The sequence below is a fragment of the Marmota monax genome, unplaced genomic scaffold (genome assembly GCF_021218885.2).
Source record: "Marmota monax isolate L192 unplaced genomic scaffold, Marmota_monax_Labrador192_F-V1.1 WCK01_AAM20220418_F8-fsc00061, whole genome shotgun sequence".
Taxonomy (NCBI): Eukaryota; Metazoa; Chordata; class Mammalia; order Rodentia; family Sciuridae; genus Marmota; species Marmota monax.
The window spans coordinates 18,088,524-18,376,881 of record NW_026695230.1 but is presented as its reverse complement, the minus strand read 5'-3'; the positions used below and the strand labels follow the sequence as shown (position 1 = coordinate 18,376,881).

At 38.5% G+C, this 288,358-nt stretch overlaps 2 protein-coding genes across 2 annotated transcripts; both read left to right on the top strand.

The window, feature by feature from the left end:
• Nucleotides 1–71,589: 71,589 nt before the first annotated feature.
• On the top strand, nt 71,590–248,252 carry Syt9 (synaptotagmin 9). The gene is made up of 7 exons (XM_046438162.2): nt 71,590–71,945; nt 137,886–138,237; nt 147,352–147,898; nt 200,611–200,731; nt 202,049–202,220; nt 204,405–204,534; nt 246,032–248,252. Exons 1-7 carry the CDS (start codon nt 71,801–71,803, stop codon nt 246,038–246,040), a joined length of 1,476 nt encoding a protein of 491 aa, XP_046294118.1. The 5' UTR covers nt 71,590–71,800; the 3' UTR covers nt 246,041–248,252.
• A 17,583-nt stretch (nt 248,253–265,835) lies between these two features.
• Olfml1 (olfactomedin like 1) lies at nt 265,836–287,774 on the top strand. The gene is made up of 3 exons (XM_046438278.2): nt 265,836–266,409; nt 270,235–270,523; nt 286,009–287,774. The coding sequence occupies exons 1-3, from the start codon at nt 266,284–266,286 to the stop codon at nt 286,797–286,799; spliced, it is 1,206 nt and encodes a 401-aa protein (XP_046294234.1). The 5' UTR covers nt 265,836–266,283; the 3' UTR covers nt 286,800–287,774.
• The last annotated feature ends 584 nt before the right edge of the window (nt 287,775–288,358 follow it).

Sequence of the window (288,358 nt, the reverse complement as noted above, 5' to 3'; positions counted from 1 at the left end):
TTAAAAAGTATATTTGTATAATTAATAGACAAGAAGAGAAGGATATCAGCTTTGTCATTTTTATTCAACATAATTCTGGATGAGCTAACCAGGGCAACTAGGAAAAAAAAGAAAGACAAAGATACATATGGAAAAGGAAGAAGGAACACTATTGACAGATGTAAACATTTTGTATATAAAAATTTTAAGGAACCTACACACATATAAAACTATTAGAACTAGTAAACCAATTCAAAAAACTGACAAAAATCAATTGTATATCTATATATTATTAATGACAAGCTTACAATGAAATTAAGAAAGCAGTTTCATTTGTAATCACACCAAAAACAATAAAACACTTGATTAAAAATACATCAAAAGAAGTGTAAGATTTATACACTGAAAACTAAAAACATAAGACTGTGTAATATTGGCACATATCAGTAGAATCAAGAGTCCTGACATAGCCATACAACTATAGTCAATTGATTTGCAGCAAGGGTATCATGGAGAAAATTTATTTTCAACAAATGGGGCTCAGACAACTGGAGAATCACTTGCAAAACAATGAAACTAGACCTTATACATGTATTTTTAAAACCTCAAAATCAATTAAATACCTACATAGTAGAATAGAAAGTAAAACTCTCAAAAGAAAACTGAGAAGTAAATCTGTTGTGACCTTTGTGTTGTAAGGACAATATGAAAAAGTGAAAAGACAACCCACAGAATGGGAGAAAATATTTGAAAATTATAAGCCCAACAAAGGTCAGTATCTGGGTCTTATACAAATGAGTAAGAATAAAATTGACATTGAATTTTTGTTAGCATCACTGAATGCAAGAAGATGTCATCCTGATTAGGAAAATGTTGGAAGAATTTCCTTTTGACACATCAGAAAAATTATGTCATCATATAAAGGAAAATTCATTCCAAATTAATTTATTGATTCAGTGCCATTTTAATGAAAATAACTACAGAGTACTTTTCCAGAATTTACTAGGCTAAAATTCTCATGAAGAAATTAAAGACAAAAAAATAGACAAACCATTTTGCAAAAGACAACTAGGGGAAAAGATATGACTTATTATCATTATGAGATCAATTAATGTCCAAATAATTTCTATTTGAAAAGAGGAATAATACTATTATTTATAATTAGTTTGTTTTCTTATTAATTAATCACAAGAATTTAGAATATGTTTAAATATTAATACCATTCCATTGAATATTTACATAGCACGTATACTAATAAATCAAATTTATGCAGTAAACCAATTAAATTTCCCCAAACATTTAAATATTGATTGCAAACTTAATCAAACACATTTAAATCTTTAATTAGGATCTTTTTGAATACGTCAGCACTTCTAAAATGCTCTAAGATTTCAAAAATTCATGAAAATTCACATACAGTATAATTTTCATAAAGCTAATCATATGCCCACCAGAAAATCTGAATATAAAGTGTTTGTACCAAGCTTTTATAGTTATTTCCTTTTTAATATATATCTTTAGGGTGTTTAACATGTTTTTATATACATAGTGAAATGATTACTGCAGCAAGCAAATTAACATATCCATCATATAATATACTTAACCTTTTAGTAAGAACACTTAAAATATACTCATAACAAATTTCAGTATATTAATTATAGTCCTTATGTTAACATTAGATCTCTAGACTTATTCATCCTATAGAATTGCAGCTTTTTACCCTTTGCCCTAGTTTTCCTATTCCTTGTCCTCTCTTTTACCTGTGGTAACCATTTTGCTTATAAGTATTCCATTTTTTAAATAACCCACCTATGAGGTCATGCAATACTTTTTCTTTCTGTGTGGAACATCCATACTGTTTTCCACAGTGGCTCACCAATCTACCTTTGCACCAATAATTTACAAGAGTCCACTTTTCTCCACCCCCTTGTCAACACTTTTTATCTCTTATCTTTTAATATTAGCTATCCCAACATGTGTGAGTTTATATATTATTGTGGTTTTAACTTGTATGACCTGTTTATTTTATGCTTTAGAATTATTTCATTTTATGGTGATTTCTTATTGTTGCCTTCAAGATAAAGTTCATTAATATGTTCACTTTCCTACCTTTCTAAAAAAAATTTTTAGTTGTAGGTGGGCAAAACACCTGTATTTTATTTATTTATTTTTATGTGGTGCTGAGAATTAAACCCAGTGCCCACACGTACTAGGCAAGTACTCTACCACTGAGCCACAAACCCTACCCGCTTAAATTTTGTTATTATTTCAGACCCCAAAAAAGATGGTACTTTGTGAGAACATCGGGGATTTCTAGATCTGAACGTGGACTAACTTATACTTGGTCAGGATACGTGAAAGTTGGGATCCTCTTTATAGTAAAGCTTCCTTTGTTATATCATGAGCCTTTTACATCTCCAGTTATCATATTGATTTTTATTTTTGACACTTGGAGCTTTTACAGATATGAGTACATTCTTTTTGTTTCAGATGGTCAACAGCATATGTTCATTGTCCTAATATCATAATATATATTTGGTTTAAGGTTTTCTATTATGCTTACAATTAGAAAGAAAGCAAATTAGTACAACCACTCTGGAAAGCTGTATGGAGATTCCTCAAAACAATAGGAATGAACTACCATATGACCCAGCTATCCTACTTCCTGGTATATATCCAAAAGAACTAAAATCAGCATACTAGAGTGATATAGCCACATCAATGTTTATAGCAGCATAATTCACAATAGCTAAGTATGGATCCAGCCCAGATGCCTGTCAACAGATGAATGCATCAAGAAAATGTGGTTTATGTACATAATGTAGTTTTACTGAGCCATAAAGAAGAATGAAATTAGGGTCTTTGCTGGTAAATGTATAGAACTGGAGAACAACATGTTAAGTGAAATAAGACAGACCCAGAAAGTCAACCTTCAAATGTTTTCTCTCATATGTAGAAGCTAAAACAAAATAAGGGGAGGGGATGCAGGGTGGGAATCCCATGAAAATAGAAGAGAGATCAGTGGAATAGAGGAAGGGGATTGAGTGGGAGGAAGGAGGGATGGGAAAGGGAAGTGGAATGAAACTGACCAATACTATGCCATGTACATATATAATATACCACATGAATTTCACCTTTATGTATATCTGTAAAGCACTGACTCAAAAAAAGCTATAAATAGAAGAAATATAAATGGAGAGGAGAAAAGGGAACAGGGAGAGGGAGGAGGAAAGGGAAAGGGGACATACTGGTGACTGCATCAGAGCAAATTATATTTCATGCTTGCATAATTATGTCAAAATGAACCCCAATATTATATACAACTATAATGCACTAATAAAAGTTTTTAAAAGAATATCATTGACATATTACACTTTATTAGATTTAAAATTCTCCACAGCATAAAGCACCATAAGCAAACTCAAGTTTTGTTGAGTGCAGTGGGCTCAGGAGAATGAAAATAGAAAGCAAGCTTAGTACACCATCACACTTCAAACCTGCACTTTGATTTGATCTTTCATATCACTGGATGAAATTTCAGTGAGTTTGCCTAGTTTTTATTTACTGTAGGAATGAAAATACTATTTTCCTATTTGTGGCAATTAAAATTGTGGTTCTCTGTACTATAAAACTCTACGTGAACTTTCATTAAGTGCAAAACTTTTCTCTCCCAAATTGAGCTTTGTTTCAGATTTGGAAGCCTGCATTGATAGAGAGGTAAGTTTGATCTCTTTCCTCTCTGCTCGTCCTCCTCAGGGATTCTGAGATGTTGTTTATGGCTTCTTCAGAATGGAGTGAGTGGAAAGAGGGAGGGGTTGCAAATAAAGACTAAAAGTCTGAATTTGACTGAAGTTGGAGTTGCTCTAGGTGTACAAATACCTGAGCTGACTCTTCCTCTCCTAGGACTATTCAGAGACCATCAGTTCTCCCACCTTGGGAAACATTTGAGTGGTATTCTCTTGTTGTAGCCCCAGCCTGGCTGGCAGGCTGGTTTTGACCTCCTCTGTCAGCCCCTAGTTCTCTGACTTTCACATTTATTTTTTATTTTTTGATCAGAACTGCATGAAGTAAATTTTATTTGACTTGTTTGTAAGGTAAAGCCTGGAACAGTATCACAAATAATGAGTAGAACTCATTTTTTAAATTTCCCAATACATGATATTTCATCTTTAATGGATGTGACAGATCTTGTCACTGTGTAGATTCAAATGAGTTCAAATGAAATGGCACATGCAATTGATACCAACATGCGACAGACATGGCCTCATGAAGCACATGTGCCCATTATTAAACTACACATCATCTAGGTCAGTATGATCAGTATAAGAAAAATAATCTGATTACACAACTAGGTAACTCAACACAGCACAGCAATAACTTAAAAATCATTTGAATTGACCTTTTGTGTGTTTGAATTGTACAACAATTTTGTATGTTTTTAGAATAATTTTTATTAAAAATTCAATTACAAGTGGGAATTAAGTTCTAGGAGAAGCCAAAAATATAATTTTATGGAAAGAAAACTGGCAGATGCTTCATAATAGCAAAAATTAAGAACTATAATTAATATTTTTTGATAACCATACTCAAGGATAAACTGAGCTAATTCTGCTGTCAAAACCAATAGTAAATAATCATTTGAAGAAACAGAGCATGCAGAAAAAAGTGTAGGGAAAATAATTAAAGATGTGTTGTTAGGATGATAAATAGATTGGGTCATTTTTCTGGCAATTGTAGTATTTGTGGTTATTAGTTCTTTTATAATTTGTGAGTTCTTTTCTCATTCTAAATAACTATTAGCATTTATAAAAAAATTAATTTACATCTTTTTTCTTAAAGAGGTGTTCAAATGTCAACTAAGTTAAAATCCCCATAATTTTGGATCTACTACCCTTTTGTACAAAATTTAAAGACATAGTCTAGAGAAAATATTGCCACATAAGGAATTGACAAGAGTAACGCACAGAGAATGTAAAGATATATATGTAAAGGTATAAATGTTTAGAAAATTGGTATTGTCAGGGCATAATAATGAGAGGTCCATAATAGCTAAGTTTTTTTTTTCTTTTATGATACATCAGTAACAAAAGCATAGAAAAATATCATATTTCAGAGTGTTTTCATAAAACTGTCCCCTATGCTAAACAATTTGTAAAAACTGTCAAAAGGTCTAGTATATTTCAGATAATATAGTTGATGTGAAAATACTGCAGGTTTCCTCGTGGCCTTTTATTAGTATATGAGATGCAAGAAACATAAAAACATCACACCATGAAGCATCAGAGTAAGAAAGTAGTAGTGAAGGATTGACAATCAACCGGTATAATTTACCAGGTGAAAAGTATTAACCTGTTAGTGCAAAACTCTTAAAAATAAAACTGAATTAGAATCACTAAACATGGAATCATTGCAGTGTCTATGTCTTAAAACTTCCAAGCAGAAAACGAGTGTTGATTCCACTGTTTAAAAATCTTCTGGTTTCATCCATCATTTCCTGTATCAAGACAGGTGTTCCCTCTAGCAAGCTCTGGGCTGCAGACCTGCAGTTATATCCTGAGGCTAAGGGTAGTGCAAACAACCTGCTTTACCTTAGTAAAGTCTGAGGTAAGTACCATCCCTTGACTACTGCTAAACCTCATCTAATTTGTTGCAGAAAAAGAAACCCTGGAAGATTTCTTAAGGTTTTCACAATTTATTTTTTAAAAATTTGCTTCCTATATTCCTGGCACTGGGTTTTTATATTTACTATAGACTATCTCAGTTTATCTTCATTAAAACTTCATTAAGTATTCAATTGAATACAGTATTATGTGAGTATTCTTTTAACTTTGTTTTATAGGTGTGTGGTAGAGCTAGCATTCAGACTCAAGTGATCTGACTGTAGAGTGTATTCTCTTAAGCCTCATTCTATGATAACCCAAAGAAAATCTTAGAGAAAAATATCGACAAATTTAACTACCTTAGTATAAAATTTATGTTGAAAAAAAAAACAAGCTTCAATCTGGAAGATGTAGTCCTGCACTGTATACCAATGTTTTGGTCCATGGTGGACACACATACAACAGTGGCTATACCATTTAACCCAGGTGTGTCATAAGCTATATGATCTAGATTTGTTTAAGTACACTTTCTGATGTTTATTCAGTGACAGAATAGCCTAATAATACATTTCTCAGAATGTAAATCCATCTTAAGCAATGCATGACTATTGCTGTCATGACTGACAAATAATACATATTGATTTGGCAGACCTAGACAAACACACTGCTGAATGACATTGCCGAAAAAGCATAATGATGTCAATTATTATACCATCCACTTAAATACTAAGAGCATTCAACATCTTCTTGTTGTTTTTACTATTATTACTATTTTGGTACTGGGGATTGAACCCAGGGGTGCTTAACCACTGAACCACATCCCCAGCATTTTTTAATTTTTTATTTTGGACAGAGTCTCACTAAGTTGCTTAGGCCTTCATTAAGTTGTTGAGGCTGGCTTTGAACTGTAACCCTTCTGCCTCAGCCTTCCAAGTCACCACAATGGCGTGTACCACCATGCCCAGCTCTAAATTATTACATATTATTTATGGTATGTATGTTTAGATATGTATGTACATGTGTCTAGTTTAATATGGAGTCAATGGCTACACACTAAATTCAGGACAGTTGCTGAGGCTAAGGAAAAAAGGATAATAGATATCGACAAAGTAACTCCTATTTATTCTAGGTGTTGGGTACATGTATGTTTATTTTGTTATTAACTATGTTTTTCCATATTTTTATATTTCACAACATTTGAATTTTTAAAAATTAAAAATTCCCAAATGTATGTGACGTAAAAAATGAATGTCTCCATAACTCACCCTACCTTACTCCTATCCCACAGGAGAGATTATTGTTAACACACCTTTTTCTAAATCAATACCAATGTTTATATAATACATATATGTGCACATTTCAAAAATACAAATATTATAATATATAACATGTAAGATATGCAAAACTATATAAAATGTATAATCTGTTAAAATATTCTAATTAAATAATCACATTAAATATACAAAATTTTCATAACTCAGATATCATTCCATGTTCACACAGAACCACAATCATTCTTAATGACTGCTTACATCATAAAATAAATATTACTATAATTAACCTAACTTCTTTTCAGATGGAAAATTTTATTGTTCCCAATCTTTTAGCTAGTACAAATAATGCATCAATGGATAAACGTGAACATTTAATTTTATGTAAGTATTTCTGTGATTTAAAACAGTGCTGTCTAATAGGTCTTTCTATGGTGATAGAAATGTCTGGCATTTGTGCTACTCAATATGGCAGCCATTAGCTACATGTGGCTATTGAATACTTGAAATGTGGCTAGTGTGACTAAAGAATTAAATTTAAAATTTTATGTTTACACACATGCATTAAATCAAACAAATGAAAGAAAACTTGAGGACAGATATCAAATGCTTTGGCCATATGCTGAGTACTCCATTTTTAAGTGAAGAATTTCTTTTATACTCTGCATTAAAGCCCAATTGACTCCATATAGGAGAGGAGCATTATGACTATTCCCATGGTGACAATGCTAAATCCTTTTATAGAGGTAAAAACAAGAACAGCACGTGTGGCAATTGTCTTTTGGAAGCACCAAAGCTCTTTTATCATAATCCTGATTATAGTCTTCTGCCCATTCATGAGTTTGTAATACATTCAATGGAACTCAATTCTTCCAGCTAATTAAGGAAAAGTATGTTTGACATTTTGATGAAAATTTAAATTAAACCAAACCAGAGATTAAGGAAATTTCTTCTTGTGATTGGTGAGAGAATATGTAATTTTCAAACTTCACTGGGAGGGAGTAAGGTGAGGGAGAGGACTGAAATTGCAACCCCCCAAATCACTCTTAACAGCAGAGCAGTACACCTGGGTCCCACAAGCCAACAGATGGCACACTCAAAAGGTTTTTACTCCAGAGAGTTTCATGAAGGCAATCAACAAAAGATGTGAAACACCAGGTACTAGCAATAGCAAGAATATATGATGATCCCTAGTCCCAAAGAGGCAAGGGATATGGTGGGAAATATTGTTCCATGAGTGGGTTATAAGGTATAAAAGTGAGATCATCCACTTCCTTTACCTCATAATTCTCAATCCAAAGTATTCTCTTGTAGAAAGGACATAATATTTATATGCTGATGGTTTAAGGCATATTGAATAACATCACATCTAACAGAGGATTATCTTCAACTTGCCATTATTGGGTGTTTTTCAGGCTGTTTGGTGCTGCTGTCAAACCAGCTGCTTCCAAGTGATGGGAAACACAGTAAGACTAGGGAATTATATAGTTAGAGCCCATTGCTACACGTCTCTTGCCATAAAACATTCCTTAGCTGCACATATACACCTGTAATTCCAGTGAGTTGAGGGGCTGAGGCAAGAGGATCAAAAGTTTGAGGCCAGTCTCAGCAATTCAGCAAGGTCCTCAGCAACTTAGCAAAATCCTATCTCAAAATTAAAAAATGCAAAGGCCTTAGGATGTAGCTAAGTGGTAAATCACCTGTGAGTTCAATCCCTAGCACTGAATAAAAAAAAAATACGTATATGTCTTAGTTGTAGGTAATATTGTGTAGGATAACCTAGCAAGGAATAAAACAGTGGTAAAGTACTTGGGTACAGGAAAGATAAATTTAGACCCAGAACTTAAATCTGTGACTATGAGAAATTCAGTATAATTGACTTACTTTCTTTATCAGGTAGCAAGGACTTTCCAAAGAAGGTACCATATCAGGGCTCAATCTTGGCTTCTGCTATTGGCAAATGAATCAGTTAGCAGTGATGGTTGTCTGAATGAAGAGACACACAAATTGTGTGCATGGCCTCTGTTCCTTGCTGCCATAACTTGTTCAATTAAATCTTTCCTACCTTGATATTAAGAATACATCCATTTACATTTGTGATTATTAGTTTCATAGAAATAGAAAGATACATATGGATATGTATCTTTTGAACATACAGATAACTGCATATATCTAAATTTAAACCTAATGTTAATATTTATGTCAACACTGGAGCATTCTCATTAAAACTGGGAATAACACAAGGATGTCTGCTGTGACTTTTGTTGTTTTCCAGTGTACATGTTGAACACCATACAGTTATTAAGCTGGATGCAGTGGCACATGCCTATAGTCCCAGCTCTGTGGGAGGCTGAGTGTGAGACTCTCTTTGAGCTCAGATGTTCAAGAACAACATGAGCAGCAGAGCAAGACCTCATCTCAAAAAACAAAACAGGCTGGGCATGTGACTTAGTGGTAGAGTGCACTTGCTTACCCTGTGTGAGACCCTGGGTTCAACCCGAACACCACCACTGGAAAAAAAAATGCAACGATTAGACAGTCTTATTGCACAAGGTAGTGAAATAAAATGTGTATAAATATATACCAGGAAACCAAGAAGACCCAAGGAAACCAATAAATAAAGAATAAGTGAAATAACTGGTTACGAGACTAATATACTCAAATCAGCATAACTTACCTATATAAGAATCAATTGAAAAACATAATAGAAAAAGTCATAAGTTGCTATTATAACTGGAAAGTGATCAGTTATTTATAACATGAATAATAAAACTCACAAAACTTTACCAAAGACCATAAGTAAATAGGCCCAAATTGTTTCAGGGTAGGAAAGACTTTGTATAACGAAGAGATCAATATCCTACACCTGTTCATATATTCAGTGCAGTTCCATTGAATTCCAACAGAATTTTTTTCAGCTTTACAGAACAATTATAAAAACAGAAAAAAATACTCAACAGTTCTCATAAGAATAATGAGTAGCTTGCTTTACAGATATTAACATGCTTTATGCAGTTAGAGCAATTAAAATGTATGTTACTTTTACAAAAATAGAAAAAACAATGGAAAGGATACAACTCCAGACTTAGAACTAAGTGTCTATAGGGAGTTAATATCTGCTAAAGGTAGATTTTTAAATTAGTAGAGAAGACAAAGATTATGGAATTAAGATAATTAGCCGACCATTTGAGAAAAACAGATCTGGATTCCTACCTCATACCAGATAATTCTTGCTACTGAAACTCTAAGATACTAACACATTTCATGAATATTTTAGTAGTCTTAGATTGGAGAAGACCATTCTAAGTTTGTCTTAAGCCTCAGAAACAGGAAAGATGGATAAAATTGACTATTTTCTGTTTTAAAAAATGAAACTTCTGTGTAAAAATAAACAGTATTGAGAGGTTGAAAGGTAGAAGGTAAATTGGAAAATTATTTGCAGTAAATTGAAGGCAGAGAATCAATATCCCAGATAAATAGAGAGCTCTTAAAAATCAATAGTGAAAATGTTTAATGTTTTAATGGAAAAATGGGCAAAATACTCTGAGGTAAGTCAACAAAGAAAGACTGCACATTTTACTAGCATTTGACTAAATATTTAGTCTCACAAATAATCAAATGCTACTAAAATGTGAACAGTCTTTTCCCCCTATCAAACTGGCAAAGATTAAAATTATTAACAAACCCAAATTTGCAATTGTGAAGGACAGCAAGTCTCATGCAGTATTGGTGAGAGTGAAACACAATACCTTAGAAAAGCAGCCTAGCAGTATATGTTGTCAAATACTTCATTCTGCAACACACTTCCTGGAATTTACCCTAAGTAGATGTGTTCACATTACTGCTCATTTTACAATATTGAAAATATGAAACAATCTTGATGTCTACCAATAATGTACTGTTATAGTAAATTATATGTAAGAATTTCATGTGGCTCTTAAAAATGGACTAGACTCTATTTATTGGCTAGAAAGATGTTGTTGAATGAAAATGAAGGTTTTAGAATACAGGCTATGTAAAATTATAATAATAGTTTTTTTGTCTACTTTTTTTTGGAGGGGGTTACTGGAGACTGAACTCAGGGGTACTCAGCCACTGAGCCACCCCAGCCCTATTTTGTATTTTATTAGAGACAGGGTTTCACTGAGTTGCTTAGCACCTTGCTTTTGTTGAGGCTGGCTTTGAACTGGTGATCCTCCTGACTCAGCCTCCTGAGCAGCTGGGATTACAGGCCACCATGCTGGGTTTATGTTTACTTTTGAATGGAGAGATGCTTGAAAAAATGTTCACCCTCCCCCCAAAAAAAGAAGTGGTAAAATCAATGCCTGTTTTGTGTTTAAAAGCATCAAATGATATAGAAATGTAAACATTAAAAAGTTAAAGTGCTTCTGTTACTTCTCCCAGTGAATCCCTAGACACCTGCCCCACAGATAAGCAGTGTTAACTATTTGATTTCTAACTTTTAAATCCATATCTGCTCTTATACTAACATGGATTATATAGATAAATTGATATTTAGAAATATTTGCTTTTCTGCTACTTAAAAATATTTTATGAAAGGCTTGCTTGCATATATAAAGATGTACATACTGCAGTTGTACATCTCAATGAATTTTCAACAACTGAATAAACTTGAGTCACCAATTCCAAGAAAAAAGCAACAATAACAAAATAACTCAGGATACTGCCAACACCTAGAAGACTTCCTTGTGCCCCTTTCTAGTTACAACTCTATGCTTATTTCTAAACCAGAGTGATTAATTTGGCTGGTTTTATATTTTAAATAAAGTTAATAACATAACAACCACAACATAATAAAGTATGTATGCTTTTGTGCCTGGCTTCTTTTTGCATCTGGCTTCTTTTGCTTAATGACATATATCTTCAATACAGCCATACTGTTTCATGTGATTGTAAAGCATTTATTCTCAGTGCTGGCTAGTATTCTACTGTGTGACTGCAGGTCCACACACGTATCCATTGCACTTTTGGAGGGCTTTCCAGTTTGTAGCTCTTATGAATGGTGCTTCCGTGAACATTCTTGGGCAAGTCTTTGGGGAATCATACATAAGCATTTCTGTTGGTTTGACAGAGAATGGAATAATTACTGGCCCATAGGTATAATAATATTCAACTTTGGTATACATTTCAAAGACATTTTCCAAAGACTTCATTGTGATGATTACTGCTATATGGCAAATTGCTAGGCCTCAGTGCTCAGATAATTCGGTCAAATGTTATTCTTGATGTTTCTGTAAAGGTGTTTTTTTAAACAATATTTTTTTAGATGTTGATGGACCTTTATTTTATTCATTTATTTATATGCGGTGCTGAGAGTCAAACCCAGTACCTCACACATGCTAGGCAAGCACTCTATCACTGAGCCACAACCCCAGCCCTGGAAAGGTGTTTTTAAAGGTGATATTAATATTTAAATCAGTAGAACTTGAATAAAGAAGATTACTTCTTGCAATGTGGGTGGGCCTCATCTAAACAGGGAAAGGACAGATGTGTGTGGAGAAAGAGGGAATTCTGCCAGTTTACCCTGTAGACTTTGGACTTACCATCCTCCACGATTGCATGAGCCAATTCCTTAAAATAAATCTCTCCTGTGTATATACACCCTATTGGTTCTGTTTCTCTGAAGAACCCTGACTAATAATAGCACTTAGTATTTGAGACTAACATTTCTTCCTCCATTTTCTCCCCAAACTTGGTATTTTCTTTCATTTCAGCAACCTGGCAGATGTATTGCCACTTGTTTTAACAATGTACTGTGAATCACAAGACACTTGGCCTTCCTTTGACTTTAAGAGCTGTATATTTTCTATTTTACATGATAGCATCTTTTATTTAACTGCCTCCTAATAATGGACATTTAGATTATCCTAGTTTCTAATTATTGTAAACAATACTACTATGAAAGAAATGTGCAGAAACATTTTTTAAAATTTTGTGTGTCTTTAGACCACATTCCTAGACTGCATTTTGGGCTATAAATACACATATCCAAAAGGATGGCCAATATTTCCAAAGTGTTCTCCAAATATGTACCAGTATGTATTCCTACTGGTGGCAGATACTAACACTTAACTCTTCACACCATTATCACCCAAAAAGATGCATATTAAAAACCTATCTGATTTGCATTTTTATTTCACTTCTATTTCTTTGATTATTTTTCAGGTGGACTTTCAAAAATATCATGTATCAGTCATGTATACTTATTGTAGTAATTTTCTGTTTCTTTTTAACTCACTTTTTCTGTTGAGTTAATTTGTTTCTAAATCATATGTAAGAATTGGTAGGAATTATAGATTTACACTGGATATTTTATGATACAAATATTTTTCTACTTTTTGTATGTTAAGGAGACAGCATATTATACTGTGTAAGCAAATAGGTTTTGCAATCAAAGTTTGGTTATAAATCCTATTTATCTATTTATTTACTTACTTATTTAATGAGATGGTGTCTTGCGATGTTGCCCATCTGGCCTCCAACTCCTGGGCTTTCTGAGTATCAGGGAATGCAAGTTCATGCTATTAGTCTGTTGTGATCAGGCTGTGTCATTAATATAGTCCAAATACATTTTTGTTTTACCACAATGTCAGAATTTATGTAATAACAATTAATTCACAGCCTATACCACTTTCAGCAGTGGCAGTTCACTGAATACTTATGGATCACCTGATAATGACAAGTTGGGCAATCACAGGTACTTTTTCATTCCAATCTTATCATCACCCTTCACACAAATATACATATATCCATGCACATGTATACACATACATGTATGTGTGTGTGTACATATGTATATATATATGTATAAAGTGAAATATATGTATATTACAGAAAGGCTAAGCAAGGATTAAGGCAGCCACAGGGTTCAGGAAGCAAAGGCAGAGAGCAGATACCAATAACATTACAGAGCTAACCAGCCTAAGAACTTTTTAAGGGCACAGAGCTGACAAAGAACAGGAACTTATTCTAGGGACATTAGTTTCATAGTGTCCGCTTGCAGTGTCTGCTTGAGATGCATGGTCATCACAGGCAATAGAAAGCACACTCTGCTGAATCCGGAGGTTTAGTTGCTGTGGTGATTTTCCTGGTCAAGGCTTGTGATAAGTGACCAGATGATGGGGTCCGTGGCCACTATGTCCAGTGTTTGGATGCTCTGACTTTTATGGGTCTTGAGTGGGGGAGTTGCTTCATTTGGTACTGTATCTTGTTGTGTGCTCAGTAAATCAGGGGCCTGGTTTTTCCAATGTGAGTTTGATACACCCATGCATCCATGTGCTGCTTATTAATTTGATAAGTTTGAAGCTGGTCGTTTTTTATCAGCACTGTTAATTTATTTATCAGTTTGTGCCTTATGGTTGTGCTGGGCAAATAGTACTTGTTTAATTGTATAAACAAGGTGTAGAGTCATTCTTCCCCAGCACTTGTACACAATATGGAGTAATTTATGACAAATTACTGCTTTTAAAATGAAGTAACTCAGGATTAGGCAGAGTCTGAAAACTGCTCTTCTGTTCATCAGAGTAACTCTGATCAGGGCATAGCCTGCTCTTCACAAGTTTTAGTTTTGCCACTATCTGGGTAACCTTGATGAAGTTACTTAACCCCTAGTTCTGAAAACTATAAAGTTCAGATAATAATAATTTTCCCCATGAATGGGTAATTATGAGAATTAAGTGTTGCATATAAAACACTTCACCATGGTCTATCATACAAAAATGCTTCGTACTATTATTATAATTTCTAACTTTGTATGATTTCTCAAGCAGTTGAAAAAACTTAAATTGTTTTTTTTTTCCTTAGTTGATCTTCTTGTTCATGACCTCTCAGTCTTATGGCATCCTCTGAGGTAATAAAATATTGCTCTTTACATTCTTCCAGTATTTACACAATTTTAAGTTCTTCTTTTAGATTGTCAAGCCATAGGAAATTCATTTTTCATATACTATAGAGATTTACCTTAATTTTCTCCCAAATAAAGAGCCAAGTACTCAAAAACCATTTTTCTAATAACTAGTCATTTCCTTGCAGACTTTAAATGTCAATATTTTAATACTAAAATAATATTTGTGCTTGGATCAGTTTCTGAACTTCCTTTCCTATTCCCATTTATCTACATTCTCATTCTTTTATAGTGGTACCATATCATTTAAGTTTATAAGTATTATGGCAGATATTTACATCTGCTGGGCAAGTCTCCTTTTACTATTGTTCTTTACATCAGATTCTTAATTATTATAAATGTATGTATTCAAGTAAAATGTCAAACTAAACTCCTGTGGTATGACTCCTTGCCTCAATGATTTATTTTTTTTTTTTACTGGCTTAGATTATTTTGATTTTTAAAAATCTCTTCATTGATGTTTTGATTTAAAAAATATTTGTCCTCTAAATTCTCTGAGAAAACAGGAAAGGTTTGGATTTCAAGTTTTTCTTTTTTGTAGTTTCTGTGCATACAACCCATATTCTTTCTTTCCTGATAATTATTTATCAAAGAACCAGGAAGCAGGGCTGCCATCTGTAGCTGAACAGATTGTCCACTGACCAACTCTAGGGGGTATCTTTCAATAGCTGCAGAGCAGGTCTTAACAAAACTACCATAAAGTAGCCATACAGGTTGTGTGAGATCTTCAATTTTCTGAAAAATAGAATGGATTGATTCTTCTTGATTTTTTTGCTTCTGGCCACCTGGACTTTTTTATTGTGCCATTATAAACTGAGCTACAGAATCATTTGTGTCACAGTTTGTAATCTCTATGTAGTACTTAGGTTATTGTCAGAGGACCAGAGGCAAGAATTGGAACAACTGGTATACTGAGGCAAACTTAATTCCACACTGTGGCTGACCTCAAACTGTTTAGCAAACATATTTCCTCTTTTATCCCACACACACCTACTCTGTTCTGCTCAGCTCCCATTGAGGTTAGGTGTGGCCATATGACAAGTTCTCACCAAAGGAATGTGAGCTCATAACATTTCCAAATGAAATGATTAGGAGCCAGACAAGCCTTCTCTGCTCTGGGAATGTGAGCTCATAACATTTCCAAATGAAATGATTAGGAGCCAGATAAGCCTTCTCTGCTCTGGGTGTGTGTGTGTGTGTGTGTGTGTGTGTGTGTGTGTGTGTGTATGTATATGTTCAAGGCCAGTCTCGGCAACCTAAGGAGACTCCATCTGTGTGTGTGTGTGTGTGTGTGTGTGTGTATACAGAGTCTCCTTAGGTTGCCGAGACTGTCCTTGAACTTAAAAAAAAAAGCTATGTAGGTTCCTCCTCCTATACACACATCCCCCATGGTTATGCACACACACGTATATATGTGTGTGTGTGTATATATATATATCATGTTTTTTATATATATATCATGTTAAATATATATCATATTAAATATATATATCATGTTATATATATCATGTTAAATATATATATCACATTATATATCATGTTTTTTTATTTATTTATTTATTTATTTTTTATTGATTTAAAAAATACATGACAGTAGAATGCATTACAATTCTTATTACACATATACAGCACAATTTTTCATATCTCTGGTTGTATATAAAGTATGTTGATATTAATTCATGTCTTTATACATGTACTTTGGATAATGATGACCATCACATTCTACCATCCTTGCTAGTCCCCTGCCCCCTCCCTTTCCCTCCCACCCCTCTTCCCTATCTAGAGTTCATCTATTCCTCCCATGCTCCCCCTCCCTACCCCACTATGAGTCAGCTTCTTATATCAGAGAAAACATTCGGCATTTGTTTTTTTGGGATTGGCTAACTTCACTTAGCATTATCTTCTCCAACTCCATTCATTTACCTGCAAATGCCATGTTTTTATTGTCTTTTATTGCTGAGTAAAATTCCATTGAGTATATAGGCCACATTTTTTAATCCATTCATCCACAGAAGGGCATCTAGGTTGGCTCCACAGTTTAGCTATTGTGAATTGTGCTGCTACAAACATTTTTTTATTTTATTTTATTTTTATTTTTTATTTTATTTATTTATTTTTTATATATTTTTTATTGTTGGTTGTTCAAAACATTACATAGTTCTTGATATATCATCTTTCACACTTTGCTTCAAGTGGGTTATGAACTCCCATTTTTAGCCCATATACAGATTGCAGAATCACATCAATTACACATCCATTGATTTACATACTGCCATACTAGTGACTGTCATGTTCTGCTACCTTTCCTATCCTCTACTATCCCCCCTCCCCTCCCCTCCCCACCCCTCTTCTCTCTCTACCCCCTCTACTGACCTTCATTTCTCCCCCTTGTATTATTTTTCCCTTTCCCCTCATTTCCTCTTGTATGTTCTTTTGTATAACCCTGAGGGTCTCCTTCCATTTCCATGCAATTTCCCTTTTCTCTCCCTTTCCCTCCCACCTCTCATCCCTGTTTAATGTTAATCTTCTTCTCATGCTCTTCGTCCCTACTCCGTTCTTAGTTACTCTCCTTATATCAAAGAAGACATTTGGCATTTGTTTTTTAGGGATTGGCTAGCTTCACTTAGCATAATCTGCTCTAGTGCCATCCATTTCCCTGTAAATTCTATGATTTTGTCATTTTTTAATGCAGAGTAATACTCCATTGTATATAAATGCCACATTTTTTTAATCCATTCGTCTATTGAAGGGCATCTGGGTTGGTTCCACAGTCTTGCTATTGTGAATTGAGCTGCTATGAACATTGATGTAGCAGTGTCCCTGTAGCATGCTCTTTTTAGGTCTTTAGGGAATAGACAGAGAAGGGGAATAGCTGGGTCAAATGGTGGTTCCATTCCCAGCTTTCCAAGAAATCTCCATACTGCTTTCCAAATTGGCTGCACCAATTTGCAGTCCCACCAGCAATGTACAAGTGTACCCTTTTCCCCACATCCTCGCCAGCACTTGTTGTTGTTTGACTTCATAATGGCTGCCAATCTTACTGGAGTGAGATGGTGTCTTAGGGTGGTTTTGATTTGCATTTCTCTGACTGCTAGAGATGGTGAGCATTTTTTCATGTACTTGTTGATTGATTGTATGTCCTCCTCTGAGAAGTGTCTGTTCAGGTCCTTGGCCCATTTGTTGATTGGGTTGTTTGTTCTCTTATTGTCTAATTTTTGGAGTTCTTTGTATACTCTGGATATTAGGGCTCTATCTGAAGTGTGAGGAGTAAAGATTTGTTCCCAGGATGTAGGCTCTCTATTTACCTCTCTTATTGTTTCTTTTGCTGAGAAAAAACTTTTTAGTTTGAGTAAGTCCCATTTGTTGATTCTAGTTATTAACTTTTGTGCTATGGGTGTCCTATTGAGGAATTTGGAGCCCGACCCCACAGTATGTAGATCGTAGCCAACTTTTTCTTCTATCAGACGGCTTGTCTCTGATTTGATATCAAGCTCCTTGATCCATTTTGAATTAACTTTTGTGCATGGCGAGAGAAAGGGATTCAGTTTCATTTTGTTGCATATGGATTCCCAGTTTTCCCAGCACCATTTGTTGAAGATGCTATCCTTCCTCCATTGCATGCTTTTAGCCCCTTTATCAAATATAAGGTAGTTGTAGTTTTGTGGATTGGTTTCTGTGTCCTCTATTCTGTACCATTGATCCACCCGCCTGTTTTGGTACCAGTACCATGCTGTTTTTGTTACTATTGCTCTGTAGTATAGTTTGAAGTCTGGTATCGCTATACCGCCTGATTCACACTTCCTGCTTAGCATTGTTTTTGCTATTCTAGGTCTTTTATTTTTCCATATGAATTTCATGATTGCTTTCTCTATTTCTATAAGAAGTGCCTTTGGGATTTTGATTGGCATTGCATTAAACCTATAGAGAACTTTTGGTAATATCGCCATTTTGATGATGTTAGTTCTGCCTATCCATGAACAGGGTATATTTTTCCATCTTCTAAGATCTTCTTCTATTTCTCTCTTTAGGGTTCTGTAATTTTCATTGTATAAGTCTTTCACCTCTTTTGTTAGGTTGATTCCCAAATATTTTATTTTTTTTTGAAGATATTGTGAATGGAGTGGTTGTCCTCATTTCCATTTCAGAGGATTTGTCGCTGATATACAGGAATGCCTTTGATTTAGGCGTGTTGATTTTATATCCTGCCACTTTGCTGAATTCATTTATTAGCTCTAATAGTTTCTTTGTAGAGCCTTTTGGGTCTGCTAGGTATAGAATCATGTCATCTGCAAATAGTGATAATTTAAGTTCTTCTTTTCCTATTTTGATGCCTTTAATTTCTTTCGTCTGTCTAATTGCTCTGGCCAGTGTTTCGAGAACTATGTTGAACAGAAGTGGTGAGAGAGGGCATCCCTGTCTTGTTCCAGATTTTAGAGGGAATGCCTTCAATTTTTCTCCATTCAGAATGATGCTAGCCTGAGGCTTAGCATAGATTGCTTTTACAATATTGAGGTATGTTCCTGTTATCCCTAGTTTTTCTAGAGTTTTGAACATAAAGGGATGCTGTACTTTGTCGAATGCTTTTTCCGCATCTATCGAGATGATCATATGGTTCTTATTTTTAAGTCTATTGATGTGGTGAATAACATTTATTGATTTCTGTATATTGAACCAGCCTTGCATCCCAGGGATGAATCCTACTTGATCATGGTGCACAATTTTTTTGATATGCTTTTGTATCCGATTCGCCAGAATTTTATTGAGGATTTTTGCATCTAGGTTCATTAGAGATATTGGTCTGAAGTTTTCTTTCTTTGAAGTGTCTTTGTCTGGTTTAGGTATCAGGGTGATGTTGGCCTCGTAGAATGAATTTGGAAGTTCTCCCTCTTTTTCTATTTCCCGAAGTAGCTTGAAAAGTATTGGTATTAGTTCCTCTTTAAAGGTTTTGTAAAATTCTGCTGTATACCCATCCGGTCCTGGGCTTTTCTTATTTGGTAGTCTTTTGATGGTTTCTTCTATTTCCTCAATTGATATTGGTCTGTTTAGGTTGTCTATATCCTCCTGACTCAATCTGGGCAGATCATATGACTTCAGAAATTTATCGATGCCTTCACTATCTTCTAATTTATTGGAGTATAAGGATTCAAAATAATTTTTGATTATCTTCTGTATTTCTGAAGTGTCTGTTGTGATATTGCCTTTTTCATCCCGTATGCTAGTAATTTGAGTTCTCTCTCTTCTTCTCTTCGCTAGCATGGCTAAGGGTCTGTCGATTTTGTTTATTTTTTCAAAGAACCAACTTTTAGTTTTGTCAATTTTTTCAATCGTTTCCTTTGTTTCGATTTCATTAATTTCAGCTCTGATTTTAATTATTTCTTGCCTTCTACTTCTTTTGCTGTTGTTTTGCTCTTCTTTTTCTAGGATTTTGAGATGAAGTATGAGGTCATTTATTTGTTGGTTTTTTCTTTTTTTAAGGAATGAACTCCAAGCAATGAATTTTCCTCTTAGAACTGCTTTCAATGTGTCCCATAGATTCCGATATGTTGTGTCTGTGTTTTCATTAATCTCTAAGAATTTTTTAATTTCTTCCTTGATGTCTTCTATAACCCATTGATCATTCAGTAACCTATTGTTCATTCTCCAAGTGATGCATGATTTTTCCTTCCTTCTTTTATCGTTGATTTTCAGTTTCATTCCATTATGATCAGATAGGATGCATGGTATTATCTCTACTCCTTTATATTGTCTAAGAGTTGCCCTGTGACATAATATATGATCTATTTTTGAGAAGGATCCATGTGCTGCTGAGAAAAAAGTGTAACTGCTTGATGTTGGGTGGTATATTCTATATATGTCAATTAAGTCTAGGTTATTAATTGTGTTATTGAGTTCTATAGTTTCCTTATTCAACTTTTGTTTGGAAGATCTGTCCAGTGGCAAGAGAGGTGTGTTGAAGTCTCCCATGATTATTGTATGGTGGTCTATTAGACTCTTGAACTTGAGAAGAGTTTGTTTGATGAACATAGCTGCACCATTGTTTGGGGCATATATATTTATGATTGTTATGTCTTGTTGGTGTATGGTTCCCTTAAGCAGTATGTAGTGTCCCTCTTTATCCCTTTTGATTAACTTTGGCTTGAAATCTATTTTATTTGATATGAGTATGGACACTCCTGCTTGTTTCCGAAGTCCATATGAGTGATATGATTTTTTCCCAACCTTTCACCTTCAGCCTATGTATGTCTTTTCCTATCAAATGCGTCTCCTGTAGGCAGCATATTGTTGGGTCTTGTTTCTAGATCCATTCTACTAGCCTGTGTCTCTTAATTGGTGAGTTTAAGCCATTAACATTTAGGGTTACTATTGAGATATGGCTTGTTGTTCCAGCCATATTTGTTTATTTATGTTACTAAACATGGTTTGTTTTCCTCTTTGATTATCCCCCCCCCTTTACTGTCCTAGCTCCCACTGTTGGTTTTCCTTGTTATTTTCCATTTCCTCTTCCTGTAATGTTTTGCCGAGGATGTTTTGAAGAGATGGTTTTCTAGCTGCATATTCTTTTAACTTTTGTTTGTCGTGGAAGGTTTTAATTTCATCTTCCATCCTGAAGCTTAATTTCGCTGGATACACAATTCTCGGTTGGAACCCATTTTCTTTCAGTGTTTGAAATATGTTATTCCAGGATCTTCTAGCTTTCAGAGTCTGTGTTGAAAGATCAGCTGTTATCCTGATTGGCTTGTCCCTAAATGTAATCTGCTTACTTTCTCTTGTAGCTTTTAAAATTCTCTCCTTATTCTGTATGTTGGGCATCTTCATTATAATGTGTCTAGGTGTGGGTCTCTTATGATTTTGCACATTCGGCGTCCTGTAGGCTTCTAGAATTTGGGATTCTGTCTCATTCTTCAAGTCTGGGAAGTTTTCTCGTATTATTTCATTGAATAAATTGCTCATTCCTTTGGTATGGAGTTCTATACCTTCCTGTATCCCAATGACTCTTAAGTTTGGTCTCTTAATGTTATCCCATATTTCTTGGATGTTCTGCTCATGGTTTCTTAACAGTCTTGCTGAGCTGTCTATGTTCTTTTCCAGTTGAAATACTTTGTCTTCATTGTCTGATGTTCTATCTTCTAAGTGTTCTACTCTGCTGGTAGTACTCTCAATTGAGTTTTTAAGTTGGTTTATTGATTCCTGCATTTCTAGGATTTCTGTTTGTTTGTTTTTTATAACCTCTATCTCCCTGTATAGTTGATCCTTTGCTTCCTGGATTTGTTTGTGTAATTCCTTGTCGAAGTGATCTTTCATTGTCTGATTTTGCTGTCTAATTTCTTCCTTGATACTCCAGATCATCTGAAGCATATATATCCTGAATTCTTTATCTGACATTCCATCTGCTGCAGCTGTTACCTCTTCTAAAGTTGAGCTGACCTGCATTGCTTGTAGTCCTTTCTTTCCTTGTCTTTTCATACTGCTTGCGTTTCTTTCTTCTTGGTGAAACTGTTGTGTTTTTGAAATTTTTCCCCCCCTATATATTTATATTGCTCTTGTATAGTTGAAAAGTCTCCCTTGCAGGTGCGGGCGGTGGCTCTGCCCTGCCCCTCCTACCACGCCTGCAGACCACTGGGCCTGATCTGCAGGTTGGTCGCAGGTCTGCCTACCTTGCGGGCGCGGGCGGCGGCCCCTCTCCTCCCCTCTGGCTCGACGACAAAGCGAGAGAGACTCGGGTATCTGTGACTCACCCTCCCTACCAGGGGACCAACTGTTTCCATCGCCGCTGGCACCGATGAAGTTTTCTCCTCGGCCACTCTCCGATGACATCAGATCTCTGCCATGCTGGCATCCCCTGTTCTATGGCTGAATCCCATTTTCTTCTCTTCCAATAGGCGGAGCTGTGCCCTCTGATCCGAGCTTCTGCCCTCTATGTGCTGACAGAAATCCCTGTACGGTGGCTCCTGGGAGTCTCTCAATCCGTTAGTCCAGAGCCCTTTCACTTATCCGGCCCCTCCCCCTGTTCCTCCTCCCAGCCAGCCAGCCAGGTCCTGTTCACCAGAGGCGGTTCCCCAAGGATCTGATTACACTTGCAGCCCCACCGCGTGTCCTATATCCCGAACGATGAACACCCTCTCTGTCATTCAATTAAGCCCCAGTGCTGTGGTGGGGTGATCTGGGAACCAACAGTTTAATTTTTCCGGACCCCTTTGGTGGGCACGCCCCCAGAAACTGGCGGCTAAGATCTTGGGTGTCGCCGCTGGTGTTAAGGGGAGGTGGGGATCTGGAATCCCCTCTGCTTCCCTACAGACACGCCCCCGGTGGTTTCCTGGCTGCTTGTATCTGGAGGGGGTGGGAGTCAGACATCTGCTAAAGTGGATTCCGCTGGGAAGGAATTCTGTCGTTGGAACTCTGGTGATGTCACCACTCTGCTATGGCGGGCCCCAGGCTCCTTGCCAGAGTGTCCGAAGGGAGGGGTGGGACTGGTCTGTCTCTGGTTGGTTTCAGCTCCCGGTTTGCTATTTCATGAAGGCTTGGCGAGAGACCTCTTCCTAGAGTCCCTGCACCGCTCCTGCTGCGCTGCGCCTTGGAGGCTATCCGCCCTGACCCGGGGGCCGCGTGCAGGCAGCCGATAGTCGCCGAGTCCCGCGGGCAGCGGCTGGCGCGTCAAACACATTGCCAGACAGAAAAACAGAAAGCCAAGTAAGACAAGGCTTGCTCTTTTTATAACAATGTTCTCTTGAGAGCTATCAAGGGGTGCCATGAGAACGACCTTAATCGCTCAGAGACCTAAGGACTTTCCACCAGGTCTCACCTCTTAAAAGTTCCATACCACTTTCAACCACTGTCACACTGAAGACCAAGCTTCCAACCCATGAACTTCTGGGGGACATATTTAAACCATATCCAAACATAGCAGATATTGGTTGTAGTGTTAATGCTTAATAACAAATTACCAACCGAAGTCCTGATCGCTCTTAGTATTTTGGAGGGTACTGGGGATTGGACCCAGGCATGCTCTACCACTGAGTTACATTCTCAATTCTTTTTTTAAAAAATATTTTTAGTTGTAGGTGGTCATAATACCTTTATTTTAGTTACTTATTCTTATGTGGTGCTAAGCATTGAACCCAGTGCCCCCCATACACTAGGCAGGTACTCTACCACTGAGCCACAACCCAAGCTCCCAATTCTTTTTTTTTTTCAAATTTATTTTTAATTTTGAGACAGAGTCTCCTTAGGTTGCTGAGACTGGCCTTGAACTTGTGATCCTCCTTCCTCAGCCTCTATAGCCTGTATCACCATGCCTGGCACCTTTTAGCATTTTTGTTCCTCCTTTTAATCAGGTAGATCATGAATGGTGCAGTGTGAAGCTCTGACTCACCACTAGGAACCTTAGCTCATAGATATTTTTTTAGTAAATTATTTTTAATTTGTTTGTTTTTAATATCTGCTCAGTTAATTTTAGTCAACTGGTACCCAACTAGTCTTATGGCTACACTAGTCTTTTAGGAATTGTATCATTTTTTTTTATCACTGATTTCCAGCTTATCTCCTGCCACTTTCCCCAATACAATGTTCCCTAGCCATCCTTCTCCAAATACATGCTGCACTTCCTTTTTTGTTCATATCTTTGCTCCTGCTATAACAATCTGGAACAACTTCCTCTGTCTTCAACATCCATGAAAAGCTTAACTAGCCCCTCCATAGTCTGCTCAGATGACACTTTCTCCAGCAAAACATTATTAAATAAGCTTCCTTTCCCACATTTCATCATAGCTTCTATCATATTGTAATTTTATATTGCATTGTAGGTACTTAAATGTTTATATACACCTCTAAATTATCTTCTAGAGAGTAGCAAATATGTCTTTCTTAATGGTTTATGTTCTTTACAACTGCTATGGAACCCAGTCAGAGAGAACATCATAAGATGACTATTGGTTCAGTGTCCATGCCAGTCAATTTATTCAGTAAACTTCATTTGAACATTTACTACATATACCAGGGATCTAATACAAAAGAGACTATTTTTTTCTTCTTTTTAAGTTTATTCTAATTATATGTGATAGCAGAATGCATTTCAATTCATTGTACACAAATGGAGCACAACTTTTTATTTCTGTGGTTGTACATGATGTAGAGCTGCACCATATATGCAGTTATATATGTACCTATGGTAATGGTGTTCATCTCATTCCACCATTTTTCCTACCCCCCTTCCCCTCCCCTTCCCTCCCTCCCCTTTGCCCAAAGTTCCTCCATTATCCCCATGCCCCACCCCCCATTATGGGTCAGCATCCACTTATCAGAGAGAACATTTGACCCAAAAGAGACTGTTTCAAAATTGCTTTTATGAGTGAAGAGCTTCCATAGTACCAAAACCACAGTATATTCTCAACATGTATTTCATAACTGATTATGATTCTTAGAGGACGCATTTGCAAACAGCCTGTCTTTATACATCAACTGCAAGTTCTCCTACTGGGCCACTTACCAGCACAGATGGAAAATTTGAAATCCACTTATTTATGACCACTCTAGTCAGTGAATATCGAAATATTTAGCTCATTCAAGAATAAAGAAGACGTTCCACATGGGAGCCAGAGTTGCAATAGGATAAAGAAGGTGTCTATGTGGAGAAACAGCTTGGTATGGGCTGTTGAGGAGTGTATGAAGGGCATCAGTATGGATACAGCTGGCATGAAATGTCAGACTGTCCACAAAGAGAGATTTCCTGGCATGAGATGCTGAAACCAAAACAAGGAGAGCATACATATAGGGAAGAGGGTGGGAAGGGTGATGGGTGACTAGTTACATACCACACAGTTGATAAAATACAGTGAAGATAATGAGAATAAGTTTTCTCACTCTCACAGACGAGAGTTTAAAATATGAGATAAGAGAAAACTAGGATGAACCTATGGTGTTGGGTTGGAACTGAAGATATTGATGTAAACTCACAGAATTTTAACAATATGAATCCTTAAATATGCATTTGTGAGTAGACATGTATATATAAAATATATGTATCAACTGAGACTTCAGTAATAGGCCTTCCTTCAATAGCAGAGAGCACATGTACTACCCAAATCTTGGCTTTTCAATACCAGGAAAAAAAATGCTCAAAAAAAAAAAAAGGACACATTGAAAGGACCAGAGCCATCTTGAAGGCCATCATATTTGAACATTAAAATAATTATGAGAGTAAAGAATTATAATCCATTGAGTAAAATAGAAAATAATAGTCTTAGCTGGGTGTGATGGTGTATGTCTGTAATCCCAGTCACTTGGCAGTCAGACACAGGAAGATCCCAAGTTTAAGGTCAGCTTCAGCAACTTAACCAGGACTTGTCTCAAAGTAAAAAAAAAAAAAAAAAAAAAAGAATGTGACTCAATGGTAAGATATTCTTGAGTTCAATCCCCAGTACCAAAATATAAAAGAAAAGTTAAAAAAAACCAGTCCATTCTGATATAAAGAAATGGAAGTTTGGGGCTGAGGCTGTAGCTCAGTGGTAAAGTGCTTGCCTCCTATGTGTGAGGCACTGAGTTCAATCCTCAGCACCACATAAAAATAAATCTACTGTGTGCTCATCTACAACTAAATAAACATTTTTTAAAAGAAATGGAAGTTTGACAAGCAGTGGAATATTTACATAATTTCAAAAATGTCTTCATAAAATATTTATTAATTTCAAAGGGAAAAAATGAAACCTCACAGTAAAGAAGGGTGGCATAAACTATCTTAAACAAATGATCAAAGTGAATAATCATCAGTAATGAGATAAATTAGTCTTGTGTTGCCTCAGAGGATGCAACAACAGAAACACTGCATTATTCTGTGATTCTGGTCATGAGGAAACATCTGACACACCAAAGTGTAGAGACATAATACAGAATAACTTGTCTTTAATCTTGAAAAGTCATGAAATTTGAGGACTCTACAGCCATTTCAGATTAAAGGAGATAAGGAAAGACATGATTCCTAAATGTAACACACAATTCTAGGATGGATCCTTTTGCTATAAAGGACATTACTGAGGGAAAAAAACAACAGAAAAAAAAAAAAACTTTAATGGGGTCTGAGTATTAGACAATATGCCACATTAGTTTCCTGATTTGATATTTGTATTATGGTAACCAAGACGATATCCTAGCTGTGCGTGGTTGTACACAACTGTAACCCCAGCAGCTTGGGAGGCTGAGGCAGGAGGAACTTGAGTTCAAAGCCAGCCTCAGCAGTTTAGCGATGCCCTAAACAACTTAGCAAGACTCTGTCTCTAAGTAAAACATAAAAAAAAAGGGGGCTGGGGATGTAGCTTAGTGATTAAGTGCCACCAGGTTCAATTCCTGGTACCAAAAAAGAAAAGGAAAAAATATCCCTGATTATAAGAAACACATTCTAAAATATTTAGAGGGTGTGTCTCATTCACAGCCAAGTTGTGCCATGGCTGTGGGGTAGGTTGCAGACAGGTCAAAGAAAGTGCTTGGAGACAGCATGAGAGAGATGGGGCTTATTGGGGAAAGCTTACAAAAGACCAGAGACTGGTCGAAGAAGAGTTCGGTGGTGATAGGCTGACAGTACCTTGGTCCCTCATGGCACTTTGCCAGGAAGTGCCTCCCCTCACTCATGGCATTCTGTCTAGTGGTAGCCAGCTGGGTGAGTGACATGTATCCTTTCATGTATCCTGGGTGAGAGCCCTTAGTTGAATGCTCATCCCCACTCAGAGAGGTTTATATATTAGACTGCAGAAGCAGTGACATTATCAGTATTAGCTTGCTTAGTTTGCTTATCTGACAAGCATCCTAAGCTGTCCTGGTGTACATGCAAGAAAATAGTTTTTTACAGAGACACTAACTTGCCCTAGTTCCAAGTGTGCACAAGAGAAAGCCATTGTTCCTTTAAGAGAATATGTATCTGGACTTTCTGCTCTCACTTACTCTAATTGTTCCCTTAATGTGGCAAGAATTTTGGGAACAGAAAGGGGGCATTCGGGGACATGGTGTTTTTATTGTCTTTCTTTGTTTTGGTGATATACATGGTGATGGAGCATCAAGCCAGAGATTTACTCTCAAAGTGTTTTTATACTGTGCTCACTGCTTTTTGGTAAGTTTAAGAATGTTTACAAATATGAAGTGTATGCCCCCCTGCAAAGAAAGTTATTTTACAACCTATCCTGAAATCAATTTGTTTGGTTCCCTGTAGGAATTTTGAGAACATTTGGTATTTATTCATTCATTGATGGACACCTAGGTTGAGTCCATATCATAGCTATTGTGAAGAGTGCTGCAATGAATATAGGGTTACATATCTCTCTTCTGATTGCTTTTCCTTTGGATATCTACTCAGTGGGATAGCTGGATCATGTGGTAGATCTATTTGTAGTTTTTTGAGAAAATTCCATGTTTTTTTTTCATAATGACTATACAAATTTACATAATTATTCCCACCAACACAGTATAGTGTTCCCTTTATCAGTTGCCAACATTTATTATCTTTTTGGCTTTCTGGTAATAACCCTTCTAACTGAAGTGAGAGGATATCTCATTGTGGATATTTCCCCCAATATTTAGTGATATGGAGCATTTTTTAATGTACTTGTTGGCTATTTGTATTTCTTTTTTTTTTTGACAAATTATTATTTAGATCATTTGCCCATTTTTAAATTGGGTTATTTTTTCTTGGCTACTAAATTGTTTGAGTTCCTCATATGTTCTGGATATTAAGCCCCTCTCAAATAAATAGCTTGCAAATATTTTCTCCCATTTTGTAAGCTGTATGTCTTCACTTTGTTGCTTATTTCTTTTGTTGTGCTGTTGTGCTAAAGCTACTTAGTGTGATGTAATCCAATTTGTCTAGTTTTTATTTTGTTACCTGTGCTATTTAGAGTCTTATCCAGAAAAATTTTCACCCATACCAATGTCCTTGAGTGTTTCCCCAGTTTTTGTTTTGTTTTCCTACTAGTTTAATGGTTTCAGGTCTTATATTTGTCTTTGACACATTTTGGATTGATTTTTTTTGTAACTGGCAAGAAATAGGGGTATAGTTTCATTCTCTGCATATGGATATCCAGTTTTCCCTAAGTGTGCTTATTTTTAGAACCCAGATTTTTCACCACCAAAATAGAGGTATAAGTGCTATAGACACATTTCAGCATACCCAGTTTTCATGCTGATAGAAATGTGAGGTCAGGTACTCAGAACTCTTAGTAGATTTTATATAATTTGTATTGTTTGTACATTTCATTAAATTTGATTCTCATAAAAAGGGGTGGGAGGGAAAAGGAGGAGGCAAGGATGGCGGAATGTGATGGACATCATTATCCAAAGTACATGTATGAAGACACGAATTGGTGCCAACATACTTTATATACAACCAGAGATATGAAAAATTGTGCTGTATATGTGTAATAAGAACTGTAATGCATTCTGCTGTCATTTATTTTTTAAAAAAATCAATAAAAAACATAATAAAATAATGAAATGGAAAAAATTTTTCTATTATAAAAACCACATGATATTATATTATTACACATTTTCTCATAAATATTCAGTCTCTTTCTTAAATTTTACATATATAATATATATTTTATCTTATTTTAACAATTAAAACTTTTTAAAATTATTAATCATTTCTTTTAAATATGATAAATATATTTAGTCTTGAGAAGTGAAAAATAAATATTTCAATGTATTGATGTAAACACAGTATATTCTATGTGTTAGGAAATCAGACTATCTGTTAGGGAAAACAAAGTATGTTTATTGCCATCTGTGTAGATAAGTTAAAAAAATTATGAAAACCAAAGATATTTCCCATACATAACAGGGAAAGGAATACTATTTAGGTACTTCTTTTGAAATAGAGGGACTTCTAATTTTAGTATGCACCTTATAACTCAGCTTGAACTAAATGTAATGTTGTTAGCACTGAATGAATACTTAATATAGGAGCTACAGACATATTTCACCAGGACATAAAATAGAAAACTTGTTTGGTTGACTTATTTGTTAGTTGTCTGCATGCTGGAGCTCATAAACACTGAATATCCAGGGTGTGTCATCATGTTCACATCTTAACAACCTAGTTGACATTAAAGCAGCCCAACATGTTTTTCTACATGTACCATAATGCAACCCAAAGTGTGTTAATGTGTATATACCATGCCAGTCCATGTACACTGTGATGCCCCATGTATTAGTCTGCATGCAGTATGACAAACAATTATACAGATGTTTGCACAACATGTGACAGCCTGTATGTGCTTGGGGAACCACTGAACTCCGGAGGACCCTTGTGTATTAGTCTTATATACCGTGATGAATTTAGAGTTTCTATAATAGTCCAGAGAATGTCAGAATGTATGTACAATAACAACCAATATAATTGTGATGGTCTGGGATCTGACAACTTCTGCATGTGTCTTTACAGCTAAGTATATACCATGATAGCCTGGCATGAACCATAATTGACATTTTACTGTGTGGAGGGAAGCATTTTGCATTGCTCTACATCCACCATGATATCCCAGTAGATATTAAACATTTTAGCGCACCAGAATGTAACATGATAGCCTACCAAATGTCAGTTTGCTTATATTCTAACAGTCTGTATATACTATGAAAGCCCAGGGTTCATCAGTCTGCATACTCCTTCACAATCACTGTATACAATACCAGCCCAATATAAACTATTCTATATGCACAATGATAAATACTAACTACAACCACCCAGTGTTTAGAAGTCTGCATGTACCAGGAGAGTAGGGTGTTAAACATATATGCACATACAACTGTCCATCAGTAAAGGAGCTGGTCTTAGATAGGTACAGTAAATGTTCATCTATAGGAGAGAGAGAAGAGAAAGAAGAAAGGTGCTGATTCTGGTAGATAGAAGGATGTATATAACATCCTTGTCACAGCAACTGGCACAGAATAAGTGATTAATTGTGTTTACCATCCCATTCAGTTGTATTACATTGCCTCTAGCTGCATCAGTGCTCCCAGGATATGTAGCATAGCATTAATGTCTTTCGATGAAGGAAGATAAATTTTTGTGTCTGGGCTAAGATTTTACACTCATTGATTCACTGATTTATCCATTGAATAATTCAATAACTTTTAGTAAGTACCTATTAGGTACTTCAAAATATATCTTATAATTTAATTAAATAAATACAATAAACAGAACAAATGAAAAGTAATTTGTGGATATAGTAAAGAATTAAAAATTAATTCTAGTAAAAATTTAAACATTTAAAAATTTTAAATCATCATTTTTAATATAAATAAGTATGTGTTATGTGATCTAAATATATAAAATACATCAATATTCAAAATGATTATAGTAGAAGTAAATCTATTTGATATGTATGATTTTGTGAATTTTAGGCATAAAGTAAGCATCACTTATGTGTTTGCCCCACTATGATTCATGGAGAATCTAATTCTATCCAAATTGGAAGTAAGATATACTGAAGAAGTCTAGTCAGATAAACTTTGATACCAGTTGTTTTCTAGTCCTTATCTCATTGGATTTAGGTTTAGCATTAGGAAATATTGCTGTTCCATTTTTTAAGCTCTCCCACTTGGTTTCTCTAAAATAATACGGATAATCACTCCATATCCACATTTTGCTTCTTATATATCAATGACATCTACTTTGAAGGAACAGAGATTCTTCTTCTTCTGCCCTTCCCTGTTTTGAGTTTCCCAGGAATCTGGCCTTTCTTGACCTCTTTTCTCTGCACAATATTCCTGAGTAATCATATCTATGCCATTACAGTTTCAAGTATCACCTATATGCAGACAAATAACAACTATGGCTTCCACTTCATACGTTTCCTGTGTTTAAAACCTGCTATATCCCAACCAGATTCTTAATCTCTCTTATAATGTCCCATAAGTACCTTATGTTGAAAGGTTTGCCTGGTAATAAACCAAAGAATTACTCAAATTCCTCTCCTTCTTTTGCACCTGCTCAGACATTTTGTTCTGTCTGTTCTTCCTTTCCTAGCCACTGGCTCTGCCAATTCCTTAGTTCTTCAGTTATAATTATTACCTGAATTATTGCTGTTCAGGTGCTGTTTGGTCTCCTTGTTTCTACTTCTTTTTCCTTTCCGCTAGAATTATCTTTCCAAGATAGAGATCTGATTAGGTTACATTCTTTCTTAAAATTCTGCATTTTATCTATCCTAAGGATATACTGTAATATTTAATAGAAACAGGAATGAATGTGCAAAGATGTTAATCATAATATAATATTAGTGAAAAACGGAAATTACATAAATTTTCAACAATAAGGAAATGGTTATGTTCACAATAACGTTATCTGTTATCAAGAATATCCTGCAACCCAATAGTAGTAATTTTCCAGGAAACTAGAGGAGATGTGTATTAGAGCTAGTATAAATTTATGTCCTCATTTTTTCTACAACCCACACAGACTTCCTCTGACTTAATACTCCAAGCAAATGACTTCATACTCATGGAGGTTGAGTACATATAACTTCAATAGATTTCAGAAGTTCAGCAAATGTTATCTCAAACTGTAAGCAGTCTCAGAAAGGCAATCAACAATACTTCTTTGCCTGTTACTCTTACTTTCATCTTCCCTAATTTTTCTTTCCTTTATTCATACCCTGAATTCGATATCCAATTTGAATTTTAAGAAATTTAGGTCAATTCCTTCTGGCCCTATTCAGGGTTTTTATTCCCACCTGGGCTTTGGGCATGCCTTTGATTTTGTTGCTCTCTGGCCCTACACCTTTGAGTAAAGCTTTCCTTGCTCCAGTCCCTAGTCCTGTCACACAGTACATCTTTAGATTTTATACATGGAATTCTGAATTAACAGGTTTCCAGCATGCACTCGAGGCAGTGGATAAGAAATAGTCACTGTGCTCTTCCTTCAATAGGGAATGCAGCACCATCATATGAGAAAGTGCAGTTACACAGACAGTTGTCACACAGGGTTGACAACTACAGTTTGAATCCATGGTAGAGTATTCATAAGAACTGCAAAAAAGACATCCCCTCAACCAGTCTCCTTCCTGAGGTTGATTTGAGGTAGATGGGATAAATGTAGAGGAAGGGATGTTCCTAGGAAATACTCAGACTTTCTCCTGCATAGGTGACTCACAGTCTACAGGGAACCCGCAGAGATTTTTCTTGCAGTATGGTTCTCTAAGAATGAAGTTTAAGTAGGCAGTCCAAATTCTTAGTATAAAGGGGCTCCTTTTTCTGGGATACACGGAATTTGGGACACAAACTATAAAAAAATGTTGACAGTTCTATATCCCAGAATACAAAATACTAATACAAGTAAAATTTCTCTTTGGCAAACTAAAAAAAAGAAGTCAAAGTCTTCTTAAATCCCAGAATTTAACTTGCTGATTCACTGTCTGGTAGGAAACTTCTTCCTCTTTGTGAGTTGAAGAGAGACTTGTTTTCTCATGGTTATTGACATTAATACTCCAGGGGGGCAGCAAAGATGTGGTGTATTCACCAACAAATCGCAGAGTCCAGCACAGCATCTGACACATGGTATTCAATAGATATTTGTTAAATGAACAAAGTAATGACTGCCTTTTGGCCCTGTGTCCTGCATCCTATTCCTTGAATGTTATTTTATGTGAGAGAGTTTCTAACTCTGCACAAAGACAGATTTACTCTTCCTTGAGTATGGCTGGTCCCAGGCAGGATGATTCAGTTTAACCATCTGATTCTCCATGCTTCCAGGGCACCAACCACCTCTTCAGTCCACCATGATCTGGCATGTTCTGAGTTATCTCTCTGAGACCAAAACAAATTATTTTATCAGATCTTTCAGCCACACTTTAACCTAATCCTCCTTTCTGAAATCCTCCCATGCTTTAACTCTGTGTGTGAATATCATTTTCTAAAATATATATCCCTATCCCAGAACACTCTTAAGACTGAGTCCTATATATCAAATTGCCTGAGAAACACCTCAACTTCAATGTGTCCAAAATTGAATTTCTAATCATCCCCTAAAGTTCCTTGTGCTGAATTTGTCATGTCAGTCAATAAGCTGGATTAATCAAATTGTGTTCCCTTCTCTTCAGTTGATTTCAGAATTCTATCGTATTTCAAGTTTTCCATTGGTTTACGTAATTTAAATGAACATTTCAAACCTTTGTTGTTTTTTGGCAGTGTTAAGAATTAAATAGTAATTGTGTTTCTGTCCTCTCAATGATATAGTAATAATAATAGCATCCATGATAACCTTGATGATAATAGATGATATGTGTTAGGCACTTACTCTATGCTAAACACTCTTCTAAATCCTTTACATGTACTAACTTGTTTATTCTTCAAAACAACCCTATGAAGCTAATGTTAGTTTGAATCTCATTATACTAAGACATAAGAAGTTAAATAATTTGCCCTTGCTTCTAATAATTTTAAACAGCTAGGAAGTGATAGAAGCAGCACTTAAGCTTGGGAGCCATCACTCTTAAATTTACTCTTATATTGGTATTCATTCCCATTACATTTTTTTTATTTGAAGGATTCTTTCTTAATAATTCCAACATACTTTAGGACCATAATAGCAACTATTATTTAAATTGAATTACCATCAGTCTCTTTGATTGCTACTGTTTCTTTTTTGCTCTCTTTAATTTTTGCCATCTTAAGATCTTTATGCTAATGCAATTTTCATCAGACTAGTGTACTTTGATGAGTTTCTTTATTGTTTTAAAAAAAGGAAATATGAGTGTAATACTTTGAGCTTTTTCACATCAAAAATATGAATTTCTTGCTCTCATCAATGAACAAAATTTGGCAATTTTTTCAGTTTCTAATCATTTTAAAGGGTTGAATCTGACACAGATTTGACCGACATGACAAATTCAGCACAAGGAATTTGTTTAGGGGATGATTAGAAACTCAATAAATAGAGATGTAGAATTACCACTTTTTTTTTAAATACTGATATTGTTCCATTGATATTGTATTTCCAATATCATAAAAAAGATATTGGTGCCAGTCTGGTTCTTCTTTTGAGATAATTGCTCTTTTCTGTGTGGAAACACTTAGACTTTATCATTTGTTTCCAAAATATTACCAGGATATGCCTAACTATCTTGCCTAGTATTTGGTTTTTCAGCTCAGAGAAATTTTCTTCCAGTTCAATTTTTATTGCTCCCTCTCATCAACTCTTTCCTGTCTGTGTTCCCATTATTTAGATATTTGAGGGCCTAAATTTACCCTCCATGAGTTTTCTCATAATTTTTCCATCTTCTTGCCCTTATTCTTGGAGAATTATTTATTTCAATAATTAAATCCTTAATTTGGTTTTTGGTAACATACATTCTTCTATTCATTGCCTCTATTGAATTTTTAATTTTGACAATTCAATTACTTATATTGAAAAACATTTTCTTATTGTTAAATTTTTCTTTATTATGGAAGTCTGTTGTGTCTTATCAGTGTAATATTCCATGAACACAAAACAGGATTTAGAATTTTTAAAGTCTCTCCCTATTTTTGACATTAATAATTTTTAAAGTATTAAACTATTTGCCCTGACTTCTCAGTTTCTCTATTTTGAAGTGCTAATTTGTTTTTATTTGTTCTTTTTAGATATACATGATAGTAGAGTGTATTTTGATATATTTAAACAAATATGGAATATATCTTATTTTAATTGGGATCCCAGTCTTGTGGTTGTACATGGTATGGAGATTCACTGTGGTATATTCATATATGTACATAGGAAATTTGTGTCAGATTCATTCCTTTGTCTTTCCTATTCCCGTCCCCCCTCCCTTCACTTGATTCCCCTTTGTCTAATCCAGTAAACTTCTATTCTTCTCCTCCCTACCCCTTGTTGTATGTTAGCATCTACATATCAAAGAGAATATTCAGCCTTTGGTTTTGGGGGGATTGGTTTATTTTACTTAGCATGATAGTCTTCAGATCCATCCATTTACCAGCAGAAGTCATAAAGTCATTCTTCTTTATGGCTTAGTAATAATCCATTGTGTATATGTACACCATAATTTCTTTATCTATTCATCTGTTGAAAGGTACCTAGGTGGTTCCAGAACTTAGCTATTGTGAATTGTGCAGCTATAAACATTTATGTGGCTGCATCACTGTAGTATGCTGATTTTAAATCCTTTGAATATACAACAAGGAATGGGATAACTGTGTCAAATCCTTTGAATATACAACAAGGAATGGGATAACTGTGTCAAACGGTGGTTCCATTCCTACTTTTTAAAAGAAATGTCCATACTGCTTTCCAGAGCGGTTGCCCCAGTTTGCAGTCCCACCAATAATGAATGAGTGTATCCTTTTCCCCACATCTTCACATCATTCATTGTTACTTATTTCCTTGATAGTTGCCATTCTGACTGGAGTGAGATGGAATCTCAGTGTAGTTTTAATTGCATTTCTCTAATTGCTAGAGAAGTTGAACATTTTTTTCATATATTTGTTGACCATTCATACCATTCATATTTCTTCTTATGTGAAGTGCCTGTTCAGTTCCTTTGCCCATTTATTGGTTGGGTTATTTGTTTTTGTGGTCTTAAGTTTTTTGAGTTCTTCATATACTTTGGAGATTAATGCTCTATCTGAGGTGCAGATGGCAAAGATTTTCTCCCATTCTGTAGGCTCTCTCTTCATGTTCTTGATTGTTTCCTTTGCTGTGATGAAACTAATTTGTTCTAATTGCTTCATGATTTTTACCTATTGAGGAGTTAAGTGTTCCCCCAAACCCTCATGGAAGAGGCTTTATTCAAATCCTATATAATTCTGTCTTCTGTAAATATAGAGAAACAGCAGTTGGATTTTTTTTCCAAAAGATCATAGATGAAAGGCAAGCAGATCCTCCCACAAATGGTAAGTAGGTGCATAGATCTTCACCTCATGTGGGTGTTGTCTAAAGAGATAAATTACTGCAAGCTTCTCTTAGATGACAGAGTGGGAGTTCCATTTAATGGACATGTTAATTCCTTGGAATACTGTAAGGGTTAGAAATGCTACTGCTAAGCAGGCCCTTACATGGAGGCAGGCAACTATGGTTAGTTTTGGCTTACGGCTTTGTCTTTCCAGGAAAGCAGGGTGACTTGATGCAGTGAGCTCAAACGTGAGCAAGAAGCTGAGAGAAGTGCCATCTGGCCAGCTTCTACCTGTGTTCAGCAACGGAGGCAGACAGTGGGCACTTGGAAGTTATTTAATCCCCTAGTAATGTCTCTTTTTGAACCTGAAGTTTCAGGAATTTCAGTTCAATCCCTCTCTGTTTTCCAATCATAATAATTTGGCTGTGATTCTCCTTCAATCTTTGTTGGATTGCCTCGGTAGCAAATTGAACTTAGGTTTCTATCTGCTCAGAATCCTAAATATCTTTTATCCTTTATTTTTCCTAAAGGTGTAGTTAAAAGTAATGGAGGTACATTACTTTATCTCTAAGAAGTGACCATAGTCTCAGTTCATCTCCATCTTTCCAATCTATGGACCACAGAATGCTCATGTAAAATTTACCAAATGGCCCTCATTCCTATAGTTCTTTTTCTTGGACAATATAATCAGATAAGAAATAATCAGAAAATATTACTGACCTCTGAAATAGCAGGAGTAAGACCTGGTGAACTTAGAAACATGATAGATTCTGGAAATTATGAAGTGTCTGGTATGTCTACAATGGAGTATGATGAGAGATAAAGCTCAAACAGCCGGGCAAGAGCCAGGTTATGAGGTGCATTAATGCAATGAAAAGAGTTTGAACATTATCCAGAAAGCAATTGGATGTTGAAGGCTTTTAAGGAAAGAGCAATAATACTAGACATGTGTTTTAAGCAGATTGTTCTGGCAGAAGTGTGGGAAATGAATTGGAGGGAGGGAGAATGGAGTGAGGAAACCCATTAGGAAGCTATTAAAGAGATAGGTGAGAATTTATGAGACTTCTACTAGAGTCAGTAACAATGTGGAGAGTGGAGAGACTTGAAAGCTATTTATCAAGTAGAATAAATAGAGTTCGTATTTGATTCCATGTGCGATGAGATAAAGCCAGAGCCTGGAGTGGCATGCTCATGAGTGTATCTGGTGATGTATTTCCTGAAGCAGGGAATACAGGAGATTTGGGTTGAAGAAAAAAGAGGACATGTTGTTTAAATCGTCTAAGCCATTTGAGGGATATACATTGATTTATGTTCAATATATACACCTGTTCATCACATATACATAGCAAAATTGTTCAGTAAAGACATACTGACCAATATCTATGATAAGAACATCAACAGTACATGGTTGATAGGTAAAGAAAGAATGATAACACTTGTTATGGTTTGGCTATAGGTGTCCCTCCAAAGTTCCTGTGTCAATGCAGAAATGTTCAGAGATTAAATGATTAGATTATGAGAGCTATGACGTAGTCAATCTATCCTAATTTGAAACGATTACTGCATTGGTGGTAACTGTATGCAGGTGGGGCCTGATGGAGGAGGTGGGTTATTGGGTCAACTGGGCCTTGGATTATATATCTTATTCTTCAGCTCTTCCTTCTCTCTCTCTCTCCATTTCCCAACCTCCATGAACTGAGTAGCTTGCCTCTGCCATGATCTTTTGCTTCATCTCAAGTCCACAATAATGGAGCAGAATGACCATGGACTAAGCCTCTGAAATGGTAAACCCAAAATAAACTTTTCCTCCTTTAAGTTGTTCTTGTCTAGATTTTGGTCACAGTGATGAAAAATTGACTGAAATGATACAAATACAATTTGGGGGCTATTAATATAGTCTAGATACTATGCTAGTATTCTAGGGACAGACAGAAGAGGAGAGTCTAGAGTCTCAGGCATAAGAGCCAGAGAACTAATAAAGCATATGAAGAGAATCTTGGGTGAAGAAAAATGTAAGGAAGAGAAAGAAGATTCAAACTGTAAAATAAAGTAATATTCTATAAATGTCAAACATGTTGAGGACTAAAAAGTGCCCTTTTATTTTGACACTGAAATTTTAATTAGTGGGAATGTCAGCCAAAGGATGTAGGAGAGTTCTGATCTCTTCCCCTAGAATTGCATTTGACTTTAGTTAGTCCCCCTTTTAAACAGATGTAAGAGGAAGTTCCTGAGATTAGAAGGAAGTCTCTGAAAAGAAAAGTATGCTCTGTTATTGTTGGAAGTGAAGAGTCTAATTCCTGGAAAGGTGGTGGTGGAGGGAAGAGGGGTGGGAGGGAAAGGGAGGGGGCAGGGGATTAGCAATGATGGTGGAATGTGATGGACATCATTATCCAAAGTACATGTATGAAGACATGAATTGGTGTCAACATACTTTATATACAAACAGAGATATGACAATTGTGCTCTATATGTGTAATAAGAATTATAATGCATTCCACTGTTGTATATTTTTTAAAAAAATAAAATTAATTTTAAAAAAAAGAAAGGTGGTGGAGGGGAAGAAAGCAGCCTTGTCCCCAGAGTTGGTTGAGGCAAATGAAGAAAAACACCTCAGAGTTGTGAGTCGCCCACCATACCTATGCATAAGAAAGGATGGACAAGGCTTGGAGGATGATTTGTGGGAAGGAAGGGTGAATGTATTGGATGCTGGAGAGTATCATGTAGACCTTTTTTTTTCCAGCTGCCAGGAAGGTTGAATTCTGGTTGTTCATGGTTGAGTTCCTACCAGAAATTGTGCTTATCAAAAGTTATGCTGCTTCCTGTGGACAACCTGCATTGAATCACTAGTCATCGTAGGGGTATCAGGATCCAGCTTCCCCTCCATGTAGGGGAATTCAGGACATGTTCTAAGGGCTATTCCAGCTTCAGAACTTCCAAAAGACTGGCTGAAACTCAGTGCAAGTACATCCCACTTTAAATTTTTCCTTGACAGATGCTAGTTTTTCTTTTGCTTTATGGGTATTATTCCCAAGAATAGGCTTTAATAAACCTCCTGCTTCGAATCAAATCTTGGTTGTGGAGTCTGTTTCTGGGGTACTCAACCTAAGGGAGTGAGTATATATGTTATAAATCACTTCATGTCTCCCAGATTTGGATGTAACTATATGTATATGGTTATACTATCTACATATAGTTTTGATTTCATAACTTGGAGGACTCATCAAAATAATCCAAAATGAGACGCTAGTAAGATATAATTCTAAAGCAGTAGTTTTCAATCAGTAGCAGGCATTAGAGGTAGAAACTATGGCTGTGCCTTACCATGTTCACCCTTGATACTTTTCTTTCCCCAGTTCTGACACCTCACACCTCCTTGACAACTACTGTTCTAAACATTATTAAACTATCTGGACATTGGGGTAGTCCTATCCTGAAGGTTTATTGTAGGAGGAATATAGATAACTCCAGGTAGTTGCAATAGGAGAGGGGAAAAGCAGAGAAAGAGTAGATTTTTGTTGTGTTTTTAAAAAGAGAAACTTCAGTATATTATATTATGAATGAAAAAGACTAGTGGGGAGAAAGAAGTTATGAATCCAAGAAAAAGAAGAAATAATTAATAAGTAGACCTTGCCTGAAAATACCCTATTTCAACCAGATCCTTAGTTTAGTTCCCAATAGTATCATCTCCACACTCATGGAGCTAGACTCTTCTTCGGTGTTGTCAAATTTAGAGTTCTTGTACCCAAGTCCCCTAACCCTGAAAACTGAAGGTTGATGACCCGTTTCTAAATGGCCTAATTGTCCTGGGTCTCAATTCTTGGAGGTCATCAAGAGAGCAAGTTTCATCCCATTTTTGAGCTCTGTTTATGTCTCTCTATACTTCTTGCCTATAACTTTCTTGATGGTCTGGGTTGTTTTACAGTAGTCATACTTCCCTTTGAATCAAACTCTAAAGGTTAATAAGCTAAATATAAGCTGTATTTATGATGAAACAAAACTGGAAGTCTAGGTAAATGTTCTTATCAGTGAAAGAAGTGTGTGTTCACAGTGGCCATGAATTTAGGCTTCACTGTGATTAGAAATCTATCCAGGATGCTGACACCTCCTTCTGAGTTTCAGTGGGAGAATAAATTCAATGACAGGAAAGCATAGGATATGTAGGAGAAGGAAATAAAAAGAAAACAGAGGTCTGATGGACTTCTATTTGAAGAGTTTGTTTTGGTGTGTGTGTGTGTGTGTGTGTGTGTGTGTGTGTGTGTGTATGTGTTTATTTTACTGCTTTGGGAAGGAAAGAAAATTTCCCCAGTAAGAAATGATTGCTTAGGGGTTATTAACAAGATATGACCTGGGATGCAATGCTCCCCATGGGTCATACAGATGACTATATGCAGGAGCTGATCATTAGAAAAATGATTAAAGCTATTATTAACGCATTACTCAATTACTTATTAATTACTTTAAAATGTGGCTAGAAATGAGGCAATTAGGAGTTCACAGTTCTAATTGGTATTTGAAATCACAGAGGGTGAATTGATGAGCACCAGCTGCTCTGACATTTTGCCTGGTGATCAGCTACTGAGGAAGCAGGCTGTAGAGCAGTACTCTATAATCTCTCTCTTCACAGCATGGACACACTCAGGAAGGGCAGATGTTTCCCCTGGGAGAATAAAAAAAGTATTCATACTTCCCTTTGACTGTAAAGCTGTGAAGTTAGTAGAAAGTGGGAGGAAAGCTGTTCCTTGGCCCTTCTCCTATTGGACACTGGAATTAAAGCTACACCTGGATGTGTAGAGCAACTAAGGGTAAGGTCCCGTTCAAAGTTAAACCCCTGAGACAAGTGGCTAGTAGCCAGATTTGCACAGTATAAATCCTATTACTGTAGATTTCAGAGTTCTCTTGATTGTTGAAACTATCAGGGTAACTACTGAAAACATCCTGCATTTAGATCCTCAGAAGACTTTGTGATGTCTTGAAATCATGTGCCAGCAGCTGCATAAAGAGGTCAAGGTGCTCAAGGAGGTTGTCTCTTCCAACACAGTTCCCAGAGTTTTCTTTCTTCAAGGACGTGTCTTTATATTTTCACAAATGTATTCTAGTATGTTAGACATGTTACAGTGTTGTTATGCTTATCTCTCTGTCCTCATTGTTGTCTTTAGTCACATCCTTTGAAATGGAACAAACAGTTCTTACTGTATCACAGCAATGAAGAGTTAGTCTTCTTTTGTTCAGTCATATGCAAAATAATGACAGTCTTCCCCCAAAAGTCTAGAGTTGGATGTTTTACCAAAACTACTATGGTTCTCAGAAGAAGATGGAGAAGATGGAAAGTGTGTCAGAAAGGAAGGAAAGTGGGCATGAGAGGTAGAAGAGAATAAAAGAAAGAACAAAGAATGGAGCCAAAAACCAGAAGAGTACAAAGGAGAAAAAAACAGTATAAGGTCTATGAGGTATGCTATCTGAAAATCTTCAGCATATAAAAGCAGAGACATCTTCCTAACCCCATTCCAAATCTTCCCTTCTATGTATTTGGGGGAAGGAAAAGTTTGTCTCACATTCACTGCTGGGCCAGTTCATGTCAAACACTTCTCTATTATTGTCTGGCTCCCAAACCTAGTTTCATATACTACCTTAGATTTCTTTGTTGTGGAACCATTATTTGGAGCTTTGGAACTGCTACCTCTTATCATATTGGTCCTGTGCTAGCCTCCATGAAAGTTATTCAGAAAATGACATTTTCTTTCAAAGGCCCATCCTCAGTCTCCAAAGAACCATCTAATTGGGAAACCACCCAATTCCTACTCCACTTGGTCTGGTTAGGGTATTATCACAGTGTCCATTCCTTCTGACAGCTGTACTTCATCTGAGGGGTAGATAGACCACCCAAACAAGTATATCAGAATCTGTTATGGTTTTGTGTTAGTCAGCTTTTTGTTTCTGTAACCAAAATACCCCGGAAAGTTTATTTTGGGCTAACGGTTTCAGAAGTTCAGTCCATTATTGGCCAACACCATTGCTTTTGGGCCTAAGTGAAGCTGAACATCATGGCAGAAGAGAGCATGGCAGAGGAAAGCTACTCTACTCCTATTGGAAGGCAAGCAGAGAAAGAGGGGGAGGAGCCTGAGGGACAAGCTATAGTCCCCAAGGGCATGTTCCCTCTGATCTCCTTCCTCTACCTACACCCTACCTGCCTGCAGGTTACCACCCACCATACTATAGTTCTTTCAAATTAGGGTGGACATATTAGGTCCAGCTCTTATAATCTAATCATTTCACTTTTGAATATTCCTTCATAAACACAGGAGCTTTGGGAGAAAACCTCATATCCAGACTATAACAGGTTTAGATCTGAAATGTGCCCCAAAAGCTCATGTGTGAAAGCTTAGATCCCAATGCAGCAATGTCCAGAGGTCAATCTTTAGGAAATTATTGGATTATAAGGGCTTTAACCTTATCATTGAATTAACCTATTTGATGGATTAATAATTTTAATGCACTACTGGGAGGTAGTAGAAACTGTAGGTAAGAGGGGGCATGGTTGGAGGAAGTAGGTCACTGAACATATGTTCTTGGGGACTTTATCTTGTTACTAGCCCCTTCATCTTTCTCCTTCTGCTTCTTGGCTGCCAAGAGCTGAACTGCTTTCCTCTGACATGATGTTGTGCCTCACCTCAGGCCCTAAGCAATGGAACCAGCCAACCATGGACAGAAACCTCCAAAACCATGAGCTCAAATAAATCTTTTCTCCTCTAAATTACTTTTCTGAGGTATTTCTCACAACGATGAGAATCTGAAATACAGAACCCTTTCATGGATATTAGTTCTTCTTTGAAGGTCTGGTAGAACTCATCTGAGAATCCGTCCTTCAAAGAAGAACTAACACCAATCCTCCTCAAATTATTCCATGAAATAGAAAAGGAGGAGGGAACCTTCCAAACTCATTCTATGAAGTAAGTATCACCCTGATACCAAAACCAAACAAAGACACATCAAGGAAAGAAAACTTCAGACAGATATCCCTGATGAACATAGATGTAAAAATTCTTAATAAAATACTGGCAAATCACATACAAAAACACATAAAAAAGATAGTGCACCACGACCAAGTAAGATTTATCCCAGGGATGTGAGGTTGGTTCAAAATCAATAAACATAATTTATCATATTAATAGACTTAAAGACAAGAATCACATGATTATCTCAATAGGTGCAGAAAAATTTGACAAAATTCAGCATCCCTTCATGTCCAAAATACTAGAAAAAGTAGGGATAGTAGGAAAATACCTCAACATTGTAAAATCTGTATATGTTAAGCCCAAGGCCAACACTATTCTAAATGGAGAAAAATTGAAAACATTCCCTCTAAAAACTGGAACAAGACAGGGATGCCCTCTTTCTCCACTTCTTTTCAACATGATCCTGGAAACTCTAGCCAGAGAAATTGGACAGAAGAAAGAAATTAAAGGAATATGAATAGGAACAGAAGAATTCAAACTATCCCTATTTGCTGATGACATGATTCTATATTTAGAAGACCCCAAAAAACTCCACCAGAAAACTTCTAGAACTCATAAATGAATTCAGCAATGTACCACGATATAAAATTAAAATCCATAAATCAATGCTTTCCTATACATAAGTGAAGAATCAACAAAAGAGAAAATAGGTAGGCTATCCCATTCACAAAAGGCTCAAAAAAATAAAATATTTGGAAATCAATCTAATAAAAGAAGAGAAATACCTCTACAGTGAAAACTATACAACACTAAAGAAAAAAATTGAATAAGACCTTAGAAGATAAAAAGATCTCCCATGTTCTTGGATAGGCAGAATAAATATTGTCAAAATGACCATATTACCCAAAGTGCTATACAGATTGTATATAATCCCTATTAAAATTCCAATGATGTTCTTCATAGAAATAGAAAAGCAGTCATGAAATTCATTTGGAAAAATAAGAGGCCCAGAATATCCAAAGCAATCCTTAGGGAGAAAAGAAAGCAGAATGTATCAAAATACCAGACCTTAAATTATACTAAAAGATACAGTAACAAAAACAGCATAGTATTGGCACAAAAAAGACATGAATACCAATGGAACAGAATAGAAGACATAGCAATAAACCCACACATATACAGTTATCTCATACTAAACAAAAGCAACATAAACATACATTGGAGAAAAGGTAGCCTCTTCAAAAAATGGTGCTGGGAAAACTGAAAATCCATAGGTAGCAAAATGAAATTAGACCCCTATCTCATGCTGCACAAAACTCAACTCAAAGTGGATCAAGGACCTAGGAATTAGACCAGAGAAACTGCACCTCATAGAAGACAAAGTAGGCCCAAATCTCTACTATGTTGGTTTAGAAACCAAATTCATCAACAAGACTTCTAAAGCATAAGAAGTAAAATCAAGAATCAATAAATGGGATTGTATCAGATATAGCATTAATCTCCAGGATATATAAATAACTCAAAAAACCTAACACCAAAGAAATAAATAACCCAATCAAAAAATGGGCAAAGGAACTAAACAGGCACTTCACAGAAAGAGAAATACAAATGGTAAACAAATACATGAAAAAAAATGTTCAACATCTCTAGCAATTAGAAAAATGCAAATTTAGGGGCTGGGCTGGGGCTCAGTGGTAGGACGCTTGCCTCACACGCTGTGAAGCACTGGGTTCAACCCTCAGCACCACAAAACAATTTATAAGTAAAAAATAAAGATATTGTGTCCATCTACAAGTAAAACGATATTTAAAAAAAAGAAAATGCAAATTTGAACTACACTGAAATACCATCTCACTCTAGTCAAAATGGCAACAATCAAGAATACAAATAACAATAAATGTGGGCAAGGATGTGGGGAAAAGGATACACTCATACATTGCTAGTGGGATTGCAAATTGTTGGTGTATCCACTCTGGAAAGCAGTATAGAGAATCCTCAGAAAACTTGGAATGGGACTACCATTTGACCCAGTTATCCCACTTCTCAGTTTATACCCAAAGGACTTAAAATCAGCGTATTATAGTGACACAGCCACATCAGTGTTTATAGCCCCTCAATTCACAACAGCTAAGCTATGGAACCAACGTAGGTACCCTTCAACAGATGATTGAATAAAGAAAATGTGGTGCAGCCAGGTATAGTGGTGCAGCCAGGTATAGTGGTGCAGCCAGGTGTGGTGGTGCAGCCAGGTGTGATGGAGCACACCTGTAATCCCAGCAGCTTGGGAAGCTGAGGCAGGAGGATCAAGAGTTCAAAGCCAGCCTCAACAAAAGCGAGGTACTAAGTAACACAGTGAGACCCTGTCTCTAAATAAAATACAAAATAGGGCTGGAGATGTGGCTCAGTGGTTAAGTGCCCCTGAGTTCACTCCCCTCCCCCTAAAAAGAAAATGCCATGCATATATACAATGGAATATTACTCAGCTTTAAAGAAAAATAAATTAAGGCATTTGCCAGTAAATGGATGGAACTGGACACTAGGAACTGGAGGTTATTGTGCTCAGTGAAATAAGCCAATCCCAGAAAAACTGAAGACAGAATGTTCTCTCTGATATGCAGATGCTAACTCACAATCAGCTGGGGGAGGGGGGTATGGAAGGTCACTGGATTAGACAAAAGGCAATGAAGGGAAGGGAGGGAGATTGGGAATAGGAAAGACAGTAGAATGAATTGGACATAACTTTCCTGTTCATATATGAATACATGACCAGTATAACTCCACATCATGTACAACAGCAAGAATGGGAAGTTATACTCCATGTATGTATGTCAAAATACATCCTACTGTTATATATAACTAAAAAGAACAAATTCAAAATTTTTAAAAAGAGAGTTATTTTTCATGGGACTGATATGCAGACACTGAAAAAAAAATGTCTATCCTTTCACTAGAGTTACTAAGCTCAGACAAGGTAAACCTAGACCTCTGGTAATCATGTTCCAAAACTGCAAAGAAAGAGTCCACCTATAGTAGGAAAAATGAGGCCAACACAGAGAGTAGCAGAACTGAAAAATTGGGATAGATAAAAATTTACTTCAGCATCTGGGTCAATCCATGTCTGAAGGAAGTCATAACTCCTGGACTGACCAGGTATATGAACCAATGCACTTCATTTCTGGTTTAATGTAGTTTTGACTTGAATTTCTGCTAATTGCAATCTAAAGTGTCTAGACTAATACCAAAGTGATCCAGCAGTTGTAGTGTTACAATTGATAAACTTGTAATAATAGAACTAGTCAAGAGCTCAGAAGTGGGCTAGTGAGGCTCCTGCTGAGAAGCTGGTGATCTTAGTTTAAGAAGTTGTGAAGCAGCTGGTTAATTAATGCTGTCTACTGGGTCTGTGAATCAGATGAAGTGCCCAGTGTAAAAGCTGCGATTTCACGGGACTTGGTGGGAAAATGTAAGGGTGGTAAAGCATTTTTGCTGTTTTTGGTGCTCTTCATAAATATTTTGCAATGGGTAAGGCAGGCTTTGGTTCCTGATGAATCACCTGAAAATAGTAAAACAGTACAAATGAAGTAGTGTATGGTTTTGTAAAAGATGTTCCTAAGCCCTGGAGACAATCTAAGACTACAAAGGGGAAAGAGAGGGTTCGAATATTCACAGGCCTTTTGAAAATGCTTAAACAAGAAATGCAAAAACTTAATTATCTGCCCCTACAAAGGCAAAGAAATGGTAAAAAGTGGGAAATATGATTAAGATCTGAGACATTTATGGTGTTTATGGTTCCTTCCATAAAACAGGAAGAAAGATTGGCCTTTCTTTGCTTTTTTCTTAAGAAATTTTAAAGATATGGAAAAACAAAGAATAATAGGAAAAATATACTTATTCTCTTGCAATACAGAATTCATGATGGTTAACTTCTTACTAATATAGGTAAACTATATAAATATAGTTCAAAAAATATTTTTCACTCGAGTATTTCATCACACTAATATAAACATACACCAAGTTTTTTTTACCCATTCCTTTGTAATATATAATTATGTTATTGTCATTTTTATAGTATTACAAACTGTAGTTTTGTGGTGCATACATTTGAGAAATTTTTCTGATTTGTACATTGGAAGTACACTGCATAGTTTGATTTTGCAAGATGCTACCAATTGCTCTCTGAAATTTTTATACCAATTTATACTTGTACCAGTAATGTAGCAGAATTTTATTTTTCCAAATTCCTTGCAAATAATTGACATTGTCAGATTTTCTAATATTTGCCTAGTTGATGGGAGAAAATACCATTGTTTTGTTTTACTTTGCATATCACTAAATCCAAATGAGGTTATTTGGGTTTCTTTTTAAATGAGCTTTATAATCTGTACTCTTCTTCTGTTTTCTCTTTTTTGTGGGTGTTCTTTATATATTCTGTATATGAATCCTTCATTTAGATGGTGGTGGTAACATTTAGACTTTGACTAAATCTTCCTATATTTGAAGTCTGGTTTGTTAGTAACCAGAAAATTACCTTCTCTGTGCTGCATTTTTCTTGTCTATGAACTAGAGATGATAACAGTTCATCCTCATAGTGTTATCATGAGGATTTATTGAGTTGACAGGTATAAAAAGGATTTAGAACAATGCCAAGCAACTTGATAGAGTAAGGAAGCCATAGTTTGGTTTTGCAAGTTGCTACCAATTGCTCTCTGAAATCTTACAATCTCACACAAAATATTCTTTCCAATTCTTTTACCACTGCAGAAATAAGACCACCATCAATGAGTCAATACATTATTCTGGTACACACAATTTCTAGAAGGGTTCCTTAACTTTTTACATGCCCCTTCTTTACCTGTCCCCATTATGTGTGCCATTCAAGTTTCTACACATCTTTACAAATTTATCACAAATAGCATATTTTTAAAGAATTTATTAGATGATCTCTCCTTTGGCTCCTAAAGCTTCTTGAACATAGCCCTTGGCTCATAGCACTGCAATATTCTCTACACCTCTGCTCAACCCTGTAAACACTGCCTCATTTATCTCAAAATCCCCAGTGGTTTCAGTGGATTACCATTACTTAGAAGGGATTCACTAAATGTTGAATGACTGACTGATAGAAGTTGTTTTGTCAGCAGGAAAAATAATACTTTAAAATTCTTGCCTAGCTAATTAGTAGTTAAAATGGGAATAGCAAGAAGAAAGGTTAATTTTGGAATCACTTAAATTTTTTTTAGAAATTGTGAAGTTTTATTTGGGAAATCTAGTACACATATATATTATGTATATAGCACTGTAGCGGCTTCACACTAATGCATCATTCACAGACACACACACTGTATTGTGGAAATAACAGCAAACTCTGAGGGGGAAAGTAGCTTACTAGAGCTCTTTCTAGAGCTAGCCTTAGAGCTTACTTAAAAACAAAACAGCAACAACAACAACAAAACAATTCATTCTTTTCTGGGCCTCAGCACAGATTTCTGCTAAACTGAGCTCCTGGGATGGTAACACATCAGAGATAAAGGAAGGTGTCATTTGCCAATTTGGCTGCTGCTGATGACACAATCATCTCTCTCATGAAAAAAAAAATCATCTCCATGGGAGGGCTGCCTGTCAGAGCAAAAGGATAGGAAGTCCAGAGAACTGGTTGCTAGGCTTTCTTTGCAGGAAAGCACGCTATTTTTTTTTTTCCTGAGTGTGAGAAAAATGCAACCTATTTTTTCTGACTGAGATAATATTAGGAAAAGGGAAGTTGAAAATCAGAAACACAAATCTTGTGGAGCACAAGGACTGTAAAGTCACTGGGAGAAGAATCCTTTACCCTTTATATATTCAGGACCTAATACACAGCCTGACACTAGCAGATGCTGGGTAAATAGTTGTTTAGTAAGTATTTAAGTGGATGGCTCCTAAACTATAAAATTATCCCCTTATCCTTCCTTAACAATTATTTAATTATTATAAAAAATAATATTCCCAGTATTTTCAAAATTACAAAAATAAAGAGAATGAAAGAAAACTCATTATAATCTACTTGCAAAGGTAAAATTAGGGTTTTTTTTTTTTTAACTATTTTCCACTAGTAATTTTTATGTATGTACATGTGTTGGTATTTGTATGTGTGTACATAGATATACACAAATATATGTAATGTTATATAAACAATCTTTCTAATATTTTCATTCATATTGCAAATGTTTTAATATTATTAAATAATTTCTTGAGAATGACTTATATGTGCTGCAAAAAATATTAATGTATTGATATTTAACTATTCAGCCCCATTTTTGGATAATTGTTTTCTAAATAGTTGCCATTTTAAAAAAAAGAGTTACTTAAGTCAAAGGACATTAATAGTTAACTATTTTGGTATACTTTTCCAAAATTATTTTCCAGGCAGAATTTCACCTAAAACCATAACTAACATTATATTGCATTATATTATAGTTTAAATTTTTTTTCAAATTAGGACTCAGAAAAACATTGTTTCATTGTTATTTTAACCTTTTTTTCATAACTAAAAAGATCAGACATTTTATTTGTTTTTATTATTTTTGATTTCTTATGTTTCTCCTTTGGTGAATTTCTATGTCCTTTAATACATTATTTTCTACTGAGGTGATAGTCTATTTCTTCCTTGACACCAATTTTTAAAAGTATTTTAAAAGTATTAATCTGTAGTCTACAAATAATTTCTCATTCATTTTTTAAAAAGTTATTTTATGATGACTCATGAAAGACAGGTTTTAGATAATTTTCCCATCCTGGGGTCTATAAATATTCATTTACAGTTTATTGCAGTTGAGTTACTAGATATGTTAGTTTTCTGTTGCTGTGACAAAATATCTGAGATAATCAACTTAAAAGGAGGAAGGATTTATTTTTATTCCCAGTTTCAGCCACAGTTGGATGACTCTGTTGGTTTTAGCCCTGTGGTGAAATAGGATATCATGGTGGGGAGTAGGTGACATAGCAGAGTTGCTGACCTCATGGTGTCCAGGAAGCAGGCAGAGTTTTCTTTTATAACAAGGCCCTTCCTTGAAACCCATTAAATTATCAATTCATAAATGGATTGATACATTCATGAGGTCAGAGCCCTCATGATCCAATCATCACCCAAAGGCCCCACCCCTGAACACTGATGCACCCCTGAACACTGCTGCACTGGGTGTACTGGGGATTGAATTCAGGAACACCCTTCAACACATGAGCCTTTGGGGGACATTGAAGACCCAAACCATAACACTAGAACCATTTATTTTGGTTAATCTTAAGGACATCACTATGTCGTATGGATTTCAGTTTATTTTTTTCCCAGATACTTAACTAATTGTTCCAGATCATATATTTCTCTTTTTACATACTGATTTATGATAAAAATTTAACTGTATATTAAATTTTTTCTATATGTGAATCAGTGTCTAAAATGTTTATTAACTCCATTGATTAAACTGTCAATTTTTGCCCTGGATACCTAGCATCTTGATAGCTGAAACTTTATTGTAAATTTTATTATCTTATAAGATAAATCTCTTATCAATCCCTTTCCATTTTATTTATAGTATCTTTTAGGAATTCTTTCACCATTGAAAACTATGTATTTTTGAACATGAGCTGTATTATCACTTTGTCAAGTAAAATTTAGAACCCTTTAAAAAAAAAACTTTTATTGGAGTTACATTAAACCTTTAAAATCATTTGAGAAGAATTAAAGACTTACCTTTATAATATTTGATATTATCATTCAGGAACATTGTTTATTTGATTAATGATTTTTTAAATTTCTGACGTTTTTAAAACAAAATTTTGTTCTGGGGATTGAATCCAGATAATTTAACACTGAGCCAAATCTTCAGACCTGAGACCTTTTTTTTTTTTTAAACTGGGTTTTGCTAAGTTGCTGAGGGTGTCACTAAATTGCTGAGGCTGAACTCAGACTTGCAATCCTCTTGCCTCAGCCTCCTGTCATTGGGATTACAAGTGTTTACCACTGCTCCCATTGTGTGTAATTATATTTGATAATATAGAATAAAAAAATTTCACCATGATTTTCACAAGATTACCATTGGTGAAAAAAGAAACTACCCAGGCTTTTTTTTAAAATATTTTTTAGTTACACATGGATGCAATATCTTTATTTTGTTTATTTATTTTTATGTGGGGCTGAGGATCAAACCCAGTGCCTCCCATGTGCTAGGCAGACACTCTGCCACTCAGCCACAACCCCAGCCCCTACCCCATACCTTTTTAATTTTTTTTTTTTTTTTGAGACAGGGACTCACTAAGTTGTTTAGGGCCTTGCTAAGTTGCTGAGGCTGGCTTTGAACTTGTGATCCTTCTGCCTAAACTTCTGAGCCACTGGGATTATAGGCATTGCTCCAAGCTTGATATTTTGCACTTATGCTTATATCTTGATATTTTCCTAACTTCTTATTGTTCTAATAATTTTTATTAAGAATCCTGGGTTTTCTAGATCAACAAACTGGTAATTTGTGAAATATTTTTCTCTTTCTATATCTTTAACTCTTGTATCACAACTTTACAAAGTAATATTAAATAATAATGAAGACATTAAGGATAATTATTTTTATTCCTGAATTTTAAAGGAAATCTTTCTAGTGTCCAACCTTCAGAATGTTCCTAATATTAAGGGAATTTCCTCGCTTCCTATTTTCCAGACTTTCTTCAAGAATAAATATAAATTTTATGAGATCATTTGAGGGCATCTGCAGAAATTATTATGTTGCTTTTCCCTTTTGATTTATTACCATGGGACAATATTAGTAAGTGAACTATTAATAAGTAAATCGTGATCATCTAAGAATAAAATTGCATAATGTTCTAGAAATAATATCTTCAAATATTTACTATAGTGTTTTTATTGGTTTGATTTTTACATCTATCTCTGAAATCCCCTTGTGAAAATTGTACTTGACCACCCCTTTCCTATATTACAGATACCCCTTACCAAACATCCTTCTTATTTTTTTAAGTGAGACCACCTAGCACACTATGTAACTAGAATAAAATCTCCCTAAGATTGCATGTCTTTGTTTTATTTAATAATAATTCATTCTAAAGTTATAGAAGTATGTTTAATGTATGTCTTTAGGAACAATGATATCTCCAATAAACTCAAGGATATTTCCTTTATTGACTATAATTTCCTTATACCATTCCAATTCCTTAGTAGAAATCTTTTGGCTAAAATAATCTTAATGGTACTTGTAGCTATGAAGGAAGACGAAAGAGTCCATTGCAAGAGTTAATGCAGACCCAGAAACAAAGAAAACCTATCAGGAGAAGACTATGATGTTGAAGTAAGATTCATGATGGACTCATCAAAACATAAGCTCTCTTTGGAAATCTAAATGGCAGAGGTAGGTGTACTTCATATAGTGTGCATGGCTTCTTGAACTGTCTTATCTGGATATTATGCAAAGGTAAGACTTAAAAGATGGAGAATTTGGGAAGTACTAAATCACAGATGCTTGAATATCTACAGTTCCCAGAGTTAGAATGACCCTATTCTAAGTGAATATGGTAAGAATCTTCTAAGGTGGGACACAGTAATTCCCACTTCCTAATATTCATGCCTATGTGTAAAGCCCCACTTTTGATTTTGGCTAGGTTAGTGATTTGCTTTTAGCAAATAAAGTGCAGCAGAGATGATAGGACATCGCTTCCAAGACTAGGTTACAAAAAGACCCTGTGTCCTATCTCTCTTGGCATCTTGGACTCTCTCTGATTAGCTTGCTCTGAGGAAAGCCAGCTGCCAGGATATTGTGTTCAATAGCAAGGAATTGAGGCTGCTCTCTAAGTCAGTAGCCAGGAAGAAACTAAGGCCCCAGGTCAACGGGCGATAAGGTATGGAAGTATGCAAACAATTCCATGAGTGAGATTGAAGGAGGACTTCTCTCCCAGTCAAGCCTTCAGAATTATAAAGTTTTTTATTTTTATAATTTTTATTTCTCATAAAAATTTTTATTTTTTTAAGTTTCATTCATGTAAGTTTTTATATAAAAAACTCATTTTTATAATTTTTATTTATCATAAAGTTGTAATTAAGCTCTGAATTATAGCTTAATTACAACTTTATGAGAAACTTTGATCCAGAGGTAGCTAGCCAAGCCATAACTGGATTCCTAACTCACAGAGACTGTGATAAATATTTTTTGTTTCAAGTTGCTAAGTTTTGGGGCAATTTTTATGTAGCAACAAAGAATTAATTCACTGGAAAAAAATAATGAAGTATATGTCACAGATAGTTGATTATTTGGGGTAGGGACTCTAGTTTGGGACTTGGCCATGGAATAAAATATTTAATAGAGTCATACTGTAGGAAATATAATGATATGTTCAAGATTGTATCATGGTATAAAGCATCCTGCCACATAATATTATACCAAAACATCCACTTTCATGATTCTACTTGAGTCCTAATATATAGATGCTGACCTGTCTTAGAAAAGGTGACACAATATCTCTGATGGAGCCAAGCAAAGACAACACTTGTCCTTTTTCACTTCCCAATGACCCAACCTGAAAACTTTGAAAGTGACATAGGAATATTTGCAAAAAAAATCTGGCAGATCCCAAGTAAAGCCACCCATGTAAATGATCCTTAAGTAGCCTGTTTCACATATCAAAGGCTGCAGGGAAGCCACTCTTCTTATATATCTCCTGCTCCAACCACACATAACAGTCTACTCATTAGTAAGTCTCTTCTGTATGCTTTTAAGGAATTTAGTTCCCAGGCTTCAACATAGCTGAGGCATAGAGAGACAGATGATGGACTTGTATTCAGAGATATCAAGCAGATAGCATGAAAGAGCAGCAGCAGAGAAAGCAATGAAGTCTTCTTACTCCTATCAGTGTTCTTTTACTGATAGAGCCATGAACTGTTAAACACATTCACAATGTTTTCCACCTTTATATTTGCCTTGCTATAATCATTAAAATTAATCAATCTCCAAATACACAATGTCCAATGTTCTTTTCTATTTTAAGCTTAATTTTATTTAATATTGACATTACACGTGCATTTCCAGAACCTGCCTGCAGCAGTGACTTGGCCAATCAGATACTGTGGTATCCTGGTTAATGAAGTGTTCTCTAAGCAGACTTCCTGCGTTTGAACCAACCATGGCTCTCCTCCTTACAGGCTTTGTTACCTTGGGCAAATGACTTAATGTCTTCCAGGCTTCAGTGTCCTTACTTACTTATAGCATTATTTTGAGGAATCAATGAATTAATGCTTGTAAAGTTCTTAGAACAGCAATAGCTCCCCAAATGGTCTCCTTCTGTTTAGCTCTTAGTTCTGCAATAAAAAACCGGTTCTGCTGGAGGAAGGTAGAAATAGACAAGAAAAGAAACCTTAAGCTTTTCCAGTGCTGAGATGTTCCTTTTGCCTCAGGAGTCATCCTGACCCACAAAGAGTGTTAATGGTGTGACATTAGGCTACTTTGAAAATCCCAGATTAATATTAATACTCGTGGGACAGTCTCTGGAGGCCCATACTTGGACTTGCTTACACCTTAGCCCTTCTTGGTCTTAATTCATGCATATTCACTCAGATAGGTATGACTTACACTAGGAGAAAATTGGCTTATTGGGCCATTATTATTTTTTTTAAAGAGAGAGGAGAGAGAGAGAGAGAGAATTTTAATATTTATTTTTTAGTTTTCCATGGACACAACATCTTTGTTTGTATGTGGTGCTGAGGATCGAACCCCGGCCGCACGCATGCCAGGCGAGCGCGCTACCACTTGAGCCACATCCCCAGCCCGGGCCATTATTTTTTATCTTATGTCTTCTTTTGAAAAACAAATGATTGATTCTATTGCCCCTCTAGAAGCAGAGAAAATCATAAACTTAAAACAACTATCTGCATAAAAACCTTTCCAGACAACAGTCCTACTGACAGAACATCATATATTTGGGCTAGAAAGCCAAATTTGCTTATTTGCTGTCCCTTAATAATCTAGAAAAAAAGCTGATACTGGTAGCTTTCCCATGATTATCTTTCCTAAAGTGTCAACAGTGAAGAGTCTTCCTGCCGCCCCCCCCCCCCAACAGGAAGAAAAAATGAAGGGCTAATGACTGGCAAGCAAGAGGCAAGAGGTCCACCCATTCTGGTTCTCTGGGATAGATTCTATAACTTAGGGAAAGGCTTCTGGTTCCAGAGGTTGGCCTGGGGATTCTACAGGCCATAAAGTTCTCCGTGCCTCTCACTAGACAAATCAACACATACAAGCACACACTCAGAGCATCTGTCTGAGATACCTTGTGGACACATATACTTCTCACATATACTAATACTTCAATACACTTACATGCATTTGGATGTATGATGGTCACTGGGTTCAAGCTGTTAAGAATAAGAGATCATGGAAGTGTCAGAAAAAGGAGCTTTCTGACAGAATGCTATCAAAGCAAAACTAAGCCACAGAGCTCTTGTTAAGCTTTCAGTGGGATTTCCAAGGGTAAGGTGCCAGACCAGTAATAGCTCCCTGGAGGTGTTTAATATTTATCTTTAAATTCAGTTCCTTAAAGTCTGATGATTTAGGGTACTGAATTTTATCTGGCTCTGAGATAACAGAAGAGGAAGATAAATTTCAGCCAACCAATCAGCATGCACCAATTGATCAGGCAGTACCCGTGGATAGAGAGGTGATTGACATACTATTTCTACCTGGGGACATATAATAGGGGAGATAAGACTAACATACATGAAACACCTAACCCAAGATTGGTGTTAGACCATCCATGCCTGAAAGGACCTTGTTTTGTGGAAAATTCATTTTGCCAATGAGACACATATATCAGGGGATGTAAAGTAACCTTCTTATGGTCATACAACCAGATAATAGATCAATTCTTCTAGATAGAATTACTCTCTCTGTCCATTTACATTAATTTGTAATTTTATAAAAACTTTAATGTGGCCCTATGTTTCATTTGGCCGTACCCACATGTCCCTTCTCCATGATTGTGAGTTCCCAGAGGTAAGAAATTGATCTGACATTTTTCTAGAGCCCAGAGTCACTGAAGTCATAATTATGAAGGAGCTCAATTTATCAACCTAAATGGTGTAAAAGAGGCAGATACAAAAATCTAGGCAAATTTTTTCTTGGTCCTGGGCTTAATTAAATGTGATAGGTAGGTAGCACAGCTAGTAAAAATCTTAACCTTGGATACAAATTTAAGATAAGGCATTTCAAACTTGGCATAAAAATCAGAGACCTGTTTGCAAGCCCTTCTGTTCTCTTTTCCATTTTAACTTCAGTTTTTGTATAATTTTACATATGAGGGCAGTGCATTTTCATTTCAGCCAGCAAGAAAAGGTCAGGTTCCTCAGGTGCTTTTTGCTCTTCATATTCACAGACAGAATTGTTGGAAGGTTTTGATATAGCTCTCTCCTAAGGGTTTTTGAAAATTATACCAGGTCATTCAGTCATCAAACATTTATTTCAACAAACATTTAAAAAATATTCTGCTCTTTGCCAAATACTAGGCAAGTTGTCAACCTCAACTTACCTTGTTAAACTAATGAACAATTACTCTAAACCCAGGTGGCAGTGGGGAGGCAGGGAATCAGCATGGCCGTTGCATGATTTTCTGGGACTGCTGCAACAAGTTACCACAAACTTGGTAGTTTAAGCAACAATTTATTCTCTCAGAGTTCTGGAGGCTAGAACTCTGAAATCAAGGTGTCAGCAGGGCCATGTTTCTCCTAAAGATCCTAGGAAAAAATCTTCCTTGCCTCTTCTTAGTTTCTGATGGCTCCTGGCAATTTCTTAGGATTCCTTGGCTTATAGCTGTAGCATTGTAATTTCTGTTTTTTTTCTTGTATCTCTCTGTGATCTGTCTTCTTTCTGTAAGGACACTCGTCACTGGATACAGAGCCCACCCTAAGTCAAGGCTGACTTTATCTCTAGATTCTTAAATAATTATATCTGCACACATCCTACTTCAAAATAAGGTTTTATTGTGAGGTTTCAGGTGGACATGAATTTGAATGGGGGGGCAATGTTCAACCCATTGCTAGTTGAATCTGTGTTGATAAGATTGACAGTAAAAAGATAACAATGGAGGGAAACTTGTTCTGCATGGGTGATTTCCTCCCATCTGACTGTTGGTTCTTCACAGTTCTATTCCTTCTCCTGCATTCATCTAGATCTAGAATGGTCACTTGGATTCTATCTCCTGATGAGCATGATTCTTTGACTGGTTCTTATGTGTCTGTGATGTCCTGACCTATGTGGATCTGAGTGTTGCCCTTAATTATCTACCTTCTTTTATTTAGCAAATATTCACTAGATCCTTCTTATGTGTCAGGCAACATCTTAGATGTTGGGTTCTCAGTGATGAGCATGACAGGCAAGGTCCTACCCTCATGGAGTAAACACCCTAGTTGGTAGAAGGAATGGGGGATGGGAATAAATTAAAAAAAAAAAAGCAAATAGATACTCAGTATCCAGAACAGTTTCTAGCACAAAGTAGATATTCAATAGTTATATTCAATAGAATTAACAAGATAGTTTCTGATAGTAACATGGGATATGAAGGAAAAGGACTGATGTGAAGTTGAGCATTAAGGTATGGCTAAGATGGAAGGCTTCTTGAAAAGGTGATGATATGTGACAACTAACGTGTGAAGAAAAGGAAGGAGCCAGCTGAGGAGATGTGTCTAAGTTAAGGAAAGAGCAAATGAAACATCAGTGAATTGGTAACCAGCTGATTATATTTGGGAACAGAAAGAGAATAAGGTAGTGAGACAACCAGGCAAGGGAGAGAGTAGTACAGCTGGTGTGAGAAAGGCTAAGGAGAGCTCAGTTATGCTGAACACTACAGATCACACAAAGGAGCTTGGGTTCGATTTCCAGTGAGATTAGAAACCATTTGAGGTTTAAGCAGTGAATTGATGTGATTTAAGCCATGAATTAAAAGATCACCAGGGCTGCTTTGAGGAGAAAGGATTGTAGGAGGCAAGATTGGAAAAAAAAAGTCTACAGGTTACGATGTTTTAGCACATACACAAGTTGTAGGTGTAAAGATATTGACTTATGGTGAATCTGGAAAGGACTGGGTTGGACAAAGCTGCAGGGTTGGTCTGGTCCCAGAGAAACTCATACATTAGCTTAAACATGCTGAATAAATAGTATTCTTTCCCAGGTCTGCCACAATGTGAAAAAGACTGGAAAGCACTGCTCTAATGAATATTTTTCATCCTTTATGACTATCTTTTTTTTGGGGGGGGTACTAAGGATTGAACACAGTGGGCTCAAGGGTGCTTAATCACCAAACAACATCCCCAGCCCTTCTATTTTTTATTTTGAGACAGTCTTGCTAATATGCTCAGTGCCTCATTAAGTTGCTGAGGCTGGCTTTGAACTTGTGATCCTCCTGCTTCAGCCTTCTGAGTTGCTGGGATGCAGCTACAGGCATGTCCCACCACACCCAATCCATCATGCTTCTTTTATACACCAAGTTTGAAGAATTTACCATTGTGGTTATCAGCCTTCAAGATAGCCTCTACTGATTCCTACACATTGGCATTCACATCCTTGTGTATTCTCCTCCACATAGTGTCAGGGTCTCATTTGGGTAACTCACAGAACATAACAGAAGAGATGGCCTATCACTTCTAATATTAAAACACCATGGCTTATGTCTGGTGTTCTTTCTCTCTCCTTCTTTCTCAACCCCCTCTTTCCATTCATATTCATATATCCAAATAGTATTTTTTTTTTAGAATACTCAGGTATTCCTCAAGTGGAGAGGCTGCCTGGTAAAAACAAAACAAAACAAAAACAAACAATAACAACAACAAAAACCCAGCCAGTAAGTGCTCTTGAAAGCAGCCCCAGACATCCTTACCCAGAACTATCCACCTAAACTTGTTCGAGATTCCTGACATTTAGAGATGGTGAAATAATATGCTTGTTGTTCTAATTTGCTCAGTTTTTCGTGTAATTTGTTTCATGGAACTAGATAATAAATGCATTCCCTTTTTGAGTCCTGCCCTCACAAGGTAGAAACTGGAGACTCTATTAACCTCCCTCGCAGTTAGGGCAAAGGTAAATGACCTGAGCTAAGTGCCAATCTGACCCAACTGACTGAGACTTCTAATCGATGGGGGCCAGGGTGGGAAACATGAAGGAAAGGATACTACAAAGAGTACATTTTGGTGAAAGTAGTGGAGGGAGGTTCAGCTTTCAGAGGAGGCACAGTTGCTAGTGGTGAATATCATACCAGCCTCTGTCCTGGTGAACTGCTGTGCCTGTCTCAGCAATGGTGGAATTGTGGAAGTCATCACTGTTGTCTGCTGGTGAAGTGTGGATATCATTCCCAACTACCTGGCCTCAAGTATTCTTACTCCAGGATGTTCTTTTATATATTTTGCTTAAACTATATAAGTTTAAGGGGCTCTGTTGTTGACAACTAGGAACTCTGACACATAAGCCTTCAAAGGTAAGTAACAGCTGAACCTAGTGGAACATGTCTGTAATCCCAGTGACTTGGGAGGCTGAGGCAGGAGGATTCCAAATTTGAGGCCTGCTGCAGCTAGGTCCTAAGCAACTTAGCTAGACCCTGTCTTAAAATAAAATGTTTAAAAAGGGATGGGGATGTGGCTCAGTGGTTAAGTACCCTTTGGTTCAATCCCCAGTACCTACGGGTGAATAACAGAAAATACTGCTTCAGAGTAGCTCAAGTACATGGAAATGAATGCATTTTCATAACAAGAAGTACAGAGGAAGGAGATGGCAAAGGTGTGCCATCAAGACTTAGGCTCCATTTTGCAAGAATGGTGTCCTATGTGCACTTGTTTTATCCTCTCTGGTTGGTTACAGTTTTTGGCAGTTCCAAGCACAGTATTAGATTAGACATGACAGTGTCCAAAAGTAAAAAGATCACCTGAGGAGGTCTGAGGAGTTCCTGGAGAGGGGTCCCCACTTCAGTACCAGTGGGATTTTTGACAATCATCACAGAAATGAATTCAAGGATATGTCAATTAGAGGGGCAGATAGATTTATTTAGGAAAGCAGAGACACATTTGAGGGACAGTGTTGGTTATCTGCTGAGAGTGAGAAGTCTCTCTTGTTCTGGGGTTCTTCTATTTATAGAGGGACAGTAGCTAGGGGCTCTATTAGAGGTGGAGTCAGGACAGAGTTATGCAATTTCTTATCAGTTTTTCTAGGGCTTGTAAATTGCCCCCAGAGCATGTTAACTTTTGGAGCCAAAGGCACAAGATGAGTTCCTCACTCAGTTGCTTGTTTCGCATTCCAGTGGTTCTTGGGCCTTTTCTGCACTTCAGTGGTTCACTGGAATTTCCTAAATTCCAAGGATTCACTGGCACTTTTCTTTTGTGATTTAGTACACCCCTGCCCCCCCATCCCCAAATTCCTATTTCAGAAGGAGACTCTATATTCCTTTTGTCCCTTTTTTAGCCCAGGAATATTTCTCAATAGTCCTCTACAGATTTTCCTTCAGGTCCTGCTGCCTATAATTTGGTCAGATGCTCCTTCCTAAACCAGTCATAGGTAAGGAAAATGGTATTACAGTTGCCTCAGATATATTAGTTTCAACCACCAGGATCAGGGGAAGGAGCCAGACTCCCTTAAAGACCTGGCAAGGTGGAAGAAAGTGGCTATTGAAAATAATATTAGGAGCTTAATAGATACTGAAGATTAATAGATGCTGAGTAAGCAACTGATATGTTTGCCATAAGATATTACTAGAGGGTCCAGCAGAGGTGACAGTGGTAATGGAGTGAGAACAGGGAGAAGAAGCAGATTAGGCATATATTATTTGCCAAAAACCTGGTGAGTTCTATTAGGAGGAAGGAAGGGAAAGGGATAAAGGTAATAATGCATTAATTCAGACCTGGGCAATTAAATGAATAACACTTAAATAAGGAGGCATGGTTAAGAAACGTGTTGAGGTGAAGGTGAAGTTATACCTTTAAATGGTTGCCACATAGGCAGCTCAATGTATGAATGCTAACAAGATTTCCCCTGATGAGTAAGAGAGGAATAGAAGTCCTCTGTCGGGCACACCAAGAGTTGGAGGGTCAGGTAGAAAAGAAACTAGTAAAAGACAATGTTAAGACGGATTCCTGAAAAGAAGAAAACCAAGGCAGTTCTCAGAGGTCAAAGAGATGGCCAAGTAGTTGTTCCTAAACGTCCCTCCCCCCTTCCCAAGCTCTCCCCCCTGCCCAAGCTACTCCACCCTAAATGTCTGTGTTTGTAAGTAACAACTACCTTCTTCATTTTAATTTGCATCTGTGTTCAAAGGCTCATAAAATAGATTTACTTCAAGTGAGTGTAAGTTCAAATTGAGCCTAAAAATCTCTGGAGACTGAAGAAAAATAGGAACATAATTGAAAAGAAAAGGAAAAACCAACACTTTCGAAAACCTGTCTACGTTTTCTTCCTTGAATAATATTTGCAAGACATTTTCCTCATAAATGTCATGGCAAAGGCTTAAAAAAATCCACAAAATAAGCTTTGAGTGTATCTTTTAATATAAACTTTGAACATATCTTTTAATATTGCAAGCATTTTAAAACAAAAAATGAATAAGACTATCTCTTACTATTTTATTCAGGTAATACACTTTAAGCAGTTCACAAATATCATTATGTTGCTTTAAATAGAACTGTTTCAAGTAGGACAACTGATATATTATGATCCTGTTTTTTAGATCTAAAATAAAAATTAAGGCATGTGCTTTTATTCTAATGAATGGAGGTTAAAGTTATAGTTTAAAAGATACATCTCTTCCTCTAATTAAATCCTCAAAATCAGGCAGCCATCTACAGTTCATTAAAGTTCATAGTTTGCATAAAACCTTTATTATCTGAACTTTATGAGTTTCCTTCCTTTCAACACACCACACTATCTAAAAAGAGGTCTAAATTCAGAAGACCCTGCAAAAAATGCAAAATAAGCCCTCACCAAGGCATACTGCTGTGCTTTGCTGAACCTGATTCTAACTGTCCTTGGAAAAAATGTTCTCCATAGGAAATAAAATGGTTCAAAGGGAGAAAGAAAAAAAAAAGCTTCCTAGGTGCAGGGGTGCATCATGCTATAGCATGCTACTCTAGAGGCAGAGGCAGGAGAATTGCAAAGTCTATGCCAGCAGATGTAGTTCAGTAGTAGAGTTCTTACCTGGCATGTGTAAGACCCTGGGTTCCATTCCCAGACCCCGCTGCCATGCCCCCACCCCCCACAAACAAAAGAAAGAAAGAAAAGAATAGCTTATCTGTTACATTCACTTGCATCCTGGGATGTTATTTTCTTATTTATACTGGCCAAACCCAGAAAAGTATACTCTTTCCCAACTAGATAAACATACACATAGCACATAGTTTAGAGATTCCTATGAAAAGGAGAGGAAAGAGATAAAAGAGTAACTTAGTATTGTCCAGGAAGAAGGAGAGAAAACATATTTGTATGGCACAGGGCATCATTTATTTTGCAGTGACTGAATGAGAAGAAAATACATGTACGGTTAGTGAAAAAGCTCTCTATAAAATCTGAACCTTGATGAGTTGCAGATGGAGAAATTAAGGTCTCTTTGTTGGAGGAAGGTAATTCTAATGCATATGGACACAAGAGGCAGAAGTGCAGAAGGAAAGTAGCAATAGGATATACACAGGAGAAAGTCAGTGGAGAGGATTCAGTTCCCAGGGGAATTGAGGATATTTTAGGTGGGACAGGATTAGCAAAATAATAGGAACACAGAGTGTTTTGCTAGTTGTCTGTAGTATACTCACCTGGGTTTTTAATGAATTATTTAGTAATATGCTGCATATAATTCATTTTAAAACGGTGATTTGATCTTCCTGCAAATGTCCAGGGGATCATAAAAATCTCCGAAACTATATATAAAACTTGAAAAATACTGCCAGACAAAATTCTGAGATTTATGGGGAGGAATATTGTTTGGCAGTTAAATTTCTTTCTCTGGAGTCTCCCTTATATGGATTTGAATCTCTGTATGACCTTGGGTAAGTTACTTAGGGTTTTGATGCTCAAATCTATACAATCAAGAAGGTAATAACAATAACTATTTCAAATGATTGTGGTAATGATTAAATTAAAAATACATTAAGCACAGCATACAGCACGAAATGCAGAGCAGTTGACTAAGTGGATACACATGCCAGTCTGGAAAATAGGATACAAACATACATTGGTCAGACCCTGCCCATCATTACATACAGAAAACAAAACCAAGGCAAAGATTTGAGTGCATCCAGCAGGGCTGGAGAAGGCACAAGGCCAATACTGCTCCTAATGGCCATTAGGGCTTTTTCACCTCAGGATATGAGCTCTAGGCTGTCACCTGGGCCCACCTACAGAGGGTGGTAAACACAGGGCATAGGAGTCATAGAAGCCCAACTCTACTACTGACCAATTATGTGAACTTGGGCAGGCTATTAAATTTCTGTGATTATGTTTCCTCCATTAAAAAATAGGGATAACTAATAATAATACCCTCCTTATAGGATTGTTATGGAGATTGTATGAGTTAATATATTTTTAGAGCATTTTTTAGAGTATCTGGCACATAGTATAAATTTTAAAAACTACAGTAAAATGAATTATAATGTAATGTTATAATAAATTAGAAATAGACCTCTAGAGTTCCAAATTCTACTTTGCTTCCCAATAAAAGCTTTGCAGATTGAATTTATGGAAAGAAAATGAGAAAGAAGGAAATTAAGATAAGGTAGTTAGAAGTAGAAAGGAAAAGGAAGAAAATTTGCAGTACGGATAACTCATAGTATAGCCAATACTAAGAGGATAAAGTTTGAATAATATTTGTGAAAAAATATTTAGAGAAAATGAAGTATAAAGAAAGACTATTTTGATGAAAGATTTTGTAGTTATAACCAATTAATGTAAGATATAAGAAAAAATTAACCCCCCAAAAATGTAAGATATAAGAAAAAGAAAGCTTAAATATGAAATTTAAGATCTATCACAAAAGTTATATGCATTTAGACATTTGACTAATATATTATTTGATTAAATGTGTCTTAAATACTTAGCAACTAACCTGAGCCTGGTTCTTTGGACAGGGTGCTGACTGCAACAAACATATGAGTTTTATATGGTCTTCTGCATAAGACCAAAGAGGCAAATATTGGATGTTTTTCTCTCTTCCCTCCCCAAGTCCTTCTAGTCTTCTTTCTCTCTGTATTTAGAAAAAAAAAGAAAAAAAATTGGGGGGGAGGGGGGTCAAAACCACTTATTACTAAGCAAAGGCTCAAGAAAGGCTTCCTGAAACTCTCAAATATTTAATATTCATATTCTCATCCATGAATGTGCACTTTGACCTTTTCTCTTAATAACCAGGCACTTGGAGCCAGACATGGTGGCACATGCCTGTGACTTGGAAGGCTGAAGCAGGAGGATGATGAGTTCAATGCTAGTGTCAGCAATTTAGTGAGGTTGTAAGCAACTTAGTTGTCTCATAATAAAAAAATAAATAGGGCTGAGGATGTGGCTCAGGGGTTGAGTGCCCCTGGGTTCAATCCCTGGTACCCAAACCAAAACAAATAAACAACAACAACAACAACAAAAAACCCAGGCATCTGAGTATGGGCCAAGCTGCACTGGTTTTCAGCACTGGGGAGGGAAGCTTGCTACAGAAGGTAAGGAAATGTGTTAGTTATTTAGAATCTTTATTGGGCTTGGGTTGTAGCTCAGTGGTAGAGCGCTTGCTTCCCTAGCACACGTGAGGCACTGGGTTCGTCCTCAGTGCCATGTAAAAATAAATAAATAAAATAAAGCTATTGTGTTAAAAATAAAAATAAATAGAATCTTTCTTTCCCTTTCATCTCTTAAGTTAGTTGGAACCATGTCCACTTGTGTCATAGTCTAGCTGATCTGGATGTCATTAATCTTATACAAAGTGACTGCAACTCAGACTTGTCCAGGATGAGGGGCATTAGCTACTTTGAAAGGCAGCTTCAGGGATTTAAAAAAAAAAAATGTTTAGAAAAACTGATCTGCCCAGCAGCTCAGGAGATTGAGGCAGGAGAATCACAAGTTCAAGGCCAGCCTCAGCAACTTAGTTAGGCCCTAAGCAACTTAATAAGACCCTGTCTTAAAAAAATAAAAAGGGCTGGGAATGTAGCTCAGCAGTAAAGTACCTCTGGGTTTGATCCCCAGTAAGTATCCCCACCAGCCAAAAATTCATCAGGTAGGGGAAGATGCACAGATCCAGGTTTTTCTCAGTCTCAGCAAAAATCTGACCTCTGCTTTCTACTCTAACCTTATTCTAAACAGTGTCTACTAAGACATAGCAAAGTAGTACGTGACCTCTGACCTGGAACATTGCCTTCTGTCCTTCAGTGTATTCCTCAATACTAAATGCTAAAACTAATAAATCTATACTTTCTTTAAAGTGAAAGAAATGGGAGTTATAACTTATAGTTGTCAATCATAAAACCAGGAAGGAAATCACACAGTCTTAGGAAAGAGGAATAAAGAATTTGAACATACCAAAACAATCTGCTCCTTGGGATAATGGTTCAATGATAACAGTCACATGGACAAAGTGGTGCTACTCAATTCCCAATTTTTTTTTTCATTTCTTCTCAAGAAAAATTCACTCCAAAGAGAGAGAGATAGAGATATTGCTTAGAATAAAACAATGCAAAAAAAAAAAAAAAGCTTTTTTTTTTTTTTGGTTTTTCACTCCAAACAGGAAAGGATGAAATTGATAATCAAGACCAATAGAGTGTGATTGTGACAGAACATGAGCTCTAAGTTACCTCTAATCTCTTGGTCCAGGTGAATTGTTCTTCAAGCTCTGAAGCAAAGTGTGAGGATGAATAAATACCTCTTTTGGATAATTAAGCAGAAGGTTTGTGAGCATGTCAATGGAGTGCTAATCACTAAGAAATATCACGGGTTCACTGAGAACCAGTTGTGCCACTTGAATTTTATTTTCTTTTGTTAGAGGCAAGGAATTCTATCAACCAAAATGATGATTTTTAGGAAGTTCTGCCATTAGTAATCCCAAACTATTTCCCAAGTACAGAATCTATGTTTTGGAAGTGGGATGTAGTCTGAAACACTTATGGGATTTCATCCACTGCTTGTTGAGGTACTGTCATCCAAACAGCAAGGCAGAAACTTGAGGTACAAAGAGAGCAGGACATACTGCATGCCACCTGTTGAATGACGACACCAGGAGGTTGGGGTTCAGCTCAGGTGCCACATTTTGGAAAGAATTACATAAAGAAGACAATGAACAAGATGATGAGAAGACTTGGAGCAATGTCAAACAAGTAGTTATTGGGTATTTTTATCCTAGAGGTAATCCAAAGCAGTAGTATGATATAGAAAACATAGGCTTTGGGGTCAAGCAAACTTGAAACTGAGTCCTGGCTATCAACAATAAGCTGTGGGATCTTAGGGGTAGCTATAAAATCTCTCTGAACTTGTTTCTTCCTCTGCAAAAATGGAGAAATAATGTGTGTGACCACGTTGGATGATCAGGAGGAAATGCAGTAATATATATAAAATACATGGTATATAACAATATAACAAATGCCTAATAATTATCTGTTTCAATCATTAATATTATTGCCAAGAGGACATCACAGCTGACTTTAAATGTCCTTTTCCAAAGGCTCTTTTGCTCAGCATATAAACTGTAAGTTCTCAAACTTCATGGTTCAAAAGCATTACCAGGAATCATACCCATGGTTTAGTCATTCTGTGCTGCTGTAACAGAATACCTGAGGTTGAATAATTTATAATGAACAGAAATTTATTTTCTCACAGTTCTGGAGGCTGTAAGTCCAAGATCAAAGTGCTAGCTGATTCAGCTTCTAAAGGGAGCTCACTTTCTGGCTGGCAGACACTGCTTTCTCTGTCCTTGCATTTGAAGAGAGAAAGCAAACACTGATGATTCTTCTCAAAGTACACTCATCCTATTGGATCAGGGCTTCACTCTCATGACCACATTTATCTTTAAATACATCCTTAATGGCCATATTTCCAAATACAGTCACATTGGGAGTTAGGACTTAAACATAAGAATTTGAGGGGGGACACAATTCAGTTTATAGTAGTATCTCTTACCTCTCCTATGATGTTTTCTCAACATTGACTCTCATTCTTTGGGATGTTTCTTCAGCAGGATTTCCTGCAAAAGTTTCAAGACCTCTTAAGCCCTAGACCTCTTCCATCCATTCTGTTGATTATAGTAAGTCACAAGGCCTGCCCAGATTCGGGGAGAAGGGGAAAATATATATGTATTTTTAATGTATACACATATATGTATATATACACATGTATATATATTAATAAACGTATATGCACACATATAAACTTTGTGTACCTATGTGTACAGTGTTTATAAAGTCTACAGAAGTGTACGGTAATATCCAGTAGATAACTTCTTGATGGGAGGAATAGTGAAGTCACATTGTTCAAGGCCATGTGAAATGGGAAAGATGCCTGTAACTGTCTTTGGAGACAATGTACCAATTTGTCCTTGAGCAAATTATTTAACTACATGACTTTACTTCATCTGTAAAGTAGGAAATAGTCATGTGTTGCTTGATGATGAGAAATGCAACCTTAGGTGATTTTGTTGTTTGAACATCTGAGTGTACTTACACGAACCGAGGTGCTCTGGCCTACTGCTTACCTTGGCTTCATGGTATGGCCTATTGCTCCTACAAACCTGTATAACATGTTTCTGTGCTGAATCTGTAGGCAATTGTAACACAATGGCAAGTATTTGTATAACTAACTATAGGAAAGGTAAAATAAAACTATGGAGAAAAAGATTTAAAAAATGGCATACTTGCACAGGGCACTTACCATGGATGGAACTTTTAGGACTGGAAGTTGCTCTGGGTGAGTCCGTGAGTGAGTGGTGAGTGAATGTGAAAGCCTAGGACATTACTGTATACCACTGTAGACTTTATAAACACTGTACACACAGGCCACACTAAATTTATAATTTTTTTCTTCAGTAGTAAACTAACCTTAGCTTACTGTACCATTTTTACTTTGTAAGCTTTTTATTAATTTTTTTTACTATATAAAATTTAAAACACAAATTGTAAAAATTTATGAAAATATTTATATCCTTATCCTACTGATTTTTTTCTATTTAAAAAAATTTAACTTTTTTTGTTAAAAATTAAGACACAAACACACTCTTTAGCCTAGGTCTACACAGGGTCAAGGTCATCAATATCACTGTCTTCTATCTCCATGTCTTGCCCACTGGAAGGTTTTCAGGAGCAATAACATACATGGAATTATGATCTCCTATAGCAACAATGCCTTCTTCTGGAACACCTCCTGAAGGGCCTTCCTGAGGCTATTTTAAGTTAACTTTTCTTTTTTTTTATAAGTGTAAGGAATACACTCTAAAATAATGATAAACTATATAGTGTACTAAATACATAAATTAGTGAAAATAGTTTGTTATTATCAAGTGCTGTGTTCTGTTCATAATTGTATTACTAGACTTTTATATGACTGGCAATACAGTGGTTTGTTTACACCAGCATGTCCATAAACGTGTGAGTTATGCACTGGGCTATAACATTATGACAGCAAAGATATCACTGGGTGATAGGAATCTTTCAGCTTCATTATAATCATACATGTGGTCCATTATCTACCAAAACTTTGTTATGTGGCTCATGACTGTAAACCATTCACCACTTTGGGATGTTGTGAGTAATAGATTAAGAAAATGTGTTCAGCACCTAGTACATTGTAGTAGACACATAATACTAAAAACAGAAACATATTGATTGAGCCCATACTGTGTGGCAGCACTGTTCCTAGAAATTTACATATATTACTTTAAGTAATCTCATTAACAATTCAATGATGCACCTATTAGTATTATCTGATGAGAAACCTGAAGCACAAATATTTAACTTGCACAAGGTTGGTTGCTTAGTAACTATTCTAATTCTTGAATGTCTTACTACATGCTATAGCCAAAGGACAGTTCTTGGTTTTGTTTCTCTTTAAACTGTTTTAAAGTTGACAGTTGGTGTTGTTAAGCACTCCTCTATTAAATACTCCTCATCCCTTGACCTCTAGGACTCTCCTCTGTTCAGCTTTTCTTCTCTCTTCTCTGATTGCTACTTTCCAGTCATTTAATTGAGCCACATTTTAAATTCCACATTTTTCTCCTATTTCTCCAGTTCTTCTTTCTTGGAGGAACCCATACAATATGGCAAATCAGTTTCTGCCTTTCCACTGCTGATTGCGTTTCCCCTCTCTCAACTCTAGGTTAGCATTTCTACGTGCCCTCAGGGTCTCATTGCATATGAGCCAGGTATACTTTTTGAAATTTCAGTGTCTTTCATTTCTTCCTCATTCTACTGTTGCAATTTTGTTGATAATTGAAATGTTTTTCAAATTTAGATGTTTCTATCAGCTACTGATTTAGGCCTGATCTAGGGTTTTTATCATATCTTACTTGGTTTATTAAAGTCATTTCTTACTGTTTTCAGTTCCTTTCTGACATAGGTGTTATATTTTTACAGGTTTAACACCCACTTCTGCCAATTTCTACATCATGCTGTCTCCAGTGTCACCTTCAGTGTTACATGGCCTTTCCACCTCTATAAGTTTGGAGTACCAATACCTGCTCAACTTCATCCATAGGCTCCCTCCCAGCTGGTTTCTCCTCTCTCCTCATTTTCCTAGACAGAGGATGTGTCTTACAGCAATTCTCTAGGAATTCTTCTTCACAACTCTGCATTTTCTCTACTATTCCCCTCTAAGCTCCTTGAAACCTAGCACCATTCACAGCAGGATTTCAAATCTTCCATTTTGGGTGAACACTATGGAATCCCGAATACCTTTCTGTGCAATATGGTTTGCTATGAGATGTCTCTAGAGAAAGCATAACCTTACGGCTTAGAATGCCTTGCCAGTTGTGGAGATTCCCTTCTAATTGTTCTAGAATGAGGCTTGTCACTAGTATTAAGGAAATGTTCAAAAGAGAGGGAAAGGGAGAAAAGTACCCTTCTATCCCGTATGAACTTGGGCAAATGACACCTTTCTGAGTACTGGTTTTTCAATAGCAAAATGAGGATAATAGGTATACAGACTTTTTGACCTAACCAGAGAATTAAATAAGATTATACATACAAAAGGCTTGTGGTACAGTGTCTGACACACAAGCAAAAGAGTTCAATACTTCGTGATTATTTCTGAACTTACTGCCGGAAGGGCTGAAGACTTGGGAGGTTGAGAGATAACTCTGAGGTCCCTTCCAAATACTAAAATCTGGGGATACACTCCCGTGGGTGCTGGGGAAATGCTAACAATCCTTGGATTTCCATCAGTTGCCTAGAAAACCAGGTCAGCCTCGGTGTCTTTGCAGGAGTCATTTATTTGACCTCCTGATAGGAGAGCTTCCACTTTGTCCAAATCACCACGTGGGTGAAATCCTTCCTTTGTTGTTAACTCTTGGCCCCAAACCCAGAATTTGGGCGTCTAGAACCCTCAGGTCCATGGTTTCTGCCAGGAGGCGCTTTCCAAGTTCGAGGCAGGCACTCCGTTTTCTATGGGTGTGGTCCAGATTGCAACCTTAGCGACACTCATCCCAGAATGTGCCTTGGGACATAGGCTGCGAGAAGTAGTGGAAGGGGTGCTTGGTTTTGCATCACCGCAGAGGAACTGGGTGGCGAGAGCGTCCGCAGCACGCACATGATCACACTCTCCAAGCTTGGGCGCGGCTGTTCCGAGTGCGAGGTTCGAGTCGAGTTCGGTCCGCGCTGCGCCAGAAGCCGACACGCGCCCGGTGTATTCGGTGGGCGCCCAAACGAGGGCCGCCGCGAGCCTACCCCGCGGCGCGCACCCCTATCCCAGCCCCGCCCCCGGCGGCAGCGAGTGGCGGGCGGAGCGCAAGGCTAGAGGCGCGCTGGGCTGCGCGGCGCCACCTCCCCTCCGCGCTGGAGGAGGGACCGAGGGGCCGGGCGGGAGAGAGAGAAAGCCCGACCGGCCGGCTGGGGAAGAGCTGCATGCAACCGGTGGGAGGCCGGGCCGTCTGGGGCTCCGGCTTGAGCTCGGAACGTTTCTTGGCGGGTCTCTGGCTGCGAGCGCGGACCGCCCGGCGGCGGCGGCTCTGAGCTGGCAGGCGGAGGGCTGTCTCCCGCGCCCGCCTGCCCGGCGCGGTCCGAGGATGCGGGGGGGCGATGCCCGGGGCCAGGGACGCGCTCTGTCACCAGGCGCTGCAGCTGCTGGCCGAGCTCTGTGCCCGTGGGGCCCTGGAGCACGACAGCTGCCAAGATTTCATCTACCACCTGCGGGACCGTGCCAGACCCCGGCTCCGTGACCCAGGTGAGTGCTGCCACCGCCGCCGCCGTCTGACGCGACCAAAAGGGCCCTAGGCTGGGACTTGGGGATGACCGGGGCCTGAAGCAGAAGAGCGACGCGGACTGGCGGAGGGCAGGGGGTGGCCACTGAGCCTGAAGAGGGATCAAGAAGCAGTGTGCCCCGTGGCCTGATGCTAGAACCGGGCGGGACCCGGGCGGAGGCTGCAGAACGGAGGCCGAGTTAGGGTGGGCTGGGGTAGGGCAGGAGGAACCACGCCCGCCACCTGCGCTCCCCTTTACAGGGCTCCTGGGGGCAGCTCCTGAGCTCTAATATTGGAACTCTACTTCCCAGTCTCTGCGTCTTGAGCCAGGGGAGGCCCGGCGGCCTCCCAAGCTGTGAAAAGAGGGACGAGGCCAGAGGAAACTCTGGGAAGTTGGGAGTTGGGAACGGACCCCGGCTGCGGCTGAATCCCACCGGGAGCTGCTTACCTTGGCTCCTAAGCACCTAGTTTCTTTCCTTGGTCTGGGCTGAAAAGGACGGGACGGGATCTGGAGGTGGGAAGCTACTGGTTCTGGGCAGCTGGACCTGAACCCATTCCCTGCGGGTCACAAGGCGCGGAGGTGGCCTGGGCCTGGGCGCCTGACTCCCAAGGCACCTCCGCCCAGCACACTTGGGTGGGTTTTCCCGTCATGGCTTGTGCACCTGCTGTTATCCCTAGTGAAAGTTGAGAAGCTCCTAACTTTGGAAAGTTCATTTATTTTGGCATTTGACCAATTAAGGTTGGAGGAGGGAGTTTTAGTGATGCCATTTGATTTCCCTAAGGGCACCTGGTCTCGCACTCTTCTCATCCACTACTAGTTCATTCCTTCCAAATGTTTGCATGAGAGTCTTCTCACCTGGAGAAATCGTTTTCCTGAATATTCTCCTAACCTAAGAACTTTCAAATTAAAAAAAAAAGCATATTGTGGTTGGATTGTTTAAAATGGGATGAGAAAATGGCCTTTCCTTTGATATTCCTGTGTGTAATAAATATTGGCAATGAGCTATTGCTGTGCAAATTATTCAGTACCAGTATACCTCATTTTAAGCCAATCCATTATATAAAAATACATTTGCCCAAAGGATATATTAGAGAATTATTTGTCTCCTAAAGAGTTTCACACTGAGCCTGACTTAAATAGAATATCCTTGATAGGATATTCAAAATATGGGTGGAGAATGCCAGCCGTTTAAAGTTTATATCAATTTTCTGTACTCAAAGCATTTTTTTCTCTTGAAAAAGAAAGATTATTGTTCTCTACTGCCTGTGGGTTACATTAATAAGTTTATCAAATGATCACTAATGTGTTACCTCAAAGAGGAGAATTCAGTGATCCTAGTTGGATTTCCCAGGAGGTTTAGTATCCAGCTTGTGTGTGGCTCATTGCTGGATGCTTTGCCCTGCATAGACCAGAGATGCTGATGAAGTGCTCCTCTCACCAACACAAGTCCCAGAAAGATGTCCCAAGTGTGTGATGTTCTGTTCTTACACAGCAAGATTACAAGATCATTTTTTAACATGCTTCACGCAAAGCAAGTGTTAGTGCTAAAACGTTTTGCTTTGTTACCTGACACTGTGTCATGGGCTCTCCTTGTTATCCCACAAAAGCCATCATCTTTGGCTTTAAAAGAGAAGGTGGGTAGGCTTGTCTAAATTGCATGTTTACCACACCAAACCATTTGGGCCACTTGGCGGCTCTGCTCCTTTGAATCAAGGGACTGAATTCCATCTTCTTAGGCTCTCCTCAGTCCCTACACTGGCCAGCCCTCGAGGAAGAGCCACAAAGAATACTCTTTAGAGAGGAAATCTGATTCCTTGGCTGAGAAATAGCTGTAGATAGGAGTCTGCCCTGCTGCTCTTTGAGTTCCTGAAAGCAGTGCTCTGCTTTCTTAAACTAGGGCACATGGTTTTGAGGTAGCCGCATGCCCCTCTGGCTCTTTAGTTTGTGTCATAAAGTAGCCTGCTCATGAGGCAGGGGAGGGAGACTTCAAGTGCAAGGTGAGAGGAAATGAGGCCAAAGATGACATCAAAAGTGCACCCTTTCCTTCAGGGCACTTCAGCTCAGGCCAAATCTCCCTCCATTTCCTTCCTTGCTTGCCTTGCTCACATTAATTCTTACATCAGATGCATTTATCTCCTTCCCGCTGAAGCTGTTTGTGCAAGCCAAGAGTGGCCTTAATCTGTGAGCCCTAAAAGCTGAGTGGCTGGAGAAGCTACACTGCACAACACTACGTGAATAAAGCTATTGTGTGGTGTGAAGCAGAACAATTGTGTAGAGCAGCCTTGGTGTATGGGTCCCCAGAGAGAGTTGTCTGTAGATGGGTGACTTCCATTTTTTTTTAAAAGAAATCCATCTGAATGCCACCTTCCAGCTTTCTTTGCCTATTGTCTGTTCATACCCACACAGTGGTAGCTAGTTTTTTCAAACTCCACTAAAAATATTAGTTATAAAAGGAGAAAACTAGTTATAATCCCCTATGGATAGCAGAGTGTCACTGTATCTAGGATGTTTGTTCATTTCTTCAGAGGTAGGGTAAGGCGGTGTCACAGACCAGTGTGGCTGGGGCAGAAAGAAGAATAAGTGAAAAGGTCCTGAGGCAGTAACATCACTGCTACAAAGAGCAGTGACGTCAGAGGTGATTGGAGAAGAGTGAAAAAATGGAGAGTGACAAAAAATGTGGTCAAGGGTTGAAGAGGGCAGATCCTATAAGGTCTTGTTAATGATTGTAAGGACTTTGTGTTTATTCTGAATATATACAAAGCCTTAAATATTGTTGAGAAGTGGCAACACTGAATGTTATGCTGAGAAAATGCTGTGGAGGAAGGATAAAGACAGAGAAAACTGTTAGGAAGCTATTTCAGGAATGCAGAAAGAGGTGATGGTTAAGGATAGATCAGGATAGTGCTAATGTAGGTGGTGAGAAGTAACTGGATTGTGGACACAACTTGAAGGTACAGCCACTAATTTTTTTGTTTGTTTTTAATTTTTGATACTAGGAATTGAACCTAGGACCTCATGCATGCTAAGCAAGCACTCTACCACTGTGCTACATCCCCAGCCCCACTAGTATTTTTGATGGAAGGAATGTGAAAAATGAAAGATGTATTAGGATGATCCTAAAGGTTTTTGACCTAAGTAACTCCATTTGCTGAGCAGAAGATTTCATAAAGAAGGTTGGAGTTGGGAGGGAAATGACAAGTTTTCTATTTTGTTTTTCACATTTTGTACGTATTAAGTGTGTGCATGATGCCTCTTTAGGTAGACAAGCTTAGTTGTATTGTAACCTGAGATCTGAATATTTAGAATATTTTCTGAATATCACCAATTGATTTATGCTTATAGTTTGTAACTGGAGACTTCATTGTCAATAGGCCAATTGGTTGTAGAGTTGCATTTATTGTTGGAAGATTTCCCTTGTAGGAATTAAAAGCTCTCTTACACTTCTACTTATTGATCATGTTTATACTTTTTTCAGAATTAGTCTCATCCCTCTTCTCCATTATACATCTTTGGCTGTTAGGAGGGAACAATCTTAAACTATCTGGACCTACTGTAGTCCACATCTGGAAAGACAATAGGATTAGATCATATAATTTCTAGTTTTTAAACATGTTTTTATAATTTTCCTGTTTTTTTTTTATTTTTGTTTTTTTCTGGTAGGGTACCAACAAACACTTTATGTAGGTCATTTCTCTTGGTCCTCCTAACAGTTTTCTGAGACTTTGCTTCTCAAAGCTCTGGTCTGTGGGGTGGGCCAGCAGCATCAGCAGCATCTGGGAGCTTGTTAGATATGCAGAATCTCAGGCTAAAACCAGATCTACTGACTATGAATCTATATATTTATAGGATCCTCAAGGGAGTTGTGGGCACATTAAAATACCAGAAGCATTACTAAAAGTTATTGGTATATATGAACAAAGTGAAGTGTAGAGAAGTAAAGTAGCCAGAGGCTATGTATCTTTTTTGAAAAATAGAGTTTGGTCTAAGTCAAAGTAGCTTCTTAGGTAGTCACATAACATTTATAGTTGCCTCTTGGTGCCTATAGGACACTGGTTCCAGGACCCCTCATGATGTCAAAATCTGAGGATGCTCAATTACCTTATATAAAGTGATGTTATGTTTGCATATAATCTATGTATGTCCTCCCATAAACTTTAAATCATCTCTAGATTGTTTATAATACTTAATGCTATGTAAATAGCTGTTATACTATATTATTTAAAGAGTGATGACAAGAAAAAAATTGTACATGTTCAGTACAGATGCAATTTTTTCTAATATTTTTAATGGTTGGTTGAATCCATAGAGATGGAACCCACAGATATGGAGGGATGAATAGACTAAGAACTTAGAATGTTTTTTCTAACAGTCATCCTAAACCTATTTTCTCTATTCTGTACTTGTGTAATTTAATCCTCAGTTGTAGGTTAAATTTATGTAACTAGAGATTCACCTTAGTATTTTATCACAAATTCTGTCCAGGGTACTAGTTTTCCATTCATTCCATCTTCGTATTCTGGAGACTCTTTAGCATGTACCCAAGGTTTATAAAATATTCACAAGGTCTGGTTGTGAAGCAGAGCCTTAAGTCTCATCATTAGTGATCCTTCTCTCCAGATAAATGTTACTGTATTTGGAAAAAAAAATTTTTTTAGACAAATGATTTTCAGCTTTGGCTGCATATTAGAAATACGGAGTTCTAACAAACAAATAAAAAGAAAAAAACACAAATTTAATAATGACCAGGCTGTATCTTAGACCAATTAAATCAGAATTGTCTGTGGATAGGACCTGGTATCAGTATAATTTTTAAGTTCTTCATTTGATTCTAATGTACAACCCAGTGGAGGACAACTTTGAAACCATGAGGCAAAGAATGAGAGCACCTAACTCTTCTTGGCTCAGATCACATTTCTTTTTTGCAAAATTAGGAAAAAATGGTATCAAAAACCAGGGAGCTTGACTATTACCCTTGTATGGTTAGATTCCATATTAGCTCTTTCCTAACTTTCTTGTGACAATATTATGCCAAATTTTTATTTTGAGATCTCTTTAAAAATATCATGAAAAGAATATAATGAGACTCTATTGTATCGAACCCAATTTGAAGGAGGGGGAAAGAATCTCAAATTATATTGAGAAAAATATTGTTCAAAGAGTTCATTAAAGGCCAGAATGCTGGAACTTTGTTAATGTCACCTTGTGATAAATTATAGTGAAATCACTTATTAGGAAATGTACATGTGAAATAATAATTAAATATAGTTTCTGAGGAAAAAAAATCTTCAAAATAACCATCGTGATTAAAGGTTAGTCTTAATTCAAACTTTTCAAGTCAGTCAAAAGAAAATAAATCTTAAAACACCAGATTTTTATGAATAGACTTTGGTGTGATTATGCACAATGGGATTAATTTTTTTAAAAAATTAATGTTAATTGCAATCAGGAAATAAAGTCTTTTAAGAAATGAGTGGCATATTGGATGCACAATATGTGAAGATCTAATTTGCATTTACTTCAGTGACATTTTAGGGCTTCTTCATAAATATTTTATTTAAACAAGTGTGTTTTCATCTCTGTGGGATTCCTCTACATGGGCCAGTGAATGGTTTAGTCATGAGGTAATTATCAAGAGAGGAAAAAAAAAGCAAATTGTGGTAAAGGCATCACAGGCAGCCCTGTGGCCAGCTGCCTCTCTCAGGCACACACTTTTTGATGTGGACAAAACTCTGAAGTAAAAAATTAATCTGACAGCTGAGGGAAACTCATGCTAAAATTCCCTATTATGTATAGAACATAAATATTGTTTTTACTGGAAAAGCATACTGGCACTTTTGTGTTCATGTGTGCATGTGAAATTTTCTATATGGTTGCTTAGAAAAAATTCATAATTCACTCCTTACCAGAGTGACTTGAGGGAACTAACAAGTTCACATGCCAATGTGTATAGAGTAGGGGAAGAGCTTACTTAGTGAGAGGCCTAAATGGGAGAGCAGTATCATTTTTTAAGGATAAGGTAGAGTATGCACTTCTTTCTGAATGAAATTACAATGTGAGTTGTGGAGTTTTCACTGGGATCATTGATCTTCCTTGTAGCCAGAATTGTGCATCACAATTTTTTTTCTTTCAGATGTTTCATTTAGTTGGCTCTCTAGGAATGTCTGTAGACCAAAGCAAACCCTGAAGAGTATGCTTTGCAGATCTCCTTGAAATATTCATGCATCCTTGTGTGTGCATTTTATCACACAAATTTTTTTTTAATTAACAGTGATAGAAATGTACTTGAAAGTAAAAATAAAGAAAGAAAGAAAGAAAGAAAGAGAACAAGAAAATCACTGAGAAAATCAGAATAAGCCAAGGCTTTGGAGTCAGACTCTGACCCTGCAATTACCAGCTTAGTGACCTTAAGCAAAAGATTTCACTCTCCATTTTATTCATCTGTCAAATGGGAGTAGATGGGTCCTGTGGCACAATGCCCAGAGTAAATGTTTTATTATTGCTTGATAAATAGGTATCATTGGTAGTGGTATCATCTACCCCACATGTCCTTTTAGCTGTGGTCCATTGGCATTTATCTATTTTACCTATACGTAATCATATGTAGGTAAAATTTCTTGCAAACATAGCTTTTTATCACTATTTATTGCTGCATGGCCCTGGAAAAGTTATTTAGCCTCTGTATCCTGTTTTCTCATCAGTAAAATGGGTTACAAGGATCTAGGTTACTAATATCTAGGTAAAATATGGGATGCCAGTCCAATTTAAATTTCAGGTAGGGCTGGGGATGTGGCTCAAGCGGTAGCGCGCTCGCCTGGCATGCGTGCGGCCCGGGTTCGATCCTCAGCACCACATACAAACAAAGATGTTGTGTCTGCTGAAAACTAAAAAATAAATAAATAAATATTTTAAAAAAAAAATTTCAGGTAAACAGTGCATAGTAATGCATGGAACATATGTATGCAAAGCAGTTGTTTGTTGTTTATCTGAAGTTTAAATTGAACTGGGCATCCTGTATTTTTATTTGCTAAGGCTGGCAACTCCATTCTAGTATCTATCTCATAATACATGTCACATAGTTACCATATTATCTGACATGTGGTAAATGCTCAATAAATATTGGTCATCATTACTATGATTACATAATTTTTCCATGAGGAAAAACCATTGCTCAGTTATTATGATTATGACTGTGTGAAAGAGTAGTTACACTTTTTTTACTTACTAATTCTTTTGGGGATGTTTCCAGCTTTCTAAAAATTTCACTGGATATAAATCATGTATCTATAGTCTCCTTTGTTTTGGGAAAAAAATTTAAATGTTAAATTAGCAACCATGAACTCAAGTCGATTTCTAGAAGATCTATGTTGATTAGACCTGCTACATGTCTAGAACAGTTGGTGGTAGAATGTGAGCAAAAGGTTTGAATTGAACACTTTTAGTAGCTACCTAGTTATTTCAATTTGTATTTTATTGATGGTAGTATTGAATATTTTGAATATTTTAACCTACTTATATTAACTCATGTAATTTTTATTTATTCTATACAATGTGCCAATTTATTTTTGAGAATATAAGTGTTTTCTTACCAGTTTGCTTTATGTAGGATGTAAATATTCTATTGAATTAGCTCCTAGGAGTTCTGAATAGTGAATTATGTTTTTTGATTATAATTAGTGTATTATACTATATCATCTTTTAAAATTTCAGGGATACATTCTTTTCCAATGCAAAATAATGTCTTTATTTGTATGAACTATGATAAATGTACAACTTATATTTTTTAATATTTTCTTTTCCTCCCCATTCCACCCTTCCCTAATGTAACCTTTATGCTAGCCCCACTGATTTGATCAATCTTTTCTAATTAAAATTAAATTAAATTAAAAAAGCATTCATTGAGTGCCTCTTAAGTGCCATATACTAGGTCAGGCCTCAGTATTTTGAAGATACATTAGACAAGCTTACCACCCCTATGGAATTGAGATAAAATAATAATTTCAATTAATAAAGTCAAGTCAGGACGGAGATATGTACTGGATATAGTGCAGGAAAAGAGAAGTAATTAGCTGACTTGAGTGCATCTATAAAGGCTTCCTAGAGAAGTCTATACTTGGGGTGGAGCAGTTTGCCTGGAACTTGTGGGTGGGATGGGTGTTCTAGGAAATTACAAAGGCTGCAAGACAGGAGAGAATGGATCCTTGGCAATAGTAGGTGCAGTGTGTGCTGGGAATGTTGAGAGCTGAGATTTCCCTATAAACACTAGTGGATCGTAAAGTCCTTGTATGCCATTGTCAAAGTCCACTGAGGACTAGGCTGGGACACTGACACAGAAGTCTTGAAAGTACAGTTTGCTTTGATGAACCCAAAGGATCCATTTTCAGCAAAGTACTCCAGGAGATTTTCAGCTATGGGAAGTTCTGTGACTGTGGCTTCTCCTGTCTTCCTGATTCCTCATGGGAAATACACCTCAGTCGGTGCTGATGATGTTCTCCCTATGTAGGTAAAGTCCTGGCAGACGGGAATCACTGAATGGAAGGTTACCTATGTTAGATCCCCAATCATGTCACTCTGAATATCAAGCATAATTACCTGCTTACAGTTGTAAAGACTGCCTTTAGCAAGTTTAATCATCTGGTTCAAACATCTGGGTTCTGGATATAATTTCTGACTATGCCAACAGTGACATCTTGCTTCCTTGCCTGGTTATTTAGTAATGAAAAAAAAAAACCAATATGTTCAGTTGCATTGCAAAAGTGTAGTCTGTGATTATGTACAGTCTGTTTTCTCTGGTGTTATAGGGCCCAGAAGGTAGTAAGCACAGCAGACCTGCTCAGTGCCCACCAATCCATGCTGTGGAGATGTTTCTTTCTTTTTCTCTGTCAATTGCTAAGTAACAGACAAAATTATTTAAAAGAATTGGATCAAATGTTCTTAGGTAGGTCCCAACTGTCTGCTTTTCACATGTTTCCCGACCCTACCTCCACATATACATTTTATTTATCACATTTATGGAATATACCTAACTAGATATTTCAGTTTGCATCAGCTTTAGTACTGGAGAACCACTGAAAGATTTTAAACTAAAGATTGAGTTAAGCAGATTTCCCCCTTAATTAGATCATTTTGGAGACAGGAGGAAGATTGATTAGAGAGGTTATAATTGGGGTTGCCTTTAATTTCCTCATTATATGTTTATTAAGCATCTGCTATATGCCAAGCTCTGTTCTGGGTGAAGTCATTTAATGACAGTGATATGTTCTGAGAAATGGGTTGTTAAGGAATTTCATCACTGGAAGAACATCACATAGTATACTCACACAAACCTAATGGTATATGCCAATCACTTGATATGGCTTCTTGATATAGTCAAGAGACAGGGTAAACTGGAGATGTATGAGGCTGCTGCCAGTGTAACATGTCATACTGTTTATGGTAAACCTTGTAAGTTCATAAGTAGAAGTATAAGTAAAAGGCATAAGCAAAAAGTATGATATAATACATACATAAACAGCAACAAGGTATTTATTATTATCAGGTACTGTGTACTGTTCATAATTATATGTGCTATACTTACATGACTGGCAGTATAGTAGGTTTATGTACACCAGCATCACCACAAACATGTGAGTAATACATTGTGCTATGATATTAAGACAGATAAGATTCGGTAGGTGATAGGAATTTTTCAGCTCAATTACAATTTTTGGGGACCACCATTGTATATGACATCCATCACTGACCAAAATGTCAGTATGTGGCACGTGACTGTTTATACAAAACCTAGAGGCCTACATACAGGCATATCTGTATGTACATACATGTAATGGTATATATAGCAATGTTGTACAAACAAAACAAGAGCAAAAAATTTGCCCACATGGAACATACATGTTGGCAAATGGAAAATGATAGTACATAAGTTAATTAATTGCATAGTATGTTAGGTATGATCTAAGAAAAAAAGTATGGGGAGAGAATAAGGCATAGAAATTAAAATAGCATCACTGAGAAGTTGCTTATGAGTAAAGATCAGGAGATGCAGGAGCAACACATGCACATATCAGGGGAAGAACATTCCAGGCAAGGGAACAATAGGCAGAAATGTCCCGAGGCAGGGGCCAGTGGGTTTGTAGTGAAGTTGACAAGAGGTAGGGTAGTAATAGGCGAGGTCAGAGAAGTGATGGCATTCTGAGTGTAGAGCCTATAAGCCAGTGTAAGGAATTCTGACTTTACTCAGAATAAGATGGGAAACCAGTAGAAAAAAATTAAATGGATCACTGATCAGCATGTGGAAAACAGACTGTAGAGAGAAAGGTGGAATCAGTGACAGCAGTCATGAACCGAAGAATGTAGGTGAGAGATGGCGGTGGTTTGGATCATAGTGATAGAAGTGGAGGTAGTGAGAAGTTGTTCAATTCTGGGAAGTTTGAAAGTAGAGCTGACAGGTTTTACTCTTGGATGGATGTGGAGTGTGAAAGAGAAGAATTAAGCATGACTCCAAGATTTTGTCCTGACAACAGAACTGTAAGAGAATTATGTTTGAGGGGAATGATTTGGAGCTAAGTGTTGAATGTGTCAAGTTGGAAATGCTCATTAGTGAGTGAAGTAGGGGAACAGACTAGAAACTTGGAAACATGAGCCTGGAGTTTGAGGAAAGATGGCTGGGCAGGAGATACACATGTAAACGTTATTGGCATATGAATGATATTAAAATGAGTCTGACTGAAATCATCTAGGATGGCAGTGTGAATAGAGGAGAGAAGTTTACTGGAACTGAGTTCTGGAACTCTCCAACACTGAGGGTTTGGAGAGAAGTTGAGGAATCACCAAGGAATTATAGAGGGACCAGAAATGAAGAAGAAAATCCAAGCAAGAGCATTGACCTGGAAGCCAAGCTGGGGAAGGTGATGGAAATGATGTAGTATGGAGTACATGATGTGGGACAAAGAGGGAAGGGTTGCTAGAGAGATGTCTTTGGTTGGGCACAGGAGTTCAAGAAAGAAGTTTGGACTGCAGCTATAGGTACCAAAGGTACATGCACAAAATTTGAAGCAAAAAAAAAAAACTAAATGAGCTTACTTTTTCAGTCTATCCAGCCCACTAGAACAAAATCACCATAAACTGCATGGCTTAAAACAACAAACATTTATGTTTCATAGTTCCAGAGGTCAAGAAGTCCAAGATTAAGCACAGAGATTTAGTGTCAAGTGAAACTCCATTCCTCAGATATGGCATCTTCTCTCTGCCTCCTCACGTGGTAGAAAAGGGCCAAGAAGCTCTTTTGAGCCTCTTTCCTAAGAACTCTTACCTTATTTATGGAGGTCGTGCCCGTATTTTCTAATCACTTGCCGAAAGACCTCACCTCCCCATGTTATCATATTTGGAATTAAGTTTCAATGTATGAATTTTTGGGGAAACATAGACATATGGACCACAGCACTAACCAAGGGGTGAATGAAGATAGAAAAGAAGTTAAATACCCTATTAGAGGTCGAGAAGACAAGGAGAACCAACAAGGAAACTGAGAAGGCTCTGCAAATAAAGTGGAAGAAAAAAATCAGGAGTGTGGTGGTCTGGAAGTGAAGAAAATATTCGTGGGAAGAGGAAATGATTTCCTGCATGAAATACAACTGATAGGTCAAATGAGATAAGACCAAAATTGATGATTGCATTCAGCAACACGGAGGTTCATTGGTAACCTTGAACTCAGTGATTTTGGAGGAGTGATGGACAAGTGGAGTTGATGAAAGTCTGACAAGGGTCTCTTCAAAGAGGAATAAGAGAACAGAAATTGAAGAAATAGAACAGAAACATTTTTTTTTTTTGATGTATGAAGGGAAAGGAGAAAATTTTTTTCTAAAGATAACTTTTAAATGTTTTATAATTTTTAAAGTTTTCTTTTTAAAAAGGAAAATTACTACATGTTTGTATGCTAAAGAGAATGGAAAAATTATGCAGAGGATTGAACTACTGGAATGATATGCTGAGTGGGTTTTTCAATGGTTTGTTCATTGTCAAAGAGTCAAGGCAGAATATTTGGGCACAGGTGTGAGATGTGCTGTGAGAATTCCATAGAAGTTTGTCTTGTGATTGCTCTTTCATTCTCAGTGAAATAGGAAGTAGCAAAATGATCAGCTGAGAGTGAGGATGGGTCTGAAGTGATGGAGGTTTAAAGACAGGAGAATGGTAAATGATTGTCTAGGAGAGTGGGAGAGTGAGTGGTTTAGGACCTGGAGGATGATTGCTGGGAAATACTTGGGTTCTGCTTGAAGTTGGTGATCATGCATTTAAAACAAAATCCATCAGCATAGATGTGTTTTATTGCCCATTACATTCAGCTGAGTTTTTGCAGACCTGAGAGAGAGAGAGAGAAGTTTGTGTTTATATTGGGTTTGTGTATATATAACAATGAAAGAGTAGCAAAAAAGTTTAAGGTATATAGCACAGAGTGATGGAGTGATTGACACTGAAATTTGATTGGAATAAGAAAAGAAAAATGGACATGGAAAAGGATTAGGGATAGTTAAGAGGTGGTAGAATTATTGGATTATAGGTCCTAGAGGCCTGGGATTATTTGGGGGAATGAAGTGAAGAGGAGGGGTCCATAGGATGGGATGTCTGAAATCATGATGATGGAGGAGCTGCACTTGTTTCAACCAGCTCCAGGGCACGATCAGCTCTTGGGCATGATAACAGTGTGAGGCCCCACCGTAGGGTTAGAGGACAAATTACTGAGAGGAGCTCAAGAGCTAAAGTGTTAGGTTTTTGGAAATGTTATCACTACATGGATATTGAATTAACCAAGAATTATGATGAAGGTGGTTTGGAGAGAGTGACAGTAAGCCAATGAATGGATTGTTCTGGGAATGGGTGAAGTGATCTGAGGAGTGATAGATGTCTACAACACAAGAATGGGTAGTTGTGGTATAGTCAGGCAATTGGATATTCAAAAGTGGGGGATTTTAGAGAAAACATCAGTAGGTGGTCGACTGTTAGTTTTTATCTAGGCAGAGGTGTTGAAGAAATAATTATTTATTTAGTACTGAAGATTGAACCCAGGGATACTTTACTACTGAGCTACCTCCTAGAGCCTTTTTATTTCTTATTTTTGAGATAGGGTTTCACTAAGTTGTTTAAGGCCTTTGCTAAGTTGCTGAGGCTGGCCTCAAACTTGTGATCATTCTCCTCAGCCTCCTGAGTCACAGGAATTATAGGCATGTGCCACCTTCTTGAAGGAATATTTAAGGCAATAGATAGATATTTAAGGGGTAAAATAGTCTGTGCAGTGATACAAAATCGGGGGATTCTGATTCCCAATTGTCTGATATACATTCCTGGGAATATGTTCCCATGATTTATTAGATTTACTACTGGAAGTCAAGTATGTTTTGTGGGAAAATAATGATATTAATTTTGAGCATGTTAAGTTGGAGGATATAGAGATACCTGGTGCCAGAGTAGTTGACTGGTGGGCCCCTGGGAAGAAGTTACTGGGAATCAATGAGGATAAGAAATGGTTGAACACTAAGGGCCGTTTATAACTCAAAGGTTTTTGGAGAGCAGTTACCAATTCTGGCAATGCATCAAAATCAGTTGGTGGACTTTCAAAGGCACAGCTGTCCTGCCCTGATTGATTAAATCAGAGTCTTCAGGGTGACACCTAAAATATCCATACATATGAATCTGATGTATAGTCAGGGTTGTAAATGACATACATTAATGGCCTGCATGGATTGAAATTACTTTTTATAGCCTCACTGTCAAAGTAAATGCTCAAACATCTGTATAAAACTCTCATATAATATTATGTGAAGGAATACAAACACAAAAATGTATTAACTATGTATCACTGATACCTTTTAAAAAATCACAATGGGAGTAATCTTAAATTATTAGTAAGTACAGCTGCTTTTTTGCACAATTAATAATAGATTCTGTAGAAAATATAGTTGCAGGATATAAATGTCGTATCCTAGCACTAACTAAAATTGCAGTTTTCTTTATTGCTAAGTAAACAATATGATTATCATTTGTTCTTAATTTAGGATAACCATATGATAAATTCTATAAAGACCGTAGGCCATGATGTTAGAGAACGTGGTTCCTTTATTCTTGTAGATTGTAAATCATCTTGCAGTATGCTTACTGCTTTAAAAAAAAAAAGGTCCCTGAATCAGAGCAAGAAATTAAATATGAATGAGGAGGCCACATTAGAATCTCTTTTAACACTTTATTCAGGTGCCTTTTACTAATTTTAAATTTTATTGTTTTGAATAAGATGGATACTAGTTGCTGGTCTAGCTGAGCTCTCTCTGAAGGCTTCCTAGATTATTTCAGAAGGAATGAGAAAATAGGGCTGCGTGCTCTTTAATCTGTTCCACCATGACTGCTACTTTAGATTTAATGTAACTGTAACATCCTGAATTTATAGGTCATCTCTCTTCTGAAGCTTTTAAAGTATTTTGTGTATATTCAATTTTGAGGGAGCTAAAATTCATCATGTTACAGAATTTATTTCAGAAACAGTCTACAAAGAGAACTAGAAAATCTCCCAAAGTGTTTCATTTTTTTTTCTTCCATATGCAGTTGGTAGAAACATCATTGATTCCAACTCCATGCTGCTGTAGAAGCCATTTATGTGTGGATTACTGGAGGTTTCTCTGGAAGGGAAATCTAATCTCCACAGGTTCAGTTTGAGAGGATCCCCTTGGCAGACTGATACCGATTAAAGTTGCTGCTCTTTTCCATTTTTTTTAATCTTTTAGTTTTTATATTGTATTATGCTTTAGTAACTCAATCACAATTGTCTTCCTAGTGCCTCAGTGTGGAAGTTAGGAAGTTAAACTGGGCAGACTCACAAAACAAGAACTCTGGGGTCTGTGGTTTTAGCTCAGTGATAGAGCACTTGCCTCACACATGTTCTGGGTTCGATCCTCAGCACCACATAAAAATAAGATAAAATAGGGCCAAATTTTTCTTCTATTAGACAAAGAGTCTCTGGTTTGATTCCTAGATCCTTGATCCATCTTGGGTTAACTTTTGTGCATGGTAAGAGGGATTCAATTTCATTTTGTTGCATATGGATTTCCAGTTTTCCCAGCACCATTTGTTGAAGATGCTATCCTTTCTCCATTGCATGCTTTTAGCACCTTTGTCTAATATAAGGTAGTTGTAATTTTGTGGGTTAGTCTCTGTGTCCTCTATTCTGTACCATTGGTCTACCAGCCTGTTTTGGTGCCAGTACATGCTGTTTTTGTTACTATCGCTCTGTAGTATAGTTTAAGGTCTAGTACTAATTTCCATCACGTGGGGTTAGGCCCCAGTTTCCTTAATAAGACACCTACAGTACAAGAATTAAAACCAAGAATCAATAAATGGGATGAATTCAAACTAAAAAGTTTTTTCTCAGCAAAAGAGAAATAACATGTGAGGTGAATAGGGAGCCTACATCCTGGGAACAAATTTTTACCCTTCACACATCATATAGAACTCTAATCTCTAGGGTATATAAAGAATTCAAAAAGCTAAACACAAAAAAAACCCCAAATAATCCAATCAACAAATGGGCCAAGGACCTAAACAGACACTTCTCAGAAGAGAATATACAATCAATCAACAAATACATGAAAAAATGCTCATCATCTCTAGCAATCAAAGAAATGCAAATTAAAACTACTCTAAGATACCATCTCACTCCAGTAAAGAATGGCAGCCATTATGAAGTCAGACAACAACAAGTGCTGGTGGGGATGCAGGGAAAAAGGTACACACATACATTGCTGGTGGGACTGCAAATTGGTACAGCCAATATGGAAAGCAGTGTGGAGATTCCTTGGAAAGCTGGGAATGGAACCACCATTTGACCCAGCTATTCCTCTTCTTGGTCTATACTCAAAGGATCTAAAAACAGCATATTACAGGGACACAGCCATATCAATGTTTATAGCAGCACAATTCACAATAGCTAAACTGTGGAGCCAACCTAGATGTCCTTCAATGGATGAATGGATTAAAAAAATGTGGCATTTATACACAATGGAATATTGCTCAGCACTAAAAAATAACAAGATCATGGCATTTGCAGGGAAATGGATGGCATTAGAGCAGATTATGCTAAGTGAAGTTAGCCAGTCCCTAAAAAACAAATGCCGAATGTCTTCTCTGATATAAGGGGGTGACTCAAAATGGGATAGGGAGGAAGAGCATGAGAAGAAGACTACCACTAAATAGGGAAGAGAGGTGGGAGGGAAAAAGAGGGAGAAGGGGAGTTGCATGGAAGATGGAAGGAGACCCTCATCGTTATACAAAATACATGCATGAAGGTGTGAGAAAAAAAAAAGAATAGTGTCACCTTAGATTGGGTAGAGAGAAGTGATGGGAGGGGTGGGGAGGGGAAGGGATGGGGGGAAAAGAAGGATAGTAGAATGAAATAGACATTATTATTACTGTGTGTATATACATTACTGCATGACCAATGTGATTTTGCAACCTGTACACTCAGAAAAATGAGAAATTATATCCCATCTGGTTCAAATATATGACATGTCGAGGTCATTGTACTATCTTATGTGGAACTAATTAAAACAAATAAAAAAATAAAAAATAAAATAAAGGTATTGTATTTACCTACAACTAAAAATATTATTTTTTTTAAAAAAGAAAATAACTCTTAAAAAAAAAAGAACTCTGAAGCATGTGCCTTTGTAGTAAATGGCTATGTCTTAGGGTTTGTGTTCATATTCCATAGAGCTGTGGATAATTGTCAGGTTTCATTCAGGGAAGAAGTGGATAGTATTTAGTGGCCTTAATAATGCAGTTGAGAACATGGGGAATTTGTTAGAAGAGGATCAGAATTACTCTACAGTATCTAATTCTTTCAGTATTCAAGAAGTAGTTTTTGTTAAATATATTAAAGTTATAAGGGTAGAATATTTATCTGTGGATTTTATATTGTCTTTATCTGCTATTTTCTAAAACTTCATGCTAATTACATTAACATTTACTGTAATAAACATACCAAATACAGCATAAGTCATCTTGGGATTTATGTTCAGAAATAATACAATAGACAATGAATACTCAGTGGCTATACTTAATTAATGAAGCAATATCTAAAACCAAGTTTGAGGGCTGGGGTTGTAGCTCAGTGGAGTGCTTGCCTAGCATGTGTGAAGCACTGGGTTTGATCCTCAACACCACATAAAAATAAATAAAGGTATTGTGCCCATCTACATCTAAAAATATTTTTTTTAAAAAAAAGTTTGTTAAAATGTTATGAGTTAAAAACAATCGGATTTGTAAGACTATCATACTTAACTAATAATATGATACATCAAATAGATAGAGTATAGAAATAATATAGTTAGTATGACTTATGTACAGAGTTTTCTACCCACCAAGAGAAAATAATGTTCAGAAACCATCTTTGAAAATTGATCAGTACATGATCAGACCACGTAAAGGAAACATTAACTCCAAAAAGTAAAAAGCATATGAGCTACTTTTACTGACCATGATGCAATAAAATTGTCAATGAAAGAATAATAGGAAAAAACAACACCACCAAAACCCTAAACACCTGAAAATAGAACTCTTTGAGAAATCTTGAGTAAAAAACAAAAATCAGAAATAGAAGCTTAAATTATAGACATCGAGAATACAGTGGAAATGAGAGCACATGTATCAAAACTGGGGAGTTCAGCCAAAGCTGTATTTAGGAAACAAACTGCTAGCTCTAACTTGTTATAGGAAATAGAGCAATAGAAAAACTAAACCAAATATTGGATTTAAGGCCTGAAAAATGGATAAATAAGGTAAACCAAAAAAGGAGGAGCAGAGCATCAGTAAAATCCAAAGGAAAATTAATGAATTAGAAGTGAAAAATAAAAAAAGCAAGACCAAAGAAGAAATGGTATTATTAAACAAAACCAAAATGTTTTGCTTTGAAATGCAAATGTATAAATAGTTGGCTATTCTGACCAAGAAAAAATTGTGAGAAAAAAATAAGACTATGAAGCAAAAGGAATGAAAAAAGGAATGAATAACAGGTAAATAATAAAAAAGATTTAAAATCATATTTAAAATGCCATATATATGCTTGGAAACTAGAATACAAATTGAGCAGAAAGAGAAAACATCTCAGAGTGGGTGTAAAAATATATAGAGGATATTGATAGATCACCAAAGAACTACCACCATACAAAGCTATAGGCCCAGGTATTTGCTCAAGTCAGATTTAGCAAAATCCCAAGTAATGCATCATCCCACTTATTTGTTGGAACTATATTAGACATTGCAAATTTGTTTTTAAACTTTCATTGCAAAAATAAAAAAAGTTCTAAGTTAACACAAGAGTAAAGATCTTTAGTACTTTAACTATCTAGAAAGAATTACTATTAATATTTTTACTAGAAGTGAAATTTCTAGATCTAGGCTTATGTGCATTACTTATTTTGATACACAATTATCAAGTTGTCCTCTAGAAAGGTTTAAGAATTCATACACTTTAAAAATTATTCCATAGCATAGAAAGTATACAGAAAAAGCTCTTTGATTCTATTATCATATAGATACTAAATTTGACAGACATTGAAAAAAAATCTTGATGTCGATCTCAGTTAAGCACATAAATAAATGAACAAATTCTACGTTAAGCAATAGTAAAATAAATACACCTTTATATTAAAAGAATGATGTATTGTAACCTGGTAGTTTATTTTAAGACTACAAGAATGGGAAAGCAGTAAGAAGGCTATTATTACACTAGTAGTTGTTGTTTTTTAAACATAAATATTTATTGTAACTTTTAATTATATTTATACAAAATAAGTAAGAAATTTCACACATTCTCTGCAGCTCAGCTAAACTATACCCTCACTTTAAAAAAATAGCTTTGTTTCTGGGTGTGGTGGCACATTCCTGTAATCCCAAAGATTTGGGAGGCTAAGGCAGGAGGATTGCAAGTGTGAGGCCAGCCTGAGCAACTAAGTGAGACCCTGTCTCAAAATTAAAAAAAAATAAAATAAAAAGGGCTGGGGATGTAGCTCAGTGGTTAAGTGACTCTGTGTTCAGTCCCCACTACTATACCCAAATTGCTTTGTTGAGGCAAAGCATTATCATACAATTTATCCATTTTAAGTATACAATTCAATTATTTTTTAGTGAATTTACAAAGTTGTGCAAGCCTCATTAAAAATCAGTTTTATAATATTTTCATCACCCCAGAAAGATCCCTTACATCCATTCACTGTGAATTCCCTCCCCAGGAGACCACTAATCTACTGTCTCTATAAATGGACCTCTTCTGAACATTTAATGTGAATGACATCATATAATATATGATCTATTTTGTTGCCAGTTCCTACCCTTACCATATGTTTTTGAAGTCTAGCCATGTTGTAGCATGTATCATTAGTTCTTTCCTTGTTACTGATAAGTATTCTCTTATATGAATACTATTTTATTTATCCATTTACTAGTCTTTGGACATTGGCTTTTTTCCACTTTGGTGCTATTTTAATATTTATGCTTAGAACATTCAGGTACACGTTCTTCGTGCTTTCATAACAAGAGTGGTTACATACTTACAGGTAGGAATTCTGGGACACTAGTAATTCTGTGTTTAATATTTTGATGAACTATCAAACTGTTTTCTGAAATGTACTATTTTACATTCCCAGTGATCATATGAATTCCCATTTCTTCACATCTTTGCCAATATTTGTCATTATTTATCATTCCAGAGGGTGTGAAATGGTGTCTTATTCACAATAGTAAGTTTTTGGAGAAAAAAAACATCATTTCAGGTGGTACCAAGAAAGCACGTGATAAAATTCAACATTATTCTTGATAATACCTTAAGAAACAAAAACCACTATCTTCAGATGATAAAGATGATAATGATTAGTGTTGGTGATGATGACAGTTACATTTTTACATACATTATAGATATTCGTCGTCATCGTCATGTCGTCATCATCATCATCATCATAATTAGTAGGACTTAGTGCCAGGTATTGTTCGAAGCTTTCATATAATAACTCATTTCACATAGTAACCTTGAGGTAGGTTTTAGTGTTATTTTACAGAAGAGGACTCCAAAGCATAGACAAGTTAAGTGACTTGTCTTACTGTACACAGCTAATGAGTCATGGAGCCGCAATCCGGACACAGACACTCTGTGTGCACCTCTCCCCTGTTAATCCTTATGCCATAATAAGAAGAATGTCATCACAGTTGGCCTTCATTGTTGCTTCATAGTTATGTGGCCTCTCCCTTGTTTTCTCACGAATCTGAAGCTCTGCTGGTACACAACTTTCTTCAGAGACTTGTACTTCCTACTTCTCCAAGAACTGTACAGAAAGAAACACTAATGGAACAAAAATAAAATAACATGGTGGTACAGTATCTGACAAAGGCGACATATCAAATCAATGGGGGAGAAAATGGATTGTGCTATAGTGCTGATATAATTTACTGTTTGGAGGAAATATTGCATTCCTGCTTCCCAAAATTTTCACATGGTTTAAATTTTATGAGAAATAAAGTCATACAAATTCCAAAGGAAAATGTGTACTAATTATTTTATAATCAGAATTGTCTACATATGGCAGCAAAACATAATAATATGTTAAACGTAGAAGGTAAATTTTTAAAATTGTCTCCTGTAAAGAGATCTAAAGGCAGATTGCCCAGGTCTGGAAGTCTCCAGGGAGTCATAAGACCCAGGTTGCTGCTGCTGCTTCTTTTTTCCTTTAGTGCATGATTTTTAACTGAAAGTAACCTCAGGGGTTGATATGGCTCCTGGAATTCTAGCACTCAAATTTGCTTCCCTGGGAAAGAGAAAAGATCCTACCTCAACCTGATTCTGCTCTTCTTGAGTTCTTTCTCTGGATGTAGAACTCAAAAGATATGCTTTCATCTCATTGATCAGATTCAGGCACACGACCATACCTAGCCACAAAGAAGGTTGAAAAGCAGTCTTTCAGCTTCATAGATCCTCATTTCCAATACAATGTAACTTCTGTTGTTCTGGGAATCCAGAAAAACAGACATTGAATGGCAACTACCAATTGCTGTCATATTTGAGGTAGGTGACACTTTCCTTACCTGACCCCAAAGCTAACAACCATAAAAGACAAGGTTGACAGATTTTGACAAACATAATAACATAAACACCTTCTTTTGCAAAAGATATTATGGACAAAAATTGACAAACCACGGTGTGGGACAGAATAATAGTAATCAATGATAGAATTAATGTTCTTAAAATACACATAAATACATTTATTAGTAAGAAATTTGACTGCCTGTACCTTTTGGAGAAAGAATACCAATTCTTGAGTTCCTCTTTAAATGTACAGTAATAGATTTTAGATATTGCTTAGTATTATGTATGCTTTGTTTTTTATTTGAATACTCTTATTTTAATTCTTTGCCCTCAAGGGCACATTCTACGTTCATATGTTAAATGTTACCCTGTATATTAATAAATACCCAGTGATGGGCTGTTTGATCTAGGACAGACTCAGCAAGATTACCTGAATGCTCAATTAACTGTCACTGTGAGAATTGTCTGCTTTCAGATTGATAAGAAGATCAAATCAGTAGCCATTCTCAGTTCAGTTCTTCATCAAGATTTGAATTACAGTGAAACCATTAGTGATCTTTTTTAAAAATACTAATCACCGAATTTCAAATCCTAGAAAAATCTTTGTATGTTTTTAGTGATTATTATAGACTGGAATGTTTTTAACTGATTTCAGGACTTGGGAACACTGGGAGGGGGACACTGTTTCTGGCCAAATTACTTAGAAAACAGTAATTCTTCAGTTTTCTGTTAATATCTTCTGATTTAACAAGCAAGTTAGAGCCAAGTGATTTGGGCTATTTGGTATCCTTGGTAACCACTGTTAGATGATAAATTGAATCAGTTAAAATTAATTTCTTGTGAAAATCTGCTTTCATCAGAGGTATTTGCTTTGATGTTTAGATGCACATGAAATACATGCATATATATATTCATTAGAAGTGGAGAATATTTATAGATAAAAATCTGCAAAGCCTAGTAAATTCAAAAAGTGTGGAAGATAAGGGAAGGTTTCAAAGGCCTGCCTTTAAGGTCTCTGCTTCTACTTGGAAAGACTTAGATAAATGCAGTAACCTGCGGCATAATAGCCACTCCATGATTTTTTTTTCAACCACAGGGGTAGCCTTCCCTAGCATCTGTGAATACTAACTGTCATGAGAAAGCTTTTTTATTGTTATAGAAGTTTAGGGAAAGAGAGAGAACATATTTTTTTTCCAGTATAAAGTAACACAATATATTTTAGCTCTAAGCCTATTTTTTCCTTTTTATTCTAATTTGTTATATATGACAGCAGAAGGCATTTCAATTCATGTTATACATATAGAGCATAATTTTTCATGTCTGGTTGAACACAAGGTAGAGTCTCATCATTTGTGTCTTCATACATGTATTTAGTGTAATGATGTCCATTTCATTCCACCATTTTCCCTACCCCCATGGCTCCTCACTTTCTCCTCCATCCCCTTTGCCCTATCTAAAGTTCTTTCATTCTTCCCATGCTCCCCCCACCATCCCCATTATGGATAAACATCTTTATATCAGAGAATACATTTGGCATTTTTTTTTTGGTATTGGATTACTTCACTTAGCATGATATTTTCCAACTCCATCCACTTACCTGCAAATGTCATGATTTTATTCTCTTTTAATACTGAGTAATATTCCATTGTGTGTAAGTGTGTATATATATATATTTATATATATAACAGTTTCTTTATCAATTCATCTACTGAAGGGCTGAAGGGCATCTAAGTTGGTTCTGCAGTTTAGCTATCATGAATTGTGCTGCTATAAACATTGATATGGCTGTGTCCCTGTAGTATGCTGTGTTTAAGTCCTTTTGGTATAGACCCAGGAGTAGGATAGCTGGGCCAAATGGTGGTTCCATTCCCAACTTTCCAAGGAATCTCAATTCTGCTTTCCATATTGTCTACACCAATTTGCAGTCCCACCAGTAATGAGTGTGCCTTTTCCCCCACATCCTTGCCAGCACTTATTGTTGTTTGTATTCTTAATAGCTGCCATTCTGACTGAAATGAGATGAAATCTTAGAGTAGTTTTGATTTGCATTTCTCTAATTGCTAGAGATGTTGAACATTTTTTCATATATTTGTTGATTGATTGTATCTCTCTTCTGAGAAGTGTCTGTTCAGTTCCTTGGCCCACTGATTGATTAGGTTATTTGGGGTTTTTTTGCTGTTAAGATTTTTGAGTTATTATATATCCTGGAGATACATGCTCTGGTGTGTATGTGGTAAAAATTTGTTCCCCAAATGAAGGCTCTCTATCCACCTCACTGATTGTTTCTTTTGCCGAAAATAAGTTTTTTAGTTTGAATCCATCCCATTTATTGTTTCTTGTGCTTTAGGAGTCTTATTAAGGGAGTTGGGACCTAATCCAATATGATGGAGATTTGGGTCTACTTTTTTTTCTATTAGGTGCAGGGTCTCTGGCTTAATTCCTAGATCCTTGATCTACCTTGATTTGAATTTTGTGTTTGGTGAGAGATAGGGGTTTAATTTCACTTTGTTGCATATGGATTTTCAATTTTCCTAGCACCATTTGTTGAAGAGGCTATTTTTACTCCAATATATATTTTGGGCACCTTTATTATGTGGGTTAGTCTCTGTGTCCTCTATTGTGTACCATTGGACTACATATCTATTTTGGTGCCAATCATTCTGTTTTTGTTACTGTTGCTCTGTAGTATAATTTAAGGTCTGGTATAGTGATGCCACCTGCTTCACTCTTCTTGCTAAGGATTACTTTGGCTATTCTGGGTCTCTTATTTTTCCAAATGAATTTCATGATTGTCTAAGCCTATTTTAAATGCCAATTTAGGAAGCATTTTCCTTCGATCCTGATTGGTGCCTTATCTGAGAGTCATATCAGTTTTCAATCCTGCACTCCCAGAAGTGATCATTTCAAGAGAATTGTTAGAACAAGGAAAAGCTACTGCGGGACTGTGTGTAGCATGGATTGCTGGTTGGTGTCATAGCAGCACTCTCAACTCTGATTGAGGCTGTAGCAAAGGGTGAAGGAGAGCAACCCATTGTATAGAATTGAGTCTTTGGTGGTGTTTAGAATTTTTAACCATCAAATCTGCCTTTTGTGTACATTTAAATATTTTCTAGATGAGCACTTCCAGGAAAGAGCACGTTTTGTAGGCAGTCCATGTAGCATGTCCTAGGTTCAAAGAGTGCTGCACTACTTAATAGTTATATAATTTAGGAAGAGTTAACCAAATTTTGATGTCTCAACTTTCTTTGTGTAAAATGAGGATAATTTTTATATGGGGAATTATAAGGTGTGAATAAGATCATGTATTTGGGACAGGACATGGCACATAGAGATCAATTAATGTTAGTACTCTTATTAATCCCCTTGGTTGAGATTCTTGTTATGTTTCACAAAAATCTGCATAAGTGTTTCTTACTGTGCCCCCTTTTTTTTCTTTTTGTTTTCTTTTACTTGTTCCATTAATCTCTTTTTCTCTACCTCTTATTCACATTTTCTTTATTTTATACTTAAATCTTGTTATTATCTTTGTTTATTTGTTTTTGGTTGCTTTCCTTAAATCAGAATGTTATTCTGATTTAAGCTGTTTATATATCACAGCTAACAGGGACCTAATGTGCAGGGGGCACTGTCCATGGTGCTGAAGTACTGCGAACAAGTAAGACATAATCCCTATCCTGAAGGACATGACCTTCCTGTGGAAATACGAACAAATAAATATGCAACTATAGTGCAGTAATGGAAAATGCTGTGTGATGTGGGAGTATGTGAGGGTAGTAGTGTGAAGAAGGAGTAGTGTGAAGGACTTCCCCAAAGAATAAATAAATGTTTTGAAATGTTATCAAAAATGCTCAGAAAAAAACATTTGCATGAACCTGAATGATTTTTAGGGTTGATGGAATTGGACTTGAAAGTTACAGTGTGAACTACTTATATGATAACAGACAAAGTCAGAAAGATAAGTATTGTGGGCCATATTATGAATTCAAATTCTTTCCTAATAGTAATCATGATTTATTTTATAATGGATTCACAGAACATGGAATGCAATAGGAGAAAAGCATAAAGGAGTTTGAGGTTTCTATTTAGGCAGCTGGGCCATGCAGAATGCAAAAGTAGGAACGGGTCGAGGGAATGAGAGAGACTGAAGTGGGTTTCAGAAATTTATGTGTGAGTTATATAATAATTGTAAATATGTATCTGAAATGAAAAAGCAATTTCAAATCTTATTTTAAAATTCTTATTGACTGCATTTATTATTTCCTACTTTAAAAAACGATTCTTGTTTTTCTTCCTGTCCTTATATTTTAGTGTGTATATTTAAGTTATCATTGCCTATAATGTGTATTCAAGAGAGGTTAAAGTGCAAGAATATATATAGTTGAGGTGGGGGAAATAATCCAGTGTGCATTTCCTGTGAAGGCAATTAGAATAAAATGAACTATTATTGCCTCTGGTATCACAGAAGTTGTTTACAGGAACTTGAAGTTTGGCTTCAAGAAGGAAGTGTCAAGGAAGGGTCTGAATGAGGTTTTGGAGTAAGTGATAAAGTCTTATTCTACCTATACTCAATCTTCAAAATTAAAAAGGTCTCCAAATAACCTGATTTGATTTAAGAACATCATGGTTTTGCTCTTGCTGGATTTATCTAAAAATCTCTTCAGTGTGTTTTTATTTCTGGCTTATATGCCCCTGAAGATAAAGTCATATAAGGTTATTACCTGCTAAGCTAAGTAGAACTGCCTTTGACTAATCAGGTCCTGATTTTTCTTTTGCTTCCAGTGAAGCCTTCTCATTCTGACATCAAAAATTATTGTCCAAATCTATGTTTCTGTAGCGTATATCAGTCATAATTGCTTAGACTTTACTCATCTCTCTGTTAAATCCTTTCAGGACATTAGTGTGTTTGATTAGTTTCTCCCCCTATAGCTACATCACTACTCATCTTCATCACTACTCAGGTTTCTCCTTTCTTTACTTCTCACTCTACTTGATGTATACAACCGGATAAGACCTTGAACTTCTGGCACTGATACTCTGGTAGGGATGAAGAAATGAACACTTATGTGTAAGGCCACCTGCTCAGGAAACTTAGCAGTAGATCCCAAATCCCTTTCCTTGGCCAGGCTCCTTAACTGAAAATCATTTGTTATGTTTTCACTACATTATATATCACACTTGATCTTTCACACAAATTTGGGGAGAACTTCCTGATGATTCTGGCAGTCCACTGGAGTGAAAAATGCTAGGTGACCTGGCTTCTCCATCCTAGCCCAGTAAAATTCAGGTTCTTGGTTGGAATTAGTTCCTGAGGGCTGGGGTATAGCTCAGTGGTATAGTGCTTGCCTAATATATGTGAGACCCTGGGTTCACTTCATGGTAACCATATATATATTTTTTTAAGTTCTCGATAATCAGAACTGCACACAGCCATCTAGCAGAGAGGGCATGATCTCTGCACCAGTTCTAGGTGCATCCTTTTGTCTGCCAGTTTTGCTTCAGCTGTTTCTCTCTGGCCAGAATCAGAATTTTGTCAGTGTAGGTGTTCTCTCTGCTCACAAGATATCTTACATTTACTGGGTTTCCTCCCCATCCCTTCTTAAATCACTGTAGCTCAATTCCCATACTCACCACTTCTCTGAGGCTACTCCAGCTGCAGTCATCAGTGACCTGCTAATTGCTAATCCTAGTGGGCACATTTCAGTTACTGGAATGATGCTGCATTTAAAATGGTGATCTCTGATTTCTATTCTCTTGAATTCAATAACGCTGAATCCTATTATTCTTTTTCTCTTTCATGGGCTTCGTTTATTCTATTTGTCCCATGAATATTGACATTTCTCATATTACTGAGCTTGACCCACTGCTTCTCTACTTTGGGCATTTTTCTCCAAGTTGTCCTCTCTAATCTCAAGATTCATGAGTCTCTGACATTGCTACCTACTTGGCTAATGGCTCCCAGCAGACATGGTGGTAATTCCAAATTCATATTACTGCCCGGACTCTATTGAGCTTCAAACCTGTACATTTAACCACCTCCTGGACATCTCTATCTGGATAAAGTGTTCTCAAATTCAACATGTCCAAAACTGAGTTATCATTCTGATCTTTGCACTTAATGCTGTTCCTCTGCCTGAAATTTTTGTCTCACAGGGCCTACGTAGCCATACCTCACTTCATTTAGCCTCTTTGCACAGTGAACATCAACTTAGAAAGGCTCCATATGTTCCCTTTCTTTCTTGGCTTTATTTTACTTCAGAGAATATATATCACAATTTAGGTAACATAATATTCTTTGGTTGTTTATTTTTTGCCTTCCCCTATTATAATTCCCCTTTATTTTTATTTTTCACTATTATGTTTGTAGGACCTGAACCAATTCCTGGTGCCCAAATATTAAGTGAATGAATAAGTCATTCCCCCAATTCCAGAATGACTTCTTTCTTATCTCAATGGATATCACCATCTGTACTCCCAGTCACTCAAATCAGAAACTTGAGTCATTTCAGAAACTTCCATTACAATCACCACATATCCCTGATCTTCTACATTCAACATTCACCAATATCTGCCAGTTTTACCTTATAATTATTTATCAAATCTGTCTCTCTTCTCCATTTCTATGATGCTACCATTTTTCAGGACATCAAAACTTTCCCTTTATTATTGCAGCTCCTAATGTGCTTTGTGTTTCTGTCTTTAATCACCTAAATGTACCCTCAATAGAAGCCAAAATGGTCTTTCTAAAAAAGACATGATCCTGCTGCTTTCCTTTCTAAAATTCTTTTTTCCACAGTTCTTCTTTGTAAAAATCTTAGTGGCTCCAGTCAGCAACAAGACGAAGTCATAAGTCAAGTGCTACAATATGCTGTCCCCTCCTTTATAGTAACAGAGTTTGCTGTATAGTTTCAAGCTTCCAGATTGTTCCCTTTCCAAAAATGATTCTCCTTGCTCTCTCCTATTCTTTTCTGGTGGCTTCTTCTTAATCATTCTTTTAAAACTTCAGCTTTGGGATCACCTGAATTCTATGTTCTGTTCTGCATTTTTCCTATCACTGTACCTACACTTTAAACATTATCAGTCCATGTATCTGCCCCTTTTATTAGAATGGGAGCTCATTGAAGGAAAGGGTTGTGTACTATGCATTTTCCTGAAGCCTAGTAGGCACTTGATAAATGTTTGAGTAGGTGAAAGAAGAATGAACAGCCATCTAGATGGGTGTTTTGGGCTGCATTTTGATCATTGTCATCAAGTTAGGGAAAATTCATTATGTGCTCTATCGTACAAAATATTCATTTGTCAGAAAGTCTAGTGTCTTACCTTCCTTTTTGTCCTGTTAAGACCAAAAGTCAATTTTACAATAACTTAAAAGAAAAAAGGGGGGTAAAAAGGACTATTGGAAGATTACATCTGTTGGTTTCTTTATCTTGTGAATCTGAAGAGTTTTCTCAAACAAAACGTTTTTTTCAGTAGTAAAGTAACTGTTATGATACATATTGTGTAAGCACAGGGGCAGAATGGTGTAGTAGATGATTTTTTAAGGATTAGTGTGTGTTTGGTTGAAAGTTAATGCTCCTTCCCCCAGAGTACATCCTGGATTGGAATTTTCAATGTGAAAACAAACGTTTCTGTTGCAGAATTTTATCAACTTATTGAAAATCGTGCCCACAATATTTGCAGTTGAACAATTCTGTCAGGGTGGCATGTAAAGATAGCTAAGAAAGGCACTGTGCCAATGATGCTATAGTATTGCTAGAAGCTAGGAATGTTGCACATTAAACAGCAGAGAAAAGCCAGCTCCAAATTTAAGTAAGTGTTTGATTCAGCACAGTGGTTTTAAAACTTTGCTTTATGGAGCCCTGAGTTTCTGCAAAATCATCTTGGGAGCCTTCTGTCCATCTAAGGTGCTGAAGTTGTGCCTTATTCCCATGATAGCCAGAGCAACAATACTAATATCTGATTTGTAGAGGTTTATATTATATTTGATTTGATTTGGCTATATATAGTTGGACTTGTGTTCTAGGCTATAAGAGGTATAATTTCATGTATTTAAGAGTCTAAATAGCTCAAGAAGAATGAAAAACATAAGAGATCTTTTAGAGTCTCCCTTTCTAGCCCTTACAAGTGGAAAGGAGGAGGAAAGTTCACTGTCTTGGATACTGGAGCATAAATTAAAGCGATTAGAAGTATATAACAAAGGGGCCTGATAAGTAAACATGTAGGAAACCTTCAGGAGGCATATGCTATGAAGATATTCTCAGGAATACTGATTGACAGAAAGAATTGGTGTTTTGGAAACATCAAAAACAATCAGAAATGTACTGTATTCAAACCTAAAAGGAAGATATTTCCCTGGCTGGGGAGAGGGAGTAATGGTAACAGATGCCAGAAGAGATCCAATCGAAGCAACAGTGCCAGCAGATAGAGTTGGGCACATGGCCCAGCCCTCAGAGTGGAAGATATGTGGAAACCTAGAAATTCAAGACCCGTGGTCTTGGTGTCCCTGGCAAAGTCCTAAGCCAATTTAGCAGATGGTTCACAAGCATCATGAAAGGTGCTCCAGAGTCAGGTTATTAAAACCAATTCATAGGAAGCCTCTTGTTTCCTTTATTGGTAGAGTCCCCTATTATAATTTGATTTTAGCAAGATTTTTTATTGTGCTATTTATGATAACCAATATATGTCCTTTTTCTCCCCATTCCCCACTGGGAACAAAAAAACTTGAGTTGGGGAAAGGGTGGGTGGGGTGGGGCTAATGCCAGCTGAAAAGAGAAGCCAGAGAGAAAGAAAAGAAAATATTTCCTTATGGACAGCTTGCTAATGCCAGATTTTGCTTAAGAAAGCAGTGGGGAGCTTAGAAAAGCTACCATTGTTATGTTCAGAGTGTCCCATAATACTGCATTTCTCAAACTGTGGACTATGAGCCATTACGTTCCTTCAAAGATATTTGGAGGTGTTTATTTAAATTGTAGATTCCTGGGCCTCACCCAGAATCAGAATCTCTGGAGATGCAGCCCAGGATCTATACTGTTCATAAGCTCCACAGACAATTATCAAGTACACATAAATTTCATAACTGTTGCTTCAAAGATAAGATTATCTGCTGTGAAGAAAGTTACCCAGAAAGAGAAATATGAGGCTTCTTTAGTTGTTTCATAAGCAGATTCATTTTTTTTGCATATGATTATGACTCAGAAATTCTGATCTTCCTCTACATCTAACTGTCCAGGGTCAAGCCCAACCCTGTTGCCATCTGGTGACAGCCACTTATTGCTGCAAAAGCATGGCAGATGAGGCACATCTCTTGAGCATTAAAATGTGAATTTTGCATTAAAGATCTAATTTAAAGAGCAATAGTCATATTTGGATAAACTTGGTTGTTTACCATTCCATGAGAAAATCAGTCTCCACAGTGCCTGGGTTGGGGACAGTGACATATTAGCACATTTTTAACAACCAGCTGTCCAGAATTGAAAGTTTATGCATAAATATACACACACAAGTTTTTATAAATGTTACTCATGTAAAAGACACACAGGAGAATTTATAATAAAATACACGTTGTACTTTATTGATTATATTACAGTTGATTTTCACAGGCTGCTTTCCTTGATTTTCTTCAAACTCCTGTCCTGTGTCCACAGAAACCTTTGATTGCAATTGACAAATGAGTATAGGTCCAATATACATATTGGTTGTTTATGTTAACAGATAAGATCAAAGTGAAACAACACATGTCAGAACTTCACTTATTCATTGATAATGTTACCAAATTCTTTGTTGAATCATAATGGAAGAATACAGCCTCAATTTTTTTCTGCTATTCATCATGTAAATGCTACAAACCTGGTATACATTTCATCTGTGTTATTAAAATTTTCTCTCTCATTTGTAAGACTTTAGTAAGATATAACTTTCATAAGATATGAATAAAATGATAAGTCCAGCTCTGGTTTGTGGTCTTTGCAATTTTTGTGGTGTAAGTCCTTCCATCATGGCCCGTTTCAAGCTACCAAGTGATACTGCTAAGCTCGGAATTAGGAAGAGATGCATGGTAGCACATCACTAGCTAATATTTTCACCACACAGATATGAGTGTAAATAACTTTCAAGAGCATATATAATACTAAAATGAGTAACAAATGATCATTTATGGGGTATATATTACCTTCATTTCCAATATAGCTTATTTAATTGTAAGTTTATGTAATTTAAGTTTTAGTCATGGCTGTGTTTAATACCAGGTTTTTTTAATTCCTAAAAATTTAATTGTTGGCTTTTATGAGCTTCTTTGGGCTGGTTCTACTTCACTACTGAATAGGGGCAAGTTCTGAATTCACTGATATCTGACAGGGATATGTTTCTGCTTTTATTCAGGGTCACAGATATGACACTCAGGCATTTTATTTATTTACATAAAAATACAGTTATTCTAAACCAGAGCATAGCAGTAACATACCTAACAATTTTGTCCTGCCCCTGGGCATCAGTGTATAGAGGAATTCCTAAGTGGACAAGGTCAAATCCAAAGAACAGATTTCCCCTGTCATGTCTGGGAAACTATTTATGACTCATGCTTGTTGCCAGCTCTGCATTTTGCATCTGTTGATATTCTGACATGGAAAGATATCTCTCTTGTGTTGCATCCTACTGATTTCAGCAAAACTGTTTTTGATACCTTTACACACATCACAAGCCCTTCTGAATAGACTGGTGTGTGTGTGTGTGTGTGTGTGTGTGTGTAATTTTTTTTTTACTTCCTCACATCTATACCTATTCTGTAAAAGTGCATTTAGTTTGTAATCAAATTCTGATGAAAGCCTGGCTGGGATACAAGGTAGATTTTTGGAGCCATTTTTACAAAGCCAGATAAAGAAGCTATTTAAAGTTAAGTTTTAGGAACTGAAAGTTTGAAGTTACTGCCATATGCAAAGATATTAGGATTTGAACCACAATCCTTATGAAAATTCTTATTAAAACAGTACTGTGGAGTGTTGTTTCTTTGAGAGTTTTTGGATAGTCATGGGATAAGTAATATTCCTCTAAAGTACAATCATATTCTCTCTTCCTGTTTTCTTACTATTGCACTTGCAAGCAAATTGTTAAGTAATTTTATTATGCTTCCCAAGAACATTCCTGAAGTGTGTTTGAATTTTCCACTGTAGGCACCTGGCCTATATCAATATTTTCTGTACTGACCCTTGTAATTATGGCACAGGGGCCTACTTAAATAGAACTTTGCTTGCTGAATGAATATAAACACAAAATTGCTTAAAGTTGCTAATTGTTTTTCCTGCTGTGGGCATTGGCCATGACCCAGCAGCTTGGTTCTATTTTGGTCACACAAGGTGTCCTACAGGTCCTCAAATACTACCTTAACTAAAAAGTGTTATGGAGTCCATTGTTTGTTAATTGGGGTAAGAAAACCTCTTTCCTAATATTATAGTAGAATTTTACATTTACAAAGTGAAAAAATTCACTTTTTTATATTATGAAAAATTAAATTTTATGTCTGGAGGGAGATGCATAATTCATCTGTAAGCATTAATGCCTGTTTTCCATTTTTTCTCTTCAAGCCAAATTGATTGCATGAGAAAGATGTATATTATGGGACGCTTATTCCGTGCTTCTGTATCAGGGCAAAAAATAAATAAATAAATAAAACATTTTTAAAATAGGGACAACAACCCAGGGCTTCTATAACATCTCCTTTGACCAGGTAGTATGGAGGTGTATGTTCCCAGGGGCGGGCAGGTAGACAGATGGCAGGCTAGGCACCATTACAGTTCCTCCGGAGTGCACCTCCCAGGGCTCCTTGCGCAGGCGCTGACTCAAGACCGCTTTGTGGCCATCTGGGCCCTCCACCCCCAGGTATGCTGTAGGCAACGCTGTGGGAAGTTTCTGAGAGCAGAGACCTACTCAGGTGATTTCCGAAGCTTTCTGGTAGCTATTTCCCCTGAGACAGATACCCCCGCCACCACCACCACCACCACCACACACACACACACACACACACACACACACACACACGTCTCTTCATGATTCTCATTAGTCAGAATTTGGAATGTTTCAGCTTCCCAATTTAGAACATATTTTCTTTATATAGCATTTAACTTATTCACATTCAATTTACAATTTTAATTACAGTTATCCAAGTAATATATGTTCAGTGTTAAACACACACACACACTACTGAAAAGAGAGGAAGAAAGAAAAGTTTCACTTCTATCTGTGGGTCCATTCTCAAAGCAATCATATATTTGTTTACCCTTTTTTAGGGTTTAGATTTTTGGGTAATTCCCTTCATAAATGAAGTGTGTGTGTGTGTGTGTGTGTGTGTGAGAGAGAGAGAGAGAGAGAGAGAGAGAGAGAGAGAGAGAGAGAGAGAGGGGGGGAGGGGGAGAGAGGAGGGGGAGAGAGAAAAGGAATCTTCCCATTTCCAATTTTATTTATTTTGACTTATTTGTTACATGGTTAACTTAAAAAAATTAACTTTCATTTCCTATTTTATCCACCTTAGACATTATCTCTGGACTCCCCATTTGTGGAAAGAATATATTGGTTGACTGTTATGTTGTCTATTATTACATTGTGAAAGTAAAATTTTTACATTCTGAATTATATAGTTGGTCTCCTGTAGCCACTGAAATCTCCAGCCATGGATTCAACCACCATACACACACACACATATGTATATACTTATACATAAATGTATTTCTGTATTTTTCTTAATATAGCAAACATTTAGAAAAAATTGCATCTGTATTGAACATGTACAAACTTTTCATCACTCCCTAAACAATACCATATAACAACTATTCACATAGCATTTACATTCTATTAGGTATTATAAGTCATTCAGAGATGATTTGAAGTTTTATACCATCTTATGTAAAGGGCTTCAGCATCCATTTATCTTGATATCTGAGGGCAAAGAAATAATACTGAGGGATGACTATAATTCAGTCATATTAATTCAAAATATTACATACCTATGAGCCATGTTGATGGTACATTTTAATTGTTCTTAACCAGTTTTCAAATATCTGACTGGCCCAAATTATCAGGGATTCCCATTTATTGTAGAACACATTTCAGTAGATACATGATAGACTGAGTGCTCACAGATTGCAGATTCACTACTATTCTCATTTATTTCTGTTCCTGTAAGTTAAGCTGAATGCTTAACTATGAAGCAGTTATTTTTGTCCCCCAAGTTGTTTATTCTGTAGTACTTGTTGCAATTATGCAATTTAATTAAATATTTCGCATACTTATGAAACATGAATGCTAAAAGATTATTTCTATGAAAATTGAATCAGATGACTTGTAAGGCTCAAGAAAGGCAGGTTCTTTAAAATGTTGGTGAGTGAATAGTAGAGCTGCAGCTGTAAAAGATTAAAAGGAATGGTAAAAAATCTAGAAGCATTTTCCTCTTCCACAAATTATTAATATCTAATAATTATAAATAATAAATACTTTAAAGACATGGAATAAACATAACCAAACCATATTGTGGGCATTTTGGGTGTAAAAAGCATTACACAAAACTCTACTCAGAGGATTCATTTCAAAGAAAAGAACTTAACCTTAGGTCAAAAAATTGGTAAATTAATGTCTTAAGTTAAAATAAAGTTTATATTAAAGTAAAATAATATTTAAGGACAGTAGTTTTTGTTTTTGCTTTAACCAACATTTTATTGATGCATGTTATTTTTATAGAGTGGTGGATTTCATTGTGAATTTGTACATGCATATAACATAATTTGATCAGTTTCACTTTCTAGTACTTCCTTTACCCTCTCCTCCCTCCTTCTTCCTCCTCCTTCTCTCTTCCTCTCCTGCTTTCCTCTGTTCCTGTTCCTGTTCTCTATTGGTCTCCCCTTCTACTTTCATGATGTCCTTCTCAATCTCTCTCTCCTCTCCACTAGCTTCCACATATGAGAAAACATAGAATACTTTTTGAGTCTGACTCACTTCACTTTACTTGATGCTCTCCAGTTCTATACATTTTCCTGCAAATGACATAATTTTGTTTTTCTTTGTGACTATGTAAAAAATATGTACACATAATGGTGTGCATACATACAAATTCTCTTTATCCATTCGTCTGTTGATGGATACCTAGAATGATTCCGTAATCTGGCTAATGTAAATTGTGCTGGATAAACATGGGTATGTATGTATCTCTAAAGTGTCCTGACTTTCTTTTGGAAAAATACCAAGGAGTGGTATGGCTGGACCATATGGTAGTCCTATTTTCAGTTTTTTTAAATTAATTAACTTATTTATTTGTTCTAATTTGTTATACATGACAGCAGAATGTATTTTGATTCACAGTATACAAATGGAGCACAATTTTTCATTTCTCTGGTTGTACACAAAGTAGAGTCACACCATTCGTGTCTTCATTCCTGTACTTAGGGTAATGATGTCCATCTCATTCCACCATCTTTCCTACCCCCTAAACCCTCCTTTCCTCTCCCTCCCCTTTGCCCTATCTAAAGTTCTTTCATTTATTTTCAGTTTTTTTTAAAGAAACTCCATATTGATTTTCACAGTGATTATACTAATTTATATCCCTACTGACAACGTAAAAGAGTACCCCCCTACCAACATTTATTATTATTTGTATTCTTGATGATTACCATTCTAACTGAAGTGAGATGAAATCTCAGTGTGGTTTTGATTTTCATTTCCATTATAGTTAATGATGTTGAAACTTTTTTCATATACTTGTCAGCCGTTTCTAATGCTTTTGAGAAATGTCTGTTTAGTTTATTTTCTTGATTATAGAATGAGTTACTTGAGTTTTTTTTTGTGTGTGTGTGTGTGTTTTGTGGATTTTTTAGTTCTTTGTATATTCTGGATATTAATCCTCTGTTGGAAGAGTAGTTAGGAAAGATTTTTCCCTGTTCTGTAGGTTTTCTCTTTATGCTCTTTTATCCTTTGCTATGCAGAAGCTTTTTAAATCTATGAATCCCATTTGTTGAATCTTCCTATTGTTTCCTGAGCTTTTGGAATCCCATTCAGGAAGTTTTTGCCTGTGCCTATATTTAACCAGCTTTCTCAATTAGTACCAGTCACATTAGCTAAAAGGACCTTCTTAGGCTAAGAGTAGCCTTCAGAAAGTTACTTCACTTTTTTGTGTCATTCCTCACCTGTTAAATTGTGGTAATCATAGATATATGATGATCAAGGAATTTCCTTACCACAGTATTGATACTTGGTAGGCACTCAAATTTGAGTTAATGTTATTAATATTACAATATTGTGATTTTGTAAAAAAATTACTATGGAACCACAAGGTGATTTGAAAACCAGTTCTATGTCTTAAAGATTCAGTTTCTTGCATACAGAGTCTTCAGTTATGTGTCAATGATTGTTAAAAATCTTGTCATGTTTTAGTTGACTTTGTATTTGGTTGTTACTTTCCCCTATAGCATTTTGTGTTTTTAAAATGATTTTGTAATATTTTCCATCCTAAGATACTAAGAATATTTTGTAAACAAAAGAAGCATGTTTCTTCACTATATTTTAAAAAAAGCATATTTCTTCACTTTATCTTAAATACATCCAGCCTTTTGATTGTATATTTGGTATTGGGACTCCACTTTCTTCATCACAGTATTTTTCTCTTAAGAATCTCTCCAACCTGAAAATAGCTGAGTTCCTGGGATCTCATGTCACTAACCTTGAAGATTAGGTGGTGTTTCCCTACTTTATCTTTCTAAATTCCTTTTAAGAAGTGTATCTGATGTACATCCTCAAGTAAATTTTTCAGAAAAAGGGACATAAGATTTAAATATGTTTATTTAAATAAATAAAATTGCTTATATTTTGCATTTATTTTATTGACTGAGTATATATTCCACAATAAAAACAATTTCCTCTTATAATTTAAAGACTATTGTTTAATAGTCTTCTAATATTCTGGATTGCTTAAGAAAAAGTCCAAAGACAGTTTTCTTCTAGATCTTGATATGGTATTACTCTAACCTTAAAGTTTTGAAATTTCATAGCAATTTATCTAGGTGCCTGCCCTGCCCTTTCTCATTCATCTTGCTTAGCATTTTCTGACATTTAATAAAAAAACTTACGTCTTTTGTTCATGCTGGGAAATGTTATTTTTATGACAATTTTCCCCCTCTATTTCTTAGTTTTCTCTTTAGGGGTCCTCCTGAATTGATCCTCTATGGATCTCTGTTTTGTGTGTGTATGTGTGTGTGTGCGCTCTCCTTATTTTTAATGTCTTAAGTTTACCTCAAATTACTTAATATGGCTTAGTCTTTTATTTTTCCATACTTTCTCGTTTTAGAGGACTCTTTCATCTTCCTCCCCCTTCCTCCAACTGTGGAATCTGAGCATTGAGAAACAAAAGGACAGCACAGTATGAGTTCACTCAATCATGGGGTTATATTTCCATTTCCCCAGGGGTATCTCTAGACCCTATTTCAGAGGAGTTTGGGAGCTAAAGATCAGATGGGCTTCTCTTTCCTCTCAATACACATATTAAATTAATGGTTTTGCTAATTTGTCTTTCAGTGAAAGGTTCAGAACACTATGACCGACATCAACCCAATTTTCTTTCAGGAATGTCTACTTTTTAAGACAGCATTAAGTAAGAGTCAGAAATTATTATTCACACTGGTTTCTCAGCCCACTGTGTTTATGTTTTCTTTCTTTAGTTGTCCAAAGGTCTGAATAGAACTTGAGTCACTGCCAATTTGAGAAGAGGGGCAGTTTTCTCTCATGGTCAGTCTCCTTACTCCTAACATGATCATTACTTCTTTCCCTTGAGATATTTGGCATCCTTAATTTTTTTCCTGACATGATTAATGATGATGAGGTTTAGTTGCAACATTTTCTTCTTCATTTTGGGATAATGAAATAGGGAGTCCCTTCTATTATGAAGCAGCAAATATCTAGAAATTCTTAAGACAATATGCAAGCTGTAAAGATGCTCAAACCCCTTATGCTTTTATCCCATTTCCTTGTTACGTATTTACTAAGTTATCTGGTGGAAATGGTATTGTTTAAGCTTTGATGTGCCACTTTTTCCAAGTGACATATAGCAATCCATATGTTCCGAGTAGGAAGAAGCATCATGATATCTTAGTGAATGGCAGAGATAGGTGCTCCCTCACTTAATTTTATAGTACTGTTTAAGTGTTTTCTAATATAGACTCCCAGAGTCATCAGTAGGAAATAATTAAGTATCTGTCAGAGGCCTGGGAAACCCTGGGACAGTCACCAGACCCTAGGAAAGAGGGGAGGGGGAATTTCATGAAAAGGCTGTGGAAGGGATGCTTAAGAGGGACTATCTATCTGGCTATTATTGGTATTTAGGAAATCTATGGAATTATATGTATTTGTAAAAAAAATCTAACTCTTCATCAATTTCCTCCTTATTTAGTTGATCCTCTTATATTTTAATGTTAATAATGACTCATCCTTTTCAATAGCTTTAATTTTTTAAAAATTTGTTTCATTTATTATTGGGTAATCCAAATATTTCCAGAATATCACCCACTTTTGAGCTTAAAGAGGCTACTTTGTCATTTTATGCCTCAACTTCTTAGACCATTATCCTTTCCCTGCCAGGGGATTGGAAGGACCCCTGTACTTTCATGTCTTCTGTTTTCCTGTGAATCTTCCCTTGGAGACATGGTAGAGAACAATATTTTACATAAATGGTCCTCTCCTTTTGGCTTTGATGCACGGGAGGCTGAGATGGGGAACAGGTATTTAACCCACATTCTGAGCCTACAACTTATGTCATCCTTTCTCCTTCATTCTCTTTGCCTTGGTTGCCTGCTAACCTCTGATTTGTCCATAGGCTACTGCCTTGTCTACTGCTAGTGAATTGGCTTGAGTTTCTTCCACTTCTTTAGTTGAAGGACCCCGCCTTCTCTATTGCTGTTGTTTGAAGTCTAATTTATTCCTGAATTCAGTGCTCACATTTCTGGCATTTAGTGAACACTTCTAACTTAAGCTTACCTTCACCCCTAGAGATATAGGTTACTCAGAAGATCACATTTCTATTCAAGTCAGAGGATCTGAAGAATGTTGGTTAAACACCTGTTCCCCATCTCAGCCTCCCTTGCATCATTTGGGATGGGCTCCCAGACTCTCATCTTTACTCATCATTCATGTAGCAGCATACCTGTGCTCCCTGGCCCTGATTTTTTACACATGTTTGCAAGGTGAAGCTCCTGTCTAGTGACAACTTTCATTCAAATGAAACAAACTACTTGGTTTATCATATAAACTTAAAGTTGACAGTGGTTATTAGGGGCTAGAGAGTATGGGGAATATGGAATTAGTGTTTAATGGATTCAGAGCTTCAGTAGGGGATGGTGGGAAAAGTTCTGGAGATGGATGGTGGTGATGGTTGTGTAACAGGGTAAATGTACTTAATGCCATTGAATCATATTCTTTAAAATGGTTAAAATGGTAATTTTTATGTATATTTTGCTACAATTTAAAAAATGTTAAAAACAACTACTTGGTTTAAAACAAAGTGAGGATTCCAGAAATGTCTTAGGAAACATCATAAGTGCCTGCTTGTAGCCACAGCTCTGCCAGCTGCCTGTCAGGCAGCATTTCTAGAACATTTGGAGAGAATAGACCTACAGAGAACACTTTAAGAAGAAATGGTGAGAGAAATAGAAGAAGATCTTAGAAGATGGAAAAATATACCCTGTTCATGGATAGGCAGAACTAACATCATCAAAATGGCGATATTACCAAAAGTTCTCTATAGGTTTAATGCAATGCCAATCAAAATCCCAATGGCATTTCTTGTAGAAATAGAGAAAGCAATCATGAAATTCATATGGAAAAATAAAAGACCCAGAATAGCAAAAACAATGCTAAGCAAGAAGTGTGAATCAGGCGGTATAGCGATACCAGACTTCAAACTATACTACAGAGCAATAGTAACAAAAACAGCATGGTACTGGTACCAAAACAGGCGTGTGGACCAATGGTACAGAATAGAGGACACAGAAACCAATCCACAAAACTACAACTATCTTATATTTGATAAAGGGGCTAAAAGCATGCAATGGAGGAAGGATAGCATCTTCAACAAATGGTGCTGGGAAAACTGGAAATCCATATGCAACATAAGAAGAAATGGTATTCCTTGTATTTTACATCTAAAATTAAAAGTCATATTGAAGTCTTAGGTATTTTTTTTTCTTTGCTGATCACTGCTGCTTAGACTAATTATCACACTCCTTGGTCATATGCCAGTAATATTAGTCATTCTGATGATAATATTATCATGTATGGCTTTCCATACATGATAATACATGAAATCTTTGCTGAAAGGAAGTTAGCTTCAAATCATGTTATTTGTGGAAAGTTGATTGTTAAATATGGAGACACAAGAGCCCATGTTTTTGACAACTAATTTAAGCCTGATCATGCTTTAGCACAGGCAGATCCATAACCTGGGGGTACATTTTGGTTGGGGGTATAATGGTCCATGCTGATAAGGGGTTATATGTTGGAATGGTGTTGTGTTTTTAGCATAGACCAGGGTTCAAGCCAGACAGAGAGGGAAATAGCAGGGAAGAATGGGAATGGGAATAAATGTACTCAAAATAGGTTCTTTCAGGGTTAGTCTTGGCCAAAGGAGCAAGATTATTTGAAGACATCAGAGATTCTCTTGAAGATATCATTTCTCTGACACTCTCTGGATAAGTCTGTCCACCCCCAGTTACATAATATATTCACAGGAGGAAGCTCGATACAATGTGTTATGAAGTTAATTTAACAAATGATGCCTACCTCCAGGGCCCATACTCCTGCAATATACTACATTGCCTCAGTGGAGTCTTAAATGTTCAGAAGAGTGTGGAATATTGTATCATTTTCAATCATGATGAGAAAATATTCTTAATGCTAGATCTCTATATACTTAAACACACAGTTTCTTTGGCAATTCCTTTTCCTGAAGCACATTTTTAGTGGAGTAAGGAATGGATATAAAATGGAAATGATACATAGCTTTGAATTTTGTCATTTGTCAAACCTGAAGTGCCTTTTATGTCAGACATCATGCTGGGTTGTAGAAGATACTTTAGAAATAGAATTTCTTGCTCCATTTGAGAATGTGAGATCTAGAAGGCCCTTCCATCTCACCACATCTCTTTTTGTATATTAGGAATCTCACGTTCATATATGAGTACAGGTTCCCTGAGGTTACCCAGGTAACTAGAAAGTAGTTCCCAGAATAGAAAACAGCCCATTCTAAGTGAATCAATATGGCTCCCAGCAGAAGCAGTCAACATGGTCAAACTAGGAAATTTGAGGAGAGTTAATAAAAGTTTTTTTTTCCCCAAAAAAGATATGGTCAGGATTTGAGGTAATCAGCAAAGGGTAGTGGTAGCATACTCCAGGGCCAGTAATAGAAGGGATCTATCACTACCCATATGTCTGAAAGAACCCAGAAAAAAAGCTGTGGCTTTTAGAAGAGGGGCATGTGCAACACAATAACTTAGCAATAACATAGCCAGGAGCATGAACACCTTAACTTCATTCTCCTCCTGGCCTTCAGTTTTCTACTAGAAGCTCCTGTCAGCTAAACTAAACAGAAGCAAAAGTCAAGGGTGAGCCAGGATATAGTTCATGTGGGTCATCTTTGAAGGGACCAGAGCCGGGGAGAGAGTGGAGGAGAGTGAATTTAGAGTGGTAAACTGGACTTCCACAGTTCCTTACTGCAGGACTTACTGTGCAAATGGTAGGACATAGCTTCAGTATTCGTCAGATAATGGAAGAATGTCTTTGACTATAAAGTGCATCATGTACAAATGCTGAATTGAGTATAGGATTTTTAAAGTTACTAATTTGAAAAAGAAAATATTGTTTAAGAATCATAGAATTGCAAGCTGAAATGCCTGGAGTATGCACATCTTGCAGATACTTATACATAAAATTTATTGGCCCATTGTCCTCAATAGCTCTCCAGGGAGCTCTGCTCTCTCTATGTCAATAAATATTAGAAGATTCTGGGGAGTTTCTCACAGGTGCTTAAAAAAATCTGCACTCAGTCTCCAGGTCATTTCCTTATATATACCCTGTCTCTTGCTCAGCTTCTGTGCCCCTGAAAAAAAATCCCCCATTTAATTCCCTTCATATCAACAGAAGTTGGGGGCCTCTGCCATACCAGTATAGGCATACATAACAGAGAGCACATGTGAGAGTTCTCAGTTAGGCTGTTGTCCAAGAATCAAGCCCCTGTCCTGAAGGTATCTAGCTGTGGTCTGAGGAAGGACCAGGAGGAAAAATCCACCTAACTTTGGGGTTTAAAACCGCAACAAACTTTCTGATGCTGCACCACACCCTGTGCAGGAAAATGTCAAATAGATGGGGGAGGCAGAACCAAGCCTGAGCTTTCTAATCAAAAAACTCAATTCCCTTTGAATGGAGAAGCAGTGAGAGAAGTGACCCAAGATCATTCATAGAAAAGTCCCTCCTCATGCAAGCCAGGAATAGGGGGGAGGAAGGGAGTACTCTCACATTATATGTTGCTTTATGAGCTTTTTCTAAATGTTGGTTCACAAGGGTATTTGTCAGTCAAACTTGTGATCTTATTTCACAGGGTAGATGAGAGATTTAAACATAAATTGGAATGAAGCAAGACCAGATTTGGCCTAGTAAAGGACTCCAACTGAAAAAAGTTAGGAAAGGGTCCTTGGGAGGTATGAATTATTGAGCTGTGTTAGACTTAAAGAGAATGTCAAGAAACACTATAAAACACTGTGGCAAGCTTTTATATACACTCAAGGGCATAGCCAGGCAAGGAAGAATTTTTCCCCCATCAGAGAGGTGATGGCCCACAACAGGTTGTAGAAAATCTGGTGGGTACCTGCAGAACACCAGGTCTTCAACTGCCAACTCCTGCACCCCAGTATCTACGCCCTGCCCCCAGCACTGCCTAGCAGGGCAGGACTGTGATTTCCCATGGACACACCAAGGAATGTCATTGACCTCTTTTAGCCTATCTTCTGTCCACTGAGTTTTATTTCATGTTGTTCTTTTCAGGCAAATACCCCTATCATCTATTTTCTATTATTTTACAAGAATCCTAGCACATCTGAGTGTGTCCATTTACTTTCCAAACCCCAGAATCCCATGATATAGAAAACATAGTAGATTTCACAAGCATTTCTAAATAAGTGAGTGGTAAAAATATTCTCTTAAAGTACTTCTCTCCCCCTACCCCAGTTAAATACTTTATGGAGAGACCAAATAAAACGAGAGGAAAGAGGAGCAAGCCTGATTATGATTCCTAAACCCCTCCATTATACAGACAGCAGGCTCAGGTGCAACAGGCTTTGAAGGAGAGAAATTATGGATGCAAAAGCTAAAATCCAGCTTTGAGTGTTCATGGCTCCAGCTTCTGTAGCCTCAGCAGTCCCTGCCCCATCTGGCCAAGGAAGAGGTGGTGATGCCACTGTTAGGAGGAGCTGGTCACACCCATGAGACAGCACTTTGCAAATAGAAGGTGCAACAGCAAGTGTTCTCTCAACACTAATTTTAGGCCAGCTGCTTAGTTACATAGGCAGAATCATCAGGCAGCCTTCTGAGGAAAGGATCTGAGGATCAGAGACAAGTCCTATTACAGATGTGCCTTGCTTCATGATAGTTGCAGAAAGATGCAACTAACGCCATTGCCAGTTTTCATGTTCTAATTCATTTAACTAGCCCTGGGGTTTCTTAGAGTTAAGGCAGCTGCATGCTCTGTTTACCTGGCTCAATACCTTAATAATGGTATGGCTCCTGCAAGCCCAAGTTAATGCTCCTTAATCCTTGCAATTTTCACCATAAGCCAGTGCTATGAAAGCACCCTGTCTGCTGCAAAAATAAAAGGGAGAAATGGCCCTAAATTATAGCCTCCAGTTGGATAGCACTCCTTGACTTGTGGTCACTAATGGGAATTATTATAATGGCTTCAGCCTGAGATACAGACATTGTGTTGAACCTAAGGTCATTTGGCAGTTTTATAAGAACCACAGAATGTGAGAGCCACATCCAGGCCATAGTGGGGCAGTGATTTACTCATGGTCACAAAATATAAGTGGCACAAATCTGGGCCTAAGTCTCTTGAAATATGCAAGATCTTTTTCAAGCTACTATGTAAATTGAATAGGTACTAACCTGTGTAGTGTGCATGGTCATACACAGAAACCCTTGCTGCCCTTTTCAACCAGTGAAATCTGTTGAACCCAGATTACTTGTGTTTCATTTTTGTATATGTAAAGTGGTCATAAGTAGGACTTGATTCAGGGCTTATCTTGGTATCTTAGTTTGTTCAGGCTGCTATAACAGATTACCATAGACTGGGTGGATTATAAACAACAAAAATTTATTTCTCACAATTCTAAGGGCTGGGAAGTCCAAGATCAAAATGACTGCACATAGGGTGTCTGGTGAGGATTTGCTGCCTGGTTCACAGAGGCTATCTTCTCACTGTGTCCTTCCATGGCAGAAGAGGTGAAGGATCTCTCTGGAGTCCCTTGTATAAAGAGACTAATAATCTCAACACTTTCCATAGGCCCCACCTCCTAATAGCTATCACATTGAAGGTTATGGCTTATACATATGAATTTTGAGGGGAAAAACTAATCTAGAATTAAAAGTAAGATGTATTGAAGTCCCTTAATATCCATGTTCTTCACTTGAAAAAATACATTCATTATATTAACTCTAAAGTCTTAAGGCCAAAGTCTAATGTAAATCAGATATGGGTGAGACTCAAGATATGGACAAATTACTCTTCCAAATATGAACATTTGACACCAGATTATAAGCTTCCAAAATACAGTGGAGGGATGGGCATAGGATAGGTATTTACAGTCCAAAAGAAAGAAAGAAGTAAGAGAGTAAGTCAGACCAAATTGCAAGGAAAACTCCAGGAGGTCTTAAGGCTTAAAACAATACTTTTGGCTCAGTACTGTTCCTTCTAGGACCCGTGGGCTGAGGTTTTGCCTTCTGGACCACTGGGGCAGTGGCCCCTCCTTCTAGACACAGGGAGCTCTTACCTTGCTTCCCCAGCTCTGCCAAACATGAATTGAACCTCCAGGCTTCTTCCACATGGCCCCATATGCCTCTGGGCAGCTCTGTTCCCAGGCAGCTCTGGGTAGAGGCCATATGGTCTGTTGAAAGCAAGGCTGTGACCCCCCTTTTGAATCCAAGGGGTAGACTGGGTGATCTCTGAATCTTCTTCTGGATCATTTTTCTCCCTGTTATGAAAAATAGGATGTGTTTCCAGCTAAATAGGTCTGTGGTATCATCCTGCAAAATCCAAATCCGACAGCCTTCATTTGCTCCTGCCCATTACCTTCCCCTTCATTCAAACTGTCAACTTTCTAGTTGAGGTGTCTGTGGTGCACACTCATATTAACCTACTTGTCAAAGGTTTGCTTGGCCGTATCCTTAGTGTCCTCTTATTTAACATGCTTTCTCATTTTTTGAAATATGGATATCCCCAAAATTTTCCAAATCTTAAAATTCTAGTTCCTTTTTGCTTAATAGTAATTTTGTCTTTTGTTAAAATGATTTCTTTCTTCTCTAATTTTATTCTTTCAGTCAGGAGGAGCCATACTGTCAACATTTTGCTTAGAAATAACTTCAGCTAAATATCTAGCTCACAAGTTCTCCCTCCCACAAAACAGTAAAGCATGAACACAGTTTAGCCCAGTTCTTTATAATAAGTGTCATTTTTTCCCACTAGTTTCTGATAACTTGTTCCTCATTACTGTCTGAGACCTCATCAGAATAGCCTTTACAATATTTCTACCAACAATCTGCTCGTGTTTATTACTTAGGTATTTTCTGAGAAGATTTGGGCTCTCTCTACAGCTCTCCTGTTCATTTTGAGTCCTCACCAGAATCACCCTTAATGGTCCATTCAGTGTAGACCCTTTCAAGTACACATCTCAGAATTCTTCCAGTCTCTACACATTATCTTGCTCCCACGTTTCTAGGGTTTTGTTCTAGGGTTTTGTTATACCATGCGCGCGCGCGCGCGCACACACACACACACACACACACACACCCCGCCAACACACCACTTCTTAGGACTAATTTCTGTCTTAGTCATATGAGAAGCCTTCTCTGAATTCTACCCATGGCTGCATACCTCTGACTTCTGGGCTATAGTAGTTCTTAGTGAATGGTGAATAGCAGTATGGAAATTCTTTTGACTAGTAGTTTCTTGAAGGCAAGGACTAGTTTTATTTATTTTGACTAATAGTTTAATTCTTAGCAAATATCAGTTGTACAATAGGAGGTCCTTCTCTTTCCTCAGTAATTCAGTTCACTAAGCACTGATTGAACATCTCTTTTTTGCTTGGTGCCAGCCCATTTTATAAAGCTGCCAAAGGCCTCACTATTTTGTAACCAAGGTGATCACTTGTTGGCAGACGCTTACGATTTATAAGGATAAGACTGGACATGAAGTAGCTTCATCCTAAGATACATCATGGAAAAACAACAACAAGCATCACAAAAGCACAGTAACTTCTTTTCATTGAGCACCAGCACCTTTGTGAGTACTCATTACCATCTTAAGAGGCAGAGATTATGATCCCAATATTACTATAACAAAACAAGATACAGAGAAATTTATCTAAGATTATACAATTAATGTTAGGGTGCAAATCTTGACTTTGCGACTCAAGAATTAGGAGGAAAAAAGAAAATAAAAGAGGATCTAAAAGTGAAAAACAAAAGAATCTGTGTTCACAACTACTGTGCTGTGTTGCCTATAGTATAATTACAGAGCAATGTCTCTGCAATATCACATTTCCCAGACAACTTCAGTTCAATCATTTAATCACCAAAGCATCTCATTTTAACCTTAAATCTATTGCATGCTTCTTTTCCAAAATGCATCAGCATTACTATTTAGAAAATACCCTCTAGCCTACTGAGGCGTGTATGGAGCTAAATTCTCCTTCACTCGATAATTTCAGAATTATCGAGTCGTCAGAATTATTCAATAGTCATCCTTTCTCTTCTCCTCTTCCTCCCTCCCTTTCTTGCCCTTTCTTCGTCTTCTATTTATTTTAACAGACTTTATTCTTAGAGCAGTTTTAGGTTCACAGTACCATTTTAATTTTTAATAGCAAAAGTGATATATACTCATTGTATAAAATTTAACAATACTGAAAATGAAATATTGAATGAAGACTTTGTAGTCACATGAAAGAATATCAATGAGGGAATTCTCACATGGAATATACTGGAAGATCCCTAAGGTCCTAATACAGTGTTTCTCACTGGTTGTGTTCACTGAAAATCTCATCGTAAGGTTGTCTGATCTTGCCTGTTTCCTCTATCTAATTGTATTACCACTTTCTCTGTAAGGCACCATGTGATATCCTCAAGTTCCCCATGACCTGATTTCCGTAACAAAATTTCCCAGTGTTATCTTTATTAGGCCCCCAAGGAACAATTGTCTTAGGATCAGGAAGGTATCTTGTATTCTGAACACACACACATATATATTTCATACATATCTATATCTACACACACATACACACACAGACACACACACACACATACACACTCTTGATTAGATTTACTCAGTGTTATCTACAGGCCATCTGTATAAGATTCTTCTGAGATTTGAGAAGATTGTTAAAAACAGAGATTCTGGACCTCACCTAAGACTTCTTAAATAAGAATGTCTTAAGGTTGGAGTCAGGGATCAACATTTGCCTTTTACCAAAGAGTGTTTTATTTTTACTTCCCATTAGGAAATTGCCAAACATATATATTCAAAAGTTGAGAAAATAATACAGTAGCCTCCACACATTCAAAACTAAGTTTCAACACATTAAAAAAAAACAGTTTTAGTAATTATCAACTCAAGGTCAATGTGATCTCATCTATAATTTGAAGCAAATTCCAGACATCATAGCACATATTTCCATATGTATCTATAAAACATAACCACAATTTGATTATCACACCTAGTAGTTATTAGTGATAAGCTCTAATATCATTAGATTTCCAGTTCAGATTTCCTTGTTTTATACTTGTTTCTTAACTGTGTAGTGATTTTAGTTGCTTAATAATATAACTGCTCCAGGCTGGACTGCCTCCTCTCTGAGACTTTGTTTCACTGGTTTTCTGAGTTGAGGGCAATTTTTCCTGCTATTGCCATGCTTCTTGCTCTTAGCTATGATATTATAAAATATTCCTATATTGTGTCTTCTGTTTCATTTTAATCTCCTCAATCATCCTTTAATAAGTTATTATGATAGATCCATGGAAAGTGTTCATTCTAACTTCTTGCAGATCTAAAACTGGCTTTTGCAACTCTCATACTTTCTTAGTAACATGTTGGGTAGAGAATTCGAAATTGAATGTAGTTTTTTTCTTAGAAGTTTGCAGACATTATTGCATTATCTGCTATTTTTGATGAGAAGTCCAGTGCCAGTATGAGAACATTTCTTTGTGTCCTTATTATTTTTGTCTCTTAAGTTTTGTGATTCTGTCCTATCTTAATGCTTTGAAATGTCACAATAATGCATCTAAGGTATTATCTTATTATAAATGATCAGAGCACTCTGTCAATTTGTCCTTCATTTCTAGAGAATTTTAAATTTTCCTTTGATGATTTTTACCTTCATTTTCTCCTTCCTAATCTTTTGGAAACTTTTGATATTAGGCCTCCTATGTGAATATTGTACAGCCTTTAAATTTTGCTTATATGTTTGAAGTCTTGGGTTGTTTTTGTTTTGTTTTGTTTTTGTTTCAGTTAAGTTCCTTCATTTTAACCTCTTGAATATTTCTTTTGTTTAGTCAATCATGTTATTTTATTTCTAGATCAGAAGGATCTCAAGAGTGTCTTTCTGGTTACTGCTATTGCCATGCTTCTTGCTCTTAGCTGTGATATTATAAATCTCAGTTCACAAATTAATTTGCCTCTTACATGAATTCGTTTCATTTCAGGGTCCATTTGCTCTGATAGCTCAGCATGGTTGAACACTTTTAATCTGCTGATTGTTCTGTTTGTCCCATGACTTTACAGTGCTCATGTGTTCTTCCTGGCCCTTCACACCTTAGGGTGATAACTACTGTTTCTTGGTCCATATGAATCGTATGGGCATTCAGGCTTTTGACTCATTAGCCAATAATTTTTGCCATTCCAAATTGCCATAATTTTTGCACTCTTTTAGGCTTTTATGGAGCCACTAGAATTATATATGTCCAACTAGGATATTACTGAATCCAGAGGTCCAACAGAGTGCTGTGTCTGGTGTTGCAGGGACATTGCTGTGGTACATCACATAGGGTATGACTGGAGCCTAATTGCAGCGCAACCTATTCCATATCGCCTCCCTGGGAAAGATGCATTCCACATAGCTGTTGGTACAGTTTCATGAACCATCACCCCCCACCAAAGCAGAAGTACCTTCAGGGATCTAAATCAAAACTGGTATGCTATTCACCTCCTTTAATCCCTTCAGCACCATGTTGTTATTTTTTGATCCTTGAATGAAAGAACCAATTATGCTGTTCTTATTCTGTAGAAGAATTATCTCATTATTTTTATTGCCACTATTTTCTTTCAATTTTTGCTGTTAAATATGCTATATATGCCAAAGAGTAAATGTAATGAATACATATCACCTTAAGATTAATAATAAAACAAATAATCACATACTTACCACCTAACTTGAGAAATAACTTCTTTCAAAAATAAAACTATTCTGTGATTCTAAACTGATTCTCTGTCTATTTGCTGAGGTCCTGGATCTGAGGTGGGGAGTACGGCCATAGTGACTCCTACTTCTTTGTGACAAGAGGGACAAAAATCACAAATATAGCATCTAGCAGGCACACTGAACTATTTGTAACAGAACTCCTGATGATTACACTTAGTGACTTGTGTGGCAGTGTATACCGTCATTGGTTTCTCCTGTCAGGTGTTCCTTGGCTCACTCCTAACTCACATGGCATCTTAATGCAAATAATAAAAATCAACTCTTATCATTTGTTAGAATTTTTTATAATAATCATATGCACAAAAATGTGGAAGACTATGAATGTGACTATCACTCCTCGAGAGTTTATAGTCCACAAACCTATGCAACAATAATTCAGGTTTGGCAGAAGGGCCTATAGCACTGCTCCAATGAACTTCATCTTTTAGTGAATGCCTAGTGTATGCCAGGAGCTGTTTGAGATGCATTGAGTTTTAAAATGGACAAGATCTCTGTTGTCATGGCTCCTCGTGCCTGAGCAAGCTGTCTTTTGAGTGCATCAGCTAGAAACCAGCTAATAAGCTGGAGTTGTTCTTGAGGAGGGTCGGGGGCCCTCTGGTTATAAGTAAAAGTGGGCCGAAGGCTTCAAGTTATTTGGCATGTTGTCTATGCCAAGCTAAATCCTGAGAAGTCATGTTATACTAAGCTGATGAGTTCAGACTCGTGGGATTCTTAAGTCCAGGGTGACCATATGTCCTAGTTTGCCCTGGACAATTCTGGGTTAAGTATCTTATCCCCATGTAGTTATTAATATAACCCCTTTTCCCTCTTTAAAGTATCTCAGCTTTGGACAGTAAATATGGACAGTCATGCCTATTAGTCAACTTTTTTGCCATGGCAACAAATCCCTTCAAAATCTTAGCAACTTAAAAACCAAATATTCAGGTTTTGCTCACAGATCTGTGAATTGCTTGCAGCTCTGCAGTAGCCTGTGGGTCAGGTTTAAATTTATTTTTCATTTTGGACTTTGGGCCTATGCCACAAGTCTTTTTATGCTACACAGACAAACTGGAAGATCAGCCCTAATCTGAGAACTCTTATTATGCCTAAGGCAAGAGCTCTGGTGGAATGGACCATACCCACTCACCTTTCACTAGCCAGATCAAGCCACATGTCCAGGACATCAGAGGACTGAGATTTAGGCTGGCTCCTGGGAGGGGAACACGGTGGCAGGGGAGAGTGACTATTTAGTGGATTTAATACAGTTATCACCTCACGTTCCTAAACCTTACTGCCTCCCAGCATGTCCTTCCTTTAATCTTTGCTAATAGTTTCCAAACCAGGTCTATGTCAGGACAAAGCTGAAGTAATTAGCAGTTCACGGGGAAGGAGTTTTGCTTCCATTTGGATTACAGAATATATTCATGGATTTCACAACTCTACAGAGCCTGTTTTGTTTTGAAAATCTATTGAGGGGGAGTGGAAATTGGTATTTTGAGGGGCAGCTTGATTATCTGGAACCGGGTCTCCTCCTTCCTTGTGCACCTAGCCTACCACTTATCATAGGAGTCTGCAGCAATTTACTCTGCTGTGTGAGCTGTCAGCCAAGTGGAGCCTTCGGTCAAATCATGTTCTTCCTCACCCCATATTGGGGCTCTGTGAAGTGTAGTTTGTAGTACATTTCACTTTGTCTTCACTGACTCTTATCCCTCTCCCTCGTCCCTGCACCTGATATTTTAAATTTTTATTTGTGCTCAGTGTCCCTTCATTTGTCTTTGTTAGGTGTTCAGCACTGATTGGCTTTTCCTAAATTCGAGAAATTCTGTAAAGTTTCTGGCTCAGTGATGGATTGATGGTACCCTTCCTTGTTTTCCATTGCTTATCCCATTTCAGTGGGATTTGAAGAGACAGAAGAGACCAAGATTTGTACCAGCTCACCCATGTTAGAACCAGAACCCAAATGTTTTCAAATAGAGATGTAATATTGTCTCACCACAAGGGCAAAGATTGTTTGGGAGGCTTTTGGGAGATCTAGTAGATCCATCACTAAACTGGCAGTTGGTTTTCTCTCAAGAGCAATTTTTCATGAAGCAACAGTGCTGTCATTTGGTAAGAATGATCAAGTGCCGTCAAAGTAATGTTCCAAAGCACACACATGGTAGCTGATCAGCTTCACTCAATAGGTAAGTGGCTTGCTTGTAGGAGGATCCCTACATGCCTCAGCAATTTGTCAGAGATCATAGAACATTGATGTTGCCATGGATAGTTAAAATTATGAGGATGAAATCATCTCTGACTTTCTCCTTCACATGAATGTGAATCTGTGAAGGTATGGAGTCTGTCCTGCTCCCTATTGTAGATACCGTATCTCCAAAGCCTAGCATAATACCTGGTACTGTGGACATTCAGAAAACTTTAATGGAAGCAATGCAGATAATGATGGACAAATAGAAGCAAATCCCAGGAGAGTCATTTGGGCTCCTGAGTATAGTAGAGTGCAGGAAAAACAAGTAGAAGTGGCCTTTGCAGTAATAGTGCCAGAAATGATTTCAGGTTGAAATCAGCCTCCCCGATTCTACTGTAGGTTGGGGTGGAAACCTAGGAAATTGGGCTCTGTACTGAAAGTTAGGAACACAGGCATTGGCTACGTCATGGCTTCAGGACTGTGGTCATGTACAGTTGCAATCATCACCTGCCATGCCCCTTACCACTTCAGTGCATGCTTGTCAACCTCTACTATCACCTCTGTACTGACTGTAGCTTGGGATTTTTCTTGCCACTGAAGCTCATGTTGCCTACGCATGCTGTAGCTTGAAAAGTCAGGCATTTAATGCCTTTGAGAGCCACCCTCAAGTCAGTGACTAAAGGGAGTTTGTAGATAAGCAACCCAAGTCCCTCTTCCCTTGTGTGGGGTAATTCTGAGTTGTAAATATCCTCCCTGCAGGGTTAATCTCTAGTTCTCCTCTCTTTCCTTCTTCATGTTTTCTTCACCTTCTAAATAAACTTCTTGCTCTTAAGTAACTCGTTTCAGGGTCTGTTGCTTGGGAAACTCAAATTGTGACAGTCTGCCCTGGGTCCTGAGAACCTGAACACTTAGTGGTAGGTATTCTTGAAGCACAAAATTCACAGAAGTCTTGGGCTCTATTTTTTTTTTTTACTTTCTTTTTTAAAAATTCTAATTTGTTATATAAATGACAGTAGAATGCATTACAATTCATACTGCACATATAGAGAACAATTTTTCATATCTCTGGTTGTATATAAAGTATTTTTTATCCTCATACCCCTCCTTCCCTCTCCTTCCCTCTCCCACCATTTACCTACCTAGGGTTTATCTATTCCCCCCCCGCCCCACAAACTCACTATAAAAAGCCTCCTTATATCACAAAAACATTTGGTATTTGGGTTTTTGGGATTGCCTAACTTTACTTAGCATTATCTTCTCGAACTCCTTCCATTTACCTGCAAATGCCATAATTTTATTCTCTTTTAATGCCGAATAAGGTTGATTCCCAAGTGTTTTGTTTTTTTTTTTTTGAGGCTGTTGTAATTGGGGTACTTTTCCTCATTTCCCTTTAATAGGATTTGTCATTGATATACAGAAATGCCTTTGATTTATGGGTGTTGATTTTGTATCCTGCAACTTTGCTGAATTCATTTACTAGTTCTACAAGTTTTCTGGTGGAATTTTTGGGGTCTTCTAGGTGTAGAATCATATCGTCGGCAAGTAGTGCTAATTTGAGTTCTTTTCCTATGTGTATCCTTCTAATGTCTTTTGTCTGCTAATTGTTTTGGCCAGAGTTTCAAGAGCTATGCTAAATAGAAGTGGTTAAAGAGGGCATCCCTGTCTTGTTCCAGTTTTTAGAGGGAATGCTTTCAATTTTTCTCCATTTAGAATGATGTTGGCCTGGGGTTTAGCATAGATAGCTTTTACAATGTTAAGATATATTCCTGCTGGAGTTGTGGCTCAATGGTAGAGTGCTTGCCTAGCATGCATGAGGCACTGGGTTCGATTCTCAGCACCACATAAATGTAAAATAAAGATATTGTGTCCACCTAAAAAAACTTAAAAAATAAATATTTTTTAAAAAGATATGTTCCTATTATCCCTAGTTTTTCTAGTGTTTTGCACATGTATGGGTGCTGTATTTTGTTGAATGCTTTTTCTGCATTTATTGAGATGATCGTTTGATTCTTATCTTTAAGTATATTGATGGGATGAATTATAATTATTGATTTCTGTGTGTTGAACCAACCTTGCATCCCTGGGATGAACCCCACTTGATCGTGGTGTGCTATCTTTTTGATATGCTTTTGTTTTCAATTTGCCAGAATTTTATTGAGAATTTTTGCGTCTATGTTCGTTAGCAATATTGATCTGAAGTTTTCTTTCTTTGATGTGTCTTTGCCTGGTTTTGGAATCGGGGTGATATTGGCCTCATAGAATGAGTTTGGAAGTGCTCCTTCTTTTTCTATTTCATGAAATAAATTTGTAGAGTACAGGTATCAGTTCTTCTTTATAGATCTTGTAGAACTCAGCTGTGTATCCATCTGATCCTGGGTTTTTCTTGGCTGGTAGGCTTCTGATGGCATCTTCTATTTCCTTGCTTGAAATTGATCTGTTTACATTGTGTATGTATATCATCCTGATTCAATTTGGGCAACTCATATGCCTCTAGAAATTTGCTGGTGCCTTCGATATTTATTGGAGTACAAGTTTTCAAAAATAATTTCTAATTATCTTTTGTATTTCTGTTTGTTGTGATATTTCCTTTTTCATCGTGTATGTTAGAGATTTGAGTTTTCTCTCTTCTCTTTGTGAGCATGGCTAAAGGTCTGTCAATTTTGTTTATTTTTTCAAAGAACCAACTATTTGTTTTCAGTTGTTTCTGTTGTTTCAATTTCATTGATTTCTGCTCTGGTTTTAATTATATCCTGTATTCTACTGCTTTTGGTGTTGACTTGTTCTTCTTTTTCTAGGACTTTGAGATGTAGTCTTAGGTCATTTATTTGTTGACTTTTTCTTTTTTTAAGAAGAAAAAGACTGAACTTCATGCAATGTACTTTCCTCTTAGTACTGCCTTCAAGTGTCCCAGAGATTTCAATATGTTGAATTAGTGTTCTCATTTACCTCCAAGAATTTTTAAATCTCCTCCTTGATGTCTTTTGCAACCTATTATTCATTCAGTAGCCTATTATTTAGTTTCCAGCTGTTGGAATAGCTTTTATTTTTTATTTTATCATTGATTTCTAATTTCCTTCCATTATGATCTGATAGAATGCAGGGTAGTAACTTAACTTTTTTTGTATTTGTTAAGAGTTGCTTCGTGGCATAATATATGGTTTATTTTAGAAAAGGATTCATGTGCTGTTGAAAGAAAGTGTATTTGCTTATTGAAGGATGAACTATTGTATATATGTCAGTTAAGTCTAAGTTAATGATTGTATTATTGAGTTATTTATTGTATTATTTGTTCAGCTTTTCTTTGGAAGATCTAACTAGTGATGAGAAAGGTGTGTTAAAGTCACCCAGAATTTTTGTGTTGTGATCTATTTGACTCCTGAACTTGAGAAGAGTTTGTGTGATAAACATAGATGCTCCATTGTTTGGGGCATATATATTTATAATTGTTGTGTCTTGTTGGTATATAGTTCCCTTGAGCAGTATGAAATGTCCTTCTTTGTCCCTTTTGATTAACTTTAGCTTAAAGTCTACTTTATTCGATACAAAGATAGAAACCCCTGCTTACTTCTATAGTCCATGTGAGTGGTATGATTTTTCCCAACCTTTCACCTTTAGCCTGTGGATATCTTTTCCTGTGAGATAAATCTCTTGGAAGCAGCATATTGTTGGGTCTTTTTTATTTTGATACAATCAGGTAGCCTATGCCTTTTGATTGGTGAGTTTAGGCCATTAACATTCAGGGTTATCATTGAAAAAATGATTTGTATTCTTAGCCACTTTTGTTATTTAACTTGACTTGGTTTTTCCTTTGATTAGCTTTCCTTTGGTGTAATACCTCCCTCTGCTGATTTTCATTGTTGTTTTTCATTTCCTCTTCATAGACTGTTTTGCCAAGTATGTTCTGTAGTACAGGTTTTCTAGCTATAAATCCTTTTAACTTTTTTTTTAATCATGAAAGGTTTTTATTTCATCATCCAATCTAAACTTAATTCTGCTGGATACACTGGATATAAAATCCCTGGTTGGCATCCATTTTGTTTCAGAGCTTGATATATGTTGTTCCAGGATCTTCTAACTTTTAGGGTCTAGGTTGAAAAATCTACACAAAAACTAATTGGTTTCCCCCTATATGTGATCTGATTCTTTTCTCTCATGGCTTTTAAAATAAATAGTTGTTGTTAAGATGTTTATAGTTTGGTCACAATGTACAGAAATGATGACCAAATGATTATTATCTACAACATAAACAGTAGGTTTGTAAAAGTGTTTACAGTTTCTGATGGTGGACAAAGATTCAGGGGTGAGGTGTAGGAAGATATGCTGAGAAGGTATGAGATGAGGATATAGAGTTATTATATCTTAGGAAGTGTGAAAGAGAAATCTAAAGAAGAAGGTTAGTAGCAGGAGAATAGAGAGGTAGTCATTTTGGGTAGTCAAGTAAGAGGGAAGACAGTAAAGAACATAAGACAAACACACATATATATTAAGAAAACTAAAAATAGTAAAATTTGGAGAGAAAACAAATAAACAAAAGGAATATACAACGCAACTGTAATATAGTATTCAGTTGTCTCAGTCCTCAGTGTCCTAATTCCTGCAAAGTACTTGGTTTCATATATGTTGGGGTTGTGAGGACTGGAGAATAAAGAAAGAGAAGAAAAAAAAATCTTCGAAGGAAGAAACAAGGATTGTTTTGTTGGAGATAAGTATCTTTCCTGCTTCTCTTCTCATCCAATAGATGGTGTTGTCTGTTCTTAGTTGGTATCTCCACCCTCAGGATGGTGGGGGTTACCAGGGTGTGAGGGTTGGTCTTGGGTGGAGGGCACCTGGAAGTGGCACCCATCAATGCAGTTGGGAGACTGCACCTCAAGGATCTCCTTTGGAGTCTGCTCCTTTGACGTGGGTGCTGGGTCTTATCTCCTCATCTTACCTGTAGACCTCACAGTTCCTGCCCTCTAAATTAGTCTCTAAAGTGTGTCTCCCTTACCCTTTCCTTTCTTCTTTCTAATCAGGAACCTTTCTCTCCAGGTGTCTTGTGTGTGCACTCTGGTGGCTGCGCACCTGTCTCAGAGGTACCTGGCTATCTGGTGTTCCAAACTGGTAATTGCCCCGACGAAAGATGGTGATGGAGGTGATCCAGGATGGAGGCAGCTGCATTCAACCATGGGGTGTCGGGTTGGGTGGGGGGAGATGGGCCATGGCATTGTGTAATATGTTCAAAGATGATGCAGTGTTGCAACTGTCGGCTTTCTGCAGAGCCTGTGATGTCCCTAGGTGCAGGCAGGCTAAACCGAGTAGGGGACTATGGCAGTAGCTGTTGAGTCCCAAGACGGAGGCGACCAGGGGAGCCCCACATTAGTAGATGGGGGTCCACACAGGAGTGGCAGCCGAAGTTCCTGTGCATGGGTAGTGGCTGAGTGTTCTTCCTGGGAGGCGTCTGGGAATTCTGTGCTGTTGCTGATGTTGGTGGTCCTTCTGAGGCACCCGCAAGACCTGCATGGGCTAGTAGTCTGGGAGTAGGGAGTCCTTTTCTAATGCTGAGGCCTGGGGCCCTGTGCAGCATGGCGGCTGTGATTCTTGTGCCAGGATCAGCTGTGGAGGGGTCCTCTATTGCTCTCTGCAAAGCAGTATTCCCACTAGTTGAGACCTAGGTCTTAGAGCAACACAGAATGCTGCCTCCCTCTGGCCTGCCATCTTGGATCCCACCTTGAGCTCTATTTTGCTTAGATCTTTTAAAATTAATAGCAAAAGTGAAAAAAAAACACCCTAGTGTCTCTTGTTTTAAAAAAAAAATGTAATTTAATTCCCAAATTGCATTATATAGCTCTCTGAGATGAAACAGTAATTTTATTTTATTTTTTTTAAATTTTTTATTGTTGGTTGTTCAAAACATTACATATTTCTTGATATATCATATTTCACACTTTGATTCAAGTGGGTTATGAACTCCCATTTTTACCCCATATACAGATTGCAGAATCACATCAGTTACACATCCATTGATTTACATATTGCCATACTAGTGTCTGTTGTATTCTGCTGCCTTTCCTATCCTCTACTATCCCCCCTCCCCTCCCCTCCCCTCCCCTCTTCTCTCTCTACCCCCTCTACTGACCTTCATTTCTCCCCCTTGTATTATTTTTCCCTTTCCCCTCACTTCCTCTTGTATGTACTTTTGTATAACGCTGAGGGTCTCCTTCCATTTCCATGCAATTTCCCTTCTCTCTCCCTTTCCCTCCCACCTCTCATCCCTGTTAAATGTTAATCTTATTCTCCTGCTCTTCGTCCCTACTCTGTTCTTAGTTACTCTCCTTATATCAAAGAAGACATTTGGCATTTGTTTTTTAGGGATTGGCTAGCTTCACTTAGCATAATCTGCTCTAATGCCATCCATTTCCCTGCAAATTCTATGATTTTGTCATTTTTTAATGCAGAGTAATACTCCATTGTGTATAAATGCCACATTTTTTTTAATCCATTCGTCTATTGAAGGGCATCTAGGTTGGTTCCACAGTCTTGCTATTGTGAATTGTGCTGCTATGAACATCGATGTAGCAGTGTCCCTGTAGCATGCTCTTTTTAGGTCTTTAGGGAATAGACCAAGAAGGGGAATAGCTGGGTCAAATGGTGGCTCCATTCCCAGCTTTCCAAGAAATCTCCATACTGCTTTCCAAATTGGCTGCACCAATTTGCAGTCCCACCAGCAATGTACAAGTGTACCCTTTTCCCCACATCCTCGCCAGCACTTGTTGTTGTTTGACTTCCTAATGGCTGCCAATCTTACTGGAGTGAGATGGTATCTTAGGGTGGTTTTGATTTGCATTTCTCTGACAGCTAGAGATGTTGAGCATTTTTTCATGTACTTGTTGATTGACTGTATGTCCTCCTCTGAGAAGTGTCTGTTCAGGTCCTTGGCCCATTTGTTGATTGGGTTGTTTGTTCTCTTATTGTCTAATTTTTTGAGTTCTTTGTATACTCTGGATATTAGGGCTCTATCTGAAGTGTGAGGAGTAAAGATTTGTTCCCAGGGTGTAGGCTCCCTATTTACCTCTCTTATTGTTTCTTTTGCTGAGAAAAAACTTTTTAGTTTGAGTAAGTCCCATTTGTTGATTCTAGTTATTAACTTTTGTGCTATGGGTGTCCTGTTGAGGAATTTGGAGCCCGAACCCACCATATGTAGATCGTAGCCAACTTTTTCTTCTATCAGACGGTGTGTCTCTGATTTGATATCAAGCTCCTTGATCCATTTTGAATTAACTTTTGTGCATGGCGAGAGAAAGGGATTCAGTTGCATTTTGTTGCATATGGATTTCCAGTTTTCCCAGCACCATTTGTTGAAGATGCTATCCTTCCTCCATTGCATGCTTTTAGCCCCTTTATCAAATATAAGATAGTTGTAGTTTTGTGGATTGATTTCTGTGTCCTCTATTCTGTACCATTGGTCCACCCGCCTGTTTTGGTACCAGTACCATGCTGTTTTTGTTACTATTGCTCTGTAGTATAGTTTGAAGTCTGGTATCGCTATACCACCTGATTCACACTTCCTGCTTAGCGTTGTTTTTGCTATTCTGGGTCTTTTATTTTTCCATATGAATTTCATGATTGCTTTCTCTATTTCTACAAGAAATGCCATTGGGATTTTGATTGGCATTGCATTAAACCTATAGAGAACTTTTGGTAATATCGCCATTTTGATGATGTTAGTTCTGCCTATCCATGAACAGGGTATATTTTTCCATCTTCTAAGATCTTCTTCTATTTCTCTCTTTAGGGTTCTGTAGTTTTCATTGTATAAATCTTTCACCTCTTTTGTTAGGTTGATTCCCAAGTATTTTATTTTTTTTTGAGGATATTGTGAATGGGGTGTTTTTCCTCATTTCCGTTTCAGAAGTTTTGTCGCTGATATACAGAAATGCCTTTGATTTATGCGTGCTGATTTTATATCCTGCCACTTTGCTGAATTCATTTATTAACTCTAGCAGTTTCTTTGTAGACCCTTTTGGGTCTGTTAGATATATTATCATATCATCCGCAAATAGTGATAATTTAAGTACTTCTTTTCCTATTTTTATGCCTTTAATTTCTTTCGTCTGTCTAATTGCTCTGGCCAGTGTTTTGAGAACTATGTTGAACAGAAGTGGAGAGAGAGGGCATCCCTGTCTTGTTCCAGATTTTAGAGGGAATGCCTTCAGTTTTTCTCCATTCAGAATGATGCTAGCCTGAGGCTTAGCATAGATTGCTTTTACAATATTGAGGTATGTTCCTGTTATCCCTAGTTTTTCTAGAGTTTTGAACATAAAGGGATGCTGTACTTTGTCGAATGCTTTTTCCGCATCTATCGAGATGATCATATGGTTCTTATTTTTAAGTCTATTGATGTGGTGAATAACATTTATTGATTTCCGTATATTGAACCAGCCTTGCATCCCAGGGATGAATCCTACTTGATCATGGTGCACAATTTTTATGATATGTGTTTGTATCCGATTCGCCAGAATTTTATTGAGGATTTTTGCATCTAGGTTCATTAGAGATATTGGTCTGTAGTTTTCTTTCTTTGAAGTGTCTTTGTCTGGTTTAGGTATCAGGGTGATGTTGGCCTCATAGAATGAATTTGGAAGTTCTCCCTCTTTTTCTATTTCCTGAAGTAGCTTGAAAAGTATTGGTATTAGTTCCTCTTTAAAGGTTTTGTAAAACTCTGCTGTATACCCATCCGGTCCTGGGCTTTTCTTAGTTGGTAGTCTTTTTATGGTTTCTACTATTTCCTCAATTGATATTGGTCTGTTTAGGTTGTCTATATCCTCCTGACTCAATCTGGGCAGATCATATGACTTAAGAAATTTTTCTTTGCCTTCACTATCTTCTAATTTATTGGAGTATAAGGATTCAAAATAGTTTTTGATTATCTTCTGTATTTCTGAAGTGTCTGTTGTGATATTGCCTTTTTCATCCCATATGCTAGTAATTTGAGTTCTCTCTCTTCTTCTCTTCGCTAGCATGGCTAAGGGTCTGTCAATTTTGTTTATTTTTTCAAAGAACCAACTTTTAGTTTTGTCAATTTTTTCAATTGTTTCTTTTGTTTCGATTTCTTTAATTTCAGCTCTGATTTTAATTATTTCTTGCCTTCTACTTCTTTTGCTGTTGTTTTGCTCTTCTTTTTCAAGGATTTTGAGATGAAGTATGAGATCATTTATTTGTTGGTTTTTTCTTTTTTTAAGGAATGAACTCCAAGCAATGAATTTTCCTCTTAGAACTGCTTTCAATGTGTCCCATAGATTCCGATATGTTGTGTCTGTGTTTTCCTTTATCTCTAAGAATTTTTTAATTTCCTCCTTGATGTCTTCTATAACCCATTGATCATTCAGTAACCTATTGTTCATTCTCCAAGTGATGTATGCTTTTTCCTTCCTTCTTTTATCGTTGATTTTCAGTTTCATTCCATTATGATCAGATAAGATGCATGGTATTATCTCTACTCCTTTATATTGTCTAAGAGTTGCCCTGTGACATAATATATGATCTATTTTTGAGAAGGATCCATGTGCTGCTGAGAAAAAAGTGTAACTGCTTGATGTTGGGTGGTATATTCTATATATGTCAATTAAGTCTAGGTTATTAATTGTGTTATTGAGTTCTATAGTTTCCTTATTCAACTTTTGTTTGGAAGATCTGTCCAGTGGCGAGAGAGGTGTGTTGAAGTCTGCCATGATTATTGTATGGTGGTCTATTAGACTCTTGAACTTGAGAAGAGTTTGTTTGACGAACATAGCTGCACCATTGTTTGGGGCATATATATTTATGATTGTTATGTCTTGTTGGTGTATGGTTCCCTTAAGCAGTATGTAGTGTCCCTCTTTATCCCTTTTGATTAACTTTGGCTTGAAATCTATTTTATTTGATATGAGTATGGACACTCCTGCTTGTTTCCGAAGTCCATATGAGTGATATGATTTTTCCCAACCTTTCACCTTCAGCCTATGTATGTCTTTTTCTATCAAATGCGTCTCCTGTAGGCAGCATATTGTTGGGTCTTGTTTTGTGATCCATTCTACTAGCCTGTGTCTCTTAATTGGTGAGTTTAAGCCATTAACATTTAGGGTTATTATTGAGATATGGGTTGTTCTTCCAGCCATATTTGTTTATTTCTGTTACTAAACATGGTTTGTTTTCCTCTTTGATTATTTCCCCCCCTTTACTGTCCTACCTCCCACTGTTGGTTTTCATTGTTATTTTCCATTTCCTCTTCCTGTAATGTTTTGCCGAGGATGTTTTGAAGAGATGGTTTTCTAGCTGCAAATTCTTTTAACTTTTGTTTATCGTGGAAGGTTTTGATTTCATCTTCCATCCTGAAGCTTAATTTCGCTGGATACACAATTCTTGGTTGGAACCCATTTTCTTTCAGTGTTTGAAATATGTTATTCCAGGATCTTCTAGCTTTCAGAGTCTGTGTTGAAAGATCAGCTGTTATCTTGATTGGCTTACCCCTAAATGTAATCTTCTTCCTTTCTCTTGTTGCTTTTAAAATTCTCTCCTTATTCTGTATGTTGGGCATCTTCATTATAATGTGTCTAGGTGTGGATTTCTTATGATTTTGCACATTCGGCGTCCTGTAGGCTTCTAGGATTTGGGATTCTGTCTCATTCTTCAAGTCTGGGAAGTTTTCTCGTATTATTTCATTGAATAGATTGCTCATTCCTTTGGTTTGGAGTTCTATACCTTCCTGTATCCCAGTGACTCTTAAGTTTGGTCTCTTAATGTTATCCCATATTTCTTGGATGTTCTGCTCATGGTTTCTTAACAGTCTTGCTGAGCTGTCTATGTTCTTTTCCAGTTGAAATACTTTGTCTTCATTGTCTGATGTTCTATCTTCTAAGTGTTCTACTCTGCTGGTAGTATTCTCCATTGAGTTTTTAAGTTGGTTTATTGCTTCCTGCATTTCTAGGATTTCTGTTTGTTTGTTTTTTATAACCTCTATCTCCCTGTATAGTTGATCCTTTGCTTCCTGGATTTGTTTGCGTAATTCATTGTCGAAGTGATCTTTCATTGTCTGATTTTGCTGTCTAATGTCTTCCTTGATACTCCAGATCATCTGAAGCATGTATATCCTGAATTCTTTATCTGACATTCCATCTGCTGCAGCTGTTACCTCTTCTAAAGTTGAGTTGACTTGCATTGATTGTGGTCCTTTCTTTCCTTGTATTTTCATACTGCTTGCGTTTCTTTCTGCTTGGTGAAACTGTTGTGTTTTTGAAATGTTTTTTCCCCTATATATGTATATTGCTCTTGTATATTTGAAAAGTCTCCCTTGCAGGCGCGGGCGGCGGTCTGCCTACCTTGCAGGCGTGGGCGACGGTCTGCCTACCTTGCAGGCGTGGGCGACGGCTCTGCTCTGCCCCTCCTCCAATTGGTGTGAGGTGTGTACCACGCCCGCGGACCCCTGGGCCTGTTCTGCCGGTCGGTCGCAGGTCTGCCTACCCTGCAGGCGCGGGCGGCGGCTCTGCTCTGCCCCCCCTCCGATTGGTGTGACTTGTCTACCACACCTGCGGGCCGCTGTGCCTGTTCCGGGCGCGGATGAAGGCTCTGCTCTGCCCCTACTCCAATTGGGGTGATGTGCCTACCACCCCGGCCGGCCGCTGGACCTGTTCCACCGGTCGGTCGCAGGTCTGCCCACCTTGCGGGCACGGGCGGCGGCTCTGCTCTGCCCCTACTCCAAATGGGGTGACCTGTCTGTCGCACCGGCAGGCCACTGGGCCTGTCCCGCTTGTCGGTCACAGGTCTGCCCACCTTTCGGGCACGGGTGGCGGCTCTGCTCTGCCCCTACTCCAATTGGGGTGTCGTGACTACCACGCCGGCAGGTTGCTGGGCCTGTTCCTGGCATGGGCCGCGACTCTGCTCTGCCCCTACTCCAATTGGGGTGACGTGTGTACCACGCCGGCAGGCCGCTGGGCATGATCTGCCGGTCTGTCGCAGGTCTGCCTACCTTGCAGGCGCGGGCGGCGGCTCTGCCCTGCCCCTCCTACCACGCCCGCGGACCGCTGGGCCTGATCTGCAGGTTGGTCGCAGGTCTGCCCACCCTGCGGGCACGGGTGGCGGTTCCGCTCCGCCCCCACTCCAATTGGGGTCACTTGTCCACCACACTGGCGGGGCCTGATCCGGGTGCGGGCGAAGGCTCTGCTCTGCCCCTACTCCAGTTGGGGTGACGTGTGTAGCACGCTGGCAGGCCGCTGGGCCTGACCCGCCAGTCTGTCGCAGGTCTGCTTACCTTGCAGGCGCGGGTGGCGGCTCCGCTCCGCTCCCTCTCCAATTGGGGTCACGCGACCACCACGCCAGCGAGCTGCTGGGCTTGTTCCGGGCGCGGGCGGCGGCCCGGCTCCTCCCCTCTGGCTCGACGACAAAGCGAGAGAGACTCGGGTGTCTGTGACTCACCCTCCCTACCAGGAGACCAACTGTTTCTGTCGCCGCTGGTATTGATGATGTTCTGTCCTCCGCCGCTTTCTGATGACATCAGATCTCTGCCATGTTGGTATCCCATGCGAATGGCAGCATTTCGTTCCCTTTGCCGGGTGACCAAAGCAACGGGTGAGTCCTGACCGGCCCTCACAGGCCCCGTCTCAGTCCTGTTGCCACTGCCCACGAAGGCTCGGTTGGTATTTACCTCCACAGTATTCAGCAGGACCCGGACCAAGAAGCAGTTTCCGCGGGCTCCTTAGCCCTGGGCCAGAGCAGTTCCGGGAGCTGGAACTCAGCCGCTCCGTGCTCGGTGTATGCTCTGATAAGAGCAGGCTCCAAGAAGCAGTTTCTGCGGGTTATTTAACACTGAGCCTGAGTGATCTGTCTGCAAGCCGCTGGCGAATGGCAGCCTGAAATTACCTGTTCTATGGCTGAATGAGCTGCGGTCAGTTGAAAACAGGGATGGTGACGTCAGCTCTCCAAGATGGTGGCCGCTGGCCTCCTCTGTGGTCTGACCGGTGTGGAGAACCGAATTGGACCGCTTCCTTCCCCCGTCTCGAACCCAGAATTCAGCCCTGAGTACGGTGCTTGCACGGCTGGCAGAAACTGCAGCGCTGTATCCCTGCGTCGCTATCTCCTCGTTTCCCAGCGCGCGCTGCAGACTCTAGCCGCGGGGCGATTTGCTGAATAAGCAGTGTTACCCTCCGTGCAACAAATCTCTCGCATTTGAGTCCCCGTAGCCGATCCTCGTGCGATGGAAATCCTTCCTCCAGGTTCCGGAGCACCCCACTATTGCTGGAAATTCCTAACAAGATAGCCTTTAGCCGTCCTGACTCGTCATTCTCTCACACAGTGATGCGGCACACGGGGGCAATGCACTACCCTCGCCGCCATCTTCTTCTTCTTCTCCTTTATTTTTGCAGCTGATTGTTGTTTTTGTTATTATTGCTGCCCTTCCTCCTCCTCCTCTTACTCATCCCCTTCTTCTTTTCCTCTTCTCCCTCCACCTCTTCTTTCTCCTTCTCCTCCTCTTCCTCTCACCCCTCCCTCCTCCTCCCACAGTAATTTTAAATAACAATTGCAAGTACCCTGCTCAGAAAACGTTAACGATTTGTGCTGCATGTAGGATAGGGTCTCATTCAACTTGCGGAACATTTTTCCTCCTCCAGAATATAACCTGTTTCTTGCTGCTGCAGGCTTCTCATTGTTTCTATACACATCCTGGGTGTTATCTTACCTTCTCTCTGCTTTTGCTGGTCCTCTGGTTTGTGTCCAAATTCTCATTGTTACTGCCCCAGAATCAGGTGACCCTGCAGCATCCCCCAGCCTGGCCTCCTGCAATCACCTCCTTAGGAATAAATGGATGAGACTGTGATTCTTCTCACACAGTGCAATGGATATATATTGGAGGCACAATCACACTGACCTTTGATCTTTGCTTCTTTTCAGATATCTCAGTGAGCCTGCTGACTCTTGTGGTCACTGCCTGTGGTCTTGCCCTCTTTGGCGTGTCTCTCTTCGTGTCTTGGAAACTCTGCTGGGTTCCATGGCGAGAACGAGGCCTACTCTCTGGTAGCAAAGACAACAACCAGGAACCTTTTAACTGCACGGACACAGAGACCAATGAGCAGGAGAACAGTGAGGACTTCCTAGATCTGCCCACACCCTGCCCTGACTCTTCCATGAAGATCAGCCACACCTCCCCTGACATTCCCCTCTCCACCCAGCCGGGGGTCCAGGAGAACTGTGCCCATGGCGTCCGTGTGCAGCGCCAAGTTACAGAGCCAACCTCATCGGCTCGGTCAGTAATGCCCACTTCCTTTCTGATATGCAAGGCAGAGACCACCCTTCCCTTTTTTGTCAGTTATGGCATTGAATAGCCAAGAAGCATGTAACCTTTTAGATGTCCATTCAGTATCAGAAATATGAGTATGGGAAAACTGTGCTTCCTGTGAGGAGTTAGTTCCTGAGTGCTACTTAGTCTCTACCAAGTCCATAAAAGTAATAGCTAACATTGTTAGAACTTATCATGTATCTAGTATAATGTATAAACATTATGTGCATTATTTTATTATAACTTAAAACTTTGATATGGATGCTATTATCATTTTATTTTATAATAGAAGAAACTTAAGTCGAGAAGATTAAGTAACAAAGTCAAGCACCCAAGTCAGGATTTGAACCCTGGTTCAACCAACACTAGAACCTGAGCTCTTCCTTCACTACTGTTCTCTGCTGTTCTCCTAGAGCTGCAGAATTTATTCACTGTGTCTCTGTCCTGGCCTGGCCTAGGAGTCACAAATAGTCTGTCTTTAGACTCCACAATGTAGCTGGAGGTCTTTGTCCATCTCCAGCCTTTGTAAGGCCTACAGAGTACCTAGAAACCTTGGGTTACTCTCTTTCTATTGTTTGGGTGCTTTGCGCTCTTAAACAGTAGAGAAATAATGAAGGAGAGTAATGAAAATCATGGCTCTTAGGTCTAATGAATTGATCTATTATTACCTATATGTGTAACATTGAACAAATTACTTAATGTCTGTATGTGCCATTTCTTTTATGTGAGAAGTAGAATAATACCAACTTTGAGGTGATTTTTAAAAGGAAATGACAACATACACTTACACAGTCTGCACCTAGTAAGTGCTGCCAGTTTGCTTTTTGTATTATTATCACTGTTGTCATTGAGACAGGCCTATTCTCAACTCAGATTGCAGAAAGGTGGGTTTGAGGCTAAACAGCCAATTCTAAACCACTGGATATAACAGCCTAGTTTTAGTAAGAGATGTTAGGGGAAAAAAACACACAGAATCACCTTTCTTTAAAATGAAAACATTTGCTTGGGTAGTAAAGGAATAGCATATGCTATTATTTGGACAGTATTAACACAGTTTGGGGGTGTTTCAAGAAATCTTTTATTCTGTAGAAACAGAAATAAGATTTTACCCTTTTCTATGTTAATCAAGTTTATCCTAGAGGCTCTGCTCATTCACATTCAGGGGGATGGAATATGACAGTTTACAGTTTAATTTTTTCAGAAACCTGTTTTAGCATCATTTCCAATTCTGAACCAAAGAGCTAAACTTAAAATATTCCTCTGTAAGGAAATGGGCGGTTGTTTGCCATTTAATTTACAAGAAACCCTCAGATTTTATCACTAGGATTTCTCTTCAGATTTAAGACTTAAATATAACTAGAACTCTGTTTGATGCCATCATGGAGTTCATGCAGTGGTGCAGATTCATAATAAAATCCTCTCAGTACTTTAAGATGTGGAGCCTTTTAGATGAGGATTCCAGTGAAATTGTCTTCTATTTGGTTCTTTTCTGCATATAATTTATCTTGTCTGGGTTCCTCCAACTGTTTTTATTAGATTTGATCTGAGCACTCTGCCATATAATTGTAATAAACTGATACCAATAATATCACTATAATTATCATATTGATTCTAGAAAAATATATGAGTACCCTGTGTATCAAAAATATAATTTGCTTAAAAGAGAAAAACCGTTGTTATCTTCCCTACTGATTTGTAGAAATTGGGTATAAGAAAAAAAGAGAGAGAGAGAGAGAGAGAGAGAGAGAGAGAGAGAGAGGGAGGAAAGCAAAGGAATTATCCCTGTAAAATGAATTTTACATTTAGATTTATTTTAGTTTGGGAGACATGCAATTAAATTATCTTTTCTGATGGCCAAAATCAGGTTTAGCAATAGCTGAACTGCTGTTAGAAAACTAAATTCTTCCCAGCTGCATTTGACCTAGTATTAAATATGAATTTGCATCTTTATGCATTTAAAACATTCATACTTAAATTACTACTGACCTAGTTTTGTGGGTTCTGTTTGCAGATACATATCTTTGTCTAGTAGTGTATGGTCCTCTGATTCTTTAGTGATTGTGTTGCATTATAAGAACACACACACACACACACACACACAAACCTTTTTCCTGACAAAGGGGGAAAGCAAATGAAATTTCCTTCATCTCCAAAACATTTTTAACATTCTTTTTTTAAGTAACATATTTGAGAAGGGGAAAAGTACTCTGTTGAAATGACCCTGAGTAGTCTGTTCTGCCAGCTGTTATTTCTTTTACCTTCTTTCTCATTATGTCCTTTCCTTTCTCACTGTTTCTGTCCCATAGCAGTTATCACTTGTTGCAGGGTTCTGAGGATACCTCTTTGGCCCAGTTGCGCATATGACTTAGATTCCCATTTAAGGACATCCTCCTTGTCACCATGATTGCCATAGCTTCTGTCATAGCATTTACACTGGAAATCTTAACTTTTTTCAAATTGGATACATGTGGCTCATACCAGTGCCATTTGGAATACCCTAAAGATGAACCTTGTTTGATCTTCAAATGTTTCTGGTCAGGATGACTTTCTGTGGTTACAAGACCAATCATGTAAGATTCTGTGTCTAGTTTGCTCAATTACTATTAAAACTATCTAAAATTCCTGTTAATTCTTTTCAACTTGGGTGAAATCTCTCTGTGTTAATGATTTAATGTGTTGGAAATGTGTATATCTTCATTTTTCAAGAGTTTTTCAATACCAGAGCTTTATTATAAAGGACCCTATCCCAAGTATACAAAAATCTCTGGTTCTCCAAAATAGAAGGAACATTGAAAGGCTGTCAAATTCATTTCCTCATTCATGTCTCAAGATGAAAGTCCATCCTGGTTATTTAAGCCTTCTCAGATTTCCTGTATATAACACTTTGGTGCTATGAAAACTGACTGGTCGTATCACAAACTTCTTAACATGTCTGTGAAGGCCTTGCATGGTATTGGCAGAGCCTCTCCTCCTACCAGATCTTCCATGTTGCAAACCCCAGTGTACACTGTTTACGTGGACTCTGTAGGAGGCATTGCCTATAGAAAGCTCATCACAGTCCAGCTACACTAGCTGGATCTCTCCTGCTTCCTTCAGTATACCAAGCCTCCTGCTACCTAGAGACCTTCACACCACTATTCCCTCAGCCAGGAATGCTTTTCCATTATCTTTGCCTTTCCTGGATCCTTTGCAGCTTGAATGTCCTAGCTAAAATATCTCCTGCCCACAAAGGTCTCCCTGACACCCCACCTGAAAGATGCATTTTGTCCTGCACTCCCTCCCACTCTTAAGTTCTCATGTTGCCTTGTTTTATTGAACACTATTTCTATGTGATTATTTATTGCCTATACTCCCCACTAGACAAAGAGTTCTGTCAACTCAGAGACCACATCTATATTGTTTCTTTCTCTGTACCTGGTGCCTGGTATATAGCAGATTTTTTTTTCCATGAATGACTGATAGAATACATTGATCAATAGCAGGCTGCTTTTCTCTTGTTCTGCTGTCAATAATGGCAAATGGCCAGAAGTATAAACTGAGTAGGGCCCATAATGGTGTGAGACTGGCAGAAGGCCATTTTTCTCAGGCTTTACATTCATTAAGAGTCTCCCATTTAGACTTTTGACCTTATTTCTGAATTAAGCAATCCACAGACGTACAGAGATGCAATGACAGGATTGAAAGAATAAGATAACTATCACATTTTAAACTTGGGTCCCTTTACTGGCCACAACTCTCATAAGTAGTACACAAAGATTAAATGTTGTAATCATGAGTAGCACATTTCTGTGAACCTATGTTTTTGTGTTGAGAGCAAAAAGCTTTTGAACTTTCTTCAGATTTTAATAAACTAACAACTTAAAAAGTGGAAGTTGCCTAGACCTATCTCAACTTCCATGAGACCCTGAAACTAGATATAAATGTGTATTTTCTCTACTGGGATTTAATTTTCAGAAATTGTTAAGTTCATGGTGTTTGTATACTTACTATAAACACGTGTACTAAGCATCTGTTATGTGTCAAATTCTCTACTAGGTTCTGGTATTAGAAAAAAATATAGTCCTCCCTTTAAAGACCCAAAAGAAAAGCATCAGTTACAAACATTGAAGTGTTCAAATTGTTCTTTAGAAGATTAATTTGAATGCATAAGATATGCGGGATAGGGCAAAGAGTGGATACAGAAGGCTAGTCCAAGCCTGTCATGGGAACAGTGGGAATGGAAAGACACAGATGATATGAGTGACTTTAGATAAGGTGTTGGTGGGCAGAAGTCTTGCCAGTTATGGGGGATATAGTATTTGACAGTGACACCAAGGTTTCTAACCTGTTTAACTTCGGAAATGGTGTGAAGAAGCAGGTCATACTTCAGTGTATTGAATTGCCCTTGACCACACTACTCTACTGGCCCCAAGGCCTGATGCTTGATGCCTTCATTATCTCATTCACTAGAGAAGCCCAAGCCAAGAAAATCTCAGGTTCCCATTCCCTCCTGTCCTTGAAGTGTATTAACAGCCCCTGTCTAGTTCTTCCCTTTCTATGTCTGCTATGGTTTAGAACAACCAAACTCTTGCCTCTCCACCACCATGGGAGTTTCAGAGAAGATAAACAGCGTCCTGTCTCGAGTGTTTCCACACTTCCTGCCTTGACTAGAATGTAGTCAAGGAATCAGTGATAGTTCTGAAGTTACAGTTTGATTCTGTCTTGTCTCTCCTTGGACCTTGAAGCCTGGCCAACACTAGTACCCCAGAACCAGGGAAGGGATAGGTCAGGTTTCACCTCTGAGATGAGGCCACTGAGGTGAGGGAACACGGAAGAGAGTGCACTTGTCCATGGTTGTACCTTAAACCCAGAGATGAAAGGGATGTTGGGAATTCTAAACACTGGTTCTTATAGAGCCTGGAATGTGAGATGTGGTGGACATATATGTAAAGGGGTATATATGATAGCTGGGCTTATATGAAAACTGCTGGAGTCAGACAGCTGAAGATCCTCTTAGAGAGCTGAGACCTAGATGAAAATTAGTTAATTTCTCTCTGGACGTCTACAACATCACTTTGGAAGAGAATAAGGATGAGGCTAAATTAAATAGGCAAGCCCAGCTCAAGTACCATCTGCTCCATGAAAATGTCCTAAGCCAGAGGACTTTCATTCTCCCTTTCTGCTCTCAGGCTCTCTAACCCCTAAGTACTGACTTATCCCCATCTGCCCTGCTTTACAGATCCTGGAGGACTATCTCCTCGCTTGCCTGACCTGTTATTTCCTTCAAGGCATGGACTGTGCTTCTCTATAACTTCCGCTCCACTTGACACCTTCCTTTGCATATTCACATTTGTTGAATTACAGTAATGTCCTCTTTCTTAAGATCTGATGGACATAGTTGGCTATTTGGGTGATGAGTCAGGGCCTGATACTAGAGCTGGGACTGGTTAATTCACATATGAGAAAAGGAAAGAAGGAAAACCTTTTTGGCTCTGGGCTCTTGCCTCTTCCTTATTCATGGCTACAGCTCAGCACAAGGCTTAGATTGCTTCAGGTGTACAAGTATGTTTTGGAGTTTATTATGGGAAACCCACTTTACAAAATTTGTTAATTATATTTGAACTCAAACTTTCAACAAGCTCAACCACAAATCTTCCAGTTCAGGTCTTTTTCATTTCTCAGCCAAGTTCAGTCTTTAAGTTCTTTTCCCTGTCTCTTCCATGATAGGAAATTGCCTCTGCTGCCCCTGAGAGAGAATGAGAGGTGGAGGAAGCTGAGTTTAAATCCCAGCATCCAGCTTCTCTGTAGCAAGTTATTTACAGAGGAGACTATCTTTCAGCTTTCTGCCTCCCTCTCCCACCATCCTTAAGGTTTACTTTTTTCTCTTTCCATTTATTGTGCACTTTGAGTCCTGAGAACACCAAAATCCAGGATCCCCACATCTACTCAGAAAACTGTGTTTTGAACACAGATTCCCCCTGACCATGATCACTCAATATCATAATCGATGTCACTCTGTGATATTAAAGTTCCAGACCTGGTCCTGAAAAACCTCTTGTATACTGCACTCAAAGACCACCTCCATTGACCATTTGGAAACCCCCTCTTTTGGGGTGGAGAGAGCTCAGGTCATAACACTATGTTCGGATCATTCTTCCCTCTTGCTTTGGATTTGCTTTTTCTTCCTGCTTCCATTTCAGTAGCCTATAAAAGCTATGGAATACTGATTTTCAATTTCTTCTACCTCATCTTCTCCTTTGTGTCCCTGGGGCAGCCTTCCTGCTCTACTTTCTCATCTCTCAGCCCCTGGAGCTGTTATGCAGGAAGTAACAAGTTACCCAGATTCTCTGGCTGTTCTGAACTTCTCTGTTCTACCCCTTCCCCCAACTCTAGTAAACTCAGTGCCGCCTGAAAGGAGCCCCAGGCAATGAGAAACTGCTGTGCCTGGTTAGTCTTTGCTGTCTGCTTTAAGCCAGTACCTTACAGTAAAATTCAACTATTTGCCCAGGAGTAATTCTGAATGGGGAAAAAGTATTGGGAAATAAATTAGCATGTAATACATTTGGTAGGTAATAGTATTCATATTTGTGATTGGTTTTTAAGAAGAATCTTTGGTTATATTGAAATTTTGAATATGGGTCTTCGTGGGCAATCAGGTACTTGGAATGAAATTTTATTTTGGCCTTTGAAGTACAAATCCATTATGCCCTCTCCACCTCACTCCCTCTACCTGCTGGCAATCCATTGTGGTTAGCAAGGTCCGAACATGTAGTACGAATTTCTCTGCACATTTTGTGTCTAAGAAAAATGCACATGTACAACAGAATATATTCCATTTCTAAGTAGCCAAATCCATGTGTTTTAAATTTAAATTTACTTGGTAGAATTAGTCCTACAGACAAGATTTAAAACAAAACATTGCTGAGATGTGATGAATACATAGCCATTTAAAAAAAAAAAAAAACTCAAAGGTGACATTCACAGAGACTCTGCTCAGCAGCCACCCAGGGAGGAAAGGGCCGCAGAGTAGCTGGGCCTGGGAGACATAGAATTGTTACTACATCAGACTCCAATCCAAGAAGGAGCATCCAGTGGATCTTGAAGGTGCATTTATATTATGTAAATCAGTACCACTAACTAAACAGCACCTAGAATAGTCCATACAAATCCCCACTAGTTAGTCCTATTAACTAATCCCCACTCAGGTTTGTGGGAACTGACTGAGTACCAAAGCTTGGGCCCTTTTTGGATCTAACCCATATAGAAAAATCAGTAGCAGAGGAAGATGCCACTGGTCCCATCCTCTTCTTGCCTTTGTTGCTTCCTGACAATTCTTTTTGTCCACAGAGGCTGACAGAGCAAGATAAAAGCTCTGCTCTAGCACCACACTGGTTCTAATTCTAGACTAGGGAATGGCCTAGCTGTACTAGTGTGGAAAGCCAGTTTGGTCACTTACCAGCATTTGCCTCCTGGACCCCTAAAATAATGAGACGCAGAGAAACCTTAAGAATGTGGGTTTCTCTGGAAGAAATTGAAATCTCAGACCACATGGTTTTTGCACATTAAGGAATGTTTGTAACTGGGGTGTATCTGCTTTTTGGGGACTATGTTTGGTGTCAAATATAAGTGACAGCTCTGTGACAGTGCTCTTGTTATACCAGATGGATAATTAGTGATCAGGAGGATATTTCTGGAGGAAGAGGAATGTTCATTGTGACATCTGTGAGGTTGAATAATTTCAACCATGTTTTGAGGTCTGTTTATCACATCTTTATGTCACAATGTAGTTGTAAGAAAAGAATTAAAGATAAATACCAGTGTTTGCTCTGCCTCTCCACCTCTTTACTAGTCCCTCAGAGACATCCTGGCTGTCCCTTTTACTGCAGACTATTTTATTTAATGTTATTGAGTAGCTACATATAACATAATATAAAGACTGTCAACTCGGGGCTGAAAACAAGCAAAAATAACCTAAAACCAACTTTGTGCCAGGTGCAGTGGTACACATCTGTAATCCCAGCAGCTTGGGAGGCTGAGGCAAGAGGATCACAAGTTCAAAGCCAGTCTAAGAATTTAGTGAGGACCTAACCAACTTAGCGAGACCCCATCTCAAAATTAAAAATTAAAAAAAGGGGCTGGGGATGTGGTTCAGTGGTAAAGTGCCTTTGGGTTCAATCCCTGGTACCAAAAAAGAAAAAAAAAAAAACCCAACAACAACAAAACCCTTTTCAACTTGTGAGGATCCACACAGGTAAAACAGGTTTTAAAGAGAATTTTAGGGAAACTTCTAACTCAAACCAATAAGCTTATAGGATGAAAAGTAGACAAGTAGACTCCATTGGCAAATATTTAACTTGCAAATATCAACATCCAAGCTTCTCTAACTTAATCCCTATCTTCATTTATAGTAGCTCATCTTTAATTTTGGTGCCATTATTATTTATTTCAGAAATGAATCCTCCTGATCGCTAATCACCCATATGGCACAGCAAAAACACAATCTCAACACTGTCTCTTGTACCTGTCAAAGTCAGCACAATCCCTGTAGGCAGACACATCCTAGTCACATGAGCAAAAACTGTGTTCTTGTGATGAAATTATTTGATTGAACCAGAAAGGATTCATTTACTTCCTTCTAAGTTTGTAAGTCAATGACACAAAATTCTATGCAATTTTGAGAAAGATGCATTCATTCTTTTTAATACACTTAGCTAAGTATTTCAATTTCAGGATATTATTTATAAAGGTGAATAATTTCATTTTTAAAGTAGCCCATACAAATCTTTACATTCCACCAGCCAGATAAGCTTCTTTAATGGCACATTAGACAGTTTAGAAAGTGCATTAAACCTTTAAAGCTTCAAGGTCACATGTTAGTAAGTTCATTTCCTGATACCAGCCTCAATTTTGAGCTTCAAGCCTTAGGGAGCTGCTTACTCACATTGATGAGCATTTTGAATTTAAGCCAAAAAAAAAAAAAAAAAGCCCACAGATCTAAGCTCTTAACATAATATAAGAGCTACCTACATTCCAGACACAAGTTTCTGAAAGACCCGTAGCTAATAAGGTTATAACTTCACCCTGTTTTGCTCTTCATTTAAGGCATAATTCAATCCGAAGACAACTCAACCTGTCAAACCCGGACTTCAATATCCAGCAGCTTCAAAAACAGGAACAGTTGACTGGAATTGGTAGAATTAAACCTGAATTATATAAGCAGAGGTCATTGGATAATGATGATGGGAGAAGGAGTAACAGCAAAGCTTGTGGGAAACTGAACTTCATTTTAAAATATGACTGCGATTTAGAGCAGCTCATAGTGAAGATTCACAAAGCTGTCAATTTGCCCGCCAAGGACTTTTCTGGGACTTCAGATCCTTACGTCAAGATCTATTTGCTTCCTGATCGGAAAACAAAACATCAGACTAAAGTTCACAGAAAGACCCTGAACCCTGTGTTTGATGAAGTGTTTTTATTCCCAGTTCCCTACAATGACCTTGAGGCTCGGAAGCTTCACTTCTCTGTGTACGACTTTGACAGGTTCTCTCGCCACGATTTAATCGGCCAAGTGGTGGTGGATCACTTCTTAGACTTGGCTGATTTCCCCAGGGAGTGCATCCTTTGGAAGGATATTGAATATGTCACTAACGTGAGTCCAACATTTCTTCATTGGGGGGGTGGGAGTTCTTTTTGGGGAGCCCGAAAACAGATTACATGTTTTTTCTCCCAGATGTTAATTGCTAATATTATTTTATTTGGGGTACAAAGTATAAAATTCATGTTTATATTTTTATAGATGTTATTCTAGAACCTCTTTGAGCCTTTCCAGAGAGGTTTTTTATCAAGTTTCATTTTGAAATTTCCAAGAATTATTCATGAAACCTATATTAAAGAATCCCATTTTCTCTTTAGCTTTCTGATTTTTAGCTGTTCCCTAATGGATAGCAGATATATGCCTCCTCACCACATTTCCTTTAGAGCTTTCTTGGGTTGTCTGTGCTAAGTGGGTCTTAGAATCTTCTTCACTGTATTCTGCAGCCTGGGTCTGAGAGACCAAGTTCTTGCCTGTGTTCTCAGGTTGACTCAACAACACTTCCCTAATCAAAGGCTCAACTTTAACACTAGAAGTAGAAATGGTTGATTATACTTGGCACCACATTTTTAAATGTAAACTTCACAGAATCAAAGTTATGAGGAGGTCGAAAAGAAGATACACATAACAGCAAAACTGATCTCTAGAAGGTCAAATCCAACTTACAGCCCAGGAGAGAAGACAGAGGTGCTATATACTGGTCCATGTGTCCATGTTTACATTTTAAACATGGAATCCCAGAGGCAATATTTTCACTCCATTCACATACTTTACCCTCTCCTGCCAAGGTGTGTTGACATTCCAAAAACAGAAGGGAAAGTTAGATTTTCTTAGATAATTGATATTTTAAAGCCTCTTGTTTCTTTCACCCATCCAGATTCCTTGAGACAACTTTTTAGCTTGTTGTGCTGAATATTAGCCCTTTAGAGGCTAGCATAGAGTCTGAAGGGATCAAGCACCATTATTCTTACTTATGTATGACACTGGTCCAGCTTGAGTTTGGAGCCTATTTAGTGAAAGACTCAACTCTGTTCAAGAAGACAATACACAAAAGCTCTGCCCGATGGCCAGATACCCTCACTAATACCCCCCACCCTCAGCCACTTCTTATCAATGGGGACTCATCCTCACTTTGGCTATTCTGTGGGACACATGCCAGAAGGTACTAGTGCCAGCTTAGTACTGCTATACAGATAAGGAGAGCATAGCATGGAGTTCTTCTAGCCATTGTCATAATACTGGGAAAGAAAAGACGAAGCTAGAGAAGGTATAGAGAATAGCAGTTGATAAAATTAAAGTGATTTGCAATATTTGGATAGAACAGACCTCTTTCTCTGGTAAGATTATGATATATGTAAACCCAAAAGTGGATGCTGGAGAGAGCAAGGATTTTTCTCCCAGATGTATTGCTAAAATCAGGAGGCAACTGAGAAGCTTTAAAGAAAAGAAGTTTTTCAGCCTGCTAATAGGTATAATTGGCCTAAGAATTAACCCTCTCACTGGGGCATTTTACCAAGTTCCTTTTGTTACAGAAACCGAGACACAGCTAGCCACAGCTAGCCTTGGACTTAGGAGAGGGAGGGATTTGTCACACCATCTAGTGAGATATCAATTTATATATACACATATATATTTTTATTGGTTCTTTTTAGTTATATATGACAACAGAATTCATTTTGACATAATTATAAAAGCATGGAATATAATTTGTTCTAATTTAGTCCCCAGTACATCCCTTTCATCCTCCCACTCCATTCCCTTCCTTCTATTCTTCTAATCTTTCTGCTATTTACTTATACTTGTTTTCTTTTAAATTAGTAACTTGTGGATACACATGGTGAGATTCACTGTGGTAAATTCATATATGAACATAGGAATGTTAGGTCAGATTCATTCCACTGTCTGATGGATTCCATAAAATCGCTGAAGAGGTCATTAGAAAGCTCAGTGTGGATCTGTCTATGAGATGCCTTTTGAAACCTTTGTGAAAAGAGAACACTGTGTGCATAGAGGCTGATAAACATCTGGAAATGACTGCTCCCTGGTGGTGTCACCTCCTTAAGCAGGTTCCCAAGGGACAGGAATACAGAATGGCAGCCTGCAGAGACCTTCTGGCCATAGTGGCACTTTCTGGGGACTGAGAATTTTCTGTCCATTGTTGGAAAATATTGGCTTTCTGTAGAGTTAAGAAGAATGTGAGATTATTTGCCAAAGAGAAAAACTTCTGGGCATTTATCTAGGCCATTGAATAGCCACAGGAGATGGGAGGTCCTGAGAATAGAAATACAGATTTTTCCATAATCATCCATATATTTTTAAAGGTATTATTTGAGTCTATGTGACTTCTTCCATTATGACTATGTATAGAGACTGAACATAAATACCTGAGATTTGCCAAGGTTTAAACTTAATTGTATAGATGTATATAATACAGTATAATATGCACAGATTAATGAAGGAATAATTAAATGAACAGATGTAAACCCACTGACTGAGGAATAGAACATTGCCAGTACTTTTGCTCACCCTAAATGGTTTTCACATTTCCTTTTGGTTCAAGAGGAAAATACTGTATTAAATTTTATTTATATTGTGATATATATGTAGGATGATATAGATTTAGATTTTGTCTTTTTCTGTTTCTCTTAGTTCTTTGACTTTTTTCCAGTAAGTGTTGATTATAGTATTTGACAATATAGATGAATACAACACTGTGATTTGGATATTTTCATTGCTATATAATATTCCTTTGCATTAATATATAACATATTAACATTCTTATGCTGATGACATTCAAGTTGGTATTAGTTTTTGTGGTTCTGTTAATATCATAGAGAAGATTTTTATATACATCTCTTGGTTCACATGTACAATTGTTTCTCTAGGGCATAATCTTGATAGAGATAAGGTATACATGTGTTCAACTTTTCTAGGTAGCGACAAGGTCATTTATACAGTGGCTGTATATATCAGTTTGTAAATTGATCCTCCCAATGGTGAAATGTGGCACTTCCTACTGCTCCACTTGCACGTGTCATACTGATTCACATGTATGTATGTACATGCATGTAAAATGATGTATTATTGGTATTTCCTTGGTTGCCCAGGTTAATCATCTTTTCGTGCTTATTAGTCATTAATGTTTCCTTTCTTGTGGGAGTGCTTGTTCGGCACTATCTTCTATCATTTTCTTTTTTATACTGATTCACATATGCTTGTTTTATACTCTAGATTCAATCCTTTGTTATTATGTGTATTGCAAACATCATCTTTGGGTAACTTAAGTAACACACATTTACTTTTCTGGATGCTGGGAAGTCCAAGATCAAATTCTGGCAAATTCATCTCCGGGTAGGCCTCTCTTCCTGACTTGCCTTCTCACTGTGTTCTCACATGGTAGAGAGAGAGAGAAAGCAAGCTTTAGTGTCTTTTCCTCTTCTTACAGGAATACTAATCCCAACATGGGGCCTCAAACTCATGGCCTTATCTAAATCTAATTGTTGCCTAAAGGCTCCATCTCCAAATACCCTCTCATTGGAGATTAGGGCTTCAACATAAGGGGACACAGATATTCAGCCTATAATGTATCCATATTTCTTTTTCTAAATGGGTAAATAATTTTCTGGCATATTTTCCCAATTATATGTGCATGCTCTGTCCTATATAGATTTCCACATATAAAGAATCTATTCTGGATTCTTTTTCTATCCATTGTTCTATTTGACTTTCTCTATAAATAGCACAAATTGCAGATTACTATTGTTTTAGAAAAAGGTTGTAATATCTAGAAGAGCCAATCACTAGCCTATTCCTTTAGTTCAATGTTGGCTGATACTTGATTGTTCTTATCCATTTTAAAGTTGCATTAAGCAAAATTTTTTGCCAGTGTTTGTTTGGACTTGTTTGAAGTCTATAAGGTAGTTTAGGGAAATTTCACATTTCTTGTGATATTGAGACTCTCTATTCATGATCATAGTGTATCTCTTCCTTTGTTTAGTTGTTCTTTAAAGTCTTTTGTTTCAGCCTTTTAATTTTGTATATGAGAATCTTAAATGTCTTTTGTTAGACTTATTGATGTGTACCTAATTTTTTGTTATTTTAAATGTTAGATTTTCTAAAATTGCACCTTCTAACTATTGCTAGTATACAGTTGAAATTTTGCATATTTGTCTTTTGTTTGGCAATCTTATAAAACTTATTAATTCTTATAGTTGTAGACTTCTGAATTTTTTTGTAACTAATCAGTTATGTATGAATTACAATAGTTTTGTTTGTTGCTTTCTAATCTGTATCTTTTATTTTTCTATTGTTATTTAATGTACAGATTAGAATTTCTGTACAATGCTAAATAATAAACATGAAAGCAGGCATGCTTGACTTCTTCCTCATTTTAGATGAAATGTCTTTACATTTCCATAGAGTATGATTTTGTTATAGATATTTTGTGGATGTCTTCATCATATTAAGGATGTATCAATCTATTCCTTATTAAGACCTTTTATCAAAAATAGTTGTCTTATTAAATTTCATGATTTTGTGAGTTCCCTCCACTTTGATCTGCTATTTTGGTCAATTATGTTAATCAGTTTTCTAATTTGGGGCCTATCTTATATTTCTAGAATGATACAGATTTGCTTTGATACATTACCTTTTTTATATACTGCTGAGTTTGGTTTGCCAATGTTTTATTTTGTATTTGTGTGCAGGTGTGCATGTAATTTATGGTATCACACTGTCCTTTTTTGGTTTGGAATCATGGTAATTTTTGCTTTATAAAGTTTTTTTGCATGCCTTCCCTGTATGCCTTCTCAGTGTCCTTGGAGACTTAAGAGTTTTTACCCTGACTTCTCTTTATTTACACTGAAAGAACTCTTTCAGTGTCTGGCTTCTGCTTAGCTTCAGACGGTAAGGAAGGGAGGGAAATGAAATTGAGATATTTATTTCCCTATTTCATAGGCTGGCAATAACCTTTAGCTGAAAGCTGTAGTTAGTGAATATGTCTTTATGTTGTTGTTGTTATTATTATTATTAGATTATTCTTATTCTTTTGGAATAAAAATTCAGGAGCATAAAATTCTCAATTACTTTCATTTTGACACTCTAAAGCTTTTATTCCACTGTTTTCTGATTTCCATTTTTTTGAGAAGTCAATATTTAGCCTAATATTTATTACTCTGTATGTCAGGTTTTTTTTTATTGCTGTCTAGCTCTTGCTTTTCTCTTGAGTGTTCTGTAGTTTAATTATAATATGGCTAATTGGGCACTTCTTCTTCTTTATTCTATTGGAAATGTATGGGGATCCCCCAATCTGGGCCTGTTTCCTTTGATCAGTTCTAAAAATTTTTTCATTTACTTTTTTCCATTATTTGAAATGTTTTCACATTTGTCTCTTTTTCTCTTCAGTTCTATATATAAAAACACATATACATATACATAAACACAAACACACACATATTTATTTCACCATTCCATTCATAGTTATTTTTGTGTTCTGTTTCTTATAACTTCAGTAGCTATAATATCTGCACCTCTGATTTGTTTGCATTTCCATTGACTCTAACTCATTATGCCTTGCTGCCTCTTTATTTAAATTTGTGACTGTAAGCTCATGTAGCTTGAAACTTTGTCAATAGGAAATTTCAAGGCATGAGTTTAAAGTGTATTCATTCAAAGATGATTTAAGATTATTTCTATTAGGTACCTAAGTAAGCTACCAACATAGAAAAGTTTAAATTAATGTTTGAGCTTGAGTGGTTTTGGATAAGAGTTAGGGAGAATATATCTCCAGGTATGTAAGTGCAATTTTGTATTAATGGTTAGAAACTGGTTAGGGAGGCATATTTTTATTCTTTACCAAGAGGAAGTCCAAGACAAGCATGTACCCCTATGTCAATTTATGCAAGGCAGAAATTCTGTTATTGTGTATCCTTTAAGGATGTGACCCATAAGTTTTGAGACTCCATCTTTATGCAGGACCCTCCCACAGTCCTCTAAACACCAGCCACTAAGCTGCTAAATACCCAAGTCATATTTATCTCCATTCAAGCTTTGAGCTCTATAGCTTACTTACCTCTTTGAACTCATGCTGTCTTATTGTTTCTGGCCACTGAAAGATTCCATTTCTGTTCCATCAGCTCTACTACACATTAAGAAATATTATAACACAGTGTTCTTACCAGAAAAAGTTTCTGTGAATATTCACTCTGTTAACTGGAAACAGGGTTATATTGCTTGAAGCTTTTTCAAAAGAGCTATTTTTGCTTATACTAATAGTAATCCATGTATCACATGTTTGCCTTGCAATTGAATAGGACTCTAGAGGTCCTGCAATCTAAAAATCTTCATTTTTCACATAATATGAGATAGAGGGCCATTGGGGGATTCAGCTAGGGTTACATGGCTGAATAATGGCCAATTAAGACTTAAGTTTTTCAGCAGCCAATTTAGTGTTTATGAAAAGTGCTTCAAAATGATCACATATGCTTGTTTATTTCTTCCCCTCTTTACCTGCTAACTCCTACCTAAGCTCTTAGATCCCTGCTTAAATCCTCCTTCCTCAGAGAACTCTTTTCTGAGCCCTGCATTAGGGTAGGCTTTTCTGGTATTTGCTTCCATGACACTCTACTTCTATCATTTACTCAAAATATCTTCTTTTATATATTTGTTCAATGGTATTTTCCTCCAGGAAACAGTTCCTTAAGTGCAAAGACCAAATTTGACCTGTTCACTGCTGCTGCCCAACCTCTAGAATAGGGCTTAGAAGTAAGACACCTAATATGCACTTGCCAAATAAAATGAAGCCCCTTTAGGAGCTCATTTGATGAACCTCTAGGGAGGATTGGGCTGGAAGATGTTATGCAGTGCTGAGCCTATAAACTAATCTCCTTTAGTTTTTTTTTATTCCTCCAAAGAGAGTATGAGTTTTATAAATGTTAGCATTAAATAAAAACTAATCTTCATGCTTTCCTGGGGAGAAACAAAATGGCAATTATTGAATGTAAAAAATGATATTATAATTAAACCTCTTAGCTTCTGAAGCCAGATCAATAATAGTATAATGCATCTTTGTGGGGATTTTTGTCTGTAAGAGAGAAAGTAGCATCTGGGACAGGACAAAATTTCAGAGAGCCTGGGTTTAGTGGACTGGAGGAATGTTGCTGTTAGGCCTGTACCCTTGACGTTTATCACTGCCTCACTGGCAACTAGGCATGAAGTACTTCAGAAGTCTCTTTCTTGGTGGCCTGCCTAGATGCTGGTTCCAATACTGCTCTGAGATCTATGATCATCTCAGTTGGACACTAATTTGGAGAAGATGCCAGAGTTCTTACATGGTGACAGAAGTTATGAGGTGCTAATAGATTCCAGTTCAGAAAAGGGAGTGGTATAATATAGACATTTTTTAATCTTAATAATTAAAAAATTATATTTTCATTAAAATTTGATTTTATGAACCATTGCCAAGTTTCAGTATTTTGTAGTGGCTGATTTGGGAATTTTTATGTACTGTCTTCCATAGGTCTCAGACCATTTCCAGATCTGAGTGGAATCACTCAGGCAGGGGAGGGTATAAGTAGTCAGAGATGCTCAGGATGCTTGTTCTTCACAGTTAAATGCAAATAGCACAGGCAGGTTTTGAGATTGAAAAAGTTTATTAATTTGAATCCCATTTAATTCCATTGTTCCATGTCATAAGTGATTATCAAATGATTTTGTGGCTATGTCATATTCAATATCCATATTCACTACTGAATATGGATGGGAGGGATGTAGGAAAGAAAAGGGAGCTGGTAAGTAGCATTTTCTGATTCCTGTAGTTATTTCAAGAAGTCATTGTAACATCTTTGAAGGCAAAGTTGGAAAAAAGATGCTCACAGTTGGCTTTCCAAGCTGGTGCCTGCTGATGATAGCCAGTTCCAGAATATCACTAATGTGATGCTAAAAACACTAAGGACTGGGTTAGCTGATCATAAGGGACAATCACTTTATAAAACAAAACAAAACTATAGAAAGCAATGACTTGTAACTACTGACAGAGAAGCCAGGTTCTTTCTATAACATGGATCTGAGTGGAGTCTGGCCACCGTTAGGGTCTACCAAACTGTATTCTCATGAGAATTCGTTAAATGTTACCCTGCCAGTTTTCCTGCTCATGTAATCCTCCTGACATCTAGATGATTTACAGGGCATGAGAAATGACAGAGCAGAGGAACAGAATATCTGAAGAAAGAGGTGGATGAAGCTACAAGTCTCTGACAAAGAGGCCTCAGAAGCTTTTATTCTATCATGGTTGCCAGGACAAGGCATTTGATTTTTTAGATGAAATCCATAATGTATGCATATGGGTTTAAAAATAACTAAGTGAGTGTCAGTTAATTCAGAACTTAGCTAAAGATAGAAAATTATCAGTGTCTTTGAAGCTTCCTGGTACCCCTCATCCATCCCCAAAATATCCCCAGAGGTAATCAGTATATTAAATCTCATATCTACTATTTTAAAAAATAATCTTACCATGTAAGAATATGTTGTTCAGTCATCACTATTTTTGAAATTTATGTGAAAGAAATTATAGTATTTGAATTATTCTGCAAACTATGTCTAGTTTCATGTGTATTAGAATCACTTACATTCATTTATATAACTAGTCTTTTTACAGTGGTGTTTTAACATTTTATTATGTGGCATACTATAATTTATTCATCTATTCTCCTACCAGTAGATATTTGAGTTGTTTTCTATTTAAAAAAAATGTTACTATTGACTTTTCTTGTACATGACTCTTGGTAAATGGGTGAAGAATTTCTTTAGGGTATACACCTAGGAATGGAGTCACTAGATCAAAGAAAAGTATATCTCTAAGTGATCTGACTGGATTATATTCCCACCAGCAGTATATGAGCTCATCTTAGGCTGTGTTTTCTCCACCCTTGGAATTGCTAATTATTAGTCTTTAATAACTTGATGATAGATTCTTCTGCATTTTATACATTGACAGTTATTTTATACATGAATAACCACTTTGTTCTTTTTTTTTTTTTAACTCTTTTGACTTCTCCCCCTCCCCTATTCTTTTTGCTTATTTTATTGTACTTACTAGGATTTCTAACACAAAGGCCAAAAAAGTGATCCTTGACTTGCTTCTAATCTTTAAAGGAATGTTTTGAACATTTTACCACTAAATAGAACATTGACTATACATTTAAAACCTGAATGGATGTTGAATTGTATCGTACGATTTTTCTAAATCTGCTGAGATAAGCATATGTTTTACTCCTTTTATCTTTTAATATTATATAGCTGTTTTCTAATTTTGATGAAAACATATTTCTGGGACAAATCCAGCTTGTTCACTTTGTTTTTTTACATAAGTATTAGATATACATGAATGTGTGTTTATGAACTATATGATTTTATTTTCTTGTTTTCTCTTGTTCAATTATTATCAAAGATATACAGTCCTTAAAAATGAACTGCAGAGCACTCTTTCTTTTCTTATTCTCTTGAAAACTTTATACAAAATTAAAATAAGCCTTTCCCTCAATCATAGCGTACACTCTGCAACTTTCTGGGTCACATATTTTCTTTGGGGGAAATTTATTCAATTTCTTTGATGGTTATAGGACTATGCAAATTTTCTATTTCTTCATGAGTAGATTTGGTAATTTACATTTTTCTAGGAATTTATTTTAACCATTTTTTAAATGTATTAACTTGCTGGGTACAGTGGCAAACACCTATAATCCCAGCAACTCCAGATACTGAGACAGAAAGAGTGGAAGTTCAAGGCCAGTTTGGGCGATTTAGCAAGATCCTGTCTCAAGATAAAAAGTAAAAAGGACTGGGGATGTAGCTCAGAGGTAGAGTAGCCCTGGGTTCAATTCCCATTACTACAAAAATATAAACAAATAAAATAAAAAATACATTGGCTTGAAGTTTTTCATACTCTTTTCTTATGTTTTTATTATCTGTCTCAAATGTAGTGATTCCTTTCTGTCATTTCTAATATTGATTACTTGTTCTTGTTCTCTTTCTCCTTGATCAATGTCATTGAAGGTTTCTAGTCTCATTAGTTTTGCTGATTCTAATGAATTTTTTTTTCATGTTTTCTTTTTGTTCTTTAGATTTATTCATTTATTTTATTTCTAATTTCTTGTATCTTAGACTAGTAATTTTTAGTCTTTTACAACTTTATAAAATATATATATTTTAGTTTTTATAAATATGCATATATATATGCACTTAAAAATTAATGTATTTTATCAGCATTTTGACTGATTTTTTAATCTTATATTTACTTATTGATAAAATGTTTTTGAAATACTTTACCATAATGATGACTTTTCAATATTTTCTAAGTAGTCCTATCAACTTTTGCTTTATATCTATTTAAAGCTATGATATTAGTACTTTTTATATATTTCTGGCAATAGCAAAACTGTTATTAAGTTTCTCTCTTTAGCTAGAAAGATGCTTTTTGCCTTCAAGTATACTTATGTATTTATAGAGTTATAAAATCTTTTTTTAAGTTAGTTTTGCCTGATATGCTTTTTTCGATTCTTTTACTTCCAAATTTCCTGTATCCTTATATTTTATGTGTATGTATTATATAGCTGGATTTCTAAAAAACCCATTCTGACACTTATCTATGTATCTTTGTCTATTCCACTGGACTAGTTGCTCTGTGACAATAAAATCTGTGACTATGCCCTCAGTACTTAACCTAAGAGGTGGACATTAAAATTCTTTTTACATGCATGCATGAATAAATAAGATAAAATGAAAATTGCTCCAATATAGCATATGTACCTTAAACTGGAATTGCTGAAGCAGGGTCTGAGAAGGACTCTTGTACAAGTGTCTATTGAGGACCTTTGCTCAAGTGAAACCTATAAGGAAGTAAGGGAAACAGGTAGATGAGGGGAAAGAGCTAGAGAAAATGGCTGGTGGGTCAGCTAAAGTCTGACCTGAGCCCATTTATACAGAGAGCTTTGGAGCATGAAGTACCATGGAGGTATCATACACTGACACAAGGGGATTTTAGATTACCTTGGTGGGAGAGTGGAATAATATGTCCATTTTTCAAGTGACTTCTGTCAGCTGAAGGGAATCCTTCCAAAGAGAATACACTCATGAACTATTAGAAGCAATCCCTCACATAGCTAAGGAATGGAAGTACCAGCCTACTCAAGTGGATCTGGGTCTGGCACAGAGATGTCTCTACAACAGTTGGCATAACAGAATAATGGGAAAGGGATCATGAAAACACAGGAGTTACCCTGACTCTGATGATCTCTGAGACGTAGAGAGATTATGGAGGAGAGAAGGGACCCTCTTCCCCCCACCTCCCATGCTATACACTCCTTTCCTAGGTAAGAGTCTGCTTACTGCCTTGGTATGGGTACCCAAGGCAAGTATCTGCATGGTAAGCTGGCTGCTCCTGAGAGAGAGGCTGGGAGCAGAAGTGGACTCCACTTGGGTTCCCCTTACACAGTTGAACTATTCCATGCATTAATACATGGGGAAAGTTAAGTTAGATAGGGAAAAAAAAAACTTTAGTAGATCTAGAACAATGAAGGAGAACTTAATAGAGTTGTCAAGGACAGCAATTTCATCTCTGAAGAAAAGTGAGACTAGCCAGGTAGAATGTCTCCCTGGGACTACATTTAATGATCTTCTACCTGTGGAAGAATTACTGTCCAAAATAGTGAGCTAGCTTCCTAACAGAAAGGCTTTTCCCAAGGATTGGCATTTACTTGCTTGGAAAATGAGTTTTGAGCCTTTTGAGAATCGAAGCAGTCTGTGGTATTTACAATATAGCCTCACTGTCCAGTAGCTAAGTGTAGTCTAATTCTGACAGATGGCTCTCCAGGGAAATTTTCCTTCAGATTGGATTATACTTCCATGCTGAAATGCTCTAATTAAGGGGAGTCTAAATAAACATGGTGCGGGAGTGAGAGGCAGGGGAGTAGGCTGCTTCTTTGGAAGCTGCTTTGGAGAGTGGCCATGTTTGCAGTCTTTATCTTCCCAGCCCTACACGCTCAGCTACTTGGAGAATCTAGGCCACTGCTCTGCTAAAGACATGGTACCACAGGATTAGTGGTCAGTCAGGCTTCATTTCCTGCAAAGCCCTGACTCTCTAGCCTCATCTCCATCTGGTTTCCCCCTCTGTTAACTGTCTGGAGGTAAAACTTCCAGAATACATGCATCATTAAAATGAGCACAACTGACTTTTTAAAAAAAAGACCCACCCATCAATTCAGCTGTGTTAAACAATCATAAATTCAGTACTTTGGTTTTTAAAGTGTTTAATGTTGAAAGATAACTTCTCTATTGCACTTCTTTTTGTTTTGTTTTGTTTTGTTTTCTTCTTCTTCTTTTTAGTGCTGGGGATTGAACCCGGGGCTTGTGCACTCAACCACTGAACTATACCTCCAGCCCTCTATTACATTTTTTTCCTTCCTTTGAAGACAATTCACCCAAATTTTCCGTTTTCCCTTTTCTTAAAAAACAGTCGATACTAATAATACAAAATGTGGTTTCATTGTAGCATATTCATACACAAACAAAAATGTAATTTGACCAATTTCTCTCATCCTCACTTTCCCCTTCTCTCCCCCCATTTTCTCACTTTACCCTATTGATTTCCCTTCTACTTTCATGGTGTCTTCTTTTTCCTCTGTCCTCCCTCCGCCTCGGCCCTCCGCTGCCTTCTAGCTTCCATATATGAGAGCAAACACACAATGCTTTTCTAAGAATGACTGATTTCACTCAAATGATGATCTCCAGTTCCATACATTTTCCTGCAAGTGTCATAATTTTGTTCTTTTTTATGGCTGAATAAAACTCTATTGTGCCAGGCAAGGTGGTGCATGCCTGTAATCCCAGTGGTTCTGGAGGCTGAGACAGGTAGGAATAAGAGTTCAAAGTCAGCCTCAACAAAAGCAAGGTGCTAAGCAACTCAGTGAGACCGTGTCTCTAAATAAAATACAAAACAGGGCTGGGAAGATGGCTCAGTGTTCAAGTACCCCTGAGTTCAATATCCACCCCCCTCCTTCTTGCAAAAAAACCCTCCATTGTACTTATGGTCTTTGGAGATGGGAATGTAGGAAGAAGGAACAGATATAAATAATAAATTGCATGAATAATTACTTACATGTATGATTGAGGCTGTAAAGGAGACATAAATGAATGTTCCAGGGCTGCACCTAACCTTGCCTGGTCATCAAAGGGTGCTTGGAGGAAATAACATTGAAACCGAGACTAAAGATAGTTTAGCAATTTCAATGGAGAGGGGCATCATCCCAGGCAAAGGAACAGGACAAGTATGGTGCCCAAGGCAGAAAAAATTGAGGTAAGTCCAGGAGCTGAAACTGTAGAGTGTTTGAAAAGGGGGAAACAAATGAAAGAGAGACTAGAGCTAAGGTGGGAGCAAGATTAAAAAGCATATTGTAGGGCTGGGGCTGTAACTCAGCAGCAGAGCACTTGCCTAGCATGCGTGAAGTGCTGGGTTTGATCCTCAGCACCACAAAATATAAACAAATAAAATAAAGGCATTCTGTCTATCTACAACTACAAAAAAATGTTTTTAAAAAAGCATATTGTAGCAAGGATAAGTCTTGGAGTCTTTATTTTATTAGTAGTTTTTGAAGGATTTTGAGCAATGAAGTGACACAAATAGATTTGTCTTCTTAGAAGATCTGTCTGGCTGCAGTGCAAAATGGACAAGAGCAGTGATGTGGGAAAGGTCAGGCTCTTATAGAAGGCCGGCGGGGAAATGGTGTTTCTCACTAGGGTAATGGTACTAGACATAAAGAAAAGTGACAGATTCCAGAAAACTTTTAAAGCAGTTTTACTGAGGAATGATTGATATAAACTGCATATATTTGAAGTACACAATTTGACAATATTTGACATATGTATACATTTGTGAAACCCCTTTCCTAATCAAAATAATGAACATATTTGTCTCCCTAAAGCTTGCCTTGTGTCCCTCTGTATCCTATCCTATCACCCATCCCTGTCATCCAAAGGCCAATCCATGGCAACTAATGATTTGTTTTCAGTCACTAAAGATTATTTGGGATTTTCTATAAATAAGAATCATACAGTATTTACTCTATTTTGGCTGGCTTCTTTCAATCAAAATAATTATTTTTGAGATTCGTCCATGTTATGTGTTTTGATATATTTTTTTTACTACTGAATATGATTCCATTGCTTAGATAACCTTATTTTTTAACATTTATTTTTTAGCTGTAGTTGGACACAATATCTTTATTTTGTTCATTCACTTTTTTTATGTGGTGCTGAGGATCGAACCTAGGTCTCCCACATAGGGAGCGAGTGCTCTACCACTGAGCCACAACCCCAGCCCAAGATTCTTTGTTTATTCATTGCCTGCCTGTTGGTGAACATTTGGTTTACATTCAGTTTGGGATATTACCAAAAAAAAAAAAATTTACCGTGAAGATTCATGTGTTTTGTTTGGATATATGTTTCTATTTATCTTATACAAACCAGGAATAGAATGCCTGAATCATATGCTAGACAAATGTTTGCCTTTTTAAGAAACTGTAAAACTGTTTACCAAAATGGTTATACCATTTTTTATTCACACTAGTGTGAGATGATTCAGGTTGCTTTACATTTTCACCAGTCCTTGGTGGGGTTCGTCTTCAATTCTAGACATTCTAATGGGTATGAAATGGAATCTCATGATGATTTTGCATTTCCCTAATGGCTTATGATGTTGAGCATCTTTAAATGTGCTCATCTGTAATCTCTTTATCTTTGATGAAGTGTTTGTTCAAATCTTTTGTCTATTTTTAGTAGGTTTTTTTTTTCTTATTATTGAGTTGTGAGAGTTCTTTAAATATTCTGAATACCAGTCACTTATCAAATACATGATGGCAAATATTTTCTCCCAAGCTATGGCTTGTATTTTTAATTCTTTTAACATTGTGTTTCAGAAGAGAGAAGTTCTTAATTTTGCTCAAGTTCATTTCATCAATTTTATCTTTTTTTAGAGTGTACTTTTTTGTGACATGTCAAAGAAATGTTTGCTTTATCCAAATTTATACAGTTTGATTTTCTTCTGTTTCCTTCTTGAAGTTTTATAATTTTAGCTCCTACATTTATGGCTTTGACCCATTTGAGTTAACTTTTATGTGTCTATACAGTGCGAGGTATTGATGAATATTCTTTTTCTTTATAGTATCCAATCATTCTCATACCATTTCTCAAAAAGACTATCTTGATCCACATAAATGTCTTTTGCACTCTCAAAGAGAATCAATTGATCATATAAATGGGTCTGTTCTGGGCTTTCTTTTCTTTTCCATTGTTCTATGTGTCTGGCTTTATTCCAATACCACAGTGTCTTGATTGTTATAGATTTGTAAGTCCTGAAATCAAGTAGTATAAGTGCTCCAACTTTGACCTACTTTTTCAAAATTGGTATGTTTTTTCCTAGGTTTTTTGCATTTCTATACGAATTTCATAATCATAATCATTTTCTCTATTTATATACATGCACACACAATCTTTTTGGAATTTTGATTAGGATTGCATTGAAGATAAAATCAACTGAAAAAAATGAAAGCTTAAAAATATCGAGTTTTCCCAATCACATTAGTATATCTTTTTTTAATTTCTCTCAACAATGTTTTATAATACAGTTCTCTGGAACTCACTGATTATTCATGTGTTTTTTGTTTTTTGAGGTTTTTTTCCCCTCTAGTTTTCTGACCTGCAAACTAGCTGGGTTGACCTCTCTAAACTCCCAAAGTCATTTCCTAAGCGTATCAACTCTGCCTGGGTTCCCTCCTATTTGTGCTGTTTTAGAAACTGCAGGTAATGAGCTAGGCCATCAGAGGAGTCACCTTATTTGTTTCTTCTCTCTCAAAGATCCCATATTTTCATTGCCTAATGTCCAGTGGCTTGGAAATCATTGTTTCGTGTTGGTATTTTGTCAATGTTTTTAGTTGTTTAAATATGAGAGTTAATTCCTTTCCCCTCCCCCCTCTCATTGTCAGAAATGATTCATTTTCTCTGAGACTTGAGAAAAGGGAGTAGTCAAAGATGGATTATTTTTTTGGTTTCTAGCATGAGCAACCTCGAGGAAGGTGTTGGTATTTATGAGATGAGAATCACTAGGTGAAGAATAGGATGTATCTTATTATTTTTTTGAATAGGTTCTATTTCAACATATTCAATTTGTTTTAACTGTGAAACATTCAAGTCTAATAAAATAAAAAGCAATTGAGTATACTAGACTAGAGCTCAGAAATAGTGCCTGAGGTAGAAATGTGAATTTAGAAGTTGTTAACATATACTAGTTATAGAATTTGAAGAAGTCACTTTTTAAAGTGACTTAATAGAAGAAGATACAGTGATAAAGGAAGAGAGCATAGAACCAATTCTTGAAGAATACTGATGTTTAGAATTTGGGTACAGAAGGAAAACTTAAAGTATAACCTAAAGTGAGATAGACAAAGAGATAAAAGGAACACTGGTTGATTGTGTCATGGAAGTCACTAGGAGAGTGTTTTGTGGAGCTGTGAGGGATCAGATGGGTCAAAAGCTGCACTGATGTCAATCAAAAAAAGACTGAAAAAAAAAAAGAAAGAAAGAAACCCACTGTGTCCTGCAACATGAAAGACATTAAAAACTCCAGAAGAGAACTTTCCATAGAACCCCAAGAACCAAAGCCAGGGTCAAGACAACAGGTTTAAATAGCTCTGTGACATGTTTAGTAGCAAGAAGAGGAACTGAAAATGAGGAGAGTTTTCTGAACATGGGAGCAACCAGATATTTTAAATATTTACAGGTAAGAGCCACTGTAGTGGGGGAACCTGAAGATGCAAGGAAGAGAGGATGAGCTGCCAGGCCTCATGGCTGGGAGCCCATTGAAAAGTGAGAGCAAGTGGGATTCAGAATAGAGCTGGTGCATTGGCTTTAGATAGAATGCAACTTCCCATGTCACAAACAGGAAGGAGAACTTAGTACAAGTGCAGATATATTTATGGATCCAGAGCAAGAAATTAAGTATAATCCTTCCTGGTGCTCTATATTCCCTATAAACTATGTGCAGGGAGTGAATATGAAATAGCTTGTCTTCAGTGAGCTTGTGGTCCTTTGGTGTGTACTGGTCTCATAATTTCCTTTAAGAGTAACTGTAAAATATTACTTCTGAAAGTCAATCTCACTTTAACTTTAGTCTGCTTTAAACATTAGAATCTATTTTACTTTTCAAATATATTGTGTTCAAATGTTCCTTCATTAGATAATCTCAGTTGTTAGAAGACTTAAAAGCAGAAGAATAGATAATCCTGAATATAAAGTCACCCATAATCCCTCTATCCAAAAATAATCACTGTTAAAATTTTTCCTTATCTTTCCTGTATATTCTGTCTGTTTCTTCACTTGCTATTTTTATGTGATTGTTACACTAGTTTGCTTGCTTCCTTCCTTTAATTTGTTTAAAGAAAGAAGCTGTTTAAGTTTGGATCTGGGATGTTCCCCAAAGGCTCATGTGTTGAAGATTTGGTCCCCAAAGCAACAATATTCAGACATGGAGCTTTTGGGAAGGTGATTGGATGTCGTGGGCTCTAACCTCATCAATGGATTGGTCCATTGATGGATTCATAATTTAATGGTTATTTTAGTCAATTTTTTTGCCACTGTTACCTGACAAAAACAATTTTAGAGGAGGAAAAGGTTTTGGTGCTCATGGTTTTAAGATCTCAGTCCATAGACAGCCAACTTCATTGCACTGGGCTTGAAGTAAAGTCAAACATTATGGAGGAAGGATTTGGCAGAGGAAAGTATCTCAAGATATGGCACCAAGAACCTGAGGCAGAACTCTGCTCACCAGGGATAAAGTATAAACCCCAAAGATTTGCCTTCAGCAACCTACCTCCTCCATCCACACACTACCTACCTAGTTACCACCCAGTTAATCCACATTAGGGGATTAATCCAGTATTGGATTGCAATTCTCATAATCCAGTCATTTCATTTCTGAACATTCTTGCGTTGTCTCACATATGAGCTTTTGGGGGAAGCCACGTATCCAAGCTATAACTATGATATTATTGGAAGGTGGTGAGAACTGTAGGATGCAGGGCCTATTTGGAGGAAGAAGACCACTCAGGGGTATGCCCTGGAAGGGTATATCTTGTTCCTGACTCCTTCCTTCCTCTCTCTTGGCTTCTCATGAGGTGAACAGCTTTCCTTCACCATGCCTTTCTGCCATGATGTTCTACTTCACCTCAGGTCCAAAGCACTAGAGCCAGCCAATGTTGAACTGAAACCTCTGAGATTGTGAGCCAAAAATAAATATTTCTTTCTTTAAATTGTTTGTTTCTCAGCTATTTTGTCATAGTGATAAAAAGCTGACTAACAAGCAGAACATAAAGTTGTGTGTCTTGGAGGATTCTCTCTGTAGGTGGGTGGGGCCCCTGTTCCTGAGCAGCTGGACAGGGCTTAGTTCTTGTTACAGGTGTACCCTGCCAGCCATGCAGCCCCAATCAAAAATCCAGCCCATAGCCTTCAAAAGAATCTGCTTTTGCTTTTCTCTTTGGAGGCTGAAGTCATAGTCAGTGTGTCTGGAAGAGAATCTGGCACTGATCAATTAAACAATACTACTTTCTGTCTTGATCAAACTATTCCAATAAAGTAGGGCAATGCTTGCAGGAACAGGTACTGGGGAAATTTTATATGCAGCTGCTGAGATCTTGTAACCAACAATAAAGGATGCTGTGGTCCCTGGGAAGCTTGAAGATAAGTGATCCTTCTTGGGCCTGGAGGGAAAATTCTCCTATTTTTTCACAGCAGCCTGTGGATAGCAGCTCATTGAGCGGATGAGAAGCAGAACAGAGAGAATTTTGGAGTCTTGCCAGATTGAGACAGGAATCAAGAACTCAGTGAAGGCAGAGATTGAGGGAGTGGCCCCAGCCCCAGTGAAACATTTGTTTTTTCAACAAACAGGCCTAATGCTAAGTACTGGGATGTCCATACAAATGGAAGGAGGAAACCACAGGCTGGCAGGAGGCTAGGTCTGTGGCATAAAACCAGGAAGCAATTCCATGAAGAAGCAATTTGGCTCTAGCTGAATTTATTATTCTCTCACCCTGTGAGGAGTGAAGGGAGGGAAGATTTATAATTTCTCAACAAGAAACCTTCCTTAATACCTGGGTTTTTGTACTGAAGCTTTTAGAAATAAAATGAACTCCTTCTTTACTGAAGGAGTCTTCTACTGGGTTGTGCCATATTTAAAAATTTTTAGTATGACCATATTCTCCTAGAAAAAAATAGGGGACCTCCTCCTTGAAAGACCTACACAGCTCTGGGAAGCCACCTGAGAATCTCGTGTTGGGGCCCCTATACCAACTCTACCACCCTCCTCAGTCTCCATTAATCCGTTCCCAAAAAGAAATGTCACCAGATGGCCCTGCAAATGTCACCTGGCCATCAGCAGGGCTTTACCCAAAACAGGGAGGTATTAGAGAATCCACTCCATAGTTCATTTCCTTTATTTCAGGTCAGTATGAGATCCATTCTGGATATATAGTGCTTTCTTAACAAACTGGGCTGGGCAGTAAGATCCATAATCCTTTTACTAGTAAAGAATATTGCTTTACACTTAATGAAAGTTCCCACAGACTCACAGATCCCGAAGAATTCCTCTCTTGTTAGCATTTAATGCCAGATTTTACTGCCCTCTGCTTCACAAACTGCATACTCCCTCAGCATTCTCAACACCTTGAGCTATTTTTAGCATTTAATCCCTTCCAGGTATCAGAGCCATAAGACCTCCTTTTTTTTTTTTTAAACACAAAAGAAAATCCTTCTATATTTTCAGATTGTGGATTGGTGATTTTTAGGAATTGAGCTGATCCTTTTAAGAAATGGATTTTTCTTTTACTGTCTCTTAGATTTCATACCCAGTTGTGAGCCTTGTGGCTGTGTCCTGTGTCTTTCTCAGCTCATAGCAGTTATAAAAGTAGCTGAGGTCTGTTTTACTGATCCTAAAGAGAATAAAGGAGGCTGGCCTCCTCAAACCAAGGAAGTTACAGGACCATGGCTGAGGCAGGGGTGTTGCTGGGCTCTCAGGCGGGATCCCACATTCTAATGTGGTTTTGAGATCCCTATATCTTTCCAGGAGTGACTTCCCAAAGGGTAAAAAAAAAAAAAAAATTCATAAGTGGGTTTGAATAGGAAATTTCAAATGGGCTTCTATCTATAGTCACAACTATTATACTCTCTTTACTAAGGGTTTAAAAACCTCTATCAGGGTTGCCAGGGGTGAAGGAAAGGAAAATTGTTTAATGGATGCAGAATGTCTGTTTGGGATGATACAGAAATTATCAGAGATGGATAGTGGTGCTGGTTGCACAGCATTGTGAATGTACTTGCCACCAAATTATACACTTACAAATGGTTAAAATGGTAAATTGTATTTGATGTATAATTTACCACATTAAAAAATATACAAACACGCATACTTCAAATAAAACATCAAAATCCTCTACCAGATGCAAAAGGAACTTGAAATCAGCAGAGGAAATCCCAGACCCCAGCACACAGGTGAGGCTGGGAACAGTATCCCAATAGGGGCGGTGGCACCTCCTTACTTCAGAAGAGGCTCTAGGCAGTGAGGGCTCGGTTTCCCTCAGCTTCCCAGAGCCCTGCCCCATCACTTTGCCAACATCTGTCCTAACAAAAACTACCCATTTTATTTTACTCTCTTCCTCTAATTCTCACCATCCCTATGCAAAAGTTCTTTTCTATGTACTAAGTATGCTCGTTGAAAAAAAAATGTGGATTGAAAGTTTTTTAAAAATTTTCTATAAATCATCTAAGTATTCAAGGAGCAGCTTCACTGAGGTGAAACCTATATACTAGAGTGCCTGCCTTGGCAGGATTCCTAGCCAGTTCTGCAGGAGAAAGAAGGGGCATCAAGAGGAATGGATGCTTCCTCTGTACCAGAACCCAGTTTCACTGCTTTTATTCCCACTTAACTTTCATAAAAGTGAAAATAGATATTATGACCATTTTACAAGAAAGGAAACTGAGGTATAGAGGGGTTCGTTATTTGACTAAAGTCACACAAATGATAAGGGGTAAGACAAAATTTGAATGTAAGTCTGTTCCAAGACTATGTTCCAAAACCCATGGTATTTTTCTATCATTATACCACTCTTCTTGATATAAAAAATACACTTTTAATAGTGACTTCATCAATTCTGGAATAAAAATGAGCTTGTGTTATGATTGAAATCCAGCATACTTACAAGAAGAACCACTGGTATTTTGCTGTTTTCATCACAATTTACTCTGTGAGTCACTCCTGCCACCCTGTGTCCCCAATCTAGTTTTGCCTTGTGTCCCCAGTCTAGTTTTTGCTGAATAGATGATACATCAGAAATCTAATCAATAGTGTGTACTAAAACATTGAAGTGGATGAAACTATTAATCAGTACGTCTTTCTGGGAAAACATTACCTATAGTTGGAAGTAATACTTTAATAAGCCAATTAAGAAGAGTGATGACATTTCCACATAGCTCAGATTGCAGTGAATGCTCCCTACCATGTCTTCTGAAAGTCTGTCTCTAATCAACTGCAAGCTTTGGGCTAGAGTTACTTGGGTAGTAGAAGAGAGATTAGTACTGCCTCCAGATACCCTCTTTCTCTACCCAGTATAGTGGTCAGCTTTTCTTCTAATAAATGCTGAGCAAGTATTTAAATTATATTAGTTTGGAGGACAGCCAAAGTCATCTCTTGCCTAAGTTGCCCATATCTACCCTGCAGTCCATAAAACTTCATCTCCTCTTCCCTACATCTCTGTCCACCTCCAAAATGCAGCCCTATGGCTGAACTGACTTCCCTTCACTTCCTTATCCTGAGGCTCGACTCAGGTTCAGTCCTCTCTCTCCTCAATTCCAATTGTCACAGCTTCTCCTTTTGTAACTGGCACTGCTATTGCTGCCACCAGCATTCAGCCTGAGAAGAAAAAAGGTGGGAGTAAGAGGGAGAAAATAAATGCTGTATACCTTTTGACACTACCTAAACAGATAAACTTATAGTTTTCATAACATTTCTAAATAATGTATAAAGCAAAAATTTGTGGAGGCTTCCAACTCTTATCCTATTTGTGAGCAACACTCACTTATAAAATAAGGTCAGGCATGAGATAGCATCAGCTTGATGATAAAACCAGTGAGTTTTGTGATACGATGCTTTTGTCCTAAAAATGGACAACACAAAAAGTCCTACTTCCATATAAATAGCCAGAACTTTGAAAATGATTTCTCATGATTATTTTTGCCTCTTTGAAAAAAAATAATAAAGTGGTATGTATTGCCTATTTCTTAATGGTTAAATACCATGAACTTTGGTGAGGAAACTAAAAGCTCAATAATTTCCAAGATCTTTATACAAGCCAAGTGTGATCCAAGTGTTGTTTGGGGCAGTGGTTACATTTTCAAGAGTTTGCTAGCTATACTGATTGACCAGGGAGGTGACTAGCCAGGTCAAGCTCCCACAGTTGGTATAAAATGGCCCTAAGGCTTTGGGCAGTCATTCTGATGGCAGCCACCTAATGCACAAAGCAGTAGTGATGCTGGCCTACTTTCAAGAGTGGCTTCTGAGTTACCGGCTCCCCAAGTCAGAGCTGTGTGTCAGACTGGAACTGCAGACTGTTTGTTCCCCGCCCAGAGCCTTACCCTGTCATCATTGATTTTATGGAGAAAGAAAGCATTTCCCTTTGTAAACACCACCCCAGCATCTTCAATAAGATGATGTAATGGGATTAATGATGCACTTTCCAGAATCCTCATCGATTGTGAAGATGGAAGTAGAAACTTGAGATGAGGCAATGCTATGTTTTGTCAACATTTTGATGCTCTAGTAAGCAGAGCCTTCTCAAACAGTGGGCTTCCTTCAAAGACAGGCTGGTGTTTGAATATCCAGGCTGGGAGAATTCTGTCTGTTTTATAAACATCACCAGGAGTGTGACCCTCAGGCATGAGAGTAAGGAGAAAGGAAGCAAAAAATAATGAGTAACCAGCCGCTCTATTCCAGAGCCTGCAGTATGGGTGAGGGGGTAATGGTTGGTTTGCGAATGTGTTTTCTGGGAAATAAACTCCATAGCAGTGGTGGAGGACAAGGTGGTGAGGGAGGGAGCAGAAGGACCATTAGACCTTACTTTCCTTGCAGATCCAGGTCTACCCACAGCAGGTAGTGGTCATTTGGCCAAAATCTCAACTGGCTTAAACAGACAGGTGACCATTCTTCCTAAAGTTTTTGGGAAATGTATGTGTCTGTGAAGTGTTACGAAATTTTAATCAGAGTAGAGCAGTCTCTGCCTCAGGTAGACTTATGATGTACGTGACTTAAAAGGAAATGGGCTTTTTTCTACCTGAAGAATCATAAACATATGTAAATTTAAAATTCCAGGAGTTTCCATGCAATTATTGTCTAGGCACATCAGAGATAGAGAAGAAACCTGTGTCTCCAACAAGGTAGCTGGGTTTGCTCAGCTGCCTTGAATATCCGTATTGGGATCAACATAGGGTTTATGTAGACTAGTCAGAAAGCTGTGTAGCAGGCATAACAATACTGACACCAGTGCTTTTTATTAAATACTCACTCATTTTGTATCCTGGGATGACAGACAATAAGACCCAAGGATCTGTAGTTTAAAGTTTGAAAACATATGGTGCTTCTAACTGGTTATGATCTGTTTAAGAAAGAATGATGAAGTGCTAAGGTAGATATTGATGTTACTTAAGAATAGTTAGTGAATCAGCTGACCTGTGATGACTGTCATTTTTACTTAGTTCCACGGGAAATAGTATGAAATAATGTGATGGTTGTTCCCTGCTGTCATTAAGATGAGATATACCTAGGAAAAACTGAAATAGCAATACAGAGAAAAATGTATACAAATATAATGTGAAATACACAGATTCCTCTGAACTAGGAGGATGAGACAAGGCATGTGTACTAAGCATTTGGTGCTGGTCCCTGAACAATTTAGGTGGATGGAATGAGTTCAATATTGGGGAAGGGGTTGACATATATTGGGGTAGAAGAATAAAATATTAGGGCTTCTATTTATATTTTCTCATCTTTGTTATTTTTCTTTCATTTATATGTTTATTACATAATTTGTTAGAGTTATATATGCATATATTTTATAAGAAAGTAAATATAGAGGTGCATGCTCCAAAAATTTTTGAAATACATGTGTCAATTTTAAATTTCTTTCCTCTCAGTTCCAAATTCACCCTTCACTGCCTACACTGGAAAAGCCAAGTTGGAACTTTTAAATAGTTTCCCTTCTAGCACCTGGAATATTGGGTCAACAGAGAGGCATTGCAAGAGAAAGGCTTTTTTTTCCTTCCTGTTTTTGGTGCCTCCCTGCCTCAGGCCTCTGCAGGGAGGCACAGATTCTCCAACATCTAGTACATGGCTCCTGCAGTGTAAGCAGCTGTGTCCATGCCAGGCTCCCCAACACACGTGGCCTCCCCAATGCTCAGCTTAGCAGTCAGAAGCTTCCCCAGGCACATCTTGGGTGGTTGTGTAGCAGAGTGCCACTGGCAGGACATCATCCCATGTGAACAACATTTCTTGGCATCTACAAGGCAAATTTCTGGCAAGTATGAGAATTCAGATTTCTGGTAAGTTCTGCAGGCACAGTCCCACAACACAGAATAGAAGCTCATGAAATCTTTCTTATTTGAACCTGATTAGTCACACTCAAATCTTTTCTGTGGACTTTCATTTGGGAATTACACCTAATTCATTCCAGAAAAATGAGAGTTTCTTCTCTGCTTATCAGTTGTCTCAAGCCTAACCTGAGATAACTGACAACATGTTTGAGCCTGTCCAGGAGCTAAGATTGATCACTATAGTTAAAGTTGATAGATGGAAATGAGCCCAACAAAAGATGAAGGAAGCAGATCCAAGAGGCTGACAGTCTGGATCTCAATTGTAACTCTAACACAGAAAGAAACACTGAAGAATCTACCAGTTGCACATTCAAATTTGGGTTGTTTTTCTAGTTCTTGAAGTTTGATACTGTGACATTCATTATCCAGATTGTCCCTTGAGTGAGATGGCTACTCTGTGTTTCAGTATTCTAAAACACAAGCAGTTGCATCAAGGCTGTAGCCTTGGCAACCTCTGCTTGGTTTGGGGTCTCTTTCTCTCTCCTTTCTTGCAGCTTCCTTTTGACTCCTTATAGTCCAAGCCCCCCAGAGAGGAAAAAGTAGAGGATACTCTGCTGCACATTATGCCTTTGCATTCCACTAATGCTTCTTTTCCCCTTGTAATTTAATCACTTAAACTCTGACTTGGGAACATTTGAGATAACAATAAAAACCACTTTTCAAACCTCATCAGTCCTTTAGAGACAACTGTCACATTTTACAATAGATGAAGTTCAAAAGAATTATGATCATCAATGATTAAAGCTCCACTTACAAGTTCTGTTACTTGGAGAATAATTATTTTTTCTTCATTCTATTCTAGTTGTAATATTAAATATGTTCTTCCATGCATTCCACAGTTCTATGTTGAATGGTTGCTATGTGGCAGACACTGTGCTACAGTGTCCTAGGTTCTTTGCCTCCATTGTGTTTCAATCAGGAGGGAAGCAGATATTAAGTAATTACACAAATTGTTATTAGATTAAAATAGTGAGAAATGTTATAAAAAATCAATTCCACTGTAGGGAGTTATTTTACTTAAATTGTATTGAATTTATATATTAATTTGACTAGAATCAACATCTTTATAATATTGAATTTTCTTATATCAATAAGCATAATTTATTTCTTTATTAAGGCATAATATTCCACATGCTATTAAACAGCAAAGCAGAAAAGGTACTGGCTACTGAGGGAAAATAGGCAATAAATAAAAAATATATATGTTAGGAGGTGTCAAGTAGAACGAAGAAGAAAAAACAGTGTGGAAAGGACTAAAGAATTACAACTAGGGGCTAGGGTTTTGGCTCAGCGGTAGAGCGCTCGCCTCGCACGTACAAGACCCTGGGTTCGATCCTCAGCACCACATATAAAAATAAATTAGTGAAATAAAGGTATTGTGTCCAACTAAAAAATAAAAAATTAAAAAAATATTTAAAAAAAAAGAATTACAACTAGTCACATACTGTTTTATAAAGGGTGTTCCTTTATGTCATTCAATAATAATGGTCTCCTTAAAATATTTTATAATTTTAATAGATTCATCTCTCAGTCCAATATAGTTTTTGACGCTAGTATAAAAGTTGTTGCCTTTTAAAATTACATTTTTTGGCTGGTGAATAAAAATGCCATTGATTTTTAAAATGTCGATCTTATATCCAGCAAACTTTTATATTTAGTTACTCAGTTTACAGATTCTCCTTAGATTGTCATTTTTAATAAAATACAGTTTTATTTTTCTTCAATTCTCCTGCCAATTGCTATTTTTCTTATCTGGTGCACTATTAGTTCCTCTAATACAATTTTGAGCAGAAATTGTGCAAGCAAGTATTCTTATTTTTAAAGTGATGCTTTTTAATATTTCACCACTTTTTCAGTGACTTTTTCATTGACACCTTTTATCAGGTTAAAGAATTATAGCTTGTTAAATATATTTTGCATTAATGAGTGTTAAGTTTTACTAAGTGTTTTTTTAACCTATTGAGAAAAGAATACTTATTTCCATTTCCACCATGTTATACAATATTGATTATACAATGTTAAATCTCCTTGAATGCTAGTGATAAACCCTCCTTTGTTTATGATGTGTTTTTTTTTATATATTGCTTTATTTTGCTTGTTTGTGATTTTTAACATTTTGCAGCTATTTTTATAAAAACAATTGACCTCTACTTTTTTTGCTCTTGTACTGTTCTTATCTGGTTATGATATTGAGGTTATTGGAGAAATTTCTGTATTAGAATAAATTATCTAGAAAAATTATATAACTAGAGAATATTAGTTCTGTAAAGATTTGGTGGAACTTATCTGTAAAGTTATGTATTTTAAAGAGTTTTTTTGTGGTGGGTGTTAAATAACTAATTTAATTGAATTTTTTCAAGTTATTTTTCTTGATTATGACTATTAATTTTTTTCTAGACAATTTTCTATTTCATTAAATTTTCAAATTTCTTGGCATAAAATTGATCACAGTATTTGCTAACATTGCCAAAAGTTCCTAATATTTGCACAGTTACGGTTTTTCCATTTGTAACAGTTTGTTTTTCCTTTATCTTTTTTTCTTGCTCACTTTTTGTCAAGGATTTAACTAATTTGTTAAAGCTTTTTAAAAACTCAGCTTTCGAGATTATTCATTCTCTTGTTTTATGTGTGTGTACGCACATTTGTGTATGCATGTGTAGCTTAATCTTTCATCTAACTTTTGATGTGGTCTGTCATTACACCCTGTGAGTCAAATTGGAAGCTTCTAAGCAGCTTCTAATTCCCATAATAATCATTTTGACTATTATTTAAGATGTGTGTTTTTAAGTTTCCAAATTTATAGACATTTTGACTTTTTAATCTTTGATTAATACACATTGCATTTTAGTCACAGAATATTGTCTGAATAACATCATTTTTTTTAACAAAAATTTGCTTTGTAGTCTTATATGTGGTTACCTTTTATAACTATTCCATGTTCCTTAAAGTGTTGAATTCAGGATTCCATGTGTGTCACTTAGATCAAGCTTATTAATTGTGTTGTTCAAATAATCTATATTCTCACATGTGTCATCTGCTAGGATTATCATTTACTAAAAGAGATGTGATACTTTTTAAATATGATTGTGAATTTTGTTGATTTCTTTCTGGAAAAGTGCTCCTTATTATGTTTGTTGGAAATGAGGTCAGTTGCACGTAATGGAAAAACCAACTAGCATGGCTTATTGTAAGAGAATTTCATTTCTCAAGAATAAAGAAATCTAGTAAATAGCTCTGAGATGGTCATGTTCTTCAAGAAAGTTTTCAAGGACAAATATCCTAATTTTCTGCTCCTTCATTCTTACACTAGAATTACTTTGAAGTCATAGTCACTAAATGACTTGTCTACCTCCTGCAGCAACTTGGCACTATATACAAGAAAATGGTAGAGGTTGAAGGGAATCATATGCCAATCAAAATTATTTCTTTGTGTCAGGAAAATAATAGACTTCCTAAAAGTATCATCCAGTAGATTTCCACCCATATTCTTGTGGCAAGTTATGGTTACTGATGATCCTTTGCTGCAAAAGAATCTAGCAAATTGAATATTTTTAACTGGGCTCATTAATGCTCCAATTGAATTGGGGTTCAGTTATTCAGGAAAAAGGAGACTAATACTATGTATAAAACCAGAAGTGTTATGCCATAATTAATTTATCCATAATGCTTTTCTCCTTAAAGACCATGTCTAATATTATATGAACTTCAGTTAATATTTATCTCATATATTTTTCATTATTTTTAACATTAATATGTTGTATACTTTAAATTATTATAAATAGCATAGATCTGGATTTTAAATCTAATCAGTAATCAGTTTTCATTAATTGAAAGTGTAATCCATTTATATATAATATGAATATAAACATGTATATATGTATTGTGTGTCTACATATACATGTATTACATATATGTATGTATATTTGGATCTATTTCTATCATCTTATAGTTTTTACTTTCTAGTTTATATGTTGATTGTTTTTCATCTCTATTATTTTTTGTCATTTGTTGAATTGATCATTTTATTGGTTGTCCACTACACCATTCTTTTACTAATTTCTTATATTAGGAATTTGAAATATCTCTCTCATACCCTTTCACCAAACATTACATCAGACACCAGTATTTGTAAATCTCACTTTGTACCTTTAACTTGAATCCCCACTGCTACTACTTTGATCATTTCTCTGCTGAATTTTTTGTATAACCATCTAGATGGCTTCCCAGAATCCTCTTTTTCTGCTGTCTGAATGACTTCGCTGGACTAGCTGTTTAAATAATTAGGAAAACAACTAACCTTTATTTTCCTGGACTTGCCTACATGGTCCAATCAAATTGAGTATTCTTAACAGTAAGGACTCATAAAAGGAAGATGATAATGCCTAGCTTGTTCACATTAGCATCTAGGTGAATGGTGATCATTACTGAAATGCAGAATACTAGAAATGAAACTCTTTAAGAATGAAAGATCGTGAATTGAGTTTTACACATGGTGAATGTGAGGCATCTGTTGGCCATCTAAGTGGTGTGCTGGATAGACTAGTACATATATGGGCTTTTTGTTGTTGTTCTTTTTAGATATACATGACAGTAGAGTGTATTTTGATATATATACATGGAGCATAACTTCCCATTCTTGTGGTTTTGCATGATATGAAGTTACACTGGTCATGCATTCATAATGAATATAGGAAAGTTATGTCCAGTTCATTCTACTCTATTTCCTATTCCCATCCTCTTACCCTTCCCTTCATTTCCCTTTGTGTTACATAAATGAGTTTGAAGCTTAAAAGTAGAACTAGTCTGAGCATACTGAAGGCATGGGAAAGGACCATCTTAGATGGTAAAGAGTGAAAGGGAAGCCATGCCTAGAACCAAACTACAAAAACTTCTTACATCTAAAGTGCCAATGGAGTAGAAGCTTCCCCAAAGGAAACCGAATAGATTGAGTTAAAAGGAGGAGAAGCAAGAGAATCTAGCATTGTGGAGTCCAGGAGATGTGAATATTTTTGTAAGAAGGAAGTGAATATTTATGACAGATACCTTTGAGAAGTACAGATGAGAATAGAGGGTTTCTATTTAGTAATATGGAGGACACCTGGGTGAGAGCAGTTTAGATAGAGCCCTAGATGCATAAGCCAGACAGAATTAGGCTGAGGAGCAAGTGGGAGATAAGGAAGTTGAGTTATTTTGTTCAAACAACCCTTTAGAGAAGTTTGGCAAGATAAGAAAGTGATGGATAGTAGCTGGGAAAGGCCTATGCTTTTAAGGAGGAAGTTAATTTAACAATGCATGTTTAAACACTAAAACATAGGATCCAATGGAGAGTGAAATGCTGAAGAACAATGAGTGCAAAGATAATCCATTGGGTTTCTGAGAAAGCTTGGTGGGTTGGGGTTTTCAGCCTACTTGGTAAGATGAGGAGTACATCTTTCAATACTGGAAGGAGAATAAAGATGCAAACTTCTTCATAAGGATATTGGCAGCAAGTTATGGAAGTTCCTGTCTAATGATTTCTGGTTTTTCCATGAAATAGGAAGCAAAGTCATTCTTTGATAGTTAGGTAAATAGTAAGAGTCAAAAGATTTGAGAAGAAATAGGAGATCTGATCAATCAGTAAGTAATACCAACATTTCATTGAAGTTCTAGTGTCAGGGATATATCACTTCTAACTCCCACACACAGACAAAATAAATAAATAAATGCTATTAGTTTCACCTATAGATATGAAAACAAATGTTAAAGAATTTAATTTACCCAAACTTATAAAGCTGGAATGTATGCCACACAGATGGCAGAGCTAGGCTTGAACCTCAGATCTGTTTAACTTTGAAGCTGACACTAATTCAGAAAATTAAAAGAGTGTGATAAAAACAGAAATAATCTCCAGGTTTTCGCTGATTTGCTGAAAATTCTCTGCTGTCCCTTCATTGGCCTTTCTATAGTTCATGTGGATATTTAAGATCTTTTTGTGATCTACTTGAAAAGTCTAACCTGCTTGAACAGAGTTTCTTCAGTAGTTTCATTTGTTTCTGATAAATGCCACGCATCACTAGGACTAAAATAGAATTTGGGGTCAGATTTCTTCATGGCTGGGGAACTCTGCAGCTGTGACAGATGGATGAGAGAGCAAATGCTAGAGGGAGAAAGGGGAAAATAAAATCTGTCCTAAACTGAACCTTCTGTCCAGACGGTAAGACTTGCCTCCCAGACAGGTTGTATGCATTGCTAGGGGTCCCTTGTTTTTGTCCTGGTATGTCTGAGTGAGCATGCTCCTTGGGCATCCAGGCACCTGTTTTCCCAGACCCACCCTACTTTTATCCTGCCTTCACTCTCTGGTGCACTGATGCCCTCCAGTAATCAGAAGGTTTACAAAGAGCAATGATAATGGAGTTGTAAGCATTTTTGTATTCATGTCTGTGAAAGGAAAAAAAATCTGATGAAATTGCATTGAAAGTCTCAAGATTGAAAAAAAAAAAAGAAAGTCTCAAGATTGGGTGGGGAAATGGGAACAGATGATTTGTTGGTGAGGGAACCACTGTAGTTTAAAAAAAAAAAATCTACCTTTAATCTCCCGATTTATAGAATAGAATACTTTGTTGAACTGAAAAACTTAAATTTCTCATATTCTGTCTTTGCCAGCCTAAAAAATATTTTGGAAACTGTAGTACATCACATTTTGATCATGTGTGTGTTATGTTTAACTATTTTGTATTTTATCTGCACTTTTGAGCAAAATGAATTGGAACTCTGCGTGTGAAGAAATAGTTTTGTTCACTTTTGCTCACCACAAACCTTGTTCACTTTTGCTCACCACAAATCTCATAAATGAATGAATAAGCTAATTAAACTTTCAGAGTATTCTCACCAACAGTTTTCACTGGCCTCTGGTTCTCATTGCTTTCTCTTTACTGACATTTTCAGAAAGTGTGTTATACCTCTTTTAATTTTTACTTTTTCTAGTTGCTATAGTTGTTGCTTTAGTTGCCAAAACAACTTAAATTTTTGAAATATGTGAGCAGGGTTAGAAGCCATCAATAATCACATGTACTATTGATAAACATCAGACTTCCACTCTTTTCCCATCCAGCTCTACTTCATAGCCTGTAGGATTTGAAGTCAGTAGAATTTGGGGCCACTACAGCATAATGGCAGTCATTGTGCCTCTAGGGATGCAACTACTAATTACCAACTCCTCTTCTGCTGATGTATTCTATAGCCTTGTAATCTCACTTGAAGGAAGCCCTAGCTGCTTTGGTAAATTACCCTTCAAGGGATTAAAGGTGTCAATGGCCAGGCCACCTTCCTGGTGTTGCCTGACAACAGGACTCTCCAAGCCAGCTCCAATGATTCCATGTTCTTACCAGCTATGAGGACGTGCTGCTTCCTCACATTGGTCACCCTGTAGTTAGTAGCTTCTCTGAGCTCTGACATTCCTGGGTCTTGGGTCTCCATCTACAAGTGTATTACTCTCCTAGGTATTCTCTTTTTCCCACTGAATTGCCAAATCCTGGGCTCTCCTCACCTATGCAATGATAATGTAAATTCTTATTCTAAGAATCCCTTAATATTTTGTTATATTTGTACTGGGATTTTTGTTTAATGCCTAAGCATAAACACACAAATACTTTTTTTTTCAACAAACCTGAGCTTACACCATGCGTACTCCTTTGCAATCTGATGCTTCTCTCTAAATAAAAACACTTTCCACATCAATTAATAGACATACACATCTTCATTTTATGTCTATGGCTATTGTTATTTTCTTGCATGTGTGGATGTACTATAATGTCTTTTAGCCAATTTTCTATTGACTAGTATTTGAGTTACTGCTAACTTTCAGCTTTATACCATGATGTAAATCTTCATATGTATGTTTTTTACACTATCCAATTGTTTCCTCAGGATATAGTCCTAGGTGTAGATATTTAAAATCAAAGGATATACATATTTTATGGCTTTTGATATATATTGTTAATTTGTCTTCTTATGTGGTTTTACTGTTTTATAGTTCTGCAAATCATGTACAAGTGTCAATTTCATTGCTCTCTCTTAAACATATTATTTAATTATCTTTAGTGTAGGTATGTATTTATATCGTAAATGTACACAAAATAACTTTATGAGTTAGAGAAATTATACCTGATCCTTATAGAAAATTTAAACTCTGTATATACAAAGCCGTAAGGAAGGCAGTCAATACCCTCCTATCATCACTTTTCTTTCCATGAGAGATAATGATTTGTAGCTGTTTTTGTTGATCCTTTTTCTAATTGTAGTTATTGTTTGTTTTGTTTAGACTTTCTAGGGTTTTTCTGTTACTGTAATTTTATTGTTCACCAGTCTAATAAGCAAAATATGACATGGCCATTTTGAAATGATTTGTATGTTTTAATATTAATGAGGTTCATAACACCTTTTGGTAAGTTTATTGACCATTTGTTTTTCTTTAGTGACTTGCCTATTTTTTTTTACCCATTTTTGGAATAGGAATTACTTTGTTTCCTTAGTAATTCTTCAGATCTCTTTAAAATTAAAGGTGTCAGCTTTGTTTTTTGGCCTGGTTAAATGTTTATATATTCCCATATATAATGTTCTTCCAGGAGAAACCCAGCCTTTAGATTAATGCTTAGTAAGTCCCTCCTAAGCACTTTTACTCCTGAGATTATAAAAACTTTTTATATTAACAATAACAACATAAGAACTAATATCTGTTATTAAACATTTACTAAGCCCTATTCTAATAAATTTGTATATACCATTTCCTTTCTTCATCAAGAACTCTATGAGGCATAAAATATTTATTATTAACTCATTTTACCAACAAAACAAAACAAAACAAAACCTGAGACATAAATAGTTAAGTGACTTACTCAAGGTCATATGGCGAGTGAAATGTCCTGGAATAAAATCAAGATAGTCTGACTCCAGATGCCACACTCTAAGCTGTAATCTCTATTTAAAACACGAATCTGTTCAGAATTAATTTGGTGTATTTATAAGGTAACAATCTTAACTAATATCCCTCAAATAATTAGCTACCTCTATCTCATCTGAATAAACCAATATTTCCTATACTACCAATATTATCATATAATGAATACTCACATTTTAAACTTTTGTTGCAGCTATAAAGTATAAACCTCAAAAATGTAATGAAATTGGGGTAAATGTGAAATAATTAGAATTTGAAAGCTAATTATTGTTGTCCTCAAATGGACACTCTTACAATAAGCCTATTGATTGTGGGGTCTGTTATGAATAAAAGAAAATACTGGGAATCTATTGTGAAAAAATGTGCTACTTACGTATGATTGGGGTTTTTTTTTTTGGTTCTATTTTGCTGATTTTTTATTAATCTTTTTAATTTATATATGGCAGTGGAATGCATTACAATTCATATTACATTTATAGAGTACATTTTTTCATATCTCTGTTTCTATACAAAGTATATCCACACCAATTCATGTCTTCATATATGTACTTTGGATTATAATGTCCATCACATTCCACCATCATTTCTAACTCCATGCCCCCTCTCTTTTGCTCCCACTCCTCTGCCCTATCTAGAGTTCATCTATTCCTCCCATGCTCCCCCTCCCTGCCCCACTATGAATCAGCCTCCTTATATCAGAGAAAACATTCGGCATTTGGTTTTTGGGAACTGGCTAACTTCTCATAGCATTGTCTTTTCTAACTCCGTCCATTTACCTGCAAATGACACGATTTTATTGCGGAGTAAAATTCCATTGTGTATACATGCCACATTTTTTTATCCATTCATCTATTGAAGGGCATCTAGGTTGATTCCACAGTTTAGCTATTGTGAATTGTGCTGCTATAAACATTGGTATGGCTGTGTCCCTGTAGTATGCTGTTTTTAAGTCCTTTGAGGACAGGGATAGCTGGGTCAAATGGTGGTTCCATTCCTAACTTTCTAAAAAATCTCCATACTGCTTTCCATATTGGCTGCACCAATTTGCAGTCCTACCAGCAGTGTCTGAGTGTACCTTTTTCCACACATCCTTGCCAACACTTATTGTTGTTTGTATTTATAATAGCTGCCATTTTGACTGGAGTGAGAGCAGTAGTTTTGAATTGCATTTCTCTAATTGCTAGCAATGATGAACATTTTTTCATGTATTTGTTGATTGATTGTATGTTATCTTCTGAGAAGTGTCTGTTCAGTTCCTTGACCCATTTTTAAAAATGTTTTTAGTTGTAGATGAATACAATATCTTTATTTACTTATTTTTATGTGGTGCTGAGGATCAAACCCAGTACCTCACATGTGTGAGTCAAGCGCTATACCGCTGAGCTACAGCCCCAGCCCCCTTGACCCATTTATTAATAGATTATTTGGTTGTTTTTTTTTTTGAGTAAATACCTAGGAGTAGAATTCCTTAATCATAGGAGACATTTTTTCCAAATTTTTTACTGGTGCATTCTAGTTGTACATATTGATGGGATTTGTTGTTACATAGTCATAGGTGCACACAAGATAACAATATAATTTGGCCATTATCATTCCCCAGCACTCTCCCTTCCCTCCTTTCCTCCCACCCCTTATTCCCTTACCTCTACTGATCTCCCTTTGATTTTTTAGGAGATCCACCCCTACTTTTATTTTCCTTTTTCCTCTCTAGTTTCTGCATATGAGAGAAAATATGTGACCCTTCATCTTCTGAGTTCAACTTATTTTGCTTAACACGATGGTCTCTAATTTCATCCATTTTTCTGCAGATGTCATGATTTCATTTATTTATGGCTGGATGAAACTCCATTATGTATATACATTATCCATTCATCTGTTGATGGGCACCTAGGCTGGTTGCATAGTTTGGCTATTATAATTGTGCTGTTATAAACATGGATATGATACAATCACTCAACAAATATATGAAAAAATGTTCATCATCTCTAGCAATTAGAGAAATGCAAATCAAAAATACTCTAAGATACCATCTCACTCCAATCAGAATGGCAGCTATTATGAAGATAGACAACAATAAGTGTTGGCGAGGATGTGGGGAAAAGGTACACTCATACACTGCTGGTGGGACTGCAAATTGATGTAGCCAATATGGAAAGCAATACAGAGATTCCTTGGAAATCTGGGGATGGAACCACCATTTAACCCAGCTATCCCTCTCCTTGATCTATACCCAAAAGATTTAAAAACAGCATACTACAAGGACACAGCCACATCAATGTTTATAGCAGCTCAATTTGCAATAGCTAAATTGTGGAGCCAACCTAGATGCCCCTCAGTGGATGAATGGATAAAAAAAAATGTGGTATATATACACAATGGAATTTTACTCAGCAATAAAAGAAAATAAAATCATGGCATTTGCAAATAAATGGATGGATTTTTTTTTAAGAGAAGATAATCCTAAATGAAGTTAGCCAATCCCCAAAAAACAAATGCCGAATGTTTTCTCTGATATAAGGAGGCTGACTCATAGTAGGGTAGGGAGGGGGATCATGGGAGGAATAGTTGAATTCTAGATAGGGCAGAGGGGAGGGAGGGAGAGGAAGAGACGGGATTAGCAAGGATGGTGGAATGTGAATAGACATCATTATCCAAAGTATTCGTGTATGAAGACACAAATTGGTGTCAACATACTTTATATATCAACCTGAGATATGAAAAATTGTGCTGTATATGTGTAATAAGAATTGTAATGCATTCTGCTGTCATTTATTTTTTTAAAAAATCAATCAAAAAATAAAATTGTAATATTGCAATTGGTAACTATCCTAAAGAATTAAAGAAATTAAATTAAATTAAAGAATTAATTTTAATTCTTGTAGGATAGTTACCAATCAGTGGTATAGTTGGATCATGTTATGATTCCAAGCCTAGTCTTTTGAGGAGCCTCCATACTGATTTCCATAGTGGTTATACTAATTTACAGTTCCACCAACAGTGTAAAAGTGTTCCTCTTCTCCACATCTTCTCCAGCTTTTATTATTATTTTGTATTTTTGATGATTGCCATTCTGACTGGTATGAGATAAAATCTCAGTGTAGTTTTGATTTGCATTTCCCTAATTGCTAACAATGTTAATCATTTTTCCATGTATTTGTTGGCCATTTGTATTTCTTCTTTTGAGAAGTGTCTGTTTAAATCATTTGCTCATTTATTAATTGGGTTATTTAATCTTTTGTTGTAAAGTTTTTTGAGCTTTTTATATATTCTAGATATTAATTCTCTCTCATAAGAGTAGGTAGCAAAGTTTTTCTCCCATTCTCTCTCTTCACATTTCTAATTGTTTTCTTTGCTGTACAGAAGCTTTTTAATTTGATGTTGTTTCATTTATTACTTCTTGGCCTTATTTCCTGAGCTTTAAGGGTCCTATTGAGAAAGTCATTGCCTGTGCCTATATGCTGGAGTGTTGACCTTACATTTTCTTCTAGGAGTTACATAGTTTCTGGTCTAATTCCAAGGTCTTTAATCCATTTTGAGTTGATTTTCATGCAAGGTAAGAGATAAGGGTCTAATTTTATTCTTCTGCATATGGACAACCAGTTGTCCCAGCACCATTTGTTGAAAACCCTATTTTTTTTCCTCCACTGTATGTTTTTAGCACCTTTGTCAAGGATCAGATGACTTTATTTGTGTGGGTTTGTCTCTGTGTCTTCTATTCTCTACCATTGGTCTATGTGTCTGTTTTTAATGCCAGTGCCATGAAGTTTGTGTTACTATAACTCTGTAGTATAATTTGAAGTCAGGTATTTTGATGCCTCCAGCATTGCTGTTTAGGCTTAAAATTGCTTTGGCTATTTTGGGTCTGACATTCTTCCAAATGAATTTTAGGACTGTTCTAGTTATGTGAAGAATATTATTGGTATTTTGATGAGGATTGCATTCAATCTGTATATTGTTTTTGGTGTTATGGACATTTGACAATATTAATTCTGCCTATCTGTGAACATGGGAAGTCTTTCCATCTTCTGAGGTCTTCTTCAATTTCTTTCTTCAATGTTCTGCAGTTTTCATTGTAGAGGTCTTTAACCTCCTTAGTTAGTTTTATTCCTGGGGCTTTTTGTTTGTTTGTTTTGTTTTGAGGCTATTGTGAATGGAATTGTTTTTCTGATTTCTTTCTCAGAAGATTTGTTGTTGGTATATAGGAAAGCTATTGATTTTATAACCTGCTACTTTGCCAAATATGTTTATTAGCTTTAGCAGTCTTATGATGGAGTTTTTTGGATCTTCTATATATAGGATCATATCATCTGCAAACAGCGATGATTTGACTTCTTCTGTAGGAGACATGTGTAAGAAATGAAAATAGTTTTTCAAATTACTATTTTCCATTCCCACCAACTATGCATGTGATTTTCAGTTCCTTCACTTTCTTACAGAAGGAAATTTAACCACTGAGTCACATCCCCAGATCTTTTTATTTTTTATTTTGATACAGGGCTTAGGACCTCACTAAGTTGCTGAGGCTGGGTTTGAACTTTTGATCCTCCTGCCTCAGCCTCCCAAGCTACTAGGATTACAGTCATGCACCACCACATCCAGTAGTCACATTTTTTTTTTAAATTTCAGACATTCTACTGCTGGTGTTTGATTGTGGCTTTTCTTTGTGACTCATGATTTGGGGCATTTTTATATATATATCTTCTTTCATTAAATTGATGTTTTAGTTTTTTGTCCATTTTTAATTGGATTATTTATCTTCTAATTTATGTTTTTGTATACTTACAGTTGGTCACCCGTCTCATTAGTAGTTTCAGTAATTTTTCACTTGGTTACCTTGGTTTTCTAACAAAGCAATCATATCCTCTTTGAATAATTATATGACAACTTATTTTTATAATAATTTATTATTTCATGTATTTTTCTTGTTTTATGACATTGGCTAAACAGCCCAAACTATTGAATAAAAGAATGGTAATAGGAATTCTGGTCTATATATGGAACTTAATCATAATGCCATTAGATATACAGTGTTAAGCTTTGTGTGTTTTAGTATAAGTGGATATTGAATTTTATCTGTTATATTTTCTATTGAGATGTTTACATGTTTTTTCTCCTGCATCCCATTGATGTGACTTGTTATATTCCTAGTTGATTAATTTTGAAATATAAATGCATATAGAAATAAACACTACTTGGTCAAGATATTATTAATACTGCCTGTAGATTTTACTTGTTAATATATTACACAGGATTTTTCAACCAAACTCATATAAGATGTAGCTTATAGTTTTGTTTGCTTGTTGGTTACCGTTATGGTGGAGATGCTTGCTTGTTTGAGCATTTTTAATATTGGTTTCAGAATCATACTAAAATCAATGGAGATGCTGAAGCATTGTTATTATTTCCTCTTCTGGGATGTATTTTTAAATAATTTGACTATGTGTGTTACCTTGTTATCCCCATTCCCCCAGCCATTATTCCCTTGAGTGATTTTCCCAGCCTTGTACCCCCTTTTCCTATATTGTTTTACTGATGATGCTGAGCCCCAGAGTTCCCAGGCCCCTGCCTTACCTGTTTATACAGTCCTATTGCTGCAAGTATAGGTTCTGTCATCATCCTTGGCTGCCCTATGTTGTTCAGGTTTGTATTTTATCTTGAATGACTTCTCATGAACTAAGCTGGAGGGCATTTAATGACCACATCTAGGACAGCAGTCAGCATAGTTGTCACGACCTTGAGCCATGTAATTGGTTGAACTATATAAAATTGCTCATATTCCAGTTTTTGACCTACAAAAATGGCAACTTCACATAACTCAGCCTAGTGCTTAGACTCCTCCCGGAGTCTGGAAGCACCTGGCACCTGGGAAAACCTGTTCTTCCTTTCTGTTGGAAACTCTGGAGGGTGATGCCATCAAAAGAGTGATTGAGGCCCCAGGTATGGAGGAAGGACTTCCTGTGAACATTTCAACATGCTTTTTACATTTATATAAATTGCTCTAGAGAGTTTCTTGCTTTGCTGTCCCTGAATTCCTGGGGAGACTATTCAGCTGAGCCCCTACTGCAACTCTTTCTAAACAAAAGTAACTTCCTGCCATCATTACAGAATCTGACTCTCTGAGTAGCAAAAACATCAGTATTTCTTTTCTTTTTTTTTTTTTTTGAAGGGTGGTGGGTACCAGGGATTGAATTCAGAAGCATTTAACCACTGAGCCACATCCCCAGCCCTATTTTGTATTTTATTTAGAGACAGGGTCTCACTGAGATGCTTAGCACCTTGCTTTTGCTGAGACTGGCTTCGAACTGGCAATCCTCCTGTTTCAGCTTCCTGAGCCGCTGGGATTATAGGCGTGTGCCGCTGCACCCAACTATCAGTATTTCTTTTTCTTTTTTTAATATTTATTTTTAGTTTAGGTGGACACAATATCTTTATTTTATTTTTATGTGGTGTTGAGGATCGAACCCAGCGCCCCGCGCATGCCAGGTGAGAGTGCTACCGCTTGAGCCACATCCCCAGCCCAAGTATTTCTTAATGATAAAGGAGACCTTATAAAACCCAAGACAGTTCTAAGTAATCTTAAAAACAACAGAAGCTTGAATAGCATTGTATAGTTGAAGGTTAATTGCAATAGCCTCCTTCTTCGTTTTCCTGTTCCTAATTTGTTCCATCTCCCACCCCCTGCAATTCTGTTCTCTGTATAGAAGCTGGAGTGATGTTTTTAAATTATTTGTTGGTTCTTATCACTTATTTGCCCCAAATCTTCAATGATTCCTCATTTCATCTCAGTAAAATCCAGAGTCCTTACAGTGACCTATCGGATTCAGACCCCACAACCTTATATCATTTCTGACTTCCTCCCCAGCCTCTCACCTATATGTTTTAGCTACACTAACCTCCTTCCTGTTGCTCATTCACACTCCTGCCCTGTGCTCTTTTCTCTGCCTAACCACTTCCCTAGATAGCCCTATACCTTGTACCCACTTCCTTCAGGTTTTCTCCCAGATGGCATCATCTCTGAGGTCTTCACTGAATATCCTATTTAAAATTGAATCTCCTTCCACCAGCTTCTATAGCTTACTCATTTAACTTATTATCTGAACTCTAGAAATGCAGTTTAAATGGTTGTCCCATTACGGAAAGGATTTTACCCTTCCCTCATCCCCCTTTTATTTCTAGATTCTAGTGTAATGCCTAGAATATTTGTTGAATATGTGAATGAATAAATTTAAAGTGATTGACTTGACAGGTGTTGCTCATTGGTAGATTGCTAGCCTAGCCCTGCGTTTCATCCCCAGTACCACTGAAAAATGAAAAAAAAAAAAAAATTAAAGTGAAGACTGGCCTTCTTCCCTGCCCCTACACTTTCCCCTTCCTTACTCATTTTCTCCTTTCCTTCCTTTGTTGCCTCCCTCCCTCCATTCCTCCCCTCCATATGTCCAGATTCTCCCCTGCTTCTCCCATAGCTGCTCTTCCCAAGTGAATGAGAGGAGAGCCATGCCTTTGTGGAGAGAACAGATTCCTACACACCAGAAACTTAAGTCATTACCCTAGGGAATCAGGGAACTCCCTGGGTCATCATGGCAACTGCCGTTGTCCAGGTTTGTCTCTCAAACCATCCTAACACATGAAGTGACCTTGGGCTATTACTGACAAGTAGATTCCTTGTATCAGTTGACTCATTTTTCCTAGAAAGCCTGTGAATGCCTAATGGAACACTGGAAGATTAAAAACTACAGACCCTCTGTTATGTCCTAGGAGTTGGATTGGGAGGTTTGTTCCAAAATTATTGTAGTAATATCTGACACATTCTAAAAATCTCTCTTTTTTTAACCTTGTATTTATTTTTATTTTTTATTGGTGCATTATAATTATATAAACTAGTGAGATTCATTATGATATGTTCATATGCATTTAATTTGGTAAGTTTCATTGCCTAGTACCTCCTTATTCCCTCCTCTCCTCCCTCCCCCTAATCCCCATACTCTACTGGTCTTTCTTCCTTCTTTTTTCCTGAAAATTCCTTCCCTGCCTTTCCCCCACTTCTCCCCCCGTTTTTTTTTTCTATCTTCCACATGAGAGAAAGCATACAACTCTTGATTTTCTGAGTCTGACTTATTTCACTTAACATCCAGTTCCATCCATTTTCCTGCAAATGATATAATTTTATTCTTCTTTATTGTTGAATAAAACTTCATTTACATATATATGCCACATTTTCTTTGTCCATTCATCCACTGACGGACACCTAGACTGATTCTATAACTTGGCTACTGTGAATTGTGCTGCTGTAAACGTGTATGTTCCTATTGCTATAGTATGCTGACTTTAATTCTTTTGGGTAAATGAGGAGTGGCACAGCTGGGTCAAATAGTAGTTCCACTTCTGGTCTTTAGAGGAGCCTCCATACTGATTTCCATTATGGTTACACTATTTACAATACCACTAAGAGTTATTTCCTTCTCCCCCTTATCCTCACCAGAATGTTCATAGTCTTGATGGCTGCCATTCTAACCAGAAATGAAATCTCAGTGTAGTTTTGATTTGCATATCCCTAATTGGTAATGATGCTGAACATTTTTTTCATATATTTGTTGGTCATTTGTATATCTTCTTTTTGAGAAGTGTCTGTTTAATTCATTTGCTCACTTATTAATTAGGTTATTTTGGGTTGTTTTTTGGGGGGGAGGGATTTATTTTTTGAGTTTTTTATATTATTCTGGATTTTAATCCTCTGCCAGAAGAGTAGCTGGCAAAGATTTTCTCCTATTCTGTAGGCTCTGTCTTCACACTCTTAACTGTTTTCTTTGCTGTGTAGAAGCTTTTTAATTTGATAGTATCCCATTTGAATTCTTGGTTTTATTTCCTGAGCTTTAGACATCCTTAATAAGGAAGTCTATGCCTGTGCCTGTGTGTTGGAGTGTTGGCCTTATGTTTTCTTCTAGCAGTTTCAAGATTTCTGGTGATTGATCTACTTTGTATTGACTTCTGTGCAGGAAAAAAAATCACTGTCTTTTAATGAAGACTTAGGATCAGAGAGTACATAGGGATGGAAAGTATCTTTCAGACCTATTCTTGACACAGGGAAATAGTTCAGCCTCTCTGATGATATCTGATAACCTCCTGAAGCTCTCAGGCATACCATTTAAAATGGCTCTTATTTGTTTTCTTTCTTGCTAATTCTGTCCACTGCCTAGGAATTCTTCTAGCATGCTTTGTGTCACCTTTATCCAGCTTGTAGATCTGGATGTAAGAATGGTGGAGAAGAATCCTACTCTGCGCTGTCCCTGATCAATCTGCCTTACCCTTTCTGTAGAGACCACTGCTATTCACTTACTGGTGTGCTGCATGCTTATCATGGACCCACTGTGCCAGGCCCTATTCTAGGAGGTACAGGATGACACATATAATGAGTTAACACATATATTTCAGGCATTGTGTTAATGGCTTTACAAATATTAGTTAATTTATTTTGAGAGAGAGAGAGACACTATTCTTTTTGTTCTTATTTGAAATACATCTAAGATGACTCCTGATTACACCTATACTGCCCTTTAGTGTAGTAAAACCTCTCATTTCGTTCAATTGTGTTATAAAATTGCAGTGGATACAGAGGAAAGTGATGTGATGCTGGTGCTTGAAGGAAAGGCAGATTCTTTTTTTGTTAAAGTGCCATTTGCCCCAGTTTTCAAATTGGATTCAGTGAGGGTACTTCTCTCTTGTTTTCTCTTTTCCCCATTAGCTGCCAAGGCAAAAGTAATTCCTCATGATAAATGATAAGAGAGGAGGCCAATCCTGAGGCAAAAATATCATGGGTCAAAGGAAGGAACCCGGGCCCTTCTAGCTCCCAGTCCAACTCCTCTGAGTTCCCTTAAGTCTCCACTACACAAGAAGGAATTTGGCCACCTTCCCATTTACCCATCCTTAAGAGCCTCTAGGGATAAGAAAGGGTCCCTAGTTGGGGGCACTGTAGGCCCTAGTCAGACTAATTGGTAACATGGCCTGGGCACTAACTAGCCATGGGACCTTGGGTAAGTGAAATAACTTCTCTGACCCTGTTCTCCTCTGAAGAATGGCTGCAGCCCTGGATAAATGAGCCACAAGAATGACATAGTTCCTACCTTCAGCATCTCAGAGTCACAGATCTCTAATTTTGTATGGAGATAGAAATATGGATAAAATATAAAATAAAGAAATATGGAAATATGGACAAAGAGTAGCCAGAACAGAGAAAGAACACAGGCTTGGAGAGATGCTGAAAATAGCATGCAGGAGATAACGTGGAAAGTTAGGTCTTCAGAGATACAAAAGAAAATTTTGCCTGCATAGAAGTGAACAGTGGTAATTTGGGAAGAAGAAACAGCACACAATGGAATGAGAAGGAAATGTGTTGTGGGATGGGGGAGTGAAGAACAGTTCAGACTGATTGGAGAATTCAGTGTGTTAGGAGAAATAGCGGAACAGCTGGAGGTGCTGTCCTTTATAGGATATACTGTGAGATTTGGATTTTAACCTAAGAGCACCCAGGGTTTGTTGAAGGATTTAAGGAGTGACGTGATCAGACCTATGTTTACATGTAAGATGGATCAGAAGTGTAATACTGCTGCAAAGGGAATGGGTAGGAAGAGTGGTAATCAAGAGATGTTTTAGAGGCAGAGTCAACATGACTTGGTGACCCTGGTACTAAGCATAATAGGAATGAAGGAAGAGCTGAGGGAGACAGAAAAGGTATGCAGGAATGCAAAGTATTCTCGAGTAAATCTCCAGTAGATGATTTTAAAAAACAAAACAAAACAAAAATTTATGCCCTGTAATTATCTTTGGGTTAAGTCTCCATTTGTGGTAGAATAAAAATAGTGTGTATTTATTTATGCTTGTTCATAAACATGTTGATTTAACTCACTTGCTGCTGTGCTTCTCTTTGGAGGGCATATTTACTTGAAAATCCCTTCCTGTCTCCCACAAAACTGCATGAATTCTTAGTTTTGATGGAAATTTTCAGGATGACAAGAATGCTGAGAATGCAGGATGAATTCAAAATTATTTCCGACTCTTCTTAGTGTTTTCTTTTCTTCAAAAACCAGAGAAACACATTGTATCCATCAAAGCCAGCATACATGCTCAAATCTAAGGATGCTCTGATATTCTTAGCCTTTAACTAAGAATAAGTTTTCATCTCCAATTTCTTTGTTTTTTTTCTATTGAGAATTGATGGATCTTTTCAGAATGAGTTATTGAACTTCAAATTAAATTCTAAAGCCTTTTCTATAGCCCTTTAATTAAAAAAAAACTGCTATCTTTGTTTAGCCAAGAACTCTCCTTAACTAGATATACTACCTAGGAAAATAAAAGTATTAAAAAATATCACACACGAATCTCCAAGTATCATTTGAGGAAGCATGCTGAGAAAAACAGAAGTTTCCAGTACTCCAAATTCCTATGCCAGGCACACCAGTGCTGGGAATTCACTTCATCTTGTCCCCTTTGAAAGTATACACGTCCCTAGGATGCTGAATTAAGCATTTTTAGTCAACAAACCTTCACTGTTTCTAGCCCCTTAAGCTCAAAATCTTCCTTTCCAATACAATTGCACACTCTACCAAACTCTATCTTCATAATCATAGTTTTATAATACAGTTGTCCTGCTCCAGAAACGTATGGTCTCCTCTCACCTTCCAGTTAATGTCTGAGAGAGGGAATTATAGGAGATCAAGACTGGAGAAGGCTTTACATTTTTTCCATCTACCTACTTGAAACTTAATTCTTCCTTAACCTAGAAAAACTTTCTAAACAGATGGAGAAATGACTACATTCAGAGAAAGACAGCCTTTGGTTTTAGATTGTGAGAGAGAAGAATATTCTAAATCTTCCTCTGGCTCCCATTTATTAGCCCTAGTTCTTATCCTTTGAATCAAAATATGATATAGCTACCAGAAACTAATTTTGCTTATCCTTGGAACCATTAAAAACACTTTTAGGGCTGGGGTTGTAACTCAGTGATAGAGCATTTGCCTAGCATGTGTAAGGCTCCGGATTTAATCCCCATTCCTGGGGGTGGTGGTGAAACAAGTTTAGTCCCTCTTCTGTCTGACACCAATAGAATTAGTGCTGAGAAGAATCTTGTGTTTTTTGAACGTTTCTTATAAAGCTTAATAGCTCATCATTGCTCCTTGCGTAATCCTGATCCTCTTCTATAGTGGTTCCAGCTTTTATCATCATCTTCCAGCCACTTATGTATCTCTAAAATTGAGATTCCCAGAACAGAATGAACATTTCAAATGTCTTATGACTGGTGTACACCCTTCTTTTTGAAACTGTACCTCTATTGATGCAGCATGAAGCAAAATTAGTTTCTGGTAGCTATATCACATTTTGATTCAAAATAATTTTTAACATGCATTAGGTTGCATCTACTTCAGAGATTACATCATTGACTTTTTAGACTGTCAATTAATTTATCTTGACAAATTTATATTGGTAGGCTTTATCCATGTCACCTATCAGGATTTTTATGGATCTTGATTCTAGACTACAATGTATTTATTTTGCTTGTTGTTTCATATCCAAATTCTATTTCTTCTTCTAAACTATTGATAAATTACAGAACTGAATAATACCTAGCTCTTTGAATAATTAATTAGCATTCTTTAGGTACAAACTAGATATGAATGCACATTTACTATCATCTGGGCTACTTTGATCCAGATCATCTACAAGGATATCAGGAAAGAGCTTACCTGAGGTTGTGCTGAGGTCACATTCACTGTGCCTATAGAGGTTCCTTGATATGTAGGTCCAATAACCCAAATCAAAAAAAAAAAAAAAGTGATATTAGTTGTAATGAACCCATTCAGACTCAATGATTTTTGAGGGGTTCAGAAACCATACCTTTTCATAATCAATACTAATAATGGACCTGAGATGAGTACCAAGATTACTTTACCAAGAAAAACTCAGCTCTTTACACTTGGTATATGGTTTTCATTTGCCAAGTGGTACCTGATCATTGCCCCATGCTCAAGCTCTGCCCTGTCACCCTAGATAGTTGGTTCCCATGGGGGAAGAAACCAGTTGCCTCAAGTGTTGAGAAAAGTAGGGTACCTAGTAAGCCTTCAGTGAGATATTATAATTTAAGTATGTCACAGAAGAATGTGCCTGCCAAATTTACCACAACCTCCCTGATTTTGGCTGTGTTTAGAAACATGAAAGACTCAAGTCCCAGTGGAACAAAGCCAGACATCATGTATTTCCAGATGAGTCAGAGCCACTTTTGTTTTATAGGGGGCACCCAGGAAGGCTTTAAGGGGAAAACCCCAATCATGTGGGAAGGTAAGGAACTACAGTGTCTCCTCACCTCCACAGGTGACACCAGTGGAGTCTTTACCCTATCCCTGAAGTCTTTACCCTATCCTGAGTATTTACCAGTGCATCAGGTCAGAGAGGGAATCCCAAGCTGGGAGCCTATGATTCCTGTATAGGTCTATGGTTGGACAAAATTCTGTGATAAGCACACATCACAGCAGGTGGCCTGCCCTTGCACTCACTTCTTGGTGCGTATGACAGAGATGGTAGTGTCTTGAGATGGGGTAGCACCACAGAGCAGGAGAAAATTGGATAGACTCTAGATATTTTTGAAGAGAGAAATGATATGACTTGCAGATGTGGGAGGGTGAGAGAACAGGAGGAATATAGATATGATGTCTACCACGTTTTTAGCATCAGCCTCTTAGAAGTTTTACCACACTGAGATGAGGAAAGATTTGGTAGGAAAGCTGGGGAAAGGATAGGAAAATGAACTTCATTATTGAAGTGTTTTTAAGATTGAGATGGCTCTTAAACAACTGTAAGTAGAGATCTAAAGAAGGCATTTGGATATAAGAGGCTCTAGTGTGAGAAGGAGGCTGGGGTAGAGATATGAATGGTGGGGTCAGCCGTATGTTTTTCATATTAAACCAGGGAACTGGATAAGACCAGATATAGTAGTAATGGGCCTTTTTTTTTTTTTTTTGTCGACCCTAAGAACTTTACCCATGTGTTTACCTATATGATGTTGTTATCTTGTCCATTCCTAGCTAAACATATAGTGGGCCAAAGAAAATCCTTTCTTAAGGGAGGCTAGTCTTATGGAATTAAACTTAGAATCTCCTGACAGAACAATTCCAATAGGAAAGGCAAGGCTGGTCCCAGCTCTCCCCCACAACCCATGAGGGCTGCTGGTTTGCTTGTGCCCCACCACCAGCTCAGAAAGTGTCATCCTCCAGGCACACTTCCAATGCAATTAATCATGTTAATATCTATAAATAAAGTGCAGTCAACAGTTACTTTAACAGTGCATGCTAATTATTGGTAGAATCCGTCGCTGGAAAAGGACGTTTTTGCCAATTTTGTCATGTTTGGGGAAAGTATGGGGAATACATTTTCTTTTTTTGAGAAAATAGGAAGATCAGATCATTAACAGCTTCCACATTACAGATGGACCAGGTTTGAACCATCAATGTGATTATTACAGGTGAGGGTAAAGGACATTTGAAAGAAACGTTGCAACTAGGATTGTATTTGCTAAACAAATGATTTCTTGCTACTGTTTTTTACAAGGTTTTGTTTTTGAAAGAGTCTCTGTAAAAATAGGATTTCTCGGTGAGTTGATAATGCTGACAATGGTGATAATGGTGGCAGGGAGTAGGTGGGGACTGGGGAGGAAGGAATGGAGATCAGATGTCCCATATCCTGGAGCTCACTGGACATTTGATACAAAGGCTCCACAGAGCTACTGAGAGTATAATACATATCCAAGGACCACCTCTCCTTCATTTGTGCATCACTTAATTAGTGCAAGAAACATTGACTGAGCCATCCCTACATGGCCACCGCTGAGAGAGGTGGATAAATGGGCCTTCCCCTTAAGAAGTTCACAGACTGATGTAGGGGAAGACAGATTTCCTCAATCCTCCTATGATTCCTGTATAGGTCTGAAATAAAAACTGACAGATACATATTAACAGGAGAAAAGATAAATTTATTTAATTGAAGTTTTATATGACACATGAGCCTTCAGAAATGAAGATCCAAAGACTCAGGGAAAACTTTATTTGTAAGCTTATGTTCAATGAAGAATGGACAACACGTAGAAATGTGATTGAACAAAAGGGTCTGACCTAGTGGTGACACACTGAAGGGGGAATCTCAACAAGACCGGTTTATTCAGATCTTCTTGGTTTCTCTGTCTGGTGTTTCTTCCTCCTGGAAATAGGGCAGGACCACTTCTGCACTGAGGGTCTTATGGCCTCCTATCAGACAAGAAGGCACCACTTTATCTCCTTTGTTCATCTTATTAGCTATAACTCCTTGTTGTGTTATTTTAGTTATTTCCTTTGAGTATATGTCTTTAACTGACATAGATTAACTTAAAGTGGTATTATGCCATTTGTACTATATATAATACAAGAACCTTGCAACAATTCTGGTCTTCTGTCTTCCAATAAATAATCCCAATAAAATGAAAATTTCTCTTTCTCAATATTGATTTTTCAATCCCAGGAATGACTCTAAATGATCCTTCTTGGGGTATACACTCATCCTTCATCCCAGCAAAGCACAGGGGCGTAAGTATTTTGTTTAGCCTGGATTCTTGTAACAGCCCTTCATATCTTCATGGAGTTGGGAATGAATTCACCAGAAGAGTCCAAGAAGAGGAATACAAAAGTGTACTAGTTAGCTAAAAACTATAGCTATCTTGGCAACTCCAGGCAAACAGATCAAGAAAACATTTACAGGTTGGTAGGTAGTGAATTCACATATGCTTGCCATAAATTCCCAATGCATCTTGCTAACAATTCTGAACTTGACCATACAAAGCTGGAGCAAATGAAGCATTTCTTTGTGTGGCATTTTCCTTCCCCCTTGTGTTCTCCACGGTACTCAGCTGCCACTGAAACTTCTGCATATCTGATTCCTGTCAAGCTGAAAAAGAAGCCACACACTCCACCACCCCCTTTACATTTGACTTTTATGAGCATTTCAGAAAAACTTTTACTAAGAATCTAAGCACATCCATATACATCGGAATTTGGCACCATTGACATTATGGACTAGATAATGGGCTTCCCTCTGCCTTGTAGGATGTTTAAAGTATCCCTGGGCTCTACCTGCTAGATGTCATCACCCTACACAGTTGTGATGATTAAAAATTTCTTTAGTAATGTCAAATGTCCTCTAGAGAGCAAAATTGCTATTAACTGAGAACCACTTGATTTGGAATGTTTATAAAACATTGAAATCTACAGGTTTCTTAACCCCAATCAGAAAAACTATTTGGGAAAAACAGTTACCATTAGGTGCCAGTTAACTCCTGTTCCATTGCCCCACAAACCCATGTCTGTTCAAGGGATAGTGACTGTTTTACACTACTGCAGATTCGGCTCCAGGCCTCTGAAAAGAGCATGCTCAACCCATGCTTATAACCATGGCACATGTTAAAAGAATAAGTGAAGGGATGGATGGATGGATGGATGGATAGACAGACAGATGGATGGGTGGGTGGATGCACACATGAAAAGAACAAGACTTGGATGACTCTTCACTGTATTACTTTGGGGAAAGGAATGACATTGTGGGCATATGCATGAGAAAAGAAATATTTTACTGCTTAACTTGAATTTTTTCTATATTTGAATTTTATTTTTATAATTTAGAAAATCTTAGAAGAGTTCTTTTTAAAGCACTTAGAGATCAAACCAAGCATTTCCTCTTTGATAACAGTTTCTTTAACTTATATTTAAAAGTAAAAAAGTAGAAATGTGTGCTGTAGCCCCAGTTCACATTCTGAATATAGTACCAAGTATGAAGTTTGATTATTTTTAACTCATAAGCAAATAGCCATATAATATCAATCTTTGTGAATGGGGTCTATTCTGGAAAGGGATCCAATGTACCTGGTACAGAAGAGATCTGACATAACATTTTATTATGTGCATCAGCCTTGAGGGCAGGGACTGGACTGAGAATATTTTCATATCCCAAACCTTTATTTTTATTAATGTATTTATTTTAATTATATATATAACAGCAGAATGCATTTTGATTCATTGTACACAGTTGCAGCACAACTTTACATTTCTCTGATTGTACATGAAGTAGCATCACACCATATGTGCAGTCATACATGTGCCTAGGGTAATGGTGTCCATCTTATTCACCATCTTCCCTACCCCCATGCACCTTCCTACTCTCCCTACCCATTGCCCAATCAAAATTTCTCTAAACCTTACAGTGTGTGTGTATGTACAGGAAATATGTCAAAAGAATTGATTATGAAATTTTACAGGCATGATTTTGGTTGCTCTTGTAATTACTTTGTCAAACCAAGATTTTCTGGGCAGGATGAGGTGAGAGGAGAGAGCGACGTGCAGTGGAAAGCCTTCCAAGGGAAGACTGAAAGTCAAAGGGCAAAGGAATGGGGCAGGGAATAAGGACAAAAAAGGATGATTGGTGGGGACAGCTGTTGCTTCTCTTTCCCATCTGCTACCAGCAGAAAGCTGGGTCAGACTTATCCTCTTCAGATCCTGCTCCCAGGCTGCAGGGAACCCAGCATCACAAGCAGCCATAGCCTGTTGTGTGTGAACCATCATTCTTAGAGAACCCATCCCCCACAACCTCTCCCCAAAGGGAAGTGCCCTGCTGCATGGTCTCTTGAGGTCACAGCTCCAGGAGCCAGGGGAAACTGGCTTGCAAGGTAAGGTGCTTGCTTTACATGGGGCAAGTGATGCAGGGAGATGCAGAGCAATCCATCTGCCTTAGCGACTAAATAGATCCCTTTGCTTGCCTCATCCTCCTGTGGAAGCAGTCAAGGCGGGTGGTTGGGTGAGGTGACCTTCCAGAGCTGAATCTGTGCTTCTAAAAATAGAAGCCTCCTTGAAGAATCTCGAAGGGGAAGGGAGACTGTGGATGTTGAGGGCAAGAACCTGACTCCCCAGAGCATTGTCAGTATGAAATTGTATTAATTAGACACAGACACCCAGCTTCAAAACCTCAGGTATCTCTCAGAAATTGAAACTAAATGAACTGACTTTTTTTTCTATTCATTCTCTCTCTCTCTCTCTCTCTCTCTCTCTCTCTCTCTCTCTCTCCTCAAAAAGGAGAAAGAGGCTCATGTCTTCTGACCTATTTGAATGGCTGCACATCACACAAAAAGATGTCTTCCCTAGCAGAGGAAATGGGGGCTCCTTATAGAAGCACCAGAGAAGGGAACAGCTGTGGCAAAGGGGGACCTTGGGGACAGGCAGCAGGGCACCCAGGGGTCTGGGGCTCTGCCCTTCTCTTTCTTCATGGAAACTACAGGATGAAGCAAGTGTCCAGGGCCATGACGTGTGGGGTCATGGGCCGCTACTCTCACACTTATGCAGTGCTCTTGTCCAGAGCTACGTGAGGAGCTAGAATATTTCTGGGTATGGAGTCCTGCACAGGTCACATGTGACTAGGTTGTGTGCAGAGTTCTGAGAGTGGGGACTTGCAGGAGGGTTGTGGTTGGACAGAGTATATGGGGATACTGCGGCTAACTTGAGAGCACTGTGTAACCCTTGTGGGCTGTGTGCAGACCTCTTTGAAACCCTTTGCAGTGCATTGTGGGACTGTGCACACAGAGCCTGGACTGGGGTGGCTGTGCACCACTGTGGGGCATCTCTGTGTAGCTTTGTGTGGGGAGCTCTATGTGGACTGTGGTAGGGATGTGAGTAGAGTCACATGGGGGAGCACCATGGAAGATTGTTAAGGCTGTGGAGTTCTGCACTGGAGGTTGTGTTCTGGGCTACAGGGATCCATGGAGGCTGTGCAGGGCTGTGTGTGGCTAGATAAATGGTGGTAGAAGTCCTGGACAGCCTCTGCAGCTTTGCCATCTAAAGATGTGCTGTGCTTCCTTAGGAAGAGAAGCTCCTAGAGTGCAAGGGTATATTCTTCTCTATGTGACTGACAGGAGAGGAAGAGACACCAGTGACTCTTCATGACTGAGCAAAAGGAGCAGCATGGTCCCTTCCAGTGCCCTGCCACTGAGCCTCATGCACACCTGGACAAAGACATTTTCTAATGCTTCACTCTGCTTTCTCAACAGGACAATGTGGATCTTGGAGAGCTGATGTTTTCCCTCTGTTATCTTCCCACGGCTGGCAGGCTGACCATTACCATTATAAAAGCAAGAAATTTAAAGGCAATGGACATAACAGGAGCATCAGGTGGGACATCATCAATTCAGTCTGTCTAGTTCTAATGTAGTGTCTTTCATAGTTTCTAATATAGTAATAAAGCACATTGACCCTGGAACCAAACTGCATAGATTGAATCAGAGAGCCACCACCTTAAGAGCTGTGTGACTTTGGGCAAGTCATGTAACCTCTCTGGGGTTCAGATTCCCATCTATAAAATAGAGTAATAATAGTATCTGGCTCATTGAGTTGTGAGATTAAATGAGTTACTACATAAAAATTCATAAAACAGTATTTGGTTTATATTAAATGTTACATAATTTTAGTTGTCAGTAATATTATTTTTCTCTCAAGTCTTCTCTGTCACCATGTAAACTGGATCTGTGGTTTGTCCGTCCTGGTAGAGCTTATCTAATTGGTCTTTTTCCTCAGATATCACCATCCCAGGCTTATTGAAGATTGCAGATAATTCCATTTTCTTATAAAAGTGAACATAACAGTTTGGGTTTTCCAATGAATAAAGGGCACAATGGCTTACGATCACTGAAATCAAAGAACACAAGATACAATATATTTTATGTCCTATACGTCAGTGTTTTTCTAAGAAGGGGAAAAGCCTTGGCCTCTCTGCCCTTTAAGTCCCTCCTGGGATGGGTCAGGAGTCAGGAAAGCACATGGCTATGCAGGTAAAGAAAGATGGAGAACCTGCCATTGAGCAGGAGTATAGTGTAAGGTATGGGTGAGACCAGCTGTGTGATGCAGGGGTCAGCTCATCACCGGCCCCCATCAGTGGTGCACCACAGGAAGCCCATGTTCCTTTCTCCCTGGAGGATGGACTGCTTCTCCCCTTAAAATCTGATGACAGGAGGCGCCCTGTACCCCAGGAGATCCACCCCCAGGTGCTCTTTCTCCATGTCTAGGGATTCAAAAATTTTAGGAATCCAGGAATTCCCTTTCTTAAAGCGCTGATCTTTAGGAAAAGATTCCCTGAGGTGGCTCAAAGTTGGAGGTCTGAGGCCTGTTTCCCACTCCTTGGAAGTGTCTGTATTTCTCTTTCTAGCACAGACAGGCTGGTCTTAAATTCTAGCTGGAATGTTTTCTAATTTGGTAACAGATGTTTCACACTATTTTTAAATTTCACACATTTTGAGGAGACAGTGTCCTGTGCTTTTTTCTTGAATGAATGACTTAATTATCCTAACTAGTCACCTCCCAGATAGCACATTAATTAAAATCCTCAAAACTCCAGTCCAGAGGCAGGTAAAGGAGTTCTGTGTACCATTGTCCACGCAAACCCACCATCTACGTTAACCCTCACATTTCCCTTGCTTCTCACGGTCTATACAGATCCCTATGTGAAAGTGTCACTGATGTGTGATGGCAGGAGACTGAAGAAGAGGAAAACATCCACCAAGAGGAACACGCTGAATCCTGTTTACAACGAAGCCATAGTCTTTGATGTCCCTCCTGAGAACATTGACCAAATCCATTTGTCCATAGCAGTCATGGATTATGACCGGTGAGAGCCCTGTCTCAGTGCAAGTCTGTCGTGCCCTGGGCAGTGAGAACAGAAGGGAATGGCCATGGATTCTTAGCTAGTATCCCAGGCTGCAGGAAATGCCTGAACGAGTAACATGTAGAAGGAAGACTGACAAGGAATCACCAGTTTCCAAACTATTCTGTAGAGTCAGATTACCACTGTGCCTCAATTCTTCCATTCTTTCCTCCCACTTTCTTACATCTTTCTCCTCCTCCATTCTCCCCACACCTCCATCTCTTCCCTTTTTCATGTTTGCATACCTCCCGGAATCTGGGCTTAAAGAAGTGCCCCACGAGTCATATCTTCTGTTGGGCAATCCTGATTACCTTTAGGGAAAAGATTAACTCAAAACAGCAGAATGATTACTGTAGCCAGACCATCAACATTTCTAAATACATAACTTCAATCTTTTTTTTTTGTTCTTGCTGCATGTTTAATAAAGATCATTTCCATCCACTTAAGTCTGAAAGCAAACACAGAAATGTTCTCTTGAAAATGCTAGAATCAGTATGGATGACAGGGTACATTAAAATGCATAAGATGCTAGACTTTTTAATTAATACAGCACAGAAGAGATATTTATAGCCTGCATTGTAGCCAATTGTGTATTTAAAGGACAGATTTGAAAAACAGTCATTTTAATATGCAAAGGAAGTACCAACAGGGAATTATACATGTTAAACCAGTCATTAGACTGAAATGCAAAGTCTCTTTTTAATTAGAAACCTCCCACGTGGTCTGGGAACAATTATAAAAGAAAAAAATCATTCTGACTTCTAATATAATCTTACAAATATTATTTGTAGCCAAAAATTTTCCCACCTACCTCTGAAATGTCAGCAAGGCAGCACCAGTGACCTGAACGCGGTCTTCAGCAGATGCTTGTATGACGCATGACCGTCTTCCAATCCACCTGCCTGTGGCTGTGACAGACCTTATCGCATCTCCTATGGGCAACACACAATACCATTAGTGTCAGACCCCAGGAGAGGGTGTTGACTACCAACTGTGGAAGCCTAGGCCAACACTTTTTAAGCTATTGTCAAATTTCCTGCATCGACAAATTTGATTATGTGATCTCTGCCTCAATTTAATTATCAGTAAACTCATTAATCTGGACTGGAAAAATCCATGACAGAATCCATGGAGTTTCTACATGCATCTGATTTTAATGATTATAGACTTGAGTATCCTTTTTACTATCTCCCTTCCCTTCTATTCTCTTTATGACCCACACACAAATAGGAGAAAATTACTCCTCTTTGCAGGAAGGAAAAAGGAAGGGAGTACTGGGGACTGAACTAAGGGGTACTCGAATACTGAGCCACATCCCCAGCCCTATTTTGTATTTTATTTAGAGACAGGATCCCACTGAGTTGTATAATGCCTCACATTTGCTGAGGCTGGCTTTGAACTCGCCATCCTCCTGCTTCAGCTTCCCAAGCCACTGGGATTACAAGTATGAGCCACTGCACCCGACACAAAGGATTTTTTATTAAAAAAAAAATTACTAAGGAAAAAACAAATTGGCTCAAGACAGAGACCCACCCAGGGAGTTTCAGAAATATCATCCCTGAGGTTAAAGGAGTTATTTGTACAGTTGAGAAATCAAGTTGGGTCAAAGAACCAAAAATTGGATTTAGAGGGAAAGAGAGAACAGCATAAGATGATATCCATGTTCTCTTAACAAAATGGGGAGCAAGAAGACCCAGGTTCCTCCTCCACTCTGCTCCATTTGTGGGCTCCAGACCAGTGACTGTGACCCAGAGCTGCTCGCTCACCCATCCTGAGTAGCTTCTTGTGGTGATTTGAATGGCCATTATTATAAAAAAATAAATAAACTTCCTTCAAAGGGTTCCCTTTTCATTTTATGGATTTGGGGACCAATGTAGTTCCAGAACCAGAGATGGCATTCTTAGCATGCATCAGAAGTTCTTTGAACACAGAGTTCTCGGGAATAAGCTAAGCCATTCAGTGTCAGGAAAGCTGGGGGTACAACATTGAATCTCAAGTCCTGTTGGCTGTTAAGCTTGGCCTAATGTTTTAGGTTAGGGAATAATATAAAAATACCATTTCCCCATTCTTGCCATCAATTTATTTGAGTAACTGATGCTCTTATATACCAAAATATTAAGAAAAAACTATTGTGGGCCATTTTCACAGTGTAGGTCACAATGAGATCATTGGCGTGTGTCAAGTTGGCAACGAGGCCGAGAGGCTGGGCAGAGACCACTGGAGTGAAATGCTGTCATATCCTCGGAAGCCCATTGCACATTGGCATTCCCTGGTGGAGGTAAGATCTAACCCTGCATGCTCCACTTTGCAAAAGAGTAAGTACTTTGCTGTCAAAAATGCAAGAACTGACCAGTCCTGAGAGCACCAGGATCTAGTCATAGATGGGTTTCCCTGGTTGCAATTCCTGGGGTCATTGGGACTTGCATTCAATGCAAGTTTCAGTCTGTGCCCCCACCAATCTAGTAGGTTTTGAACATTGATCAGGAGTCATTCCTTACTTTGATTATCTTTGTAAAAGATCAAGATTCTCTGATTCACATTATGGTTTTGGGTGCCACCTTGATCTTTTGGAGGGCCTGTGCAGGATCTGGATGAGTGCATAGTCTTAGTCCATCATAGGTTGTCTTGAACCTGACTTCTTGAAGAACTTGAATGGGAGAGAGGAGGCCTGGATTTTAGAACTGTTGTTCTGGGTAAATCAGTTAGAATCAGATTCAATAGCATGTAATAAAAACAACAAACCACAAGTCAACAACAGGTGAAATGGAAATGTCTTTCTTTCTTGTATATAAAAGATGTAGAGGAAGGCAAGGTAGGGTATTATAGTGGCTCCATGATCAACAGACACCTGGACTTTGTCATTCTGCTTTATGGTCCCATTGTAGTTTTGTACCTAGAATTCACCCTGTTGTGTAATATGGCTGCTAAGCTCCAACCATCTATCACACATCTTCTAGGCTATAAAAAGGTGCAAGAGTCAAGAGAACACACATTCCTTTTTTAAGGGTTCTCTTTGAGATCTCATGCATCACTGCTACTTATGCTTAAATTAGTCACAGAACTTTGGATGTTTCTAGTTGCAGGGAAGTTAGAAATATATTCTTTTTGCTCAACTGTGGCAACATGCTTAACTACAAACAGGGCTATGTTTGTTTGCAGAGAAAAGGAGGGTAGGATACTGAAGGCGACTGGCCATCATTCTGCCACTCTCACCTCATTCACTACTCCCTCCCCCATTTCTCATTCATTCTTATCCTATTCATCTTTGCCTATTGATGCATCTATTTGCTAATTGGTTCCCTCAAAAATAATTCACATTCACCAAGTAACAATTCTAAAGGTCAAATGCCATGAATGTAGGTACAGAAAATACAGATGTAAATAAGAAGTCATCTATTATAGAACTTATAGATAATAAGAGACAGAAGAAGATGGTGCATGATTATTAACATGTACATCATAAGAATTATCATCCATATAAAGTGCTACAAGAGCACAAAGGAGAGAGTTGTTTGTTGTACTTAGAGAAGATTGTTCTTAAAGCCTTTCTACTTTCTGCTCTCAGTAAGTGAAGAGGACAGAACCCCTGGGAATGGGATCACCAGGAAGTGGGCAGGAGCTATTTATGTGGGTGCAGGGGTTCCAGGCAGAGAACTGTGCTCTCCCAGTGCAGGCAGCTGTTCTCTACATAATCATCCTGAGAGACCAAGACCAGAGCCTCACACTGTGTGGGCTCCATTTCCTTTGACAGTCATGTGAATCTAGCTGGAGTAATCATGCAGGGTAGTGGTGGAGAGGTAAGAGGCTCCCAACTCAGGTCTTCGGACAAAAGGACACTTCCTTAGTTGAAATGGTGCAGGACGGAAACTCCAAGCATCAGGGCCTCTGGGTGAATTCAAGGAGAGCCTAGGTCCCCCTAATTTGCAGGTCCCTTAAGACATCACTGCCCTTGGGCCATAGAAGCCAAGATTCTCTCTTTCCTGGACTCAAAATTAATCCCTCAGGGAGACCCAAAGGACCTATGAATCTCTTGAAAAGTAGCTGGGGGGCTGACCCTGACTGAACCATATATCACTTCTTCCTCTCCTGGTAGAATTCTCAAAGGAGTCTATCTGTGGCTTATTAAATTGTCTGGGCCTGTCACTAGCAGTGGCAGACCAGTTGTCATAGACTTCCTGCATCCTTAGACGGCATTGTTGACTTTAATTCTGGTTTGTAATCAGGAATGCCAAAGCTCTGTGACAGGTAATGGAAAAGAGTAAGGATGAGGGTGATGAAGGGCTGAGGGAAATGAGCTCTGATTCTTACACAGGCAGTTCTCTCTCTCTCTCAGTGACCTTGATAGGGGAGTAACCCTGGTGTGTATGGGGAGTGGTTTACACACCCAGCCCTGAACAGCAGCAGGTGTTATGCAAAGAGGGTGGTGGAAAGCAGACCTTGGAGGTCTCCCTGTTGAGGAAGAAGTGCTGTAAGACTTGGTCACCTGGGAGATATCCCTTAAACTCTGAATGCTTAGCTTTTTTGCAAGTGTTATGTAAGTGAGAAAGGAATGTCTTTAGGGTTAAACCACTGAAACTTGGGAGTTGTCTGTAGAACAGCTGGAATTCCTTCAGCTAATACAATGGCCATTTCTCAACTGTTGCAACAGAACTAAGGAAATGGAATGCCCACACCCCTGATATGAAGGGCAAACCAAGGGAGGCTGCTTCTTCCCTGTTGCTTCCTGTCTCTTTGAAGTATGCCTTGGACTCCAGATCCATCCCGAGAGGGGAAGTGATGCTTTCCCTTTTAAAAATAAACATGTCACTGGCAGAATTAGGGCAATGGTACCAGATGAGATGAAAAGCAGTCCTGGGAAGTGGTCCATGCTCTGTAGGCCTTCACTCTTACAGGGCTGTAGACAGAGGCTTGGAAACACACACACTGGAGTCAGATGGACCTAGATTCACATTGCTGTGCTGCCACCTGGGTGTTGTATGTTTTCTCATCTCAGTGGCTATAACAGTACCTGTCTCCTAAGGGTGGTTGTGAGAATTAGACAATCTAATCTATGTGAGAGGCAGCACTGTGGCTGGCTTATGGCAAATGCTCAGTAGGGTGCTCACTTATAATCATTATACATGCCCCACATTCTGACTGGGTGCTGTGTGTCCTCATGGGACTGTGTCACACAAGGGAAAGTCAACCATAGCATTTGCCATGGAGAACAGGAGAAAGGCCTGCACTCCATTGAGCTGTCATCTCAGATTGGGGTGGGAGGGGAGCTGACTCAGGACTTGGCTGGACATAGATGCCCAGATTTAAGTTCTATCCCTTTTCCTATTTTCCTTGGCTATAAAGATAAGTTGTTATTTTACTCTCTTAAATTTCTGCTTTAAAAAAGAAACAGTGCTAAATCCCAGTCTTCTTGACAAGTGTGTGCGTTTGTGTGTACACATAAGTGTACATATGTGAAAGGTGGGGGAGCAAGTTAGCACTGAACCCTGAACCCTGCAGAGATCTGGCAGCCTGCTTGGGCTGCATCCAACATACCCTGACCTTGCCAGGGCAGGTGGCAGATGGAGTCTTCAAAGCCAGTGAGTTCAAAAATCCTTTTCTGTCTCAGGGATTCTGGATGGCTCCACTGAGTACTCAAAGGTCAGCCAACACTGCTGCCTTTACTCTCCATGATGTCAAAAGGCTGGGGAGCTGTGTAAATTCCTCCCGAGCAGGCCACTGGGCACTCAGGGATAGGAAAGTCCCCTCCATTGAGGGTCAAAGGAGATGACAGAGCACTAGGGGCCATTACCACATCTCCTGCCTCTATATAGCCGTAATAAGATGGTATTGGCCTGGTCATGTGATAGCACCTTTCCTATACTCCTGAATGTCAAGCTGAATTACGTCATGAACTTTGGGAAGAACAATAGGAAATGGTTGCAGGTTTCCTTGCTTCCTGTGTAGTTCTGGGTAATTTCTGTACTCTTGAGGAGTAGGCTTGGTTTGATGGGAATACCAGACACAGACACCATTTGGTAAAGCAAATTTTAGTTTTCTGAGAGAATGAAGAAAAGGGTGTCAAATCATATATAGTAAAGATCAGCCCCATTATTCTAATTGACAGAGTTGCAAGATTCTAACTCTGAAAGTCCTATTTAAGGGGTGCTTAAGTGTAGATCAGTCTTCCTCTCTTTAAGTCCAGCCTTTGTACATACATGTATATCAGGCTAAAATGATTCTGGACTAGTCTGGCTGTCTGACCTCCTGACTGAGTCTGCTGCCCATCTCTACTCAGGGTTATTTGATTTCTAGCACAACTATCTGCAATTATGGTACCATATACTCTGAAATGAATAGAGTCCTCATTTATTACCCTCAGCATCATTAACCCATTAATTTCCAAGTTTTCAATTCTGTGAACATAGTAATTATTTTTTTCTTCTTTTTCTTGTACCAGAGATTGAACCCAGGGATGTTCTACCATTGAGCCACATTGCCAGCCCTTTCTATTTTTTATTCTGAGACAGGGTCTCTGTAAGTTGCTGAGAGCCTCTCTGCTGAGGATGGTCTTGAACTTGTAATCCTCCTGCCTCAGCCTCCTGAGTGTTCTCCACCATGCCTGGCTAGTAATTATTTCAAAGTTCCTATATATGGCATATTTGTTGCTCAATTTAAGTTTTCATAGGTGTTCTACGTCTGGGACAATGAGACAAAATAGGTTAATATGTGAAAATAGAGCTTTAGGCTTAAAGCAGATGTCAATTACCCAGACTTGTCTTGAAGTTATACTAGCAGCCCCTTTCAACCATCTCTAGATATTATCTATTGAGTGCTCAGCAGAGCCTACCTGAAGTCTTCAAGGTTCCCAGGAGAAAGCATCTGATTGCCTAGGTTGGATCATGGAGATATGACCTGGTACCCATTCCAACAGAAGTTTGGAAAGTAGACTTCTTGAGAAGAGTCCAGGAAGAACAAGGGAAGTTGACTACAGTAAACACGACTGCTCCCAAACAAGTTTGAAGTGAGATACTGAAAGACTTAAGCCTTTGGGCAAGTTATTAATTCACAACAGATTTAGGAAATAAGATCACTTCTTCAGGAAGGATGTGGGTAGAAAGGATACAAGAGCTGTGGGAACCTTAGCCTGTACAGATACATGGTATTTTCTACCCGTTCCTCTAGCCCATGTTGGCCCAGGGCCACATTTGCCTTCAGCTTCCCCTTCAGTCTATCTGACTTTGGGGTTTCAAGCCTGAGCTGAAGCCAGAATCTCTCCTCCCCATCTCTGTCTCTTCTTCAAAGGCTTTCTACTTCCTGTTTCTATCCTTTCTACCATAGCATGATTTCTTACTACCTATGATTTATGTTCAGGACTGCAAGGTTTCCTTTCAACATGTAAAGGAAATGTTCAGAACTTAGAAGTGCCTTTTCTCCTAAGAAGCCGTGGCTTTAAGACTGTTGTTTCATGAAAACTAACTGACGCTAGCTGGTTGTCCACCTTCTGTTATCTACCTTCAGCTTGTAAAAATACAAGGTACTGAGGCAATGCATTGGACAACATGATTTATAGACAATAAAAATGCCATCCCTATTACAAAGATATTGAATTAGTATTTGATGAATAAATGAAAAAATAAACAAATGAGATACATAATGGAACAAATTGGGTTTCTTTGGTCCTGAAGTTACAGACTCCCCCATTCAGTGGAATTCAAAGTAAGTTCTAGGCAAGTTATAAAAGAATAAATTTGCAATAGGCTGCTCAAATGGAGATGGCCGGAGTTAAGCTCCAAGTCTTGATCACCTTTCTTCATTTAGAAGTACATGAGCAGAGGGTATTTACTCCCTTGGCTTTCCGTGAACTCCCATCTGATGACAGTGGCATTGCATTTTGAGTATAATTTGAGAAATAGTAAAACACAACCCCCCTTAAGCTGATATGGGTGGTCAGGTTCTGGAGTACTTCAGTATCTCCTTTCTGGAAAGAGAAGAAGCACTCAGAGAAGCACACAGTGTCCCCGTGTTGAATAGCAGACTGCTGTACCCAAGTGAGAACTGGTCGAGGATGACAAGGGTGCAAGCATCCCTCAAGTGAGCTGCTCTCACCAGGGAAGCACTCGTCTTTTAATGCCTTGCTTTACCCATCTGTGAAAATAAAGAGGAAAATGAAGGGAAATTGGGAAGTGTGATGTAACATAAAGGACTTATTCTTGGGTTTTTGTTCTTTACCAAAAGATGAACTATTTTTGATGGTGGAATTTAGCAAGTCAGTGTCCAAAAACACTCGTAGAGTCACTGAATCATAATTGATTGAAAAGAACATAAAAATGTGCTACATATTCTGGATCTGAAAACATTAACAAGCCTGATAGAATCCATGCCTGCTGACATAAGTGACCAGGACACCATTTGGACAAGCAGGCCCGATTAGTGTTAATGGGTCTTTGTTTCTAGCTGATGGAGGTTGGCAAGCAAATCCAAGACCACAGACTTTCCCAAGCAAATCTTCTTTCCTGTATTGAATTATCTGTAGGGGAAATAAAAAAACAGAAGGATGCTAAGTATTGTCTCATCTTTAGGTATGATACAAAACCAGTGACTTTCCCAAAGGTCTGTAGAGAAGAGAGTAATCATACAAAATATGGGAGTGCTCAAGGTAAACACTAGAGGTATAAAAGATAATGACAATGTGGTGGAAAATAACATTTCTGCTTGAACAGAAAGTCAAGTGCATCTTGACTCTCCTCTCATTCACAAATGGCCTTGCTGCAGAAGTCTCTTCCCTGGAAGGTCACACTTGAATAGTTATTAAATAGAAAGGTGGATGACAATGGGCTTGAGCTTCAGCTTTCCCCATCTCCAAGAACAGCGTTCATAGGTGAGTGTGACATGATGGGATGGGCCATTTCTTCTCCCACAGATTAAATGAATCAGAATAATTTATGCCACTCAGAGAACCATACTAGCTCCCGGTAGTTTGGGGAGAGGAGGACTGTGTCCTGTCTGAGGAGGGACCCTGAGGCAAAGGTGGAGCATCCTGGCCGGAGGACATCAAGGAAGACCGCTGCTCCTGGAAACAAGTCTTTCAGGAGATGGTCCTGTCAAATGCTGCCTCTCACACATCACCATCCAACCTGCAAATCCAACAAAGCTGTGTATGTTGCTTTCCCTGGTAGTAGAAGGGAAAATGCAGGGTTTGATTACTGCTCTTTTGAAGTCTGGTTTAGAGTGAGTCTTTTAGTGCAGCATGGGGTGAGGGAAGCTAGTTTAGGATTGGGGGAAGGATTGTGACAGTTTCGATGGACATAACAAGGTGAGGATTTCAAGCCCCGGGGTTCAAAGCCTTGGGGTACATACTGTCTCTGAATGCTTTCTTAGAAACAGTGGTGGCCTTTTGGGAAGCCCAGGAATGAAAATGTTACTTGCAACTTTCATTTTTCTCAGCAATACTCTGTGGGAACAGTAAAGTTATGTTAATGAAGACGATAACAATAGAATGGTAAAGTCAAGTTAATGTACAGACTTTACTTTGTGGATGGTGAACTGTGTTGCTGTACGATTTTAGTTCTCACACTCCAAGATCAAAAAACACTGGAGAGCTGGCAAAGGATTCTGCCCAGTTCTGTGGGTATTTGCACCCTGGCAGCATGAACATTTATTGGTTGCCTCTCCAGCATTAAGCCTCCTTTCTGATGGCCCTGATTTCTCACTGATGACTCCCTAGAGCCTGGTTCCAATCTCAGCTCCAGGAGTGGCACAAGTGACTTTAGGAATTAACAATGTTAAAGTGAATTCTACCAGAGGGTATTATAAAACAGATGGTGTGAATGCTAGGACAAAGATGCTGTCTCTTTCTTGTTGGACATAAACAAAGAATTGTATGCCCAAGGAGCAGCTGTGGCTTCTCTAGACTTCTCTAGAGGAGCCAGACTTAGAAGTCAACGCCATGTGTGGCTGAATAGAGAGAGAATAACAATCCACAATTTCAGTCATACACTCTGAGCTGCTGGATCAAGCCTATCCTGAATGTAGTATAATCTCTGGCCCTTATGAATATATCACTCAATTCCCTTTGTTGTGTGAGCAACATTAGGTGGTATTTCTTGCTTAGAACAGAAAACCTCTTATCTGAGACATAGATGAACTCCTACCCTTAGAGTGAAGGGAACCTATCCCACAGCTGCCTTAAGATTGACTATTCTGCATTCTTCTCTGTGATACATCCAGTACCTAACAAAATGTGTGGCATGTAGTAGACCTTCAGTGAAGTTTTCCTAATGAAACCAATGATTGATTTGGTTAATTAGCTCATGTGTTGAAACCTTCATGACCAAAAGAGAGACACTCTACTCTCCGTGATATATAAATACTGTTTGTAGCTAAGGAGGAACTTTTTTCTTTTGTATTTATATGTTACTTTACAAGAGGAATTTGAGTCCTAGGTGGGTTGAAGGGTCTGTGGGAAGCTCTCCATGTGTGATGGCTCCCTTGGATTGAAAGGTATAGATCCTCAGCAGTGAACATTGGTCATCTCCCTGTCTCTTTCCCATCAGTGTCTCTCATGAGGGACTTAAATTCACTTGTTTAAAATGAAAATCTATACTTTTTAAACAATATTTTAGCAACTTTCTTTTATTCCCATGTTATTTTTTCCTAAAATAGCCAGGGGGACTTTACAAATCATCAACAATTACATAATGCAATCTCAACTTTTAGGTATATGATATGCTATAGTGAGTTGTGCTCAGAGCATCAGAAACAGAAGCAATTGTGAATGAAATGGAACACATCAGGGTGATTTTCCCTGCATAACTAAGGATCTGAATTGTATACGCTTAGATACTTTACATATTGATAGTAAGTGCTCAGATTGACAGTTTGCCAGCGAAAGGTCATAAAACCAATCAAGAAAGTAAATGTCATCCAAAGGGAATAAGACTGACTACAAATTTAAAAATATAAGCATTCTGAATTTTCCTTCCTGATATTAATGCTGAATGAAGTCTCTAAAGGGGGCATGGAGATTTTAAACCTACATCTGTTTGTTCTTTTCACTGGGCCTGATCTTCATTCTATCATTGTTGTTGTCTAAATGTTTCTGTCCCCCTAAAATTTATATATGAAACTAATCCCTAATGTGGTAGTATTAAGAGGTGGGAGGTGAATAGGCCATGAGGCCCCTGTCCTCATGCATTGGATTATACAAGAGGCCCATGATGGATGCAGGAAGGCGCTGTCTTTGAGGCATTGGAGCTACCCAGTTTATAAACTGTGTATTAATTTATTTATTTACTTTTGGGTATTTTGTTACAGCAACCCAAAAAGACTAAGAAATCTTGTTGCCTGGAGTCAGGGTCACATCAAGAAATAAGACTGAGTTGGAACAGGCAACATCTACTCCATTAGGGGAAGACAGGAGTTGACCTGGCTGCCGAGGGGCCCATAGAATCCATAAACAAGATCTCAAGCCAGAGCATCTGATGTTTCCATCTTAGTTCTGCAATAGTGAGTGGGGCCCTCCAGTGGTAGCCATATGCCTTAATGAAGGAACCAAAAGCCTGGCAGTGATTAGCATAAGCTTCTGGTTTTAGAGAAGGTAACAGTAGAGCCCTTAATTTAAGGATTGAAGTGGGATCCAGCTTGGAGGACCCTAGCCAGGAAGGCTGGGCCAATCTGGTGGTGGAAGTGAATGGAGTGGGAGTTCTGCTCACTTTGGCACATGAGATTCAAGAATGAGTTGACGACCAAGACTGTGACTGGAAGATTATGTCACAGGGCCCCAAAGCATGGAGGATAGCCACAGGAAGGTAGGTCTGCCTCTCTACCTCCAGCCTGCAGCATGAACTTTGTATTCTTAAGTAAGTAGATAGGGTGACAAAATCTGATCTTTCCATTGCATTTCAAGCTTTTTGTTCTTAAAAGTTACAGAATGCTTACTTCCAGAAGTAGGGATAATGGTTCTTAGGCTGCTACTTACAAATAATCTGGCATTTCAGTTGCTTTTCAAGTCTGAAACCAACATATTGCTAATATGGACTTATCTAGTAATAAATATTAAATCAGGAATCCAGAGATCCTTTCAGAGAAAGAAATCATAACTGAGAGAAACCCTACACTCAGGATAATGAGGGGAAATCAGGGATACCATCTTTGATCTCACTGAGTTAGGGTACCACCAGCCTTTCTGCTCCTCCAATCTATCAGAGAGCATGTTGGAACTACAGTGTGCCCAGTGTATGTCAGTGGACATGTTGGAGGAGCAGAAGTCTGGAGCTGAAAGAGTTAATAACAAAGACCTTGAGAAAGCTGCTTTTTGTTACAGGGAAATCACTTTTAGCTCCAGTTGCTGTTGCCAGAGGAGATGCTTGAAAGCATGAGAGGGAATAATATGAAAGAAAAGGACTTTTGAATCACATGGGAGTCTTCGAGGACTACTCAGCCCAGAAGATGTTCCTCTTACTGTTTCAAGCAATAATTCTCTAAAGCCCCCAAGCACAGATATAACTTCCTTTGCTGTCTTTACAGATTGTGTTTGAATTCATAGGAGCCCAGGAGACTGTCCTGCTGTGTATGGGCTTCCTCAATGGCAGAAAGTAGGGACAGAATTAATAATAGCAATAACAGTGGAAATACAGAGTTTATCCCTGTGTTGTAGAGGTGGATGGTCTCTAAACATTAGAGGAACGTCCTTGAGCAGTTGCAGACAGAGACTGATATAACTTGATTTAGAAAATCAGCTGCAGAGACCTGAAGACTCCATGAGACAGAATAATGAGAAGCTGGAATATTAAAGAAATAGATCTGGACCAGATTTGGGCTTCACTTGTTCCCATCCTAGAAAAAAAGGGAGGCTTGGAAGTTAAGGACTGAGCACCCTCCATTATCACCACCCCCTCCATTGTTACCACCACCTCCATACCCATATAACAGGTGCCCTCTGTTTTTAAGGTTCTGTGCTGCTGAGTAGGACATCCTAACTTAATAGCTATTGAGCAGCGAGGTGGGGAAGGAGATTGTTATGTAAGATTTCTCCCATGTGGTTGAAGAAGCTGAAGACAGAATAAGTTTGGAAGTGAAGTGTAGGAGCAGCAGCCAGCCTCAGAGAGCAGAATTTGGTGGCCCTGAAGGAAGCAGAAACTGGGGACGATACCTTTAGTAGAACTGACCTGGATTTACATTTGGATTTTATAATGAGAATTTGCTGAGTCTGGCCACAAACTAGGTATGGTCCATAGAACTCCTATGTGATTCTAGATTATTTAAAATCTGTTTATATATACATCTATGTATAAATTTAAGTTAATACTTAGCAAACTAAAGCAAACACATAAAGACTTAAATTAACTGTTTAATACAGTGGTGGCCAGTTTATTGGGTTTTTTCCCTGAACTCATTCCTGAGGCCAAGTGTAATTTGGAAACTGAATATGTAAAACAAATAAATGCAAGAGCTACTTGTTATCAAAGCAGCCAGAAATTGAGGACAGCAAAATTGTTTAATCAGAGAGAAAGGCATGGCCCAGTTAAACTTTCTAGTGGGCTACCCCAATTGTGCTGTTGTCACTAGTGTCTAACAAAAAGGTGTCACGTAAAGCTGCTGACTTGAACAAATTACCTAGTGTCGGGGGGGCTGGGGTTGTGGCTCAGTGGCAGGGTGCTTGCCTGGGATATGTGAGTCACTGGGTTTGATCCTCAGCACCACATAAAAATAAATATATAAAGGCATTCTGTCCATCTACAGCTAAAAAAATATTTTAAAAAAGAATTGCCCAATGTCTCTGAAGATCAGTTTCCTCCTCCATAAATGGGGATATTAGTACCTGGTATTAAATACCTGTTATTATGGTTAAGTGACATTTATGAAAGCATCTAGCACTGGTTTTTGGAATTACCAGTGCTTCACAGAAACTTTGGTGTCAAGAATGTAAGCTCAGCCCAGAATTTCAACAAGTTCACAGTTATACATGGAGTAGGGTGCCTCAGATATTCATGCCTGTGATTCACAGCAGGAAATACATTTAATATCAATACACACACATATAAAACTGAAACCAAAGTTTTGTGAAGCAGTGCACATATGTGTAATATAGTTTGTTTTTTAAATCATCTCTTTTTTAAAAAAAAACTGGTCACAATCATTAATGTCATGAATCTAACAGTGGGTCATTATTCTTAGTATGAAAAACACTGAAGTAAAGGATACTCAGTTTCACAGAGGACATTGTAATTTTGATTAATATGGGAGTATTAAGAGGTAGATGTGGAATCACGATCAACTGCCCACATGTTTAGAACCATCCATTCTAGTCTTTTCTCTGAAAGACTAGAATTCTAGGCTTTTCATCAGTATATTTGCTGGAAGTCAACATTATCCCTTGGTTTTAGTTTCTCTGCACTGGATGCTACGTGCTTGAGTTTGTGTTGCCACATTTGCGTGAACATGACAAAATGATTTTTACCATGAATATTTAACTTTAGATTTTGAGCTGTGTGTTTATAATTAAGGGGAAATTTTGAATAGAGACAAAGGAAAGAGGCATTTCTCACTGAAGTTGTGTGTCAGGCTATTAAAAAACAAACAAACAAAAACCCTGAAGTGACCACTGCACAGGACTCCTTGGCTCTCCCTGGGGGCAAGGTACTACACTGAATGCTCTGCACACAGGGATGGAGACTAAGTACTTGCCCTCAAGGAGGCTTCTGGGGGACACTGACAGAGAATTGTTCCAGTGTGATGTCATAAATTATGTAATTGGTGTTTTTGAAATTTGTGTGGGACCACAGATGAGAGTTCCCAACCCTCCATGGGCAGAGAGTGGTAACCAGAGACACAGCTGGTCCCACTTGATCAGGCTCTTGGAAAGGTGTAAGAGTCCTCCTGCTGAGCAAAGAAGAAAAAGAAAAGAATAAAGATAGTGTGTTCAAAGGCACAAAGTTGTGAAAGAGGAGGGCCGGTGCCTGGGACACCAAAGAGTTCAGATGATTGAAACACAGGGAACCTGGGGAAGAGAAATGAGGCCAAATAGGGAGGGAGAAGGGGTTTGGCCTTTCTGCTGGGGCTGCGAGGGAGCTTTGGAATGATTTTGAGAGGAGCTGCAGCATGCTCAATTTGGTATTTTAAAAGGATCATGCTGACCATCTGGAGGAGGGCAGGAGGGGTTGAGGCTGGAGGCAGAGACAGCTGCAGTGGTAGAGATGAGCTATGCTGGAGCCTGAGGAGGGCAGAAGTAGAGGGGATGGACGGGGAAGAATGCACTTGTGAAGCTTTATGAGCTAAAATTGAATGAGAGGGCAGGAAGAGGGAGGAGTTTGGGATGAGAGCCAGACCTCTATGTTGACCAGATGGATGGTCCTGCTGTTTACTGAGCTACTGAAAGGTAGAGAAGGGACAGGGGGCAGGGGGTAAGGGTTGAGGGTTGGGGAGGGGAGGCTGACAAGCTGAGAGGAGAGATTTAGCAGTTTCAGTGTGTTGGATCCAAGAGCAATGGAATTTGACAAAATGCAATGTTCACACATACCTTCTAAAAGATTTTTTTAAGACATACTGAGTCCACAACAGTGTTGCTTAGATTTTAATGATTGTTCCTATACACACACACACACACCCCTGCATACACACATGCACGCACACACAAGCACTCACACAGTGCTCCTATGTACTACCCTTTTCTTAGCTGACAGCCAGGTTCTTTTCTGGGACTAAGACCACATGAGTGATTGCAGGTTGATTCGCTGACTTTTACAATGAAAATGCTATGCCTCTAATCTGCTGATGAAAGGCTAATTAGCCTGGATTTTAAGCCTTTAAGGAAAAGTATGTCAGAAAACTCAGAACTTTACTCACAGAAGCTTTTTCTGGATTAAGGGAGGTTGGATTTTTTCCTCCATGGCCTGTGTATCAGTCAGTGTTAAAGGGCAGCTTAGCAGTGACCCACCGCCCCTCCCCAAAGAGAAGGGACCTCAGTTCAGACAGGTGGGTTCTGCACCTTACAGCTTCTCTTTTCCAAGGCCGAGAGAGGGAGAAAAAAAAAAGGAACACCATTAGTAAAGAACCTTATCATATGAGGCTGACCTCCTAAGAATGAGTGGGAGAGAAAGCAAATTTTGGGGAGAGGCACAAGGAGACATAACCAGGATATCAACAGTGGTCAATGGAGCAGGCTACAGCAAATTGGAAGTACAGTAAAATCTGTTCAATTTCAAACTAAACTTAGTGGTATTTTTAAATCATCTCTCAGCACTCTCCCCATCCCAGCGCTACTTGTTTCATGTGCACAAGTTGGTTGGGCTGATTGCTCTGAGTGTTTATGTCTGCCTCCCATGAAGAAGAGCAGTTTCAGTGGGGCAATGGTATCTGGTGGCATTTGGATTAGAGAGAGACAAGGAAGGAGGAATTAGGAAGTGAGGAATTGGAGTTAATGTTAGTAGAATACTCCTTCAAGTGTTTTTGTCTGGTTTTGGGTGGGGTTTTTTGGCACAAAGGGGAATACTTACTTATAGCTGGAAAAAATGAAGGGTCATAGGAGAGGGATTTTCCTTTTCAGAGCAAAATATGTGACCATTTTTATAGATTGAGAACAGGACAACAGAGAAGGAAAGATTGAAAATACAGAAGAGTGATAACTGTTATGTAGGTTTTGATATAAAGACACAGGGCAGTCCTTCTTACAGGGCATACAAGATGCTCTGCCCTCCCATAACAAGCCTTGTGGTGCCATCTTGCTCCATAACATGCACAAGTGAATGAGACTCTATGGGCAGAGTTAGGAAGTACCTTGCACTGCTCTCAGTACAAGAGGAGGACCCAACATTTATGCAATGCCCCTATACCACCTGGTAGTTGGGAAACTACCAGACCTAGGGCCCAGCCAGTCACCTTCCTCCTCTCCCCAGGGTTTCTGATACGCAGACTTTCTCTGAAAACTTACTGCACACTATGGTGTCTTGGAAATGGCTCTACACTCTCCCATTCCAGTTCAGCCTTAAAAGGGTCCTCTTTTCTCACCTTTGTCCTACTGGGACTTTTGGAAACATCCAAGCCCCCCTCTTATGATTCTTCCTTTAGCTTTCATCTGGAATGACCCAGCCTCTTCCCTGTGTTCTCTTCTGCACTTTGAAACTGCACCCGTTAGATCAGAGCCCCACTTCCAGTCATACCAAGCACCTCCCACATCCCGCCCCTGATGCTTGAATGTCACACTTCTATTCCAGCCATCTCTGATTTCAGTATCAGCTCTTAATACAGAATCATATTCCTGCTAAGTCCATTCCTCCCAGGTCCAATTCACAGCCCCTCCTCCATTCACTTCCAGTAAGTCCAGCTGTGAGCAGTCTTTGAGCATTTATTCTAAAGTTCTAAAAGGCCCAACTCTGATGCAAGTGAACACTCTCACCACCCAGAAAGCAAACAATCACCTTTACTTTTGGCTTCAATCAGACAAACCCCAAGACATTCAGAGGATGAAGCCATCTGGAAAATGTTCCTTAAAAAAACACAACTTACTAGAGAGGACAAAGTTCTAGGAGAGAATAAAAGAAACTATACAAACTGGACTTATACAAGTCAATAAGAACATGGAGGCATGCACATAGCATAGGAGAGAAGAAATGTCAATCAATTTACTTAATTTCCTGATGGGATAAAACCATCTAGTATATGAGCTTGCCCCAGCTAACCTCCTTTGCATGCATACACAACTTACCTCATAAACATCATAGTTTGTAAAATGTGTATCTCTGGTCAAAGGTGATTGGATTAAGAGGGGCACATGCTCCCAGCAGCCAATCTGTGGGCTGCCAGTGACATGGTCTGATACCCTAAGGTGAGTTGAGTGAATTAGAGTCTTTCACCAAACTTGGAAATGTCAAGAACATGAGGAATCAACACAACCAGAAACTAAAATATCAATAGACTTTCAAGATGGAATGTGGCAAGTCTTGATAGGAGATGAGAAAGTCACGTTATAAGTATCCTATGTTTTAGTGATAAGAAATATTTGCCAAAAAGAGGATAAAGAAATCAGCTAATAAAAAGATGAGAGAAAAACAGATGAACAAAGAAGTAAGTCTTATTAATTGTGGACACCAGATCAAAAAATCTAGAGAGGTTCTGAAGCTGAGATTCTGGATCCCAAACAGAATTCCTGCACCCACACCTATAATGGTTTCTTCTTTGGAACTTCTGTGAGAATTCATTCCTATAATTGTTCCATGAATTTTTTTCATTATAAATCACCACAAACAATCCAAACTTGTGTTGAACACCCTCAACTGGGCCTGTGTTCCTGGCAACCTGAAGATTCTCCAGAACAGGTGTAGCTGTGGGCATGTCCGAAAGCAAACTGATAAAGGATGTATTTGGCCTCGCCATTTGTTCTACCATTTTCCACAGTCTTAACTGTGCTGAAAATGAAACCTTAAAATGGTATCAATCCCCTGAGTAGAAAAGAAACTAGACAGAGCAAAATAAAATAATACAAATTGAAATGAGATTCATACCATTGGAAGGAAGCCAGTATTTCTAGAAAAGAAGCACAGATGAAGGAGAGGCCCCCAATCACTTGAGTGGGAAGCTAAAAAAAGATCATTATTGGTGATGCTTCATTGTGAGGCATGTCTTTATGTGGACTGTGTATGGACCAAAAAGGTTTAATGGGTAGATAGATGCCTTCCTGGTGTTGTAGAAGGTGTGACCGAGTGTGCTGAAATTGGTCAAGTCATTACTTCTCATGGACAGACAATCCACTCAGAGTGAACATGGATGTGTCTTTAGAGGCAGTGTTTTTTGGGACAGGAAATTGAAGGACTTGAGAATACAGGTAGAATTTTCATTAGTTCTTCCCACTGCCCTTTGGAACTCTGGAAAACTGAGGAGTACCTCAAAGATAATCAGTAATTGCCTTAAAAGATCAGGTTGACGTTTAAAAAGAGGTTCTGAACCATGGCTTAAGATACCAGAAGAAATAATTTCTAGCCAAAAATGCAGAGAATCTTACAAAGACATGAAGGATTGTGTTGTTCAGAGATTGATTAGCCAACTCATCAAGATTTATGAACTGATACCAGGAGATAGAGGGAGACAACACAACAAAACAGCTAGCCTATGCTGCTACTTGCTGTGAATGACATTAAGAGGGATGTGGAAAATAGAGTTTCAGGATAGGGGGTGCCTAATTATTCAAAGATGATAAGATGGAAAGCCCAGGTGTATGAGGTGTACATGGCCACAGGTATCCTGATACATCCTGCAAAGAGAACAAACAAAACGTCTAGGGCAATGTCTGCAGCTGTGTTGGCATCACTGATACCCAAGCACTACAGGAGACCGCTTAGAAGCACACAAATTAATGTGCTGTATCTTCCTGGAAGCTGTGCATGCAGAAGCTCTTAATAAGAAGCATATGATGGGATTTAGCAGAAATGACCTACCTAAGGGAATATCCAGGTAGACAGGTGATGTTCCTAAAGCAAATCATAACATTAATACAGAGACAGAACTCGTGATTGTCAGTAGAAGCCCATTGAAGAGATGTTTCCTGAAAGTCTTCCTTTTGTAAAAGATAGAATATCTGAAAAGTTCTTGAATTGCTTGCTATAAAATATATTTGTTGGAATAGTTCTGATATAGAGATACAAAGTCAACAATGAGAAATTATATCATTTGCCATATAGATTGTCTAGTGGTAGGGTGAAAGTTGAGAGATTGCAGATTTGGTGGTTAACAACAGTGTTGGAGCATCAGCTCTTCCCAGGCTGTTAGCTATCCTTCCTTTTTATTCATAATCATGTCAACTGCTACATGGATGCAGTCCTAGGCATTTAGTTCAGACATGAAAACATTCAGAGGAAAATGTCCTTCTTGTACCTCTCAATTAGGAGCAAAGAAAAACTTCCTTGAGTCCCCGTCAGACTTTCCATTTATCTGTCATTACAAGAAGTTGCCAATTTTTGAAGTAATGTAGGCCAAACAGGTCCATTTCTGGACCTTTTCCTGAGACACCATGAAAAACACCATTCCCCGCCCTCTTCCCTAGAAATACTTGCCCAGCCTTCCAGCTTTGACTCTTCCCCCTACCAGCCAATTTTTTCCCTTACAACCCAGGACTTCATCATCTGCCTTCCTACAATCAACCCATCTTCAAGCCCGTCTCAAAAGGTTCAAGCCAGCATAGGCACCACAGAATACCAGATCAAGTCTGGTTCCTTATGCTTGCCAGACCAGGAGCTCTCATTGAGAAATTTTCCAGATACGACCTGATTCTGGCAGGTCCCCACTGCTGCCTGTCACACCTCTGCACATGCCGTCAACACTCTACTCTCCAGTGAATATGGCTTCTAAAGCTCTCCCAAAATTCTGCCAGCACCCATACCTGTGGTGGGACTTAAGCTGGTAACCTAAGAATATCCTACACACATCACTGAGCTGGTCTTGGCCCTTTCCTCCAGCTGTTCCTAAGCCCAAACCAGAATGAAGGTGGTAGCAGCCCCAACTTTCAGGATCAGAGAGTCCCAGGGGCACATTTGGAGCTCCCAGAGGTACTTAACACAGGGCTTTGATGCCGACACTACTCTAGCCCACCAGACATGGAAACTTGGGTCTCAGCTTCTCTCCCCACATCTCTACCCCAGCACTATCCACGGGCTTCTCAAGCTTCCACTCAAATTGGCCTCCTTCCTTTATGACACTGGGCTTCATTGGATTACTGTCAGCAGTTTCTTCTTATAGGTAATAGGACCCTTACCTCAACACCAAGCATCTTTCTCCCAAAGAGCAAATGGTCCTTTCCTGGGCTTCAGCTGTCAGCTCTGCTACCCTTTGCTGCCCTCCCCTGGCCATTGACATCACTACAGGTGATGCTCTGGGCTCTGATGGGTTCTTGGATGTGTTCATTCAATAAACTTTTAGGGCCTCTGAGTACTGTGCAATGTTCAGATGCTGAGGAATAAATAAATGGTGCAATAAAATATATATTGTCTTCCTTCCAAGAGAACACAGTTGAGTAATAAAAGGGTTAGAGGGAGAGAGAACGTGAATGGGAATGGATGAATTCTAGTGTATTCCCTGTGGAAACTGAGATTTGCTCATTTGCAGATCCTCATAATTCCACTGCCTAACGCTTTCACTTGAAAAAAATTTGGAAATGAGAACCTTTTCCTCTTTTAGAGTGGAGTTAGAGGTCTTTGACCTCCCTCCAGTCAATGCTTATGCTAGTCACATCTGCCTTCTTCCTTTCTAGTATTATAGGACTTGTTTTCATTTATAAAATAAATATTTCTAGATATACAATGGGGAAATGCTGATTTTTTCATCCCCATTGCTAAGTAAACATAGATTGCTTAATAATAGTTATGGTAAGTAGTACCTGAATTGTGTTCTATCCTATTCATACCTAGTAAAAGTTCTGCACAGCAAAGATAGGGCATGACATTCCATATTTCAGGGGATAGAAGAAATGAACCACAGAGGAACATAGCCTATGAGTATAGTAGGCATCTCAAGACCTCTAAATGCATGAAAGAGGCTGCAGAGTAGAGAGGGACCTTCTTCCCTAGAGCTGAGGTCGGTGTCTGCAGCCAGCTCAGCTGAAATCAGCAACTCAAGTGCTCTCTTCTCCTGTAGCATGCTCACTTTATCAGAAACCCTCTTCTACCCAACTATCTTATTTCTAGATGCAGATCCTGACAGACAGGGCAGTTGGCAGGTTCCAAATCAAGGATAATCCAAGAACCACAGTCCAAGGTTACAAGAGCCATATCTGCTGTACTCATCAATGTATATCTAATCTTTCACATATCTAATCCTTCAGTTGGCACAAAAGAGGAACTCCATAATTCTGAGATGTGCACTGAATTAACACATGCATTTTTCAAAACTGTCCAGGAGGAGCTGGATATCTTCAAATAATTTAGTCATGAATGAACTCATAGGATCAATGGAGGCAGCACTCCTGTTCATTGTAACCAGAAGTAAATACATAATCTAATTTCATCTATTGGCTACCAAGATGGTGTAGACTGAATTATAGTGATATCAACAGACTTCCTCCGGGGCCATGATTGGCTCCACCATCATCCCTGAGTTGAGGTTTAAGAGTCCTCCTCCTTATTCAGCCTACTGCCTGGCCCCCAACGTAAGAGATCAGTGTGAGCTCACTGGTCTGAGAAATCTTTCTGGTAAACAAAGGGGAGGAAGAAAAATTTCAGAGGCAAGGGAAAGAGAGAAGAGCAGTGTACAGGGACCTTGAGGAGTGGGGACGCAGAAAACTCTGCAAGAACTTACTCCCCAATGTCTGGGAAATGAACCTCTTCAAGGTCTCTGCTCTGAGAGGTCCTCCAGGGTCCCTGTCCTGCTAGTGGCCAACTTTTCCTTATAGATCCAGCAGGGGCTGCAACACATTTTGCTTAAAACTACAGCTGGTTTGTAATTTTGGCCTCAGACAGTAATTACAGCTGCCAGGGCTCCTTGGAGAGATAATTACGGAAAGGATTCATTTTATCTACACACTTAACCATCAATTAAATCATTACCATCTAATCCTATTCTAGAGTCTAGAAATGTTCTGTGAATATATAATTTTGAAGGCACTGAAGTTTGTTTTCAGATGATTTTAAGTGAAAAATTGCCCAATTTCCATAGCCAACAGATGCCCACGTGTATGCTTTCTCTGAAGGCAGAGCCCAGAGTGTCTCCTGTCTTGTGGTCACTGCTTCCCTGGAGGCCTGGACCACATAAAGGAGCAAGTAGGAATGGATTGGCAGGCAGGAGCCCCAACTTTGCCTTTGATCCCTCATGGAATTCATGATTTTCTAAAGCAGATTAGTGCCAGGAATTAGAGGCCAGCGCTGGGGACAGAAGAGTGGCCTGTTTAGCAAGGAAACTTCCATGGGAGTCCTCTCCTGTTGGGATTCTGCAGAGTCCCTGAGCCACCATCTGCTAACTCAAAGCCAAAGATGGGGTCTTTTCCCTTTGGGACCCTAGAGAAGAATGTGGCATTTAAAAGCACAGGCTCTAGAGTCAGATCAGTGGGTCAATATCTTAGCTCTATCACTTCTGAGTTGTGTGTCCTTGAGCAAGTTTCTATATTTCTTTAATTGGATTATTCAACATTTTTACCACACAATAATAGATCTTACCTAATAGAGCTATTGTGAGACTTAAATGAAGAAATGAATGTTACATGTTTAGCACAGTGCCTAACACTTAATGGATTCTAGGTAAATTTTAATAATCAATTTTATTTAACATAAAAGTATGTTCAGAGGAGGAAAAGAAGGAGAAGGAGGACTAGAGTGTCCAAACATGTGTTTCAAGTAGTACCAGGATTCTCTGAAATCATGGGAAGCTGTGGGCTGATGCCACTACTGTCCTTGACCTCCCTTCCTGCCACCCTAGAGCCCCTGATTGAAGCGTCACTTGTCACCCTTTCTTCTCTGATCTACCCTCCCTCTCCTCCTGTCCGCATGCCTCTCCAGGAGCCTCATGCTCTGCTGGTTCCTGCACAAGCCTCCTCTCTCATATCTCTGATGCCCTTCACAGTCTCTCTCCCCCAGATGTCAGTGGTCTGATAGACATAGTCACACCCCATTTTTCTGTCCTATGCCACTTTCTACAACATACAAAACACCTTTTGGGAAGAGAGGGCCCATGGTCCACAGGAATGCAACTGGTTGCTGCCTCCTGATGCCAGAGACACTATGTATATATATAATTAATCACATAGTAATTACTTACTTATGGGTTACACTGTGACATTTCAATACCTATATACAATGTGTAATTATTTTATCAGGTTAATTGGCATATATATAACCTAATACATTTATCATTGCTTTGTGTTAGGAATATTCAAAATCCTCTTTACTACTTATTTTGAAATATTCAGTTAATTGTTGCCAACTATAGTTATCCTACTGTGCTATAGAACATTAGCAGTGGGCTGGGGATGTGGCTCAAGCGGTAGCGCGCTCGCCTGGCATGCGTGTGGCCCGGGTTCGATCCTCAGCACCACATACAAACAAAGATGTTGTGTCCGCTGAAAAAAAACTAAAAAAAAAAAACAAATATTAAAAAAAATCTCTCTTTCTCTCTCTCTCTCTCTCTCAAAAAAAAAAAAAAAAATAGAACATTAGCAGTTATTCCAGAGAGACAATTCTAATTGTCTGGATGCTTGAACTGAATCATCTCCTCATACTCTACATAATGCTGGGATCTCAGAGGCACTGTCTACATGGTGGGCCCTAGGAAGGTCCCCTATTTGTGAAGTGACTCTTCCAGACAGCTATATCAGTCCTCAGCCAATGTGTGGGTTCCGTGCAACTTGCCCTCATGCTCACAGCCATTGGCTTATTTACTGAGGACATCCAGTTCTTAGTCAGGTGCAGTGGCACATGCCTATAATCCCAGCAACTCCAGAAGCCGAGGCAAAAGGATAATGAGTTCAAAGCCAGCCTCAGCAACCTAGCAAGGACATAAGCAACTTAGTGGTCCCCATCTCAAAATAAAAAATAAGAAGGGCTGGGATGTGGCTCAGTGGTAAAGTACCCCTAGATTCAATCCCCAGTACCAATCAAACCAAACCAAACAAACAAACAAACAAAAACCTTCTACACACTGAAAAGCTGAATGGAAAGAGCCCTTATTGGTGGCATCCCATTCTTTGCCTCACAGCATAAGATCTCCCTCTCTGGAGGAGCTTTATAAAGAATCTTGATGGTTCACAGAGAAATATTGATGGACCTCAGGGTTCTCCTGGGCTTCAGAATCCCATGTACTTCACATTTTCAGGCAATTTGATGACTTTGTGGAGCTGAGGAGATGAGAGGTACAGAGGCAGCAGGGAAGGAGGACAGAATGTAGAAGCCCTGGCCTTTCAGAAGGCTTCAGGACCATCCATTTCCATCACAGGTCTGTTCAGAAGGCAGCCTTTACCCTGTGAGGGGACTGGACTAAGGTGCAGGGACCTGGCCTGAGACATCAGGAAATCTTCATTGCCTTTGATGGCTCCTGCTAACTGCGCAGTGTGTACATAGCTACCGCAAGCAGACCTTGTCTTCCCCTCTGGGCTCCACATTTCCTTCTGGTGGAAAGAACTAGCCCACACCTCCTGCTCGAAAGAAGAAAGCATCTTCCGTGAGGGTGCTGGCTTCAATAAGATGACTGTGCTTTACTTATAATTTCATGCTACAGTGATTCTACTTCAACTATACTGAAAATGGCAGCTGTGCCCACTGAGTCTCCAACCTCGTATCATGCATGTTTCTGTTTTTTAAATTTACTGAAATAGTTGGATAACGTGGCAAAATCCCTACTACAAAGCACAAAGAATTCTCTCAAATAACTCATTCTTCAGCAGACAAGATGAATTAGAGCAGGGTCTCTGCAACTTCCCCAGAGCTGACTCTCCCAGCCATAATGCCCCAGGATTCAGACCATGGATGAGACACCTACCATTCCTGGTTTACTGATAGAGAATAGTGGCAGGACTTGGTGGAAAGGAGAACTGGGAGCAGCAAGGTCCTTATGGGCTGGAGAGGAATAGCCAAGGTGTTACTAATGGTAGCAGGCAGGAGGGGTAGAGTTGACTGGGGATTTTTGCAAGGCGATGAAGAAACAAAGGATTTGAAGAGCAAAAGACACAGCCCTATAACCCCACTGGAGGTCATAGAATGTGAGGGTTTAAACTGCCTCCTTCTAGAAGGGCTACAAAGAGTTGTGACTTGGAGGGAGAACCAAGATTCAGTCCAGTGGATAGAAGATTTTAATAAAGGGTTAAGGATATAGGAGAGTTAGATGATGGTGGATGGAGAGAGGGCTGAAGACAGGGAAAAGAGGTGCAAAAGGGTAGGTCTGGCAGGTGTTGTCTCCAGGAACAAAGTCTGCCTCACCTGGGGGCTGTACTGGGGTTGAGAAGATAAAGTCACCACTATCTCAGACCAGCTGCTTTCCTAGGGTTATTTGAGAGAAGGCCTGAGCTGTCTGTCACTATTCACCCCTTCATTCAGCCATTGTCCAGTGTTTATGAGAATTGGGTCTAAGGTGCCCTTGTCTTCCCACCACCATAAACCCTTACCTGCCTCCCTGACCACCACCTCCTCCCCCATGCCTGTCTAACTTGCCCATCCCTGTCCTGCTGTCTCCCCAGTGTTGACCCTTGCTTACCACACAAGCCACCAAGCCTGTCTATGACACCTCAGATTAATAATAAAATAATGTTAGCACTGTGCCACATGCTGCACAAGCCTCATCTATAAATAGGTAAATGATGTTGTCTCCCCAGAACAAAGGGGGCTTAACTAGTCCAACATCATTAGGTAAATAAACAATAGAGCTAGCAGATTGAGGTCTGTTTTAATATTTGTTCATTGTCATAAGCCTCTCCCACACTTTTGTCAAGGCCTTACACAGGGTAACTTTGGACTTGGCCCTGGGTGTTAGTCAGCTTTTCATTGCTGTGATAAAAATACCCCACCAGGACAACTTAGCAGAGGAAAAGTTTATTTTGGCTCATAGTTTCAGAGGTTCAGACCATGATTGGCTGACTCCAATGCTCTGGGCCCACAGCAAGACAGAACATCAGAGTGGAATGGTGTGGAGGAGGAACACTGATCCATTCATGCAACCAGGAAGCACAGAGAGAGAGAAGGGAAGGTGTTACAGGGAAGATGGGCCCTTCCAGGGCCTGCTCTCAGTGGCCCACCTCCTCCAGCCAGGCCCCATCCACAGCTACTACCCAGTCAATCCATTCAAACTAGGATGGACTGATCAGGTCACAGCTCTCATAATCTAATCATTTCACTTCCCCAAATTCCTGATTTGGGGGGACGCTTCACATCTAAACCATAAAACTTGCTTTGGCCAATGGAATGTGGAGGGAAAGTTTTAAAGCATCCCATGTTTCCACTCACCTCCTTGAGCTTTGACATCTGTCATGGGAATCAAATACCTTGAACAACGGAAGCTTTTTCAGCTTGATCCTGGAAGGAGAAGACTGGGAAGCAGACCTCCCCCTGTCTGGCAGAGCTGTAGCCAACCCACAATAAATTAGTGCATAAGCACCTAAGATTTGAGGGTTGTTTGCTATTGTCCTAAAAGCTGAGTGACACATATTTAAACTGAGATCCTTCTGGTTCCATGCAGTGCTGTTAAACTCATGTACTGTTCCACCCTAGTGCCGCTTCAGTGTAGCTACAAAGCTGGGTCCAGATGCAGACTTCCCTCCCTTAGGAGAGGCTCTCTTCCTTCATTACTTTGTCTTCAATATGAATCTCACAATCTCTAGATGTTACAGTTACAATTTGGTTTTTATTCCACTTCCCTCTCCTTGAGAAAACCCTTGCACATACCTACAAAAGTCAGCAAACCTTTCAACTCCATATCTTGGTGGTCAGTGGCTTCCAAGGAGACACAGTTATAGGAGACTGGTTAAGCCAGAGTTTGACCAGTTTTACAGTCATTTGAGGGATCACATGGTTATGTTGGTTTTAAAAGAGTTTCCCTTCTGTGCTCTTAACATTCAGCTCACTTAATAATGTGAAACTAAAACAATGCCTTTTGCCAGCACCAATTCAATGTCCAATATGGCCTCACATTCCTGAATGATTTGTGATGTAAGGTTTTTGTTAATTTACTTTCAGTTGTTTTGTTTCTGCTGTATCTACCCCACCAAATCATCTGTTTCAATATAACCATAATTTCTAAAGCCAATAGGGCACGCAGTGAACAATATGCAGTAAAAGCAAGTAACTGAAAACTGTTGTTTTTTTAAAACACTAAAAGCTAATAGAATACTTTTTTCATATTTTTCATATTTTCATAGCATGTTCTAGAGTTGTATTTCCACTAGTATGGTTTTTGTTTGTTTGTGTATTTGTTTATCCTTGGTCTGGGGCTTGAACCTAGGGGTGCTTTACTATTGAGTACATCCCCAGCTCTTTTTATTTTTTATTTTGAGACAGGATCTCACTAAGTTGCTGAGGCTGGCCTCAAATTGATGATCCTACTGCCTCAGCCTCCTGAGTCACTCAGTTACAGGTGTGCACCACCACACCCAGCTCACAAATGTGTTTTAAAATGTCACATTTTGATAAGACTCAACTTTAGATGCAAAGATTTGATTTCTCTGAAGCAGAACATGATTTTGCCTAATTATTTTAGCTTGAAAAGCCCTGGAGTGAAAATGTTTGATTTTTGCTTATGCAACATTCCTTCTGTCTTCTTCTGATAAAAGAATCCCATTTTCCTTGAGGATTCAGTGCACCTCCCCACTCTGTTCATGTGGTTTGGGGAGAAGTAACCCCACAGAGATCCAGAATGTCTCTCAGGCTTCAGTCTATTTTCAGCACACTGGGGATTGGTTCAGGCTGGGCACATGATTCAGTGTAGGCCCAGGAATCTTGTTGGACTATATGGAAGAGTCCCACGTTTCCACTGAACTTGAAGCCATAAATCCTCTTAGAGCATGTAAGCATGTAGTTGCTAGCTGTTTTCTTGATATCAGCCCAGTGGAACCCAACCCCAGAGTGGGACAAAACAAAAGAAAGCAGATTTAAGAAATGGAAATGGTGGTAATGGGTCTTAATGACATTGTCTGAACCTCTGCATCCACCTTTGCCTGTAGATGTCTCTTGCAGTTGACTAGCATGGACCCCGTGACCGACAATAACAAATCTGACATGTCTCCTGGTCAAAAGTCCTATATCTGAGGAGAGAGAGAGAGAGCTAGAAAATGGTCCTGCTAGAAAATTCTTCCACAATCAAAAAAGCAGAGAAAACAAACACACAATACATAGTTTTCAATTTGAAACTGAATGAGAAGTGAAGGTTCAATAAGTGAAAACTTATTGACTTAACAGCATTTCAGATTTAAAACACAATTTTAGGAAACAAACTGTAATAAGAAATCATAGTCAAATGTAAAAGAAATCAAAAAGTGTAAGCAATTAACATCTAGAAAATCTACCTGTAAGTACTGCTGCTTGATGCCATGTTGGCCTCAAGATACCAGGTGATAATGTCCTAGCAAACAGGTAAGGACCACATCCCCTAATAACAGCAGGGCAATCACCAGGTACCTTGGGGACTGTCCAACTCCAGGACTGAAGGGCTTTCACTCCAATTCTGTTCCCTGAAGTTCCTTCCACACAGAAGAGCTGCTCTCTGGCCACCCACTGCTTCTATCCTGCAGGATTGTGGGTGCTCAGGTTGGGCCCATCTCAAAGGCAAAAAGTTGAGGCACTGCACCTGGGAAGAGCCCTCTTGCTGGTGGTGACTCTTCCGAGTCCTAAGGTTATACAAGGCATCACATGGCAAGACAGATGGAGTGAGCTAGAGAGAATTGTTTTTGTAACAGAGCCATTCCTAACAATAACCCATTAATCCATTCATCTATTGATCTGTTGAATCATTCATGTGAGCTGAGCCCTTATGACCCAGTCCCAAAGGCCTCACCTCTCAAATATCATTAACATATGACCTAAGGGATTAACTTTCAATAGAGAGTTGGTCCCATGCACAGAATGTAAAGCTCATCCATTGTAGCCACAGGAACCAAAAACTCAATTCAAGCTGCTTTAAAGAGTAAAATAAAAATATTGTCTTGTGCAAATCAAAAGGTAAGAGGTACATGTTAATCCAGAGGTTTACAGTGTCTTTAGGACTTGTACCACAGGTCTCTGGCCTTCTCTTGGCTCTGTGCTCTTCAGTATAAAAGCCTTCAACATGTTAGCAACTATCACCAACATTTATGAAAATAAGGATATGTTGATGGGAACTTGATGATGTGTAGATGAGACATAACATCTGACCCCAGTGGTCTACTTTAAGATCACAAGGAATAGGACAACTGGACATGGTATATCTCTTTCTTTGACACAGCACAGCACTGCCTATGAAATGTTTAACTATATTTGACAGTAGAGTGTATTTTGACATAGTATACATATATGTAGTATAACTCATTCTGATTAGGATCCCATTCTTGTGGTTTTACATGATGTGGAGTTATACTGGTTGTGTATTCATGTAAGAAAGTTATGTCTGATTCATTCTACTGTCTTTCCTATTCCTATGCCCCTTCCTTTCATTCCCCTTTGTCTAATCCAATGAGCTTCTATTCTCCCCCCCTCCCCGCCCCCATTGTGTGTTAGCATCCATATATCAGAGATAACGTTCAGCCTTTGGTTTTTGGGGATTGGCTTATTTAGCATGATAGTCTCCAGTTCCATCCATTTACTGTCAAATGCCATAATTTCATTCTTCTTTATGGCTGAGTAATATTCCCTTGTATATACATGCTACATTTTCTTTATCCATTCATCTATGTATTTGATTCTCATTCAAACAAACTTACTGTTTAAAGATAGTTTTGAAACAGCTAGGGAAATGTGAACTCTAACAAGTACAAGATGGTATTCAGGAATCATTATTAATTTTGTTAGAGGCAATAATGGCTTATGGTTATATATTTTTTAAAAATTTATGTTAGAGATGCATATGGATGATTAATAGATGAAGTGATATCTGGTATTTTTAAAAAATATCCCAGTAGTAAGAAATAGTTACTTAACTATTGTTCAGCCTATTAAATGTGTTTATTCCATTCAGCTACTTTCTGGTGTTTAAGCTAATTCTGAGACCTCCTCCCAAACTGAGAAAAATGTGTCTATAAATTATACCTGGAAAAGCAAAGGGGAGCATGAAGGACCTGGGAAGGGGGCTGAAGACCCTTGCTTAAGACCCTTCAGTGGATGGTATTTTATCCCTCATAGATTCACAATAGGTTATAAATTCCAAAGCCACTCTTCTTTTCCCATGTGAACTCCAAGTGAGAATGACATGTCTGCTGAATTATCACCAACCAGTTAGGTGAAAGTGATCTCAGCAGGTGCACGAGAAGGAAGTCACCCAGTGCCTGCCATCCCTTCCTCAGGTGGTCCTTAGAAGCAATTTTAGCAGCTCTTCAGTCATTTCCCTTTTACCCTAAGCCACTTTCCTTTGGAAGGAGGACCAGATTTGACCATGTCTTGTCTTTTCTAAAACTTCCACTGTTGGCTGTACCTCTTTGTTTCCTAAATCAGTTTGCTGTATGGGTACCTTTCCTCCTGGTTCTTTGTTAGTCCTGAATACCTTTTCTCTATGCTTTCTCTATATATAAATCCTGTATTATCCTCAAGGTTCAGTTTAAGTGCCATTTTCCCAATGAGGTGTCAGTGAACCACACCCCCACTTAGAACAAAGTACTCCCATAATGCTTTGTGATTCACATTGACCAATCCCCACCTCTGGTTTCTCTTTTATAGTTAATTAGGTACATCAGTCTTAACTATGAACCCCTTGAGGTCTGGAATAGTGTTTCTGCCCATGGTGAAAGTGAAAAGCAGGGTCTGTCAGTATGCACTGAATCATTGGATTGAGTTGCTTTAGGCTCACTGCTGATCTTTACTACAGATGGTGATCGAGCCTCTACTCTGTGAAGTTTTTAGCATATAATAGTCATCAGGCAGGAGGAAGATCAGTGCCCAAAGGAGGATTAAGACAAGATGCAGTCTGCACCACAGTTCCTAACAGTGGGTAGAAGCAACCTGCGAAGAGAGATAATGTAGATGCCCTCTCTCCAGTCAGGGAAATGAAAATGAGAGGACCTTGGGGTCTTGCTGTTTAGCCAGAAATATGTGTTACCCGGAAATCAAGTTCACAGGTGAACACATCTAATCCATTTTATTGTACACTAAAGTTTAGGGTTGGGGGCTGGAAGGCAAATTTATATGACTCTATATTCATGATCTCTTTGACATTTATATTTTTGACTTTTTTTTTTCCCCAGCTTCTTTGGCCCTTTACAGAAAATGCAGAATTTAAGCCTTCTGGGACTGATTTGAAACTAACCTTGTGGAACTCTCAAGTGCTAAAGCCAAGTATCTCTTTTCATCTTCACTCACCTGCACTTCCACAGGGACAGGGTGACTGAGGTCACACGACTCTGGTTTCCTTGCTCTCCTGTGCACAATTCAATCCAACCTTGCTTCCAGGGTCTTAGTCCTGAAATTCAAATCTGACTATTTTGGTCCCCTACTTAAAAATCTTTCAGTAGTTGCCCTTTATCCTGAATAAAATAAAGAGGTTCCTTTGGTGACCAAGTTCCTTTGTGACCATGCCTTCATCTCCCTTTTACACTGTATATTGGGGTCACTCCTAGTTGCCACTGGTTCACATAATGATTTATATTCCCCCATCATACCCTTACTCCTGCTTTTAACTTACATTGTCCTATCGACCTCTTTGCCTGGCTAGATCCAGCTCCAGCTCCTCCACCCCCGCATCCCCCATGTGCTGGGGTTGAACCCAGGGCCTCAAGCATGTTAGGCAAGCATTCTACCACTGAGCTACATCCCTACCCTCCAACTCGTCTTTAAACATCTGATCAGTTTTTGTCTTCAGGAAGCATTCTGAAGATCTTCTGATGAGAGTTAAATGTTTCTTGCTTGAGTTGTCTTCTCCTAGCACCCTGTGCCTGTCCCTAACATAGCACTGGTATTACTTTATATGAATGGGCATGTGTCATCCCCAGCACATCCAGCTGCTCAAGAATGGAGACTGTTATTCATCATAACCAGTACCTATAGCAAAGAGTCAGCATTAAATAAACTCTTGTTAGATAGAATCCCAATTTCTTCTCTTACAACTTATAAAATGATTCCTATTTCCTTAGACTCTGCATGTCAGTATTTCAAAGCTACAGGCATAGTTGTCACCAGCTGTCCAAGGGCTGTGTGTGTGGACTATTGCGCACAGTAGCCAAAAGAGGGACTAGGCCTGGCACTGCAAACTCCGTGTTGGGGATTCATTGCAGGATGCAGGGGCACCTCCCCCTCTAGCTCTGCCTAAGATCCCACAGAGCACCTGAGATGGGTGTGACTTGCCAAGATGTCAATCAATCTGCTGACCACAAGACATCTTGAAGCAAGACTCCACCCTTGAAACCTTATCCCTGCCTCTGATGTCCCCTGCTATAAAATTAAAAAAAAAAAAAATGGGGGCTCACGCTCTCTTTCCAGTGCGGAAGCTGACCCTTAAGGTCGCAGAGCTGTTCCGCTCTCAGTTTAAAAACTACTGTCCATGTTGTATAATTTTTCGCTGCTTTCTTAGCTTAATGTTGCAGCTAGCTCTTTTAAACCTAGTCTTATCTGCATGGGTTGTGGACAAGACATAGTGGTTCTATTAATGCATGAAAGTAGCTGAGCACCACCTCTGAAAGCCAAAGAAGTTCCATTTGGTGGGGGGACTAAATGATGGTACATTCCTTCTGGCACTTACTTCAAATACCAGGCGATAGACATGGGAGAGGTAAGACAATGGCAGCCAAGGTCCCAGGCATCATTTCAGATGGAATTTGCAGCAGCCCAGGGGCTCAAAAAATTCTCATAAAGGTCTTTGTAAGAGACTTCTCTTATTTTAAAGGCTCAGAATTCCTGAGTGATTGGGAACTGCCATGCTGGTGACCATGTGCCAGATTATCTCAGAAAGCTTTCAAGATGCCTGTTTACATTGCATCATTGATTACATTTTTGCAATCCGTTCAAGTAAGAATCATCCAAACTTCCTTTAAAACAATCACTTTATAGCTGGGTGCAGTGGCACCTGCTTGTAATCCCAGTGACTTGGAAGATCGAGACAGTCAAATCACAAGTTGGAGGCCAGCCTCAGTAATTTAGTGAGTCCCTATCTCAAAATAAAATGGGATGGGATTGTATCTCAGTGGTAAAGCATCCCTGAGTTCAAACCCCAGTACCAAAAGAAAGAAATAAAACAATAACTGCACAGAAGAAAATACTTGATTTGGAGTATTTATCTATTCAACAGATATTGGTTGAATATCTACTGTGGTGTGATGAATTTGGAAGTGGGTAGACAAAAATCCTTGCCCTAGTGAACTTGCATTGTAGTGGGAGAGGCAGAAAATTAACATTGCAAATGAGTATATTTGTGATATTGAAGTATGCCTGTTTACATTGTAAGAACAATGAAAAATAAAATTGAGCAAATAAGGGATAGCAGAAGTGTGGCATAGATTTTCGTTTAAGGGGGGTTAGTTTTAATAGAGGTAATGGTAGGAATGAGATAATTAAAACAGTTGAGCAACCACTTGAAGGAGATGGGAGAAAGCCATAAGGCTGTATGGATTTGCAGACTCAAGAACAGCCCATTTAGATGCCTTAAGGGAGTTTACATAAGGAACAGTGAGGACAGCAATGTGAAGGACACAGAGCAAGTGTGAGAGAGAAGTAAATCAGATCAGAAAAGTAATGGGTAGGTAGAGTGCAGGTTACATAGAACCTGGTAGATCTTTGTAAGTACTTTGGCTCATTCTCTGAGATGCACAGGGAACAATTATGGAATTTTCAAGATTGATGTACAAATCTAAGCTTATAACTGATTCACCTACTGCCAGGTTGAGAATAGACTGTGAAAGTGGGAATATCTAGTAGGAGTCTGTGGCTGTAATCCAGATGTAAATAATAGAGACTTGAACCACTGTAGAAGCAAGTGATCCATGGTTTCAGTCTGGATGTGTTTTTAAGGGAGACCCAACAGGATCAGGTATGAAAGAGAAGTGAAGGATTATTTCAAAATTTGGAGCCTGAGCAACTGGAAAAATGGAGGTGATAGGAAATGAGCTGGGGAAACCTGCAAGTACAGCACCTGTATGAGACAGTGGAGTTGGACCTGCTGTTTGAAGCATCTATCCACACAAAACATCAAGAAGCAGTCAGATAGATACAGGGATGTGGATTTCCAGAGCAAAGTCAAACTATTGTTGTAAAAATGGTTGAGATATAAATGGAGAATAGAAGAGATCCAAAGACCAAGAATGGTACATTCCAACATTAGAGAAATTTAACAAATTTCAAGAAAGTCACTGATGCAGTAAGAAAATCAAGAGGATGTTCTATACCCGAAGACCAATAAGAAATTTTTTCCAGGAGGAGGAATGGCCAGATGTGTCAAAATGAGGATTGAGAACCGATACCAAGTTTAAAGATATTCTAGATATTGGTGACAGTGGATTCTGGGTTGAATAGTGTCCTCCCAAAAAATTCATGTCTACCCAGAACCTCAGAATGGGACGTAATCTGGGAATAAGGTCTTTGCAGATATATTTAGTTAAGATGAGGTCAGACTGGTTGTGGGTGGATCATAAATCTATAACTAATGTCTTTATAAGAAGGCCATCTGAAGACACAAGAGATCCACAAGGAGAACACCTCATGACAGCAGAGGCAGGAATTGGAAAGATGCAGTTGCAAGCTAAGGATTATTGGCAACTACTAGAAGCTAGGAAAGGCAAGGAAGTTTTCTTCTCTAGAGCCTTCACAGGAAGTATTGCCCCACCAACACCTTAATTACTAGAGCTTAGTCATTTGTCTTTCTGGTATGAATATGGCCTATTCCAGGGTAGCCCTGGGCAAGTCTGAATCCAAATAGGAGGGAATACCAGATAACCAAGGCTCCAGAACTGAAAGATTAAGGTTCTGTTGTTTTAAGCCATCTAGTTTGTGGTATTTTGTTATGGCAGCACTAAGAAACTAATACACTTGGTAAAGCAGTCACTTAACATCTCTGTACCTTGATTTTTTCCATCTGTAAAACAGGGATAATAGGAACACTACTTCAGGAAGTTGTGGTGAAGAGTAAATTAATTAATGTTTGTCATATTCTTAGAACAGTATATATAACCAATGCTATATAATATTGAATGTTATAATGATTATAAACCTAATCATTTTGTTTTAAAATTAAAACATTCATTTTTACTTGTTCATTGCTGCTCATTTAGCTCATTAACCTAACAGGTTAAATTTTTTTCCTAAACTTCTAAAATAAGAATTTCATACTTAATCAGATTCTCTTAAACATTTTAAAATAAAGAAAAAGACATTATAAATCTAGCAAAGAAAATTGACCTAATTATTTAAGCATAGTTTAAGCAATTCATGAACAATTCCCCTCAACATTTCAAATTAAAATAACAAACTTAAGATGTGATTATATCAAATAGTTCAACATCAAATAGTAGGTATTAAGTTGTTCTCAAGCATTTATCAACTCTCAGAATGTCAAAAAGTAAAATCTTATATATTTTCATTCAATTATTTTAGGCATTTCAACATCTTAAAAATCTACTTCATTTAGTATTATTCATTTTCCTAAGCATTTAACTGTTGACTATAAATCTTATTTAAAATATCTTTCTGGTGTAGCAAAGTTGTTTTTCCAAGTAATAAAAACTGAATTGTCAGTTCAGGTCCTCAGTAGCAATTGAGATAGCAGATGGCCAGTCAGTGATGTGAGTCCCAACTTGCAGAGGGGACAGGAAGTAGGTTTCCTCTCAGGGGAATCCTACTAGAGCCATGAATTAACAAGGAAGCTTCTGCTTCCTGTTTTGTCATTAGGAGACCCATCCCAAGCTTTTAAAATGGAGTTTCATTTCAGAATTCAATGCATCACATACACACTCGGGGTCTTTCAACTTTTACTCTTATCCATTCTTTTTATCATAATTTTTGTCTTACTTGCTCATTTTGGTGGATGGAATTATGCCCACACACCCCAACACAGCAGTTACGCTCAGAGACCACAACTGAGACTTCATTTTACTCTTCTTTCTCATTCCTGATTCTATAGTCATCTGTAAATCCTGTGAGCTCTTCAAGAGTAAGGTGGAACTGGGGATGGGGGTATGTCACACACCTATAATTCCAGCTATAATTATGTATAATACATGATACAGAGACAGAGGCAGAAGAATCAAGAGTTCAAGCCCAGCCCAAGCACCATAGCAGGACTTCATTAAAAAAAAAGAGAGAGAGAGCAAGGTATGCATTGATCATCTTTGTTTTCCTACTGCTCAATTTAAATGACCCCAGTGCTAAATAAATGTTTGTCGAAAGCATTAATAAATAAATGTAATGAATATAAATTTGGAGTAAGAAATTTCAAATATTCATCACTTAACTTCATTGGGTAGAATAATTTTTGTCTTATGTAGCAATTCCTTAACTATCCCCCTCATCTGAAACAATATGGCAGTACTCTTCTTACCTTCTGAATAATGTCTTTACTACGGGAGCCTTGCTTCTCAGATTGTTGCCAATGAATTCTTCTCGGTAAATAACAATGTACATGGCACACATGCCACCCTTTTTTACCTTTCTCCTCAAGGTCAACTTAACAATGGATCTTGACACATTTTTGTATCATCTGGACTATTCAAAATTCTTGTCTAGATTGAGACTCCCTTGTAGAAAGGTGCTCCATCCATGTAGTGGATGGAGTTGGTATGTGAAACACCATCATTTACCATTCTGGGCATAATATTTAAGAGTATACATTTTGATCCATAAAGGCATGGTGGCAGATTCTGACTCTGCCATTTGCCACCCTTTATTATTTGGTCTTTCTCAAACTTGGTTACCTCATCTGAAAATATATAATTATAATTATATATTTTTATGTTTAGATATGAGGTGTCCCCCAAAAGCTCATGTGTGAGACAATGCAAGAAAGTTTAGAGGTGAAATGACTGGGTTATGAGAGCCTTAACCTAATCACTGTGTTAATCCTCTGATAGGGATTAACTAGATGATAACTCTAGGCAGGTGGAGTGTGGCTTGAGAAGGTGGGTCCCTGGGGAACAGACCACTGGGGTATTTGGTTGTCCTTGTTGACCAGTGCTCTTTATGCTTCATGGTGGCCATGTTCTGAGCTACTTTCCTCCATTGTCCTCTTCCACCATGATGTTCTGCCCAACTTCCAGCCTTGAGGAATGGAGCTGGCTATCTATGGGCTGAGACCTCTGAAACTATAAGCCCCTAAGTAAACTTATTCTCCTCTAATTGTTCTTGTAGGGTCCTTTGGTCACAACAACAACAACAAAAAGCTGACTGAAACATCTATCATGTAGCATTGATATAAGTAATTAAATGAGATAAGGTATGCAGAGCTCTTAGGGTAGAGCGAAGTGCTTAAGCACTCAGTTAATGTTATTAGTCAAGTGGACTCTTTAATTCTCTACGCTATTGTCCCAGTCTCCTGACTGGCAGTATAGTCATATTCACACTCTATTTCTTTTACATACCAGTTCTTAAAGAGGAAAAAGGGAATGAAAAATAAAGAATGCCTGAATGCCCTCTTTGAAAGGAAGGAGCTAATCAGATCCTAAGTGGGCAGAACATAATGTTTCCTCACATACAAATTTGTAAAGCTATGCTAAGTAATAATAGTCAACAAAATGCTGAGATTTTGTGTTTTTCAAATAAAAATTTTAAATACAAGTATTAAGTACATATAAGATTAAATCATGTAATAAGAGCCACTTCAATTTTTGACAAGCTTCTTATTTCAAAGCCTTTAGATGCTTCCTGCAATCAAAACCCATTTTCAGATTCACAGGGAGATATTATCTAATGCTCCACTCAAGTCTTTTTCTTTTCTTAATTTGAGGTCAGTTTCAATGGCCTGTCTCACATCAGCTGTCATTTTTGTGATGGAAATGTCATTGCACATTACAGTTTTCACTTGGACAGTTCTCATCTTTGGTTTCAATTCAATTTAATTCCAATCAGATCATTGTGTCTCAGAACAATTGAATTCACTTAAAATCCTCTCTGTTCAGATAGGATTGTAACCACTACTTCCTGTTGCTGCTGTTGAAGTTCCTGGTACCTTCTAAACCTGTGGTACTACTAGGAGGGTGCTGGGTCTGACAACAAGACAGTGCCGCTGTGCTCAATGCAGTGGGCCTGGAGCCAGTCCTGGAGCCAGCTAGGCCAACATTAGGGCCATCACGTTTAAACCGTCATTGCTCACTCTGGTGTTGATGCCACAGTCTCCACCCCAACTCCCATCAAATCCCATGGGTCAATGCTGTCCTTACAGTATTTTACTGCATAATCATTGCAGATTTTATGCCAAGTTTTGTTTTGTTTTGTTTTTTCAAAATAGTGGAGTGTGGCTCTCTTTGCTTTCTGATCATCATGTGAACTGCTTCCCTCTACTACACTCTTCTGCCATAATGTTCTGCCTCATCTCAAGCCCCACAAGAATGGAGTGTGCTGTCTATAGGCTGAGACTTCTGAAACTGATTGAATGACTAGTCCCAAGCTGTGCAGTCAATAGACAGCCTCCACCAGGCACTTGTTCTGCCGACTGCCTCAGTTGCAGTTGCAAGTTACTTTGCCTGGGGTCTGCTGTTCTCAGAACAGCTCTCACCTAAGGAGTGAAAAAGGCGTAGCCATTTCAACTCAAAGTAGGAGACAGTAAATTAGGGCAGTACTCACTTGAGGTTTTGTCAAGTGTGCATCACTGCCCAGCATCTGCTTTGGAAAATTCAACCTCTGATGAATAAATACTGGATCAATTGCTCATACTTAAATTTGAGGGAAAAAAGGTCAGACACAAAAAGGATTCTGCTGCTCTGTTCATAGTAAATCATCCTACATAGACCTGGACATGGATGTAACTCCACACGGTACACACAAGCCTATCCACGTCAGAAGCTGCATTTCTGAGCTGGCGCTCTCTCATAGTCCAATCATCCAGACCAAGAAGTTGACATATCCGCCACTACCTGATGACAGTTTACCCAAATTTCAAGGTTGCACTTCCTTGCATATTTAATAAATATCTTAATCAACACAGTTCTCAAACTACATTCTAAAACACACTGCCAAACTCAAAATACATGGGGCAATACATTTCTAGATTTTTAAGCTTCCATCCAGATCCTTTCTTTACTGTCATGAACACAGTAAATAATTATCAAATAAAAGTTCCTTCAGTGTTTTCACTATTGTATATTCCAATCTTATTTTCTATCATTTGTAATCACACAATGTGTGCTCCAGCAAAATTATCTTCTCACTCTTTCTCACACATCTCCTATACTTCCTTCCCCAGCTTGAACATCCACTCCCATGCCCTAGTGGAACATTCCACTTGTTTGGAGGGTCGTGCTTTTTCTTCATATATCTCCTACAGCAGTTTATTGAAACATCCATTCTCATAGTACATAACACTTATTGTACAACCATTTATATGCTTCATTCCACTCCTAGGAAATCACAAAGCATGGTGTATTCCCACTACTGTTATATGAAATTATTTTTAGAATTCAAAAAGAATATACCATTTTGAAAAATTCATGTAAGAGTCAGTTTAGGATCCGTATTATCCTCTGAAGTCAGACTACCTGTGTCAATCCCAGATCTATGAGTAACTAGCTATATAACCTTTAAAATGTTGTGCAAGTGACTGAAACCAGAGAGATATGAAGGGGGAAAGGCATGTGCATGGTGTTTTAGCTTTGAATTTTCTCAATGTGAGTAGCTCAAATTTTGCTCCTTATAAATATTTAATACATAATTTTAGATAAGTTAATAAAATTGTCTTTTCTATAAGACTAACTACGCAAGGGAATAAAAAATAATCCTTGCATACAAAAAAAGTGGAGTGTGACCATTGAAGCTTTCTTAAAAGATAAAGTTGTACCAGTATTACTTAAAAATCATTAATTATTAAAGTGATATGATGCAAAATTACAACGCATGGAAGACTCATTAAAATTGAATAATCCAGCTAGGCATGATGATGCACACCTGTAATCCCAGCATCTCGGGAGACTGAGGCAAGAGGATTTCAAGTTCAAAGCCAGCCTCAGCAACTTTAGCAAGGCCGTAAACAACTTAGCAAGACCCTATCTCAAAATAATTTTTTTTTTAAAAAAAGGTCATCCCTAGTCCTTTTTATTTTGTGTGTTGATTCAGGGTCTGGCTAAGTTGCTGAGGGCCTTGCTAAATTGTTGAGGCTGGCCTTGAATTTATAATTCTCCTGCCTCAGCCTCCCAAATAGTCAGGATTATAGGTGTGTGCCACCACGCCCAGCTTGATTTCCTCATCTGATGTGCCATCCTCAGCACCACTCATACAAGATGGATTTATTGTTAGTATTGCAGCACTCTAAACAAATCAAACAAGACAGTGGAAATATACTGACAATGTGTGTGAACTGAAAATTCTAATTTTGCAGTTCACAGTGTGCAAGGAGACAAATGTGCATCCATATGCCACTCACCACACTTTGCTACTCTGTTTACCTTTTAAGCAGCATGAAGAATAGAATTATACCATGTGAAAATTATGTGATAGAATGTTATAAACCAATTTTGGGACTATAAAAGCAGGATTCCATAATTAGGCAGTGAAATATGGTAACTATAGGAAAATCTTTCCTCACATCTTGTTTTACAAAAATCTTATCTGAGAAAGAGCTCATTATGTTTAGGAGTTGGAAAAATGTTGGAATATTTGCTTTGTTTGGTTATTTTTCTAGTCTTCGACTGGGGTTATAGCTCAATGGTAGAGCACTGGCTTAGTAGTGCTAAGTTCGATCCTCAGCACCAATAAAAATAAATAAATAAAATAAAGTTTAAAAATTGTCTTAAAAAAACTGAATGCAATTTAAAAAAAAAAAAAACAACACTCTTTCTTTGTCCCAAAAGACAGACAAAGTAGGATTGGGTGACAGCTTCATTCATGTCTTCCTCAGTTGCCCTTTCCCCTAAGACAACTGGACTCCTTTTTCAGACCTGACTTGTATGCCTTATTTTCTCTAGAAAAAGTTTGTTCCCAAGAAACTTCCCTTGTAAGACCTCTGGTAGAGATGACCCACCACTCCCAGATATATCAACACTCCTTTATCCTGTCATCTGTAGGCTTAGTCCCTGAACACAAGCATTTTGGGACCTTAGTGGCCCTGTCAAGAGGAGGAAAATAAAGGATTCTAGGCCCAGACAGGATCAGGGTCTAGAAAATGCATCCAGCTGAAGGGCTTCATCTGAAGAATGGAAAGACCAGTAGGCCACTCACAGTATTTCTAGAGGCTGTTCTTGATTCTCACTAAATTGAATGCACAAGGAAATTTGTCAAATAAGTAAAACACTACCATAGAGGTCCAGTTGGAGCTGTGTTCTGATTTGGTCATCAACTACATGGCCTCTACTGGTGGTATCCCTGGGTATGGGGAGTGGTAAAAATTGGTTGCAGTCATAGCCCAGCCCACTAATCAGACTTAAGGCAAAGCCATTAACAAACCCAGTGCTCTGCAGGCCTGGGTACTTTGGAAGAGTTGTACCCAAAGCAGTCTAAAAGAACTGGTGAAGCTAAGGTCATAACAGGGAATAAAGAGATTTTATATAGAACCAAGGGGTAAAATGAGATATACTTGCAAGTCGCCAACCAGGGAAATCTAGAGGAACTAAATGAGAGGCTAGGAAGCTATATGAGGGATGTGACACCTGCTATATGATACTGGCTTGGATCTTCAAGGCACATTACACATCTAGATTTAGTGTCTAAAAAGACAAGGCATATAAAACCATTTAAATGCATCAGCTGTGGAGATTGGGCATACAAAGTATGTTTAGGAATGATGTAATTGCTAAAACTTGGACTTCAAAATTAGAAGACTTGGGTTTATATCCCAAGTCTGACACTTATTCATGATATGGCTTCATGTAAATTAATCTCACTGGGTTCTTTTAAGGATTTGTAAAGTTCATATCCTAGTACCTGGCACACAGTAGGCACTCAAAAATGAAGGAATGGTACACAGAGCCCATTGGGCTAATACAACATAGCTAATTCCAGACTTCATTCGTTGGTGGGGCTGACGCTGTTGACTCTTGCCTTCGCTAATGGGACTCAGGCACCAGCAAACAGGGCCTTCAAGGATGGGTCTCACACCTGGGCAAGGGACTATGTGAGGGGTAGGATGGAAAACAGCCCTTTGGGGGGCACTGCAGAGTAGCACCCTCTCTGGGAAACTTATGTTTAAATCATAATATTAAAACAAATATCCGTTCACCTTTTCCTGCTATATACGGAATCAAATACCCCTTTTCTCAGAGATGTGTGGGTGTATATATACACACTCATTCACACACTTCAAAGCCAAGGACATAGTAAAGCATGTACAGTGTACACTCTGGCTTTTATTATTTTCCTTAAGTTATATCCTTATGTGTGAACCTTTGATCTCTGAAATGCAGTCCATATACTTCAGTTTGAGAATATTTGCTGCTCTCCCATAGTTTGTGAGTAATATTTTTGTTATTACTATATCCATGGAAATTTACCTTTCTTTGTCTCTATGACTACAGAATTAGCAACCTTAATCTGTCCTGGAAGATGAGTTGTATTTCAGTTGAATGCTGAGATTAGTGTACAACACAAAATATCCTGCTAATCTATATCTGGGTCTCTACTAAGAAAGCCTACCCCTCAAAACAAGGAATAGATGTTGCAATATTGCACCACTCAGACCCCCTTCCTCCAGTTCAGCCTTGCTTGCTGCCATTCCACTCCTCACAAACAGTGCAGTCACCTAAATTTTGACGATTCCAAAATGCACCAGGCCCTATATGCTTTTGCCTGGGCTCTCTTCTTTGCCTAAAGTTCTTGCCCCCCATCTTCTGATGGGCTCTTTTTTCAGCCTAAATGGCACCGCTCAAGACTCATTCTTCAGAATCCTCCCAGTAGACCTCCTCAGTCCCCTCAAGTCTCCTATAGCAGCATATGTTCACCTGTTATTCACTTCTCCCTCTGAGTGCTTTGAAATCAGGGCAATTATCTTACCCATGGTCTTTGTATTCCCAGCTTCCCTCACAATGCCTGGCACTTGTTTGGTACACACTAAAAATGTAAAATTGAAAACCAAATCACTCTTTTTGTTTCTTCTTCCTACAGAAACGATGACTATGAATTAAAGAACTGCTTGACCCAAGGCACAGTAGGACAACATCTAACAAAGATCTTAAGTAACTTTTTCCATCCAGCAACACCCGGATGACTCCAGTGACCAAATGCTCAGCTGTAAACAGCAATAACTGGCCATCTTTGCTATTTGGATTTGGTGAACCTGAATAGTCCAGCCACTTTCTTCGGGTGGCCCATGGTGTTGAACTACAGGGGAAGCTTGTCTCTCATTGCCAAGAACCAAGATTGGACTATGGAAGAAAGCGAGTTGACATAGTGAGAGTCCCAAGAGTGTCAGGACTCTTAGTGATTGATATAAAGCCCTTGGTGATGGAAACATAGCACCTGCTGTGGCAGTGGTCACTCCGACATGATTATTTGCTTGAATGCCCTGGAAGGATAAAATATTTAAAAATATATCCAGGTGCTAGCAGCAGATCTCAATTCAAACTCCACTACCTACCCTAGCTAACAACTGTCTTTGGAGACTAACTTTACCTTAAGGAGTACTCCAGCTTTGCAAAGAATAGCCCCCAGAGAATAATAGGATAAGCAGGCCACTCCCCTGGAGAAAAATCTAGTGTAAAGAGGGTTAGTTTGCAGAAAATTCACTGCCTCCTCCCATGTACATGGCAGACTACCAGTTGATCGTGGCCCTCTTTTATGCCAAAACTGGATTGTGAGTTTTGAGATTCTACAACATTATTTTTAAGTAACCAAGTCACTTCCTTTCAATTGGTAGTGTTATTAGAATCAAATTGAATTGTCATCTCTATTAGAGAGGTATACCTCTCAGGTCATATGCATTCTGGAATATCTTTTCCCAGGCACATTTGTCCAGTGAGGGAACAGCCTCAGAAGTAGGTAGAGCATTGTGTGAAATAAGATCATGGAGATCACACAGTGGTTCCCTGGGGGAAGGCACAGCTTTGGGCCTCCTTGGCCTGAGTGCCTTCTGGGGTATCTCCATATGCAGAAGCTCAGAGCCTAGCCTTGGACAGCCACAGACACAGGTTTTCTTCTCACTTCAGACACATATCATTTCCATAGCACTTGGGAGTGAAGGTCAGGGCTCTCCCCGGGTAACTCTTCCATTATTCAGCTTCCCTTTTGCCAATCTGCTACCAGCTATGCGCCCCATCATTATTGCTTCTGCCTCCACAGAAATGAAACCAAAGGCCTCAGCATACCCTGACAGGACCAGGGGGCTGTTACCTAGTGGTCCTCTCTCTCCCATTATGGGTACAAGGCACCCTATCCATGCATTTGCACCATGACTTCAAGATAACATCTCCCTTTTCATACAGTCTCTTTGCAGCAGATTCCAGAATTGGATTGTAGTTTATCTTACTGGAAAATGCATTATCTTCATTTCAATTAACATTTTGATGTGGGACCAGCTGGACAGAAGCAGAATCATTGCATATCCTCAGAAATTCTTATTACCTTGGCTGCCTGGTACAAGATGTCAGATGTATCCTGATATCAAATCAAAAAATGGTGGAGGCCTTTGGTGTGTGCGGCAGTATTAATACACTCAAGCTTCATGCATTCCCCAACCTGCCTAATTCATTTCCATATCATTATCTTTCAACCTTGGGATTCAAAGGGAATCCCGGTCCTGCCTATGTCTAAAGACATGAGAAAAATTCATCTCTCTTTGCCCAAGGTTCTCCTCAGCTCATCCCTCCCACCTTAGCATCTTCCACCATAGCAGTGTTTAGAACCAAAGCACGAAGGGCTAGTGCCAGCAAGAGAGTGCACAGAAATATTGTCAATAGATCCAGGCAGAAGAGCCCAAAGGTATGATCCCAAAGAAACCAGACTGTCTCCAGTAGCTGTCAGTGGTCATCCCATTCCACTTTGGCATGCCCTTGGCAATGGGAGCCTGGGTTGGAGAGCCAGTTGTGCCTATTGTTTCCACCTCAGCATCTTCCTGCCCAGAGCTAGCAGCCCTGAGGCCCTAATGAGTATGCTACTGGCTTGTTGGTATGAAACATGGTGGCTTTGTAGGGGCAATCAGGCAAATGTGACTACCCACATGGTAGGTATTTTGTGTCTGGAAAGCTCTGCCCAGCCAGTACAGCTGTGGCCAGAGTCTGGTTATAAATTTGAACTCCTTCAGCCCATTTGCAACTCTGCCTCTGTTCTCTTGCATTCTGTTTGGTTACCCTTTAGTTTCCTAGTAAATGTTCCTTTTGAAAAACTCAAACCTTGTCTCATTGAACTTGTGGGAAGGGGATTCTTCAGTATCTTTTTCAGGGTAGAGAAGGACACTAAATACCTTGGGGAAAAGTGGAAATAGTAGTAGAAAGAGAAACAACTAATCATGTCTCAGGGAGGGACCTTGGGAAGGATTGGTGCCAGGAGAAAGGAAGAAACCAGTTGTCCTCTCACCTTCCTGGCACTAAGTCCCAGCCCCTTCCTCATTGCCATCATTTTCAAGGAGAATTACCCTGGATGTGTTTTGTTGCCAGAGCCCCTTCCTGGCTGGTGAATTGTGCACATTGAGCATGTACCAGAAAGTATACTGGTACATGGCAGGAGCAGGTGTCAGGGAGGGGAAAAGAGTGGTTTCTACAATGTAGATGCTTTCAAACTTCCCTAACAGTTATGACTCCAGGGATTTAGTCCTCATTGTCATCAATAAACCTATATTTCATTTGAAAAGAAGAAAAGTCTTTCTCTAAATTTAAGGAGACCGGCAGAAGAGAGATATGGAAAATGGTGTGGTATTTTCATGATTATCCTGTCCTGTGATAGGGGATGTTCTAATCACATAACAAAGCACTACAAAACATAGTGATTTAAGTAGAAATGTATTCTTTCTCAAGATTATGTGGGTTATCTGAGCTGACCTTCATGGAAGAAGTGAAATGATAAAACTGAGGGAAGAAAATAATCAGGAATGTTGTCCCAACAGTGGGGAAAAAAAAAAATGTCCCACTAGGGAAAACCCGTGGGACAACTCCAAGGAAAACCGGAAAAGATAATGTTTCCAACATTCTGGGAGCTGCGAAAGGTGAACCTAGGTCCTCATCTCTAAGCCCAGGACAGATATGAGGCAAAAAGAAGTGCTGAGCAGTGCCAGGACCTCCTCAGGCATCCCTGATGGCAGATATAAATCTCCCTTCACTTAATGTCCCATGAAAGCAGATCAGGCCTCTCCCAGGGACTGGCAGAAGCCCACTTCCTTCTCCCATTCAAAGTGCTTACTGTCATTTGCTGCCCAGGCTCCCTGAGCATATGGGCTACAAAATTCAACTAGCTATATGATCACCTCTGCACTTCCCTCCCTGGTGTCTTCCCACTTGGGTACAGAGTTCTGAACCTGGAAAGGATTAAGAGCCAAGATTAAAGATGACCCCCTGAAGCCTCAGAAAATTGGGGCCCATCCCTGCAGTCCAGTCATCTTGACTAAGCTTTAGTGGCATCAGAGTCTCAAGCTCACCCACAGGCCAGCACGAAACTTTAATATGACAATGAATTTCATGTCACCTCCTCCTAGTAGGAAAGGGAAGAATAGGTCAAAGGGACCTGGATCACGGATGCTGTCTTCAAGGCTCTGTTATTGATACCACACCCCCAAACTACATCATAAAACAGACTCCGAAAGATGAATGAGCATTGCCAGACAATGAAGAAATGTATTTATCAATATGAAAATTTATTTATCAATATGAAATTTATTGATCATAATTGACATTACATCTTCCAGGTTACAATATTTGATATTGCTTTTATCCATTTACTTTATTTTTTGAAAATTCAACTTTGATTCTAAACAGTAAACATAGTTTTTAAAAAGTTAATTGATTTCTTTTTGGCTCAATGCTAAATGTATTGTAGTTATTGTTTCAATGACCATTCATTGCATTAAAGTTATTTCCAAGTCAGCATTTTACATAGGAATATTTATGGTTTTTCCCATCAAGCAAACATTGTCTCCAAGATGCTGGCTTTCATTGTACATAAAATTCCTTTTTTATGATGTCCAGAGTCTTAATTTTGAATTTATCCGATTTGAATTTGTCAAAGTAAGACAATTTCTCCAATTTGCCAGACTCAAAGCTTTCAAAGAATATTAAAACCATTTCTTCAAATACCTGAAGACACTTATCGGGACTTCAGAAATGAGCTTGCAAATAGGCCTTCCAGAAACAAATTTTTATCTTTTGTTTTTAAAAGTAATGATTTTGAAAATACTTATTTTCTCTTCAAGGAAATCTAGAACTAAGTTTAAAATTTTATGTTTTTGTTTTTTTGTGAAATAAAACTTTCAAACAATCCTGTTTTAAAAGCACACAAGAAATTGCAAACAAGATAAGAGCTCAGAAAAGAAAGGCATTGCCACAAATTGCACATTTGTAAAAGAGAAACAAACACACCGTCCCTGTATGTCACATCCACAGCTCAGCATGGACCTCTGCTCAGGGCTCACTGGACCTGCTGGCTCTAGCAAGGCTCCTGGGCTGTTTTAGCTAAGCACAAAATCTGCGTTATGGCTCGACACTATGGTCCATGTTTTCTAATTTTGTTTTCAGGATAGAAAGAGTGACTATAAAATCTTTTATAGAGAATAAGACCCAGGCATCATTGTGCCAAGCCTGCCAGAGAAAAGGTGGTGTCTGGGCAGCACAGGAAAATGTAAGAAGAGCAGGAAAATGCTATCTTCCAAATTAGAACTCCAGGAGTTAAAAGTATTCCAACCAAATTAAATATTTTCTAAAATACATATTGGCTTTACCTTGTTCTCCACAAAATTAGGTGTCATGTTATCTTTTTTAAATATATATATATATTTAGTTGTAGTTGTACATAATACCTTTATTTTGTTTATTTTTATGTGGTGCTGAGGATCGAACCCAGGGCCTTGCACATGCTAGGCAAGTGCTCCACCACTGAGCCACAACCCCAGCCCAGTGTCATGTTACCTTAAAGAGCACTTCTGGTTTTGAAAGAATCCTATTTGCTTCCCTAAAATTAACAAGAGAGCTTTTGGGGTGGGGTGGGTAAAAAAAAACTTGGGGATTCAACTCAGGTGCTTTACCACTGAGCTACATCTCTAGCCTTTTTTATTTTGACATTAGATGCTGCCTTGGCGCCCAGAGTCACTGGGATCATTGGCATGTGCCACTATGCCTGGCACAAAAAATCATTTAAGTTTTGACTTCCAGTGTTTTCCACATTTGAAATCCATGTTGAAGAGCCAATGACATTCATGTGTGAGATGCAGCTGGTCCTGGGGGATTAGCAAGAGGAGGCTGCCTACCTGACATGCTGTGGTAGATCCTGGCCCTCACTAGTGCTGTGAACACCTGCTGGGCTCTTCACAGTGACTGCTGGACACCTGAGACAGTGCTTGCTGTAGCAGTCCAATTAGCAGCTTAGACAAACACTCAGGGGCTCTCGGGTCAAGATAATACAATTTGACAGCAACTACTAAGGGTTTTGCTGTCTCCTGACTTGAAAAGGTGTTCTTGTTCCCCACAGAAAGAAAGAGAGAGTAAGAAAGAAAAGAAAGTGTATCCATGTCATCAAACAGGCGAGAACAAGGACAACCACCATGTGGAAGAGGGGAATGCAGTGGAGGGAAACATCATGTAAAGCCCAAATATAGACTCCTTGATTTTTCTGTTTTAAAGTATTTAAGTTTTAGGAAAAATAAGTGTGGATTTCAAAATATATAAACAGTGGATTTCAAAGGAAATCTAAAGATTATATTTGTAAATTTAAAGAGTTCCATAAAACTAGAAAAGTTTAGCAAATCATTCAAATGCTTCTGATTATCTGGTAGATCAAATATTGATATTTGGCTGATTGGTGGCATTATGTCAGTTTTTCCAGCCCATGCCAAAGCAGCTGTCAGGAGTTTCCTTCATAAAGGACTGCTTGATCCCGAGTGTAAAGTTTTGTTGAAAATCACTGCGCCTTAGGAAGAGAAGATCAGCTTAGGAAACCACAGCCTTCATGTCCTGTGATGCTCCCAGGAATGGGGCAGGTCCTTGTTGAGGAAGGCATTTCCATAAATGAGGAAAGATTTCTCCTCCACTGACCTTCAGTTCATGACCTTCTAGGACTGTGGGAGACAAGGTAAAAACACTAGTCTGGGAGAGGAAGATTTTAAGCTTAAAACTGTAATTACACAGTTAAGGACTGGGGAGGGAGACAAAACTTCCACAGCCTCCTTGAAACTATGCTGGTGAATGATCTCACTGTTTGGGGTCCTAACCCTAAAATATTTGCCCTATTCTGATGGACAGAAGTAGTGGTAGAGACCAGCTGGTAATCAGAAGAGGCAAAAGGAACTCAAACCAGTTACCTTCAAACTGAGCACAGGTGGGAGACAGCCCTGCCCCGTGGAGTCCTAAGAATCTATTTACCACCCTGTAAGCTCCAGGCCTCCCGTTCCTGTACTCCTTGCCATCAGGTCCCACCCAGACCCTTGTCAGCCCCTCGTGTAGCCAGGCCAGGGACATCTGAGAAAATGAAACAGCACCACACCTGTGACTGTATTTGGCCCCCACTCTTCTGGTCTTTAGAAAACGTTAGCAATCCCCAAATGGCTCAAACAACAAAAGCATGGACATAAGAAACCCTTACCGAGAACTTTCTGCCTTCACCCAACCCCTCTCTGGTTTCCTATCATGGCGCTTGGCATCTTCATGCCATTCTACACACGCTACTTTACACGTACACATGCACCAGTGAAATTACTGGGCAGGACCAGCTCAGAAAAGGCTGGTGCAGAACTTGATGTCATTTTCAGGCCAAGGAAAATTATTGCAGAGAGCATGGCCCCATCAGAACTGGAAGATTTGTCCTTGTGTATCTCTTTGCAGCAAGTAGCTCTCTGGGTCTTATGGAAATTGCTGCCTGGGAATGCCAGAAACAAGGTGAGTTCTCCATGAATGTACCCGGCCACCTAGGACAGATAGACTGGTCTTCTCAGGAGCCTCCTATCTCCTTAGATGCCTGTGCCATGCAGTCACAGAAGCTCTCACCCATCATTTTATGCAAAATTCCATATAACACTCATTTCCATAAACCAGTCTAGAAAAAGTATCCTAGAGGTGACACCACCTTTTCAGAGCCATAATATGTGGGTTAAAAAAAGATGTCAGAGATTTAGTGTAAATGCATAGGGCTTGTCAGAGCTGCCAATTCTGTTGATAAGCTGTCATTAACATGTAGTGTTTGCATGTGACTCCTAGCATGAGAAGTGCTGAGCAAAGACCAAGATGCCACACTTGTGTGGGCAGAGTCATAGATAGAGGGTAGCCCAGAGCTCTGCTCGTGCCTCTGATGCCAAGCCCTTCCTGTGGGGTTCCCTTTCTTCTCACGTGAGGCAGGGTTTGTTCAGTGTATCCTGTGCCCTTCTGTCTCTGGTGTTTTTGTGTCTCTGAGTCTAGGGAACTGCTTATGCCCATTACTGGGAAAGCCACATTGCTGGTCTGTGATGGTGCAGTCCTCGACACCTACTGCCCAGAAACTCAAGTTTAGGATACCTCGGGAGGAGGGATTTTGATTTCCATAGAACATCATCTGTCTTTCCATGCCCTCCATTGTTTTTCAGTTTCCTCTTCAATAGATTTTCTTTTTTCACAAATGATCTGAAAGGAATTTGACTTTGAGAGTGTCCAGAAAATCTCTTTAATAACCAGTGATGTCTAGTGCAGATCATAAAACCAGGACTGGAATTCCTTAAGCAGAGGAAATTCCATTTTGAATTAAATACCGAAAGAGGTGCTCTCAGAACCCACAAAAGATTAACCCCAGTCCTACAAGAAAGCTGGAAGGAGGAAAGAGTAGAGCCATAGGAAGCTCCCTGGAAGGGGAACTTCTGACAAAGAAGGATTAGATGAGAACAAGAAGAAAGACAGTCTGTGTGGATAGTTCAGGGCCAGGAAGGAGGCAGGACACTGAGCACCTCTTTTCCTGGCCTACTTTTTTTTTTTTTTTTTTGGTACCAGGGATTGAACTCAGGCACTCGGGCACTCGACCACTGAGCCACATCCCCAGTCCTATTTTGTATTTTATTTAGAGACACAGTCTCACTGAGTTGCTTAGCATCCCGCTTTTGCTGAGCTGGCTTTGAACTCTCTATCCTCCTGTCTTAGCCTCCTGAGCTGCTGCGATTACAGGTGTGGGCCACCACGCCCGGCTCCTAGTCTGCTTCTTTAAGGGGCAGCCTGTCATCCCTTGCCTAGGGCTGTCATAGAAAACTGTGTCCTATGAGCCCATGGACTTGTCTTTGCAGCTCTTGCTGCTCAGCTCTGTACTCACTTCTGTCGAGACAGAGATATTTGGGTGTCAAAATCAAGTACCTTCTACTCCAAACTGCACAGCTCACACAAACCAGCACTGCCCACCCACCCAGCAGCCCCTGCAGCACTGGATCAAGTTGTGGATTTCTTGCACCTGCTGCTCTCCTGACTGCAAAGACAGTCATTCTCATTCCTCAGCCTGTTTTGAAAATAAAACCACACAAGTCATTCTTCCAATTGATCAGGAATGGTGGTCAGATTGATTAGGGGAGGAGGAAAGAAAAAGGAGAAGGTTTGTGGGTACCTGTTTTAAATGGAATATATTCTCATTCAAATCTAAAAAGGAAAAGGAACACAATTGGCCATAGTCCGATGCCTGCCTGAAAAGCCTCTGCCATCTAGTGGCCAAAGGCTCCAAACAAAAAGTTTGCACAAAAGTCGACCCAATGTTTAGGTTTGGGACACTGAACTAAGACCACTCTCTGGGATCATCGGTAACCATCAGCTTTAAGTCCTGGGAATCTCTCCAAATGGGCTAGATGTTCACAAAACTCCAGAGATGTCACCTGGGAACTTGGGCAGGAGAGACTCAGGATAAGTCCTGTGCTGGGCAGACACAGAGCCTGGATAAGACCCAGCATTTCCACACATACTGACCAGCCCTGGGCCTGGGGCCTCCAACATCATCTCCTAGCCATCATCTCCAACATCATCTCCAGATGCAGCCACACCTTCCACACCTCCAGGAGTCACTAACACACATCTCACTCCCATCAGTGGCTTTCACTACTCAGTCCCTTACTCTGTCGTCTGTACACCCCCAGTCTAGAGGCTATCCAAGCTGCCCAATAGTAGGCAAAATTTCAAAAGCTCTTGGCAGAGATGTGGTTGCCAGATGCTAAGAAAACAGAGACTCAATATAAGCCACCTGAGCCTACCCACCCACAACTGATGTGTCCAGCATTTGACTAGGATCTATTAGGACCAGGTGCTTGGCTTCCAGAAAGAATCCATTTATAGGAAATTGCACAGGTGGTTTTCAAAACCAGAGGAACCACAATGAGAGGTTTGAGCAGAGGGAGGCCATGCCCACCAAGTGAAGGCTGGGCATCCTGAGGGCTGTGGGAAAGCAGGCCAGGCTCTTCACTTCAGGTAGGGAACAGCATCTGTGCCAGCCACTTGAGAAGGTTCTGGAGAGAAGACATTTCCAGTAAAACATGGGGCAATCATAAATGAATGTCCAAAACTGAGATTGTGCTCTGAGTAGACTCCAGCCAAGTGAGGGAAGAAGAAGGACAACATGAGATAACTGGAGGTGAAGGGGGCCTCTTGGAGGCGTCTCACTCATGTCAAATCATGACATTCTTGATCAATGGAAAGACTAGTGCTGAGTGTTTGTGTTCCCCCAGATTCTTATGTTGAAGCCCTGGCCCCCCAGGTGATGGCATTCAGAGGTGGGAACTTCTGGAGGTAGTGAGCATAAGACGAGGTCATGGGGATGAGGCTGCCATAATGGGATTAGCGTCTTTATGAAAAGAGGAAGAGACCAGAGGGCTCCCTCTCTCTCCCCACCATGTGAGAACACAGCAAGAGGATGGCTATCTATGAACCAAGAGGCAACCCTTGCTAGACACTGAATCTGTCAATATCTGGATCGTGAATGTTACAGCCTTCAGAACCATGAAAAAAAAATATCTGTTATTTAAGTTACCCAGTCTATGGTATTTTGTTATAGTGATTCAAGTTAATTAAGACAGTTACTGACTTACAGCAAAGGGTACATGGGGACAGAAAGGTAATTAAAGGCCTAGTTTGTAATGACTAGAGATATCACAAACAATTACATAAGAAAGTTTCAATTAGCTATATGGAGGTGTTCTCTCCTGATTCCATACTAGTTTTAAAATGATTCTCGAAATGTCTCCTTAAAAAATACCAACTTGTTTCAATAACCTGTTACCAACAAATTCTTACCAGAACTTCTCAGTCAGAAACTCTTAAATTCCTTCAACAATATATTTGTTCCTTTTTAGTCCATCCTGAAACTGAATTTAGTCCCTGTGAAATCCCATAGACCACACACTTTCCTCCACTTTCACCTCCTTTTCTTCCACATAATCCAAAGAACTGAAAAGAAAAAGAATAGTAAATTAATAGGAAAATCAATACATTTTGGCAAATGTTATTGTGCTTAAGAAGGATAGCTCTTTTAAACTCCTCAGTACTCTCATTCAAGTACAAAAAAAAAAAAACAATTATAAAACCCCTCACAAGTGGATTCTCTTCTATTGCTTGCTTCCCTTCCCTACCCCTCAGTTCTAGTAATTGCAAGTTTTTGGGAGGCAGATCTATGTCCTCTTACTTTCATAGCACATTGGCTCAAGCCTCAATGAAAGGCTGGGGATATAGCTCAGTTGGTAGAGTGCTTGTCTTGCATGCACTAAAGCCCTAGGTTCAATCCCCAGCACACCCCACATACACACACACAAAAAAAAACCTCAATGAAGAGGTAACCTAGCATACTTACTGTAAGCATTCTTGTTTTTTGTTGTTTGTTTTGTTTTTCTACCACTACAACCAGTCTTCTAAGGTCTCTAGTTCTGGTTTTCCTTTGTATTAAAAGGGCTAACCCTGAGAATTTTTAACAATTTGTTTGGTACTTCAGGCTGTCCTTCTTTAATCAGTACCCCCTCCCTCCTGCAAGTGCCTGAATTTGGGAACTTTGATTGTTCTTGCAAAGTCCTCCGTACACAGCTACTGCAAAAGACTGGCGGGTGCAGGCTGATATTTGTCTGTCTCTCTGGGGTGGCAGAAAGGTAGAAAGCAAGGGGGTTTCTTACTGAAAATGTGGAAGGCCCTCTGGAATTTCTTGGATGTTAAAATACGCTCAGTATTTGGAGAAGAATAATTCTTTACAGAGTAGGAAGGAACCAGACTACCCTCAAACCCTGAAAAGGCCTCCCCAACCCTCTCTGTCAAAATTCTCTTCTTTCCTTGAGAGGACTGTGTGGTGGAGCCTGGTGAAGGGTGAAGAAACCTTGGGGCAGCACGAAGAGATTGAAGGGAGCAGGATGAGATTTCTGAGAGAGTAGAGTTGAGCATTTACCCTGGGTGGGTGCCAGAGGTCTCCACTAGGGTCACAGGCCCACAAACCTGGAGGACAGAGGGCAGGGCCATGGTCAAGAGTGCTGAATACATCAGAACAACCAGCTCAGGTCCTGTTGCACGGAAGGGCCAGGACAAGTTATTGAAATAGATCATGATTCCGGGTGATGGGGACACAGAGAAGCTAGTAAGTAAAATAGGAGGCAGCCTCAAATAATTTCTGAAGCTTAAGACTAAACCTAATTCCAAACAGGACTATTTCACATGTTAGGAGGGAACCAATGTGAGAATTAGCTTGCTTTTTTAAAAGAGAGTTTGATGGAAACAGAGAGGGGAAGGGACAGTCAGAGAAAATATAAAGAGCAGATTCATAAGTTGGGAGTTCCTAGCTGTGTTTGCCTAGTAAGTACTAAGGAAAAGATCTCTTTATACCTTAATAATCTCTGAAAGATCCCTGTACCTGATACAGTAAATGAATCATAAAGACCTTCTTATGTCATTAAGAAAATAATAAGTGGCTTTTAAAAAACAAATAAGTTTGAGGGCTGGGGTTGTGGTTCAGCGGTAGAGCACTTGCCTAGCACACGGGAGGTACTGGGTGCGATTTTCAGCACAACATAAAAATAAATAAATAAAATAAAGGTATTGTGTCCATCTACAACTAAAAATACGTTTTCTTAAAAAGTAAATAAGTTTGAAATATGCTTGGAAAGATTTCCATTAATATATTTAATCTTAAAAATATTTTGGGGGGTGGCTGGGGTTGTGGCTCAGCAGTAGAGTGCTCGTCTAGCACATGTGAGGCCCTGGGTTTGATCCTCAGCACCACATAAAAATGAAATAAATAAAATTTATTTAAAAAAGAAAATACTATATCTTTAAAAAAAAATTTTTTTGGCTTTTTCCAGAGTGGGGTTTGGCGGCGGGGAAGCCTATGTTTTTTTGAAAATTTATTTATGAGGGCTGTCTTGTTCTTCAGCAACTGTAGAGAAACTAGGTATCAAGTCCACAGCACTGCATTGCCCATGAGTCTGACATGTCTAGGAACTTCATCTTCACAGGTAGGCGGAATATGTTGAACCATAGTGAAATTGCCCCAAATCTGACCCATTTACTAAGGGATAGAAGAACTGATTCTCTCAAAATAAGATTTGGCGTCTCTGCTAAAATCTATCAACAAAGGGGCTAAGGCACTCATGTGCAGCTCTGTGAATTTCCAAGTGCCTTTCAGAGAAGCCCTCAGGTGATATGCCCTGGAGGCTCTTGAGGTTGGCAAGGTTGCAAGGGGGGCATGATTTAGATGAAGGGATACTTCTAGAAGCAAATCTGAATCCAGACCAAGAGGAAAGTTGCCATTCATTCAGGAGTTAATCAGGCAAGAATGTGGTGTCTAACCAAGGCTCCAAGACTGAGGGAGGGATATGTAGCAAAGACTAGAAGGATAGCAGAGACTGCAGAAGTGTGCTTAATTCTGAGAAGACGACTTTCTGGCGCGCATCCCCGGCCATTGGGAATATATCTCACATTCTCCTTCCTCCTGTGCCTACCAGTTACTCCTGTTATCCATCTCAGCTTAGATGCAATTTACTTGCAAAGACTTCCCTGAGCCTGAGGAATTTAGTCTTCATTGGGAGAGAGCTGGCATCCAATCAAGACTCCTAAGCAGGGACATTTCATAATGAGGTTTGCATATTGGCTCCATTACCATGGCTATGGTGCAATGATAGACTAGAAGGGCTCAGAATGGAGGCGCAGTAAACAGTGCAGAAACTGGCCATCACCCTGACTCTCCCTTGCTCTGTTCCTCATTAAATCAGTAACCAAGTTCCACTAATTCTATATCTTAAATATTTCTCAAAGGCATCCATCTAACTTCCTCTCTTCTTGGACAATACACTCTCCTGGTCCTTCTGAATCACTGTGCCAGCCTCCTAATCCATCTCCCACCAAGAACTTATTTTTGCTGCCCTCTAATACCTCTTCACCTGACCTCTGGAAAGCTCTCTAAAACACAAATCTATTTGCATTATCCACTTGAAATTCTAATTGTTTTCTCATTCTTACCATAACACCTGGAAGGTTTGGCAGGTCCTAAAAAAATTGACAATACCTGGCCTCTCCTTATCATACTTAAAGGGACATTGTGGTACACTGCCCCCACCTTATCCTTTATGACAAGGACACACATTCTTGCAACTGTGCAAGTATGGACACTAACAGGTCACAACTGAGCCTCTCTCCAGTAATTACCCCCAGCCAAAGGAAACTCTCAATACTACATGCCTTCCCTCCTTGGGAGTAGTGCTCATCCAATGACTGCTTGGTGTGGGAATGCCAAGGGCATAGCTGTTGGGCCCGTCTAGTTGCAGAACTCCAAGTGCCATCAGTTGGGGCCTGTGTTCCAAGCATTTCAGTTCAACTTTTCTTCTGCCCATTCTGCTTCTTTTACTTCCTCATAGGTATAGGTATTGTTTCAGACATACATCTTACATATAAATTCATCTGAGTTTGTTTCCTGGGAAGCCTAAACTCCTATACTGTCCCAGTCCTGTACTAACTTCATATACAATTTTTATCAGTTCCTCAATCTGCTAAGCTCTCTGGCTTATGGGTCTTTGCATGGGCTGCTGCTTCTGCCTACAGCATTTCCCACTTCTCCTCACTATCTATACTATAGTACTAATTCCTTTTCATCCTTCAAATCTCAGCTAAGATGCACTTCATTTGAGAATTAATCTCTGATTTCCTGAGCTCAGGTACTCACCTTCATTCTGTCATGGCACTTAGTACAACCCCTGTGACTTCTTCTTTTTTTGATTTTTTTTATACCTTCATTTGATTAATTTACTTGTATGTGGTGCTGAGGAATGAACCCAGTGCCTCACATGTGCCAGACAAGTGCTCTACCACTGAGCTACAACCCCAGCCCCTGTGACTTCTTAATTAAATTATGCTGATTATAATTATGTATATATATAATTGTCTCCCTACTAGCCTACATCCTTTGTGAGGACAAGAAATCTATCTACTGTGTCTTCATTGTAACCTTAGGGCAGAGTCCAGTATCTGGAACACAATAAGTTCCCTAAAATATTATTTGTCAAATGAATAAAAAGTAGGAAACAAAGAAGCCCTAAGTAATGAATTTGCAGTAGAATAAAAGAGAAGGAGGCATATTTTATATGTATTTAGGTGGCAAAATTAATGCATTGATGACTGATTAATTGAACAAACATAGAAACAAAAGACAGGAAGAATCTAGAATAATACCTGCATTTTTGTCTTTGTAAGCAGGTAAAAGATGATGCTGAAAAAAAATCATTTAGAAGGAAGTTTGAGTAGAGAGAAAAATGATAACAGGAAAGTCTGTGATGTCTATTCCACATCCAAATACGAATTCCAGCAGGCAGGTGGAAAGTGGGTTTGGACCTCAAGACCTGCGTAGACCTGCAATTGGAAATCATCAGTGTATATCTCCCAGGAATTCCCTTATCAAGTTATATCTGGCCAAGAACACCCTGCACACCCCAGTGGAACTTCTATATTTTGTCTCCACACTGCCTCCTTTTACAACTCACTCATTGCTTATATCAGTTGACTTCGTTTTCCAAAACAAAGTTCCATAGGCTGAGTGACTTAAACAAGAGACATTTATTTTCTCACAATTGTAGATTGCAAGCCCCAGATCAAAATGTCAGCAGATGTGGTTTCCTTTGAGGCCTCTTTCCTTAGCTTGTAGGTGGCTGCTTCCTCACTGTGTCCTCTTGTGGTCTTTTCTATGTGCATGTACCTCTCCTGTGCCTCCAGATTTCCTCTTTTGTTACAGAGACATTAGTAACATTGGTTTAAGATCCACACTAAGTACCTCATTTTTACTTAATTACCTCTTTAAAGGCTCTGCCTCAAAATACATTCAGATTCTGGATTACGGGGACTAGGGCTCCACCATAGGAATTGGGGTGGGGACACAGCTCAGCCCTTTACAGTGTAATGTTTCTTCTCTTCCTCTTTTCACACCCAAAGGCTACAAGCCCACACCTCTCCACCAGAGTGTCAATGTCCAGATCGTCTTTCCCTCAAATTGCCAAGATTCCAATTTCAACATGCATGGAAACAGAGGAGAGAGGAGGTATTCTGCCTCGAGTGGGGTTAGAGGAAGATCTGAAGAATGAGTAAGAATTCACTAATTACAAAGGGAGAGATGTTCTAGGTTGTAGAAATATTATTTGTCAAATGAATAAAAAGAATCTAGAATAATACCTGCATTTTTGTCTTTGTAAGCAGGTAAAAGATGATGCTGACCTCTGGAAAGCTCTCTAAAACACAAATCTATTTGCATTATCCACTTGAAATTCTAATTGTTTTCTCATTCTTAACATAACACCTGGAAGGTTTGGCAGGTCCTAAAAAAATTGACAATACCTGGCCTCTCCTTATCATACTTCCATAAGCAAAGATATCAAATATTAAAAAAAAATCTCGTGAGAGTTTGGGGACAATTAGATGTGGCTTTTGTGGAGGAGGAATGGTATGAGTTGTACGAAGGTTAGCAGAGGTCACACTGTACAGAGTTTTCATTAAAACCAGTCAGTTCTGTATCAAGAGATGAACACAGGAAATTAGAAGCTACTATAACCACTCATGCAGGAAAGAATGCCATTACTTGTAAAAGGTTGAAAGATTTGAGGATGGCATGAAAGCCAATAGCTATGAAGTGGGGTAGGAGTGGCAATAAAAGATAAGGGACAAACTGGGGGGAAAGGGGATAAGAGAACAGAAGAAAAGGAGGAGACATGCTGTGCATATATCAATGATGAAGGCTGTTGTTCGAGAGGGGATTCTGTCGGGCTGGCCTCTGACTCCTTGACAAGGCAGAATTGCCTTCCTCAAGCCTGATCAGCATCTGCTATGTGGAGGATAAGTCAAGTGGTCAGTTAATATGGGGATTGTTATGGTTTGGATGTGAGATGTTCCCCAAATGCTCACCTGTGAGACAATGCAAGAGGATTCAGAGGGGAAATGATTGGGTTTGAGCACCTTAAACTAATCAGTGAATTAATTGCCTGATGGAATTAATTAATTGGTAATTGAAGGGAGGATTGGGTGTGGCTGGAGGAGGTGGGGCATTAGAAGTGCTCACTGCTTTTTGACCATCCTGTGAGCTGCTTCCCTCTGCCACATTCTTCTGCTATGATGTTCAGCCTGACCTTGAGCCCTGAGGAATGTCTATGTCTGTGGATTGAGACCTCTGAACCGTGACCCTCAAATAAACTTTTCCTCCTCTAAAGTTGTTCTGGTTGGGTCTTTTAGTCATCAAAAAAAGCTGACCAAAACAGGAATGCAGTAGAGGAAGGAGCCGCCACCAGCGGGGGGCGGGGTGGGGGGGGTGGAGAGAGAGGCAAAGAATCCCAGGATGAACTTGAGGTCTGGATAAGATCAACGTTGGTGGGGGGGGGGGAGGTTGTAACTGGGAGGGTCACTTACAGAAGATCAGGGCAGAGCTTGCAGATCAAGAACTAGTGAATCCAGCTGGATGCTGTGGTGCATGCCTGTAATCTCAGAGGCTCAGGAGGCTGAGGCAGGAGAATTTCGAGTTCAAAGCCAGCCTCAGCAATTTATCGAGACCCTATCTCAAAATAAAAAATAATAAGGGCTGGAGATGTGGCTCAGTGGTTAAGTGCCCTTGGGTTCAATCACTACTCTGAGGAAATAGGTGGGTATCACCAGACAAAAGTTCCCCCTCTCAGGATACTGAGATAAGAGAACAAAAGGATCAGATACTTTCAGAGGAGAAAAGATGGAGGGAAGCGTCACACGTTGACCACTGTGCTCACTAGTGAGCTCAGAGCAGTGATTAAAGAGGTTAAATGTAAGGAAGACAGCAAAGCAAAGTGATTGGTTTCACCCCAACTGCAGCTTAAAGGCAGAAAACCATCTTTTTCTTGCATACCAACACAGTGTTGTGGGGCAGGTCCCTCAGAAAACATACCCAGTCCCAGTTTTGTCCAAATTGAAGAGTCTTTATTTAGCTGGACAGCTGGCAACTGCTCCCCACAGGACCCATAACTGTTTCTGCAAGGAACAGCCCCAAGCCTGAGCATTTTAGGATATTTAAAGGCAAAATCTGGGTTGATGTAGCTGTAAGCAAGCAGGTAGAGAAGCTGGGTTGGGCAGTAAGCGAGACAATGCAATGGGTACATTGGTATTTCCCACAGGACTTTACAGGTTGGCATAGCAGCAAGCAAGCAGAAGGGAAGTGGTTCAAATGACAGTAGTTGAGTACAAGTTAGAAAATGGTTACTAATGTCCAGTCAATCAATCTCTTACAAGGTACACTGTCCAAGAAAAATGGAAACCAAAGAACTATATTGTGTTGCCAAGTATGCTATGCTAGGTAAATATTTATGAGTACAGAGGCAGGGCTTTCCCACGGGAGAAGCATTTCTTACATGATATGGAGTCTTAGGGTAAAATGGAGTCTGTTTGGTCATTGTCCATATAGCCTGGCCCATAACAACAGCACCCAATGAGTAGGAATACTCTAAATAAAGATGGTCATGGCTGGCCAGTTTGTGTCAGTCAAAGCTGGGACTATCTCCAAAGTTAGTTTTTTGTTTGTTTTTTGCTTTTTGAAACCTCTGGTCACAAGAAATGAGGGTTTCCATTCTGTGTCTGTCCCATGGATCATCAGTCCTACGGCTGCCAGTAATGGGATTCGTGCTTCTTTGGTATTACAAAGAGTAAAGCTCTTGCTGGGCCTGGTGGCACACGTGTAATCCCAACAGTTTAGGAGGCTGAGGCAGGAGGATTGCAATTTCAAAGCCAGCCTCAACAATTTAGTGAGATCCTGAGAAACTCAATGAGACCTTGATTCTAAATAAAATATAAAAAAGGGCTTGGATGGTGGCTCAGTGGTTCAGTGCCCCTGGATTCAATTTCTGGTACCAAAAATAAAAAAGCTTTCCAACTAAGACCAGGTATGGTCAGTCAGAGGCCTGATTTGTCCCTGTGAAGCTGGTGACCATAGAGAGAGTGGTGAGGGGCCTGCATCACTAGCAGGGAGACAAGGGAGTCCATCCCAGAATGGGGCCAAGCTCTTTGGAGCCCATGCCAGAGTCATAGGGGCAACAGCAGCCCTGGAACCAACCTGAGGACTTGTGCTGCGACTGAGGATCCTTGGGACATTCCTTCCTCATGGACTGTCTGGTAATTCTTTAGGTTTTATTACTATTGAATGCGTATTTCAATGTAGAAATAATGTAAGCATACTGCAGAAAGCCCAAATGACAGCATCCACCCAAATATTAATTGTGAGACAAGAATTTTGCTCTACTAAATCTTTTTCATCTTAGTTTACAATCTCAATGTTAGGACTTAAGGCATTTATGGTAGGAAATCACCAAAACACTTTTGTATGAGACTATTTAAAATGCCAAGGATGAGAAGTTTTGCAGAGAGAATTCTCACTTGAAGAAGGAGCCTGAGTCAGTTAGGATTTTTTAATAAAGATTCAGCTAAAGAGATCAACTAAAGTTCAACTAGTTTTAGGGACAATTCAAGTTCAAAGAAGTTTCTCAGAAATAGGAGATATTGTTTTTAAGAATGAGGAGCTATTGTTTGGGACTTGACAAAAGGATTGGAGAGAAATGGGAGCTAAGGTCATATTAAAGAGGAATGGGGAGGAACATATACTGGGGACAAGAACTTTCAAGGGCTGCCAATAGAAATTTCTCAGATTTCCAGTGTCTATTGCAGGGACCAAATGCAAAGGTCTTCTGATTATTGGCCAGAAGTCTTTCCATATCTCATAGATACCCCAATCTTCCCCACCTTGGTAGTGATTGATAAAGAACCTTGAGAAGTCCTGAACACACTCATGAAGGAGTGGTTGAGATAGGTAAAAGCCTGAACAGCAAGTGTAAAATTAGAAGATTTTACCACTTGGCTCTAGGGATATGATTTATCTTCAACTCTATTGGAAACTGCCGAAGTTGAATCCTATGTATTTCTAGCCTGTAGCTGTCTAAAGGGAATTCTGACATTTGTGACAGAAAACTCTAGGACTTCCTTACAAAGGAGTTGCACTTTGGCTTGGCTCTAGAAGCATCACTATCTTAATAATTGTTGTTCTTCTTAAGAAAAATCTTCTGGGCTCAACCCAGGGAAGCCAGGCCTGTAGCTCATTGTGCCTCTCTGCTCACTGAGCAATGCAGCCCTGTGCACTGGCTTTTCAGAGACAGGGGTAGATCAGGGTTCATTTTTCCTTGCTGTGCCTTTAAGAGCTGCAGGAATGCAAAGTAAGTTTGGAGGAGAGGTGGGTCTCCCAACAGAACTTCTGGGAAAAAGCTCCTGGGAACTTATGCCAGAAACTCAACTGAGATTCCAACTCCAGAAGTTATTGGGGGTGGTTTGTGTTGGGTCAGGCCTCTGATTGGACCGCAGAGTCTATTAGGGAGGAGGAAAGCAAAAGTAAAAAGGAAACAGCTGGGGGAGGGGAGGAGGGGAAAGGCCTCCCCACCCGCTCCTACACTGAAAGCTGAAAGCTGTGTGCAGCCATTAGCCTGGGGAGGGTCTGTGCATGTCAAGGGTGAGGGCAGCAGAGGCTGAACCCAGGAAGCTCTCTGCACCAAGTGAGCCTGCAAGGACTCCAGGGACTGACTTTGCCAACAGCTGGACTTGATCACCAGCTCACAAACTGAGATCATGCATTGGGTGGAATAACAAGCCGACTTTGCTCTCTGGCTGTGCAAGACATTGTTTTTCAAGGATTTCCCAAAGCAGACAATAGATAACAGAAGACCACCACCTGGACCCTTGAGTCTTCTCTAAGAACCACTTTAAGATTCCACTCCTGGCAGAGTTTGCAGGATCATGGTGGCCCTTTGGGGAGCTTCTGCTCTGCTGGTTCTGTTCCTTGCAGCCTTTCTGCCCCCACCACAGTATGCCCAGGATCCAGCCATGGTGCATTATATCTACCAGCGCTTTCAAGTCTTAGAGGTAGGTGACATCTGTGAAACTTGCCTAGGGAACATGCCTCCTGGAAGTCACCTTGCTGTACTGTCTACTGGAATGTACGTTTTACAGATAGGAAGTGATAAATCCATTGCTAAAGTGACACTTACAAATGTCTGTAGTCTTATCAGTTTAGGGCACCAATTCTAGAGCCCATTCTCCCAGACCTTGGCTTCCCTCTGTTCTCTGATCTGACAGTTTTTCTCATCTATAAAAAGGAGATAATAATATAAATTACTTTCTAAGGTTATTCTGAAGATTTAACAAAAAGATTCCAGCTCTGAGAAGTTGGGGATGGTTTGTGTTGGGTCATTAATCCATACTTAGAACATTGTCTAGCATGTTAGGTAAATGTCCAAAATACTGGACATTTAAAATTTAATACTTCATGTCTTAAAATATACAAATTAAAGCTTTGGGTCACTTTTTCTTCATGTTTTACTGTATCAAGATGTTAATATATTTTAGTTTTTTGTCTTTTTTTGATAAACCAATATGTCCCTGTCAAAAGTCATAAGAGTATACTGACAGACTAAGTCTTAGTGTTTTTTTTTTTGTTTTTTTGGTCAAACAGGACTTGGACTAAGAAATGGCATATTTCAACTATGTTGAGTAGAGAGAAAGCATTTAGGCATCTACTTTGTTAAAATGTATAAAACCCAACATTTTTGTAAGTCAGACAGGTTCTCAAAACAAATGTAATCCTCTGCCCTGGTCTTTGCCACACCCTAGCATTGATAGCCACTATTTCATACTTAATCTTTTGCTTTTTAGAAGTTAAATAATTGGTATATTATTTATCTTCCAATACACTTTGATCTCCAATTTATTTTCTGTATTTTCCTGAAAAAATGTTCAAGTCCAAATGATTTGCTCATCTAGCTACAGTCGGTAAAAATGATTCAACAGGGCAGCCAGAATGCATTGCTTAACATTGTCCAGTGGCCAGACTAAGGCCTGAAGGCTGTGGGCGAAATGTTCCAGCCCAGTGGCCTCTTGTTGCTGCTTCACTAGCTCCCTCTCCACAAACCTCCCAGTCTCACTACTTAAAAATGCCATAATTATGCTCAGCCTTTTGCACCAACTTGCCCTGGGATTAGAGCTACTAATAACCTGTAAACTGTCCTTCAATACTTTAAGAGATTGTGTGCAGACAAGGGTATAATGCACAGAGGGATACTCTCATAATTCTGAATGTGGATTTTAAAAACAAGGATGTGACTTTTATAGATTTTCCCACCTGGTCCTGACCTGGAGGTGAAGCCAAGTCCCAGGTGGCAGGCACTGTTGGTCAATATACTTAATAACTAAGTAATACAGTTCCCACCATGAGAGGGACATCTCAGAGGGATAAGAAGAAAGAGAATATAGATTTAGGGAATTACTTTTAATCCCTCCTGTCTTCTCCTTCCTGTCTCTTTATATCTCTATTACTTTACCTACAAAATGAAATGCCTTAAATATTCATGTTTGAGCTACAGAGATTTTCGTTAAACTGTGCCAAATGAGCTTTAAGTACATATACTCTTTGGCCAAATATTTGTTGAAGACTACTCTATGATTGGTACTGAGCCAGGTGTTGGGGATGGAGCTTACTTCTGGAACTTTATCCTAAGAAAACCAGTTAAGCACATGAAAATGTAAATTTTTTTTTCTTCTCAGCATTGTTTGAATGAAAAAAGAAAATTGAAAGCTACATAAATGACCACTTAAGAAGGAACAAATACTTTTTTTTTAATGGGGGATTTTTAGAGCAAGGTTCAAAGGCTCTCGCCTATAATTCCAGCGACTCAGGTGACTGAGGCAGGAGGATCACAGGTTTGAGATCAGCCCCAGCAACTTACTAAGACCCTGTCTCAAAACAATAATAATAAAGAGGGTTGGAGATGAAGTTCACTGGTAAAGCGGGGTGGGGGTGAGAATTTCATGAAAATAAAAAGGAGACCAGTAGCTTAAGAGGATAGGGATTATAGGGAGGGAGGAACAGGGGGAAAGCTGGGCCGACGAAATTGACCAGATTGTGGGCACATGTGGATATGTCACAAAGAATCCCATTATTTGGAATAATTATAATGTATCAATAAAGAAAAAAAATCCCTTGAGAAAAAAGATTATAGTAAGTTTAAAGTATGTAGAAAGATATTACATGAAAAACAAGATTACATCGTTCTTCATTGTATTTCCTCTATGCAAAGGTAATCATTATTACAGTTTCTTGGGTATTTTTGAGAAAGAAGGCAGGTGTACACACAAAAAATCAAGCATAATATTTATGAGAATGCACGATTTCATTTTCCAAGTATCATCTTGATTTAGTTTTCAAATGATTCCTTATGTATTCTGGATTTATTTGAGTATAATATGGTTTTGAAGATTGGTGTTGCTTAAAGTGTATGGGGAAAAGTTGTTGTCTTGCTTTTTCTGGAGAATTTGGGGAAAAAAAAACTTATTAAAGTAAAGACATGCTATTTAAAAAAAAGAGAGTAGGACAGGTGGGTGTGGCGGTACACGCCTGTTTTCCCAGTGACTTGGGATGCAGAGGCAGGAAGCTAGCAAGTTAGAGACTAGTCTTGGCCACTTAGTGAGACCCTGTCTCAAAATAAAAAATAAAAAGGATTGAGGATGTAGCTTAGTGGTAAAGCACCCTTAGGTTCAATCCCTGGTACCAATAAATAAATTAATAAATAAATATTACAGAAAAATAATGGGATACAATTAATGAAATGGTATATCTTATTGATTATGATATAGATGGATAAAGAAAATGTATATACACCAAATGGAATACAATTTAGCCTTAAAAGGAGGTCATTTGCATTGCCATAAGTGAACTTGAGGACATATGCCAAGTGACATAAGCCAACCACAGAAAATCAAACCTTGAATGAGTTCACTGATAAGAGGAATCTGAAAAAGCTGAACTCATAGAAACAGAGTAGAATGGTCATTGAAAGTGGCTGAGGGGTAGGAGCAATGGGGAGATCTTGGTTGAAAATGCAAAATTTCAGTTAGAAGGAACAAGTTCAAGAAATCTATCCTACACTATAATGACTAGAGTTAATAACTATATTGCATACCTTAAAATCGACAAGTAAGCAAATTTTGAATGTTCTCATTACAAATAAAAGGAATGTGAGAGTAATGCATTTATTAATAGGTTTGATTTAGCCCTTTCACAATGTATACATATATTAAAACATCATGTATATGCCATAAACACATAGAACTTTTACTTGTTAATTTAAAAAGGCTCAAAAGTTTTTGATACAGATATATATTAATTGATATTAAAATATGTTGATATATCAGCAAGTTAAAAATGTTACAAAACATATACAAAGTCATATTTTAAAACATATATTTATGAATACAATGGTGCACACCTTTAATACCAGCTATTCAAGAGGCTGAGGCAAGAGGATCACAAGTTTGAGGCTGGCCAGGAAAATTTAGTGAGATCCTGTCTCAAAATAAAAATGTTTTAAAAAGGACTGGGGATGTAGCTCAGTGGTAGAGAGCTTGCCTACCATGTGCAAGGCCCTGAGTTTAATTCCTAGTATCTCACACACACAAACACACACACATACAACATTATAAATACAAACACACAACATAGATATGTATATCACTAAATACATGAGATCTTTCAAAAATATTAATTATCAATAGTACTTTTGAATGTAGGATTATGGGTAACATTTATTTCTCATTTTTTTGATTATTTGTATTTTTTATGAATGATAGCTATTTTTATTACTTGGGTAATTTGAATAACTAACAGTACTTTAATAATTTATTTTCTGACTGAAGCAAGGGCTGGAAAAATGTACCCAAGCAACAAGGGCATATATTCAAGACTTCCGAGAATTCTCAAAAAACATATCGGTTATGCTGGGAAGATGTCAGACCTACACCAGTGAGTATAAGAGTGCAGTAAATAACTTGGCCCTGAGAGTGGAACGTGCCCAGCGGGAGATTGACTACCTGGAATATCTTCGAGAATCTGACATATGTGTAGAAACAGAGGACAAGACACTGGCAGAAAAGCTACTTCAAGAAGCTGAGGAAGAGAAAAAGATCCGAACTCTGCTGAATGCAAGTAAGAACTGCATCTTTTACTACCCCTTCTAGGGTCTGTCACATTCAGAAAGGTGCAGACCTGGTACAGTTAGGGAGTGTCATCAAGTAATGCATAAGAAGTGGCTGTGGGCTTTTGTGTGCACCTGCTAGCAGAACAACCTGCGCAGGGAACAGTTGTCCAAGGGAAAAATACCTTCTGGAGAAGTAGCTGTTCCTTTCACAGGGAGTGTCTTAATCTCCCATGGAAGGTCAGGGCTACAGTGACAGAGGTTAACCTAGGAGCTTGCTTCCTGATAGACCTTGGTTTGGTGGAGGCATGTGGTCCCAGATCTTTCCAGGGAGAGTAGCAGGTTAGTGGATTCTATATCTAGTATCCTGGAAATAGGGAGCAGCTGTCAACATGCCAAACCAACACTCTGAAACTGGAAACGCAACAGCCAACCCTCAGGGCTGGGAATTTGCAGTGGATTATTAATATATGTATATGACTATGTGTGCTGCCTGGGATGTGATATCCAGGGAATTTGTCTTCAATTTTGTGATCTTTCAGAAGCCACTTACAGGCCATTAAGTAGCTCAAACTATAATCAAAAGTATCATGTAACAAACACACAAAGTAGAAGGAAAAGTTTCTGTGCATGAGTCCATTTTATTATAACAACAAGGGAGACAAGTCTCCCTCCTCAGAGTCTACCTTTGGAAATAAGAAAACTTTATTCATGTGCTAATTATGTCTGCCCTAAATTCAAGAAACTCCATCAGGGAAATACATCAGAAGCTGAATGTCATCACAGACCTAAAGTTTTCACATTTCTTCTCACTGTAGTTTTTTTTTTTTTATAAGAACCCCATGGGTTGTTGGAAGAAGAAGGGTCTTCCTAAATGAAGTGACATTTGATCTGAATTTTGAAAGAAGTTAGAGTACATTGATCAGAAGGCACGTCAAGTGAGGACAGAACACATAAAGGCATGGACAAGGATATGTAGCACCTTGATAAGCAGATCTGCAAATAGGGCTGAGTGAAACCTGTGTAGGAAAACTGTGTTGAAGAGCTCAGTAGGACCCAGATGATGAAAGACCTAGCATGCTGTGCTAAGGAGGTTGAACTTTACTGGAGTAACTACAGAGAACCATTGAATTATTCTAAGAGGGCATGCTATGAAGGAAGAGGACAAGACCAGAGAGAGAGAGGAGACCTGTCAGGGGGAGTCTGCAATGATTTGGGCAAGTTGGCATTAGGTGTCATAGCACAGAGGAGAGCAGGTGAATTTGAGAGCCATTGACAGCTGGAATCCACGTGGTTTGGTAATTTGTAATTGAAAGTAAAAGTAAAGGACACGGAAAGGGATGAGTTCAGGATGCCTCCTGGGGTTTGGGTTTAGGTCATTGAATGGTATGCAATACACTGGACTAGGAAACCCAAGAGGAGTTTGGGAGCACTTATTACTCAACTGTTTTTTCACTTATGTCTTAGTCCATTTTCTGTTGCTATAACTGAGTGCCACAGACTGAGTAATTTATCAAGAATAGAGATTTATTTACTTCATGGTTCTAGAGGCTGGAAAGTCCAAGAGGATGATGTTGGGCAACTGCATGGCATCTGGCAAGGGCCATCTAGCTACATTATAACATGATAAAAGGCACCAAATGATGTGACAGAACAAGTGTGCTTTGGGGGCTCTCTTCCTCTTATAAAGCCACTAATGCAATCATGGAGGATTGCCTCTCATGATCGCTCCAATCCTAATTACATCCCAAAGGACCTGCTTCCAAATACTATTAACATAGGACTCTGAGGATTAAGTTTTCAACACATGAACTTTTGGGAGACACATTCGAACCATAGCAACTTGAAACTCTGAGATATTACAGTTCATTTATTTGCTCACTGCTTATTTTCTAATTCTCCAGCTATAATGTCAACTCTCTGAGATCCTGGACACGCTATTTCATGTCCAATATTCTAGGTACTGGAGAGTACCTAGAGTAGTATCTGTGTTCAAATAAATAATTGTCAGGGAGTAACTGAGTGAACAAAAACAACAAAATGAATGAAGGATGGTCAACCCAGAGGAATCAGTTAGACTTTGATAAAAAGAAGGAAAAAAAAACATTTTAACTCTGAGTCAGAATACAAAGAAGAGGGTGCTTTATCTATAGTATGAAGGAGTTGATCAAATTGGTCAAGTCAGTGGTCCATTTTGGCCTTGACGTTGTCCTGATATGAATCATTCTGAGAAGTGAGCAGATAGGGGATAAAGATGAAGCACAGGAAGGAAAGTGGGAAGGGGACAAAGGGGGAGTCACCCAAGGATGAACAGAAGCTGCCTAAAAAGCTGATGTGTGTGCGTGTGTGGCTCAGCAGTAGAGTGCTTACTTAGCACGCAAGAGGCCATGGGTTTGACTTCCCAGTACCACACACACACACATACACACACACAAAGGTGATGTGAAAGATAGGTGCCAGTGTGGCCCAAGCCTGAAGGGTGTTGCTGAATCAGATTCCTAGGCTGCTCCTATTCCCTGGACACCTCAGGTCCTCAGGCTTTGAGATTATCCCTTTTCCACTCCCAACTGGAGCTGATAAGCAATCCTGACACTGGATTTGATGCTTTTTAAACCCCTGTCTCATCCCTCACACACTGGAGCTCAGATATCTTCTCTCCCAACTCTGTGGTAAATGGAAAATTCTCTCTCAACCTCCCAGAGACTGTTGCTTACATGCCTGTTGACTCTGGAACTCTTGGTTTGATGATGTGTCTGTTTATGATTCAGCCAATACTTCTTGCCCTCCTCTATTGGGTGGGCTGCACGGGACATAGGCATGAATACACATGTATACACACACACACACACACACACACACACACACAGCATTTAGCATGCTTAATCACCCATATTTGTGTGTATCTGACTCCTCAATTAGGCCATGAGCATGTTGACATCTTCTTTCAGTATTTACAGAGTGTAGGACAGGGCCTCACATGGAGGAGGCCATAGAAATTGTTTCTAGAAGAGATACTGATGGCAGAGGCCAGGCAGAGATTGGTTTAGGGAAAGGTTAACAACTACAACCTTGTGATTAGTGCTCCTCTGACCTATCTATTTTCCAAGTTTCTCAGTCCAAGGTTAGACTTCATAATGCCACTTTTTTCCCCAACTCTGTGTCATTTCGTATTTTACATACTGTGCCGCCTCTGCTTTTTCCTTCCCTTTTGCCATTTTTGTTAGGAACTATGCCGGTATCCATCTTCTAATGTTGCCCAACAAATTACCATAGATTTAGCAGATTAAAGCAATACAGATGTATTATCGCAGTTTCTGAGAGTCAGGAGTCCATGCACAGTTTAGCTGAGTCTGCTGCCTGTAGTTACAGGACTGAGACCTCTGGCTTCCAGAGTCTTCCCTCTCTATTGGTTGTTCATAGCATGTCTGTTGCTCCTTCAAGGCCAAAAAGAGACTGCTTCTCTTCAGAAGTACAGAGTGCCTCTTTTAAGAGTTTTTATCTGATTATGGTAGGCCTCCTATAATCGTCTTTTTTTTTTTTGCTTTTTGTTTTGTTGTTGTTTGGTACCAGGGATTGAACCCAGGCATGCTTAGCTACTGAGTCACATCCCAGCTCTATTTATTTATTTATTTATTTTGAGTCAGGGCAGGGTCTCGCTAAGTTGCTGAGGCTGCCTTTGAACTTGCAATTCTCCTGCCTCAGTCCCCTAAACCATCATCTTCGTTTTTTGATTAACTCAAAATCAACAGATTTGGAATCTTATTTCTATCTGTAAAATCCTGTCACCTTTGTCGTACAATATAATACAGTCACAGAGTACTGTCCTCTCATATGCCCAGATCCTGCCCATACCCCAGGGGAGGGGATAATTAGGTCATTCTTTGGTTATGGTGAGGATCATGAGGGCCATTTGGAATTCTGCCTACCACAGTGCCTCAAATACCTGAATCCACCTTCTTCCTGGAAGTTCCCAATCTTTCTATCTTCTACCCTTGGCTTACCAGGACTGTCCCATTTACAGAAATTTTACTAAAATCCTAAAGACTCAAATCAGCTTCCTTGCATAGACAAACATCTTGGGGTTGTGGCCAGGGAGAGTTTCCCAGAAGTCAAATCACAGGGTTTCATTCAGATATACTTGCTGTGTTAGAGCATTTCTTAGAAAAACCTCTAGAGAGTAGATGAAGCAACTTCTTTGGAAAATTCAACCTTTTTATCCAAGGAGACTTCCGGGAAATTCTAATACATATTAGTCTAAGTGGTTCTCATTTCTGTTAAGAATATTTCTATGGCAACTACTAAGGGCCAGATATTTGGGTAATAAATAAAAGAAGATGGCTCTATAATGAGGCCATTCCTTATAGCTATCAAGACTTTAGACTTTAGACTTTATCTTCAGATGATCCCTAAATGATATTCACACAAAATCTTAATCCCAGGGATTTTTAGGGTTAAATAAAATTCTTAGAATCTTAAATTTCCCCATCTCTCTTCCTCTCTCTCCCTCCCTCCCCACCTATTTCACATACATACATAATTTAGACTGAAAATGAGTGTTACTGAATGTAATCAAACTTATATTTTTAAATAATTTCAAGTCCTGAGTACAAAAATTGTTATTGCTAAAATATGATTTTGTATTGTACTCGAGTCAATTTATGGCAAGGCACTATGGCCTCAGACACATAGACTAAGAATTCTCCAACCAAAGTCTTTGGAAGATTCCACAGGCTGCATTCTTGACTGGATAAAGGTATTAACTTCTTTTTAACTTGTAAATATCTTTTGAAGAAAACTTACTAAGAAAGTTAAAATCTGCTATAATGGCTTTTTTAAAAAATTTATTTTACTTCCTATTTTAGAACAGCTTCTTTTATTGCAAAGGGTGCACAAAAGCTACCTCAAGTAACCCTGACCCTACTGAATTAAATAACTCACATCTTTTGTTAGATCATGTTTCAAAGAAGAAAGTCTGCTGCAGCATATTTAAATACCTCTGGGATCCATGCAGGTAGAGAAATTGTTCATGCTCCATATTCAAATCCATTTTTAAAAAGCCAGAAAATAAAAAACAAAAGGACTAAACAAATAATCCACTGGAAGTCAAATGAAACATTTTCTTTGAGCCAACTCCCAAAGTCTGTTAGTTTGTGATGAGTGGAACACAACATTAAAAGAAGTCTAAGTAATTTGCAATAGATGTATTTACCACAAAGGAGGAGACTACAGGTATGCCTGCAGGGGAAATACAGAAGAGCATGAAAGTGCTTATGTGTGCAATGCACACAGAAGTTGCTACATTCACAAGGCCAGCAACACTGGAAGTGTGTGTACAGTTCAGCTAATCCTGGGCATCCCCCTGGAGAGCTGGTGCTCATGGATCCCGAAATGCCTATGTACTTAACATTTCCTTTGTTTATCCATCTGGAAGCCCTGTTGTCTATGAGGATATGTTGGGACACTAATGAAAGGTGCCATATCACATCAGCTGGTAACATTTGGCTGCAGATGGTATAAACATCCATTTATTCTCTCTCACTCATTTGTTCATTGAGTCAACAAATGTCTAACTGAATTTCAGATATATGTTGACATTGTGCCAGGCATTAGAGATGGAATGTTGGATAGGATAATATCTTTTTTCTCAAAAAGTTTACAGCTAAGTGGAGAAGGCACCTACACAAACCAGAATAACAGCCCAGAATGATAACTGCTCTGATGGAGGGATATACAGTGTGTCATAGAAGCTCAGGGAGAGGCATTAAGTAGATAGGGTCAGGGTTGCCATGGAGATAGGGGGACTGTAGACTCTGGAAAGTAATCTTCAGGCTGAATTCCAATCATGGAAAAAAGCTAAGGGTATTTTAAGCAAATGGAACAGCCTATGGTAGTACAAAGGTATATAGGGTTCAGTGTGTTTATGTGTTCAATAGAGCTCAGGTAGAGGAGAATGTTGTACAGAGGAGATTAAAGAGCCAGAAAAGAGCTGTTTCTTTGTGCTAAACTAGTTCATACTTGTAAACTTTGGGAAATGAGACTAACAATAGCCAATATGTATTGAGCGCTTATTACATACCAGGTGATCTTTAAGAATTTTATACATCTTATTAATATCATGTAATGCTGACAACTGTAGGAGATAGGTATCAGCATTATTCCCCAATTTATAGCAAATGAAACTAAGACACTGAGAGGATAAATAATTTGTCTAAGATGCACAGCTAAGAGACTGCAGAGCTGAGATTCAGACCAAGATGAGCTCCTACCCCTGTGCCATCCTCATCCATTGTGCTGCTCTGCTGAATAGAGATCAGCGTGGGAGTGCCAGGGTTCAGATGAAGGTTTTAGAAAGTTCATTCTGGCCACAGCATACAGAATGGACTGGCAGTAGGGAAGGTTGAGGGGACACAGGAGGAAGAGACTGAAGCTAGCAAAGCCATCTCCAGGGCTGCCCCAGAGGCATGGGAAGTAGAAGCCCTCTATTCTGAGAGTAGATGCCTGGGCCCAGAAGCTTCCAATTTTATTGTGTGTGGCAGTACGAAGACCATGTTCTCTTGGTTTCAATTTGAGGATGATTCCTACTCATAAAGAGACTGACTTAAATCATTCTTTAAAGTCCTGCCCAAGAAGGATCAATTTTCTTCCCCTACCCCCTTGTTTTTAGTTCCCTTCATTTTCTTCATTGATTTTTATTAAACAATGAAATCCTTCTGCTTCCCCTTACCTCATTCACTCCCTCTGGTTTACATCTGACTAGTCACCCTATCCAATAGATTCTTACTTCTGAATATCTGGCAAATGTGTTCTTTCCACCTGCACTGATCTCTGATCATACCCAGTCTTGATTACTGTGAGAGGCTCCTCACTGACTTTCTTGCCTCCCCTCTGTCCCTGTTTCCTCCTCTGTGGCCACCAGTGTTACCTTGCTAGTCAACATCTCACGACCTTAGCTGCTTCAATGATAATTCCTAACCTACAAGGTCAAGCAAACTCCATAAAACATCAAGAAAGCCTTTTACAACCTGAGACCAGCTTAGCCTTCTTTAAGTAATTTATTTTTCTGTATAACAGGAGTATCTGATAATTAAATAAAAACTGTGAATACTGTTTTCACTGTGTTTGTTGTACTTATTTTTATTGTAACAGTAGATCAGAAGCCAACAAGCAAACACAGCAACTTTAAAATTTCTCAGTTTTATCTGTGTCACTCCTTCTTGTCTCTGATGCTTATGCTGTCCATTTGACCTGCTAGCCTGAAAACATAAAATATATTACATGCATGTCTAAAATATTCATGCCGTTTCCCAGGACTATCACAGTGCTTAAATCAGGGTAGGAGATCCATGTGTTCTAACCAAAGCAATTTGTTAGAAAATGAGGGTAACAATTGGCCTGGGATTGAATAAAGCCCTTTTATCTGTTATCTTGTCTAATGCCCATGACAGTCGTACTAGACAACCCCAACTTTCATATGTAGAAGCTGTGGCTCAGAGATTCACACAGCCCCATCTCCCAACCCCGTATTCCTGCTGTATCCAGTAGTGCACACTGCCCCAGACAAGCTAGCCACATCTCAGCATCCTTGTCTGCTCACCATTCTTCACCTCTATCCTGCCCCATATAAGTTGTCTGTTGCTACAATGATGTCACATAACAAATCACTTCAAGACTTTAAAACAGCATTTATTATTTCCCATGGGTCTACAGGGTGGCCAGGTAGTTCTGTTGACCTGGGCCAGGCATGACTTGCTTGTGAATCTGCAACCCATGGTACATTATCTGGGGATGGCTGGTTGGGGAGGGACTCATCTGGGGTGACTTGCATCTCCTCCATTTGGTCTTTGATCCTCCAGGAGGCTGACTTGAGCTCATTCTGATGATGGAAGCAGATGGCAGAGAGAAGACAGAAGCACACAAGGCCCCTTAGCATGGCCATTTTGACTACATTCTTTTGGCTAAAGCAGATTCCAATTCCAGCTCCAGAGTCCATCGTTCCACTATAATGTTTAATTGCATCAACATCAGGCTTTTGGTTTCAAAGTTCATGGAAAAAGGTAGCAACCAAGAAGAGTTTTTAATATGCAAGTATCTATATGAAAACAGGGAACCAGACATGAGTGTGATTGGTGTTTTTGAGAAGAAACATAAGAATCAGTGAGAAGGCGACTGCAAAGTTCAGGTTCAGGCAAATAGACCCTAGACCATCACATTGTGAGAGAGGGTGGAAAGCACAGGATGAAGTGAGATTTATTTCATAGAAAGAATCCACTGGAAAATATGAAAATGACCCTGTTTTCAGAACATTTTCATATTTTTCTAATTGGTAAGAATATTATTTAAAAACAATAACAACAAAACATTATGCAAAAGAAAAAAATAAAACAAAAAAGCAGTTCAGTCTTTAAATGAGAAGTAGATGAAAACAAGAAGTTCATAATTATAACCTTGGAATACTTAAGAGATGTTGCAACAGTCAGATAATTGATGCAAAGTCCACTCTGTTTGATTGGAAATCCCCCAGAGGACTGGCCATTTGCATGTATTGACTAGTCCGGATGTTCTAGGATGGTAGTTTTCAATCTTTCAGTCTCAGGAACTCCTTACAGTCTTAACAATTATTCAGGACCCAAAAGAGGTTTGTTATAAATGTTAATATTTGCTACAATTGTAATTAAAATAAAAAATTATACTGCACACCAGATACTATTCCAGGACAGAAAATGCAGTGAATAAAATGGATAAGACTAAGCCCTGGATCTCATCGAGCTTATATTCTATTGAGGGGAGTCAAACAATATGTCAACAGATAAATGTATAGTGTCAGAAAGAATATAATAGGCACTATAGAAAAAAAAAAAAAGAATTACAGTAAGTAGGTTATAGGAAGATGGCCCAAAGGAGGCATTGGAAGGGAGTTGTTCATGCTGGGCTCCAGCTGTCAGGACACCCTGGTGGAAGAAGGCCAGACTCACACTCAGAGACTACACATCCTTGCAGCTTTCAGACATTCCCCTGATGTACTCAGATTGATGCCATTGGCAACACAAAGCCATGCAAATGAAGGGGCATGGATCAAGTCTGTTATCTTTCTCATAATCTTTTACTAATCACCAATAAGGCTGTCAGGACTTGGTATTGGATGCCTTGGAATACTCGGAATTTAGTAACCTAGAAAAGTTGGGACCTAGGAAAACATATAGTAGGGATTTACTGAAGGTGACTCACCAAGACCAATACATAGAGCACAGTTATTGTACTCTGTTTCAGCCTAATCCTGGATTCATGGCTCTCCAGTAATGCCAAACCATACTATGGCTCACTGAGTACATTTCAAACAAGATTTGTGTTTCTCTGAAGCATTCAGACAGTGAAATAGTACCTGCTCATCTATTTTATTTCAAAATTCATATAGTACAAGTTGAGATTGAAAGTTTGGACAAATACTACTTTATTTGAACCTCCCTGATTCTTGAGTATGGAGTGTAAGCATTAAGAGTTTGAATAGTGAAGGTGATTTATATTGTGCCCTAAACCAGGCACCAAAGATAAGAAAACAAAAAAGAGACAACTTCTGTCTAAAGTTCTTGCAAGGAAACAAAATAAATACACAATTCTAATCCAGCAGTGGGAGTTGTCCTGGAAGAGGGCTACATAGAAAGCTTTGGGCGCTTAAGGAGCAGGTAACTGCTCTCCAACAGTCAGAGAATTTTGTTTTGAAAGACGAGTAGATGTGTCCAAATTTAGCAAAATCAAATTAAGGAAAAGTATGGCAAAGTCTAAAACTTGTGGAAGGCCAGTGCCCTGGTGTCTAGAGACCAATCCAGTGTGGTGGGGAAATGATAAGACAAAGTTAAGATTGAGGACCTTGTGTGCTACACTGAGATATCTGAAATGTGTTCTGTGGGGGAAAAAAGCAAATGGCCCAAACCTCTAGGATAATTAAGTCCACACAGACAATTTTATTGTAATAGCATGAAATTTTATATACTGACCACTAGTCTGACACTAGGATCTTTATCATCCCAATGCCTAATATCCTTCCTATCACTTGATGTACTGACAAATGTACATGGATACAATTTAGATAGTCGAACAAGTCAAGTTTCATAACAATTTCAAAAAGTAGTCCAAATTATCATCATTTTAGAGGAATTCTTTCCTCCTTCTTCTCTTCCTTTTTTTCCTTCTCCTCCTTCTATGAATTTATCACTCTTCCCATGAAAACCTGTTTTTCCTTCTTTGTTGCTGTCTCAGCATCCTGCACCCTATCTTTGAGTCTGGTCTGTTATCATCTGACTCTTGATCTAATCAGTTAACTAAGACCTAACCTCTCTTTTTCTGCTTCTTGAATCCATGCCAATCTTTCCATGCCCCTTACTAGCTGGTTATCTCTCATCTGGAATAAACTTACAAATTCCTAACCTGGTTTCCCTGTGTCTACCTACCCTCCTACAGCCCACCCCCAAAATTATAATCTACTGTCAGCCAGACCATTATTTCTAATACTCAGAGTGAGTCTCTCTGTCTTAGAGAGGGACAAATCTCACCAGGCCTGGAGACTGTTATATAAAATAAGGGAAATATTTTAAAAGATTCAAATAAATGATATATTTGCCTAAGAATTCACTGTGAGGCCTTGGGCCAAATTCGACCCTAATTGCTTGTCTGCAATTCTGCCTGGGGGAAAACAGATTTTATTTCTCTGGTTAGCAGGTGAAACCTTGCATGCCATTGTCTCTGATAAGTAATTTGCATTTTGACTGGACTCAAAGGTTTTATATTTATTATTTCCAATCCTTCTTCAACTTTTTCCTTCTGCTAATTGTCTCCTCTCAAGATAAGCACAGCAGGAAATTTTAACTTACTCCTTTACTGAAACACTGAAAATGTACTCTCCCTAAATTCTAAAAGAAGAATGACTTATAATATTTATAGAAGATCATCCCTGAAGAAAATGAGAGAGCATTTAGCCTAAAACCCTTCATGGTAGAACCAAGACTGAATTGACAAAGGGACTTTTAGGGGATACAGTGTTCTGGATTTGGGTCTCTGACTCCCGGCCCTGGGTTCCATCTACAAAGGAAGGGGTAGTAAAAGCAGAGGGAGAACATGGGAGAATTTCTTTTTTCTTTTTCCCCAGAGCTGCATTTCCCTGATCCTAACCATATATCAGCACTGTTATTTCTCTAAGGGTTCTGCATTCAATGAAAGGAGGCATAGAAGGAAAAGGAAGAAAGTGTGTGTTTGTTTCTTCTGTATTTTAAATGAATGTTTTCTTTGGGTAAGACATTCACGTGCCTTATTCTTAGACACAGTCCTTCCATAGCTGGGCTGCAAGCCTGCTGGCCTTCTTCCCAGATAGAAGGATGGGTAGGCAGGGGGGCACCTAGTCAAGACAGATATCCTGTCATCCTCAGAGGTCCATGGCCCTCATGCCAGGACATATCACTCTCCTCCCCTTCCCACCATACACGCTCACCAATATGCTGCTGAGGCTAGGCACAGGTGCCCCAGCTCCTGCCTTTCAGCTTGAACTGAGCTCAGAGGACTCCTTCCCCATAGCTGAGTGACCTTTCCAAGTAACTTGTGCAAGCCTTAATTTTTCTTCATTTGGAAAAGGGGGATTAAACTATCTACCACTGAAATTCATAAGAATTATATAAGTTAATATAAAGAGCCTAGAATATTATCAAATATATTTTATTTATTGTCAGACATTTATTAACTTCTTCAGCCCTGTGCTCATTCCTTAATAAGGAATAGCTTCTAGGCTTCTCTAATAACCCATGGACCCCCTCTTCCTCCATAAAAGTCCTTGCAGGCTTAAAGCCTCACTCATTTATCCTCTATGGTCAATATAGGATCTGGGAAGAGCAGAGGCTTCACATCAGACAAGCTGAGCTTGTGGCACTGGAAAAGGTCTCCTGTGCTCAAGCAGAGAAGGGGTCCTGTAAACAGCACAGCTCATTTGTCCTCTTTCACAAAAATGCTATAGCCACTAGTAGTTAAGAGTACTAAAGAGTCCGTCTCTTGGCTGCTCCTGAAATACATAAGGTTCCCATGTGCCTTCCCAGGACTCTGGCTTCCTATAGGCCAGGACACTCAGGAAAGTGGTGACCTAGAGGCTAAAGGAAAGCAAGTCCTCAGACTGGTGAAGCCTGTCAGCATGGAGACATGGTGACTGCTGATGGCTGAGAGATTACTGTTACTGTAGTTTACCCTCAAGTCTTTCCCTGGCCATAGTGTGGGCCAGGCAAAGTCTCTCTGCCTCTGGGAGTAGCCAGTAGTAACATAACCACAGAAAGGACTGACTGGGACTCAGCTCTTCCCAGATTCACTTGCTCCCCACCCCTACATCTGCCACATGTTCCCTTCAGAAGGTTGGAAATTTTTTTTAAGTGAAAATAATGGATTTGAAAGTGTCTTAAAAGCATTAAAGTACTTTTCAAGTGATTATTTACTTAAGATGGGCCTGTGGTCAGAACTCAGGATATGCAGTGCTATTTAGATCCTAGGAAAAATATCTGCTTAAATGAAATTATTTTCTGTATTAATTCAATAGACATGTACAGAACCTTCAAAGCACTGAGTTAGTCATTAGGGCACAATACTAAACATGAAGACAGAGGCCTTTTTCTTGTGGAGTCTAGTTGGGGAGATGGACAATGAGCTTATAAATAAAACAAAAAAATTATCAATAAAAACAAGTGACCTCAAAGAAATAAGAAAGGTGTTCTAGTAGATAATTTTAGGGTGGACATATTTAAAGTGGTCACAACCTCTTAAGGAATTGATATTAAAAGAAATTTATCTAGAAGGGAGACCAATGGAGTAAAGGAAGGGGATTGAGAGGGAGGGAGGAGGGGAGGGCATGGGGGAAGTACTGGGAAATGAAATCTGTAAGATACTAGTTAAAATATTGATACTGATAATAATGGAAAGGAGATCCTCAGACAAGAGGATGTGGGAGGGAGGAGGGGAAGGAAAGGGAAGGTACAAGGAAATGAGAATGACCAAATTATGTTTATGGATGAATATGACATAATGAATCCCACTATTATGCATAATTATATTGCACCAATAAAAATAGTATTCCATGAAAAAATAAATAAAAGAGATTTATTAATCCACAGCACTTCAAATAAACAAGGAGGGAGAAATGGAAGGGTAAGATACTGTTGGAAAGGTGGGATATTACAATTGTTGATTTCTAACATACAACGGTTCTGGAGGTTGGGGGATTCAAAATATGCCCATTGAAGGGTTTTGCTAAAGTGGTTTAAAAGGAAGTTTTCAAGGAGTTGAAGAAGTACTCTGTGCATATGGCATAGTGTACTGGAGAATAATCAGCAATTAAGCTAAGAGAAGTTGAAACATAAAGGGTGAGATACAAAGAAGAGGCCAGGCATGGTGGCGCAAACTGTCATTTAATTCAGGAGGCTGAGGCAGGAGGATCCCAAGTTCAAGGCTAGCCTCAGAAACTTAGAGAGGCCCTATCTCTACGTGCCCTTAAGTTCAACCCTTAGTAACAAACATTCACATGAAAGAAAGAAAAAAAGGAAAGAGAAGAAAAGGATACAAAGAAGGAAGAGTGTACGTGTACGCATGAAGGTGGAGGAATAATACTCTGAAATGGCAGTAAAGAGCTAGAATAATGTAAACCCCTTCTTTTTACTTCATCTTCTTCCACCTAGTTTAGACCCTTTATCATCCTGTTTGGACTATAGAAATAACCTCCTAATTGGTCTCCCTGATTTTGTTCTCTTCCTCGTGAGTCTATCATACATAGGCTACCAGCTTACTCTATGGAACAGCCTTGACAGTCTTTTCCTTCTCAGTGACTTCAATAGTTATATTTCTGCCAATAGAATAAAACCCAAATTCTTTAGCTCCATCTTCAAGGTTCCAGGCAATAGAGCTGGCTCCAATCTACTCATTAGTATTTGCATCTAGTTGAGACAATATTAAGTATTTAGGTTGTATTGGTTTAAATTTATTAGGTATTATTTTACCTAATCTCTCTTTCTCTCTGGGGATTGAATAAGGACTTCACACATGCTTGGCAAGCATTCTATCACTGAGTTATACTCCCATTCCATTTCCTAATCTTGGAGGACTTTCCTGAAAGTGATTTTGTTAACTCTCTAGAATGTTCTTTCTACTTCTTTACAGAGTTCCACTCCATTTATCTTTCTTTTTTACATTTTTAAATTTTTTAAATATTGTTTTTTTAGTTGTAGTTGGACACAATATCTTTATTTTATTTATTTATTTTTATGTGGTGCTGAGGATCGAACCCAGGGCCTCACACATCCTAGGCATGCGCTCTACCACTAAGCCACAACCCCAGCCCTTCATTTATCTTTCAAGGGCCAAATCAAATGCAGATTCTTCCCTACCTCAAATGTTATCTCCCTTATGTATGTTCTTTTGTAAAAAACAAGACAAAAACAGGGCTGGGGTTGTGGTTCAGTGGTAGAGTGCTCGCCAGTATGCTCAAGGCACTGGGTTCAATCCTCAGCACCACATAAATGTAAAATAAAGATATTGTGTCCACCTAAAACTTAAAAATAAATATTAAAAAAGCCAAAAACAAACAAAAATAATCCAAACAAAAAACCCTTCAATCTTACATCCTAACTAAGCATGTACCTAATAAGAAAGAACCATGCCTAATTTATCTTTGCATCTCTACCCATTATACCTCACCCCATAACACCTAGCCTTGTAGATTTTTAAATGTCTCTGACTAAATATATCCATAAATTCACAAATGGATGATTTGAGCTCTTACAATGTTGCAGCAATGTTAAGAATTTTTCAGAATGCCAGAATCCTTCAATAGAAGATATCTCCTCATGGTTTAGGACCAATATATATATTTTTTATCCTCAAATCTTATCACTCTTTTGAGAAGCTTGTAAGCTAAATACACAGTAGATACCCAGTAAAATCTTGGTAAACAGAACTGAATTACATGTCTTCACACCCATGTCATTCTCACTGTGCCAATTCTATGTACTCTTGAATGATAAGGGTCTCTGAAACAGCAAGGGGCTGCTTATATCCTGAAGTGAATAAAATGGCTAACTTTTGAAACTGGACAGCAACTGTCTTACCAAAGACCCATTCTTCATTTAGTCTCTGATTCGTTGAATCATATCATAACTCATGTAATAAATTTATTCTGAACCATATGAGGGAAAAAAAATCAATCTGTGAAAATAAGAGATGAAAGAGTGAGCTTGGCTTAATGCTGGAATTTCAATGCATTTTATCTGAAAAACATGAAATGCTTACCTGTGTTCCATTTTTGCCCTAGGATTTCCCTAAGGAGAACTCTTCTTTTAAGGACCATAATTTTATAGTAGACTTGAGAATTTTCCTTATCACTATTAGAACTGAAAGGAAACAGGATATTCCAGGCATAGTAAGTCTTCCACAAAAGTAAACATCTCATGTTAAATAATCTCTCCTTTTTCTCCTGTTTGGCCAGGCTGTGATAACATGCTGACAAGTATAAAGTCTCTAAAAATAGTGAAGAAGACTATTGACACAGATGGCTCTTGGATGAAAGATGCTGGCAGTGACTCTCCAAAAGTATATTTCTTAATTGGATCCAGAAACAACACTGTTTGGGAATTTGCAAACATGCGGGCATTCATGGAGGAGAGCACCAAACCCCCTCCCCGGAAGCTAAACCTACCACTTTCCTGGCAGGGATCAGGCCAGGTGATCTACAGAGGTTTTCTATTTTTTCACAACCAAGGGACTTTAAATGAGATAATCAAATATAATCTGCAGAAGAGGACTGTAGAAGATCGAATGCTGCTCCCAGGAGGGGCAGGCCGGGCACTGGTCTACCAGCACTCCCCTTTCACTTACATTGACCTGGCTGTGGATGAGCATGGGCTTTGGGCCATTCACTCAGGTCCAGGCATCCAAGGCCATTTGGTTCTCACAAAAATTGAGTCTGGCACACTGGGAGTGGAGCACTCATGGGATACTCCTTGCAGAAGCCAGGATGCTGAAGCCTCATTCCTCATGTGTGGGGTTCTCTATGTAGTCTACAGTTCTGGTGGCCAGGGCCCGCATCGAATCACCTGCATCTATGATCCACTGGACACTATCAGGGAGGAGAATCTGTCCAACTTGTTCTTCCCCAGGCGGCCAAGAAGCCATTCCATGATCCATTACAATCCCAGAGATAAGCAGCTCTATGCCTGGAATGAAGGAAACCAGATCCTTTACAGACTCCAGACAAAGAGAAAGCTGCCTCTGGAGTAACATGTTGCAACTGGGAGGGAGGGAGAGTAACATCATGGCTTTGGCAGCTGCTCTCTGGGACACTGAGACCACAACCTCTTCACAATGTAGTATCACTCTGGTCACACACAGGAATAGGTTGTAGAAGTGGGAATACATATGCATCCTTTCCCAGGTGGTACTGCATTAGGAATCTTCCAAGAGCATAAATGAGAGTCCATCATTGGAGAATTTTCAACAAAGTCCATTACTCATCCACATGTCCTGGCCCTCATGGCCAGCTACATTCTGGTCCTGCTGACTTCTAGACTTTTCTTTTTTGTTCTCCAGCATTTGCTTTAACTCTGCCTTTATCCCTTAACAGTTAGAATCATATGTCCCCACAGATACTCAGACTCCTCTTCTGTCTTTCCCAAATACCCATAAATATTTTTTTTTCATTTTTCACTGCCCAACTAAAGTACTATTTCTTATTGATGTTTAATCTTTATTTCCCCTAGTCTTGCCTTTCTACCAAGTGAAGTAAATATTATAATAGAGTAAAAACATTAACATCTGAATACCACTTTTTAGTTGCAAAGTATTTGCATATTATTTAATTCTCACTCTGTGAGATATGTACAAATCTTTACAATTGCCATTCTAGATAAAAAAGGGTCTAGGTGAGTTGTTGAAAGTAGCACAACCACAAAATGAAAGAGCTAGAAACTGCTACAAATCTCATAGTCTTTCCATTGCCCAAGGAAGCATCAAATATTTATTTTTGTTCACCCAGCCATTTATAATCAGTGTGTTCATAGTTCAGTCTAAAAATAATAGTCTCCCTCTTAAGTCAGTTTTCACGTCTGCACAAGACCTTCCTATAGGTCTTTCAAAAGCTACTTCCTCCAGAAAGCCAGCCAGGGTGAGGACACCACCTCTACCTCATCTTGCCTTACTGTCATTTGCTTCTCTCTTTTGGCTTTAAATGCAATAAAAGTAACACTAAGCAAATAAGCTCATCAGGTTATATTTGCCTATATACCCTCATCATGAAAGCTTTTAGGGAGTGCTGCCTGTGTTGAGTTTACTGTGAACAATCCCCAATACCCAGAGAACCTTGGTTAATATTCTGGAATCTGGATGGAAGCCAGGTAACAGGCAAGCAACTGTCTACCACAGCAGGCATGCCGTGTGGCACAGAGGGCAGCATGCCTCTTGAGAGGGGCTTCAAAGTGGTTCCCATGTGTGTGTCTAATTCAGCTGAGTTTGGGTCACAAGTGCAGGCTGTGGTGCCAGTCTGTGTCATGTGCTGAGGCTCCTGTCTTTCCAGGTTGGTCACATGAGAGGGCTTGCTTTGTGTGCTTGCAGCTGTTCCCTGGTCTTTGCCAAGTCCAGGCCGGGACCATGGGCAGTGAAAAGAGGTTTTTCTCCCCTGTAGCATTTGAGTAGATCTGTGGCAGAAAATAAGGACCCAACCTACAGATACAGTGTAATTACCCACAATTCTAACAGAACAGTACAGAGAGCCCAAATCCGTTGTGAAATGAGGCAGGTATAAATAAATAAATTTATTTATTTCCCACAGCCTGGGGCCTGCC

Bases quoted from the DNA above. Each gene is read 5' to 3' on its own strand.
- Syt9 (XM_046438162.2), top strand. From the start codon at position 71,801: ATGCCCGGGGCCAGGGACGCGCTCTGTCACCAGGCGCTGCAGCTGCTG. The intron at 71,946-137,885 runs GTGAGTGCTGCC...GCTTCTTTTCAG, and splicing joins ACCCCGGCTCCGTGACCCAG to ATATCTCAGTGAGCCTGCTG. The intron at 202,221-204,404 runs GTGAGAGCCCTG...CCATTTTCACAG, and splicing joins GCAGTCATGGATTATGACCG to TGTAGGTCACAATGAGATCA.
- Olfml1 (XM_046438278.2), top strand. From the start codon at position 266,284: ATGGTGGCCCTTTGGGGAGCTTCTGCTCTGCTGGTTCTGTTCCTTGCA. The intron at 266,410-270,234 runs GTAGGTGACATC...TTCTGACTGAAG, and splicing joins AGCGCTTTCAAGTCTTAGAG to CAAGGGCTGGAAAAATGTAC. The intron at 270,524-286,008 runs GTAAGAACTGCA...CTGTTTGGCCAG, and splicing joins CCGAACTCTGCTGAATGCAA to GCTGTGATAACATGCTGACA.